We start from the raw sequence: 288,358 nt of genomic DNA, 5'->3' as shown, positions 1-288,358 counted from the left end.
GAGGTTTACAACTCTGTTTAAAAAACCATCAAGACAACAAAAGGGTTCTGAGGCTAACAGACTTTGATCACGCAGACAGAAAATTACTTTCAACCCGCTGTAGTCATTACAAAGTCATGCTGACCACAGCGGCCATCTCACAAAATGTCCATCGTCTGCAGACCGGGCAGGAGAAGGAGGGGGGTTAGAGAGGAGATCTGAGTATCAGGGCCCGTGCTGGGGAGCCATTTCTTCTCTCAACAGACCCAGTCGCAATCCAGAGGACTTGATTTAAATCCCACATCAGTTCCCATTGTCTGCTCCATCCGTATCACTTAACACAGCGTCCGTTTCCCCATGCCTACCCCCACACCCCCACGCTTTGATGCCCCTCTCACACTGATGAGTCTCTTCTGCACCCTCCCAAAGCCTTAGGCTTTACATACGCACACACACACACACACACACACACACACAAAATCCACAATGTGGCGATCATATCGTGGGGAAAGTTTACTACTTTACCTCATGCAAAACAGCAAAACAACCAGCGTTTTCCCCTGCCGGGTCATTATTTTCATATCCCCTTATCATTTGCATATAGACAGTCTCCACAAATACCTTTAGTCAAAATAGCGTGCTATTCTCAATTTGCCACTATATTGGAATCCTCACAAACAGGGAGGGAGCAGGCGCAACTAGGTTTTTGACCTCCAAAACTTCGGTACTTGTGTCTCATGATTTCCTCAGATCACACAGGGGCCAGTCAAGGGGAATGAGAATTACCCAGAGCACCTTGCCAGAAACCTTGGGCTGACATGAATGCCCTATGCTGCCTCTGGAAGTGTGTGCGGGACTGTGCGTGTGTCTCTTAAAATGTAATAGTGTGTTTGAAAATCTGCTACACCAAGCACATTCTAAAACTATGGCTTGTCCATTTAAGCAAACACTTGACTGGGCACCTGCAGGTCAGGGGAGAGGGCTTTTTAAAATACATCGCTGGCTCTCTCTCTCTCGCTCTCTTTGTCTCTCTCGGTGTCGAGGGTGGACAGAGGGGTGTGGAGGCATCTGAAGGTTGACCTGGATTCCTTTGGCTCTTGTTTATTTTCTTTTTCTGGAAATATTAGGTGTTCAAAAATGATGAATGTGACATTGGGCAAAATAGGAGGAACTTTTTAATCATATGGTAGTACTAAAACTTGGTCAGTATAAAATAAATGGCATATCTTAGATTTGAAACAGTGTATTCACGGTCAGTTGTGGGATTGGTCCAGGGACACTGTCTCAATCAATGTTCTTGACCCGTACGGACCAATTTCCAGGACTAATAGACTATGCTAAGTTTTCATAACTGTGACCTTAATTGCCTGTCTGTAATGTTAATTTCCACAGTTTAATGGTTTATGGTTCATTGAACAAGCCTTGGAAACCGAGTTTAAACCCTTTACAATGAAGATCTGTGAAGTTATTTTGATTTTTACCAATTATCTTTGAAAGACAGGGTCCTGAAACAGGGACTTTTTTCTTTTGTTGCTGAAAAGTTGAAGCCAGAATCTACGTTAACAGTTTAGTTTTGGCAACTGCATCATTTGTGCAGGGACAAAGGAAGAAGCCACTGCTCCAAATCTGCCATTAAAAAAGCCAGACTACGGTTTACAACTGCACATAGGGACAAAGATCGTACTTTTTGGAGAAATGTCCTCTGGTCTGATGAAACAAAAATAGAACTGTTTCGCCATGACCATTTTATATTTGGAGTGAAAAGGGGGGGTGCTTGCAAGAAGAGGAACACCATCCCAACCGTGAAGCACGGGGGTGGCAGCATCATGTTGTGGGGGTGCTCTGCTGTAGGAGGGACTGTTGCACTTCACAAAATAGATGGCATCATGAGGAAGCAAAATTATGTGGATATATTGAAGCAACATCTCAAGCCGTCAGTCAGGAAATTAAAGCTTGGTCACAAATGGGTCTTCCAAATGGACAATGACTCCAAGCATACTTCCAAAATTGTGGCAAAATGGCTTAAAGACAACAAAGTCAAGGTATTAGAGTGGCCATCACAAAGCCCTGACCTCAATCTTATAGAACATTGTTGGGCAGAACTGAAAAAGCGTGTGCGAGCAAGGAGGCCTACAAACCTGACTCAGTTACACCAGCTCTGTCAGGAGGAATGAGCCAAAATTCACCCAATTTATTGTGGGAAGCTTGTGGAAGGCTACCCGAAACATTTGAGCTAAGTTTAAACAATTTAAAGGCAATGCTACCAAATACTAATTGAGTGTATGTAAACGTCTGAGCCACTGGGAATGTGATGAAAGAAATAAATGCTGAAATAAATCACTCTTTCTGCTATTATTCTGACATTTCATATCCTTAAAATAAAGTGGTGATCCTAACTGACCTAAGACAGGGAATTTTTACTAGGATTACATTTCAGGAATTATGAAAAACTGAGTTTAAATGTTTTTGGCTAAGGTGCATGTAAACTTCCGACTTCAACTGTATATTTATGTGTAATAATATTTCACATAATAGTACCATTATGTGTCAGTTGTTTGTGTTTGCGCACTGCGCATTGGAACAAATGTCAATCCATTGTGAAAGGCTATGAAGTTTGCATTGCGAATTATTCCGATGAAATTTGTCAAATATATTGATATTTTAGTATCACATATCAGTTGTAACTGTGGATGCTACATCGGTCTATTGCCGGACTTTGATCAGTGTGCCATTTTGTAGAATGAAATTAAAATATGTCGCCTATCTCTTGTATATCGTGTCTACATTGGTATTTACATTTGATGAAGATAGTTTGTCAATTTCGGGTTCATAGCCTATGTCACTCTGGTTGTTGGAGCCGGCTATGGTGAACTTGAACTTGAGCTTCATGAACGTTTATTTGATTTTTTTTGTAAATCTGGCTTTGACAATAGCCGACCTCACATCACTGAACTATGCTACAGGTACTGTAATGGCAATGATGGATCAGTACTTACTAGCATGCCCAAATTCCACATGATTGGCAGAGGAGTATCTAACAGAAGACAAGCTTTGTTCTCCTCCCATCTGAAGAGAGAGACACAGAGAGGGAGCTTAAGAGGTGTGTGTTGGGAGTACAGAACACTAAAGACCTCCTGAACGGTGTTTGTTATGCTTACCTTGTTTCACTTGCATTGTCAACAACTTTGTTATTTGTTTTATCATGTTCCCTGTTCCCTTTTTATCTTCTCAAATCTGCCGTCGGATAACAATGCTCTGGTATCAAAGAGGCAGAGACGCTGGCGCTTACAAACGTCTTCGAGTGCAGCGCGGGGTTGCATCGTTTAGGAAACGTCGGCGCGTGGATGACAGCTGCACGTTCCGCCATGGTAATCATCTAGAATCATACCTCAATCGTCGTTCATTCGAACGGCAGACACACCTGGCCTTGGAAAGGCAGGCGTTACTGCAAATGCTCTCCATCTCATCTGCAAAGCCCTCGTAGAAGTAAAAAAAATGAATAAACGCAACACAACAAAGGAAATCCGTCCACAAGATGGACACTGTACACGATGCACTGCGAATGATATATCAAATACTCAGTGTTACACAGAATATACTTAATACCGTCTCGTGTTAATTGTCAGTTGACATGTGTTATGGGGCTAGTAGGATGACAATCTTTTTCTTCACTGGCAACAACACTGTCACGTTAAGGGCCAACCGTCTTTTTGAAAGAGGAAGAGCATATATTGGTTCCATTCCACTGGGAAAAAAACGTGAAAAGGAAAAACAAAACATGTAGTAATTAAAGGTCTTGAGCACAATGCGGGGATGCAAAAGCAAGAGGGAGCTGAGAAGTAGCTATCACATTGGCAGATAAATTCTACACACAATTATTCATCCTGGGCCCATGACATGTAGATTAATGAGTTTGATAACCCAGGGCTTTCCAAATAACTAGATCCCATTCTGTTGTGCCACTCCCTCCAACGGCTCCTTGCAACCTCACACTAAAAACAGCCCGTTGGTATGCCGACAGAAAGAAACCAAAATCGATTGGATTTTTAGCAGCGGTCATCAGCAGCAGGGTGGTGTCAGGGTCGTTACGGCTCTGCGAATGGCTTCTCTCACAGACTCCTTGTTGGTCTGTCTGTGTGTGTGTGGGGGGGGGGGGGGCTGTGAGGGTAAAATCAGCCTATCCCTGAATGGTGATAATGAATGAACAGAGATGTTTCGCAGATGTTCTTCTATCTAGGGGATAGCGGATGACTGGGGGTCACAAATAGCTAGGTAGACTGTTACAACAACAAGACTGCACTATGCATACTGTAGCTGTGGATGAATATGGAGGTTAGAAAACAACGGTTCATCGCAACAGCAACAACGACAACTGCCACCAGAGTCGGTCATGGTGTGCTTACGGAATCGAAGATAAAGAAGTGCAAGCATTAAAGGGGCCATCTGCAATTTCCACATCCACTTTTGGACTTCTACCCATTGATTCTTGAAGCATGTCACTTAGAAATGCCCCAGGAGCTTAGTTCAACAGTTGTGCCCAATCAGAACCAAAGAAACAGAAGCTTGTTTGACTCCAATGTTTGTAAGAGTTGAAAGAGTGAGCCTCAAAACATGGTTAAAACTATCATGTTGACGTCAGGGATGGTCAGTCCTTGCACCCAGACCTCTGTCCATTTATTTCAGAGGGGTTACATTTATCCAGCCCCATCCCTTATCTTTTTACCCAAACAGAGGTGGGCAAAATGCGTTGTTCTTGTTTCAACTGCAAATTGACCATTTAAAGGAGATTGTGAGTGAAATAGTCCGTCAGCAGCGAGATACATTAATTCTGCAGAGTCAGGTCCATACCCAGCCATGCTGTCCTCGTGTGAAAGGAGCTGTGATGAGAGAGAGAGAGCTATGAGGTTCCTCCATCTGTCAAGGCGTGGGTCTTGATCCGCCCGACTCATGTATTGACAGCTGTGGATAAAAATGTCACTGTGATCGGCACCCCCCTCTGTGGCACCGCCAACCTATTTACATAATTTCCCGCTCTTTCAATGGTCTGTCTGCCCAATCCAATCCACTGTCCTGCACTTTGGGGCTGAAGCCTGAGAGTAAGCATTATTGTGTTGTCCACTGGGGGTCAGGTGAGAGGCTCGGTTTGACCTCATCTTCTCCTAGAGCCAGGAAACAAAGATTGTGGGGCCAGCGATTTCTGTATCTGCCTAATTGGATCAGAAAGTAGGTAAGGTTTTGTGACTTTGTGAAGTCAATGTGAAACTGCACTGCAGTGACGGACAGAGGCTTTGAAAATATAAAGGGTTTCAACGGGGTTCTTCGGCTGTCCCCATAGGAGAACCCTTTTTGGTTCCAGGTAGAACTCTTTTGTGTTCCATGTAGAACCCTATGTGAAAAGGGTTCTACATGGAACCAAAAAGGGTTTTTCAAAGGGTTCTCCTATGGGGACATCCAAATAACCATTTTTGGTTCTAGATAGCACCTTTTTTTCAACAAGCATTGAACATAGTGCAATTTAACATGTTCAATAGACACACTAAAACCACACTATTCTTGTACTGTTTAGTTGGATTAGTTGTGATGGAAGAACACAGATTTAAGTTTTATTAATCCACATCCCATTTTCTCAGAGACAGAGCCACAGGGCAGCACACCTCCCCCAGTTAGACAGACAGTCAGACAGACAGTCCAGACCCTCATCCCCCAGATCAGACCAGACTGGGCTGCTGCTGTGGAGTGGTTTGCTCTCTCAGCACTGTTGTGTTCCGTTGCTCTGCTCTGTTCATTCATCACACAGGCCTACAGATATTGAAAGGCCTTCCCCATCTCAGAGTAGGCTGCTGTCAATGATCCCCACCTGTGTTTGTAATTGTCTCTAAGCGATCTCTACCCCTCTCACTTCCTCCCTCTCTCTCCCTTTCTCCTCCTCTCTCGGTGTGTGCTCCACTGGTCTGTAGGGCTGCTCCTAGATCCAAAGTCAATGGCTCTGGGAGCTTGTGTCAAAGACAATCTCCAAGCTTCTGATAAGGATGGTGCAAAAATATTTACACTTCAGAGTGATGACTCTGGAGCTCTATTTCTTTGTCTTGTGATAGTTTCCTCATTCGAATGCAATCGATGTGGTGTATGAATTTGATAAGAAAATAAAATTGGTAACCAGAGTGCCCTTTGTGCTAATACGGTAGAAACAGAACACACACACACACACACACACACACACACACACACACACACACACACACACACACACACACACACACACACACACACTTCAACAGTAAAGTGCAGTCTCATCACCCTGAAAGGCAGACATCCTGAATAAAATGGAGTTCCATTAATATTTATGCCTGTAAAGTGCCTTCATAATCAGACAGAGAGATGTCACATGGCGTAGTGTGGGTGGATGTGTGTCACACACACATACACGGAGGTGGAGCAGATAGAAGCAGACACACACATATACGTACTCTCCACGCCCAAATCCTTCAAACTAATGTAAAGTGCAGGGCATGGGCCAGTGTCCCAGTGTAATGCACCAATGGAAATTTTGTTGGGTTTTCCATTAACTGTAGGTACAAATAGACTGTAGGTATTAACTGTAGGTATTGTAAGATTTACTCTTATAATCAGGACAGGAATACAACAAACTCTCTCCTCCCTACAAACATGGTACAGGACTAGGCTACTGCAACTAAGCAGTAGATTTCTAGCTGTTAAACATTTTGCTTTTCCAAATCTACATTCTGTATCCCACTTATGAAAAGGTTGTGTTTATGTCCAAGATTACCAACAAAAAAAAGAATGCCAGAAGCTGGACACACCACATGAACACACTGACCCTGACATATTGATGGAGGTGGCAGAGGCACGTCCAGGTCCCATCTTGAGGCCCGTAGAAATCCCAGGGAGAGAGAGAGCCAGGTGGGAGGAAGAGAGAGTAAATAAAGCATGCTGATGTTTCAAAAATGCTGCTGGTGAGAATTACAACGCTTCAAAGTATGCCTGCCCACAAAAAAATGTGAAGTAACTTGGGAAGGTGCTCCAGCCGTGAAACAAAAAATGATTTGAGCACGTAAAGCTGGGCTGAAGTAGAGAGGTGTCCAAGGTGAAGTGAATTCATCTGTGCTTGGCCTGCCTTCACCAGGATGCTCCAAGTCTGCATGGCATCCCAAAGAGAGAACACACTTACAGTACTTTACTCTACACTGATCTCACACTGGCCCTTAAACCACAGGGCAGCACCAAGACTCTGGCACAGAGTAGCATAATGTACAGTACATACAATCAGAAGAATTGCCCTCCTTTTCTCCTTAACCTTAATCCCATCCAAGTCTCAACATTCTGTCTGTAATGATCTGCTTATGGCATCAGGGACTGTATTGTACGGGCTCTGCCAAACAATGCCATTCCTGCAGTCTGGTTCACAAGCACAGATGAGAATCAATGGGTTTAGAATCACCATAGCATCTTTATCAGCACTCACCTCCATGGCAAACCTTTCAATATCAACAAAAAGCAGACACACACAGACACAGAGAGAGAGACAGAGACATAGAGAGAGAGAGAGAGACAGACACAGAGACAGAGAGAGAGAGAGAGAGAGAAGAGTGGACTGGAGTGTGTGCATTTGCAGTGTGTTCCAGTGCGGATGTCACTTCCTATAATGTGGGCAGCATGGTACAAGGCTGGGCTGTGATTGTGCGGAGCAGAGACAGGTATCCCAGTTAAAAATGGGACAATGCATTTTAAAAAGCAGGTGCCCTTCAGAAAAGATGTAGCCGCTAAATGTCTTGTGAAAAAAGCCTGTAAATATTAGATCGCCTGGCTGTCATACAAAAGCGAGAAACCATAATGAAGCATGAAGGAAATATTCTTTCATATTCATGTGACAGCATTAGCCCCTTTCATAAGCAAACTGAAGTATTTATCTGTAAAATGTTCAATATCTTCACTGGTAATCTAAAAGAAAAGACAAAAAAGTCTAATTATAGCACAGAGATGAGATTGAATGTGGAGGTAAAGTCTGGTTGGCTGGTTTTTATTGCTTGTTATTAAATCTTGGCAAAACAATTATTTTTTCTCTTTTGTTAGTAACACAAAAAAATTAAAACACTGCCCCTGGGCTGTGGGGCTTTACAGTAATGATAAAAAAAAAGGAAATTGTGATACACAAGCTATTAGACAAAGCCATAATCAAATTCATTAATTTGATTCATTCTGAGGGTGACAGGTTTTCTTAAAGTGACACAAGCCTTAAGAAGGCACATGGTCATAGTGGGCTCAGCATGCGCACTCTAAAGCAGGTTGTTTTTTTATTGTTTTTTATTACTATTGTTGTTCTAATGTACTTGGTGGTTTGCATTTCACATATATGTCACATCATATATGGAGGGGATCTCTGTTGTTGCATTGTTGTTCCACAACATCACACCATGTTTGCTAACATGCATTACACATGGACAAAAACACACTGGGATGCGTTACACAACACCAGCACGCGCGAACACACACACACACACACACAGAGACACACACACACACACATCCAAAGGGAGTGCAGACTAGAGGGAAAGGATGGAGGAGGATGAAGGGTTAGCCCTTGAAACGGATGAAAAATTTATAATAGAAATGACCACAATCAATTGTGAAACACTGCACAAAATTAATTAGAGTTCTGCATCGGAGGCCTGTGTGAGGATCCTGGCCGCTTGGCCCCATTTGTCTCCTGCCTCCTACGATACGCCAGAGAAGGCTGTGGAACAAGCCGGCCCTGCCCTCACCCCGCCAGCCCCTCACCCCGCCAGCCCCTCACCCCGCCATCAACGGCCCTGCCGCACAAATGATTAACTCCAAATTATTCAAATGATCTCACAACAGCCACGACAGGACACACGGCCGAGCGGGAGGAGAGAGGGAAAGAGAGGGAGACAGAGGGAGGGGTGGAGGGGCAGATTTAGAACCATTCATCAATATCAACAGTGACGAGCGTCGATGGGCCGTGCACACACACACACACACACACGAGGCCATTGGCTTCTCTCTCTTTACTCCACAATACAAAGTTCCGTCCTCACCTCTTCTCCTGTAAATCATTTACCATCAATACTATCAATCCATCTTGTCAGCTTCACGGTTTGTACTTAGTCTATCCAATGGACAGGGATATTCATCTAAAATGTACTTTCATCTTTATTTTGTCTTCTCCCCTCTTATTCCTTCTATCATGAAGTGAAATATTTGGTTTCATCTACAGTATTTTTTTTATTTTTTTTAACCTTTATTTAACTAGGCAAGTCAGTTAAGAACAAATTCTTATTTTCAATGACGGCCTAGGAACAGTGGGTTAACTGCCTGTTCAGGGGCAGAACGACAGATTTGTACCTTGTCAGCTCGGGGGTTTGAACTTGAACTTGCAACCTTCCGGTTACTAGTCCAATGCTCTAACCACTAGGCTACCCTGCACTTGCAGTGCAGGACATTCCCACTGCTAAGATGTGCAGGCATACTCCATGATATGCAAGTGGAAAGGTTTATTAACTGAATTCTCTAGTTGCTGTCTCTGCTTTCATTCAAAGCTTTTGGTCTGTCACTAGAAATCCAGCACTTAAAACACTGAAATATTTGAAGTTCTTGTCAAAACCACAGTCTTTTTAGAAAATGTGTAATACTAAGACGCAATTAAATCAAAAGGCTATTTGCAGCCTTAGAACTTCAAGACGATGTTAACTTTTGGACAAAAGGGCTCGTATTGCTGTGGACGGGGGGATACATCCCCGCTGTCAGAAACCAAGGGTTAATGTATCACGATTAGCACTCATGGGTCCTGATCTGATATATTTTTAATTAACGGTACCCCATTCAAGCGCTTGAAGGAACAAAAAAAAAAAGAGAAACTTTTGACAGCTCTAATTAATGAGCGTGCGGAACATGGAAGCTGATCTCACGGAAGACGTTGGCTTCATTAGACAAGCCAGTCTGGAGCACATCAAACGGGCCAGAATGGCCTGTCTGATCCCAGCTTTTATTCCCCCTCAGAGTGGCGGCCGGGAGAGGGAGAGAGAAGAAGAGAGAGATGGAGAGAGGGGGGGGGAGTAAGAGAAAGAGAGGGCAGGGACAAAGCGAAAGCAAGGCTGCCACATCACAACAGGAGAGATGAATGACTTTTTACCTCTGGACACAGGGCCTTAATGAAACCTCCAGGGGCTAAACAATGGCATCTCGCAGATATACAGACACACACACATGCGCACACACACTTGAAAAAGGATATTCTGCACATCCACAAACTCTCGTGCATAGGCACATCTCTCTCTCTCTCTCTCAAAGAGGAAAAACCACAAAGAGTATTCTTGGCCAGGCAGACATGGAATACTGGCACTCCAAATGGAGACCACAGCTACCTACAGTAAAGCAGGTCAAACCTAGCTCTCTCTATTAGCTACCAACCCCATCAGGTCATTACCACCTAAAACCTGCTCCAAACATACAATATAACCAATTGAATTATGTCCCCATGTTAATTCCTTCATACCTTATGGTATATAATCTGAGGGCTTGTGAAATCCCATCACCCTCTCCCGTGTCAGGCGCCAGGAGACATAACTTCAAAAAGGCGTCTACTATCGCTTGTGCAGCCAGCTCATAAGGCCGTGATAAAGCCGGAGTCAGGGACACAAACAGAGACATCAATCTTCACTGATCAGGAGCAGATAGAGAGAGAGAGAGAAACCAAAAATGGAGAAACAAATTGGATGTCAATACAGAGGCCTAGGACCAGGGCCCTGGCTGGGCAATGTCCACCAACCATCATGTTACACACTGAACACCCTCCCTCCCCTGTGTGTGTGTGTGTGTGTGTGTGTGTGTGTGTGTGTGTGTGTGTGTGTGTGTGTGTGTGTGGTAGAGAGATAGTCTTTTAGTTAGTTTGTATCTATAGGGGATAGAAGGAGATGAATGACTAGAAGAAATAACTTCACATTCCGAGTTGCCCGCTTAAAAAGAGAGAAGACATTTCTTTCTTGTTTGCTGATAAAAAAAACAATTGCTAACTATCCTGGAAAAATCTGAGTTGGACTGATCCGTCAAGTCTCACAATATGTCAAGATTGAAATCCTGACCGTCAACATTCTTATTCTATCAAAACTTACACCAGATGTTTTTTATGATGCTGCTTGCACAGGAATAGCTTACAGTGTCTTAACAATACTTACTATAACAACTAACTGATTGTCAGTGGTGGGAAAGGTGCCTAATTGTCATACTTGAGTAAAAGTGAAGGTACTTTAATAGAAAATGACTCAAGTAAAAGTGAAATTCATCCAGTAAAATACTACCTGAGTAAAAGTCTAAATGTATTTGGTTCTAAATATACTTACGTATCACAAGTAAATGTAATTGCTAAAATATACTTAAGTATCAAAATAATTTCAAATTCCTTATGGTAAGCAAGGCAGACGGCACCATCTTCTTGTTTTTTAAATTTACAGATAGCCAGGAGCACACTTCAACACGCAGACATCATTTACAAACGAAGCATGTGTGTTTAGTGAGTACGCCTGACCAGAGGCAGTAGGGATGACCAAGGAGATGTTCTCTTGATAAGTGCATGAATGGGACCATTTTTCTGTCCGGCTAAGCATTCAAAATGTAACGAGAACTTCTGTGTGTCAGGGGAAAGGTATGGAGTAAAAAGTACAGAATTTTCTTTGGGTATGTAGTGAAATAAAAGTAGCACTTTAAAGTAGTACTTTAAAGTATTTTTACTTAAGTACTTTACACCACTGCTGATTGTTAGTGGTGGAGAAAAGTTCAAAGTTGTTCAGAGTTCTTCTCCAAACTTCTTGAGCTATCCAGGATGCCGTTCAGTCAATCAAAGTCCAAATTATTTATTGGCATGTGTGACATTTCTGTGGCATGCTGCTTCAGGGCCTTCCTCTATCCATTCCTCTCTCTAATTCTCCCAATTAATGCATAAAGGCAAGCTCGGGTTATCGTTTCCTCTCTTCCTCCCTCCATCCCTCACTCCCTCTCCATCACTCTCAATTAATGTGAGGGGATCGGCACAGCTTATCTGTCCTCTCTGTGCTCTTATGAATATGCAAACGCCTCTTATCCACACGCCAGCCTAAGGTAATGGTTACAGTGCTCAACTCAGTGCATTAAAATGCACTTCTTGTTTGGTGGCAAGTTACAGACGAGATAGAAAGGAATGCTGTGTATGAATACTGTGTACGTTCCATCAACCTTTGTGGTTATTTCTGACCTTGTAGTTATGGAATTTGGTCCTGGTTGTTCACTCCCTGTTGTCTGTGATTATGGTCATTCCCATGTCCCGTCTGTGATTGTTGAGAGGAGTTGCAATCAATGTGTCTATATCACTGAGAGCATGGTAGAACAGGCAAGGAAAAGAAAACAGGGACCCATCACTGATCATTCCTGATGATATAGCCTTACTAAAGGACCCATCACTGATCATTCCTGATGATATAGCCTTACTAAAGGACCCATCACTGATCATTCCTGATGATATAGCCTTACTAAAAGGACCCATCACTGATCATTCCTGATGATATAGCCTTACTAAAAGGACCCATCACTGATCATTCCTGATGATATAGCCTTACTAAAAGGACCCATCACTGATCATTCCTGATGATATAGCCTTACTAAAAGGACCCATCACTGATCATTCCTGATGATATAGCCTTACGAAAGGACCCATCACTGATCATTCTTGATGATATAGCCTTACTAAAGGACCCACCACTGATCATTCCTGATGATATAGCCTTACTAAAGGACCCATCACTGATCATTCCTGATGATATAGCCTTACTAAAGGACCCATCACTGATCATTCCTGATGATATAGCCTAAAGGACCCACTATCATTCCTGATGATATAGCCTTACTAAAGGACCCATCACTGATCATTCCTGATGATATAGCCTTACTAAAGGACCCATCACTGATCATTCCTGATGATATAGCCTTACTAAAAGGACCCACCACTGATCATTCTTGATGATATAGCCTTACCCAAAGGACCCATCAATCATTCCTGATGATATAGCCTTACTAAAAGGACCCATCACTGATCATTCCTGATGATATAGCCTTACTAAAAGGACCCATCACTGATCATTCCTGATGATATAGCCTTCATTCCTGATGATATAGCCTTAAAAGGACCCATCACTGATCATTCCTGATGATATAGCCTTACGAAAGGACCCATCACTGATCATTCTTGATGATATAGCCTTACTAAAGGACCCATCACTGATCATTCCTGATGATATAGCCTTACTAAAAGGACCCATCACTGATCATTCCTGATGATATAGCCTTACTAAAAGGACCCATCACTGATCATTCCTGATGATATAGCCTTACTAAAGGACCCATCACTGATCATTCCTGATGATATAGCCTTACTAAAAGGACCCATCACTGATCATTCTTGATGATATAGCCTTACGAAAGGACCCATGCGTTTCGTGGGAAATAGGAGTTGCAAAGAGCATGGCACTGTTTCTCGCTCTATAAAAATCAAAATGCTTTTCTCTATTATGGAGACACCGACTTATTTTTGTTGGAGTTCCTCAGTTTATGAGCAGCTGCCACAACAAAGTGCCATTAGATGGGAAGCTACAGGGGTAAGGGTAACGGATGATTGACAAGGAGCGGCCTGCGCTGGGATGGAGCAAGCGACATGACTTTAACCATTTATTATCCGCACCTCAACATCAAGGGGAAACCTTTTATTATTGACAGCCCAGATGCAGGATGTCAAATGTTTACCATTGCTTTCAAGTGCTACATCTGAAGGTTCTTTTATTCCCTCTTCTTCTCTCCCAGAAGACAATTTTTGTTCCCTGCACTGCACATTGAAGGCCTCTCTTACCATGTGATCACTGATTAAAGTCCCTTAAGTGTCACCTGCCTGCCAACTCCGCCACTGTTTACACTGGAGCACGGTAGCCAAATTAGGCTCAACTAACACTGTTTCACAGGGTAGAGAGAGCGAGAGGGAGAGAGAGAGAGAAAAACACACAAGGCTCAGCAAGTGAAGAACAGAGTTCTCCTCCTTTTGGGTAGAAGCTTCCCGGGTGATTTTTTTAATCCAATCTCAAAATCTATCATGCGGAAACGCTGTGAACGTCAACAGGTATCATGTCAGATAGAGTAACAAATGTAATAAAGTGTTTAACTGTGCTTCCATTTGAGGAAGAGTAATAATACATGTTTTTTTCCGCTTCTAGTTTGATCAGTGGAACCGCGGAGGGGAGAATATAGTAGCTTTGTTTCTTTTTGTGCGGGCGGGCAGACGAGCACGGGGCTTGATGAATGAGAAACAAAAACATGCATTGTGCCTGCTTTATTTATGCCACTTGCACAGTGAGGACATGTCGATCCGGATTCTCAGTTCAAAGGGTGACGAGCAAACGATGCCTGAGGAGATTCCTGAATTAGATTTGTCATGCTTTGTGGGGCAGTTTTGTATGCTTTTTAAATGAGTAAAGAAAACATCGGGTTGAGACCATTTTTATGCCAGTATCAGGCATAAACTAGGTTCTCTATAAGAACGAATCTAACTAGAGGATGGATTCAACCATCAAGTATGAGGAGCATGTTCTGACAAGGGAGAGCTGCTTCAGTTGTGGTTAACAGCACCATCCGTGGGAACATTGAGGCAGTGCCACTACGAGCTAAAACTGCAATTCAACCCCCTCTTGAATCACTGGTCTGCCTGTTCCCAAAGTCTACTGCTTATTAAATTAAGAAGTTACGCTTATCCATACAAAATAGGTGTCAATTATTTTGAAGTTTTGCTACAGAATGGTCAAATGTGACACGTGTCTCAGAAACGGACACCTCTCAGCATAGGAGAGCAAAGGATGCAGATACTGATGTTATGTGGCATAATAACGCCACCCGGTTCTCTGACACCTGACTGAGGTCCGTCACATATCCCATCATCACCTCGCCAATCCCAGACTCTGGACCTGTGCTTTAATGATCTCGTTGGCCCTGATACACCAGCGGCCCACGAGGGAGAGGGGGGGGGGAGCATTAACTGCAAGGATCATGCCAGTCACATCAGCATATGTGTCAGTAAAGCTGACACACACGCCACTTTGCTGCTCCACGGCTAGGGGTGAGCACACCCTCGTGTCACATCCTTAGATCTGTAGCCTGAGGCAGGTAAGGGCCCGCTCTCTTATTTCTATCACCCACGCACACCCTCAGATGTACATGTACAAAATGTTTATTATGCACAAAATAAAACACACACACACGCACACACACCTCTGATATACTAAATGGACCAGTCTGTTCTGTGAGAGAGGAAAAAAATGGTGTGGGTGAACGTTGTCCTATTTTATGACAGACCTAAAAACGAACGACGGCAAATGTATTCTCATTGAAGTTCCCATAATGCTCAGCCACCTATCCGTTCACTCCAATTAAACGTGAGCTTTAGTCGCCCTTTAGAAAGACCACCTTTCTCATGACAAATGAAACATGACTAGAAAAGATAAAGATTGAAATAAAAAATTTAAAATACGTTTTTTTTGTTGTTGTTCAAGTCAGCAATTATAACCTCAAACCTAATTACAGACAGTGCAGATTTTCCAAACTGATTTGCTCCAGCCAATGAGTTGATATTATTTTCTGGATGACATTCAGAGCTGCACCCTTTTCTCTTTCTTTCTCTGTTCACGCCCACACACATATTTCACACAGCTTCCTCGCCATAAGCAGCTCTCAACGCTTCCTGTGTCCTGAACCAACGACACGCAATCCTATTCAGCTGTGATATAGAATTGTATCATTCTTTCAAACTTGTCAAACTCGCCTTGAAACATAAAGCTGTGACCTTGACCCCCACCTATAGTTTCTGATATGTGTGCTGCGTGTTGATATGAGATATAAAATATATATTTAATTTCTCTACACTCCAACGCTGGACAAAAAAAAAAAAAAAAAAAAAAAAAAAAAAAAAAACTCACACCATTATTGGATTCCTTAAATCACTGACATCAGTAGCCACATCTGGATGGAACACACAATCCCCCCCACCTTACCGTCACACTAGCCAACCTCAGTATTCCCACCCCTGACTTCTGCTTCTTCAGATCAGCCTATGTCTATCCAGTGATGACCACAGACCTTTAGTCCTGCAGTAATACTTAAGAGGAAAATATTTTTGCCATGGATTAAATGCTAATCAAAATCAAGGCCCGTGGTTAGGCTGTGGCCTACATAATGTACGTCTTACAGTGTAATTACATTTTTTTGTATTGTTTTATTGAACCTTTATCCAGGTATACAGCTACTTTAGAGCCCATGATGGGCTTCCTTCATTCCCCCATCAGGCCAGGCAGCGATCAGAGGTACTAGTGGCTTCACCCCCAGAGCTCAAGGTCACAAGTTCATATAGTGGTCAGATTAGGGTCAGGTCACTGCTGTGGTCCCCTTCGTTGTGTCCCTCTATCTAATTCTATGAGTTAAAAGCGAAGCGGCTGGAGGGGACTTTATCCAGACTAATGGACTCTTTAGGGTTGTGTTTGCCAGTCATAAACACAGGCAGTGGGGTCACGCCGCCATGTCTTAGTGCATTCTGAACACTGAGAGCAACATCACTCTTTCAGGTCCCCCATAAAACCACACTAACATCTGTCCCTGTCCACTTGTCCACAGCACCCATTTATAAAAGACTAGAAGTACAACAACATAAATTACAAGACATACGGTTGTTTAAGTAGGAACACATAGCAAAGAAAATGTAAATAAGTTTACTCTCCAATGTCTAAAGGGTTTACATGCTATACAATTCCAAATGACCTTTCGTCACTGGCTCAAGACCATTATGCACAACCTGATATCATATCGTTGATGTTCCGTCTCTGAATATTTGACCTGAAATCGAATAGAGAAACAGTGCTGCAAGATAGAAAGTGCATTAACTCTTTGCACAAGGTGTTGTTGGAGGAGCGTGACACACAGCTGGCTGTTATTGAGCAGACCAGGGTGTAGGCTTCACGGCGAATGAGAAGGGCTGTGTGTGAAGTGTGTGTTTGCAGATGAGGTGCGTGCGTGCACTCGGGTTTGTATATTTCAAAAGAGGAGACGCAAAGCGAATTACGCGCTGTGTGGCCATATTAATGTGAAACGTGAGCGGCAGTCTTCCTTAGTCATTAGGACACATTAACAGTGATTCTAGGAGGCTGACGTACGCGGCCATCTCCTTTTCAGCTCAAATGGGAACGGATACAATGACATTACTGCCTCCTCGAGACATCCACAGCAGAGAAATGTGTTGTGTGAAGAGAAAAACATGATAGTGGAAACAGGATAGTATTTTTTCTTCATCAGCAGATAACAGCATTGCAGCATGACAAACTTGAAACTCTGCTTTTTGCCCTGGGCCAAGTTAATTGCATTAATTTTCTCTGACAATTTCACCACAAAAAAGTGAAGACAAAGTGTGTGGGGGGGGGGGGGGAAGACACAACACTGAATGTGTGTTTGTTACAGAAGTGCCCCTGTCATTTTTCAGCAATGATGAAATTAGTACAAAGTGTTCTCTCTGGATATAATCAATCATTACTTTCACTCGGTGCCACCGAATACTGCTGAAACCATATCTCCCCCCCACCACCACCACCACTTGAGGACAAATGCTTCTTGATTGTGTGGCACACTTGTCTATAAATATATCTCAGTGCAGCTCCCTGCAGTATTAGGTTAGAATTTTTTTCAGAGTAAACATCTGTTTCTGCAAGCCCTGAGACAGGCAAACTGCTGTGCCTCTTGACCGGAAAAGAGCAACGCCTGTTAAAAGAGAGCAGAGCTGTGGTGCCTGTAGCAAAGTGTCACCACTGGACTGGGACATATGTTGAACTACTAGTGAACATTGACAATGTGTCCGTTTCGATGACCCCGTCTATAAAATCAAAATCATATGCAAAGATTAGGCCTAATGTTTCAAATAGTGAATGCAAGATTCAAAATGTTTTCTGTCTCGGAGTCTTAAAGTATTACAGAATAAAATGTATATATTGCTATTCATACAAACACAAAGAAAAGTAGACAGTAGGCTATTGTGTTTAGTGTTTAAAAACAACAAACTACCATCAGCGTTATCATGGCTTTTCTGGGTCCTTTCAGATTTGTGATGGAGCCAGTGGTGGAACATGGTGCCCTGCTGTGATTTGTAAGGGTCTTTTGACTCTCATTTCCCCAAGCCACGCATACTTGTCGGTCGCTGGGCCTCGTCTCTAGTGCATACAGCCCAGGCCTACCAGAGGAAAATCTGTTCCCAATCGCATTACAGCCATTTCCTATTTGGAATGATGGGACAAGCCCCAACAGAAATCAAATATTTATCATGTTGTATTAACCCCCACCCACCCCCATATACACACTAAAAAACCCATTGCTCCATGTGTTGGCTAGTCTCTGCACTGAATTAATTATCCTATTATACCATAGCTCAGGTGTTTTGTTGTTTGACTGGGCTTATACACACACACACACAAAATGTTAAATGCACATATATACACACACACACGACTGAGTATGGCTTCTGATATTACCACCAAAAGTGAATCTGTCGTAGATCTGTCAGCTCTATGGTTGTGTGTCACACTACATTTATTTAATTTATTTATTTTACCAGGCAAGTCAGTTCAGAACAGGTTCTTATTTACAATGATGGCCTAGGACCAGTAGGGTTAACTGCCTTGTTCAGAGGCAGAAAGACTGATTTTTACCTTGTCGGCTCAGGGATTCGATCTTGTAACCGGTTACAAGTCCAACACTCTAACCACTAGGCTACTTGCCGCCCTATGTTATCACTGTCTGGCTAAATAGTGTGTTTCAACCTCTACTCACATGTGCAGGAGTCAACAGACTACATATTTCAGTACATGAGATTAACACAATGTTGGGATGAGCTGGGAAATAACACAATTATTGTTTCTCATACAGTATTTTCACTACCTTCCCAGAACACAGATTGTGTGTAGGGAACAGACTGTTTGTCGCAGAACAAAGCTCGTTGTCTTCCTCTCTCCCTCAGCCTGTCCTCCTGTTCAGACACAAACTATAAGGGGAAAGTTTGGATTCTCTACTTGTTAAATGCATCTGAATTTCTATTGGATTTCTCAGAGGGAAGACATTTATCTTCCTCTGGAGCTGTTGTCTGTAGTGAGGAGTGGGGAAAGAGGTGCACCCTATGGATGTTTGAATGTACAGTACACACACACACACACACACCTCAGGAATTGTTCGGTTTTATTTTAAATGGCCAACCAAAAAGATGTACATTTTCCTAATACAGTGACATACTGAAATAGTGTGGATGTTACCAGATAGGGAGGACTTACCATCCTCTGCTGTTCCATGTTCTTATCATTGTAATACATACCAAGAAACACTCTATACTAATAATCAATGAAACAGTGCTTACGTGAGATCACAGCAGTTTTGGCACACCATTTTCATGGAGGCAGGTCAAACAAATGTCCTTGTGGGCAAAACAGATGTGAAAGTGTCCAATTATCTCACACAAATGAATGTAAGATTGATTTCGAGAATATTAGGAATAATCTGATGTTCAATCCCTTTTCCTGATCTAATTGGGGAGTTGAGTGTTAGACCCGGTACATTCAGACGGGCGATAATGGTGCTGGGTGATGCAGTTTAACCTCTAGAGTTCTCCTCTGTGTCCCAATCCCTTCATTTTAAAGGGCAAAGGAAATTAGCAGCAATGAAAAACAGTCCTTGAAAAAGAACATTTATCTCCTGCTGTTGAGCACAAAATAAAGGCGCATCGTCAGGGTGTCTGCTGACCATAATCAGTGAGATGTTAAAGGCAGATTTATAGAGGTAAATATTTTGACTCCTTGACTTCAGAGATAATTCCAGTTTTACAGGCTGGCATTTACACACGTTAGTTCCTTACATTAGGTGAATACGACACTTAAAAACTCCACCATTTAATTATTTGCGCCAGTCTAATAAACAAACTTTATAGCAACCATAAATCAGTCAAACAAAAACACACAGAGAGTGGTTAATCTTACACATTCTATCATAAACCGCAATCTATAAAAGAAAAGTGTTTTATATGAACATGTGTTTGGCTGAATACCTTAAGTAAATGTAATACAGGTTTCTAACATCATGTATAAATCTTGGTTGCTACATGTTGTTAATTTGATACATTAGGGTAATAATTTGCTATAAATAAAGGTTTATTAGCTGGCCGATCCTTTCCCCGAGTGCTAATTTCATCTATTTATGGAGATCCTCAGGAAAATTTCAATTAGCACACAACTTTCCAAAGCCACACACCACTTAGTTGGTCAAGCAAAACTAATCTATTCGCTGCACCATAATCTTTACATTGGCTTCCTCTCTTTCTTCTTTTTTTGCTGAGGGTGTTAGGTTCCTTCTGTAAGTATCCCAAAACGCTGCTAGAAAGCAGCAGGGAGAGAGAAGAGCCTAGTGTTGCTTTAGAGGTGCTGTATTTGCTTACGGGATAGGTAGAGGGTCCACAGGCCTGGACATAGTGCATGGGTAGTTCCTAAAAGAGTTCTGAAAGCAAAATGCTTTATACATGAAAACAACCCGTGTTTCTGAACAATTCCCCTCATATTCCAGGGAAATGTCTCACCTGTTGGCAACTGTCTGTAATTTGCTACTAATCAGTTTAATTTGAACCTATTAAACCGATAAGTTAACCATTAGCCATAGCCACTCTTTCCATAGTAATCAATGACATATGAAAAATGGAAGCTGCAAAGCAGAGCGTCCACAAAAGTGGATAACTACCTGAGGCACAAATCCTGCCATTTATTCACTTATTCATTCATTCACTTCATTTTATTAAACTAGTCATAGATCAATAAGTAATTAATTTCACTGGCTAAAGGAAAATTGTTCCACGGTGAGCAATCGAAAGGTAATGTTACTGCAATTTGCGGCTTTTTGTTTTAAAACTTCAGATATGAATCAGGGGGAGGTAGATAGGAGGTACATAAATGCATGGTATGTGAATATTGCCATATTACTAAACATGCACAAATATTAAATAGTTTAAAATAGTAGAATATAACAAACATTTTTGGTTAGTTCTGTGTGTGCATGAGAGCATATCTGCAGTTCAATATTCCTAGTATCTTTGGAAGGTCGAACATTTTAATCTTGAGATAAACCACTGCGTATATCCAGTCATGGACAGACATGAGATCATAATACCTATTCAGTCAAACAAATGACACACACACACAGATCCTCATGCCAGCATTATTGTCCCTGTCTCCTTCATGGCCAGGCACTCCTCTTCTCTCATTCTAAATGTGTCTCCATTACAAATAGTGGCAGACTGGGGAATGAAGAGGACCCTTTAACCGCTCTGAGATAAAGCACTTATAACCATCTCCAATGAGGACCTCTGTAATGTAATGTACCATTAGCATAACACAATAAAAGTGGAGCTTCAGCTATTTTGGTAATCATGGGGCTCCATGGCTCCCTATGTGAAATGGTAACCAATATGCCAGCAAAATTTTTTTTTTTTAACCTTTATTTAACTAGGCAAGTCAGTTAAGAAAAAAATATAGTTTACAATGACAGCCTAGGAACAGTGGGTTAACTGCCTTGTTCAGGGGCAGAACGACAGATTTTTACCTTGTCAGCTCGGGGATTCAATCTAGCAACCTTTTGATTACTGGCCCAACGCTCTAACCACCAGGCAACCTGCCGCCACAATTCTTAACCCAACTTGGTTAAGAATTGCACCCAGATTGTGTCCATTGTCATGGATGGGGTATATAATGTCCAAATCGAACATGTGTTTTGAAACTGTGTTTTTTATGGCATTTTTTGTTGCATACATTCATGGTGCGGTGCAATGTAGCAATTACAAATTATGCAAGCTGTAAGTTTCAGTTCATATTCCTGTACGTACTCATTTTGCAGTGAAAGTGTTCTGCGGTGGTATTTTCTCCAAGTAAAAGAGTGCTGAGAGATTCGTTAAGGCAACCATGGAATGAGAAATCACAGAGGAGAGGTGGGAAATCGGATCAGAGACCACAAATAAGCCAAAGGCTCTCTAGAAAATGATTCCAAAAGCAGCCGTGTGCGAGCCACAGAAATGTTTCCACGGAGAAGATATATTTTAGGGAAAAGGAGTGTGAAATATATGAACACGGGCTGACGTTTTGTTTGTTTCCCCACCAGCAAAATGGAGGACATAGATCGTCCCTTATTGCCTAAAGACCCACAATGCAATTCTAGCCCTTCGGTGGTCACTTAGGGAGTGTGTTGCAGGAGTCACATGGTCAGATGGATCACATCAATTTGCCACAAAACAATATAGCCTCTCCTCCCCCCCTTGTTGTCCTCCCGTGCCTCACATATATGATATGTGGGAAGTGAGAACACAGCCAAATAATGTACGGCCGCCCATGGCCGTGCACTCAAATGGTGCTCCGTAGACAGAGGTGATAAATGAATGCATGTCAAAGGTCACAACGTCCTGACGCTAGCCAGCGTTCCAGTGGTGCAAGGCTTCTAGCACCACTCACTGGTCAGAGTGGAAACAGCAGTTTGGCTACATCAGAGATGAATGCATATGCAGACTGATGGAGGATTGACAGATGGGGAGAGAGGAACAACAGCTCAGTTAAAAAGTGATGTCAGTATTGATTTGTGTGGTGTGATGATGGTGATGATGCATGAGTCTTGGTAATAGGAATTTCAGAAGAACTGTGGAATGTGGTTTGAGTGATATGGTGGTGGTGTGACAGAGCTGCTCTAGCACGTTGTGGTATCATCAGACAGGGTTTGGATCACACAGTCCTCTGGGGCTTCTCCTCTTCACTCTCAAAAATACACACTGACAACGATCACACACACAGTCGGACACACACAAACACACAGGTGTGCGCATGCACGCGCACACACATTAAAATATAGACAAGCTACCCCACACAAACAAGCATTTACATAGAAAACACACACACACACATAACCATCAGATATGAGCATTTTGTCTTTGTCTGCACTCAATAAGCTTCACACATATTGACTCATCAACTCATCGAAGGTGTTGTCAGATGGTATCGCAATGCTGTACGTCTCTTTCTCTGTGTTTTCCTCTCCCCATTTCTACCACTCCCTGAGCCCTCCAGGTGAAGAAAAAAAAACTATGAAATAATAGCTTAAACTGAGGTATTACTTTAATACTTCCATAGAAATAACCTGATTCCAACATTTTCAAAGGAGCAGGCTCCCTTGCCCGAGGCTAGCGCGTAATGTGTGAGCGAAAGTATATGGCTTGTCACTTCAAATTAGAGAGCAGGCTGTGTGCCTTTGAATGAGAGGCAGCTGTGGTAATAGGAGGTGTAGATATGAGAGTTAATAAAATCATGTGGAAGAAGATGTATATGCAACTTGACCAAGTACAGCGGTGGGGGGAAATGTGGACCAGAGGAGGCTGGTGGGAGGAGCTATGGGAGGACTGGCATGGAATAAATGGAACAGTATCAGGCACATCAAGCATTGGGAAACCGCATGTTTGAATACGTTCCATTACAATGAGCCCATACTCCTATAGCTCCTCCCACCAGCCTCCTCTGAGGCGTACATTAGTATGTTCCACTGCAGCACGGGAGGGAACCTGACCTCTAATGGCACCACCCTACACTGTCAGATTGATATGAATAATAAGCAGGTCATGGCATACCGTTATTTGGTTAATATAAAGGGGGTCAGATGGACTGTGTATCTCTGAACTCACACACAATTGTTGTGTGGATGGAGGGGGGTTGTTATGGTGGTGGAGCACAGATGGCTGTGTGTGTAGGCTACCAAAACACAAACAACCAGCAGCTAAATGTAGGTAAACATCATGCGTGGACAGTAAATCTTGGCAGGTATTGGTTAGGTCTGACTTGCTATAGATAAATCTTGACATAGGTTTAGACAACAGTAAACATACTGTAGCAACTCACTGCCACACTAAACCAAGGAAGCCCTCAAATAATACAATTTTGGCTCTACAAACAAAGTCATACAGTGGACAAATCACCACCATAAACAGTGTATGATAAAAGCCTGGAAATGTAATTAAAACAATAAATCCAGCCAAGGCATTACTGGACCAACTCACGTCCTCTCTCCTCAGCCCTGTATGAACTTCTCTCTCTAGTGACCACCAGCACGACGTTCAGCCCAGTACACACCGAGACACTACATCACTGGATTGGCTGGACCCTGAGACTAGGCCTTTGTCTGCAGCATGCAAAACCACACACTCTCAGATGATTTCATCCATATTTTACCTGAAGCTCAAGGGAAATAGATATACACTGAATGAATATCACATCGAGTCGTCCTGACGTGACCATGCTTTCCAATCCCTGGACTGCAGGGCCACGCATTATTACCAGGGTCGGGGTCAAAACCATTTCAATTCCAGTCAAATCAGGAAGTACACAGCTTTTTTTATTGTTAGTATTGCGGTTAATAACAAATACATTTAATGTGTCCCTCTTATTTCCTCATTTGAAAATCAAGATGATGTTTGTCAAAGAGACAGGCCAGTTGATGTTTGAAATGGAATAACAGTGTTTATCATATAACATGTTCTGGTATCACATTGATATGGGATATACCTATTTTTCATGTGCAAATATGTGTGCCAGTGGTGTACATTTGTAGCTAGCTCTCAAGAACACAAGGGGGCAAACCCAACCGTTGAGTTCTCAATTGCACATGAGGACCACAGCTGGATCAATTAACTGCAATCCCGACGCCTTGTTTTAACATTTAGAAACGTTATTAATCCTCACTTGCAACACAGTTTTGGAAACATTTGGAACTTAACTTTCATATAAGCGAGAAAGAACATTTCAAATACAGAATATACACTTACTGAGCGCAGTTTACCAAAGTTGCACCTGGCTACATTCACACACCACCTCGGCTATGACACCCTCTCACCTTGCCTAATAAATCTGACTTTGATACCGATTCTTGGTATACAGTCTGAAACAAAGCACTGCAAAATGGTGGACATTTTCCTTACAAGCCAGAATGTTTAAGAAACATATTTGAACTTACTCTACCGGTCAGTTGGTTCTTTAAGCTGCTCGAAGTTGACATTTCTATCACATGCACAAAACCATGTAAAAACCTGTTAGTATGCCTGCATGCAGACATGTGCCTTCGGTCATGAGCAAACATCTTGATTGCCACACACAGACCTGCATTTTGAAGTCGTTTAAATAATACTTTCCTGTGGATTTTTTTTTTTTAAATGTCAACCAGCTGAAGGACCACAAAAAATCGGCAGAGTAAGTTCAAATATAAGTGTACACAACATTTGTGACAGACAAGGGACGTTTAGTTTTTTTGTAAATGTACGTGGCGTTGCCAACAAAATTGAAGGCATCACAGCGTTTAATGACTACCTCGCACCTTTCCTTACATTTCCATTGAACCATTCCATTCCACATTTCCGGCTGGATCACATGTTTCTCAAAATACATCTGGGTGCAACATTCCTAAACTGGCTAATGTATTTTTTTGTATGAAAAACAAACTGTATCACGTGCTAGGTGGAGCTATTTGCGTGAGCATTTGGGCAGGGTTGGCTGTAGGGGACATCCAATAATGGCTCAATGAAATGTTATGAGTTATGAGTAAGGATAACTTTGTATGGAAAGCAGTTTTAACATTATATTAATATCATTGTTATATTAATAATTGTATTTTTTGTTTCAATAATTGAATTTCAAATTTCTATCTTGATAATAAATTTATCAATACTTAACTTTTTGTATCAAATATTTCAATTTATTGATATCGATAATTCTATTTTTTATATATTAAAAAAACTATTACTGATATATGATAATTACACTTTTTTATGTGAATAATTGTTGAAGGCCGTATATATTAGCATATTTGGCATTATTAAGACTGAAAACCAATCAGCTTCAAGAGCCTTGAATCTCAATGAAGTAATGCATGATTTATCAGGAAGTGCAGGCCAGCCATGTTGTTCACCTGTGTCTTCCTGTCTATCTGTCAGTGGGAGCAGAGAACCAATCAGGAGCATGCAAATGTAATCACGCCCCCCATGAACGTCATTATTGTATATTTGTTTATATAAAAACATTTATTATACAACATTTTAGTTATTGATATCGATAATTGAATTGTTAAAACAGCTTTCCATAAACTGTTTGCATGTCGTCCCTAGGATTTTAAAGTCGCTTTCCTCTTGTTTGGTGTTTCATGGTGGTGTGCAAACAATGTCTTGTTGGTCAAGTTATACAGAGAGATGAATGAAGGATATTTTATATATTTTAATGGCCTACTATTGGTTGAGGGAGGGTTTCCTAAAGTCGGTCCTGGTGCACGCAATTGAACAAGCGTTTCAATGTCATTTAACAAGCACTAGATGGCAGTATTTGATTTACACAAACTGGTGGGATGAGCGGTGAATATAAATTGAAGAAGAGCAAGTTTTAGATTTAAAATATATTTGGAAGATAAATTAAGGTCATTATGCACTACAAAGCACATTAAATTTGAGCTTCTCAGTGACAGAGCTGCACCTGCACTTTACCTCCGTTTGATATGCGTTTACATTTTGGGCTTGATTGCATTATACTAAGGCATATTACTTGTGAATTCACCCATATTACATACTCATAAACCAATGCTGTCCAGTAACTGTTCAGTGGATTTTTTTTATTTTTTTTATAACAAGTCAATACATAAAGCACATGAGGGAACACAAGCATACATAGATTACAAACAATAGACAATCGAGCTAGGGTGTACAATATCACATTACAATTACACAAGGACCTTAAGGGACATGCATATACTTACAATTCTAACAGCTTTTTTGTTAGTAGAGCATTTAACCGTCTTAAAATACAGTTCAATTTCTTTTTGTAGGGTACGAAAATGTAGTTTTCTGTTTGTAAATTTACATGTGTTTACATGGCCAAAAGAATAATGAAATGAATTACATAAAAATGATTCCGCTTATTTCTATTGTATGTAAAGAATCCAAACAGTAAATCTCTCCACAATAGTGTAAAATCTTCATAAATGTGTTCAATTATAATCCTACTGATGTCTTGCCACAGTTTTCTTACATGCATACAATGCCAAAAAAGATGCAAAACTGTTTCTGGGTGGTCATTACAAAAGGAGCAATTTGAGTTGATGTTTTCCTTAAACTTCTTCATATAGTGGTTGGTAGGATAATATTTATGAATAATTTTAAAGGAAACTTCCTTCATTTTGTTAACAAGTAGGTATGTGTGTGGCAACATCCAAACTGTTTTCCAACAGATATTATCAATAAATCCATTCCAATAAGGCATGACATAAGGTATAGATACAACATCCTGCTGAAACAAGGATCGTATCGCTCAGTGGATTTTTCTGTGGGACTCTGATTCTGTCTCAAATTACGACAGATTCCATCTTGGTCACCTGACCAGTTAGGCTGGAGTCACGTGATCAGTGCTCCATCCTCGCCATTTTACAGTGTGAGAGACAGAGGCCACCTTTATTGATAAAGGATAAAGCATATTTTTTTGTATTTTGTTCTGAGGCCAAAGATCTTTCAGATTTTCCGGTTCAGTAAGTACTTAGCTAACTGACACAAAAGTCGCATTGACCCTTTGCTTTGGTATTTATTAAATAAGAAGCACATTAAATAGCTAGATATATTTTACAGTGCGTTGGGTGAGAGACTCGTGTGCTACTGCTAGCTTAGCTTATAGTCAAGCGGTTGGCTTGTTGTCATGTGCAGTGCACGTCCTGCCCCTTTTTCCAGATAAATAATGCATGTCTCTAGCGTTGGACTCCATGTTCTCGACACAGCTGCGCGATTGTTGTGGCTATGTAACCTGCATTTTGCTAGCTAAGTTAGCTAGCTATAATCTTTTACAGATCATTATTTTGCTTTCGTGAGCTAGCCGGAGGCAGAGTCAACCCACCACGCCTCCGCGAATTAAATGTTATTTTTAGCCCGTTCTGTCAGAGGGCAGTCCTCCTAGTCATGCACACATATCGATGTCCCTGTTCAACTAGTTAGCTAGTTACTAAGCCAAAGTGGTCTGCTAACAAGTTGGCTACCAAACCCGAGCAAAAACCTTATTTGTGCAGTTTGTGGATTGCACGAGCAACTATTTGCCTATCCAAGGTCTTTGTCACTTTTGCAGAAGGAGCACTAGGTAGTAACGTTATAGTACTGCAGAAGGTTCAGAGATATTTAGGCCTAGGCTATTCCTTAAAAGCAGAACCCAAAGAAAGGGGAACCTGGATTGCGGTCAAAGGGGAAAGTGTGGTACCAATTGCAGATATTATGTGCTTAACCACATGAATGTCTTCCTCTGTGACACTGGAAAATAACCCTGCATCCTTATTCAATTATCATTGATCCGCTTGACTGAATTACCACAGCGTTTTCTATCAACTGGAATACTTGGATGGTAAAACTAAATAACTCTGATTGGGACTTTCTAAGTTCAGTACTGTACTCTGTGACCCCCGCTGTGTTTTGCACACTGCCAAAAACAGTAACACAACAGGTTTCTTTTTCAGTGTAAGCCTAAACACATTTGTTTGTGTGTGACTAAGAAGGAAAGAGGAACATTTGCAAAAATAGCAATACCATATCTGCAGGAGACACATTAACAGAGTTTACGAGCCATGATCATATTTCTGTGCTATGCATGCAAAGCTGATTGTGGTAGTTTTAACAGGCTTGTTTTGCTTTCTACAGGCATGGAGGACAGCAGTGGAGTTGCCATCTTGGTCCCCCACTCTAGAGGCCAACAGGAGTCTGTCTTCATCCCTGAAAGGGTGGAAACGCCCCCAGGTACCCTGATGGAGCCTAGGGATGATGACCAGGGGCAGCAGCAGAAACAGGCTGCAGACTCCCTCATCGAGGTGATCGAGAAGCTCAGCAAGATCGTGGAGAAGCGCCCGCGTCGATTCACCCTGGCTGGGAAGAAGAGAGCCCTCATGTCCTGTGCCTCCGTCAGAGTCCCAGAGATCAGGGAGGGCAGTGGTGGGTCCTCCTCCTGCAAGAGAGCCCGGGAGTTGGAGGAAGAGGTGAAAGATCAGAAAATCCAGCCAGACAACAGTGCACCCGCTGGCAGCAGTAGGACCATCACCTGTTACCAGTGCAGCCTGTGTCGGTTCCTGTCCCCGACCTTGAGCCTGCTGAAGGAGCACCTGCGGCAGCACGATGAGCAGCACAGTGACCTCATCCTCATGTGTTCTGAGTGTCGCTTCACCTCCAGCCACCAAGAGGAGCTAGAGGCCCATGTCAGGCTCCACTTTGACTGCAGCAACTCTAACAAGAACCCTGTATCCAGCCAGCAGGCCAGCGAGGGAAATGAGGGGTTAGGGATGGGGGGTAGTGTGGAGGAGGCTGTGTTCAAAACTGCCATGGACTGTGCTGAGGAGATCCCTGCTAAGAAGAAGTGGTACAGCTATGAGGAGTATGGGATATACCGCTGCCTGATCTGCAGCTATGTGTGTGGACAGCAGCGAATGTTAAAGACCCATGCATGGAAGCACGCAGGTCTGGTGGACTGCTCTTACCCTATCTTTGAGGACGAGGCAGTGGCACCAGCACCTCCTGTAGTTCCTCCTGCAGAAGAAGCCATAGTAGTCCTCACCCCGGTCCCAGAGAAATCTCATAACCTCAACAAGATGTCCACATTCCAGATCGACCTCTGTGCCCCTGTGGCGGAATGTGGGAATGAGGCTGTGACAGAACCGATCACAGAGGAGAGCCCAGTGGAGGGGCCATATCCCTCTAAAGACCCTGTCACTGAGGAACCAATGTTGGAGGTACAGGTGACCACAGAGACTGAGGTGGAACCTATGCAGGACTGTTGTCATATTACCAGTACAACAGACAGCCTCCTGTCGTCAGCCCAGAAGATCATCAGCTGCAGCCCCAACAGTGCAGACCATGTCAATGTCATAGTGGAACGACTGCCCTGTGCAGAGGAACCTGTGGCCACCCAGCCCCTCCCCATCCTTCCCAGCCCAGAGGTGGGCAGAGACAAGAGCCTGCTGGCTGCAGAGGAGGCGGGCCATGTGGAGACCCAGCCAGTGTTTGTTGACAAGGACGGGCAGCAGGAGGTTTTGATTGGCTGGAGCAACAGTGAGAGGCAGCAGACCACCACGGACCCTCCACATGACGAGAACGCTCCCCCAGCCCGCAGGAGGACCCACTCTGAGTCTCTGAGGCTTCACTCCCTGGCCGCTGAAGCCCTGGTGACCATGCCTATGAGGACAGCGGAGCACATCAGGAGCATCGTGGGTCAGGGCTCCCAGAGCCCTGACACGGGCCAGTGGCTCCTGGAGATGGCCACGGCTGCAGCAGTAGCAGCTGACAGAGCCCCTGCAGCAGTAGAGGAGCTGACCGGCATGGGCAGCGTGGGGGCAGCGCTGGTAGACCTGGAGTTGCAGGGGTCCAGAGAGGACGGGCTGGCCGAGGGCCCCGCCAAGGCTGGCATCAGCCTGTCCCTGCTGACGGTCATAGAGAGGCTAAAGGAGCGCTCGGACCAGAATGCCACGGACGAGGACATCCTGAAGGAGCTCCAGGACAACGCCCAGAGCCAGCACGCTGGGGAGGTCAGCGCCTGTGGAGGGGGGGACCCGGGTAACCCTGGTGGGGGTCTGGTGGACTACATCCCTGGCAGCGAGAGGCCCTACCACTGTCGCCTGTGTCGCTACAGTAGTGGGAACAAGGGCTACATCAAGCAGCACCTGCGAGTACACCGCCAGAGACAGCCCTACCAGTGTCCCATCTGTGAACACATTGCCCTGGACAGCAAAGATCTAGAGAGCCACATGATCAACCACTGCAAGACCAGGATGTACCACTGCAAGGAGTGTACTGAGGCCTTTTATTACAAAGTGAGTAGAAAGACTGAAGAGATAGAAATTAGGACAGACTGTGTGCCTCAATGTCCCTGATAAGAGATTTATTATTGAAGTGGCGCCTCCTCTCGGAGAGAATATTGCTCTTGAGTTTTTGTTTCTCGATGACCCAAATTACGGTCATAAAGATAAGATGAGATGAACTGATTGTAGAAGTGAGAGTTGAGATGGAAGTTTTTTTCTGCAGCATAGTGCTGGTTGGTGCAGTGCAGCAGGGGAAGTTTAGTTTGATTCAGGGAGTAGAGAACGAGCCTATATTGATTTCATTACTTTCATGAGACGCCTCGCCCGTTTCTGCAGACCTCATTAAGTCCATCATAGAATTCTGTGGGGTTTTGAACTCCATAGATATCGGATATCTCTTTTATTTTTGTTAGGAGAGGTGAGGGTAGCCTGTGTGCTTTATGTTCAGCCCTAGAAGATCTCATTAAGTTTTTACTTGTTCTTTTATCACTGACGCTTTCCACAGAGTCAGCTGAGGAACCACGAGACAGACCAGCACGGTTTGGGCGACACCGGCGCAATACTAACCCCTGTCACTGAAACCACGGCCACCGCGGAGGGATCTGTAAAGATGACAGACGATGGTAAGGAAATGTGTCAAATGTGTTTTTCCAATGGAAAGAAGTGGCGGGCGCTCGACCAACACGAGTCGAGATGCAACCCCCAAAAAAACGTTTTATTAATTGGAAAAGTGAAATGGGCGATGCTCGCTCACCATTAAAAATGTTTTATTTTGGCAACTATTAAAAGCTTGATATTTTGGCCTTCATCAATGGCCTTTTTCTGAACCAACGTCAAGCCTTTAATAAAAAAAATGTTAAAAAAAAGCTTGAATACAATTGTTTTTAATGGTGAGTGTTGCACCAAGTGCATTTTCCAACTTGAACAAACACGATTAGTCTTTTTACCTTAAATCAAAGATTTCACACCAACTATCCTCTCTACTACCTGTTTTGGTTGTTTCATTTTATTGGTACCGCATCCTTTGTCCACAGTATTTAATGTGTACTTTTGTTCCACTCTCCAGACTCCATCAGTTCGCAGAAGGTGTACAAATGTGACGTGTGTGATTACACCAGCTCCACTTACGTTGGAGTTCGCAACCACCGGAGGATCCATAACTCTGACAAGCCTTACAGGTTGGTGCTGGGTGTCTACTGTCTGTGTGTTTTTAATAAGGTCAATAGGATTCGTCATGATTGCAGTCTGGATTCCTTAGGACTTGACATTCAAGTAAATTTTCCAGTGGCACACTAGGCCAGTGCCAACTAAAAGCTACTGGCCTGAATTGGGGGAAAAAAACACTGGCCCGGGCCAATATCTCACAGGATAGTTGATGATGCGTGCATAATTACAATATCAGGTGATTTTTTTTCTATCTTTAATTTGTGGGATGAGCAAGCTAGCCTATAATAACCCACCCTCCATACACACATAATACAATTTGAACTTGACTATCATATTCACATTGATTGTTTTGAGGGAAAGTATAAGACCTTTGCTCAAGAAGGCTACAGTTGTAGGGCCATATGAAAATCTTATTAATATTTTGCTTAATTCCGTTTTTGTTTTTCCAGGTTTCTGAATTTGTTCAGGTTTTCACTCTCAAAATCACACTTCTTTTTGTTTTTATTGAAAGAGGAAAAAAAACAATTCAATGTTCAAATTCCACAACAATGATTTAAATCACATCAGTAGACAATTTTTTAGGTCTGGTAAATATTTTAGGGAGGGTGTTAGGCATTGTTTTCCTAGTGGTATTTCTGTACTATACAATATAGGGTTTGAAAAACCAATGCCCTCCCGATTGATACTAATCATCATGATATCATTCTGCCAGGTAGGCCTACTTTGCAGTCACCAGGAAGTAATTTTTTTGTGATGACTGAATTTCGCAGCGCAAAGATTCAACCGAGACTTGGGACCGTGTCTGCATACCCATTGTTGCTTTAGTTAGCATTCACAGGTCTTACCTAAACGTCTTACTTACCGGCGTCGTTCTTCTGTGAGGTGCTTCACGCGACAACCAGTTGAGAGCTGCGTGCTCTTGCTGCCCGACAGATGATGCCGCTCAAACTAGGCTAGGTTAATTTTAGTCATCCAGAAATTCACCGCTTTCCATGTTTCCGATGACATAATCCTATTGCTCACTCAAACCCATTAATAAAATAGAATGTCAATGTTATGATGCAGATCTCCAGCAGGGGGCAGTGAGTGTTAGGTAAAGATTAACATTGGCCGCAGTCTACAGCTGGAGTATTTCTCACACCGCAGCACCCGTGTAAGCGGATCGGCCTTGTACTCGAGGCGCCGTCAGATGTCTGGGGGGGGGGGTCTTATTCTCTAACGCCACACACAGACACACATCTAGTTTGTTTTGATGTTTTCCCACCATAGACCCTCAATAGAGCTCTTTCATACAAGGGAGTGCAGTCTTTCTACCCTTATGCTTTGGTATCCTTGACACACTTCAGACCGTTCCACAGAGAAGCGCACGCCTTTTAACTAAGGCCATCTTATCCATTTGAGCCACACAGTGTATCGCATCTCTGAACGTCGTGCTTCCAGTTACACTTTGAGCTTCGCAACAAAATAGCCGCCAAGGCAACAATGTGGCCCTCCAGGCTTTTCCTGCTGTACCAGCCGAAACAGAATAGTAAGCCGAGCTTAAACAGCCGAGCACAACACAAACTGTCAAACAACTAGTCCTGTACAGAGATATTCCCTCCAACTCTGGCCCACTCTCTGGTACTATAGGTGCTGCAGCTGTGACTTTGCCACGACCAACATGAACAGCCTGAAGAGCCACATGAGGAGACATCCCCAGGAGCACCAGGCTGTCCAGCTACTGGAGCAGTACAGGTGAGGACCAGGTCAGGGTTCAGCTTCTGGAGAGGTACAGGACCGGCTCGGGTCATAGAGGGAAGAGCTGGGCAGGGGAGTGGGAGAGGTAGAGAAAGTAGGCCAATGTGCTTTGAAAGAGTGTGGGGATGGAGGAAAAAGCTGAAGTGTAAGAAGAACCCATCTCATCGACCATCAGAAAGAACTCCTACTGAACTCTCCTTTTAGTGTCGATATGGAGGATGTCTGGGTATGTAGAGTTGGCTGGAGCATAATGTAGAGCAGTACAGATAAGCAGTATCAGAGCATGTGTGCCACTAGGTCTTTCCCTGCGGAGTCTTTAGTGCAGCTGATCCCTTTTGATATAATGGAGTTGAGGGGATTAAAGTGAACCCCGAGTAGCATATTAAATCAGCTGCTTCTGCTGCAGACTTGAGCCCTTTCTTTTCTCTCTTCGTCTTCCCCACTCTTACTTATTCCTTTTGGTTTTTCAGGTGTTCACTGTGTGGCTATGTGTGCAGTCACCCTCCGTCCCTCAAGTCTCACATGTGGAAGCACGCTGGCGATCAGAACTACAACTACGAGCAGGTGAACAAAGCCATCAACGAGGCCATCTCCCAGAGCGGCCGGTGAGTAGGGGGTGATGGGGATTCTGAGTTTTAACGGTCTGCCTTTACCATCTGAAAATCTTCTGGTCAGACTGAAGCCTGTGTTTGGGTCTCAGTGAACAGGGATGTGTAGGGTCATGTCTTTGTCTTGATGGTGATCCTGCTCTCTCTCCCTGGCTGTAGTTCCCCCAGTGCCCCGCAGAAGGTTCCAGCAGTGGGGGAGGCAGTGGCAGAGCAGTCAGGTGTGGTGCAGGGTGGGAAGGAGGACCCAGCCCCTCTAGCAGGAATCCCTGTGGACAGTGTGGGAGCTGGCTCAGGGGCATCAACAGAGCTCATCCAGTGGTCCTCCAGAGAGCCTGCCCCCCAGAGTGAAACCCCCCAGCACAGCCCCCTCGGGATGGAGGGGGTCCAGTCCCGGGCCGGCATGGAGTATTGTGTGCTGCTGTTCTGCTGCTGTATCTGTGGCTTTGAGTCTACCAGCAAGGAGAGACTGATGGAGCACATGAAGGAACATGAGGGAGACATCATCAGCATCATCCTGAACAAGGAGCAGCAGCAGGGAGCAGCCCAACCAGCAGAGGGCAGCACAGCACAGTGAGACAGCATTTAACCCCGTACCCCTCCCCTTACCCCAACAGAGAGCCAGGAACCTACCCCCTCACTCAGAGTAACTTAAGTCTGACTTAACAGGGAAGTACTGTACCTTGCATCTTGTTTTCTGGTTCTTAATTCCATGTACTTAACAGAAGGTTACAAAAAGTGTCTCTGTTGGAGCTCAGACGTATAGAAAATTGGAAAATTCCAATTTCAAGGATTTGCAGTAAAATGTTATACCTGAACAAGTTCAGACACGTTTAATACCTCAGCAAACAGACATTTCCGTATTTACAAATGGAGCTCAGTCCATTTTACTCAGCAAACATATATTGACCACATGGCAGCTTTTCTATTCAAATATTTTAATATAATTTAATATATTTAATCCTTCACATTTATAGTTTATCTGTGGCACCTGCACTAGGCTGTACAGAGATGCCATCTACTTGCATGTTGTGTTCATCATAGCTATATTTATATTTTAATATGGGTTAATACAACCTGGTCTCAGAGCATTTCGTATTATTCTGTACGGAAATCTGAGACAATCGATATTGTACATTTTGCAAATTCTTAACAGCTGTTAGCCACCTAGCGAGAATTCGTAACATAGGATATGTTTAGCAAATTTCATAACATATTGTATGTTTTGCAAATTCATAACATATAATATGAATTGTAATTCGTAACATATCATACAAAATGAATGGTGGACTACCACAAATTAATACATACCATAAGAAACATAACCTATCATACTAATTTGAGTGTCCTGGATTTACCTTTTACTATGTTACGTCTAGCCTATGAGACCAGGCTGGTTATTAATATGTATCAATGTAGGCCTATGCGTGTTGGTTTCCGTTATGTCGAAGCGAAGGAGATGCCTTGTTTTGTTCAATTCACTGTTTGATGCTATTTTGACCTATTGGACCTCTGGAAAGTTATGGTAATGATGGGTCACTTGAGGGTGGTTTCCTAAAGCTGTAGGATAGATAGGCTGGCACAAGTTGTTGTTTTACCAATATTCACTACAGCATCAAGGGCTCTTGAGGCAGAAATATGTTTGGGCGGAATCTTTACGCTACGATCAGTCTATTATGGTGCATATTAGTGGTTGCGCTAGACCCAGGTGTAATGGTGGTGAGATGGTAAATGTACATCCATTGAACTTTGATTGCAGGCAACACCCAACTGTGTTTAGCTTTGGCTACTTATAGTTACTTTAGTGAAAGTATTACTGTTCTGATTACGATAATCTTTTCTGGATTCATGTTTTAGTTAAATAATTGCCAAGTTTATCACTTGAATATGTTAAGCAATTTCCAAAGTTTCTCCATATAGGCCTAGCACTTGTAGATAATGGATAGATGGAGTGATTGACATCCTAGCACAGAGCAGTGTGCTAGTATACTAAACCTTTGTGAGAACAAATGAATAGCAGTTTCAATAGTTCATTAGTAGCCTGTCTCTAATCTGTGCTGTATTGACCAATAGCAGAGGTTTATATATGACCAGCTGTTCAAGTGATAGGCCTATAGGCTACTGTAGACTGACATTGAATATGGTGTTTTCTGTTTTACTACCTCTGCTAAAGTGTTTCCGAACTTCACTCACCTTTCCATTTAGTTTCACAGTAAACATGCTTGGTATGCAGAGTGGTGACATGGAAATCATTTCCATGCCCTTACTGTTTTAATGTAGACAGATGGGTGTAGGAAATTATGATCAAATTAAATATCCATAATTCATGATTTCCGGATTTGCGTTTGTGTAGCTCAATGTATCAAATACATGTAATCATTGTCTTCTGCACGCTGAAATTCTCATTTATAATGGCAGATTATTATTGTCTCACGTTCATTTACAATTCAAAGTACTAATGTTAGGAAGACCGTGACGGTCTGCATTTAAACCGCACTTAATTCCCCCACCCCCCATTTACATAGTTTGCATTTTAATGAGTGGTTGGGTGAATTAAAGCAAGCGACAACCAGGGAGAACCTCATGCTGATCATAGATTATATGTGGCAGAACTTGGCCTATCTAGGTTTATGGCCGCCACTTTTTGTATGATTCTACTCATGGACGTACTGTAGTGCAGCTTCTTGCTGTGTCTTTCTGGGGGCCTAATGATCTTCTTACCTATGCAGACCATGAGAGAGAGGGGATACAGTGGGGGAAAGGGAACTGACTATGGGCCTAAATGAATTGATTTGGTGGTTTTGGGTCAGATGTGTAAATAGTTTTGGATAGATCTGACATCATATTTCTTGTGGGAAAGCTTCAGGTTATTTTAATGTTCATTTTGCCCATGCGGAGTTGGCTAAATGTGTCATTTGTGAAGCCAATTTGTTATTTCTGTAGGGCTGATCTTTTGTTTGTTGGTTCGGTATTTACATTGTCACATGTAGGAAATTGAAACCTTAGATCCAGGACTAAATCTCTTTGTTTTATGTGTCGAGTGTGAAAAACAAACCAGAGAGCCTCGAACCTACTACCAGACCCCGTTCAAACGCACTTAAATATTTTTGTCTTGCCCGTTCACCCTCTGAATGGCACACATACAATCCATGACTGAATTGTTCTAATACATTTGTTCAGTAGCTTATGTCCGGTCTGCTGGCAAGATTGTATACTCAAGTAGGTATACTACCATGCTTGTTAATCTCCTATACTCCTTGTTGGAAATGTTAGATTTCAGATGGAGACGCATCCGTGTGAGTAGTACCACTCTGTCTCCCCCGGCTTTCATTTCAGAAATTAGGCTATGAACTGACATTTTATTTAAAAAAAAAATTATTTTACCTTTATTTAACCAGTTAAGAACACATTCTTATTTTCAATGACGGCCTGGGAACAGTGGGTTAACTGCCTGTTCAGGGGCAGAACAACAGATTTGTACCTTGTTAGCTCGGGGGTTTTGAACTTGCAACCTTCCGGTTACAAGTCCAACGCTCTAACCACGCTACCCTGCCGCCCCATGAGAACCTGGATGGGAGGGGAAAGTTCTTTATAGGGTATGTGACATCTGATGTGGATGATTTGGACATGTTCTTTGTTTGACTAACCAAATCTAATCCCCAGGTCCCTACTCATTCAACTGCAGGGGTGCCATGTGATGGGTAACTGTCAATAGATTGTGAATTTTCAAAGACATTTTACTGTGATATTAATGATCATCCTGTCAACGTTTGTGCCTTTTTGATTTGAGAGTCTCTTGTAGTCATTCGATAGCTATTTGTTATAGGCTATGTTTGCCCGTGGGTGTTGTTGTGTGCCCATCTGTTCAGAATGATGTTCCCAGGAGGTCGTGGGTGTTATTCAGTCAAAGCTGAATAGCCTCTGTAACACCACCCCTTTCTCTGTGATGTATCCAATCACTTGGTACTGTAATTTCCCACTTGGGTGCACGCTGGTTGGATCAATGTTGTTTCCACATCATTTCTTAAAATGACATTGAACCAACGTGGAATAGATGTTGAATTGATGTCTGTGTTCAGTGGGATGGGTCTGTACATAAATAGTTGAGATACTGTAGTATTGCAAACTTACTTTTTTATAATCTATTTTTAAATATATTGTAAAGAAAAAACACTAAGTCCATTTTTTATATATATAAACAAATTTGATAACAATTTGGAAAATGGCTGTGCTTTTTAATTGACTGTAATGTATTTGAGGGGAGTGTGTGTTTTACACTGAGCTGCATGCATTTCTTGCCAAAGGAGAAAATGTGATATCTCACTTACGCTGTTCAGTGCTTACCGTGCTTCAAGTTCAGTGTGATGTGTGGACACAGGATTCACTCCGTTAGGCCACAGAGCGATGCTTGCTATCTATTTATTTTTGGTCATCATAGACAATATTATGTCATGACTCAGCCAGTGTATTTTTTTGTAATAAATACTTTGTGGATAAACTGTGTTTTTATTGAACTAGTGTATGGGTCGTTCCATATGATTTGAATCCCTTTTTGACTGCACCCCTTTTTGATTTGAACTAAACCTTCCATCCATAGAACACCCTCAATTCGTCAGGGCATTGGACTCTACAACATTTCAAGTGGGTTCCACAGGGATGCTGGCCCATTTTGACTCCAATGCTTCCCACGGTTGTCAAGTTGACTGGATGTCCTTTCTAAACTGAAAAACCCAGCAGTGTTTCAGTTTTGTAGAAAAACCCAGCAGGTATTCTACTTCATCAGACGTGTTTGTTTTGTCCCCACCATTGGTTTAGACACAGCGTACTCTTGAATACAGGGTGGGTGTCAAGCTTTGGCTGATGGATACTAAAAATGTGAAATAAAATGTCACCTTTCCAATTGATATCACAAAGCTGGTTGGAGGTCCACACATCAGATAATGTTGACTCCAGTGAGAATATCAATTGTTTAAATTAAACTGTCAATCTTCCTTGGAGACCTGTTGACATAATAGAAATATAGATAATAATAATAGAATACACATTTCCTTTCAAGTTGACATTTGACGGTGGGTGGACCAGCAGCTATCTGTCAGGTAGTAATTGGAAGTTTATATTTCAGTTAAAATTTCAACAATCCCTGCTAAATTGGAGTGGTCTGAAGGAATAGGTCCAACCAACTGAATTTACCACAGATGGACTCCAATCAAGTTGTAGAAAGATCTCAAGGATGTTCAATGGAAACAGGATGCACCTGAGCTCAATTTTGAGTCTCATAGCAAAGGGGCTGAATACTCATGTAGGAGGAGGTGTGATGTGTGGGGGTGCTTTCCTGGTGACACTGTCAGGGATTTATTTGGAATTCAAGGCACACTTAACCAGTGTGGCTACCACAGCGATATGCCATCCCATCTGGTTTGCTCTTAGTGTGACTACCATTTGTTTTTCAACAGGACAATGAACCAACATACCTCCAGGCTGTGTAAGGGCTATTTGACAAAGGAGAGTGATGGAGTACTGCATCAGATTACCTGGCCTCCACAATCACCTGACCTCAACCCAATTGACATGGTTTGGGATGCGTTGGACCGCAGAGTGAAGAAAAAGCAGCCAAAAACTCCAATACTGTTGGATAGGCATTCCAGGTGAAGATGGTTGAGAGAATGCCAAGAGTGTGCAAAGCTATCATCAATGCTGCAAAGGGTGGCTACTTTGAGGAATCATTTGTTTGACACTTTTGTGGTTACTACATGATTCCATTTATGATATTTCATAGTGTTGTCTTCACTATTAATCTACAATGTAGAAAATACAAAAAAATAAAGAAAAACCCTTGAATTAGTAGGCGTCCAAACTTTTGACTGGCACTGTATATAAACTCTTCAAAAAAGAAACGTCCCTTTTTCAGGACCCTTTCAAAGATAATTTGTAAAAATCCAAATAACTTCACAGAGCTTCACTGTAAAGGGTTTAAACTCGGTTTCCCATGCTTGTTCAATGAACCATAAACAATTAATGAACATGCACCTGTGGAACGGTCGTTAAGACACTAACAGCTTACAGATGGTAGGCAATTAAGGTCACAGTTATGAAAACTTAGGACACTAAAGAGGTCTTTCTACTGACTCTGAAAAACACCAAAAGAAAGATGCCCAAGGTAGCTGCTCATCTGCGTGAATGTGCCTTAGACATGCTGCAAGGAGGCATGAAGACTGCAGATGTGGCCAGGGCAATAAATTGCAATGTCTGTACTGTGAGAGGCCTAAGACAGCGCTACAGGGAGACAGAACGGACAGCTGATCGTCCTCGCAGTGGCAGACCACGTGTAACAACACCTGTACACGATCGCTACATCCAAACATCACACCTGCGGGACAGGTACAGGATGGCAACAACTGCCCATGTTACACCAGGAACACACAATTCCTCCATCAGTGCTCAGACTGTCCCCAATAGGCTGAGAGGCTGGAGGGCTTGTAGGCCTGTTGTAAGGCAGGTCCTCACCAGACATCACCAGCAACAACGTCACCTATGGGAACAAACCCACTGTCGTTGGACCAGACAGAACTGGCAAAAAGTGCTCTTCACTGACGAGTCGGGGTTTTGTCTCACCAGGGGTGATGGTCGGATTTGCGTTCATCATTGAAGGAATGAGCGTTTTACCGAGGCCTGTACTCTGGAGCGGGATCGATTTGGAGTTGGCGAGTCCGTCATGGTCTGGGGCGGTGTGTCACAGCATCATTGGACTGAGCTTGTTGTCATTGCAGGCAATCTCAATGCTGTGCGTTACAGGGAAGACAGCCTCCTCCCTCATGTGGTACCCTTCCTGACATGACCCTCCAGCATGACAATGCCACCAGCCATACTGCTCGTTCTGTGCGTGATTTCCTGCAAGACAGGAATGTCAGTGTTCTGCCATGGCCAACGAAGAGTCTGGATCTCAATCCCATTGAGCATGTCCGGGACCTGTTGGATCGGAGGGTGAGGGCTAAGGCCATTCCACCCAGAAATGTCCAGGAACTTGCAGGAGCCGTGGTGGAAGAGCGGGGTAACATCTCACAGCAAGAACTGGCAAATCTGGTGCAGTCCATGAGGAGGAGATGCACTGCAGTGCTTAATGTTGCTGGTGGCCACACCAGATACTGACTGTTACTTTTGATTTTGACCCCCCCCCCCTTTGTTCAGGGACACATTATCCCATTTCTGTTAGTCACATGTCTGTGGAACTTGTTCAGTTTATGTCTCAGTTGTTGAATCTTGTTATGTTCATACAAATATTTCCACATGTTAAGTTTGCTGAAAATAAACGCAGTTGACAGTGAGAGGACGTTTCTTTTTTTGTAGAGTTTATATACAGTATATATATATATATTACTTAATGTCCAATGATGCAGCCGTTTTTCTCAATATCTAATAATTTCTGAGTAACAATTAACTACCTTACTGTAATTGTTTTCAATTCAAATGTTCCAAAAAATAAAATTATAGCTTCTTAGCAAAGAACAATTTCCCAAGCAATAATTTTGCTATGACTATCTGGGAGTGGTCTGAGTGGGGAGGGGAAAACTGAAAACTAGCTGTCAGAGTCAGAGAGATGTGTAACTCTCTTATTGGTCTATTAACCCATTTTTACTGCCTGGTGATGTCAAAGCTCAATCCCCCCAAAACAGGCTGTAATTTCAAGCAGTCTTTTCAAACAACTCTTACATTAAAATGGCATAATCCACATTTTCACAATTCCACAGTATTATTCCAACCTTATAGTGTGGAAATATCTTTTTATAAACAGAAAATCACGTTTTTGACTGCACTGGGCGTTTATAAAAAATATTTTTTAAAGAAATTATTAAATAGTGTGACAACCCTATTTGTAAGTTTTCAAATGATATCATACTCAACTGTTTATATTTTCCAGTGATGAAGACATGGATGTCTCATGGTAGGGTGGGGTATGCAAAATGGGTCAATTTTGAGCAACTCTATCTCCTGACTGTTTTGATATCCACAATGTCACTTTCTGACCACTTCTACCATGGGCACACATGAATGGAATATTTCATTGATCACTGGACCTCCTGCCTTAAAGTGGCAATCTGCAATTGCTACATCCATTTTTTAACTTTTAAATGAATGACATGTACCCATCGATTCTTAAATAATATGCACTATATATACAAAAGTATGTGGACACCCCTTCAAATGAGTGGATTTTGATATTTCATCTACAGCTGTTGCTGACAGGTGTATAAAATTGAGCACCCCGCCATGCAATCTCCATAGACAAACATTGGCAGTAGAATAGCCTCACTGAGGAGCTCAGTGACTTTCAACGTGGCACCGTCATAGGATGCTACCTTTCCCACAAGTCAGTTCGTCAAATTTCTGTTCTGCTACAGCTTCCCCGGTCAACTGTAAGTGCTGTTATTGTGAAGTACAAGTGTCTAGGAGCAACAACGGCTCAGCCGCAAAGTGGTAGGCCACACAGAACGAGACCTCCGAGTGCTGAAGCGAGTAGCGTGTAAAAATCGTCTGTCCTCGGTTGCAACACTCACTACCGCCCCAATGCATAGCGCCAACTATACAGTTTGGTGGAGGAAGAATAATGGTCTGGGGCTGTTTTTCATGTTTCAGGATGGCCCCTTAGTTCCAGTGAATGGAAATCTTAACTCTACAGCTAGCAATGACATTCTAGATGATTATGTGCTTCCAACCCTTTCCTGTGTCAGCATGACAATGCCCCCGTACAGAAATGGTTTGTCGAGATCGGTGTGGAATAACTTGACTGGCCTGCGCAGAATCCTGACCTCAACCCCCATCGAACACCTTTAGGATGAATTGGAATGCCGACTGAGAGCCAGGCCTAATCGGCCAAAGTCAGTGCTCGACCTCACTAATGCTTTTATGACTGAATGGAAGCAAGTCCCCGCAGCAATATTCCAACATCTAGTAGAAAGCCTTCCCAGAAGAGTGGAGGCTGTTATATAAGCAAAGGGCAGACCAACTCCATATTAATGACCATGATTTTGCAATGACATTTTTGATGAGCGTGTGTCCACATACATTTGGTCATGTAGTGTAACTTGTAAATGCATCATGAGCTTAGTTCACCCCATCAGAACCCAAAATATAAGTTTGCTTTACTCCATTGTTTTTTAAACAATGTACTTGTTTAAACTGCATTACCTCAAAACATGGTTGAAACTATACTTTTGATACAATGGATTGTCAGTCTTTTCCTCTATAGCTCTGTCTATGAATTTGATAGTGGTTACATTTCTCCAGCCCCATCCCTCAGCTTTTCACCAAAAAGTTATTGTTTCTACTGCAGATTGTCTTTTTAAATTCTACCACAGAAGCTACATGTTAGATAAGGAAATCCATCAACATGGGTGGTCCCCATCTCATAGTGGTAACAACAGTTTTGCAGTACTGAGGGAAGAAGCAAGCTGACTGTATTGCAAGCAGTGTTATTTTCAGGTTCACATATAGGCGAATTCAATCCTGGGCTCACAGACAGTGTGGGGTATCCAGACAATATTAAAATGCAGATGAGCAGAGCAAATTGATCTGGAATTGGAATCAATAAGGTAAGGAAAGCTTTTTTTCTTCATATGGTTGTACTTCTCCCCTTGAAAGTGCTGTAACCCCGAGCTGCTAGCGTCGTGATAAGCAGAGGACGGATTCTCCTCATTGGGAATCAGAATGTCTGCTTCTATAATCCCTTCATTTTACATGAAACCCCGACCGCCTCTCAGAACAGCTAAGAAAAATAATTTCACCAACTCACTCGTTTACAAGATCAAGCTTTTACCTAAAGCTTTAACGTGCCCCGTGAAAGTGGAGATCAAGACACAATTGAAAAAAAAAGAAAGAAAGAAGGACTCTGGACTCACACTCAATTCAGGTGACTCTTAGGCCTTTACAGTTGTGTAACATTTAGATCCCAAGTTGCCAAGCTCTAAAAACCCTGTTTTCTGTTCAAGTAAGTAAAAAGAAGAAATCACTGAGAATTTTCTATCCCATGGCTTAAGAATTCCAATAGGGTCTTCTGGGAAAGATGGAGGCTTAACTTTAATAGGCCAAGGCATCTCACTTTCAGTCTTGCTTCTTGAACTTCGCAGAGATGGCATGAGTGGGTTGGGGAATTGAGAGGAGAGGGAGCGGGGGAGAGAGTGTGCAACCTACTTTTCCTTTGTGCTTATCAAGAAATAAACCAAGACAAACAAGCACCTTCCATGAAAAAAAAGGATAGCCATTAAACATTTACGCTTTTCTTGCCCCATAATCCTATGCTCCTACAAGCGGCCTGCCAATTTATTTTCTTAAATCTCTTTGATAATCTTCAGCCCTTTCATGTCAGCAGCTGCACTTTCTATTTTTTCCATCTGGATGCCCAGAGATTTCTCTCTTGTCCTCTACAATGTCGGATATCTCAAAGCAATTCAATGGGGTCTCCACACAATGTAATGATTCAATTTGGACTTGTTTACTCCCCATCTTGGAGTGACAGAACTTGATCTTTAAAAACGTATATGACGCAATCAATGATGGAGTGGTCATTATTTCCGATCGATGCAGTAATCAATCATTGGGTAATAAAAGTATGAGATGTATTCTAATGGGGACTTTCAGATTCAAATAACATCCAGGTCAAAGAATAGTCTATGCACTGTCCTGGTGTTTATGGAGAATTCATGTCCATCTACGGTGATGCATTCATTTTGAGTATGATAAAGATGACGTGCAATTGAATGAACTATTTTCATTAGGAAACTGGTACAGTATTTAATAATAACTATCCAACAAAAATGTACAAATATCAAACCGAAAACCCACAAATCAATGTTTAAAAAATGACCGTGTGCGTGTGTGTGTGTGTGCGCGCGTACTCTACCTAATTCTGACATTGTTAAAGCACCTAAAATTTAAAAAAAACATGCTCGCCCTGTACATTTAAAATATATATATATAATAGTAGAGATTTATTGCGTTATTCATCAATAATTACTATCAGCATATGCATCACAACCATAAACATACAAGTATTTGCCACTATTATTGTCAAATGTACAATATTAACACATATAGTACCAGTCAAAAGTTTGGACATACCTACTCATTCCAGAGTTTTTCTTTATTTAAAAAACAACTATTTTCTACATTGTAGAATAATATTGAAGACATCACAAATATGAAATAACACATATGGAATCATGTAGTAACCAAAAGGTGGTTTACAAATCAAAATACATTTGAGATTTGAGATTTTTCAAAGTAGCCACGCTTTGCCCTGATGACATCTTTGCACTCTCAACCAGCTTCATGAGGTAGTCACCTGGAATGCATTTCAATTAACAGGTGTACCTTGTTAAAGGTTCACTTGTGGAATTTATTTTCTTAATGCGTTTGAGTTAATCAGTCAAGTCTATATTATGGCAAGAACAGCTCAAATAAGCAAAGAGAAACGACAGCCCATCATTACTTTAAGACATGAAGGTCAGTCAATCTGGAAAATTTCAAGAATTTATAACGTTTCTTCAAGTGCAGCCTCAAAAACCATCAAGCGCTATGATGAAACTAGCTCTCACAAGGACCGATGTAGGAAAGGAAGACCCAGAGTTACCTCTGCTGCAGAGGACAAGTTCATTAGAGTTACCAGCCTCAGAAATCGCAGCCCAAATAAATGCTTCACAGAGTTAAAGTAACAGGCACATCTCAATGTCAACTGTTTAGAGACTGAGTTAATCAGGCCTTCATGGTCAAATTGCTGCAAAGAAACCACTACTAAAGGACACCAATAAGAAGAAGAGACTTGCTTGAACCAAGAAACACAACCTACTGTATGGACATTAGACTGTTGGAAATCTGTCCTTTGGTCTGATGAGTGCAAATGTGAGATTTTTGGTTCCAACCGCCATGTCTTTGTGAGATGCAGAGTAGGTGAACGGATTATCTCCGTATGTGTGGTATCCACCACAGCACGAGGAGGAGGTGTGATGGTGTGGGGGTGCTTCGCTGGTGATACTGTCTGTGATTTATTTAGAATTCAAGGCACACTTAACCAGCAGGTCTTCCACAGCAACAGGACAATGACCCAACACACATCCAGGCTGTGTAAGGTCTACAGTGGTTGCTAAACTACAAGTTTTGAGATTATGCTGTAGAATTTAGAGGTCATTTGTGGTTTAGTACAGTACCCTGCGTCACTGCTTCATTGCTCCAGACCAGCACAAGGGAGAGTTAGAGCACTGATTATGCTTTTGGGTCCCAAGGCGCTAATGTGTCTCTAACTCATAATGAAGGGGCAACATAAACCAAATAGAAACTGATAATTGTGCACAACTTCAAAATTGAATTTCATTTAACTGAATGATGAGGATGAAGAAGGTGATTGAATTTAGAACAATAGTGTAAAAATTGATATTCCTCTGTCCTGCATGCGCACACCCTGAAAAAGACACTTGTTTTGTTGTTTCTACTCATCAGTATTATTTACTAAAACTGTTGTTACACTAAGGTTTTTATTCTTAAGAGAAACAAAAATGTTCAATTATATTCCATGATATTCTTAAGATATATCTGTTGACTGAATATAAGCAAGTGATCTCTACTAAATAATCAAGTCGATGGCGCAGTCATATAGCCTCACACGACCTCAACCAAATTGAGTAGTTTGGGATGAGTCGGACCACATAGTGAAGGAAAAGCAGTCAAGAAGTGCACAGCATATGTGGGAACTCCTTCAAGACAGTTGGAAAAGCATTCCAGGTGAAGCTGGTTGAGGGTATGCCAAGAGTGTGCAAAGCAGTCATCAAAGCAAAGGGTGGATACTTTGAAGAATTACAAATCTAAAATATATTTAGATTTGTTTAACACTTTTTTGGTTACTACATGATTCCATGTGTTATATAATATTTTTGATGTCTTCACTATTATTCTACAATGTAGAAAATAGTAAAAATAAAGAAAACCCCTTGAATGAATAGGTGTCACCAAACTTCCCCGGAAGCTGATAGTGGTGGTGGTACATTTTATACATCCAGAATGTAGCCTAAGTGTTTACAATTGTGTGAGTTGCTGTCTTTCTATAATTGATGATGACATTCAGGATAATAATAAGCAATTCGACGTGTGGCGCTGTGCTATTGTGGGTTCTATGTGTCGATTTTTGTAGGACCAGAATTATTCATATTCATTTATTTGTTAATTTATTCATAAAAAAGTATCAGTTTTTCATCTCTGCATATTGACCAAATATTATTTTTTCTCGTGGTGGGTGGCATAGAAGGCGCCGGGTCTGAAAATGTGCTACATTGTTTCAAGCCTTTACACGACTGAACTAGAGACTCTACGCATGTATCGAGTGTCGGTGGGAGGGAGAGAGGAGCAACCTTTGGACATCCGATAAGGGATTGCAAGCGCTGTCGAGGGTGAGGCATAAATGTATGAACAAGTGTAATCAAATCATTTTTTGTTGCTATCAAAAACGACATTCACTATCGACCGAGCATGAAACCGATACTGAGGCTGTCCATTCGAAGAGACCGAGATTAGCGAGTGATGCGTTCTGATATTTCTTGACATTCTAGCAGCGGCGTGAGTAGGAAATGCCGCTGCAACCCAGGCCTGTGTGATGAATGAAAACAGCGTATGAATGAAAAGCAAGATACAATTGTTTAGTTTGTTTGCGGTTTCTTCATGGGTTACCACAAAAAAAATGTGTTTGTGTTTAGTTGTTTTTCTTTTTGCAAAACTGTAATGGCAGCATAGGATGATGGAGACGCGACACACTTTCGATAGACAGTCAGTCACTATTTGATGACATCAGGGGACACGTTGATGTGCAGTCTGTCCCATGAGGTAACGGTGAAAACATTGCTCTTTGCTGTTCAAATGAAGTCAATGGCACCTATACAATGACACATGGTAAATACGAAAGATGCTTTGCATTATACTGTTCGTGTCCATTATGATTCCAATTCCATAACCTATATAGGATGTAATACAATGGGACAATAGCCTACTGATGGAGGCACATACCGCCTCAGTCAAGCAGCATCACACTTGGATGTTGTTTTAACTGGTCATTTTCTAATTGTGTGTGAATGGATGGTTACTTCTTATGCGTGTGTGTCTGTAACACTTACTGTGTACCTATCTTTGTCCTCTGTTGCGTGCCTTTCTTTGTTTGCTGAAATCCATACTTTTGAGTAAAATGTTAATCAAATACAACTACAGCCTTGTTTCCTTGTTGAGATTCAATTGGCGGATGTGCATTCGAGCTGCCATCTTAGAGCAACAGCAATGAGGAAACAGTCTGTGATTTGTATTTGATTAACGGTTTATTAAAAAGTATGGATTTCAGCAAACAAAGAAAGGCATTCAACAGCAGAGGATATGCATAGGTACACGGTAAGGGTTTAACAATGAAACATGTTTATGAATCGGCGCATATCGATTAGAGAATCGGAGTCAGAAAAATCTAGTCTGCTCTCAATTCCGTGGAGGAGTTGAGGTCCTTGGCAGGGTGTGTGTGTGTGTGTGTGTAGGTCCCTATCTTGTGTGGAAGACTAATAGCTGCCCCTCCTTTTTCAGTGAGCCACCATGACTGCCCTTAGGCAGAGGAAGGGCAGCAAAGGAAGTAAGGAGCCTGGTCCAGAGGTCCTGAACCAGAGGTTCTACCCTTCAGCAGAGCCTCTAGAGAGGACTTCAGACGGTTAGTGTCATGCTCAGTATTCATATCAACATATTGGACCAATCCCTGTGTGACGGCCGCACCGCGTGTTACACAGTAAAAAAAACAAACAACTGCTTTACAGATAGCACATATGCACCTTAACGCTCACTTTAAACAATACGTAATGGAGTTAAGAACGTACAATGCGCTCACTCCACATCTATCTTGAAATGTTTGCGGATGGAGCCATCCAATTGGTATTTGGGTGGCTCAACCCATTGGAGCGTTGTCAAGAAGGACGGTTTAGAAGGGGTGAGTGGGGGTGAGTGTAGCTATGGGTACTGAAACCTGGTATTAAATGGGACCCCTTACCGTGTACCTTATGAAAGACTGTAGTATCGATTAGCTTTGACATTATCGGTTCTGCTTTAGGTACTAGAGAAATTTAAGAAAATACATTTCCTGTTTATTATTGCTGCGTAAACGTTATATCTTGCACATTTTATCTCATCAACCGTTTCTAATTTGCAATAAGATTAAGACATTTGTTTATGAGGCATTTTCGCTATTCCCAATCCAGAAGAGAGATCTCTCTCTTACAGACTACAGCGCGCGCACACACACACACCAGAAAGACCCTGCTCTTAATTAGTGACGATGTTCAAAGGTGTGGTTACTCTTCACCAGAGTCGATGCTGACAATGCTCGTTGCAACAAGACTTTTTTGCTAGTAAGGGCGGAAACACGAGCAATCTTTCCAAACATCTATCGAAAGTGCATCGTGTACAGGCAGAGAAATACACACTTTTCAACTGCCTAGCTCGTAGTTCATCTCTCGTTGCCCGATCTACGTTAGGTATGTATGCTAGCAGCCTAGAGCCCACACACAGAGTTAACTAGATTATGCGAACATGGGTTCATGATTAGAAGGAACCATTAGACAGCTGATTGAATTTATGAACGTTAAAGTTGCAGCTACAATGAACCAACCCACTCCTCCCTCTAATACCACTGGTCCAAGCCAGACAAGCCCAAAGCCCCTTCACGCTGGCAGCTAGTGTGAGGATGACTGAGGAGGGTGAATGAGTGCCATCTAGCCATGATCAAGTTCATAGTGAAAGGCCTACACCCCTTTGCAACAGTGGAGTCCAAGGGCTTTAGGGAACAGTCTGTCGGTTTATATTGAGTTGTATTTCTTTTTAGGATATAGTAGTGTAAAAGGGTTGTATGTCACTCAACAACACAATAATTCAACACATGAAAACTATCTTTTTCTTTTACTGTAGAGAGATGAGCAAGGCACTCAACACCAAATATACCCCTCCCTCCAGGAGTTACCTCAGTGACACGTTAATTCTTACCTGGTATGAGCTGAAAGATGTGCCAAAGCTGGCCATCACATCAGAAGGGTAGACCAGCCTCTGTCAGGACCACTTTCTCACTGTTACAGTACACTACACAAGCCAGGGCAGTGTAAAACAGAAGGTCCACCACACCAGTGCAGTGTACAAATCGCAAACTGGTGAAGTAGTGACAGAGGAGATCTCAGACATTCTGGAAGAGTTTGTGGTAGAGCCAAGCAAGATTGTAGCTTTGACTGTTGATAATGCTGGCGATATGGATGTTGCCATCAAGAGGCTATACTTTATAACAATAGGATGCTTTGCACACACATTGAATCTGGCAGCGCAGAAAATCTACACAGTGACTTCCATCGATAAATGGGCAGCTCGAATCAGAGCAGTGGTCGTGTGGTTCAAGAGATCCTCCATGTCCAAAACAGTCTTGAAGGACAAGCAGCAGCTCCTTGGTAAGAAGCCAGTTCAATCTATTAAAAGTATTATTTTGAAATTCCCACATTTAACAATTGAATTCAATATCCAAGTGTGCGGTAATGAAATGTATGTTGTTTTTTGTTGTTGTTTCAGGCCTTCCGCAGCACGCACTCATCCTTGATGTCAAGACCAGATGGAACTCTATCTAATGATAGAGAGATTCATGGAGCAGTATCCAGCGATCCAAGCAGCAGCCTTGGACCCACGACTGCAAAAGGCAATGACCAAGGGCTACCTGGACCGTCTGAAGGATGAGGACTTCCAGAAGGCTGAGGAATTTGTCCAGCACATGAGAATCCTCTATACATCCACACTGTGTGTGTGACATGTGAAAAGAATGCCACCTGTGGACAGATCATACCCATCCTCGAAAAACTCGAAGAGCAATTCACTGTGAAGCGTGAAGATACAACGTTTGTGGCAACCATCAAAGAGAAGGTGTTGGGAGAACCTCCCAGAGCGCTATCAGGATGATGACATTCAAGCCTTCCTGCGTGAGGCCACAGATTTAAAGGGAGGTCGATGGACCCTGGGGCAGAGCTGTCAGGAGCAACACCAGGGCTGTCAGCACCTGCAACAGGAGAAGGAGTGAAGGAGAGGAAATGGAGGAGACAGTCCCTCCATTTTACAAAACAAGGAGTGCCTTGGAGGAGCTGTTCTCACAGGAGGACAGGGAGTTGAGGTTGACGATCCAACAGGACACCTCGTCCCTCAACCTCAGCGAGCGTGTTGCCTTAGAGGTGGAGCTCTACGAAGGCCTGCCTCCCATCCCCATGGCTGAAGATCCTGTGATGTGGTGGTGGGAGAAGAGGGCTACTCTGCCCCTCCTCACAAACATTGCAACAAGCTACCTCTGTGCTCAAGCCTCCTCCACCCCTAGCGAGATTGTATTTTCCACTGCAGGGAACACAATGAGTCAGGAGAGGTCCCGACTTCTGCCAGAGAAGGCAAATATGTTGATCTTTCTCCAGAAGAACTGCTAAAACTGTTTGTCCTTCTGCAGCCTACCTGCATGCCCCACCTGTGTTGCTCTAAACCACTGTATTTTATTTTGCAGGAAAATATTTTTTATCTAATTTGTTTTACATTTCCATCATCACAACATTAGTCTATAATAGTGATTTGTTCAAAACATTGCGGTTTCTTTAACTGTAAATCATTTTTTCTTATTAATTTTACATTTCATAAAAAAAGAAAAGCAATGTTAATTCTGTTCTTAATTTGTTTAGTTTTTTTTCCCCATAAGAAATAACAAAAATAACCAATAAGAATACCGTTAAAGTACCGGATCGATAAGCGGTATCGGTAAGAGTAGTAATACCGTTAAAATCTTAGCGATACCCATCCCTCGGTGAGTGTAATGGAGTTAAGAGTGTACCGTAAACTCACTCTGCAGCTGGCTTGAAATGTTGCGGACGAAGCCATCCAATTGGTACCTTTTTTAGGGGGCGCAACCCATTTGAATGGGTGTTAAAATAGCAAAGTACCTTTTCATTCATTGATTGTTTTGTTGTTGCGTACAGCTAACATCTGATCAGTATATTCCCACTTTATATCATGATGATGTGTATTGAAAACCACTCCCCATATATTCTCTCTGTCAAACCGCTTCTTTTCAGGTGACGTATGTACGTTCTGTTTCTGCACCTTAGATCTGTTTTTTTTTTTTTAAGTTGAGACATTAGGACAGTCTGTTTTTTAATTTCAATTAATTAATCAATTTTGTCTTTATTAAAGCACTTTGGTTTATTTTCTCTAGTCATAATTTGTATTTTGCACATTTGATAAATAAAACCCCCACATTTTTTTTGCACCCTCTTGTTTCCTCCTTGGTCATCCCTAACATCCTGTTAGGCATGGTGTCACATTGGTCAACGTAAGATGCTTATAGTTGCCTCATATTGCATACATAGGAGAACCTTGTTTAGCCAAAAGATTTATAGGCTATCAATGGAGACATGAATATTGTTTTGTGTTATGTTATTCTCTCTTCAGGCGTATGGACATGGAGGACAGTGCTGTGGGTTGCCATAGGTTGGACTGTGGGAATTAGTCTTGGCATGCTGTCCTGCATCTATGTGGCTACGCTCCATGAAAATGACCTCTGGTTTTCCAACATTAAGGTGAGAATCCCCACAGATGACCTCACTGTGTCACCATTGTTACTTGACTGTCCTGCACCCCACCCCTCGTCAAGTTCACATGTTGGAATCATATCGTCAAGTTGTTGGCAATAATGAATAGGGTATAGAAAGGAAGAGATCTTGATTACGTGACATCATGAGTTATGATCTATTTCCTTTGTTGGATTTCCTGAAGTCATAAACACCTCAAGGTGAAACAGACGGATGGGTTCTCCACGTCTTTCTAAACAGATTGTTTTTCAGCCCTTTTATAACCAAAGTCCTGAAATTCAAGCCAGCGGTTGTTACCAAATCCACCCTGAGCCTTCCAGAACAGTAAAAAAGAACATGTGATTCTGCCCAAAGATATTATGTTCAGTCTGACGTGAAGTGCCTTTCCTGTAGTCTGGGATGTCATTAAATGGACCACATTTTGAGCTTCTTGTCAGGTCTCCCTCCTCAATAATTCCCGGGTGTTGATTTTGTCAGGAGCAGTGGTAGTCGACAGTTTTTTTCCCTTCACGGTGCTGTGTTTTCTCTTTGAGAGTCCAGGTGTATATCTCCCACACAAAAGCACAGCACAACTCGGCCCACTCATCCAGGTTGTGAATAATTTGCGAGTGTGTCATGGAAATCAAAGCTCACACCTAATTGAGCTAACCTGTGTGGATGCACATATTTGATTCTATTCTGTTTCTTTGTCTTTGTGTTGTGTTTTTTCCCCCTTCTCTGCCTCTGTCTCTCTGTGAACGTAGAGAAGGTAGACAGATGTTCTCATTTATAATAAATGCGGGTAACTTTACAGAGCTGGCAGTAGCGGCTCCCCTGTATTCAAACTCTGTGTGTTTATTTAACACAGTGTTCAAGAGGGTGACATCACTGCACATTGTGAGCCTAGCAGTTTCCCAGAAAAGTGTGTGTGTGTGTGTGTGAGTGATGCCTGATGCCTGTTAATGCTATTCTAGTTATTCTAGGATATTAAATCCACACTGGAAAAAGCAACAACACTGAACAGTGGTATCCTATGACTACCGGTACTACCTTGTATGATTCATGCTTTAGTTCTGACTTCGGGTAGAGATGACCATGACTGGAATAAGCAATGCTCTTCTTATGTTTCATCAGCTATCCTCAGGAACAATGTCTCTTGACTGAATCAAGTGGGGACTGAGTGCAGCAAAACATGTTGAATATGAATTTCCTTGTCTTGGAGTCAGTGGTGATTGTTTGTTGCAGTTAATCTATTGTGACTTGAGGGCTGCACGGGAGAATGCCGGTCATGTCTGCTCTGTTTTGGGAGTCTGCTTGTTTTGAAAGAGACCGAATTGAATGATTCCATATTGTTTTTAAGCACCGTCCGCATGTTGGGTCAGTGTTGGCTCAGCGTTGACTGAATGTTACAGTAGCGTGTCTGAAAGGCAGACATGTCTCTTAGTTATTTCCTATGGGACATCGCTGTTCACAGAGAAGCAGCTGCGTCCGGGCCTACTAAATTCACCGCGTGTCAAGTAATGACAGTTATAGCACCTACCGAAGCTTATTTCTGACCACTTCTCTCGCTCACTCCACTTTTAGAAATACTTAAGCGGTCTGACAAATGGTTTTCCAAACGATGTTCCAGGCTTTTTGTCTATGGCTTTTTCCTTTCTCTCTCTTTTTTTTAATAGATGTGCCGAGAGGTCACCAGTTGTGGTTGTGAGTTGATTCGCCTTCCCTATCCGGCGATTTCAGTTGTCTTCCAGAACACAGACCGAACTGGTCCCTGTTTGCTTCAGATTGTTTTGCTTTTAAAGCCTTTTTAATGGCCTTGTAAAACCAATGTGATTGCTTTCTTTTCTTGTTTTTCCATCAACTGGTTATCAGACTGAGATTGGGCAGTTAAAAAAGAGCGACTGGGAAAACAGAAACGGAGTCAGGGGCCAGTTTTTTTTTGTTCAGACTGTTTGCTGGACCATGAGAGGAGTGAGCTTGGAAGTAAGCCTTGGTCACATGGAGAGGTTCTAATCATGACTCCGCCTGGGTACTTTCTCATCAGTGAGTGACTGCTGGATGTTAGAGGCAAGACCTGCATGAGCAACCCTGCATCCAGACATGGAAATACGCAAGAGAGGACAGAGCAAGCTGGAGCGTTCCTGGGACATCTCTCAATATGATATGTCTGCTGACAGTTGTGTTGAAGCACGAGGGGGTTTAAGGGTCAGTGAAAGGGAAGACTCTGGGAGAGATTCCCAGAATTGGTACCGTCTAAGCATTCCACCTCTGTGGCATTGGCAGACTGTTGTCATGGCAGCAGGGTTGGTATTGGCTGTGCTAACTGGGCTGGCTCATGCCTGGTGTGTTTACTCCATACATGAGAACCTTCTGTGGTTCTCTCATCTCAAGGTAAGCTGTGCTCTGCTAATGTCAAGAATCAAATCAAATGTATTGGTCACATATACATGTCTAGCAGATGTTATGGCTGGTGTAGCGAAATGCTTGTGCTTCTAGCTCCGACAGTCCAAGTAATATCTAACAAGTACTATCTAATAGTTTCACAACATATTCCAAAAAACACGCACATCTAAGTAAGGAATGGATTAAGAATATGTACATATATGTCAGAGCAGCACTGGACTAAGATACAGTGGCATAGTATAGAATACAGTATATATATATGAGATGGGTGATGCAATATTTAAACACAATTAAAGTGACTAAGATACTGTAGAATGCAAGATATGGAAACATTATTAAAATGGCTAGTATTTAATTTCCTTAAAGTGGCCAGTGATTCCTAATCTATGTCTATAGGCAGCAGCCTCTGATGTGCTGGAGATGGCTGTTTAACAGTCAGTGGTGTAGTATACAATGCAGTATAAATAGTTGAAGTCGGAAGTGAGGTTTCGGGTAGCCTTCCACAAGCTTCCCACAATAAGTTGGGTGAATTTTGGCCGATTCCTCCTGACAGAGCTGGAGTAACTGAGTCAGGTTTGTAGGCCTCCTTGCTCACACACGCTTTTTCAGTTTTGCCCACCCATTTTATATGGGATTGAGGTCAGGGCTTTGTGATGTCCACTCCAATACCCTGACATTGCTGTCCTTAAGCCATTTTGCCACAACTTTGGAAGTAAGCTTGGGGTCATTGTCCATTTGGAAGACCCATTTGCGACCAAGCTTTAACTTGGTGTCTTGAGATGTTGCTTCAATATATCCACACAATTTTCCTTCCTCATGAAGCCATCTATTTTGTGAAGTGCACCAGTCCCTCCTGCAGCAGAGCGCACCCCCACAACGATGGTCATTATGGCCAAACATTTCTATTTTTGTTTCATCAGACCAGAGGACATTTCTCCAAAAAGTACGATCTTTGTCCCCGTGTGCAGTTACAAACCGTAGTCTTGCTCTTTTATGGCGGTTTTGGAGCAGTGGCTTCTTCCTTGCTGAGTGGCCTTTCAGGTTATGTTGATATAGGACTCATTTTACTGTGGATATAGATACTTGTGTACCCGTTTCCTCCAGCATCTTCACAAGGTCCTTTGCTGTTGTCCTGGGAATGATTAGCACTTTTCGCATCAAAGTACGTTCATCTCTAGGAGACAGAATGCGTCTCCTTCCTGAGCGGTATGACGGCTGCGTGGTCACATGGTGTTTATACTTGCTTACTATTGTTTGTACAGATGAATGTGGTACCTTCAGGTGTTTGGAAATTGCTCCCAAGGGTGAACCAGACTTGTGGAGGTCTACAATTTCTTGGGGCTGATTTCCTTTGATTTCCCCATGATGTCAAGCAAAGAGGCACTGAGTTTGAAGGTTGGCCTTGAAATATATCCACAGGTCCACCTCCAATAGGCTAATTGACATCACTTGAGTCAATCAGAAGCTTCTTAAGCCATGACATACTTTTCTGGAATTTTCCAAGCTGTTTAAAGGCACAGTCAACTTAGTGCATGTAAACTTCTGACCCACTGGAATTGTGATACAGTGAAATAATCTGTCTGTAAACAATTGTTAGAAAAATTACGTGTCTCATGCGCAAAGTAGATGTCCTAACCTACTTGCCAAAACTATAGTTTGTTAATAAGAAATTTGTGGAATGGTTGAAAAACAAGTTTTAATGACTCCAACCTAAGTGTATGTAAACTTCCGACTTCAACTGTACATATGAGATGGGTGATGCAGTATGTAAACACAGTTTAAAAGTGACTAAGATACCATAGAATAGTTTGGAGCAGGGATGCACGATATATCGGTGAACATTTCAGAATCGGCCGATATTAGCTAAAAATGACAACATCGGCATTGTTCCGATGTCTAGTTTAACGATGTCTAGTTTCAGTTTGCGGTACACGTTCAACACAGCATTCCTGGCCTAGCCCACAATGTCTGCCTTGTGGATCGAGCAGTCAACAAGTCGAGCAGTCATTTGAAAGAGTAACTCAAAGGCGAAATCCATTAATGCCAAGATAATGGAATTCATTGCCCTTGACAATCAACCGTTCTCTGTCGTGGGCGATGGTGGTTTCGCACCGGTACACACTACCAAGTGTGCTATTTTTCAGATGTTGCCCTATAGGAGTTGCACAGTAATAGCGTCACTGCTATTAGCTTCACGACTGACATTTGGTCCAGCGATATCAACCCCATGAGCATGCTGAGTCTGACAGCACAATGGATCGTCGAGGATTTCGTACTGAGGAAAGTCGTATTGCATGCTCATGAATGTGCTGGTTGTCATACCGCTGCTGCCATTTCAATGGCATTTGAGAACATGTGTGAAACATGAACACACCAGCTACGTCCATTCGAACAACTGACTCGAGAAATAAGCTCATCAAATGTGCCTGCAGCAGACGTGATGCCCTCTGTCATGGCATTGAAATGCCTGCGCAACAAAACAGCTGACACAGGCTGTGAGTAAGCGATTTGGTGGTATTCTCTCTGTACTGTGTCACCACCCTGCTTTATGCTATGTTACTTCGATGCAGACATGAAACATGGTTTACGTGAAATGTTACATATACCGTTGAACAAGATGGAAACGGACACAGTGACAGTGCGCACCGAGGAAGAGAGGCCACGGACAGACAGAGCTGAAACTTTACTGTTTGACATGTATGATGAAATCCTGGTTGAGAATGAAACGACTGAACTAATGAACAATGAAACAGCACAGCAAGTAAGTGAAAGTAGGTTTTTATTATGTTTTACTGGTAATGGGGACATATGTAAATCCCAACAAAATCACTTTTTGGTGTGTGTGTGTAACTGTTTATTTAACTTGGCAAGTCAGTTAAGAACAAATTCTTATTTACAATGACGGCCTACCCCAGCCAAACCCAGACGACACTGGGCCAATTGTGATATAACCTGGATTCGATCCAGGGACTGTATTGACGCCTCTTGCACTGTGATGCAGTGTCTGTGTGTGTTTTAACTATTTAACTGTACTAGAATGCTTCAAAGGCTAAAACTAAAATAAAAAATATTGGTTATCGTATCATGTTTTTTTGTATAAGAAAATATTGGATATCTGTATCGGACAAAAATGTCATATCACTAGTGCATCATTAGTGTGGAGTGCAGTTTACACATATGAGATGAGTAATGAGTAATGCTAGATACGGAAACATTTATTAAAGTGGCTAGTGATCCATTTATAAAAATGGCCAATGTCTATAGGCAGCCGCCTCTGATGTGCTAGTGATGGCTGTTTAACAGTCTGATGGCCTTGAGATGGAAGCTGTTTCTCAGTCTCTCAGTCCCAGCTTTGATGCACCTGTACTGACCTCACCTTCTGGATGATAGCGGGGTGAACAGGCAGTGGCTCGGGTGGTTGATGTCCTTGATGATCTTTCTGGCCTTCCTATGGCATCGGGTGCTGTAGGTGTCCTGGAGGGCGGGAGGTTTGCCCCCAGTAATGCGCTGGGCAGATCACACCATCCTCTGGAGAGCTTTGCGGGTGTGGGCGGTGCAGTTGCCGTACCAGGCGGTGATACAGCCCGACAGGATGCTTTCAATTGTGCATCTGTAAATATTTTGGGGGTTTTAGGTGTTAAGACAAATTTCTTCAGCCTCCTAAGGTTGAAAAGGCGCTGTTGCTCCTTCTTCACCACACTGTCTGTGTGGGTGGACCATTTCAGTTTGTCAGTGTTGTGTACGCCGAGGAACTTGAAGCTTTCCACCTTCTCCACTGTGGTCCCATCGATATGGTTAGGGGATGTTCCCTCTGCTGTTTCCTGAAGTCCACGATCATCTCCTTAGTTTTGTTGACGTTGAGTGAGTAGTTATTTTCCTGGCACCAGACTCCCAGAGCCCTCACCTCCTCCCTGTAGGCTGTCTCATCATTGTTGGTGATTAAGTCTACTACTGTTGTGTCATCTGCAAACTTGATGATTGAGTTGGAGGCGTGCTTGGCCACGCAGTCATGGGTGAACAGGGAGTACAGGAGGGAGCACGAGTGTTGAGGATCAGTGAAGAGATGGTGTTGTTTCCTACCTTCAACACCTGGGGGCGACCCGTCAGGAAGTCCAGGACCCAGTTGCACCGGGCGGGGTTCAGACCCAGGGCCTCTAGCTTGATGATGAGCTTGGAGGGTACTATGCTGTTAAATTCTGAGCTATTGTCAATGATCAGCATTCTTACATAGGTATAACTTTTGTCCAGATGGGACAGGGCAGTGTGGTGGCGATTGCATTGTCTGTGGATCTATTGGGGCGGTAAGAAAAGTGAAGTGGGTCTAGGTTGGCAGGTAAGGTGGAGGTGATATGATCCTTGACTAGTCTCTCAAAGCACTTCATATAGGTGAGTGCTATGGGCCAATAGTAATTTAGTTAAATGACCTTTTCTTTCTTAGGTACGGGGACAATGTTGGCCATCTTGAAGCATGTGGGGACAACAGACTGGGATAGGGTGAGATTGAATATACAGTGGGGCAAAAAAAGTAGCGTCATACCCAAGAAGACTCAAGGCTGTAATCGCTGCCAAAGGTGCATCAACAAAGTACTGAGTAAAGGGTCTGAATACTTATTTAAATGTGATATTTCAGTTTAGAAAATGTATACATTTGCACGCAAAAAAAAGTTTTTGCTTTGTCATTATGGGGTGTTGTGTGTAGATTGTTGAGGGGGAAAAAAATATTTAATCCATTTTAGAATAAGGCTGTAACGTAACAAAATGTGGAAAAATTCAATGGGTCTGAGTACTTTGAATGCATTGTACCTGTTGTTCATATGGAGAACTCATCGTTGTTTTTTTGTCTGGTTTTTTATGGTTTTGTAAATGTATTTTCATCTACTTATATTTCAGGAAGTTGAGCGTGAAATCTCCTTTCGGACAGAATGTGGCCTGTACTACTCGTACTATAAACAGATGTTGAGAGCTCCCTCCATACAGCAAGGTATGGTACAATGACAACCTACTCACAGTAGATATAGGCTAGCCCCCCCCTACTCCCACAATCCCCTCAGGTTATTCTACTAGTCATCTCAGGGGAAAGAGCACAGAGGCTACTGAGAATCATAACCTTTTATGGCCACAAGTGCTCTTTCAGAACTCAATACCCTGGAAATGAGCCCATTCACTTTTAAAACATTTCCTTCTCTTGTAAACTCTGGACAGTCATCTTTTCGCCCTCATTAAATAAATGTATTTTGAATTATGTAAGCATTTGCCAAAAGAGAGGTCCTTAAAAATAGCGAGACAGAGGGCATTGACATACCCCTCAGTCCACTTGTCTGTCTGGTTGTGTCCCTTCATCATTATGTAATGAGGGAGGTATTTGACCAATGGCTTGTTATGTAACCATGGTAACAAAGCTAGTTAAAAGGGAGACAATGAAGAAAAGGAAAAAAAAACTATGGCATTGTAAGTGACCTGTCATACTTGATCTTTTAACAGCACCTCTCCGGATGGGGTGCTGTTGTATTTATGCATGGTTATAGCGCAGTCCTTTTGCCTAGCTCTAATCAAAGGCCTGGAGCGAAACCTCAGATCTTTTGTTGCTATTTTCGAGGTACTGTTTGCCCATACCAAACGTGATTCAATAACGCTCTTGCCCAGCAGACTGGAAACATGATCACACTTTGTTTACATGATTCCGTCTGCCCAAGTTAGCGTGATCTTATCCCGGCATCACAACTCAGCAGAGTTAATATGAGATCAGAGTGATGTGTCACCGTTTAAAAAAAATTGTCACGCAAATGTGGAATTAGTATCTCACACCCTATAACTCTGGAGAAGTTAGTCTGTTTAGATTGAATGAGTGGCTCTATTACTCTATATACTGAAAGTGGACCAGTCACAGACAGTTTAAAGTAAGTGTCCAGTGAGAATCTCACTTTTTAAAAGTTAAAGACCGTTTACATTTTTTTGTAGTAATTTTTTAAAGCTTGCTATTTCCTCATAAAGGATGATGACATCCTCCTGAGGAGGATGAGCTGGCCAATCAATGACCGGTTACTCGCCTACACAATAAAGTAGTGAGGAAGAGGAGGAGCTCCGCTGTCCGTTCGTGTGTGGAAGTAATTTAGCCATTCATTGTAGCTATTGGCACTCTCTTTTCTCGTGTCAATTAACTTTTTACATTCATGGATTACTCATTATACCAATAAAGTCAGATTTAATCAACAAATACGATAGTCAGTTTAAAAAAGTTAAGGGTGTAAGACTGTGTACATATCTGGCTGCGTTAGCAAAATCATTACATATCCCAGCGAGCCAAGCAGGGAGAGGCTGCCCATTGTCACAGTTCCACGACCAGTCAGAAACATCCAGCTAACCCTATGCCAATGATGCCAGTGGATCTCAAAACTGAACTTGGATCCGTGTTAAGTAGCAATGATATCCTTCGCCACCATTGTCTTACAACACGACAGATCGCTCGAACCAGTCAACAAAACCATATATATTTTTTTTAATCTAGTTTCTTTCCAGCAAATTTCTTAGTTACATGATTGTACGTCTAACTAACAAAGAAGTTTTAAAGTTGTGGGTGCAGTATTTATGAAGTTTGGCAATAAGGATGAAAACTAGTAGCGTAGTTCAGCTAGTTTAGCCAGGGAAAACGAGCTCGGGGCAGGATATACTGTAGCTGGGCGCCCATGTGCACTAGGCTAATTCAGGGCACAGATTGTAGTTTTTATGCCATTATATCAGGAAAAAAGTTTGAACAATTCAGGGACTGAAACGAATACATCAGATGATAAATATTTAACTGGAGCGAGTCGATACCCAATCCCGAAATCAGCTGTGGCTGCCAATAGTAAAACAAGGCTTAAAATGATTGAACCTGAATCTAGAAAATGAAGTCGATTCTGGACACGTTTAGGCTCCTCCTCCTCACCGCTCTGTTCTGTTGTTGTTGTTCACCTAAACCATTCCAACACAGAAAAAACCTGCCTTTTAACATACATGATTACCAGTTTTTGGAAGGAGAACTATTTAACTTATATTGTAATTAATTATAGGTCATAATTCATAGAAATCTGGAAACATGGGACAGTTACCTTAAGAAAGAACCTTATTTCTGTCTGTATGTGATCAGGTCTTTCAGAGCTCATCAATGATAACGCCACTGAATCCAAGAGAACCATCAACCTTCTGCGACGCATGAACATCTATCAGGAGGTGTTTCTAGGTGTTCTCTATAGGATTCTACCCATACAGGTAATACAGAGAGCCCACGTCTACTAACGAGGCATTTCAAATAATAATGGAGATGATTGATAAGATGATTGGTCATTATTTCATTGTGTGTGTGTGTGTGTGTGTGTGTGTGTGTGTTTGTGTTTGTTTCAGGCCTACCTGGAGCCAGTGTATTTCTATATCTACACAGTGTTTTCCCTCCAAGCGGTGTATGTCATAGCCCTGTTCATCACCAGCTGGCTGCTCAGTGGTTCCTGGCTAGCAGGGGCTCTCACTGGAGTCTGGTACATCCTCAACAGGTATACATCTCACCATGTACACCCAACTAATGATTCATTGTAAGGCTAAACGTATTGGCCTGGTCCCAGATCTGTTTGCCTACTTCATTGTCAAGCTAAACATGACACAAGTCCATATGGACTTGGCAAGAGAGCAGAAACAGACTGGCATACAGTTTATACAATTGTAGCTACTGGACAAACTTGACGACCTACTGCAAGCTGTCACAAGTCCAATCCTAAAATTCCCCCTTCGACCTAAGATCTGAATGGACATTTTAAATGGTGGTGGTCTTGAGTGTTCCATGTGTGTGATTGTGTTCCAGAGTGGACACAACGCGGGTGGAGTTCACCATCTCGCTCAGGGAGAACTGGTCCCTGCCCTTCTTCGCCCTCCAGATAGCTGCCATCACTTGCTACCTGAGGCCTCACCTCAAACCCATCCAGCAGGTAGACACTCGCCTAGCAGAGGACGCCATCATCTCCTCTGTTCTCTACACGCATACAATTAGACCAGAATAGGAGAATGAAGAGAACATCTGTGGAAATAGACAATGAATCACTATCGAATGAAGTGTCTAATCTTAGAAGTTGTTTTGAGATCAAGTGGCTGATTTCTATTGGAATCTGTGTTCTTCTGTCCACTCCTTTCCTGCGAGCAGAAGGTGGTGTTGTGGCTGATGTTCCTGGCCACGTTGTGTTTCTGCCTCACCTGGCAGTTTAATCAGTTCATCCTGCTGGTTCAGGCTCTCATCATCTTCACCCTGGACTGTCTGGACCTCATCTCCACAGAACAGGTCTGTGACATCATTCCTCTGTCATCATGCACATTACTATCACAGCATTCAGCCAAACATATGTTGCTTTAGTTTGTTCCTAGGCCGAGATTCAATCTGTCACAGATTTAAGGACCTGTGCATGATATTAGAGAGATCACGTTCGCTGTGGATGGCAGCTCAAGCAATCAAGGCTTGAGGGTTAAGAGTTGAGCCGGGATCTGCACATGAAGCTAGGTTCAGGGTTTTGGTTCAAATACAATTTTATTTGTCACATGCGCCAAATACCACAGGTATAGATTTTTCTGTGAAATGCTTATTTGTGAGGCCTTTCCTTACAGTGCAGAGTAATAGTATATTCAAGGAGTACTGGTACCGAGTCAATGTGCAGGGGTACGAGGTAATTGAGGTAATATGTACATGTAGATAGGGGTCAAAGGGACTAGGTTATCAGGGTAGATCAAAAACCATCGTAGCAGCAGGGTATGTGAAAGCGTGTCTGTCTGTGAGTGTGTCTTCAGTATGTGTGAGCGTATGTAGTGTGTGTGTGTGTTGCACTGTCGGTGTACTGTGTGGGTAGAGTCCAGTGTGCAAGCGATTCAGTGATTTGCGGATAGAAGCTGTTCAGGAGCCTTTTGGTCCTAGACTTGGCGCTCCGGTACCGCTTGCCCTGCGGTAGCAGAGAAAAGTCTATGTCTTGGGTGGCTGGAGTCTTTGACAATTTTCGGGGCCTTTCACCGCCTGGTACAGATTTCCTGGATGGCACACAGCTCAGCCCTAGTGATGTACTGGGCCTGACACACTACCCTCTGTAGCGCGGATGCCAAGCAGTTGCCATACCAGGTGGTGATGCAGCCAGTCGTGATGCTGTCGTGGTGCAGCTCTATAACTTTTTGAGGACCTGAGGGCCCATGCCAAATCTTTGAGGCTTGGGTTACAGTTGAGGTTAGTGTTTGTAGTTTGGGTTGAGGGTTGAGGTTTACAGTTGAGCCAGGATGTGGACATGAAGCTAAGGTTAGCGTTTTAGTTAGGGTTGAGCCAGGATGTGGACATGAAGCTAAGGATAGCGTTTTAGTTAGGGTTGAGCCAGGATGTGGACATGAAGCTACGGATAGCGTTTTAGTTAGGGTTGAGCCAGGATGAGGACTTTGTAGCTCAGTGGGTAAACCAGGGTGCTCATAACGCCCGGGGTAGTGGGTTCTATTCCCAGGACCACCCATACATAAAATGTATGCTCATATAGATGTAAGTCGCTTTGGATAAAAGAGCCTGCTAAATGACATTACTGGTACCTCTCTCCAGGTGACCTGCCTGTACCTAGTCCAGGTAAGCAGCCTGCTGTCCGTGTGGTTGCTGCAGTTCTGTAACTCCATGATCCTGGGCTCTCTGGCTCTCAGCTTCATTGTGTCCGCTCTCTTTGTCAAGCATTTCCAGGTGAGCCCAAGCACATACTGTATGTTCCTCTTAAAACCCCAGGGATTTGACTGGTTTATTTTACAGTCTTGGTATAGAGTAAGTGCAACATATGTGGTCATGATACACTGATATGCTGTTTGTGTTTTTGAAAGCTCTTTGTCTTTTTGCCTTGTGTTCCATGGAGAGAGGGCTGAAGACAGGTGGTCTCACAGTGCGGCTGGGAAAGCTGCTCCTTCACACCGTCCTCGTCCTTGCACTAACATTCACTATTAATTATTTAGCCAAGGTGAGCCCTGAGACTTGTACTACATCCTCCTCCTACTCCTCTTGTCACCAGGAATTAATAACAAGTCATCTATGTGTGTTATGGGCTGTGGAGAAGCCAGGAGAAAGGCACCCAGGAATCGGGAGGACATCGTGAAAACATTTACAGTACCAGTCAAAAGTTTGGACACGCCTACTCATTCGAAGGGTTTTCTTTATTTTTTACTATTTTCTACATTGTAGAATAATAATGAAGACATCAAAACTATGAAACAAAACTAACACATTTGGACTCATGTAGTAACCAAAAAAGTGTTAAATCAAAATGTATTTCAGATTCTTCAAAATGATGACAGCTTGCAATGATGACACTCTTTTTTTTGGTGATTTTATTTCATATTTTACCCCTTTTTCTCCCCAATTTCGTGGTATCCAATTGTTTTTTTAGTAGCTACTATCTTGTCTCATCGCTACAACTCCTGTACGGGCTCGGGAGAGAAGAAGGTTGACAGTCATGCGTCCTCCGATACACAACCAGACCAAGCCGCACTGCTTCTTAACACAGCACACATCCAACCCGGAAGCCAGCCGCACCAATGTGTTTGAGGAAACACTGTGCACCTGGCAACCTTGGTTAGCGCTCACTGCACCCGGCCCGCCACAGGAGTCACTAGTGCACGATGAGACAAGGACATCCCTACCGGCCAAGCCCTCCCTAACCCGGACAACGTTAGGCCAATTGTGCGTCGCCCCACGGACCTCCCGGTCGCGGCCGGTTAGCCTGGGCGCGAACCCAGAGTCTCTGATGGCACAGCTGGCACTGCAGTACAGCGCCCTTAACCACTGCGCCACCCGGGAGGGCCAGCTTTACACACTCTTAACATTCTGTCAACCAGCTTCACCTGGAATTCGTTTCCAACAGTCTTGAAGAACTTCCCATATAGCCTGATTTTCCTTCACTCTACGGTCCAACTCATCCCAAACCATCTCATTTGGGTTGAGGTCAGGTGATTGTGGAGGCCAGGTCATCTGATGCAGCACTCCATCACTCTCCTTCTTGGTAAAATAGCCGTTACACAGCCTGGAGGTGTGTTGGGTCATTGTCCTGTTGAAAAATAAATGATAGTCCCACTAAGCACAAAACAGATGGGATGGCGTATCACTGCAGAATGCTGTGGGAGCCATACTGGTTAAGTCACTGACAGTGTCACCATCAAAGCACCACCACACCGTCACACCTCGTCCTGCATGCTTCACAGTGGGAACCACACATGCGGAGATCATCCATTCTCCTGCTCTGCGTCTTGCAAAGAAACGGAGGTTGGAACCAAAAATCTCACATTTGGATACATCAGACCAAAGGACAGATTTCCACTGGACTTATGTCAATTGCTCGTGTTTCTTCCTTTAGTAGTGGTTTCTTTGCAGCAATTTGACCATGAAGGCCTGATTCACACAGTCTCCTCTGAACAGTTGATATTGAGATGTCTGTTACTTATTTGGGCTGCAATTTCTGGTAACTCTAATGAACTTACCTTCTGCAGCAGAGGTAACTCTGTCTTCCTTTCCTGTGACGGTCCTCATGAGAGCCAGTTCCGTCATATTGCTTGATGGCGTTTGCAACTGCACTTGAAGAAACTTTCAAAGTTCTTGAAATGTTCCATATTGACTGACCTTCATGTCTTCAAATAATGATGGATTGTTGTTTCTCTTTGCTTTTTTGAGATGGATTTGGACTTGGTCTTTTACCAAATAGGGCTATCTTCTGTATACCACCCCTACCTTGTCACAACACAACTGATTGTCTCAAACGCATTAAGAAGGAAAGAAATTCTCCAAATTAACAAGGCACATCTGTTAATTTAAATGCATTCCAGGTGCATCTGGAATGCATCTCATGAAGCTGGTTGAGAGAATGCCAAGAGTGTGCCAAGCTGTCATCAGTGCAAAGGGTGGCTACTTTGAGGAATCTCAAATATATTTTGATTTGTTTTAACACTTTTTTGGTTACTACATGATTCCATATGTGTTATTTAGTGATGCACCGCTATGACATTTTTGGCCAATACCGATGTCCAATATTTTCCTTGCCAAAAAAACCCCGAAAGTCATTGTAAATAAGAATTTTTTCTTAACTGACTTGGCTAGTTAAATAAAGGTGACACACACCACACTGACCAAAAAGTTTTTTTTGTTGGCATTTACGTATGTCCCCATTATCAGTAAAAACATAATCAAAACCTACAGTATTTGGCTGCGACCGGGAGGCCCAGGGATATCCTTGTCTCATTGCGCCCTAGCGACTCCTGTGGCGGGCCAGGCGCAGTGCACGCTGACCAGGTCGCCAAGTGTACGGTGTTTCCTTCGAGACATTGGTGCGGCTGGCTTCCGGTTTGGATGGGCATTGTGTCAAGAAGCAGTGCGGCTTGGTTGGGTTGTGTTTCGGAGGACGCATGGCCCTCGACCTTCGTACTCTTCCGAGTCCGAATGGGAGTTGCAGCGATGAGACAAGACTGTAACTACTACCAATTGGATACCACGAAATTGGGGAGAAAAGGGTTTTAAAAAAATGGGAAAACTACAGTATTTCTTTCACTTTTTGTGCTTTTTTGTTGTTCATTTGTTTAGTCGTTTCACTCTCAACCAGGATTTCATCATACATGTCAAGCAGTGAAGTTTCAGCTCTGTCTGTCGGGGGTCCTCTCTCCCTCAGTGCGTACTGTCACTGTGTCCGTTTCCATCTTGTTCAACTGTGTATGTAACATTTCACGTAAACCATGTTTCTTGTCTGCATCGAAGTAACATAGCATAAAGCAGGGTGGTGACACAGTACAGAGAGAATACCACCAAATCGCTTACTCACAGCCTGTGTCAGCAGTTTTGTTGAGCAGGCGTTTCAATGCCATGACAGAGGGCATCACGTCTGCTGCAGGCATATTTGATGAGCTTATTTCTCGAGTCAGTTGTTCGAATGGACCTAGCTGGTGTGTTCATGTTTCACACATGTTCTCAAATTGAAATGGAAGCAGCGGTATGACAACCAGCACATTCATGAGCATGCAATACGACTTTCCTCAGTAGGAAATCCTCGACAACCCACTGTGCTGTCAGACTCAGCATGCTCATGTGGCTGATATCGCTGGTCCAAATGTCAGTCGTGAAGCTAATAGCAGTGACGCTATTATTGTGTAACTTCGGTAGGGCAACATCTGAAAAATAGCGCACTTTGTTAACGTTAGTGTGAAAGGCAACACCACCCACGACAGAGAACGGTTGATTGTCAAGGGCAATGAATTCCGTTATCTTGGCGTTAATGGATTTCGCCTTTGAGTTGTCTCTCTGAAATGTTCTTACTCTTTCAAATGACTGCTCGACTTGTTGACTGCTCGATCCACAAGGCAGACGTTGTGGGCTAGGTGTTGCAAGTGTAGCACAAAATTTTACGTGGCGTCATATAGGTACGCACGTCAGCGTTGACATCGGCGTTGGAATAGATATTGGGCCGACGTTGGCATTTTTAGCTAATATCGTCCGATTCCGATATCTTCACTGGTATATCGTGCATCCCTGGTGTTTCTTTGTCGTGGTTTTGATGTCGTCACTGTTATTCTACAATGTATAAAATAGTAAAAACAAAGAAAAACCCTTTAATGAGAAGGTGTGGTCAAACTTTTGACGGGTACTGTAGCTGTAACTGAAACCTACATGGGAATGACTATGTGTCTGTCATGTACATTACGTTAACTTGCATCTAAGGAATGTTTTTTGTTGTTGTTTTTTTAATGTCTGGCTGTTTCATGTTGACTCAGACATGCATAACCTGACCTTTTCTCTATTTTCCTTGTGTGTCTTCATGTTTGTACAGCAAGCGTTGCAGCTCCGATCCGACGAACACATCTTTAAATTCATCAAGTCCAAATTTGGCTTGGGGCCTACCAGGTAGAATGCACTGACTTCTTTCACCAGGTTTAAGTGATTCACTAATTGTGACTTACCTGGTGTAGAATCCTGAGATGATAAAACCCCTTTCATTGATCGCATATTAAATATTATTTATACACGCGGAGGAAATGTGCTGTGGTTTTTCAGATTAACTATCCAGCAAACTGAGGGAAACAACTGCTATGTCAATTCTCAAAGGCACAGTGTAATAAGAGCTTGCCAACATATCTCTCTCTTTCTGTCTCTCTTTCTGTCTCTCTCTCTTTCTGTCTCTCTTTCTGTCTGTCTCTCTCTCCCTTTCTGTCTCTCTCTCTTTCCCTGTCTCTCTCTCTGTGTGTGTGTGTGTCTCTCTGTGTCTGTGTGTGTGTGTGTCTTTCTGTCTCTCTCAGAGATTTCGATGCCAGTCTTTACCTGTGTGAGGAAGCCTTTGGGCTGCTTCCCTTGGACACGTTTGACCGCTTGGCTGGCACTCTGCTGGCATACCCTTACCTCGTCACCCTGATTGTGCTCCTGGTGATGCTGGCGCTGTTAACACTGGCCAACCTCTGGTAAGGTGGATGTCCTTCTGTAGCTGTGTACTGAGAATGACGTTCGGACACAGCCCACAAATGGGTTGAGTCATGACCTGGACAGAACGGGTCCCTGGCTTCCAAGCGCTCTCAGCCTTAATCCCATGTGGCTATTGCAATACTTATCCACATGTTGTTGTGAAGTCATTAATTTTCTTCATTCTGTTTCCTTAAATTCCTTCACCATCTGTCATGCTGAGGCCTGTCTTATCTGGCAAAAAAAAAAAAGTGAGATAGAGTAGAGTTCAAGAGGTTGCTTGTTGGTAACCCCACACATCTATCACATAATAATTATTTTTAATTAGTCATTCATTATTTCTTTTTCTTAATAATTAGTAAAGAGGCTCTCCTTTTTGTATTTGTATATGCTTTATTTGGACAGTTTCGCAACTGACGGGGAGGTAGATGAGGAGGAGACACCGTAGGGGTCTTTGCACATATAACTTTGATTTAGCAGCTCGAATGCCGCTGCTGTCAGTTTCGTTATCCTCTCGCTGTGCGGAGACCTACTACAACATATTGATAGTAGTGGTTGGCAGGCAGCATCACAACAATCCTCTTGAGTCCTCTCCCTAAGTCCCTGTAAATATCTGAGCATGTCACGTCTCACTGTGTTCTTCCTTCTCTGTTTGATTTGAGCGAGAGAACTCTGCTCCTATCCTTTTTGTTTTGTCCTGTTCTCATTCCAGTTCTCAGAACCCAGTCTGGACACCCAGGCACTCAACCCTCCCACAAGCTAATCATTACAGGCTCATTTCAGATACACCAGTTAACCTTTCGGAGGAGAGCGAAAGACAAACGGAATAATCTGCTTAATGTTGCTCTCGCCTTTTTTATGTATTATGCATCTATGTTTTTCCTATTCTCAGTGATTCTTCAGCGGTCGGGCGGCCGCTGAAAGGCCGGTTCGAGGAGCGGCCGATCTGTATGCGGGCAGATGTCGCCTACAATCTGTTACACACCGTCTTCTTTGGCCTCCTGGCGCTCAGCACCATGAGGTGAGCTCCGCTGCTTGTTCAAGAGGATATCTCTCCGGACATGTCTGGAATTTTGCTGAATAACCACCATCTACTTTCTTTCTTTCTTTCTTTATCTGTCTCTGTCTCTCTCTCTCTCTCTCTCTCTCTCTCCTCCTTCTTATTCTTTCTGTTTAATCTACCCATCTGTCCTTCGTCTGAGTGGGCCTGCCCCTGTTCATTTGATTTCCCCCCCCTCCTCCATTTCTCTCGCTCTCTCCAAACCCTCTCTCTCCTTATCTTGCCAAACGTTTTGATCAACACGCCATTTCCAATTTGTGATGTTTATTTTGCTGCCTCATAATATAAGGAGAACGCTGCTGATAATTTTCCTCGTAGTGCCCAGTACGTTTTGCAAAGGTAAGAAGAAGAGAAAACGTTGAAATAAGGTTGTTCTGATCTTTTAAATACACTGTTGTTCTCCTCTCTCCAGAATGAAATATCTGTGGACTGGCCATATGTGTGCTTTTGCTGCCTATGGCGTGTGTGGCAAGGAGCTGTGGTCCCTCTGCCTAAACACAATCCACTGTAACACTAAAACAAAGGTAAAGGCAACAGCTCAGATCCCTGATGTTTCTTTTAACAGAAGACTGAGCACAGGACCTGTTAGCAGGTTCTGCGTTCCACCATGAGATGGCCCAGCCCTACGCTGAGGCAATAGGAACACATTGAAATGGTAGCTTGCTGAACAGTTACAACCTTATCCAGTAGGTGGCAATATGGTAACAACCGATTTACACCAAGATGCCTGTATAGAGAAACAAAATGTCACAACAGATTGTAATGTTCACCCTGGTAATTTTTTTTTCTCTCATTTTGCAGCTGAGGCTGATCAGGTACACGGTTCCACTTGCCATTCTGGGATTTCTATGTTACAAGGTGAGACATTTGCCTTGCTATTTCATCCCAATTTGCAGTACAATATTTTCTCACCCACAGAGATTGCAGTAAATGTGAACTGATATGGAGTTAAAAATGGAAGCGGCTACCGGCTGGTGACTAGTGTGTTAAGGACTTTGTCTCTCTCCTCCTCTCCTCACTCTATCAACAGTACACATGAATTGGCAGTCATTGGGATGTGTGAGTTATATGAAAGTGATTATTGTGAGCTGATGTGTTTCTGTGGAGTTTGGTTATTTAAAGGTATTTTTCCTTCATGCTGTTTCTCTGTAGTTTTGGCCCAAACTGATGACGGAAGTATCAGAACTGAGAGAATTCTATGACCCTGACACCGTTGAGCTGATGACCTGGATTAGGTAAAAATCCAATGTTTTTCTGCTTTAATCTGCGCACATACGGACACATGCAGTTGAAGTCGGAAGTTTACATACACTTAAGTTTGGAGTCATTAAAACTCGTTTTTCAACCACTCCACACATTTCTTTTTAACAAACTATAGTTTTGGCAAGTCGGTTAAGACATCTACTTTGTGTATGACACAAGTCATTTTTCCAACAATTGTTTACAGACAGATTATTTCACTTATAATTCACTGTATCACAAGTCAGAAGTTTACATGCACTAAGTTGACTGTGCCTTTAAACAGCTTGGAAAATTCCAGAAAATTATGTCATGGCTTTAGAGGCTTCTGATAGGCTAATTGACATAATTTGAGTCAGTTGGAGGTTTACCTGTGTATGTATTTCAAGGCTTGACATCATGGGATAATCAAAAGAAATCAGGCAAGACCTCAGAAAAAAATTGTGGACCTCCACAAGTCTGGTTCATCCTTGGGAGCAATTTCCAAACGCCTGAAGGTACCACGCTCATCTGTACAAACATTAGTACGCAAGTATAAGCACCATTGGACCATGCAGCCATCATACCGCTCAGGAAGGAGACGCGTTCTGTCTCCTAGAGATGAACGTACGTACTGGTGCGAAAAGTGTAAATCAATCTCAGAACAAAAGCAAAGGACCTTGTGAAGATGCTGAAGGAAACGGGTACAAAAGTATTTATATCCACAGTAAAACGAGTCCCATATCAACCTGAAAGGCCTCTCAGCAAGGAAGAAGCCACTGCTCCAAAACTACCATATAAGCCAGATTACAGTTTGCAACTGCAGATGGGGACCAAGATTGTACTTTTTGGAGAAATGCTCTCTGGTCTGATGAAACAAAAATATAACTTTTTGGCCATAATGACCATCGTTATGTTTGGAGGAAAAGGTGGGAGCCTTGCAAGCCGAAAAACACCGTCCCAACCATAAAGCACGGGGGTGGCAGCATCATGTTGTGGGGGTGCTTTGCTGCAGGAGGGACTGGTGCACTTAACAAAATAGATGGCATCATGAGATAGGAATCTATGTGGATATATTGAAGCAACATCTCAAGACATCAGTCAGGAAGTTAAAGCTTGGTTGCAAATGGGTCTTCCAAATGGACATTGACCCCAAGCATACTTCCAAAGTTGTGGCAAAAAGGCTTAAGGACAACAAAGTCCAGGTATTAGAGTGGCCATCACAAAGCCCTGACCTCAATCCTATAAACAATTTGTGGACAAAACTGAAAAAGCGTGTACGAGCAAGAAGGCCTACAAACCTGACTCAGTTGCACCAGCTCTGTCAGGAGGAATGGGCCAAAAGTCACCCAACTTATTGTGGGAAGCTTATGGAAGGCTACCCAAGACGTTTGAACGAAGTTAAACAATTTAAAGGCAATACTACCAAATACTAATTGAGTGTATGTAAACTTCTGACCCACTGGGAATGTGATGAAAGGAATAAAAGCTGAAATAAATCATTCTCTCTACTATTATTCTGACATTTCACATTCTTAAAATAAAGTGGTGAGCCTAACTGACCTAAGACAGGGTATTGTTACGAGGATTAAATGTCAGGAATTGTGAAAAACTGAGTTTAAATATATTTGGCTGAGGTGTATGTAAACCTCCGACTTCAACTGTAGATGCACACGTGCGTGGATGTCAAACAAACGCAAATCAGGTTAGCTTTGTTCCACAGATCAAATTCCACCATCGTTGCCTGTGACTGCATGTGTTTATGTGAAATGTAGATTTGGTGAGCTTGTGGTGCATGAATAAGACATGGAGGTCTGGCGAGGACCCAGCTGTTGGCAGAGGTTCAGCCCGTGGCCCAGGCCCCTGTGGAAGGGTTTTATCAAGCCAATCAGTCCTGATGTGATCGGAGATGGATGCGAATTTGGCGTGGCTCCTTGGCTCTGAGAGAGACTGACTGGGGAGGACCGACCTTAAAAAGACTCACTCTGTTGAAATGACACAGGTTCTCTTCCTCCAGAGAAAATCCAATTTGCTCGGCGGATTAGCGTGTAGCGTTACCTTCACTGGTGCTGGCGCATTAAGCCTCTTGCCATGCGCTAATTACATTTAAGATGAAAGAGTTGAGCAGGGATCGTGTTTCATGAGACTTGGGCATAGCAAAGCTGCTCTTGTTTGTACATTATCACAAATTCAGAGTGAATGTGAACAAAAAAAACATAGGAACATATATTTCTGTCTCATTCACAGTGTTTACATGATGTACTCATTGATTTGTTCTGGTAATCTTGCCGGGGAACGTACTATCCATGGGCACTTTTTTGAATAGTTACATTGTAGTAAATGTGAAGATTTCGGGGGATTTAAACAGTGCAACAGAGATGTTAAGGAGAGAAGAAGAAGACTTGTTTGCTGACTGTTTCTTTTTCAGTTAGGAGTCTGTAAGTCTGAGTCCCCTCCAGCTTCCTCCTGCTAACTGCACATTCAGAAGTCAGTGTTAGCTCGCCATTGTGTATGAAAATGCTTGAAAATTTCTCTCTTGACTGTGCTGCCTCCACTTGTGATGGTGCCCTTTTAAGTTGTGCTGGTGTCTTGTCATTCCTGTCTTTTGACAGCATTGTGAGGCACCGTCATCACAGACACCCTTATCATTTAAGCGTTGGCTGCTATGCAATTAATTTCCCCTCTTTTGTTGGGTGGTTAATGTTGTCACGCCATCCCCTTTGATTCTGGAAAGCTGAGTTATTTCAGAATGTTGCCTTGTTTTTGAATAATGAAGACAAAATGAAGCTTTTGTTTTCACATGGAAACTTCTGTGGCTGTAAGAGCGGCTGTTCACGACTGGAACAATGAGGACGTTTTCGCGCTGTAAACTGTGTATTTCTTCATGTTTTTGATACGCTCATATCCTTCACTTTCACTCCTTGCTTATTGTCGTTCTGAAGTTTACCCCTTATTATACATAGTCTCCAGAGGATCTCAGTAGCAGTAAGTAAAACTCTTGTCTGCCCTCGTATGAACCACAGTTACCCCCCCCCTCAGGATAATATCAATGGAAAGCTTGTGACTTCGCCCACTGTGAAATTGCATTATAATAACATTTTTGCCAACCCTCCCTCTCTCAACCGTTCAGTCAGTCAATCAATCATCATCACCCTCCGCTCAGTCTCTGGACTCTGTGGCGGGTTGAATTGGCCACTATAGTGGCTTGTTGGTGTAACAGACGATTATCTGTGGCGGTCCGTCTCTTCTAGCTGGGAGCAGAGCAGATCGGCCAGTCAGATAGGATGAGCAGAGCTGTAGGATCTTAGGATGGACGTGACAGGCCCATCTCTGTTTCGATCTCAGTTTCTGCCGTACCTGAGCTCCCTACAAATCTCAGCCGTTAGCATCTCAGAGCTGTTAGCATCCCCCTCCCTCCCATACCTGCCTCTATTGGACTCGTGCTGTGTAGACATTTTAGTAGGCTCCTCCTCCTTTACTCTCTGATTCGTAGGCACTGAAACTTTCCACCCATCTGCTCTCTTTCTCTCTCTGCCGGCAGCACTACCACTTTAAAGTCTGCATCAACAGGTGTACAATGGTGTTAATTTACTGCATGACATAGTCCCACCTCTGCATGTAGCATAACTAACACATAGGCACATTCATGCATACCAATTTCACACTTAATTACCATCCGTGTCCGTCTTCTCCAGCTATTAACAGCATTAATACATTTTTATAATGTCACCGGGGCGGCGGGCGTTTAGATAGCAGAATATAAATCTGAAATGAAATAGAAATCAGCTGAGGTCTGAGGAATCCCACTTGAATATGCAGTAATTAAACACAAACTCTCACAGAGAGGAAGGAAGTGACCCGGAAGAGCAGGTCAGAGGTCAGCCCCATCACCCCATCACACACAGCCCAGGGTGGTTGATTAGCCCCACAAGCTGCTAATGTTCCTAGCAGGGGCGTCCTATCTCCCCCCAGAGCCCAGAGGGAGCCAGCGGTCTCAACCTATCCCCCCTTTTCTGTGATGTGGATTTTAATGGCAAATCAACATGAGGTTTGGGGGAGGAATGGAGGAGCTAATAGCTGCTGTGAAAGAGGCTCTGCTGTGATCTCTTACAGAGTTAGTGAGCAATTTGATTTCCTTTTCTAATATAGATAACACAATGACTCCTCCACCAGGGAATAGTAAATTAAACTGAAATCATTTAATTCTACGTGTGTGTGTGTGTGTGTGTTTTGAGCAAAATACCCTTTTCTTATGCTCTTTTGTGCTGTTCTCGACTGCCTAATTGATTTGTGAAATACCTGAACAACAGCTCCACAGGTGGTTCTCAACCAACTACGTGCACACTGAGCCGCTTATTTCTGCCTGAAATTACCTGATATCTCAGTTATTAGCAACAATTACCACCAACATATGTATTACTGGAAATGGTTGCTATGAGTGGAAACGCACTTTCTCCCCACAAGAGTGTATCCATGCAATCAGACTTGCCCAGTTGAGGGAGAGTGTATACAGACCAGAATGTAAACATAATGATTGTTCCGTCTTCTGTGTTGTGGCTCGTGATCATTTATTTTGTTTAAACGCCCCCTGAGTTGTGTAGCTGGTCAGAGGGAGTCTCAGGCATGTACCGGTGTAGGATGAGTCACTGTGTCGATGAGCGGAGATCAGTGCTATGAGACCGAGCAGGCCCAAGGTTGGGCTGCGGCAGTAACAAGGCTCTACTTAAGAGTCAGCCTCTCTAGGCTGTACTCGTATAACATATTCCACACCGGGCTTTGTCCTTCCTGTGAGTCCTCACCCACCACCTCCTCTAGAACACCTTAAGAAAGATTCCTTGGCGAAAGAAAGATAAACATGGTTTATTTTTTCCTGATAACTATTTGATGTTCCCAGCAGCCTTAGTAGGCTGCCCCTTTCGCTAGCCTTTCAATCTCTCCTTGAAGTTGTTCCAGTATTTGTTCTTAAAATAAAATCAAAGTGAAAGTCTTAATATGTCTGCGAAGGTTATCGTCAAAAGAACTTGATGGCGTCGAGTAAAGGACACCTGCAGTGTGCAAGTACAGATGTCCGTGTTGTGACTCGCCTGCTGCTGAGTCACGAGGAAGCCAACAAGAATAACGCCGCCTTGTTAAATACACAAATACACTGTGCTCTACAGCGCGTTCACGTGTTCTACCTCTGTGTGGCATACAGCAGTATCAACGCCGGTCTCCCAAGAAAAACACATCTTCTACCTTGTCTTCCAGCTCAAAGACCCCCAAGAAGGCAGTGTTTGCTGGGAGCATGCAGCTGCTGGCTGGGATCAAACTGTGCACAGGGAGAGTCCTGACTAACCACCCACACTATGAAGACCGAGCCCTGAGAGAGAGGACCAGACAGGTAAAACCAATCCTTTATCCTTATCCTACTTCTATACTTAATTAGTTTATTTTAAATTTGAACACAAGGCCTGACCTGAGAGGGAGAGTAATATGGAGGACACCTGTAAATAGGTGTTGACCAGGGTTGGCGGTCAATTCCATTTTAAATTCCGGCCAACCAGGGAATTAAACTGTCCACTTGGAAAACAAAGGGCCGTGTTCCAGTCATCTCCAGAATTGGAATGGAATTCAGAAAGCATGACCTCACCTGGGTGGTGATCCTATCAAGGAGAGGACACCACTTCTGTGTACCTGTGCTGTGATATGAGCATGGTGGGGACCGTCAACCGCGGCCGGGGGAATGGAGTCACATAAGCCTCAACATGAGAGTGTGCTGTCGGTCACTTTTTATATTTCCTGTCTGGCTTTCCCCTCAGTTTTACAGAAGCGTGTGACTTTATCAGCCAGACGACGCCGTGTTTTCATCTCACCCAGGGATGGCAAGTAGCGTTTGTCAGATGCAGAGATTAATCGTGGTGGTGTGAACCGTCTCTAAAGCTCGTTAGACAGCGCAGCACGTGGGGCTAGGTGAGGGGGAGGCGGCCAGACAGGCAGAGAGGAGACGGTGCAGGGCTGCTGGATGGTTGGGTACAGAGTGTTCTGCCACTCTCCGGGTGGCGCTCTACAGCGTGTGGTGCTGTGCCGTGCGGCGGTGTGGGGCTCACGGAGCTCTGACTAATGAAGTTCTGCAGCTGTGGGAGGGAGAGGGAGTGGGGCTCCTCAGGTTGGGGGCTCTGGCTCTGCCTGGGGGACGTGAGCAGAATGTTCCCTCCACACCACCCTGCTGCGTGTCTGTCTGCCAGTCAGCGCCACAGAGGCGTCAGCCCCCAGCACCAGCACGGCCCGCTGTTAACACTCATCGCAAAGTCTCTCATAGCCCTCTATCAATAAGTCATGCCTGTCTGTGTGTTTGTTTGTGTGTGTCTGCCTGAGCCCTGTGTTGTGTTGTCCTCCATGTTTACGTGTGTGTGTGTGTGTTATCCCCTGGGTGTGTTTTCTCTCCTCCTGGTTGTTTCAGGTGTATCAGATCTACGCCCGGCAATCCCCGGAGGAGGTCCACAGGATCCTGCGTGCGGCGGGGGCTGATTTCGTGGTGATGGAGGACAGCATCTGCTACGAGAGGAGGCATGGCCGGGGCTGCAGGCTCCGAGACCTGCTGGACCTGGCCAACGGACACGTAGGTGTCGTTTCTGTTCAGGGGGGTTGGGGTTCTGCGATGCCCGCTCGTTCACAAATGTATGACTGCCCGCTGCTGTATGTACACGCGTGAGTGTTTTGATGTGTACATGTTTGTTTAAACAGGAGGCAGATTGTTTGGTTAAAATCTATATTTTTTTGGAGAGAGTCGATAGGAGGAATATTGATTGGACTGCTTCAGTATGAGAGAAAGGGAATGACGGATAGATTCTTTGGGTGTTTGTGAGATTGGAATAGGGAGGGTTGTTTGGGGGTGTGTGTGTGTGTGTGTGTGTGCGTTGCATGTGTGTGTTTTGCATGTGCTCCCTATAAATCACATGTTGTCTGTCAGCCTCTGTCACTCATAGACACTTCAAAGTATGATTGCTTTGAAAGGGCTCAATTACAGGCAGCGTTGGGGTCTGGAGATTCATCCTCCTCTGATCTGCGTCTCACCGCTGGTTGAAAGATGTATTTTCTCTCCTCCCGCTTTTGATGCCAGGAATAAATGAGTCACTGGTTGTTTGGATTTCTGGAGGCATGCTTGCCTTGCATAGTCTCATCCTTCCCGAGTGGTGTATGTGGGGTTAGTAATGTTTCACTGCATGTGATCCCCACGTCAACATCACGTAGAGATTGGCTCAACTCTTACAAATCTTAATTGAGAGAATAACAAAAAAATGATTTAAAATGTATTTTTTTTTGTCAATTATTGAATACCCTGGATCCTTGTGGTTTGTTATCCCCATCTTACCTTCAAGTACAAATCTAACTCAAGGGTACTATTTACTTGTGACAATACATTATATCTGTTTTTTGGATTAGATAATGGATGGCCCCGGGGACAACGACCCAGACTTGGTCCACGCCTCCCATCCTCGCTTCTGTGAGTCCGTCAAGACAGGTGGCCCTGCCTACACAGCCCTCTTCTCCCGCGTGTTCCAAAACAAGACCTTCCACGTCTACAAGCTGAAGAAGGGCAAGAAGAGAGCCAAGGCAGACAGAGAGCCGGTGGCCATGGAGGATAAAACCCAGTAATAAGACCCTGGGTTACCCCATAAACAACGCCCCACCCACCCATATCCAGCCCGCCGCCCAGTCTCCGACTCAGCCTCCTGCTCCCTGCCAAGTCGATAACCTGATGACTGCTCTCCGCTCCCTGCTCTCTGGTCTACCCGACTTCATCTGGAACCACGGCTGCACTCTCCCACCCGCCGCCCTCCCTCCTTCCATCCCTCCGTGCGCCACGCCAGCCCGAGGCAGGTAATCACGTCCGGCTGACACGGCGCTGATTTGAGCAGCGTCTGATTGCGGCGGGCGTAGCAGATGAGCACATGCATATCAAACCAGGGCTTTGTGTCAGGAAGCTCATGTTCAAACAGGAGAGGAGGGATGACGGCGCATCACAACAACATTCACGGCTCCCTCTCGCTTTCACCCAGACTAAAGGCGGAGCAGGGGGGAAAGAGGAGAGGGACCTTTGAGAGGGGGCTGATTGAAAGCTAGAGCAGCGTGGGTAATTATTGCGAAGGCCAGTCTGGTCTCTTTGGTGGCCGGGTCTGCAGCCTGACTGCACAGCTGCACCCTGTGCCATTTTCCTTCATTTTTATTTTGAAAAACCGTGCCATGTCTCGTCTCCACTTGTTAATGAGGACTCCTCTTTCGATACTCTCTCACTCAAACACAAGGTTCTGCATACGTTGTCAGTTGCGGTGCATCAAGGGGAAGTGCCATTCTCATTGTAATGCATAACAGTCATACCACTGTGAAGAGGATTTGCTTTTTCATTCCGTTGCATTGAAATTGGATGTTTAATTTAGTCGGCTGACAATTTTTGTACGAGGGAGAAGTCATTCCATTATGTTTTCCTAATATGTGCATACTAATGTAATGTTGAGCATTGACATAGTTCATTTTCATATTTATTAATAATTCAGTTTCGATGCATTGGTCATTTGAAGCAACAGTATTTTAATGGAAATTAAATGAGAAAATGTTTATTAACTGTGTGTATTCCCTCAACTCAACAGCCCAGAATCATACAGTATTCTGTAGAAGGACTGCATTGTGGGTAAACCATGACCACTGGTCAATGTTGAATTAGGTGAATGGTTAACATATTCATGGTCACTGGTCTATGGCGAACATACAAATCCAAGTATTTAGATTTCTCTTCACATGTTGGTGCATTACAACATGTTGGTGCATTACAACATGTTGGTGCATTACAACATGTTGGTGCATTACAACATGGGATTGAAATAGATTTGTCATTTTCTGACATTGATTTACTACTTTTTTTATACCGATTTTAATACAAATTAAATAACTAAAATATAGTTGTTGCATAAGTATTCACCCCCTTTGTTTAGGCAAACCTAAATTAGTTCAAGAGTAACATTTGGCTTAACAAATCATTTAAGTTACATGGACTCACTCTGTATGAAATAATAGTAGTTGACATGATTTTTAATGACTACCCCTTCCTTTGTCCCCCCCTATGTACAACATCTGTAAGGTCCCTCAGTCAAGTATTGAATTTCAAGCACGGATTCAACTACAAAGACCAGAGGGGTGTACTACAAAGCGAGCTACAGTAGATCTACTTCGGGTTTTCTAAAGCTAGCCAGCTTCAGTTGCTTTCCCATTCCAGCTCAGGCTTCCATCCGACCTACGATGGGGGATATTGCTCGTCCGTCTGCCGCTAACTCGAGCAGGCTTGTAACTGCGTTTGTATGTCGCACGTGGCTAGTCAAACATCAGACTTTTCATTGGGACAATTCTGAAATATCAATCCATGGGAAAGTCAGTGCCAAATTTTCATTTGTCCCGAAATCAAATTGAAAGAAAAGTTATCCAGCAAATTCAGCAGGCTTTCGTGTGAAATGGGACTTTTAGAAGTGCTGTCTGTATTTTATTACTTGGGTGTGGTTATTAACACGCAAATACCTTTTCCCCCACTCCTATTGATACAATAATTGTATTAAGTCATAAATGTTTTACTGTGCGTGAAGTTTCAAATGCATTTGTCATTACTACATTTGTAATGTAATAGGTATTTTAATATGGTCACACTTTATTTGGATAGTCCAGACTGTCCCATCTGCATACTGTCAATATGCTATCAAGGTCATACTATCTGTTGTTAAGCAACTGTGGTTACGGCTTGGTTTATGCTATGGTTAGGGTTATGTTACGGTTAGGGTTATATTTAGGGTAAGGGATAGGGCTAGGGTTAGTAGATAGTTTAAATGTTACAGCTGCTCTACAGACACCCCCCCCCCCCCCCCAATTGTTTTTATTTTTTATTCCAAAACTATTGTAATACTGCAACAACAACAAAAAAACATGTCAAAGGAATACACTTTTTGGCCTAAATGCAAAACCTTATGTTTGAGGCAAATCCAACACAACGCATCACTGAGTAACTGTACAGTTTCCTTATTTGCATCATGTTATGGGTATGCTTGACATCAGCAGAGACTGGGGAGTTTTTCAGGATAAAAATAAATGGGATGGAGCTAAGCACATGCAAAATCCTAGAGGACAACCTGCTTCAGTCTGCTTTACACCAGATGCTGGGGGAGGAATTCACTTTTCAGCAGGACAATAACCTAAAGTTGTGGACAAAAGTTTTGAGAATGACAAATATAAATTTTCAAAAATTCTGCTGTCTCAGTGTCTTTAGATATTTTTGTGATATTTTTTGTGATATTTTTTTATTATGGAATGCTGAAGTATAATTCCAAGCATTTCATAAGTCTCAAAGGCTTTTATTGACAATTCCATGAAGTTGATGCAAAGAGTCAGTGTTGACCCTTCTTTTTCAAGACCTCTGCAATCCGCCCTGGCATGCTGTCAATTAACTTCTGGGCCACATCCTGACTGATGGCAGCCCATTCTTGCATAATCAATGCTTGGAGTTTGTCAGAATTTGAGGGGTTTTGTTTGTCCACCCGCCTCTTGAGGATTGACCACAAGTTCTCAATGGAATTAAGGTCTGGGGAGTTTCCTGCCCATGGACCCAAAATATCAATGTTTTGTTCCCCGAGCCACTTAGTTATCACTTTTGCCTTATGGCAAGGGGCTCCATCATGCTGGAAAAGGCATTGTTTGTCACCAAACTGTTCCTGGATGGTTGGGAGAAGTTGCTCTCGAAGGATGTGTTGGTACCATTCTTTATTCATGGCTGTGTTCTGAGGCAAAATTGTGAGTGAACCCACAACCTTGGCTGAGAAGCAACCCCACACATGAATGGTCTCAGGATGCTTTACTGTTGGCATGACACAGGACTGATGGTAGCGCTCACCTTGTCTTCTCCGGATAAGCTTTTTTCCAGATGCCCCAAACAATCAGAAAGGGGATTCATCAGAGAAAATGACTTTACCCCAGTCCTCAGCAGTCCAATCCCTGTACCTTTTGCAGAATATCAGTCTGTCCTTGATGTTGTTCCTGGAGAGAAGTTGCTTCTTCGCTGCCCTTCTTGACACCAGGCCATCTTCCAAAAGTCTTTGCCTCACTGTGCATGCAGATGCACTCACACCTGCCTGCTGCCATTCCTGAGCAAGCTCTGTACTGGTGGTGCCCTTATCCAGCAGCTGAATCAACTTTAGGAGACGGTCCTGGCGCTTGCTGGACTTTCTTGGGCACCCTGAAGCCTTCTTCACAACTATTGAACCGCTCTCCTTGAAGTTCTTGATGATCCGATAAATGGTTGATTTAGGTGCAATCTTACTGGCAGCAATATCCTTGCCTGTGAAGCCCTTTTTGTGCAAGGCAATGATGACGGCACGTGTTTCCTTGCAGGTGACCACAGTTGACAGAGGAAGAGCAATGATTCCAAGCATCCTCCTTTTGAAGCTTCCAGTATGTTATCCGAACTCAATCAGCATGGCAGAGTAATCTCCAACCTTGTCTTCATCAACACTCACACCTATGTTAACAAGAGAATCACTGACATGATGTCAGCTGGTCCTCTTGTGGCAGGGCTGAAATGCAGTGGAAATGTTTTTGGGGGATTCAGTTCATTTGCATGGCAAAGAGGGACTTTGCAATTAATTGCAATTCATCTGATCACTCTTCATAACATTCTGGAGTATATGCAAATTGCCATCATACAAACTAAGGCAGCAGACTTTGTGAACATGAATGTCTTATTCTCATAAAATCTACACTGGAGTTGTTTACCAAGAAGATAGTAAATGTTCTTGAGTGGCCAAGTTAGTTTTGGCTTAAATCTGCTTGAAAATCTATGGCAAGACTTGAAAATTGCTGTCTAGCCATGATCCCCAACACCTTGACAGAGCTTAAAGAATAGAGGACAAAAATTGAGGTGTGCTCAATCCTGGTGTGCAAAGCTCTTAGAGACTTACCCCAAGAAGACTAATCGCTGCCAAAGGTGTTTCAAACATGTATTGACCCAGGGGGTTGAATACTTATCTAATCAAGATCAATTCATGTTTTATTTTCCATTCATCTAAAAAAAATATATATATATATTATTACAATTTGACATTACAGTATTTTGTGTAGACAAAATTAAATCCATTTGAATCCCGCTTTGTAACACAATAACATTTGAAGATATCCAGGGGGGGGTGAATACTTATGATAGGCACTGTAGTCTAAATCCTGATGTAAACCAATTCAGACTTAACAGGGTAATGTCAAATGATTTAATACTGTAAATGGTTAATGTGTGTTATTTTATTGCATATTGGCAATATAGACTGCATCATGTTGTTGTTTAAAGATTTAACAACTCGAGGATGAAAGTGCCTTCAACATTGTCTATTTAATCTCTGTGTTGATGTAAAATGTGTCTAGTGTTATTGAACCTAACAGTTGCTTGCAGTGCTGAGAAATGAAATTCTAAATTGTACATGTCATTTTCATAGTTGTATTTTGCATGATTTAAGCTTTGTCAAAACTTGAAACTTTACAGAGGAAAATCTTACAGGAGGGGGGGGGTGTACATATCAAATAGGCATCATTTTGGGGATCGAATGCAGATTGTTTACATGAATGTTTCCAATATTCTGTCGACCGCATCTGATTTTGTACCATCTGAAAAGCATTCCAAGTCACGACGACAATGTTCTGTGGGCCAGTGTTCTTCATTACTTAACACTGTGTTTAATCTAGAAGACGCCCCTCTGCTATTCTGGTGCTTGTGGTATTTCCTCTCCTATTGTTCTGTGTCTGTCTGTTCACCCAGTAAATGGGTCGGTCCTGTTTGACGTGCCTGTGGAGAAATTGCACTAGTTGGTGTGGCATATCATGTTTTATGTTGTTTCATCTTCCTTGTGAATGCAGTTTACCATTGATCAGTGTTCCATGTTCTTATCGAAAGGGACTTTGTTTCCTCTGTTGCTTTGTATAAAACATTTTTTTTTCTCTTCACATTTGGTATTCTGCTGTCATTTTTCCATTCTTTTGATGTTCACACCAAAAAATTAATTGCAAGAGAATAAATGCAATGATGGAGAAACTAAGGCCAAAAACAAGAACTTGCTTGAGGCTTTCACTTTCTTTTCTTGTCCTGTATACCATAAACCAGGGATCATCAACTAGATTCTGCCGCGGGCCGATTAAAATAAATTAATAATAACAATCATTTTCTTGAGTGAATGGTCGGGAGTATGGAACATAATGACAAATTTAACCGCAAGAAGCACAAACAGATATATTTCAAACCTTGCTTACATTTGTATACGATCACAGACTAAATCATGTGTGAGAATAGTTCATTAAAATAATTTGGATCTGATTTCCTGGTGTTTTACTTTTTTTATGTCAAACAATGAAATTTCAACAACATCTAAAAAAAAATTGCTCAGATAACTTGGACCGCAAAAATAACCACACGCGGGCCAAATTCGGGCCGACAGTTGGGGAAACCTGCCATAAATTCACATCATGCTGTATGCAAACAATCAGGAAAATCACTGATTCAAATAAATGAATCTTTATTGAGAAAAAAGATTGATGCAAATACAAAACACCAAGATATCTATATTCAAAGCTGGTCATGATAATGATAAAAAAGATAAGCTCACTTTTTTTCTTAAAGAAGCAGTACGTGATCCATAGTTCTTCCATTGACACATTTAAAAAAGCAATGACTTAATTTATCTTTCTATATACAAATGAGGTAAAAACATAAAATTCCACAATATGTCTGTATCCATTAGACAATGTTGAAGCCATTTATGATACAAATTAAAGTAGAATCTCTTTCTCCCCAACCCAGAGAGAAATCCTGTGAACCCCAAACACTATCTTCACATTTTAATCATTATTATTTTTACTAGCTCCTCTATAAGCCAGGTTCCTGGCCAACCGTGCTCGGAAGATGAATCAGAACTCCATCCCTTGAGGAGTTTTTGTTGTCTATAAAAAAACATTGCATTGCGGCAGCTTTCCATACCCTCATCTCCCCATCCTATTTTAAACTCACGTTGTGGCTGCCTTCAGAAAATTGGCACGTTTGAAATCCGTAATCAGAAATGTCGACTTCTCAATCGACTTTTAAAACTCCCATGATCCTTTAGTTTACAGCATGACAGCGCCGCCATCAACTCCCATTAGGATTAGTGTTCTGATGTGTTTTAACACACTCCTACCCTTTACTGTTGTGCCGTCACGCTCAACATGCAGCATCTCTGCAGTGGAAAAATGGAAACTAAATCAAAATAATGAGAAGGGTGTGCTGAAGCCACCTCGAAATACATGAAATACAACGTTGGCGTTTAGTCTATCGCAGAGGGAGGTTACGTTTCTTTTTTATTTATTCCATTTGCTGTGCAACAAACCATTTCCAAAACCCTTTCCCGTCCCCTTCTCTACTCCCCATGGAGCTTCACAGCTCCTCACACAAGCACATTTAACTCCGAGTCCCGGAGGTGCTTTGAACGAGCACAAACTCTCCCTCCTTTCCACTCTTCCTCCCTTCTGCATTATACGTCTAATTTCACCTCCACGCTGCACTCCTCTCTCAAAGCAGAGGTGAACAACACAAATGCAGTGAACGCTGGCTTCTGAAGGGTTTTTAGTGTGGGCAGATTGGTCCTGGTTTATATGATAGGGTGGGAACTGTTTGTGGGGGTAAGTGCATCATCCTCCAGCTTTGGGGAAGATAAATAGCTGAACCCCCCCCTTGGTGAGATCCTTAGTGTGACTACCCATGTAGCTGGATCATTTCCCTTCCAACACTCAAACTGCTGGGCGCATACTGTTTACAGTGAAAGCTCCCGCCACCTCTTAAACACAACTGGTAAACACTCCCTTTCAGACAAATATCAGTGAATACAGTGAGCTCTGTCTGCCTCCACAGCACCATGGCAACAACAGCGAAGGTCAGAGGGTGTCCACTGTCCATTCTATAGGAGGCTTTGGGTGTCACCCTCTCTGCACTTTCTTTCACCTTGGACCGCCATTCACGACGAATTAGTCATTTTGTATTCATATCATGGTCTTCAGCTGCAATGGTGGTGTTCAGAATGTTTGGTATTCCTGAGAAGGAAGGTTAAAGCTGAGAAACAGAAAAGGCCCTTTCCTCAGCTCCTCTGTCCTTTCCTTTTCTTCTCTGTGGCTTGATTTCTGAGCTCTCTCCCTCCGGTGAATATAAATGAATAGAGGGGAGAGTGAAGTGAATAGAAAACCAAATCAAGTAAGGAGAAGTTTAGGATATGACTCACGAGCACAACTGTAACTGTTGACTGCACACCCAGCAAATTGATTTTTTTTTAGAAAGAGAGCCCACTGGAAGGCCACAGAAAAAAATCTTCCTGTATCAAATGTCGAAGCAGTTTTTAAAACACTGATGTATCACAGACATAGAGAACGGAATACGGTATATCAAGGTCCAAGAGGTGCCAGGCAATCCTCGCAATTCATTTCACTGACAAATATAATAACATTTTCACCCGAATCATTGTCAACCGCAAGTCACTACAATAGGTGTGTGTGCCATGCTCGGTAAGTGCCATAATTCATCTGTCATTGTGTCATTGATTGGCAGCTCCCATTATCCAGTGAACCGTGAGTCTCAGCTATAGGCCCGGTTAGGTTAACGTCAGTCCAAGCCTCAGCCTCGCTCTAGGCCCGTTTAGAGGGACAATTCCCTGTGGAGAATAAGTCACTCTCAGAGAGGAGAGAGGCCAAGCTCTCCAGCACTCTCTCTCTCCTTCCCGAACTTCTCTCTCCTCCTATGCTTCCAATTAGTTTCCTGTAGCTCTGTAGTTTCCAGCTGTTTGGTGGTCTCTGCAATACAGTAGCTTGGTCTATCTCCCTCAGCGTTCAGAGGTCACTGGCCTCGGTCTTCTCGTAGAGGGCTTTGAGTTTCTCAAAACGTGGGCCCCAATCCTTCAGGGAGTCTTGGCCCCTAGCCGTGTCCTCCTCCAGCCCGGCTGAGCTGAAGGAGCTGAGGGACCCGGCCAGCGAGCCTCCCCCCTCCGTGGAGAACACCTGCAGGGAGTCGAAGGGGGCCGTCTCTGGAGCTTGGTCAGCATCCCGGATGATCTCACACAGGTAGCGGGCCAGGTCCTGGCTGGAGAAGGACAGGCTCTTTCTGGCCAGCAGGAGGGCCTGCTCTGGCCCTGGGCGGGGTTCCTGATGGGCGGCACGTCCCTCCGCAGGGTGGTGGTAAAGGAGGAGAGGGCGGTGTTGGCGCCCAACCTGCTAAGGGTGTCCTGGGGCTGGGGATGTTGGTGCTGGGTGTGGTGATGTTGGTGGATGGCCCTGGAGCGGCTGTACTGGACAGACTGGGCCGGACTGGGCTGGAGAGACTTCTGTAGCTCGGCCATATCATAGGCATTCTACACACACACACACACACACACACACACACACACACACACACACACACACACACACACACACACACACACACACACACACACACACACACACACACACACACACACACACACACACACACACACACACACACACAGAGGGAGAGAGGATGGAATGTCAAAATAGAATGGAAAGGAGGAACAAATGGACAGATGGAGCAATAGAGAGAGTATTTCCGAATGTTATTAGGATCCCCATTAGCTGTTGCCAAGGCAGCAGCTACTCTTCCTGGGACTCAAACAGAAGTAAAACATCACATCATAGAGCAGGATGGTGAGAGTGAGGAGGAGGGAAAAAAAGAGTATAGCAGAGCCTCCTCGGCGGTATCCCTTTTTCCCCGTATGCTCTACCTGTCTACGTTTACAATCTGTCTTCATTTCCTCCCTTAGAGAGCAAAATCCAGATTAATTCTCTGCTAGTGGAGAGGTGACAGATTGTATTAGCCGAATACACCAAGTCATCTGAGAGAACGAGAAGGGGGCGAGGGGAGTGTTTTCACTTCAACAGAGCACAGGGAAATATTGGACGAGGGCTGGAGAACATCCATTTTTTTATATAACACACAATCACTTCAACGCTCATTTGATTCCGGCGAGACTGATTCACCCTCTTTACCACGGCAGTGCTTCACTCTGGAGAGATGGAAGCCCGGGCCCTGGAGAAAAGGAGGATGGAGGAAAGTGGAGGAGTAAATGACACACGCGTGGGTGTGCTCTGTCATGGATTACCTGATGAGAAAAGTGTGCAAAGCCTGTGTGCTGCTGCAGCGTTCACGTCTAAAGATCCACCAGAGGACCTAAAGTATTGCGGCATCACCAAGCATCTGATAATCACATTATGTCTAATTGTGCGTAAGGAGATTGTGAACATACAAACACTCCACTGGTTGCTTTCTAGTTGGAGTAGGAGGTGAACCAGAAGGAGAAGGTGTTACAATGGCATGGTGGGGAAGAGGAGCGTGCTTGAGCGTACTACCCATAATGCCTTGCCTGTAATCCAAACAGAATTATTTCACTTCACAGATTCAGTCTGGGACTGTCTTCATTGAAACTGTTTGTGACAAGCGACCAAAAGGCACATTTTCCCATTGTGTGAAGGAGACATAGATGTGTTAGCTCTTACCTGGTCCTCCTCTCCTCCTCCTTCCTCATCGTAGTTGAGCACGTTCTCTCTGATGTCCTCCCAGCCGTCATGGTGAGCTGACACGTGATAAACGCCCTCCTTTAGGCCCTTGTAACTGCGCCAGCGGGTGTACAGGAAGATGCCCAGCAGCAGCACTAGGGGGCACCGGAGAGCACAGAAGGACGCACAGAGAGAGAGAGAGAGAGAGAGAGAGAGAAAGTTCCTGGTTCAGTTTGATTAGAAGTGACTGCGTGAACCGTTTCCACTGCGTTGATTTGACATTGCATTATCAGCATGATGGCTGGTGCTGAGAGGCCTGACAGGCAGACTGCTGACGGACTGCTATGACGGCTAGCAAATAAGGGCTCTCTGCAGAGTGGCAAGTGGTACTCTCAAAATCAATCCTCCCCTATAGACTGCTGTGACCTTTAGAGTATATTATGTACCCATACAGTACTTCTCCATAAACCTCTCTATCCTGTACCCCTCCCTCCCCCTTCTATCACACCTTATCTGACTCAACTTCTCTGCTTTGATCATTCCTCAGATTTCTTCCTCCCCTCCTGCATCTCTCTCTCTCTCTCTCTCTCTCTCTCTCTCTCTTTCTCTCTCTCTCTCTCTCTCTCTCTCTCTCCCTCCAGTTTGTTCAAATTCCTTTTTGAGATCCCTCTCTCCCTCTCAATTGCCCTTATGTGTTTTTGGTTTTTGGTTCTATCTGTTGATTGTTGCGTGCTCACCTAGCAGTAGTTTGATAGCAAGGGGACCAGGGTGACAGGCTGAGACTGATTGAATTTAAATCTCCCAATTATCAGGGTAATCTCTGAGTGAACTCTCACTCGTCAGAAGTTAGGTACCAGTGTACCCAACCAGAAACAAGCTGCAACACCGGCAATTTCTTTTATATATCAATTTACGAAGACAATGTTCACCCTCCTCGCACACGTGTCACAAGAAAATCAAGTTGCTTTTTAGAGGGCTTTGTAGCGCTGGGTCTATTGCACGGGAATATGCAATCCCATGTCTGTCTGTTTCTCTATCTATTGCAACATTACTGAAATGTTGCAATTGTCTTAAGACGAGAAATGCTCATCTTGGTGAGAGTGAGGTGTTGTAGAATGTCTCAGAGATTGACACGCGATGCTGTTCTAATTGTGTGTTCTAAAGGCCGCCGTCTCTAACTCCAAAACACAGTGTTTGTGTATGACTGTCTGTCATCACTTGGATTGAGAGTGTTGTGTGATTAAGAAAAAGGTTACTCTGAAGTTAGGTTCAGGTCAGAGCTCATAGAGACTTCCCTATTGGGTTGTGTGTCTTCAAAGGCCCTCTCTCCGATTGAGAGATGTGTGTCTGTTCTCTGCAGGAGCTGAACTGTTGCTCTGATTACCAAGCAGAGGAGGTCTGAGTGGCGGGCTAGCTGCAGTCTGCCTCCGAGCCATTTTTTCCCTCTCATCTCTTCTCCTACTCTCCTCTCTTCTCCTCTCGTATCAGAACCCTAACAAAGCCTGTACTATCGATTGCATCACCCAACTAGCGACCTCACACAAGCTTGTCCATAAACCCTAAGATAGACAACATGCCTGGGACATGTTTCGTATTGCGTCAGATAACAACATTGATGAATACGCTGATTCGGTGTGCGAGTTCATTAGAACGTGCATTGAAGATGTCGTTCCCATAGCAACGATTACAACATTCCCTAACCAGAAACCTTGGATTGATGGCAGCATTCGCGTGAAACTGAAAGCGCGAACCACTGCTTTCAATCAGGGCAAGGTGTCTGGTAACATGACTGAATACAAACCATGCAGCTATTCCCTCCGTAAGGCTATCAAACAAGCTAAGCGTCAGTACAGAGACAAAGTAGAATCCCAATTCAACGGCTCAGACACAAGAGGCATGTGGCAGGGTCTACAGTCAATCACGGACTACAGGAAGAAATCCAGCCCAGTCACTGCAGCCAAGGTGAGTAAAACATTTAAACGTGTTAACCCTCGCAAGGCTGCAGGCCCAGACGGCATCCCCAGCCGCGCCCTCAGAGCATGCGCAGACCAGCTGGATAATGTGTTTACGGACATATTCAATCAATCCCTATACCAGTCTGCTGTTCCCACATGCTTCAAGAGGGCCACCATTGTTCCTGTTCCCAAGAAAGCTAAGGTAACTGAGCTAAACGACTACCGCCCCGTAGCACTCACTCCCGTCATCATGAAGTGCTTTGAGAGACTAGTCAAGGACCATATCACCTCCACCCTACCTGACACCCTAGACCCACTCCAATTTGCTTACCGCTCAAATAGGTCCACGGACGATGCAATCTGAACCACACTGCACACTGCCCTAACCCATCTGGACAAGAGGAATACCTATGTGAGAATGCTGTTCATCAACTACAGCTCGGCATTCAACACCATAGTACCCTCCAAGCTCGTCATCAAGCTCGAGACCCTGGGTCTCGACCCCGCCCTGTGCAACTGGGTACTGGACTTCCTGACGGGCCGCCCCCAGGTGGTGAGGGTAGGTAACAACATCTCCTCCCCGCTGATCCTCAACACTGGTGCCCCACAAGGGTGCGTTCTGAGCCCTCTCCTGTACTCCCTGTTCACCCACGACTGCGTGGCCACGCACGCCTCCAACTCAATCATCAAGTTTGCGGACGACACAACAGTGGTAGGCTTGATTACCAACAACGACGAGACGTCCTACAGGGAGGAGGTGAGGGCCCTCGGAGTGTGGTGTCAGGAAAATAACCTCACACTCAACGTCAACAAAACTAAGGAGATGATTGTGGACTTCAGGAAACAGCAGAGGGAACACCCCCCTATCCACATCGATGGAACAGTAGTGGAGAGAGTAGCAAGTTTTAAGTTCCTCGGCATACACATCACAGACAAACTGAATTGGTCCACTCACACAGACAGCATCGTGAAGAAGGCGCAGCAGCGCCTCTTCAAACTCAGGAGGCTGAAAAAATTTGGCTTGTCACCAAAAGCACTCACAAACTTCTACAGATGCACAATCGAGAGCATCCTGGCAGGCTGTATCACCGCCTGGTACGGCAACTGCTCCGCCCTCAACCGTAAGGCTCTCCAGAGGGTAGTGAGGTCTGCACAACGCATCACCGGGGGCAAACTACCTGCCCTCCAGGACACCTATACCACCCGATGTTACAGGAAGGCCATAAAGATCATCAAGGACATCAACCACCCGAGCCACTGCCTGTTCACCCCGCTATCATCCAGAAGGCGAGGTCAGTACAGGTGCATCAAAGCTGGGACCGAGAGACTGAAAAACAGCTTCTATCTCAAGGCCATCAGACTGTTAAACAGCCACCACTAACATTGAGTGGCTGCTGCCAACACACTGACACTGACTCAACTCCAGCCACTTTAATAATGGGAATTGATGGGAAATGATGTAAATATATCACTAGCCACTTTAAACAATGCTACCTTATATAATGTTACTTACCCTACATTATTCATCTCATATGCATACGTATATACTGTACTCTATATCATCGACTGCATCCTTATGTAATACATGTATCACTAGCCACTTTAACTATGCCACTTTGTTTACATACTCATCTCATATGTATATACTGTACTCGATACCATCTACTGTATCTTGCCTATGCTGCTCTGTACCATCACTCATTCATATATCCTTATGTACATATTCTTTATCCCCTTACACTGTGTATAAGACAGTAGTTTAGGAATTGTTAGTTAGATTACTTGCTGGTTATTACTGCATTGTCGGAACTAGAAGCACAAGCATTTCGCTACACTCGCATTAACATCTGCTAACCATGTGTATGTGACAAATAAAATTTGATTTGATTTGATTTGCATCCCAACGTCTAACACACACCACAGTCTATACCAGGCTATGAAATATCACAAAAAAATGATTTATTCTGTCTACCACACTCATGAAAATGTAATATAGACACTGCCATGTGCATCATGTTGTGTCCTGAGATGCATTCATTTGGAGTAAAAAAAAAAAAAAAAAAGTTATATCACTGAAGAATGTTTGTTTGTTTTTCTGCACCACTTGGGGTCTTTTTGAGTGGAAAATGGTTGTAATTTACTAGTCATGAAATACCTAATTATAAGACAAGTGTATAATTCAACCAAGAGCAAAGCATACTGTTTTGCATACCCTATGGCAAAATACTGAAACAGATATATTTCTGATTTCAGCACAAATCCATATTGTGTAATGATAGCTAGATTCTTTATGCATGAGGACAGTATATAGTGTAGACTTTTCTCATCTCAGACCCATATGAACGTGGATAGAGGAAGAAAAGCCTGCTTTCCCTCTCTCCCCTGTTACACCCTAGTGAGAGCATCCCCGTAGTGAGAGCATGGCGAGATGAGAATCTCTAAATAAATCAATCCTAGTCAATAATGAGCAGGCTCAAGGCCATCAAACTATAATGCTGTTTACTGCAGCGAGCCTAGCAAAGCCTGCTCTCGCTCCCTCCACTCCTCAATCTATTACTCAGTGTGTGTCTTTCCATTTCTCTCTTCCTTTCTCTCGTTCAATCCCTTGTACCTCTAATCCCTTTCGCTGTCTTTCGGTGTCTGTGTACCTCTCCCTCCCTGCCATCCCTCCTTTCTCTGTCATTCGCTCTCACGGTATTTCTGTCCTCTCTCATTGACTCTCTCTCTCTGCTCCACTTTTTGCTCATCTCATACCTCTATTGGTTCCAGGTTATCATTCACTGGCTAAATGGTTTGTCATATAACCCTCATTCCATCCCTAACAAAGAGCCAGCTGTGGCTCCAAACCCACAGTGTAGACTCCATAGGATAACCCTTTCGGGTTCCAGATAGAACCCTTTTTGGTTCCAAGTACAACCCTTTTGGGCTCCATGTAGAACTCTCTGTGGAAACGGTTCTACATGGAAGCCAGGAGGGTTCTACCTTGAACCAAAAGGGTTCTTCAAAGGGTTTTCCTGTGGGGACAGCCAAATACCCTTTTTTCTAAGAGACACAGTCCAGAGACACATTTAAAAGGCTCCAGCTAACATCACTGTATAACAGCTGTGGCATTTATGCCTGTCACCGTGGAAACTAATCCGGATACAGGAAGGACAATAAAGAGGAGACATAAAAGAGGTATATTTGTATTCCTCTCTCTCTGACTGAGACTACTTTTTCAATCCCACCTCACAACAGACTCAGACTTTAGGATGAAACGCTAAACTAATCTGGAACCGAGTGCAGGACTGAAGGGATTTGGCCGAGCCCACACTGCACACACGAATACATACACACACACAGGGAAGTCCGACTGACTGCCCTGACTCTCTCTCTGTGTGTGTGTGTGTGTGTGTGTGTGTGTGTGTGTGTGTGTGTGTGTGTGTGTGTGTGTGTGTGTGTGTGTGTGTGTGTGTGTGTGTGTGTGTGTGTGTGTGTGTGTGTGTGTGTGTGTGTGTGTGTGCGCGTCAGTTATCCAGAATATCAGTCAACACCTTGAAATAGTGGAGAACCAAGCTGTTCCATTCCTTTCAACCATGAGTTTTCAGTGTGTCTTGCCAGATTTACAGTCTCTTAGAACCTGTTGTTACACACACACAGCTGGTAGACAACACTATGTACCAGTGTAGTTAGAAACATTCACTCTGTATCCCTATAGCTTAATGATGGATAATTGATGTTGTATCTTGCTAGAGATCAATACTTTTCACAATTAGTCAATAACAGGTTTACTGTGAATTATTGGACAAACAATATGCATTATGCAGATATCAATCAACAAGCAGTTTCAGTAGCAAAGTAGGAAGAAGACAACATAACTATTACTGATTAAAGACAAAGCAACCTTCAGAACAAAGGTTGAATCAGAACAATGGGAATGATAGAGAAAGACGAGGATATGAGTATGGAAAACAAATTATGAAGACAAACGGGTTTTGAGAATAGTGTTTTATTATAAATGTGATTCAAATATCTTATGGCACAGAGCTTTACATAGTGACAAAAGGATGCTTGTAACTCAGTCAATTCAAAGGTACGTGAAATAGTAGCACACTACTCTAACGTTCGTCCAACATATTTATATATTCATTAAAAGAGTGTGATTCTATACACCATACACAGGTAGGAATTTGACAAGTATGGGGACATTTGAGGAGAGCAGTGTAACGGTGTGCGCTGAGAGGCGGGAAGCAAGTTCAGGGAGTGAGTGTTTTAATAAAATAAATAAATGCCACATCAAACCAAAAAACACAAACAACGCACAGACTTAACACTGGAACAGAAAGGAAGGAAGGAACCACAGGGAGTGACATGTATAGGGCAGGTAAATCAAGGAGGTGATGGAGTCCAGGTGAGTGTCATAATACGCTGATGGTAACAAAGGTGACAGGTGTGTGCCATAACGAGCAGGCTGGTGAGAGAGCACACGTGACAAGCAGATTCAAATGCGTCACAACAGCATTTGAGCTATTTGGCCATGGCAGAAACAGGACCACTTGTTGGTTCACTGATTTCAGCCCTGTCCTCTAAAAAAAAAATTGTATCCTCGCACTGACTTAACCATTTGGGGATGCCACTGAGTAAAATACACTCTCACAAACAAATGTTTAGAAATGTCTTACTAAGTGATTCAGGTAGCAGTTGGTGATGTGTCTTGCTATACCATTTCATTCAATAAAATGAATTGAGAAGTACATCAATCTCTCTATTTCAGATAAGACGCCGTGTGCATTGTATTGTGTGGATTGCCATGCACATTGTGTTTCTAGTATGGTGATTCGAGGTGCAATCTGGTTACATTACCATTAATAGGATGATGTGTGTGAGGCCTCTCCATCTCTCCCTCTCAGTTCAGAGTTCTGACACACTGTGTTTTTATAAGGAGCCCTGGCGTGAGGAGAGGAAGCAGTAAGACACTGCTCGTCAATTCACGTCCGCATCAGCAACCCTGAGAGTTTCCATGGATACGCAACCACCAAACAGAGCCTGGCACCACGTGGCCCAAGCAGTCCAGCTCCATGGGTAGCTAGGCTCTTCTCACGGATGGAGAGGTTAGGCCGGCAACCACAGCATGTTACCCAATCAGCTACCCCTACTATGGAGTCAAACAGGGATTTATTCTGTACATTCCACCACGTAGGGGGTTCGTTCTGTAAATTCCCACTTCTGTACAATGTGGACACCTGTTTCTTTTGCATTTGTCTCTTATCATTGAGGTTACTGGACAACCTTGAAACATCTCCAGACTAACCGACCCTACTCATACAGTAGATGACGTCATTATACTGTAATCTTTGATCGTGCCCATGACGAGCCCTCTGGCACAGAGGTGTAAAAGCCAGAGCATCCTGTAGTCATAGGTTCGAGCCCGCTGGGTGGCTAAGGGGCATACTGAGACATACAAACAAACAGCCAGAGGAGAGGCTGCAAGTCTGCAAAAACAAGGCATTATTGCCTATTTAAATTGTGGGGGGGGGGACACAAATATCAGGAGGTACAGTATCTGGAGAGATGTCCTCTCTGCCCCTCAATATAAGGCACCTTGGCAGCACACACCCGGCGCACTACACCTGCTATACGGGCCTAAATTGGTCCTTTAGGGCTACACACTGATCATTGATCTAACAAGCAAGACTTAAAAGCGGGACCCTTTAACTGAGCCTAACACCACCCTCCTACAAACGCCCACACACTGCAGTCAAAAGGCACAGCTTATTCCCAACAAAATATTTGAGCTTTTAGTCTATGACAGCAAAACTGAACATTGGGGATTTTTCACAGGTTCAATTTTTCCCTCTCCAGTATAGTTCTGGCAAGCTTTACTGAGATCTGCTTTTCGGACAAGAGGAGTAGGCCTCTTGCTATTTCCTCACAGCTGTACAGTAGCTAGCTGAGAAGGCGTGAGAGAAGGGAAAGGTTCCTTCAGCATCCAGCGGAGGAGAGAGGTGGGTGAGAGGAGGAATTGGAGTGGGTGAGGAGGTGGAGGCGTATAGCCTTCACGTCATGCCATAAACCTATTAGCCGTTAAGAAAAGGAAGCCTCAGAATGAGATGCTTTTTGTTCGGCTTAATGTCAAGAGACCCAGAGCCCTTTACACTCCCAGTTATTGAACTGCTTGGATTGACTCAAAACAAACTGGATTGAATGCAGCTGGGAAGAAAACCTCTCTCTTGATACTTACGTTTCTGTGCGTGGAATGCTTGGCCAATTGAAATTCTATCCAAAGCCCTAGTGCATTGATCTCACTTTCTTTGGGCTTCGGGAAAACAGCACATTGTGCGCCTACAAATCAAGTAATGAACACTTAAAAAGCAACAGTGGCTGTGGATGATCAAGGTCATGTAGCCTTTAAAATTAAGCAAAGGTATGAGAGGGGAAATTATCATTTTGAGCTTAGCAATCGTTTTTTAGGTCTGTTTGGAGCAACGGCTGGAGCTGAATGTCCAATGAGGGTAGAGGGGAGGACAGCGGGAGACGGCCAGCACATTAACAACTGATCTAGTGACTGACTACGACTGGCTAACACTAGATTGACCAAAAGGTCAAAAGGGACTCATTTGCACTGCCTGTTATAACTAGAGTATAAGCTGGACCTTGCTACCAATACGCTGCCCACACACTGTCACTGAAATGACTCAGGCCATTTCTACTAGACCTGTCAATGGACAGCACAGTGCTCTACTGCAGCTGATAGAACGATAGGGGAGATGGTCGCGACAAGAGGTTGAACGGGATGGGGAGAAGAGCAAAAAAGGGAAGGCTTTGATGTCCAGTGTTACCATGGAGATGACACAGACAGGCAGACAGACAGACAGAGGGGTGGCAGGCGGACAGACAGACAGACAGACAGACAGACAGACAGACAGACGGGCAGGCAGGTGGGGCGGTCAGTCACCAGAGCCAGAGCAGGCAGTAGTTGGTATAGCTACCTAGCAGAGCCATGAAGCAGATGCAAATGGCGAACAGGGAGCTGAAGCTCAGGCCCACGTCGTCTCGGTAGATGGCGAGCGCCACCTCGCAGTGGCGCCCCCGGTAGCCCTCGGGGCAGTGGCACGTGAACTTGGAGGGTGACTGTGCCACGCAGGTGCCCCGGTGGCACGGCCGACTGGCACACAGGGTGTAGACGCAGAACTTTCCAGTACCGTTCACCTTCACCATGTGGCCAGGGGGACATCTAAAGACAAAAGATGGAGGGAGGAGCAAGAGGAGACAAAGAGAGAGATAAAACAGAGGTTAGATCTCTCCTTTCTGATTTCCTGCTTCTATTTTGGTCCTCCACTGTGTTCTGAGGATTACACAGTGTGTTGGTCAAAATCAATGTATCTCAATGAAATAGTTACTCATGATTTAGACTCTTTTCCATGTTACCTGCATCTTGCTTCTCCTTCTGTGAAAACAAATGTTACGGTGTGGTTGCTCTGTGATTCAGATATGCCCAGACACAGAGACACACATTGGCCTACACACGTATGATGTGAAACCAGTTGGATTCCTGCAGAACTCACACAGAGCATTAAACCAGGCTGACTCCTGCAGAACTCACACAGAGCATTAAACCAGGCTGATTCCTGCAGAACTCACACAGAGCATTAAACCAGGCTGACTCCTGCAGAACTCACACAGAGCATTAAACCAGGCTGACTCCTGCAGAACCCACACAGAGCATTAAACCAGGCTGACTCCTGCAGAACTCACACAGAGCATTAAAACAGGCTGACTCCTGCAGAACTCACACAGAGCATTAAACCAGGCTGACTCCTGCAGAACTCACACAGAGCATTAAACCAGGCTGACTCCAGCAGAACTCACACAGAGCATTAAACCAGGCTGACTCCTGCAGAACTCACACAGAGCATTAAACCAGGCTGACTCCTGCAGAACTCACACAGAGCATTAAATCAGGCTGACTCCTGCAGAACTCACACAGAGCATTAAACCAGGCTGACTCCTGCAGAACTCACACAGAGCATTAAATCAGGCTGACTCCTGCAGAACTCACACAGAGCATTAAACCAGGCTGAGTCCTGCAGAACTCACACAGAGCATTAAACCAGGCTGACTCCTGCAGAACTCACACAGAGCATTAAACCAGGCTGACTCCTGCAGAACTCACACAGTGCATTAAACCAGGCTGACTCCTGTAGAACTCACACAGCGCATTAAACCAGGCTGACTCCTGCAGAACTCACACAGAGCATTAAACCCGGCTGACGAGCAGCAGTGACGATGAGCAGCCTGCAGGCTGTTGAAAAACATCACATCCCTGTGTCTTTCGACAGCCTCTTAAAACCACCACCATTACCAGGATCAGAGAGAGGAGCTAGAACTTTGGGCCTGAGTCAAATAGCTGCCCACACACTGCCTGTCAACATTTGACTCGGGCATGTTTACAGCCAGCCCCGCAGGACTGAGGTGTATCAAAGGGCCAGTTTTTTTCCAGGCCCCCTGCACTGTGCCTCTGACTGATGGGGGATGAGGGGATGTTTGTCGAAGATTAAAGAGAGGATGAGCCACTGGCTTCGGAGGCTGTAGTCCTTGAAGAAGACCGAGAGGGCCTCGGTGTGTTTGCATAAGCTATAGAGAGAGAGATTTGATAATTGTGTTCGATTGTGCGTACCTGCACTCATGGACTCTCCAGAGGTCAACACAGGTGAAGGGGGGGCTACACTGGTTCCTCTTGCAGGAGTCGGAGGAGCAGCCCACGGAGAGCCCCTGGGAGCTGACCACAGAGATCCCGTCTCTGGACTGGCCATCCAGAGGTACGTATCGACCGTTCAGCCTCAGGTCCCGCATGCAACCTTAAGCGAGAGGAGAGGACGGAATGATAATCAAGCACACACACACACACACACACACACACACACACACACACACACACACACACACACCCACACACACACACACACACACACACACACACACACACACACACACACACACACACACACACACACACACACACACACACACACACACACACACACACACACACACACACACACACACACACACACACACACACACACACACACACACACACACACACACACACACACACACACACACACACACACACACACACACACACACACACACACACACACACACACACACACACACACACACACACACACACACACACACACACACAGACACACACACACACACCACTTACTTTCTTTGCCATGGTCTGACGCGCTTCCACACTAGTCTTTCAGGGAAAAGGCTTTTAAAGTCCATTTAATAAACACGCACACTGTCTGTTTCTGCCTGAGGCAAAGTTGGCTGACCACCCTTGTATTTTCACATTCTACTGTCTCTCTCCCTGCATGTCACATGCCATATCCACAGCACTGCAGAGCACTGCACTGCACACTCTCATAGCCGCCTCACACTTTATCCATCTCATACCAACCTCCCCTAGGGCAGCCATCATCCCCTAACTCTAAAGATGCATTTGTGTGAATGATTTATTCACCAGTCATATGAATCATTTATAATCGGCAATACAATACTTTGTAATCTCACTAAAAAGCGGATTATGAATTGATAAAGCCCCTAATTCTGGCTGCACTTTAGAATGCTCTGTTCTCCATCTGTCACTAACTGTCTGCCTCGCACGTCCAGCCTAGCCCTTTCCCATCATGCCCCATTCCCTGCAGTCTTCTCACCCTGGAAGCTCTTGTTGGAGCCTGAGGGGAAGGCGTTTCCCAGCATCACCACTGTTGGGTCGGTGATGATCTCTCGGCTCCGGCCTGGAGCCGCGCTGGCCTCCCGTCTGCCCCCGCCCCCATCCAGACGCAGGGTCAGCTCGTTGTCGTGTCGATCCATGTAGACCTCGTGCCACTCACCATTGTCCAGGCGATAGGAGGGCAGTGTCAGGTTGTAGTCTCCGTCTCCCAGGTTATAGAAGACAGCCAGTAGGCCCTGGTAGATCTGGAGGAGATGAGAGAGTTATAGAAGACAGACAGTAGGTCCTGGTAGATCTGGAGGAGAGGAGAGAGAGTTATAGCAGTAGGACAGTAGGTTGTGGTAGATCTGGAGGAGAGGAGAGAGTTATAGAACAGACAGTAGGCCCTGGTAGATCTGGAGGAGATGAGAGAGTTATAGAAGACAGCCAGTAGGCCCTGGTAGATCTGGAGGAGAGGAGAGAGTTATAGAAGACAGCCAGTAGGTCCTGGTAGATCTGGAGGAGATGAGAGAGTTATAGAAAATAGACAGTAGGTCCTGGTAGATCTGGAGGAGAGGAGAGAGAGTTATAGCAGTAGGACAGTAGGTCCTAGGAGATCTGAAGGAGAAGGGTAGAGGAGAGGGTAGAGGGGTTATTGACTTCAGACTACTGCTGGCATAGAATCACAAGAGAGTCAATACTTTTCATCATTGAAGATTCCAGAGACCCTTCTTAAGTCCACCCCAACAAACCCCTATACACAACAACCAAGTTGTCCAACTGCCAATAGCAGTTGGACAATCCACTCAATAAACCTGCGTAGCTCTTCTAATACACAGGCAGAGGACATGAATGTGAGGGCAGACAAAAGACGGAGATAGAGGGAAGAAAAATGGCAGGAGGATGAGGATTCTGTGACTCTGGGACCATGAGGAAACAGTATAATCACTGAGGGCTGGCTCTGATAAGACCCTGCCACACACTAACTGAATTAAACATAGCTCCCCCGTAATTGGAAACATCAGGGCCTGGGGAATTCAATACGCCTCCATTAATTCAGCAACTCTCTTTTTAACTTTTCCTCTAGAGGGTGGGTCATCTGGGCTCTATGACATACAATCACTTTCTGGGCTGCTCACATTTATATATATATCTACCAACCTCTCTCAGTCCTTTGGCCTATTCCTATCTTTGTTGTTATCTCCCTCGTTCTCTTCCTCTCGCTCTCTCAACTCTGTTTCACGACAACAACAAGCTCCATTGATCTCAGTCCCAATCTCACTGGTAAATCCTAGCTCAACAAAACAACATGACGAGACCAACTTTATCTTGTCTTCTGTTGAGGCTCACCTTTATTACCCAGGATCCACGGAGCCTGACAGTTTTCATTAGGAAGCAGGACATACCAATGAAATGAAACAGACATTTTTTTTTATGCAACAAGCTTCTCTCTTTCCTCAAATCTTGAAAAGAAAATGATTCCATTTCAGCCTAGCTCGAATGCTAATCACTTGACTTTCAGAGAGTTGAAACGGTTTATTTGCAGCCAGGAACGCAAATCCAAAACGAGGTGAGTGTTAGTCTATGGGCCATTGATATGGTGAGAAGCAGCCTTCATTTCAATAAAAAATATGTTTTCCTGCGAGGCTCCCAACGGGCATAATTTGCAAACACTCCATTTTACTCCACCACTGATGTCGACGTAAACAGAGGTATGAGACGAGCAGAAAGAGAAGAGATGGGGGCAGAGTATCTCACGTATACCTCAACCTTTACTCCCACCCCCACCCAAGCTAAAAGGCTAAAACTGTGAACTGCTCACCTCCTGGTACACCACCCCATCAGCTGGCTCAGATGCATGAGAATAAGCAGTGAGCTCCACTAAGATGGCTCCAAGGTTGTTTCCCTGATGAACCATTGCTTATTTCAAGGTTTCCTAATGAACTATTAATTATCTTTAGACCTCAGTGGGATGGCGCTTTTACCAGACTAAGCGAGTGCTGCCGAGGCACCTCATGTTCCCCCCCAATTAAATCTGAATGGGAATGTGCTCTGCTTCATGCTCTCTCTCTCTCTCTCTCTCTCTCTCTCTCTCTCTCTCTCTCTCTCTCTCTCTCTCTCTCTCTCTCTCTCTCCCCTCTCTCTCTCTCTCTCTCTCTCTCTCTCTCTCTCTCTCTCTCTCTCTCTCTCTCTCTCTCTCGTGGGAACGGAGGTTCGGGGTGGCTGGCAATTCCCTCTACTGCACCCAGCGAGCGCTGCTCTGTCTCCAATCTGTATAAAGCTGTGAGTGCTTATGTAAACTCTTGTGTACAGTATATTATCTCTACGTCCTTCCAGATCGGCAGCCTCTTTATTACTTTCAAAAGCGTTCTATATAACCCCCAGCTGGCTGAATGAAGTAGCTCACTCATTATACAGTACATCGATCCATGCTACCTACCCATTCACACACAGTGTGTAGGCAGAGAGAGAGAGAGAGAGAGAGAAAGCCATATAGCTGTCAGACAATCAGAAACATTTCTGATCTTGGACACACGTGGGATCCAGTGCATAATCTAAGGCATCGAGGCATAGGGAGAGAGGGCAGAGGACATGTGACCAGTACAATAAGCTCCTGAGTCCATATTCAGGCTACCAGACAAGGAGTATGAATTGAGAGGAGGGCTTTTGCTCAAGGCTTCTCCTCCTCTTTGTTTTATTAGTGTTAACAATTTTAAAATGGTAATTATCACCTCTGTTGTCTTGCTGTGCCATCACCAGGGCTAGAAGTGAAAGCTAATGCTAGCCTACCCACTGGGCAGTGGGTCCCCTTACATATCAGAGACGCCTCTCTCCCAAGAAACCCCCAGGAGCTCCCATCCCTCCATCAGGACGGAGGATGAGAAAAATAAAGTGGGGCTACCACTGTGAGGCTCCACCCACACGAGTCACACTGCGAGCTGCGCAAACAAAATCTCTAGCCTGCCACTCCAGAAGGAGCTGCACATCTCAGCGCTCTCCTCACGCCAGTCTGATAGCATACAGATAATTCAATCAGTGACGATTTAGAAAGGAGAGCAGCGAGGAAAAAACCCGAAAGAAATAAAGCTGCAATCGGCAATCTAAACACGGCACTGTGAGGCAGGTGCAAAAATCAAACAAAGCTATTCTTCCTAAGAACAAGGAGTCCTTGGAGTTGTGAGGCGCATCTCAAGCTCCCTCTGAAAACCTCCGCACACTGAGCCTACATTCAGCCAAGAGGAACGCATGAAAATGTAGGGCTGATTAAAAGCTATAACGTTGCACTTCTGTTAGGGGTTGATAGCGGAGGAGGTTTGCCAAATTGGTGCATTTCACACTGGCTGCACACAGAAAACGCCTGACATTTATGTTCCTGTGATGAATCCACTCCCCACGTTGTGGCATTGTAGTGAAGATATGTGGATGATGGAGAAAGTTAGGAGAAATGTTGTAGAAACAGCGGTACACATAACGGATGACACTAATGTTATGGTTAACCTCAATCCACGCTGCTGGGATGACGAGAAACATTTTATGGTCACATGAACGCATATCATGAGCTCCCATGGTCAGGAGAAACAGAGATTTAAAGACAAACGGTGAGTCAAGAGAAGATATAAAGAGAGAGAGAAATGGGTGAGTCAAGAGAAGATATAAAGAGATACAGTATAAAGAGAGAGAGAGCGAGAGAGAGAGAAAGAGACAGCGAGAGAGAGAGAGAGACAGAGCGAGAGAGAGAGAGCGAGAGAGAGAGAGACAGAGAGAGAGAAAGAGAGAGAGAGAGACACAGAGAGAGAGAGAGAGAGAGAGAGAGAGACACAGAGAGAGAGAGACACACACACACACAGAAAGCTCAGTCTCACCTCTAAGCGCAGGTATTCAGTCTGTTCCTTGGACAGTAGGCTGAGGATGGCACTACCATGTTTGCGGGTCCGGACCAGAACCTGTGCCTGTGTCCGCCGGGCTGGCAGAGGAGATGACAACTGGTAATGAACATGACTCCGCCCATCAAAGGAATACTCTGGAACTTCTGCCAACAAAACACAAGACAACGTGTTAGCTAGACATCCCACCATCAACACAGTACACAGGAGTCGGAACTGACATGCATCCAGAGTGAATTCAAGAGATACACATACTCTACTGCGTCCCAGGCCCTCCCACGCCTTAAACTTAGATCAAACACGTGCCCACGCATTTATTTCATCTTCCATTTGACCACCAGTGAATTAGTCCTCCAATTAGTCCTCCCACACCACACAGACACACGCATAGACACACACAAGACAGTTTCCATCTACAAGCCATCAGACTGCTGAACACTTGAACTGGACTGATCACCTGCTCTGATTCTCTGCACCTTAGCACAAACGCACTCACACACTCACACACACATCACAACTGCTACACACACATCACAACTGCTGCTACCAGATATATTATGATTGCAAAATACTGCACAATTTAAACATTTCTCCCCCAATCATCCTTTCTCCAAAGCATGTGTAAATATTGGACCATAAATTCTACCTTCCTGTATTATACTTAGGCTTTATTATACAAAAATGTTTATTTTATTCTACTGAGCCATTTACTTTATGTTCCTATTTTCATCTTTTATTATTCCTTATTGATGTTGTTTATTGTCAAGGAGGAACCTGCAAGCAAGCATTTCAGTAGACCATGTGTATCCTGCACATATGACTAATGAAAGTTGAACACACACACACCTTCCCCATGATAGCAGTCAGACTGCAGCCAGGCACTCATTAACACATGTGATCTCGTTGACATTCATTTCATCTAATCGAAACAAATCCAATTCATCAATGCCCTCACGCATTGCCCTCCAAACAAGCACTCATCACATACATGTTGGGCTCGGTGCTGGCATTGCGGTACGTACCCTGCTCACACTGAGTCCCAGTGTACCCCAGGATGCACTGGCAGCTGAAGGAGCCCCACTCGCCATGGCAGCGACCCCGAGGGCCACAGGAGGGGATGCCCACGTTGACACAGCTCCCATCCGTAGTCAGGCACCCTGGGGAGCTGCCCACAGAGTCCGCTGGATTGCCCAAGTCATAGAACTGTGTAGGGGGGGAGAGATGGAGAGAGGACAGAGATGGAGAGGGGGAGTAGGATATGTACACCAGAGGGAGAAATTGACATAGTAAAATAGAAATGGGAGAGAGCAGTAGACAGGTAAAAAAAAGGGAGGCACGGGGATAGATACAAGTGAGAGAAGGAGACGGATAGTGAGAGAGGGAAAGAGAGAACGAAAGAACAATTGCTAGTTTTCCAAAAAAACTGAGGGCAAAGGTCAGTGAAACTTGAGATTTCCCCTCAGCACCTTCATGCATTCACCTTTCATGCAATTTCTTGGAATGCAAATGACTGGGTTTTCATAGGATCAAACCAATCTACAGGGACACAAAGGAGCTGGCGGAGGGCAATGCTGTGAAAGGACAGGAATACCTTGAAATGTTAAGTCCTGCTCACAATAGCATAGCATAAAGGACATTAATATGTCCAATCTCCCCGTTTCTGAGTTACCACCGTTCAGCGCAGCTGGCTGCTCGGTAGCCGTTGAGCCAATGTGCAGCAAGGTACAAATTGGTTCTGACCTCACCATAGAGCTGGGCACTTTAAGTCTGATCCTTCTCAAGATGGAGCTCGATACTGATTTACAGAGAGTTACTACACACACTCAAAGATCCAACATACATCTCGTGTGTTTGTGAGTACGTGTGCAAGTTTGTGTTTGTTGATGTGTGTGAGATGCCAATCATGATCAAATTTTTCACCAAACATAACTAGCAGACTTTCCCAGTCATGAGTACCTGTCTCTGCCTCACTCAGAAATATAGAGATGGGATAGAGAGAGTGGAACAGAGTTGGATAGATGCTGAAGATTTGTTAATAATTTGCAAAATGTCTGGTCCTGTGTTCTTGGCGCTTGCAACGGCAGGATCTTGGGTTCGATTCCCATTGGGCCACCCGTATGAAAAATGTATGCTTGCATGGATGTTAGTCACTTTAAGTGAACGCTGAATGGAAAATGTTACATGCAATGTTTTCACAAGTTGCTTTATAAAGAAAAGAGTGTTTTCATCTACAAACTGCTTTTTCTTCATGTTCACTTTACTGATCATTATTTATTTTTTTAAATGAAAACCATTATTGCATGGTTGCAGACTCATAGTGTAGTTAATCTGTCCCAGAGAGGAGGAGAGATACAAACAAATAGAGAGAGAGAGAGAAGCGACAACAGAGAGTAACATAAATCAACTGTGACAGGGTGGGAAGATGTACAGTAGATTCAGAATAGAAAAACAATTGAAGTCGAAAAATCCGCCCTTCCCTTCTCTTGCCCAAACATTCACCCCGACGTCACGCTTGAACAGGTTCAATGGCACAGACATCCTCCTCCTTTCCTCCCGTCTTCCCCCTCTCTCACATGTTCCACCCACGCCCCCAGTGTTTTCCACTCTACAATAAGAGATCTATGAATATTGTATCGAACCTCAGCCCTGCATTTTGTAGTCAGCAGGGTGAGCAGGAGAGTGTTTTTAGTGTCAAATACCTTTAGTTCCAAGTGTCACACAGTGTCATGAAGTAACATGGGCAGAAGGACCTCTGTCCTCCCCGTGACGACTGTTGCCATAGTGGCATAGCTACCAGTTCAGACAGTGTCTAGTGGATATGCGCTGAATGCAATCTCGGAGCATACCTTTTCTATAGAAGCGCTGTTGTGGCAATGTCCCTGAGGAAGGTGTGAAAGTGTTTGAAAGCATTTATGCGAGATGCTGTATGGAGTTTTATAACAACATGCTGCCTGCCTGCAGTACGTGTAAGTGGTGTAAAGACCACACTTTTACAACTCTTCACAATGGAGATGTTATGTGTTGTATAAGAACTAAATCGCTTCCCATGCCTTTTCATGGTGTGTGATGATTGGGAAGAAACACATTGTAGCGAGTGTTACCTTGCTGTCGACAACGAGGTTCCGGATGCAGCCAGTAAAGTGTTTGTGTTGTAACTGCGGGTAGACATAGGGCAGGTCCTCGTTGACTCCACCCAGCTGTAACACCTGGGTCCCATTCAGGTGCCTGGGGAAGAAATTAACATCACCGTCAGTACATCTTTTCAGACACCTATCCATCCCTATGTTCTACTGCGGTACTTTTTCAACCCGTAATACATAGCCTTTGCCCACCACTAATCTGGTGTTCTGAGTTTGACTATGTGAAAGGTGTGCATTCTGTATAAAGGAGAAGAGAGAGAGAGAGAGAGAGAGAGAGAGAGAGAGAGAGACAGAGAGAAAGAGAGAGAGAGAGAGAGAGAGAGAGAGAGAGAGAGAGAGAGAGAGAGAGAGACCGAGACAGAGAGAAAGAGACAGAGAGAAATGAGAGAGAGAGAGAGAGAGAGAGAGAGAGAGACCGAGACAGAGAGAAAGAGACAGAGAGAGAGAGAGAGAGAGAGAGAGAGAGAGAGAGAGACCGAGACAGAGAGAAAGAGAGAGAGAGACAGAGAGAGAGCGAGAGAGAGAGATAGAGATAGCCAGAGAATGAGAGAAAGAAATAAAGAAAGAGTGAGAGAAAGAGAGAGAGAGGAGAGAGAGAGAGAGAGAGAGAGAGAGAGAGAGAGAGAGAGAGAGAAAGAAAGAAAAAGAGTGTGAAAAAGAAAGACAAAAAGATAAAGGGAGAGAGAAAGAGAGCAACAAAGAAGGAGTGTGAGAGCAACAGATGCAAATAGAGAGAGAGAGAGAGAGAGAGAGAGAGTGAGAGAGCGAGAGAGAGAGAGAGAGAGAGAAAGGTGTGAGGAGGCTACCTGTCCAGGTTGGGGGTGACACCAGTGACCTCACAGGACGAGTGGTCCTCTGTGGTCAGCCAGCTGCCCACTCCCTCCATCTCCATGACGGTGGCCCCGGCACAGCGGTCCAGTGTGAAGCGTACCTCCTAAAGGACATCCAGATTATCAGGACATCATGAATATCAGCACATCAGGAATATAAAGCCACTAGGAATATCAGGACATCAGGAATATCAGCACATCAGGAATATCAGCACATGCAGTGGCTTGTGAAAGTATTCACCCCCTTGACATTTTTCCTATTCACAACCTGGATTTAAAGTAAAAAAAAAAAAAAAAAAGTTTAAAAAAAGTCAATACTTTGTAGAGCAACCTTTTGCAGCAATTACAGCTGCAAGTCTCTTGGGGTATGTCTCTATAAGCTTGGCACATCTAGCCACTGGGATTTTTGACCGTTATTCAAGGCAAAACTGCTCCAGCTCCTTCAAGTTGGATGGGTTCTGCTGGTGTACAACAATCTTTAAGTCATTGACTAGGCCATTCCAAGACATTGAAATGTTTCCCCTTAAACCACTCGAGTGTTGCTTTAGCAGTATGCTTAGGGTCATTGTCCTGCTGGAAGGTGAATCTATGTCCCAGTCTCAAATCTCTGGAAGACTGAAACAGGTTTCCCTCAACAATTTCCCTGTATTTTAGCGCCATCCTTCATTCCTTCAATTCTGACCAGTTTTCCAGTCCCTGCAGATGAAAAACATCCCCACAGGGGATGGTGTTCTCAGGGTGATGGGAGGTGTTGCGTTTGCACCAGACATAGCATTTCCCTTGATGCCCAAAAAGCTCAATTTTAGTCTCATCTGACCAGAATACCTTCTTCTATATGTTTGGGGAGTCTTCCACATGCCTTTTGGTGAACACCAAACGTGTTTGCTTAATTCTTTCTTTAAGCAATGGCTTTTTTCTGGCCACTCTTCCGTAAAGCCCGGCTCTGTGGAGTGCATGGCTTAAAGTGGTCCTATGGAAAGATACTCTAATCTCCGCTGTGGAACTTTGCAGCTCCTTCAGGGTTATCTTTGTTCTCTTTGTTGCCTCTCATATTAATGCCCTCCTTGCCTGGTCCGTGAGTTTTGGTGGACGGCCCTCTCTTGGCAAGATTGTTGGGATGCCATATTCATTCTATTTTTAATAATGGATTTAATGGTGCTCCGTGGGATGTTAAATGTTTCTGATATTTTTTTATAACCCAACCCTGATCTGTACTTCTCCACAACTTCGTCCCTGACCTATTTGGAGATCTCCTTGGTCTTCATGGTGCCGCTTGCTTGGTGGTGCCCCTTGCTTAGGTGTGTTGCAGACTCTGGGGCCTTTCAGAACAGGTGTATATATACAGTGGGGAGAACAAGTATTTGATACACTGCCGATTTTGCAGGTTATCCTACGTACAAAGCATGTAGAGGTCTGTCATTTTTTATCATGGGTACACTTCAACTGTGAGAGACGGAATCTAAAACAAAAATCCAGAAAATCACATTGTATGATTTTTAAGTAATTAATTTGCATTTTATTGCATGACATAAGTATTTGATACATCAGAAAAGCAGAACTTAATATTTGGTACAGAAAACTTTTTGCAATTACAGAGATCATACGTTTCCTGTAGTTCTTGACCAGGTTTGCACACATTGCAGCAGGGATTTTGGCCCACTCCTCCAAACAGACCTTCTCCAGATCCTTCAGGTTTCGGGGCTATCGCTGGGCAATAAGGACTTTCAGCTCCCTCCAAAGATTTCTATTGGGTTCAGGTCTGGAGACTGGCTAGGCCACTCCAGGACCTTGAGATGCTTCTTACGGAGCCACTACTTAGTTGCCCTGGCTGTGTGGTTCGGGTCGTTGTCATGCTGGAAGACCCAGCCAAGGCCCAGCCAAGATCTTGTTGGCCAAGATCTCGCAATACATGGCCCCATCCATCCTCCACTCAATACGGTGCAGTCATCCTGTCCCCTTTGCAGAAAAGCATCCCCAAAGAATGATGTTTCCACCTCCATGCTTCATGGTTGGGATGGTGTTCTTGGGGTTGTACTCATCCTTCTTCTTCCTCCAAACACGGCGAGTGGAGTTTAGACCAAAAAGCTCTGTTTTTGTCTCATCAGACCACATGACCTTCTCCCATTCCTCCTCTGGATCATCCAGATGGTCATTGGCAAACATCAGATGGGCCTGGACATGCGCTGGCTTGAGCAGGGGGACCTTGCGTGCGCTACAGGATTTGAATCCATGACGGCATAGTGTGTTACTAATTGTTTTCTTTGAGACTGTGTTCCCAGCTCTCTTCAGGTCCTGCCGTGTAGTTCCGGGCTGATCCTTCACCTTCCTCATGATCATTGATGCCCCACGAGGTGAGATCTTGCATGGAGCCCCAGACCGAGGGTGATTGACCGTCATCTTGAAATTCTTCCATTTTATAATAATTGCGCCAAAATTTGTTACCTTCTCTCCAAGCTGCTTGCCTATTGTCTTGTAGCCCATCCCAGCCTTGTGCAGGTCTATAATTTTACCCCTGATGTCCTTACACAGCTCTCTGGTCTTGGCCATTGTGGAGAGGGTGGAGTCTGTTTGATTGAGTGTGTGGACAGGAGTCTTTTATACAGGGAACGAGTTCAAACAGGTGCAGTTAATACAGGTAATGAGTAGAGAACAGGAGGGCTTCTTAAATAAAAACTAACAGGTCTGTGAGAGCCAGAATTCTTACTGGTTGGTAGGTGATCAAATACTTATGTCATGCAATAAAATGCAAATTAATTACTTAAAAATCATACAATGTGATTTTCTGGATTTTTGTTTTAGATTCCGTCTCTCACAGTTGAAGTGTACCTATGATAAAAAATACAGACCTCTACATGCTTTGTACGTAGGAAAACCTGCAAAATCGGCAGTGTATCAAATACTTGTTCTCCCCACTGTATATACTGAGATCATGTGACAGATCATGTGACACTTAGATTGCACACATGTGGACTTAATTGAACTTTTTATGTGACTTCTGAAGGTAATTGGTTGCAACAGATCTTATTTTGGGGCTTCAGGTTGTAACGCATTAGGGCATACTGTATGCACGCATCAGCTCAGAAATATCATCACTGATAATGCACGATAATATCAACACTTTTCTGTTTTTTAAATTGGTATTTTCTTTGACATTTTCTTTTTTTTCATTTCACTTCACCAATTTTTGGACTATTTTGTGTACGTTCATTACATGAGATCCAAACAAAACTCTATTTAAATTGCAGGTTGTAACGCAACAAATTAGGAAAAACGCTAAGGGGGATGAATAGTTTTGCAAGGCACTGTAAGGAATATTAAGGACAATCCAGATGATCAGGACATCAGTAATATCAGCACATCAGAAACATCAGGACATCAGATAATATCAGCACATCAGATAATATCAGCACATCAGAAACATCAGGACATCAGATAATATCAGCACATCAGATAATATCAGCACATCAGAAATATCAGCACATCAGGACATCAGATAATATCAGCACATCAGATAATATCAGCACATCAGATAATATCAGCACATCAGATAATATCAGCATATCAGGATAATATATCATCAGATAATATATCAGGATAATATCAGCACATCAGGAATATCAGCACATCAGGAATATAAGCACATCAGGAATATAAGCACATCAGGAATATCAGGACATCAGATAATATCAGGACATCAGATAATATCAGGACATCAGATAATATCAGCACATCAGGAATATCAGGACATCAGGAATATCAGGACATCAGATAATATCAGGACATCAGATAATATCAGGACATCAGATAATATCAGGACATCAGATAATATCAGGACATCAGAAATATCAGGACATCAGGAATATCAGGACATCAGGAATATCAGGACATCAGGAATATCAGGACATCAGATAATATCAGCACATCAGGAATATCAGGACATCAGGAATATCAGCACATCAGATAATATCAGGACATCAGATAATATCAGCACATCAGATAATATCAGGACATCAGATAATATCAGCACATCAGATAATATCAGGACATCAGATAATATCAGGACATCAGAAATATCAGGACATCAGATAATATCAGGACATCAGATACTGGCTGGCCCACCAGTCTAATATGAGCTCCATTACTGCCAGTAATACCTTTCTGAAAACTGTATTACATCTATTTGTATCTATTCTATTGCAAGAACTAACTTACCATACAAATGTGAGCATCTAATTTGCTTCTAAGAGGTCCTATTGAAAATCTACTCAATAACAGTTTATTGTACTCAACAAGCATATTCAACGAGTTATTTCATAGCAAACATGCAGTTTGTAAATGGCATACAAATACTATTATAGTTTTTGTGTGACACTGTTTATATAATACAGTGACCTTTTCACGAATAACCCTGAGGCTGATTTTCAGACCTGGTAGATTAACAAAGTTGTTGGTAGTGCAGTCATACAGCCTAAGCGGCCATACACAGCTAGTGCGAAATATCTAATATTAAAGAAGTCTCAAGGTATTGCTCACCTGAGGTAGAGTACGTTATGATAAGCTGCAGACCACACTATCTACCAAGAGAGTTCTCATCTCTATCATTCGCAGCCGTCTATGTACCAGCACAGACCGATGCAGGCCCTAAAACTGCACTCAACCAACTCTATAAGGCCAAAAGCAAAGAAGAAAATGCTCACCCAGAAGTGGCGCTCCTAGAGGCCGGGGACTTTAATGCATGCAAACTTCAATCGGTTCTACCTCTTTTCTACCAGCATGTCACATGTGCAACCATAGGAAATAAATCTCTAGACCACCTTTACTCCACACACACAGATGCATACAAAGCTCTCCCCCACCCTTCATTTGGAAAATCGACCACAATTCTATCCTCCATGATTCCTGCTTACAAGCAAAAACTAAAGCAGGAAGTACCAGTGACTCGCTCAATACGGAAGTAATCAGATGACGTGGATGCTACACTACAGGACTATTTTGCTAGCACAGACTGGAATATGCTCCTGGATTCATACAATGGCATTGAGGAGTATACCACATCAGTCATTGGCTTCATCAATAAGTGCATCGACGACGTCGTCCCCACAGTGACCGTACGTACATATCCCAACCAGAAGCCATGGATTACAGGCAACATCCGCATCGAGCCAAAGGCAAGAGCTGCTGCTTTCAAATAGCAGGACACTAATTCGGACTCGAATAAGAAATCCCGCTATGCTCTCAGACGAACCATCAGACAAGCAAAGCGTCAATACAGGATTAAGATTGAATCCTACTACACCGGCTGTGACACTTGTCGGATGTGGCAGGTCTTGAAAACTATTACAGACTACAAAGGGAAACCCAGACGCGAGCTGTCCAGTGACGTGAGCCTACCAGATGAGCTAAATGCCTTTAATGCTCGCTTCGAAGCAAGCAACACTGAAGCATGCATGAGAGCACCAGCTGTTTTGGATGACTGTGTGATAAAGCTTTCGATAGCTGATGTGAGCAAGACCTTTAAACATGTCAACATTCACAAAGCCGCGGGGCCAGACGGACTACCAGGACGTGTACTCAAAGCATGCGCAGACCAACTAGCAAGTGACTTCACTGACATTTTCAACCTCTCCCTGACCAAGTCTGTAATATCTACATGTTTCAAGCAGACCACCATAGTCCCTGTGCACAAGGAAGCGAAGGTAACCTGCCTAAATGATTACCGCCCCACAGCACTCACATCGGTAGCCATGAAGTGCTTTGAAAGGCTGGTCATGGCTCACATCAACAGCATCCTCCTGGATACCCTAGACCCACTCCAATTCACACACCGCCCCAACAGATCCACAGATTACGCAATCTCAATCGCACTCCACACTGCCCTTTCCCACCTAGACAAAAGGAATACCTATGTGAGAATGCTGTTCATTGACTACAGCTCAGCGTTCAACACCATAGTGCCCACAAAGCTCATCACTAAGCTAAGGACATTGGGACTAAACTCCCCCCTCTGCAACTGGATCCTGGAGTTCCTGACGGGCAGCCCCCAGGTGGTAAGAGTAGGCCTGATCACCGAGAATGATGAGAATACCTATAGGGAGGAGGTCTCCCTCAATTTGAGCAAGAAAAATGAGCTGAACATGCCCCCATTAACATTTATGGGGCTGTTGTGAAGCGGATCGAGAGTCTCAAATTCATTGGTGTCCACATCACCAACTAACTATCATGGTCCAAACAAACCAAGACAGTCATGAAGAGGGTACGACAACACTCCCCCCCCAGGAGACTGAAAAGATTTGACATGGGTCCCCAGATCCTCAAAAAGGTCTACAGCTGCACCATCGAGAGCATCCTGACCGGTTGCATCACCGCCTGATATGGGAACTGCTCGGCATCTGACCGTAAGGCGCTACAGAGGGTAGTGCATACGTCTAGGTACATCACTGGGTCTAAGCTTCCTACCATCCAGGACCTATATACTAGGCGGTGTCAGAGGAAAGCACCAAGAGTTGTCAGACTCCAGTCACCCAAGTCATAGACTGTTTTATCCGCTACCACATGTCAAGCGGTACCGGAGCGCCAAGTCTAGGACCAAAAGACTCCTTAATAAGAGCTTCTACCCTCAAGCCATAAGACTGCTGAACAATTCATCAAATGCCCCCCCCCCCCCCTATTTGTTTTGTACACTGCTGCTACTCGCTGTTAATTACCTATGCATCACCCCTACCTGCATGTACAAATGACCTCGACTAACCTGTACCCCTGCACATTGACTTTGTACCGGTACCCCCTGTATGTAGCCTCCTTATTGTTATTTTATTGTGCTACTTTTTACTATTTTTTACTTTCATTTATTTGGTAAATATTTTCTTAACCCTCCTTGAACTGCACTGTTGGTTAAGTAAGCATTTCACGGTAAGGTGTGACAAATAAAGTTTGATTTGATTTGATCTGATTTGATTTGATCTCAAACCACTCAAACCCTCCTACTTCTCCAGACTATGTACGGAAAATAGGACTAGTCTTGCAGAGACACCACCTGTTTGCATTAAACTTCCCCAGAGTTCTATAAGAATGAACAGCATATGGCTAGTGTCGGATGAGATGTGTGTGTGTGTCTGTGTTTGTCTATGTGTGCGTGTGTGTGTGTGTGTGTTTGTGTGTGTGTGTGTGTGGGGGGGGGGTGGTATAAGCTTGGCAGCAGCTCAGACTTCAGAACCCACCTTACTGTTGCTCCTCACGTCCAGACGGTGCCACCGTCTGTCCGCCACGTTTACGTTGCCTGGCAACTGCAGGACCAGTGTGCCCGAGCCATGGTTTATCTTGAGTGTGGGAGTGCCATCGATCAATTCTGAGGGAGAGAGAGAGAGAGAGAGAGAGAGAGAGAGAGAGAGGACACTGCCATGAGGTCACACATGGTGGTCACATCCTCAGGGCCTCCTGATGACCATCAACCCCCCCATCACATACTCTCAATGCCAGGGAGGATCAGATACAACCACACACACAGACCACTTTATCCCGAGGACGTCACTTCTGTACCCATTTCATCTGATCACGGCAACACACCAAGAACAAGCAACCACAGTGAAGCACAGTCAACTAATAAACGCCAACTGATCATTCCGTAAGAGTGATCTGTGTTCACCCAACCCTAGTCTAAAGTGAAAACAGGCACCACCTCAATGCTTTCAGCAGGCTGTTCAGAAAGATGGCATACTTAAAATGACATTACATCTAATAACCTGGGCCAGTATTAGAAAATGAAAAACAACAACAGTAAAAGGTGCATAGATAATATTAAACCAGTTTTTTATAACTAACAGTCAATGTCATCATTCTTACTGACAGTTGTGGCTGCTTTGCATGATGTACTGTTGTCTCTACCTTCTTGCCCCTTGTGCTGTTGACTTTGCCCAATTAATGTTAGTACCATGCTTTGTGCTGCTACCATGTTGTGCTGCTGCCATGTTGTCATGTTTTGTTGCTACCATGCTGTGTTGTCATGTGTTGCTGCCTTGTAATGCCGTTGTCTTAGGTCTCTCATTATGTAGTGTTTTGTTGTCTCTCTTGTCGTGATGTTTGTTTTGTCCTATATTAATTTTTTATTTTTAATCCCATTCCCGCAGGAGGCCTTTTGCCTTTTGGTAGGCCATCATTGTAAATAAGAATGTGTTCTTAACGGACTTGCCTAGCTAAATAAAGGTGAAATAAAAATGACAAAAATGTTCACTCCAAAATAAGGATTACAACAGTGCCTGATGCTATGCAATTATGCCCCCCATAAGACAATGCACATATTAAAAAGTTATTCCATTTTCTGACTTAGTCAAATGGGAAATTAAAAATTAATGAACCAGTTCAGACTCAGTGTAGGCTTTATACCATTTGCAAAGGGTTGTGGGCAAACAAGATGTCAACCAACCACTGTTTCTCCGTAAATCAACAAGACATCCACAGTCTAAGAGTTCAGGAGAGAACAGCGCTGTAAATATAAACTCCACGTTGCTCTATTTTCTAGGCTCGCAAATGCTCTGTTTTCAACAGAGAGGGTTGTTCTCCCTCTTCTCTAGGTCTTTATCTTTACCTTCTCTTACACCCTGCCTCTCTCCATGACACTCACTATCTGACTTGTCATGTCTTTCTCTTTTATACCCCCAACCTTTTCTCTCTCTCTCTTTCTCCCTCTTCAACCTGTCTCTCTACAGTGTTCTCACAGTGGATTCCCAGAAGGCAACCTGTGCTCAGACAGAGATAACTTTGAGCTAGCAGTAAGTCACTGATGTACAGAGCCCAGCCTAAGCCTGAGTGAAAAGCCCTTTTCATTTGAAAGGTCCACAGTGGCCACCACCCTCAGGCAGGAGATTGACACTGGCTATCTGGGTCTGACGAGGGTCCCCGACCCTCCTTGTTGGGACTGACGTGACATTTCAGGAGAAAAGAGATGACAGGTTTGAATGGTGGAGGCTTGGTTGAGATGAAAAGAGAGAGGGAAGGAGAGGAGAGTGGTGCTGAGTGCCTGAGAGGAGAACTTCCACACACATGGACAGGCTGTGCTGTGTTGGTCAGGCAGGTTGCTAGTTTGAATCCCCGAGCTGACAAGGTAAAAAAAAGAAATCTGTCATTCTGTCCCTGAACAAGACAGGTAACAGTTCCTAGGCCGTCATTGTAAATAAGAATTTGTTCTTAACTGACTTGTCTAGGTGTGGGAAGACAGGCCAAATGGGCTTTATGTTGTGTCGTATCAAATGATCTTGGATAGGGAGAGTACGCTCGGGTGTCCTCAGGTTACTACAAGATTCTGCTCTTAAACTCCGGTTGGCGGACTTCTCCCCTCCTCATCTCTTATTCATCATGGTCTCCTCCTCGACATCCCTGCAGATTAATCTTCCCTGTCGAGCGTCTTGGTGAGGGGAAAGCCAGAGGGTCTCAGCCCGCATAGCATGGCCCCCATAGCATGGCGCTTAAATTTGAAAAATTGCTCTTCTGAAGGCCTGAAGGGGATATGTTTGAGGCAGTAACCATATGGACTGCATAAACAGCATTACAAATCACTCTGTATATACAAATCAACAGCCCAGCAAGAGAGAAAGAGAGTCTGTGACTATGGTGCCTTTAATATAAATTGACTGTCAGCAAACAACCCCATACCCCCAGGAAACAGGACCTAAACTTTAAAGCGATATTTGAAACGGGTGCAGCGCTAAAATACTGTGAAACAGGTTTCTGCAAATTGACCGTAATGTGTGCGTCACACTCAGTAGGTAACTGTATCTCTCTGCTCGCTTTCATCTGCCAGATGTTGTGTCTGCACGTGTGTGTGTGTGTGTGTGTGTTTTTTTTTAGTCAGCCTGTTTCTCAGTTCTTTCTGAGAGCACCAACACTAGTACCGCATGAAGCAAAAGATTAAAAAAAATTTTTTTTTTTAAATGCCTGAGATGCTTACATTCAGTCGGATATTATGATTCTATTTAATACGGGCAGAAAAAAATTCAATAACCTTGCCTGTTATAAATTGGCTTATATGCTGCCTGCAAATGACCATTACATTAATTTACATTCCATACCATTACTCAATCTTTTTTTTTTAACATCTGGCTTTTGAGTTGCATTTATTAAGACAATTTGAATTCCACATATTAAAAGCATGATAAATAGTCTGCCATCAGGTCAGAACGAGACAAAGTGAGTGATGACATTTTTTTCTGCTCTATCCTTGGAGCTGGATGCAACTCTTGGCAACGAGGTGTAAACTGGATCCCCAGCCGAGCCCTGAGAGCCTGTTTCCCATTCTGCAGGAGTCCGTAATCACCCAAATTTAATTTGTCCGGTTAATTTGTCTATTGATTGGACAAGCTCAGCCCCATGGCTCGTGCCCTTGAGAAGGGAGCGTTCACAATAATGAGACTCATTTAACAATGAGCTCACTGGACGTAATCGTGTTGCCGCGTACCAGTCAGATTAATAGACCTAGAGGTCAGCGGTCAAAGTCAGGAGACAGCACAGATAGGGTCTAGATCTCTGGCGTGATTTAGAGAGAAATATTACACAGATTAGGTGAGGACAGACCAATGGGCACTCTAAAATATTCCATATGTCCTGCAAACCTACACTATATACAACCATAACTCAATATAATGCTTTCAGTATGAAGCACATAGTGGTTGTAATCTGACCCACATCAGATGGGGACAAAGGACTATGAGCCATGGAAAAGTTAACAAGCAGAACCAAAGACTCCCTTCCTCCCTGGTAGCAAAGAGAGTTCCAAACCTCTCTGCCAATGACAGCTAGTTTTCAATTTCCCCCTCGCCACTCAGACAACTCCCAGACAGTCCTAGCAAAATTATTGCTTGAGAAATACAGTTGTTTTTGCTAAAAAGCTATTTTTGTTTATTTTTACCATTTTAATGGAAAAATATTACAATAAGGCACTTAATTGTTACCCAGAAATGATTTGAAATATACTGTACAAATGGCTGCATTGGGCCTTTAATCCCAGGGGAACAGGGAGAATGTAGGACATGCAGGGGTGTTTTGCAGAGGCAGATCTGTGCTATGTTACATTAGTGGTGGTGATGCCTGGGCACAATGGACCATGGGGGGGATAAACAGCGCTGCACGGTGGAAAACAGACAGTGAGTGGGCAGGGCTGCAGGAGGCAGCCAGCGAGCCGCTCAACATCTTTAATAAGGAGATCCGGCCCGGGAAGCAGTGGGAAATCATAAGGTTTAATAGGTTGCATTGCTATACAACTAGAAATAATAAGGTTTAACATAGTCAACCTGTGGGTGAGAGTAAGGGGTATGTGTGTGTGTGTCTGTTTGAGAGAGTAATATAGAGACATTGGGCTGAACTGTTGTTGTCTGTTTCTCCCTTTAAGTCTCAGCCGTCTCTACTTGCCCTCTCCACTCTTGTCATCTCTCCCTCCTGCAGTTGTACAGTTGTCTACACATCTCTTTCATACACACCCTTCCACTCCGAACCAAGTATCTCACCCTCTCACTCCATGTCTCAATGTGTATTATCTTCTCCTACTCCAACTCTCTCTGACTCCATCCGCAGCTCAATACCGTCTCAACCACTCCGCATCTTACAGCTCCTAAACTCTCTCTCCATACTTTTTATTCTCTCTCTACCTCAACATGTACAGTACGCGTTGAATGAACTTATTTTTTAACTTATTGTGTACATAATGTTGCTGCTACCATCTCTTATGACCGAAAATAACCTCTGGCCACCAGAAAAGCAAAGCAATTTTCCTAGAACGAGTACGACGAGAAGGATATCCTGCTTTCACTGGAACAGGCCTAGATCCACGCCATTTGCATGAAGAAAAGACGCCGGAAGGGGAGGCAGATCGGGGATCCTTCTGAGAACCCGTAGTCGAGCAAGTAAACTCCCAATGCCTTCCATTCTTCTTGCTAACGTGCAATCATTAGAAAATAAAATTGATGACTGACTATTTATCCTATCAACGGGACATTAAAAACTTGGCTGAACGAAGAAACGGACAATATAGAGCTGACGGGATTTTCATGCACCGGCAGAACACAGACGATACCTCTGGTAAGACGAAGGGTGGGGGTGTTTGTTTTTTTGTCAATAACAGCTGGTGCACGATGCCTAATATTAAAGAAGTCTCGAGGTATTGCTCGCCTGAGGTAGAGCTGCTTTGATAAGCTGTCGACCGCCCTATCTACCAAGAGAGTTCTCATCTATATTATTCATAGCCGTCTATTTACCACCACAAAGCGAAGCTGGCACTAAGACTGCTCTCAAACAACTCTATAAGGCCATAAGCAAAGAAGAAATTGCTCACCCAGAAGTGGCGCTACTAGTGGCCGGGGACTTTAATGCAGGCAAACATAAATCAGTTTTATCAAATTTTTACCAGCATGTCACACGTGCAACCAGGGGAAAAAAAAATCCTAGACCACATTTACTCCACACAGATGCATACTCTCCACCACCCTCCATTTGGCAAATCTGACGACAATTATATCCTGATTCCTGCTTACAAGCAAAAACTAAAGCAGGAAGTACCAGTGACTTGCTCAATACGGAAGTGGCCAGATGACGTGGTAGCTACACTACAGGACTGTTTTGCTAGCACAGACTGGAATATGTTCCGGGATTCATCCAATGGCATTGAGGAATACACCACCTCAGTCATCGGCTTCATCAATAAGTGCATCGATGATGTCGTCCCCACAGTGACTGTACGTACCTATCCCAACCAGAAGCCAATGATTACAGGCAACATCTGCATCTAGCTAAAGGCTAGAGCTGCCGCTTTCAAGGAGAGGGAGACTAATCCAGACGCTTATAAGAAATCCCGCTATACCCTCAGACGAACCATCAAACAAGCAAAGCGTCAATACAGGATTAAGATTGAATTGTACTACACCGGCTCTGACACTCTTCGGATGTGGCAGGGCTTGAAAACTATTGTGAATGTCAGTTTACATGACTGTGGATGTCATGTAAACTATTACAACTATTACTACCAAGCGAAACCCAGACTCGAGCTGCCCAGTGATGTAAGCCTACCAGATGAGCTAAATGCCTTTTATGCTCGCATCGAGGCAAGCAACACTGAAGCATGCACGAGAGAACCAGCTGCTTAGGATGACTGTGTGATAACGCTCTCAGTAGCCGATGTGAACAAAACCTTTAAACAGGTCAACATTCACAAAGCCGCGGGGCCAGACGGATTACCAGTGTACGTGTACTCAAAGCATGCGCGGACCAACTGGCAAGTGTCTTCACTGACATTTACAACCTCTCCCTGACCGAGTCAATAATACCTACATGTTTCAAGCAGACCACCATAGTTCCTGTGCCCAAGGAAGCGAAGGTAACCTGCCTAAATGATTACCTCCTGGTGGCACTCATGTCAGTAGCCATGAAGTGCTTTGAAAGGCTGGTCATGGCTCACATCAACAGCATCCTCCGGAAACCCTAGACCCACTCCAATTCGCATACTGCCCCAACAGATCCACAGTTGACACAATCTCAATCGAACTCCACACTGCGCTTTCTCACCTGGACAAAATGAACACCTATATGAGAATGCTGTTCATCGACTACAACGTAGCGTTCAACACCATAGTGCCCACGAAGCTCATCACTAAGCTAAGGACTCTGGGACTAAACACCTCCCTCTGCAACTGGATCCTGAACTTCCTGACGGGCAGCCTCCAGGTGGTAAGGAGTAGGCAACAACACGTCTGCCATGCTGATCCTTAACACTGACTGGGGCCCCTCAGGGGTGTGTACTTAGTCCCCTCCTGTATTCCCTGTTCACCAACGACTGCATGGCCAAACACGACTCCAACACCATCATTAAGAGTTTCAAGTTACCTGGTGTCCACATCACCAACAAACTATCAATTCATAATAATCGCCAATGGACAATTTACATTGACCTAGTACACTGTTGCTACTCGCTGTTTGTTTGTTACCTATGCATAGTCACTTCGCCCCCACCTACATATACAGATTACCTCAACTAGCCTGTACCCCCACATACTGACTCAGTATCGGTGCCCCCTGTACATAGCCTCGTTATTGTTATTCTTTTTGTGTCACTTTTATTATTACTCTTTATTTTAGCCTACTTGGTAAATATTTTCTTCTTCTTGAACTGCACTGTTGTTTAAGGGCTTTTAAGTAAGCATTTCACGGTAAAGTCTACACTTATTTGGCGCATGTGGCAAATAAAGTTTGATTTCGTTTGACCTTCACAGTACAGCACACTGACTATGCATCGTTTTGAGACTGCAGCCTTTAGACTGTTGAGACTTCAGACTTGAGACTGTCGAGACTCACGAATGTCCTGTGCACGTGGCCAAAAAAACGTTGAAACTTGATGCTTGAATCTATTACTGTATCCTTTCTCTTTTTGTTTTCCATTCAAACACACACTCACACACGCGCGCACACGCACACACAAAATGTCGTCCAGCAATGAATCGAGTGCTAATACTCAAAACATAATATGAAATGGAGCCACAAACACGTACACGCAAACATCACATGTTATTTACTCTGGACCTCAACTTCAAGAATGTATGCTAAGCACGTCCATATAGCTAAACAAGTTCATTAAAGCTCTAAATATGTACACCCCATTGTAATTACATTCTAGAATGAATGGCAAATAAGCCTTTACTTTCATAATGAGCCCCTTCATTAACCCCTAAAGACCTGATGCTGTCACACTGCAACCACACACACACACACACACACACACACACACACACTGTAACGGCATTCTTCTTTAGTTGAATGAGAGTCGGACCGAAATGCAGCGTGTAGGTTACTCATGTTTAATAGTGAAACAAACAAAACGAACTATACATGAATAACAAATAAATACAAAACAACAAACGGAACGAGAAACCTATTACAGCCTGACTGGTGAAACTGACACAGAGACAGGAACAATCACCCACGAAATGTAAAGCGAAACCCAGGCTACCTAAATACAGTTCCCAATCAGAGACAACGAGAATCACCTGACTCTGATTGAGAACCGCCTCAGGCAGCCAAACCTATTAAACACACACACCCCTAATCAGCTACAATCCCAACTACTACAAACCCCAATATGAAACTACAATACATAATAAACCCATGTCACACCCTGGTCTGACGAACTAATAAACTAAAACACAAAATACTAAGACCAAGGCGTGACACACACACACAAACACACACACACACACACAGACTGAAATCAGTCTTTACCACCGAGTGTACACTCATTAAAGGCCTCAGGAGCTATGTGTAGGCTGATGCTGAACCCCATTCAAAGAAACCCCTCCACCCCCAAACTAATTCGGCAGGGTTGGCACAACAAATATCCGTGTAAAAAAGAACCTTAGCAGTCTCTAAACGTTCATCTTAAACCAGCAAATCCAGACAGGACAATTTCTTCCTCATGCAACCTTCCTATCTCTCTCTGACCATCACTGTGTACTGAAAACACAATTACCAGCACTCACACACTGACGCAGGCATGCGCTGCCCATCCCTTCCCCCTGACACATCTTGTGTCGGCCCTATCCTATATTCCTGTCCCCCTCCTCTGTGAGTAGATAAGTGGATATGTACCTATGGCCATGAAGTCCTCGAGGTCCCAGGGCTGTAGCTGGGCCAGGGGCCCACTGTAGAGCAGCAGACCATCTGCAACCTCCGTGATGAACTCCAGGGAGAGATGGCTCTCGAAGCAAGGCCTTATGGGAGGAAACCAGGCATAGCCGTTGCCATGGAAACTGTGTTTGGTCTGCTGGCACTCTGGCCCCTCGAACTGCGTAGGGCACTGGCATCTAGGGCAAGATAACAAGGAAGAGGAACATCACCAAAAAAAAAATAATATAAAGCAATGTAGTTATTTCATCTTTTCACCTCATCTATCACACAAGACTGCTCTATCAGGATGTCCCTGCAGAGGCCGGGATGGGATGGCCTGCTTCTGCTTAACCGCACAACAGTCACACACACACACACACACACGCACACGCACGCACACACGCACACACACGCAACACACACAATTTGCTTCTAGTTGTTCTCAATTGCATAACAACCCTTATTACTAAATATTGTGAGTGCACATCCCAACTAAGCATCTAGCAGTCTATATTAGCCCCCATGGACTCCTCACAATCTGGAGAACACTACATTTCAGCTTTCTCTCTCTCTCTCTCTCTCTCTCTCTCTCTCTCTCTCTCTCTCTCTCTCTCTCTCTCTCTCTCTCTCTCTGTCTTGCTCTCAGACTACTGTTTTCGCCTCCAGTGATTCCCTTCAGAGAGATTCACTCCGCATCTCATGCAGATGTTCTTATTATCAGCCGTACCATAGGGAGAATCCATCACTAGTAACAACATTCTCTGTCAGACGTACTGTAGCAACCGAGCACAGCTGCACTCCTCCCTCCGGTTATTCTGTCATCCCCTTTTCCTTCATTCATTCCTCCTTTGTCACACACAGACACACGCACACTACCCCACTGTATCCACCTGTTGTGGAGACAGCTAATATGGCTGGCACACACACACACACACACACACACACACACACACACACACACACACACACACACACACACACACACACACACACACACACACACACACACACACACACACACACACACACACACACACACACACACAGGCAATCCTGCGGCATCAATCAAGTGTGGCTTTCTCTAGTTAGTTTAGTCAGAAGCCCAGCTATTTTCTAAGCCGGTTCCCTCTCCATCACCCTACTCACAGCAGCCTAATAATAGTCTTCCAGGCCGCCATGCTCCCTTCGTTTCGTTCCTCTCTCATTTGTGTGCTGCGAAGGGAGAGAGAAGAGCTCCTGGCTGCCACATCCAACACTCTTGCATTTAGTCTTTCCCATTTCCCAGTCTGTGCTCTGAACCCAGATTGAAAAGGAGAGACTGTCAGAAATGATAGTCCCCCCTGGCACCTGGCAGACATGCAAATGCGGGAGGAGTGAAACAGGCAGGCGGGCCGTGCGCAAACACAATGACATGCTTCTTCTAATAACCAGGCGCAGTGATCAAAGTTTAGAAGACACACCATAGCAAAAAGAGAGAGAGAGAGAGGAGAGAGGAGCACACATGACTGTATGCACGCATGATCGTATGCACGCATGATCGTATGCACAGATGACGGTAAGTCGCTTTGGATAAAAGTATCTGCTAAATGGCGTACGTTATTATTATACTATAGGAGAGAGAGGATGAGGATGCACTGGAACAACAGCAGGTAGTGAACGTTGCTTTTAGTGCAGATCAACTCGGACAAAACAGAGATGCTTGTTCTAGGTCCCAAGGAACAAAGTGATCTTCTGTTGAATCTGACAATTACTCTTAATGGTTGTACAGTTGTCTGAAATAAAACTGTGAAGGACCTCGGCGTTACTCTGGTCCCTGATCTCTCGTTTGACGAACATATCATGACTGTTTCAAGGACAGCTTTTTTCCATCTACGTAACATTGCAAAAATCAGAAACTTTCTGTCCAGAAATGATGCAGAAAAATGTATCCATGCTTTTGTTACTTCTAGGTTAGACTACTGCAATGCTCTACTTTCCGGCTACCCGGATAAAGCACTAAATAAACTTCAGTTAATGCTAAATACGGCTGCTAGAATCCTGACTAGAACCAACATTTTTTATCATTATTACTCCAGTGCTAGCCTCCCTACACTGGCTTCCTGTCGAGGCGAGAGCTGATTTCAAGGTTTTACTGCTAACCAACAGAGCATTACATGGGCTTGCTCCTACCTATCTCTCTGATTTGGTCCTGCCGTACATACCTACACGTACGCTACGGTCACAAGACGCAGGCCTCCTAATTGTCCCTAGAATTTCTAAGCAAAGAGCTGGAGGCAGGGCTTTCTCCTATAGAGCTCCATTTTTATGGAATGGTCTGCCTACCCATGTGAGAGGCGCAAACTCAGTCTCAACCTTTAAGTCTTTACTGAAGACTCATCTCTTCAGTGGTTCATATGATTGAGTGTAGTCTGGCCCAGGAGTGTGAAGGTGAACGGAAAGGCTCTGGAGCAACGAACCGCCCTTGCTGTCTCTGCATGGCCGGTTCCCCTCTTTCCACTGGGATTCTCTGCCTCTAACCCTATTACAGGGGCTGAGTCACTGGCTTACTGGTGCTCTTTTATGCCGTCCCTAGGAGGGGTGCGTCACTTGAGTGGGTTGAGTCACTGATGTGATCTTCCTGTCTGGGTTGGCGTCCCCCTTGGGTTGTGCCGTGGCGGAGATCTTTGTGGGCAATACTCGGCCTGTTCTCAGGATGGTAAGTTGGTGCTTGAAGATATCCCTCTAGTGGTGTAGGGGCTGTGCTTTGGCAAAGTGGGTGGGGTTATATCTTTCCTGTTTGGCCCTGTTCGGGGGTATTATCGGATGGGGCCACAGTGTCTTCTGACCCCTCCTGCCTCAGCCTCCAGTATTTATGCTGCAGTAGTTGGGCTAGGGTCAGTTTGTTATATCTGGAGTACTTCTCCTGTCTTATCCGGTGTTCTGTGTGAATGTAAGTATGCTCTCTCTAATTCTCACTTTCTCTCTTTCTTTCTCTCTCTCGGAGGACCTGAGCTGTAGGACCATGCCTCAGGACTACCTGGCATGAGGAGTCCTTGCTGTCCCCAGTCCACCTGGCCGTGCTGCTGCTCCAGTTTCAACTGTTCTGCCTGCGGCTATGGAATCCTGACCTGTTCACCGGACGTGCTACCTGTCCCAGACCTATTATTTGACCATGCTGGTAATTTATGAACATTTGAACATCTTGGCCATGTTCTGTTATAATCTCCACCCGGCACAGCCAGAAGAGGACTGGCCACCCCTCATAGCCTGGTTCCTCTCTAGGTTTCTTCCTAGGTTTTGGCCTTTCTAGGGAGTTTTTCCTAGGCAACGTGCATCAACACCTGCATTGCTTGCTGTTTGGGGTTTTAGGCTGGGTTTCTGTACAGCACTTTGAGACATCAGTAGATGTACGAAGGGCTAAATAAATACATTTGATTTGATTTGATCAGCACGCATGTCAGACTGTTCTGTTGCTTAATAACATGGTATCCCGACCATGACGCAGAGAAATGGAAGGAAGTTGTGCCGAGGAGCACTGGATCTGATGAAGGTCATGTAGGCTCCGGTTTATCAAACAGGATCCTATAGTCACACTACAAGGCCATCTCATTGTGGAGAGGCAGGGAGTTGATACCAGTGATATCTGAATGTGGTTACGGCCAGGAGCCATGCCTCTACCTAACCACTCACACATGGGATGGGAGGAAGTGTACGCACATGGTCACAGCTTAGTGTGACTAGGCCCCAAGCAGAAAACAAGGCTCGTATTACTCCATCAGACCATCGGACCATCAAAGACATGAACATATCTCCCAGAGTGACAGACAGTAACACACAAAGTATGGAAAAGAAAGAGGGAGATGGGGAGCAGGAGAGATAATACTGTAGAGAGAGAGGAGGAGATGTAAAGATAGGGGGATTGAAGACAATGCGCTGGAAACTTGACCTACCTTATCTCTCCATTTGGAAACAATTCATCTCACTCATTTATCCCATCAGAGAAATCAGGAGCATGATTTTCAGCCCAATCCTCTTACTGTACTTTTTTTCTTTGCTCATTTCCTGTTCTTTGCTTGCACACGGGGATGTTATTTGTTAGCGTTTGAAAGGGACCAAGTAATCTCCCCTGCCCTCCATTTTCAAATCCCACTATTAATCCTGGTGCCACGATTATCTACATGTTGTTTCTTAAATCTTAAATCTCTGCGCTGTGTCGCTGGGGATCTCTACGTATTTTTTGCGGTTCTACATCTGTGCGCTCAAAGCCGAGTGATAAACCAGGCCAGGGCTCTCTGCTCTGCACAGCAACCATCCACTGCCTCTGTCTCTTATCTATTACCAGGCTTGCATTCATCTTTGAATGGTTTCACACATCCAAGCCTGCAGAGGAAGACATTGACCTCTGCCCTATTCAGTTATAAAACGATTCTCTAGTGGAAACAATAATCGCAGAAATGTCAGACTTGAATACGTATAATGTGAGGAATTTCTATTAACATGTTAATTGTTCGCTACATTCACAGACTCATAATGCTTTACAGCTTTTTATTTCTTGACTTTTCAGTTATAGCGTAAGCCGAAGGATGTGAGTTCTACAAGGACAACTTGTCATCAACAGGGAGGCTCTTATGATCTGACACATCAACAACTTTATCCTGTGTTTGGGCCAAACTGGCAATGTTAGCTCAGCTGTAAAAAGCCAATGTGTCTGCAACAGAGAGAGAGCTGGGATTAACTCTGGGTTGGCTGCATAAATCATTCTGGTACGGACCAATGGCGAGGCACATTACACGCTTAGCACGTCCAACTAGACACAAATCCTGGGTTTTACTTTCTACTTTTAATTAAACAGCAGAGAACAAAATGAACTTTCCCCTCCTTTCGTGTTTCAAAGGGAAGCCGGATGGACAATTCCAGTAAGAGCATTTGGGCATATGTTCAAATTCTTTCAGGAACATCCATATACACCTCCTTTCTAGACATGAACACCAAAGCAGCGGCAGATTACCTCTGAATATGAACTAATAATGTCAGTGGATTTCAAACGAGGGACATTTGATGTGTGTGTTTGCGCAGGGTGTGTGTTTGTTTGCTCTCTCTCCTCTCTCTCTCTCTCTCTCTCTCTCTCTCTCTCTCTGGAGACTAACGTTATAGGTTCGTCAGCGTGCGCCAACTGAAGTATCATCTGTGGCTGTGTTCCCGTCTGTGGGATCGTATGTCCGTATCCACAGGAGGAACACCTCATCAGAGCAGTGTCTTAGTAAATGTGGTGAGTCTGATTCTGCTCACAGAGTTTAGATCAGACACACAGCCAGTGGTTTGTGTCTCTCCACCAAGGGGCCAGGTTTCTGGTCTAGAAGCACGGTTTTGACTGCTCCTACAGTTTTTGCTTCGGTACTGCAGTTTAACTGACACCATGCCCAGAAAGACCATTTCCATTCACAACCACCGAAAGAGGTCAGACTAGAAATGTCCTAATCAGACACTTTAGTAATGAGCTTTTTTGCACAAAACATCCATTGAATTATTCAATGAATTGTCACTGAGGCAAAAAAAAAATGTCATCACTCACAGCCAAAGAAATATCATTTATAAAATTCAACCAATGTCTGCCATGTTTTTGGATGACATCATCGCTGTTCGTGCTGCTCCCATGTAATGTTGGTCCGTATATACCGGATGCAACCTGGATTGAGACGGTCTATGAATCGGCGTATGTGCGAACGTGAGTAGATTAACTTGAAAACAACGGTCGGACGCAATCTCCACTTCGTATTATACCTCAGTGGTCTCCCCTGTACAATCTGGTTGACGCATAATTGAATCAGAAAATAAAATGTTACATGGATTCTCAGAGATGAAATATAGATATATATATATAAAAATATATGTATATGTTTTTTTAAATGATCTCGATCTCTCATTAAATTGTTGGTGTACTGTTATTTAAGTGCACTTCCACATTGCTAAAACCCTAACAAAAACATACACAGACCTATGATAAAACATGCATCATTCCCTTTTAAATACTTCCTCTGGTGTAGCGGCCAGGTTGGCATTTTTGATGTGTTCATTTCCTTTGCATTTTTAATCACAAAGATCATTAGATTAAAGAAAATTCCCCCCACATCACCGGGGGCATTTAGCCTTCCTCCTCAACACGATCCCAGAAGTATTTAGCTTGACGTTGAGCTCGCTCAGGCATTCAGAGCACAACGAGGAAATTCACTCAGGACGACCAACAGGGAACCAAAAAACAGAGAGACACCGGGGGAGAGAGGTACAAGAGGCGCCAGACATATGGCTGCTGTACTGTAGAACGCAGAGCTCACTCTTGAAGCTGAAGCCTCTCTCCTAAACAACCACCGCTGGGATTACAGCAGTGAGCTGAGCCCAGGTCGGAAAGACATCAAAGGCCTGGCCGGCGAGAGAGAGAGAGAGAGAGAGAGAGAGGTGAGACCAGTGGACATGGTTAACTCTGTCCAATTAGAGATGAAGCAGAATAATCAGGCGTGGCTAACAAGGTTATTTAAGCAGCCTCTACTAAGTTTTCTGGATGTCTAACCCGAACCCTCACCCCCCAACCTGGTACCAAATGACTTTGCTGCACTCTCTCCTCCTCACCATTAACCCCCCTCAGCCCCCTTGTAAAATGGAGTGTTAGTCCCATTCTCTGTTTAAGTGTATTTACTCAGTGATGAAAAAAGGCTAGCATTGTTGGTTTTGCATAATTGGAGGAAAAGGCTATAAGCGGTGTACCTCATATTTGTGAGAAGTCTTGGAGGTGAAGTGATTTGACTCACAAAGGGAGGGGGGGGCTTGGATCCTTTTGAAAACTTCACTTGATCTATCATTCTGCACCAGCACGGCATTGTGTGAGCGAGCTAGCAAACAAGCGAGCGCACACGGCTCCACTTGCCTGTTTTTTTTTTTTTTGGGGGGTGCAAATACTTTCAAAGAGTTTCGTCCCTCTAGCGAGATTTGAAGTATTAGTTGACTTATTGATTCCTCTTCCACACATAGCCCTGACTCTCATTTTTAAAGCATTGCCGACTCCAGGAAACCATCACTACCAACAGTGAAACAACAGAACTGAGCCTTCCCTCCCCTTCCCCCACCCTGGTGACTACTAAAAGGTCAGGCTGCCAAAGCCTATTTGCTGCTTTTTGACACCTCCACTCACCCGTACACAGCTGTAAACACAATTAAACCCCTACCCCTGTGTGAACATTTCACTGCAGGTGGTATGACTTCTTCCTCACCTGTACCCGCTCGGAGTGTCGACACAGATGCCCCCGTTGAAGCAAGGGTTTCTGGGATAGGAGGAGCAAATCTTGTGGACATGTTCTCTCCCGGAGCAGCTGCATACTGCTGTGGACTCCACCGTCACCGACACCAGTGACATGCTCCCAGAATCCACCACAGTGGGCGTATCGCTGACACTCAGCACGTTGGAGCAGCCGCCGCTGCCGCCACAGTCTGTGTTGGCACACTCGTCCACATGTACCTGGCTGACGTTCACTTGCAGGAACGACTGCAGCTGTGGACACAGAGGGAGAGAGAGAGAGAGAGAGAGGGAGAGAGAGAGCATGAGAGAGAGCATTAGAGAGAGAGAGCGCGAGAGAGAGAGAGAGCGAGAGAGAGAGAGAGAGAGAGACGGAGAGGAATGAAGGGAAAGAGAGAGGATCAAGGGAGAATTAAATTAGGAGGATTAAGACAGAAATAGGAGACAAATGGAGACAGAGGAACAACAAAGTATAAGGCTAAAAGGTAATCAAGGGACAGCCATGGAAGAGTCAATGCGGAACAGTCTTGATTACCACCAGGGTTTATCCTAAGCCTTTCCAAAGCACATAATGCCTGTTGTTTTAGCCATCTTTTTTTCATCCTGGACATAAGCATTTGGGTTGTGCGATCCCAACTCTCGCGAGAAGACGTGCACACACTCATACATGCAAATACCCCTACAGCCATCCGATTAGATTAGAGAGTGTATGTAATTCATCTCTCAAACAAACACTCTTTCGCTCTCTCACACGCACACACTTGCATAAATACACATTCTCACACACACACACACACACGCGAATATACACATGCAAACCCACACATACACACAAAACCGCTTGGCCCTCCCAGCGTCTGTTCACCATGACCTGTTTACATACATTCGTCGTATACCCTTTCAACACCGTTTATTCACAGCTCAAGTGGGCCACATCGCATTCAGGCAGAGAGACTGTGACAGGATTAATCCCAGGTTGAGTATATGTATGCAGAGTTGGATAGGGATCATGACGAGGTCCTAGAGTCCTAGAGTGAAAATGGAATTAAATAGCTCTCTCTCGCACTCTCTCTCTCTCTGTCTCTCTCTCTCTCTCTCTCGTTGCAGGGTAGATCCCAGCATAGTGACAGTGGGGAGGGGAAAGCGGGGAGTGAGGAGAGGGGAGTGAGGAGAGGGGAGTGGGGGGGTTGAGGAACGATCCGCGGATGGGTGATTAATGACATTCTCCCACAACCCCTCAACCGTCAAAACAATTATCTGTGGTTTTCAGTGCCACAGAACCACGGCACATTTCACTTAGAGGGGCCACACTCATCCACCACTTCCCATCTAACCCCCTCGCGACTTCCACTCTGTCTGGCTTACCAGCAATCGGGAGACACCCCCTTCCTTCCCCTCCTCCCACACAAGCACAGTTACATCCCCCTCCTCCCCACTGTGACCACAGACACTACCAGGGCAGAAAAAGACATGGTTTTCAGGCATATGTCACGTATGCACAGTACGTATACAGTATACAGTACGTATACTGAAAATTGAGTATATGTCTTTGAAAATGTTCAACCACCTTCACATGTCCAATTGAACTGTTGTTTCTATGCAGATTAACGTGTCTAGGCTGGTACAATTTGATCAGTGGCTGAGAGTATTGTGCCATCTGTATTTGAGTGGAAGTGTTTGGAAAGGAAGAGCGGCAAGTGAGGTCGAGTTCCTCTGAGGATACACCCGTGTGCGCTTGTGTGCGAACATTAAAAGAGAATGTCAGAATGTGGATGTGTTTATCTCTACCAATCCCACACAATGAGAGCACATAAAGGAACATGGGTAGAGTGAGAGCCCAAGGGGAAACTTCATGATGTGTATCAAAAGACATCCCCGACTCCCTTTCTCATCTCCACTGCTACCTTCCCCTTCCCACCTGTCCACTCATGCTCTTTGACTCTTTAAATGTAACGTATGTCTCTGGCGCCCCTTTACCGTGCATGTGCACCCCCTATGCCACATTACTGTGCGGCATAGGCCTGAAAAGGTGCTTTGCATTTCTTAGCTGAGAGGTTAAACACTTCTGATATGGACCATCTCCCAATCCACTAGTTTAGAAAGACAAACATATAGTTCACCAGAGAAACATGGCGTATGTGGGTGTATGGGTGTGTGCCCAATGACAAATACTAACCATGGGACTGCACACCCAGAATCCCTATACAGGCAGAAGAGATATTTCATCTAAGACCAAATGACCTCTGGGAAGGGATGGCAATGTGAATGCTCTTTGTGCTTTGTGCATGACTGTACTGTCAGCTTTATCTAAACACAGTTTGAGGTACCCATGGGGCTTCGACTACAATACCCATGCATCCCTGGGGCAGAGTCTGTGGAGAAAACATTAAAGGGCACTCTGGGGACTTGTAGGCCTACAAAGAAAATGCCGAAAACTGGGACATCTTTGAAGGCAGGAGGGAGGACAAGGAGGAAGATAAATTCTTCAGGTTGGACCTGAGGCTAATTTGTTTGTTTTTAAACCGACAAACGTTTTGCTAACCATATTGGATTTGAGTCCAAGGACTGGAGATGTAGCACCTGAGGACAGTTCGTCTGAATTACAGTTGAATAAGAGATGGGAGGAATAACAGAAAGAGGCGACGCACAGACAGAGCGAACACGCTATTGGGGAACGCTGTGCTTTTCCCCCCTCTAGGTCTCATCTTTCCCCTATGTGGATCTGAGGCATGTCTGTATGTCTGTCTGTCTCTTCTGTCTGTCTGTCTGTCTGTCTGTCTGTCTGTCTGTCTGTCTGTCTGTCTGTCTGTCTCTTCTGTCTGTCTGTCTGTCTCTTCTGTCTGTCTGTCTGTCTGTCTGTCTGTCTGTCTGTCTGTCTGTCTGTCTGTCTGTCTGTCTGTCTGTCTGTCTGTCTGTCTGTCTGTCTCTTCTGTCTCTTCTGTCTGTCTGTCTCTTCTGTCTGTCTCTTCTGTCTGTCTCTTCTGTCTCTTCTGTCTGTCTGTCTGTCTGTCTGTCTGTCTGTCTGTCTGTCTGTCTGTCTGTATGCCATTCTCAATAGCAAGGCTACACTCACTGAGTCTGTACATAGTCAAAGCTTTCCTTAAGTTTGGGTCAGTCACAGTAGTCAGGTATTCTGCCACTGTGTACTCTCTGTTTAGGGCCAAATAGTATTCTAGTTTGCTCAGTATTTTTGTTAATTCTTTCCAATGTGTCAAGTAATTATCTTTTTTGTTTCCGCATGATTTGGTTGGGTCTAATTGTGTTGCTGTCATTCCCTACAGAAAGATGAACCTGGAGAAGAGTCCCCTAAGCAAGCTGGTCCTGGGGCTCTGTTCACAAACACAAACAGACCCAACAGAGCCCCAGGACCAGCTTGCTTAGGGGACTCTTCTCCAGGTTCATCTTTCTGTAGGGAATGATTTTGTTATGGAAGGTTAGGGAATTGCTTCCTTTTAGATGGTTGTAGAATTTAACAGCTTTTGCCTGGATTTTGATCATTAGCGGGTATTGGCCTAATTCTGCTGTACATGCATTATTTGGTGTTTTACATTGTACACAGAGGATATTTTTGCAGAATTCTGCATGCGGAGTTTAACTTTGGTGTTTGTCCCATGTTGTGAATTATTGGTTGGTGAGTGGACCCCAGGCCTCACAACCATAAAGGGCAATGGGTTCTATAACAGATTTTTTAGCCAGATCCTAGTATTTTAAGCCAGATCCTAATTGGTATGTCAAATTTTATCTTCCTTTTGATGGCATAGAAGACCCTTCTTGCCTTGTCTCTCAGGGCGTTGTTTGTGGAAGTTAGCTGTGGCGCTGTTGTTAAGGCCAAGGTATGTATAGTTTTATGTGTGCTCTAGGACAAAGGTGTCTAGGTGGAATTTGTGGTCCTGGCGACTGGACCTTTTTTGGAACACCATTATTTTGGTCTTACTTTGTTGGAGATAGAAGCACCAGATCATCAGCAAACAGTAGACATTTGATTTCAGATTCTAGTAAGGTGAGGCCGTGTGCTGCAGACTGTTCTAGCGCCCTCGCCAATTTATATGTTGAAGAGGGTGGGGCTTAAGCTACATCCCTGTCTCACTCCACAGCCCTGTGGGAAATGTGTGTGTTTTTTGCCAATTTTAACCTCACACTTGTTGTTTGTGTACATGGATGTTATAACATTGTATGTTTTTCCCTCAACACCACTTTCTATCAATTTGTATAGCAGACCCTCATGCCAAATTAAGTCAACGTCTTTTTTAAATCCACAAAGCATGAGAAGACTTTGCCTTTGTTTTGGTTTGTTTGTTTGTCAATTAGGGTGTACATGGTGAATACGTGGTCTGTCGTATGATAATTTGGTAAAAAGCCAATTTGACATTTGCTCAGTACATTGTTTTCACTGAGGAAATATACGAGTCTGCTGTTAATGATAATGCAGAGGATTTTCCCAAGGTTGCTGATGACGCAAATCTGTCTACTGTCACGACTTCCGCCGAAGTTGGTGCCTCTCCTTGTTCAGGTGGCATTTGGCGGTCGACGTCACCGGCTTTCTAGCCTCCACCGATCTACATTTCTTTTTCCTTTTGTTTTGTCTGTATTGTACACACCTGGTTCCCATTACATTTGAATTATTTCCCTATTTAACCCTCTGGAGCCATCATGGTTTTGTGCGTGTTTATTGTTGTCAGTTGTCTCGTTTATGTGATTAGGTGATTCTGGGTTTTCTTTTCTCCTTGTTGGAAGATTATTTTTGAGTAAAGTTACTATTATTACTCATCTCTGTGTTCTGCGCCTGACTCCGCCTTACCCACATCACCTAGACTCTGACTTTTTCTAAACTTTTGTGGATTGGGCTGATCAGTCCTTAGTTCCAAATATTGGGGAAGATGCTCTTATTGGCATAGCAAACAAATGTTTACATTGCCAAAGCAAGCAAAATAGATAGTCAACACATTTGAAATAAACAATAAACAATACATTATAGTTACAAAAATTCCAAAAGAATAAAGATATTTAAAATGACATATTATGTCTATATGCAGTGATGTAATGATGTGCAAATAGTTAAAGTACACAAGGGAAAATAAATAAATAAACAAATATATCTCTCGGTCTCTTGTTAAGCCAATCAGATGAGGAGGGTGCTTAATGGCTGCGTTCTTAGAGAAGACCAGCTGAACCGCCATTTAAGGATACAGTCAGTCATACAAACAAACCATAATTACACACTAGACCTAAAATCATCATGCTCATTAGCAGTACTTAGCAGCATGTCCAGTACAGCCGTTTGCTTGTTGTTGGTCTGACGTGAAACAAATGTTTATTATGTGCTCTGATGGTAAGCTGATCATGTCCTTGCTTGACGAAATAAAATGCTGTCTCACAAGGTCACTGTCGCTGGTCAAATTGGGGACCAGAACAAAATGGAGTCTAGATTAAAACAACCTTCAGTCACAAACCCATCCCTCTAAACATCAATACACTGCAGCACCTGCTCTGCAACCAACAAAGCCCAAATCCAATGGTTAAAAATGTAGGAAGCATACGTTTTTACTCACCAATGTAACAACACTGTGTGGTCAAGTAACTTAGTTATAGTGACGATCTGGTTACCTATAAGTACAAACATCTGTCCTCGATATTACATTACAACCCGGAAAAACATTTTCCGTCATCACTTCGACATTCTAATCGGTTTTATGTAATACAAATAGAAAAGTGAAGTGTAACGTTGCATTGGGACTTTTGATGTATATACTAATGCAAACAAAACATGTGGTTATGTTTATGCTACCAACCATTTAAAGGTGGAATACGCAGAAATGTATTTATTTATTTAACCTTCATTTAATTAGGCAAGTCAGTTAAGAACAAATTCTTATTGACAATGATGGCCTAGGAACAGTGGATTAACTGCCTTGTTCAGGGGCAGAACAACAGATTTGTACTTTGTCAGCTTGGGATTTGATCGAGCAACCTTTTGGTTACTGCCCCAACACTCTAACCACTCGGCTACCTCCACCATTACATGGTAGCAAACATTTCTAATAGTTCTAATTTCAGTTTATGTGACAAAACAAGCAAGTCTAGAGAATCATTGTAACATTCAAGCCGCTGTAAATTATCTTTTCAAATCCCAAATATATTGTATTTTCAGCTGTTTGATGCTGGTGTACAAAACCGAAAGTAAAAGATGAAAAAACAGAACAGATATACCGCTTCTTAGGCTTGCTTTCAATGAGAATGACAGATCTCTAACACACATTTGAATTTGGTCGAGTCACCCAAAAAGTTACATATCGCAGCTTTAAAATACAATACATGTGGTAACACTTTCTATGAATATCATATGCATAATGCATTATACAGCATTATACACGTTCTCATAATATATTATACAGCATTGTCATGAAGTTGGCCTGTGGGTAAGGTTTATGAACCCCCCCATAAATATCTTTCTCCCCTCTCTCCCTTGACTCTACAGAAGGACTCTTGAATAGCCTTTGTTAAACATAGAGAGTCTGGGAACATCAAACAGTGGGGGAAAGGAACCAGTTGAAAATATGTGTTGGTACTTAATGAATATGATGTCAGTTCGGTTGTCGATAGGACGACGGTCCATACGTTAAAGGGACTAACATGTCAACTACAGAACTAATCCAACCTCAGCGTGAGCTTTGGTTGTGAATGGTATGAACTTTGAACTCTTATTCACTCCAGAAGTGATACCTCCTAGCCGTTGAGTTAGCAGCGGCCGCTGTAAACATGGGCTAGGAAAGGACGGACGACGTATCCAGTCTAACACACAAAGACGATACTACAACGTATACAATTTACCACCAGAGACATTCTTCTGAGGACAGGAAGATCTCTGTTGGCCAACACAACTAGCATCTACAACCAACCTACCAAAGCGCATCTCAGAGTAAATATTTATTGCATTTTCGTTTTCCAAATGGGCGGTAATTTAGAATGCATAAGATACTGTATTTACGATAGCATGGCTTCTCCCTTTGTTCCTCAGTCTTCCCGCTCTTTCACTCAAATCCAACCCCCTTTCCTTTGTGTAACCAGCCATCATGTCGGCTCCATCCACCAGGGACGTTTTCTGTATGACATAATCTGCATTCTGTGTATATGTAATTCTGTGTGATTAGTTAGGTATTTAGTTAATAAATAATGAACCCCAATTTTGTATTGCTGATTCAACTTGTTAGCCATAGTTCGTGAAGATAACCAAGAATTTACAATTTTCAGATGAGACTGAAATAAGGTGACGATTAATATTGACTGCTATTGATGTAAAATATTGATGTAAAATATTAATTACAGAGAAAGGATTTTATAGAATAGCATGTCATATCACTTAATCCGGAATGGCCAATGACACGACAGCATGATACATGTTCTCATAATGCACTATGATAGTAATAATACAGTATAAGCATAATAATACAGCATAAGAATAGTTATAGACACACATAAAGACTCATATGGACTCACAAGTCTGTATACCAATACTCATAATGCATTATAAGTATAATCATAATCACTTAAAGCTGAGGAACTCTCAACTCCGTTCTCTTATATCGAGGCTGAGTTGAGTTTTGTACCTATGTTTGTCCTGTACAACTGAGGTCTTTCTACGAGGTGCTGAAATTCTTGCTTTTAATTGAAAAAAATATTGAGTACCACCATCAACCTTTTCCTCATTTGTGTTGCTCATCCTACGTAAGCTGAGATTCAATTGGTACATGCAAATCACGCTGAGCAATGTTATTGTAAATATTAATGTTATTGTATAATTTTGTCGCACTGGGCTTTGACTTTTTCATTTGCCTTTTTCTTTCTTGAACTGTTTATGTTAATATAATATCCAGGTGTGCCAATTGTACATATGTTGGGTCTTAATTTGGTCCCCCTATTGCAGGAGGACCTTCCTTTAATTTATTTGAGGTAGAAAAAGGCTTCTGAAGCTTGTAATTACGAAAAACATATCAACCCCTTCAAAATTGTCCATTACTTATCATCCACATAAATAATTCACATTTCTGTTGCTTCAGGATTATTTTCTTACTGTAGCAAACTAGCTCACATTAAGTTCCTACATCTGTTATCTGTCTGCCTTAGGCATTTCATCACTTTACCCATATCAATCAAATATGACGTTATAAGTATGCTATACACCATAACAAAGATTGTGATGCAGTAATAATAACTTAGACAATGATAGACTATCATTGTCTATCACTATAGACTATCATTGTCTATCACTATTTTTATATCAGTGAAGGCTCCTCAGAGGAGAAAGGAGAGGACCATCCTCCTCAGTGAATTTAATAAAAAAAAGAAATTGTATGACATTTAGAAAGTTATCCTTTTTAGATAAAACTATACGAAATAAAATCACATCACTGAATAACTGATTAAACCACACTATTGTGCAAAGAAGGTCTACAGCAGCCTCAACAGCATTCTGTAGGGTAGCACCATGGTGTAGCCGGAGGACAGCTAGCTTCCGTCCTCCTCTGTGTACATTGACTTCAATACAGAACCTAGGAGGCTCATAGTTCTCACCCCCTTCCATAGACTTACACAGTAATTATGACAACTTCCGTGCTCTTGCAGATTGAACTGACATGTTATCCACCAAATCAAAGGATCAGAGAAATAATCTAGTACTGAAATCATAAGCTACAGCTAGCTAGCACTGCAGTGTATAAAATGTGGTGAGTAGTTCAAATCAAATCAAATTTTATTTGTCACATACACATGGTTAGCAGATGTTAATGCGAGTGTAACGAAATGCTTGTGCTTATAGTTCTGACAATGCAGTAATAACCAACGAGTAATCTAACCTTACAATTTCACAACAACTACCTTATACACACACAAGTGTAAAGGGATGAAGAATATGTAAATAAAGATATATGAATGAGTGATGGTACATAATGGCACTGAGGGAACAGATTACACCCTACATCAACTAGATGCAGGCAAGAGTGTGCAAGTTGGGACTAAATGTCACTGTCTGTCACCACAAATTTGTCTCTCGACCTGTGTGCACCTATTTTGTAAACTTTAATTCATAGGCTAAGTTGTAGCAACCTCATAATGGGTATAGGGAAAATGTGAGTATCATGTCGTAGCCTAAACCTATCAGTGTTACATTGAACTGGGTGAATGGAATTTAAATGAGAGTCATCCAATATGCTATAATAGAAATAAGGCCATGCTCATTAAAAAAATAATTGTCCTCCCTTATCCCTTATCTTTAACAGCACTGACCGCCACTGGTTTATACTGCATTGTTACTGTATCAGAGTGCATTATGAGTACATGTATAATGCTGTATAATGCATTATTAATATGGACTTCATAGAATTTGTTACCAGAAATGATTTTTTCCTACTTCACTCTGTCACTGTGTGAAGTGTCTCTCACCTCATGTTTTTAGGCGTTATCTATTTCTGTCAGTGTGTCTCTGCCTGTGCCACATCACAGGGTATGTGTATGGGTGGGGTTGAGCAGGAGACGAGGAGAGGGGGGGGGGGGCAGGGCATAAGGGGGATATGAGGTGGAAAACAGAGGGGTAAATGGGGAGAAGAGAGGAGAGCCCTTGGGAGTGGAGCATGCTGAGATTTCCACTTCCTCAATCCCAGCAGGCTACAGGGGGATCTTGAATGTTCAAAGCCAGAGACACGCACACTGGGAGAGAGCGGAAAGAGGAAATGGGAGAAGGGCATACAGGGGGAGATATGGTAGAGATGGGCCATCAGAGATCAGGGGCAACAAATAAAACACTGTTTAAAAGTTACAAACATCAGGAGCTCCCTCTCCCCATGCCTGTTCCATCACTACACTCACAACTCAACCAATATCACATGTCCTACTGAACCAATTCACAATCGACAGACCTTGAGCCAATCACCAACAGAGCTAGAATATACACTATATATACAAAAATATGTGGACACCCCATCAAATTAGTAGATTTGGCTATTTCAGCCAAATCTACTAATTTGATGGGGTGTCCACATATTTTTGTATATATAGTGTATATTCTAGCTCTGTTCCATGCGCAATGCACACAGCCAATAGAGCACACAGCCAATCTCCATAGACAAACATTTCCGTAAAAATGCAACACTCACTACCGAGTTTCAAACTGCCTCTGGAAGCAACGTCAGCACAAGAACTGTTTGTTGGGAAAAGGGTTTCCATGTCCGAGCAGCCTCACACCACACCTAAGATCACCATGCGCAATGCAAAGCGTAGGCTGGAGTGGTGTAAAGCTCACCACCATTGGACTCTGGAGCAGTGGAAACGTGTTCTTTGGAGTGATGAATCACACTTCACCAATCTGAGAACACTACCTGCCCAAATGCATAGTGTCAACTGTAAAGTTTGGTGGAGGAGGAATAATGGTCAGGGGCTGTTTTTCATGTTTGGCCTAGGCCCCTTAGTTCCAGTGAGGGGAAATCAACACCACAGCATACAATTTCTGATTGGTGTGGAAGAACTTGACTGGCCTGCACAGAGCCCTGACCTCAACCCCGTCGAACACCTTTGGGATGAATTGGAACACTGACTGCGGGCCAGGCCTAATCACCCAACATCAGTGCCCGACCAACCTCACTAATGCTTTTGTGGCTGAATGGAAGCAAGTCCCTGAAGAAATGTTCCAACATCTAGTGAAAAGCCTTACCAGAAGAGTGGAGGCTGTTACAGCAGCAAAGGTGGGACCAACTCCATATTAATGCCCATTATTTTGGAATGATGTGTCCACATACTCTTGGTAATGTAATGTACTTCAAAACGCCGTTTTTATTATGTGACTTAGGGGTGGCATTTTCCTACTCAATATCATTGACTGGCAAGACACTGACAAAGAGTATGTAGGGCTATGCTTGGATATTTCGATATAACTTACTTATAATAATTTTTGGATTGTCCATGTACCCAGACAACACAGAACCCAGAAGTGAAGTCTCACAACAAAAGGCCTGGAAGCAGTGATCTACAACACAAAAGGGTCCTCTTTCACTCTCCCAAAATCAACCAAAACATCCCTTCTCTCTAGCTGCCTTATTACTTCTACAATAGGAACATAAAACTTGGTCTACATATCAATGAATTTAACCACAGGAATCCAATATCTACTTTCTTAAAACTGTCAGGGGTGCACTAAGAATTGAAATGCTCTACCAGCAAGGGAAATCTCCATTGCCATGTCAGATACAGAGAGAGAGAGCGAGAGATAGAGAGAGAAAACATATTTTTGTCTCATATTTCCATTACTCTAGAATTGTAAACATTAATAACCGTAGCCGTCCCCCCTCCCTATTTCCCTCTCCGCGCTCACCATCTCTCGCCACGCTTCACATCTCATTGTGATCAATATATTTTCAGAGGGGCACACGGAATCCAGATGAAAGAGCACGGACAATCCACAAACCACACCTGAAGCATCCACAACCTCGCTCTCTTCTTCACTTCTCTCTCTCCCTTTCTCTTTCTTTCTCTCTTTCCCTGATTTCCCTCTCCTTCCCTAACGCTGTCTGTCCCCCCCACTATATCTTTCTCTCCCTATTTCCCTCTAGCTTTCCACTGCATGAAAGAGGAAGTGAACGTGCGCCTCAATGAAGAGATGTCAGAACAAGATGAAGCAGGGTCTAAGTGTTGGGTAAGGTTCAAATGTTGAAATTGTACATTTCGTCATATAACAGACACTCTTATACAGATAGACTTACAGGAGTATTAGGGTGAAGTGCCTTGCCGAGATTTTTCACCCAGTCAGCTTTGGGATTCGAACCAGCGACATTTTGGTTACTGGCCCAACGTGGTTAACCACTAGGCGATTTAATGGTCTGGTTTAACTTCAAAGATTGTTCCTGTGTAACAACTACACTGTAAGGCTCCACAGCCCACAATAATCTATAGCTGGTCTGGTGAATACAGTCCAATACTGCAATAACTAATGTACTCAAAGTGACAGCACCATGATAACAGCTTCAGACATATTATGCTGTAATTGGCATTGCAATGTTACTATTCATAACATCCACATAAACCAGCTCAAAAAAACTAGAGGGTTACGTTTTTCATTACGTGGAAAAACACAAGGCTACACAAATACATATTGCATATTTTTTCGATTGAAATCCCTCTCTCTTCAAAATAGGCTAGCAACAGTCCCTGAGTGACTGCATTTTCCATAATTTGATCATACAAGTAAATGTCTCCTGTCCAGTAATTCTGTGTGTATTTTCAGTGGCGTTCGAGTTAGGGCTGCATCTTCTAATGCTTAACATTGAGCAAGGCTGATTAAAATAATCACATAATCGTTCTAGGTTTATTTGGAACTCACAGAAAATCACAGTATCTCCAACAGGATAACTTCCAGGGTCATCATTACACAGTACCTTTTGTTTGTGAGCGGCGAGGTATCCCTGTAGTCTCTCTGCTCTGAGGAAGGGACTGCTGTGCACTGCGAAGCGCACGTCCAGTGTCCTCTCCCTGACGTCCGTCAGGCTGAAGACATTGATGTCGTCAACACCCACCGCCAACATCTCCGACAGGAAGTCCACCAGCAGTTCATAACGACTCCTCAAGCTACCACGCTGCTCAATAAAATCCTTCGCTGTGATGTCTGCAACACACACACACACACACACACACACACACACACACACACACACACACACACACACACACACACACACACACACACACACACACACACACACACACACACACACACACACACACACACACACACACACACACACGTAGACACACAAACAAACAAAGTTATACAAGCCAACATATGCCACATAACTCGTCCCTCTCGTTTTCCGAGGCAGAAACAGATGCATCCCTAAAATCTCTTCAATGAGCAAGAGAAACATACAGGCAATAAACAGAATATCAGACAAGATCTGCTTGTGACTTGTACTCTTATTAGAGAGACAGTCCGTATCTGTAATACTGGGCATATATTTCTAAAAGATAAAGAGCTGTACTCATGAAAAATGCATGTCCTCGAAAACAACTCTGGATGCATTTAAGGAACATTAAAGTTGTGCGAGAACCATGTTCCCAGACCTGACCTGACAGGCACTGTCAATCACCTCTCCTCTCCCTTCCTGAGAGCCACTTGGCCTGGCCCTGGCCCAGCGAGACAGACACCACCCAGCCCTGCTACACAATGTCGCAGTCACAGCCAACGCTCACACAGACAGACCACTCTGGCCATGTCGGGATATTGAGCGGGGGGGGGGGTAGAAGACGGAACAGCCTTCAACCTCAATTTGGAGCACAGCATCGCTGCCAAAGAGAGGGTGCCAAGGTGAGAAAGCTCCTGAGCCGAGGCCGACTCTAATTGAGCCAACACCTACTAGCATGGGATTAGGAGAGAGAGGGAAGCTGGGGATGGAGCAGGGGCCCTGGGCTTTACCTCTGCCCCCACTCCCCTCAGTCCCCTGGGCCCTGTTTGACACAGACAGGGTCCCCCTACTGCTCCAATCGAAACTCTTCAGCACACAGGAGACAGGTAGAAAAGATAGGGAAAGAGATTTCATCCAATTTCAATGACATCAGTGACATAGTTATACATTGTTTTAAGGGAGAAGGCTCCAATAATCATATCTGATGAATGAAAGGTTTAATAAATGCATGTTTTTGAATTTGAGTGTTTCTACAAAGTTTAGTGTGTGTAACTGTCTGACTGAATGTGTGTGTGTGTGCGTGCATGTGACGTGTATATGTGAGTGCATGTGTGTAACTTTCTGACAATGTGTGTGTCTGTGTGCTCTCATCTCTCCCACTCGTAATCCCCAGGCTGACGGCAGGCTTTAAGTGTCATGCTGGGAACACCTGAGCGGTGTCAATCTGGGATCATTAGGTCCTGAAGAATGCCAGTGTTGCTCAGTGTGATTAAGGCCACGGGAACAGACAGAGGGAGGAATCCTAGATTGACATTAAGAGAATGGAAATGGAACTCAGCAAGAGGATGCTGCTGCCGATGCTACTGCCGTCTGTCTGGTCTCATTACCAGTGCGGTGGGAGACAGACAGGGACTCTCTTTAACACGGAGGGACAGATTGACACCTGGCTTTGATCCAAAGCAAAGATCACATCGACTCTCCTTCCCACGGGCATTAGGGGGATATACACACACACACACACACACACACACACACACACACACACACACACACACACACACACACACACACACACACACACACACACACACACACACACACACACACACACACACACACACACACACACACACACACACACACACACACACACAGTGGCGGATTTAGGTGTTGGCGACATGGGCAGCTGCCCGCACACAATTCTTCGGAATGGTGACATTTGTGCGATAGGTTTTCCCAGCTCTCATTTGCACATCATGTCAATGATATCATGTCACCGTGTGGGACAATTAACCTTGTCAGAGTGGGCGACCTGTTTCTAGTTTGTGAGCTAGGCAGGCTACTGCCTGGTAAAGTCTCCCACTCAGAAGTACGAGATAGAGAGGAGGGCAGGGGTAGAAAGCCCGAGGTAGGGGGAGCGGGGGAATCTATCAAATAGCGCACCTCTAACTTTGCACGTTAATAATGTAATTAGTAAATCAGTCACACTACGAACCGCTACCAAATAAATTCATAATACTGTGAATATATACAGTTGGAGTCGTAAGTTTACATACACCTTAGACAAATATGTTTAAACTCAGGTTTTCACAATTCCTGACATTTATGATTTATTTCAGCTTTTATTTCTTTCATCACATTCCCAGTGGGTCTGAAGTTTACATTTACTCAATTAGTATTTGGTAGTATTGCCTTCATATTGTTTAACTTGGGTCAAATGTTTCGTGAAGCCTTCCACAAGCTTCCCACAATAAGTTGGGTGAACTTTGGCCCATTCCTCCTGCCAGAGCTGATGTAACGGAGTCAAGTTTGTAGGCCTGCTTGCTCATACACGCTTTTTCAGTTCCGCCCACAAATTTTTTATGGGAATGAGGTCAGGGCTTTGTGATGGCCACTCCAATACCTTGAATTTGTTGTCCTTAAGCCATGTTGCCACAACTTTGGAAGTATGCTTGGGGTCATTGTCCATTTGGAAGACCCATTTGTGACCAAGCTTTAACTTCCTGACTGATGTTTTGAGATGTTGCTTCAATATATCCACATAAATTCGTTCCTCATGATGCCATCTATTTTGTGAAGTGCACCAGTCCCTCCTCCTCCAAACATAACGATGGTCATTATGGCCAAACAGTTCTATTTTTGTTTCATCAGACCACCAAAAAGTACGATATTTGTCCCCATGTGCAGTTGCAAACCGTAGTCTGTCTTTTTTATGCAGCTTCTGGAGCAGTGGCTTACGGCTGCATGGACCCATGGTGTTTTTATTTGCGTACTATTGTTTGTACAGATGAATGTGGTACCTTCAGGCATTTGGAAATTGCTTCCAAGGATGAACCAGACTTGTGGAGGTCTACAATTATTTTCTAATGGCTTCTAAAGCCATGACATATTTTTCTGAAATTTTTCCAAGCTGTTTAAAGGCACAGTCAACTTAGTGTATGTAAACTTCTGATCCACTGGAATTGTGATGCAGTGAATTATAAGTGAAATAATCTGTCTGTAAACAATTGTCTACAAAGTAGAGGTTCACACTGACTTGCCAAAACTATAGTTTGTTATTAACAAGAAATTTATGGAGTGGTTGAAAAAACACGTTTTAATGACTCCAACCTAAGTGTATGTAAACTTCCGACTTCAACTGTAGTTTCTCAGACATATTGTTGCATTTTTTTCTGGTTTGTGCGAAATTGTTAAGAATAATATAAAACCAGTCTGCACACCACCAAGGTGAATTGGTTTAGTCTTGACTCTTGGTTGACAGTGTTGAGGGATAGGTAATGTATTAGTGCCAAATCAACACAAATGGATAAGAAAAGGTCTAAGCCATCATGTCGCCCAGTTTAGGAAAAAGAGGAAAGAAGAGGAGGAGAAACACGCAAAAGACAAAGATTTCTCTTTATGAGTATAATATTATGCATGCAATGAAATAGGCTAGTATAACACTTATGTTGTTAGCCTATGTTGCTATGTTGCTTGCTATGCTATTACACATAGGGCGACACTATTTCGTTTTCTGTCCAACTAGCTTACATAACATTGGATATCATTTCACACAGTTTCATCATGATAATGTGTGTAGCCTGCAGCAAAATGATTACCACCTAACTAGCACATTATGGATTTGGTTAAGTTCCATTGAGGTGACATCATAAAGATTTTCGGTGATAGTATTGACTAGGTCCTGAGCTCATTAAGGGGAAATTCCAATGCTGTTGGCTAACTTAAAAGACGTCTATTATGCTGATATTTTGTGATATATTTAATATTTTGGGGTGTCTTATCCCTATAATTAGCCAAGGAGGTTGTATGGTTCATTTGGTTCCTATTCTGAAAGTTTGATAAATTGTGCATAATGTATTTAGGGTGTCGGGGTGTTAGGGTGTCAGACTCATATACTGTATTTAATGCAAATTCAGGGGCACTTCTGAAATATTTTGGAGCACCCTCTGGCACTGGCCAGGATGAGGAGCCATCTACCTCCTCAGCCATACAGGCCTCTTCAGAAATGATCTCAGAGAATCAGGATGAGGAGCCATCCACCTCCTCAGCCACACAGGCCTCTTCAGAAATGATCTCAGAGAATCAGGATGAGGAGCCATCCACCTCCTCAGCCACACAGGCCTCTTCAGAAATGATCTCAGAGAATCAGGATGATGAGGCCTCTTCAGCCACCCACCTCCTCAGCCACACAGGCCTCTTCAGAAATGATCTCAGAGAATCAGGATGAGGAGCCATCCACCTCCTCAGCCACACAGGCCTCTTCAGAAATGATCTCAGAGAATCAGGATGAGGAGCCACCCACCTCCTCAGCCACACAGGCCTCTTCAGAAATGATCTCAGAGAATCAGGATGAGGAGCCATCCACCTCCTCAGCCACACAGGCCTCTTCAGAAATGATCTCAGAGAATCAGGATGAGGAGCCATCCACCTCCTCAGCCACACAGGTATCTTCACAAATGTTGTCTGAGCCTGAGGTTGAGGAAGACCCATTTAATGACCCAACTAATGCCCATGTGCTCTCCGTTAGAAATGCCTGTAGCAGTATCCCCACCAAATCCTGCTGCTGAGGGTGAACCACTGTCTACAGACCCTGCTGACTGGCCTTCGGTTCTGACTGACAGAATTCGGACACAACTAGTTTGCAGATGACCAAGTGAGGTACCGCCTCACTTTGTTTTCCCCAGGAATGAGAGTGACGGAGGAAGTTGCCACCGGCAGTATTTCAGGTGAGTGGTGAACAAATTATCCCTAGAAGTTGGTTGGTGTATTCTGAAAGAAACAACAGCCTATTCTGCTTCTGCTGCAAACTCTTTTCTAAGAAGAAAATGTATTTAGAAAGCTCAGGACTGACAGACATGCAAGTTCTTTGCTGACTTCGCACAACAGCAGTCCAGAACTCCAAAACTGCATGAAAACAAGGAAAGAACTGTCAATGAGGATCAAAAAAGGGGAAGCAATTGATAAACATGAGATGGCACTTATGGAGCTTGAGAAGACAAGATGGAGAGAGGTGTTGACACGTCTGACTGTTATTGTGCAGTCTCTGGCAGTTAGAAATCTGGCACTAATGGGACAACACAGAAACACTGTGCTCTCCATCAAATGGACATTTCCTCAAAGAGGTTGAACTGATGGCACAATTTGATCCAATCATGAAAGAGCACCTTAACCATGTCCAAAAAGGGACCTCGAGTCACACCACCAGCTACCTTGACCACCAAATACAGAATGAACTCACCGAGTTGTTGAGCAGCAAGATCATTTAAAGAAAATTGAGTGACATCAAGCTGGCAAATTTCTTAAAGGTGTCATACGTATTTGGAAAAATTAACTTATAGTATATAACATTTAGTCAATAGTTTAGTATTTGGTCCCATATTCCTAGCATGCAATGAATATATCAAGCTTGTGACTACATACTGTACTTGTTGGATGTATGTGCAGTTTGCTGTGGTTGTGTTTCGGATGATGTGGTGCCCAATAGAAATGAATTGTAAATAATGTAGTGTCATTTTGGAGTCACTTTAATCTGTAACTTTCACACTCATCATTATTTATGATTCATTCATTATGGTCCATAATCATGGTAGCATCCACATGAATGTAGAAGTGTTCAGAAACATATTCTAGACTTATTTACAAAAAAAGTGACTCCAAAATGACACACAATACATTATTAACCATTGATTTCTATTGGGGCACAACATAACCCGAAACACAACCAAAACAAACTGCAAATGCATCCAACACATTTGTAGCGTCCCAAGCTTGATGTAGTCATTGTGTGCTAGGAATCTGGGACTAAAATACAAAACTTTTGACTAAAGTTAATACCAAGTGAATTTGTCAAAATAATTATACACCTTCAAATGGGGGGACTAGACACATAAAGTGCATTGATTTCTAAATGGTACAACAGGTATGTATGAAAATACCCTCAAATAAAAAGTGCCATTCTGTACTGTTGCCTCATATTAAACGTTTGATCTCAAATCCAAAATGGTGGAGGACAGAGCCAAATTCAAAGTTTCAGCTTCACTGTCCAAATAAATACGTAGGGGACAGTAAATACAAACTACCTCCATTAAAAGAGACTAGCATGTCCCTGTCATGTCAGGTCAGCAGACAGACACACTGATGGTGACAGAGTAGGGGGTCTCAGTTGACTGGGTCAATAGGACCTTGAGACAGAATCAGAGGTTAGTATTGGTGTTAATCCCAGAGGGGAACTGAAGATATTTTTTTCCAATTTCTCTTTTTTATTGATCCCCTGAAACAGGACCTTAGAGAGATGCAAACAGGTGAGGTGGGCCCCAGAGTTAGGCAGAAGGGAGGGATGGGGGGAGGAATGGAATAAGGGATAGAGGGATTCAACTTTGAACTTTTTCAAACTAATCTCACAGCCAGAAAAGTACACACTCAAGCTGTTTCAAAGTTCTTTATTCAACATACTAGACATTCCCCAGAGGGCTGTGCATTTGAGAGAGAGAGTGAAACAGAGTGAGAGTGTGTGTACTTGTTTTCCTTCCTTATCAGGACCCCAACGTCCTAATAATTCACTTGAATGGCCTGACAAGGTAGGAAAACAATAAATAGTTTGAAAAGTCTGGACTTATTTCATGTCCTGAATTTGTTAAAATGCTATTTTAAGCTTAAGGGTTAGATTTAGTGTTTTGGGATTAAGGTTAGGTTTGTAGTATGTCTGTTTATGGGGGTGTTTACCCTGAATTGCACTGGCCCATTGTAATTAAAATGTTAGGGTTAGGTTTCGGGTTAGGGCTTTTGGGGTTAAGGTTGGGTTAAAGTTAGGGTTAGGTTAAGGGTTAGGGAAAATAGGATTTTTAATGGTCAACATTTTTTACTCCCCACAAAATCCTGAAATTTCACAAAAATAAAGCTGTGTGTGTATGTGTGTGTGTGTGTGTGTGTTTTCTTTGAGGATGTACTAAAAAAGGAACGTCCTCTGATTGTCTACTGCGTTTATTTTCAGCAAACTTAACACGTGGAAATATTTGAATGAACATAACAAGATTCAACAACTGAGACATAAACTGAACAAGTTCCACAGACATGTGACTAACATATATGGAATAATATGTCCCTGATCAAAGGGGGGGTTAAATCAAAAGTAACAGTCAGTATGTGGTGTGGCCACCAGCTGCATTAAGTATTGCAATGCATCTCCTCCTCATGGACTGCACCAGATTTGCCAGTTCTTGCTGTGAGATGTGGCACCTGCAAGTTCCCAGACATTTCTGGGGGGAATGGCACTAGCCCTCTGATCCAACAGGTCCCAGACATGCTCAATGGGATTGAGATCCGGGCTCTTCACTGGCCATGGCAGAACACCGATTCCTGTCTTGCAGGAAATCACGCACAGAACGAGCAGTATGGCTAGTGGCATTGTCATGCTGAAGGGTCATGTCACGATGAGCCTGCAGGAAGGGTACCACATGAGGGAGGACGATGTCTTCTCTGTAACGCACAGCATTGAGATTGCCTGCAATGACAACAAGCTCAGTCCGATGATACTGTGACACACCACCCCAGACCATGACAGACCCTCCACCTCCAAATTGATCTCGCTCCAGAGTACAGGCCTCGAGGTAATGCTCATTCCTTCGACAATAAACGCAAATCCGACCATCACCCCTGGTGAGACAAAACCATGACTCATCAGTGAAGAGCACTTTTTGCCAGTCCTGTCTGGTCCAGTGACGGTGAGTTTGTCACCATAGGCGACGTTGTTGCTGGTGATGTCTGGTGAGGACCTGCCTTACAACAGGCCTACAAGCCCTCAGTCCAGCCTCTCTCAGCCTATTGTGGACAGTCTGAGCTCTGATGGAGGGATTGTGCGTTCCTGGTGTAACTCGGGCAGTTGATGTTGCCATCCTGTCCCGCAGGTGTGATGTTCAGATGTACCGATCCTGTGCAGGTGTTGTTACACGTGGCCTGCCACTGTGAGGGCGAGCACCTGTCCGTCTTGTCTCCCTGTAGCCTAAGACATGTTCACGCAGATGAGCAGGGAACCTGGGCATCTTTTTTGGGGGTGTTTTTAAGAGTCAGTAGAAAGGCCTCTTTAGTGTCCTACGTTTTCATAACTGTGACCTACTTAACTGCCTACCGTCTGTTTGCTGTTAGTGTCTTAACGACAGGTCCACAGGTGCATGTTCATCAATTGTTTATGGTTCATTGAACAAGCATGGGAAATAGTGTTTAAACCCATTACAATGAAGATGTGAAGTTATTTGGATTTTTACGAATGATCTTTGAATGACAGGGTCCTGAAAAAGGGACGTTTCTTTTTTTTGCTGAGTTTATATGCTTATGTGAACTGGTGTGGGTGTCTAAAGGATTCACTATTTATCACACATTTCACCTTTCAATCAATTTCTCCTGTGAGTTTTCCATAAAGAGCCTTAATCTCCCAGAAGAAGATTTAACAGTACATGTCCTTATTGCCTTCCACATTTGTTCTTGAAATGGAATTTAAAATGTCATCGAGGCTATGTCAGTAATACTATAAGTAGAATATTTCATAATCCTTCAGACTTGGAATCCATGAGAATGTTTACAGAGTGCTTTATTTGTGAAACAACCTGAAAATGCCTTCCACAATGCCAATTCTCTTCAGGTAATTGATGTTTACAAATGCATTTGGATTGGGGGCAGTCTTGGTGTTGACATTTAACATTTTCTGGGTTGTGTCTACAAATGTATATTTAACCAGAAGTTTCAACACCGAACGTTTTGAACCTCTCTCCCTGTTTTAACATTGTGTGTTTCAGCTACAATCTTCGGGGTTGTACCATTGGATTCACATATTCCTTCAACGTCCGTAGATGCCAACCAAGTCTGTGTGATTAATGGGGGCTGAGCTTAACCGGTGTTTGTGAGACAAGGGTGGATCCCGAAGAGTCCCGGGTCTTTTAATAAAAACGTTTGTAGAGTATGAATGGTTTAAGCTACAAACTACTAAAAGCTTTCTATGAACATCGGAGACTCCCACGAACACACACATCGCTCACAAGCAACACAAGAGTTGTTAGAAGGTAAGGGCTTAATCGAGGGCATCCCAGGACATAGTGTCTATAATACTGTAATAAGCTTGCAGTCACAAACTCCAAACTCCACACAGTTGAAACGGACTAGTTGAATATTCATTTCCCACCGAGGAAACAATTTCTGTATTTATCTAAATTCATTTGCATCTGTTTTTGGATGTGGCGGACCTTATTGGTTTTATTATGATAAAAAAATGAATGTCAATAAACTCATGAATGCAACTGTTTATGTCAAATTGTTCCAAATGTATCCCTGGTTTTCCTAAAAAGAAAATGGTAAAACACTTAACTGTGAGGATAAATATAAATACATAAGATTATATGCAGATGAATAATAAATAAATAAATAAAATAAATAAATGAAAAACCGAGTTTTGCTGCACTCTGGGTTGAGCTGGCTCAGTGCTCAGCACTATAGCAGTTGTTGACATATTGTTCAACTTCAACAGACCTTTTATGGCATGAGCCATTTCAATCAATACACACTCCACAGCTCTCTAAATGCAGTGGATATTGTTGTCGTTTAGAGGATGCACTCGAAATACCCGGGCTAAGAAGTGCACCAAACCAGACGGCTCTACTGTAGATGAAATGGGCTGAAGAAGAGAACAAACAAACAATCGTTACGGGAGATTTTGGTTCCAGTTTCCATCACTTACAGTAACATATTATAAAACATCCTGTTTACCCAAATAATCTTATACAGTATATAACCACCAGCTGTAATGTAAAGGCTCCTGGTTGGTGTGAATACATTGGCCTGCTGCTGTTTTTGGAATTTGAAGCAAATCCCTTTTATCAGCTTATATGAGCCGTGACTCCCTCCGCTATTTCTCCCTCTCTCTTCTCATTTAAATAGCTCAGAAATCATCAAATCCCCTCAGCCATAGACCATTTCTTCCAAAGTACATTTCATTTTCACACACATAAGCGGTGTATCAGACCATACTTGACACCCAAAATGAAAGTGCTGAAGAAGCATAACATTGTCTAATTACAATTTCAAAATGACATATTTCCCAGAATTACCCATTCCCACTCTTACTAACCCACGCATTGTATCGTGAAAATATATATTCTTAGAAAAATAAGAAATAACCTTCATATGACAACACGAAACAATATAAAACAATTCGGTCCCAGGTCATAGGTCACGGTTCAGAGGGCATGTGTACTGCACTGTACCTGCCAGGCGGAGGGATCCAGAGTTGTAGATGGCCTCGTCACGCAGCTCCCTCACATACACTGTTACCCCAGAGACAGCGTCTGGCCACACTCCGTCAGACACGCGCACCTGAAACTCGTAGCTGCCCGGGGGAACGTTCTCCTTAATGATCAGGAATCCCGTCCGCTTGTTCAGGAGGAAGTAACTGAGGAGGCATAAAAAAAACAGATCAGCAACATCAGTTCTTCATATATCGCATGTAAAATGAGCAGCCTGTGGTGGATCTGTAGATAGATTTGGTGATACACCACCGTGAATGAATACTGGGCTGACATAAAAGAGAAGACATTACTGAGAGACTTTGGGAACCAGAGAGAGGAGATTAAGACACAAAGATTCAAAACACCAGAATTAAAGAAGGAATAGATAAAAGACAGCAGAAAGAGAGAGGATATAACAAGAGAAAAGAGGAAATTATGGGTGAGGAGAGAGTTAGAGAGGGAGGGAGGGAGGGAGGGAGGGAGGGGAGGGAGGGAGGGAGGGAGGGAGGGAGGGAGGGAGGGAGGGAGGGAGGGGGGAGGGAGGGAGGGAGGGAGGGAGGGAGGGAGGGAGGGAGGGAGGGAGGGAGGGAGGGAGGGAGGGAGGGAGGAGGGAGGAGAGGATAGAGGAAAGAAGGGGGAGGGGGAGGGGGAGGGGAAGGGGAGATTATAAAAGAGAAAAGATTTTTAAAAAGATGAGAGGAAGCATCTCCTTGTGGTCCACAACCTCATACTTCTTTTGTAATTGAGCTCATTCAAGTTTAATTACACTGGGAATCAAAGCAAGATCCCAGGCACATCAAATAGCGAAGGAGACATTGAGATGAGCTGGTTAATCATCTTGAAATCCAACCGTGTTTTATATGAAGTGTCAAAATTAGTAAACTGGACTCCAACCATTTCCCTGTTGAGTAATGCAGAGGTTTCTCTACTCGAATGAAGATGAGAGATGCTCGATGAAATATTAACTTTGAAATATTAACTTTGATTCAACAACATACTGTAGCTATGTGTGTTGAAAGAACAGATTCTCTGGGAGGAAAGCTACAGTCAATCTGAGTTCATGTATGTGAGTGCAGTGCAGGTGGCAGTGGTAGTCATCATGCTTCTGGATGTGAGGCCGTCAAGGTGTCACATGGTATGATGTGTTCTGAACACCACTGTAGCTGCTGAGCCTTCACAGAGATCTCAAGGCAACCGTCTCAAAAACACCCTGTCGCTCAGGGTTCCTCTGCTCTGCTCGTCTCACACCTTCGTCGCAGGTGCAGGTCCACAGCATCAATGACAGAGATGCTGTCGGGAGACATCACTCTCAAGGTTTTATGGGGCGTTGAGAGAGGGGGACGGAGGGAGGGAAAGAGAGAAATACAGAGGAAGAGAGCTAGAGATGTCTTACTTGGGCACATGTCCCTCAAAGGCATAGGTCTTGTTGTCCCAATCATCAGGATCCGGGGCGTAGACCTTCCCCAGGACAGTGGTCGGCATCCTCCCTGTCGGCAAAGAACATTGATTCTCTCAAGGGTGTGTGTCTCTGTGTGTGTGTCATGAAGGGGTGTAGTCAAAAAGAGCACTGTTCACATGGACTTTAAAGTATTCTGAAAACAGCAGGCTGCATATGAATGCTTGTAGAGAGAAAGGCCATCATAATTACCGCAAGGCAACAAGAGAATATGTGTCTGAGAGAAACTTGTCAACACATTCTACCAGTAGCTTTCCATTGCACTTCAACAAGAGGAACATGATGTATTGACTCATTTTGTGAAAGGAGAGGAATACACCTGGAATAGATAGTCAACCCTGAAGAGGAGAAAAGAGAATCAGCTATACCTAATTGCTCGCTCCTACAGCGGCTCCTACAAAAGGCGGCAGAACAACAAGAGAGACATGGCTTCTTTTCATAAACTCCCAGTTGTGGCAAAACCTTCAAGCCTTGGAAAAGATCAGACTGAGGGTCAAACGATTTGCTCCTCATTCATATATTGCTTTGTGAATTTGTTTTCTCATTGCTGTGCTATTCATGAATTCATGCATTATAGTGTATTGATGATGGCAGTGATCTCACCTCTGTGACTGTTGACAAAAATCTCCTTCTCTCCTGCCTGGTGAGCATGGTCGTTCTCGTCTCCTATGGTGATGGTCAGAGTGTTAGTGACCGTCTTGGGTGGATGGCCGCTGTCACTCATGATGATCTGTAGGTGGAACTCTTTCTGCCTCTCCCGGTCGAAGGCCCTCAGGGCTGTGATGGTGGCCGTGCCGTTTCCGTTATCCTGCAGGTAGAAGTCGTTGCTGTGGTTTAGCTCTAAGGGAAGGCTGAAGTAGAATGGAGATCCGTTCTCCGCTGAGTCCCGGTCTACGGCCCGCAGCAGTGTGGAGGTCTGGTTGAGTCTGACCAGCTGGGGACCAGCGACGTTCTCCCACACCACTGGGGTGTACACTGCCTCAAACTCCGGCCCGTTGTCGTTGACATCCAGCAGAGTCAGCTGAATGACGGTGCTGCCCGTCAAGGCCGGAGAGCCGTGGTCAGTAGCCAGGATGACCAGGTGGTGCTGCGCTGCTGTCTCTCTGTCCAGAGCGCTGGTCACAGTGACTAGACCAGACTGGTCTACAGAGAACTGGCCCAGAATGTCTGACTCCTGGAGGATTTTGTAGGTGATCTCCTTGTTTTGGCCTGAGTCAGAGTCGCTGGCCGTCAGCCTGGCCACACTGCTGCCCACAGGCACGTCCTCGGCCAGGGGCGCCGGCGGCTGGGAGAGTGCGATGAAGATGGGTGTGTGGTCGTTACAGTCCTCTACCTCTATGATACAGTGGATGAAGCTTGAGAAGTCCAGGTCTTCGACCTTCAGGGTGAGGTTGAAGCGCTGCTCACTTGTCCTCTCGTAGTCCAGCCTCTTCTTCAGTCTCAGGGTGCCACGCTGCTCCTGCCGGTGGCTCACCATGGAGAACTTCTGCTCCGGGTCTCCTGCCACCACACTGAAGGTGAGCTGGGCGTTCTCTCCCGTGTCCCAGTCCTCAGCAGACATCTCCAGCACCACCGCGTTGGGCTCACTGCTCTCAGGAACCCTGGCCAGGCAGGACCGCTCTGTGAACCTGGGTGCGTGGTCATTCACGTCTGTCACCCTGATGGTGGCGGTACCCGTGCCCATCATGCCACCCCCGTCCCTGGCCTCCACCACCAGCAGGTAGGCCTCTGCCTGCTCCCGGTCCAGGCCACTCATTGCCACCGAGATGGTGCCCGTGGACGGGTTAATGCTGAACATGTCAGAGCCGCTGCCACCTGTACCCGTATCACCCACAATCCTGTAGGAGAGCACGGCGTTCTGGCCAACCGCCGAGTCGTCCAGGTCGGTGGCCGTCATCTCCATAACAGAGGTGCCGGGGCAGAGTTCTCCGGCACATTACCATGACAATCGGGGGCACAGGTGAAGACGGGCGCGTTGTCGTTGATGTCCCACACGTTGATGATGATGTCAGTGAATCCGGTCAGACCCTCGCCGCCCTCATCTGTGGCCAGGACCACAAACCTCCACACGGCCCGCTCCTCCCGGTTCAGAGTCCTCTGAGCGTAGATCTTCCCCGTCACCTCATCAATAATGAACTCGCTCTCGGCTCCCTGGCCATGGAGGGAGTACCGCAGGGCCTCCTGGTCAGCATCCTTATCTGGGTCAGTAGCAGTTACCTACAACATCAAAGGGAATGTGCTCGGTGAAGCTTTTTAATCTGCAGCGCGCCAACTTTCTTTAATGGAGTTCAGCACTGTTTAATTATTGATGCTTGCTGACTTGGTGTCATCCATCAGGTTGGTTGAAGTGTTAACTTCACACCTACCTACTCTGCACAGTGATCAACTCTAGTTTATCGGCTATGTGCACAACTTTCACTCTCCTGACCTCAGCCCCAATCAAATCCCCAGGCAGAGCAATATGTTTAAATCTACCATGAGAATTGCAGAGCAGTCAGGTTTTGTAGGTGAAATGAAACCAATGAGCTACTATGGAGTGGTGGGGGGAAAAACTGGGGTAAAGCTTCTACCAGACGTCCCATCCGAAGAATCTTATAAAACAGGGATGGAATGAAAAACAGCATGATGTCATCTCATGCAATTCAGTCATAAAGGCTTTGGGTAATAGAGTGTCTTGTAACCGCACAATGACTCACACTCTGAATGACAGAACTGTGTGACCTTGGGACTCTAAGGTTCTACTATTCTGAGATAATTAGCTGGAATAATTGTTATCTTGTTTTCTTCAATTCGGGTTTGCAGTAGGTACAGAACATTTTACAAAACAAAGGCTAAGCCCGTCAGCTTTGACAAAAATGCAGATCGAACGTTATCCTTTGAAGCTCTTCAGGATGCTGATGGAAAAGCATTCAAATGATTACGGAGAGAAAATGTGAAATACACATCAAAACCTCAGTCTTTCCCATTGACAGATAGATAGTGTTGTATAACACGGTTGAGTTGGTGACAAAACAGTCTCCTGAGATTTTAGACATCTGATGGGGTACATACATACTATTCTCCCTCGTTTTCTATTAACACACGTGTGATGACTTAAGAGATCATTTGTGCTGCTGTCAAAATAACTGCAGTCATGCTGTCATAATAACGTGACAAATACAGATTACTGCTGGACTCAATGAGCGTTTCAAACATACCTGAAGCACGAACACAGGTGATCCATCCAGCTCTTCAGTCACAGAGCCGTAGTACTCGTTGACCGTGAACACTGGCGCCTCGTCGTTCTTGTTGACCACGTTGACCATCACATCGGCATAGTCTTCCCACTTCCCGTCCGACGCCAGCACCAGCAGCTTGTAGCCCTTGTTCCCCTCGTAGTCCAGAGGCTGAGCGATGAAGATGGTGCCCACCTCTGGTTCCACGTCAAACACCCCGCCAGTGTTGCCAGACGTGATCTGGTAACGGAGCTTAGCATTGGCGCCTAAACAGAACAATGTGGTGACCGAGATATATGTAGTAAGCAGAGTGGGCCACGATGAGCGTCACATACACACCATTTAACATATATAGGTAGCATTTTCAGGAATCAAACTTTCTGTTTTTGAAATGAAATCTGACTGAATCCAGGTATTAAGTCTGCTTAACATTTTAGGAAGTTTTTTTGTTGTTTTTTTTGCTTCACAAAGCAATTGTACCAAAGTATATTAGCTGATCAGCAGTTCTATACAGAATACAATTATTGAAAGGAGACTCTTTGGAATCTCAAACAGATTCAATAAATTACAACTCAGGAGAGGGAGAATGGAGGAATCTCCAAAGACACAAATGATTCATAGCTTATTTGCAACATGAAAGTGAGGACGCCAGAACAGAGCAGAGGACTAATCCCTAATCCTGAGTATTTTGTTGTGTTGGCAACAGTGCTAATGAAACATTAGAATGACTTGTGAATAGATATGTTTTCATTTGAGCTTCCTCTCCCCCTTCAAACGGCTGAGTTCAAATCCCAGTGGAGACCATGCATGCACAGAGCAAGCAACGCAGTGTAAACAAACCAAATGAATAAACAAACACAAGAGAAATCCTATTCCCACTTGTACGTGTTAAAAAATATATAAAAAAATCCCACTTTCCCTGGCTATATGCTGACAGGAGGAGAACAAAAAGAAACAATCTTTTTCCACTTCCAGGATCTCTTATCAGCACAGTAAAGGAGAAAGACCTCACTGTCTCTCTCTGCGTCTCAGTTTCGGTGTTCATCTCTCTCTCTCTCTCGCTCTCTCTCTCTCTCTCTCTCCCACTCTGTTCTCTCTCTTTCACTGTGTTCCTAGTTCCCTAGCTCCCTGGGTGGTGATAATCTGCTCGGGGGTGTCGGACCATCAGCATAGCTGGCCCCCGCGTGTGTGCTTTATTACCCAAAGTGGCCCGGAGACTGTCCTCTCACGAGTGGCTCTGTGTGTTGAGATTGCAGAGATGGAGCTGGTGGCGCAGCCCGAACCCATTCATCACAGAGAGGTGGTTGCCTCTCCACAGGCCTACCCGTTCCGACATGATAAATGTCTGATAATATGGAGCTATGTCCCCCCCCCCCTCCCCCACCCCTTCTCCCCTCCTCTCCTATTCCCGTAGCAGACTGATAAAGAGCCCTCACCGCAATAGCTAGCTGCCGCAGCACCAAGGGAGGTGATATGCTTCACAATGGATTTGTTGTAGCGGGTCGTGTGAGCTAGAGTCGGCTGAATGAGGGCGAGTCAGGTGACTAACAGGCAGTGTGTTAGTATAGGATGAGACGGATGGGAGAGGGGTACGGATGGTGCCTGTATGATGAGAATCATTACAGCGCTCGATGCAGGAGAGAGAGAGTAGAGTTGCTGTGTGCTGCATGTGTGCAGCCCCTGGCCTGGGATTTGATGAGCCTGTTGGGATGTTAAGGATGTCCTTTCTGAGCTATGGGGAAGCTTTACGGAGACTTACGCAGTTTGTATGAGAAAAAAAATGTATATTCTGATTTATATTCTGTATACACTGCAGTACCTTGACAAGGAATATGACACGCCAAACAATTCATGACATGACATCGATGTGAAACATACTTCATGAAAATAGGGCATCGCAACCGTACGGTGTTTTCTTCAGGGTTACGACCTGAGGAGAGATGGAGAGCCCTCGTAACCTCTCACACGTTCACTGAGCCCAGGGAGAGTGAGAATGACAGGGGAGGGGCTTGTTTCCTCCCTCTCCACCACGTACCTTCATCCTCGTCATTAGCACTGACAGTCAGGATGGCAAAGCCCACGTCTGCATCCTCATCCACGTCGACTTCATACACCGTCTGAGCAAAGACAGGCTTGTTGTCGTTCACATCGCTGATGAAAACCCTCACGTACGCCGTGTCTGGAGGAAGGAGAGAGAGAGAGCACGGAGTGAGAGATTAAATGCCATGCCCGCTCTTATTCTGTCAAACTGATCATATCCCCCCCCCTTTCCCTCGCTCTTCTTTATCCCTCTATTTCTCCCTCCATCCTCCTATCTTCACCCTCTATTATTCCTCACATCTCTCCATCTTGCTCTCTCTCTCTCTCTCCCTCTCTCTCTTCGTCTGACTCTTTTCTTTCTGAAGCAATCCGTAGGCAGATGTGAAAAGAGCCCCTTGAGGGGAGGAGGGGGGGGGTGGCCAGTATAATATGCTCCCTTTCCCCACGCCAATATAATATGCTCCCTTTGATATGCGTATAAAAAGGAACATCATTTGCAATACACTCCTCAAGAGAAGATCAATTGTGTAAGCTGGTTGCAAAGATAGCTTGCAGTTCAACATAGAGATAATGCAGCCTGGCAGCGAAACAAGCCACAACCTCCAACCTTTTACACCTTTCAGAGTCTGTCAGAGGAGAGGAGAAGGAGAACATATCTGTTTGGGAAGACACAGCCATCGTCAATCGGTGTGTCTCCTCCTCTTCTGTGTTCCAGACACACACAGAGAGAAGTGTGGAAAGTACGCAGTGTCAATACCGTGACAGATTGCTCTTTCCCCGTCAACACTGCTATTGCACCAAGGTTATGTTTACAACCCTTCTTCAACACTGCTATCATCGATTACACCATCGCCCTGCTCCTGGGCTCCTCCAATTTCATTCAGTATACTCTTTAGTCGAGTGAGAGGGAGAGAGAGATTATAGATTGAGAACACGTGTGTGTGTGTGTGTGTGTGTGTGTGTTGCATGTGCAAATGTGTTTTCTCCCTCCATGATTCACACCATCATGTCAGTATGTCGTATAAAACAGGATGTAGGTGCCTGTTGTTGGAAGGGAGAGAGGAGGGATAGTGAGGGATGGAGAGTTGAGGGCCCTATAGAGACTCATTCTACATGCTAAGCAACAGAGCAGTGTTCTGGGAGGAGTCTCCATCACTCTGAAGCCCCTGGTCTCCACTTCTCTTTATATCATCCTCATCTAATATTTATAGCACCGCAAAATCACACGGATCATCTTTTTTTACTCCCTGGCCTTTTTAATATTTAAGTGGTGTTTACGTTGTCAGAAATGTCATATATGGGGCGAAGCCGACTGAGAGCAACTTTTAATCATCTATGATAATATGAATGAAAAATACATTCTCCATAAGACCCTGTCTGGTTGTTCATCAGCGGGTGAGAGTCCCCTCTGGGGAGAGATGAGCAGATCTGGTGGAGAGAGAGAGAGGATCCCTCCCCACCAGAGAGACAAGCCGCAGCTCAGACTTAAATGACGCCTTGAGACTGCCATTCCAAACCCCAGCCCTCCTACTGTTGTACCAAGGCCTGTCGGGGAAATGGGGGGCATTTTAAAACGTATTGAAATGTACTTAGAGAATGCACACATTGTATTCCTATGTCGTCACAACTTGATACGGCGTGCTACTGTGTGCGTACTGCATGCATTGCTGTTCTCTCTCTCGTCCTCCACCATCCTCCAGCCATGTTGAGCTGACGAGATGATCTGAGCTGGTCTCACCTGAGTTGGGCTGTCCATGTTTCCCAGGTCGGGCTGACTCCCAGCCGTCCACTGACTTGACCTCCAGCAGGTAGGAGCCTTTGGTCTCACGGTCAAACACGGCCTCTGTGTAGATGGAGCCCAGCTCGGGATCAATCCGGAAGTACTGGTAGTCCCCACTGCGGTCTTTCAGCAGGGAGTAGGAGATCTGAGACAGACAGAGAGAGAGAGAGAGAGAGAGAGAGAGAGAGAGAGAGAGAGAGAGAGAGAGGAGGAGGAGGAAGAAGTGGAGGGAGAGCAGGAGACCAGGGTAGAAGAGAATGGAGGACGAGGTTAAAGAGAGTGACATGGAGAAGGTGAAGGATATGAATGGAGTAAGAGAGGACAGAGAGGACAGGATGTTGGAGATAGACGAGGGATGAGAAAGAAAGGATGGACGTGAGAGAGACAAGGAAGACAGAGATACAGAGTAAGGATTACCAAAGATTGGTCAGTGAGACAGGGGGAGAGAGAATAATAGTTTTAGTCAAACAGCAGAGTCTCTAAAAATAGTCTAACACACCATGCATATGATTCATTTATCTCTCTATTGGGCTGGATGTGACCCAAACCACATGTGACCCTGTGACAATTTTTGATGTGTATCGATAAAACAAAGCTAAGTCATCATAATTCGGTTTAAAGCAGGAGCCTGAAGTCTATTCACCAACAAAGAATGAACCTAATGTTTTATATTCAAACCGAATAAAAGCTCTGTCAACAAGCTATCAGTAGCATTCAACAGCAGCAGGAAGTAATTCAACAGAATTCATTGAGAGAGAGGATCGAAACGGCGTGGGTCAGAAAATGAATACAGGGGAAGAGCAACAATTAAAGGCTGAATTAAAATGTAATGCCATAATAAAAAGGTTGTCGGGGTCAAGCTATTTGTAAAAAAGACTCCCAAATTTAAACAGCTGTGAATTATTTTTTTCTTTCATATTCACGCCCACCAATGATCCTCATTATCTAAATGTGGGCCTGCATGGCATCTATGATTCAGCCTGCCTCGGCGAGAGCAAGCAATTCAGCAGCCAAGGACACTGTGCCTGCAAAGAACCGAGTACATTTTATGTACCCTTGTGCCAATAGCCATGGTGTCCTCGTACTGGGAATTCAATTATGAGTAGACTACCCATACTGTTTGTGTGCGAGTTGGAATGTGTGTGTGTGTGTGTGTGTCCTCTCAACACTTGCGTCCTTAACAATCTTTTACTGCAGTGGGTTAAATCAGGGTCACGCAGAGTGTTTATTGGTAGTATTAAACAAATCTACTTTGAAGTATACATCCCACATACATGGTTCTGGGCTTAAAAAGAAGAAGACACCTGTATCATGTCACATATAGAGTTGAAATGGATTCAATTTGGAGTTTCCATCCCAATATTACTCTTTATATGCATCACAGATGACTGAAATATAACAGAGCCTCTGGACATAGAAACACCGGGTTTTCGACGGTTAAAGAAATATGAAATGTGAAGAACGTTCCACCCATGAGGCCACGAGGTCATTTAACTGCAGGAAAGGGTGGAGGTTCAGTGTGTGACGTGCTGCATTGTACGTTTTATACAGTGTGTAGCTCTCGCCTCAGGAAGCCGAATCGCAGTACAGATTTCATGGCCAGGCTTCAGGAAGCAGACCCTTGTAGAGGAACACTATAATGCAGAACTCTAGACTAAAGATGGGGTTTTCCATTGTCTACCTTCGGTATTTAAGACTCCAAGGTGAAATTAAAAGGGGAATTGATACTGTGGGTTTACACTTGTGTGGTTTCAACAATTATCCAGTTACATACATACAGTGGTGGGTTGTTCACATGGATTTCAAGTTAAAACTGTGGTCCACAACACTAGGCCTGGAGTACTACAAATATCCCAGCTTTTCTGAGAAATTGCTAAGAACCAGGACGTGTATTCACAAAATGTCTCAGAGTGCTGATACAGGATTGTTGTTTGCATTTCCATTATTCCAAAGCGTTCCGTCACCTTTCCGTTGAGTCCCAGGTCCAGGTCATTGGAGGACACCTGCGTGACAAACGTCCCCACCTCCGCCCCCTCTGTGACCGACGCCTCGTAGATGGACGAGGTGAAGAAGGGAACATTGTCGTTCACGTCTAGCAGAGAAAAACACCAGCATTATCCGTCATCATTTGGCTCAGTACTTTCTCAGTGAAAGGGGTTTATAAGGAGCAGAGTGTCGTTCACGCAGCAGGCTGTACAAACAGGGCGGCGGCAGACTCCATGCTGCGTCCGATAAGTCTTTGTGGCTAAACATTTGTTGACAGAGATTAATGAGACCTTGAAAATCTCCTGGAGGTGTATTGAACCATTTCAAAGACCTCTTTGTGACAGTTGAGAGCTCTCTCTATATTTCACCATTCAGACATTTCCACAGACAAATAATACAAAACGGCTTGTTAGAGTCGTTTGTCCATTTAACTCAATTACCCCTTTCTTAGTTATTATAGAGAACTATGCGGCTCGGATGCATTCAGAGTTACAATGCACTTCCATGTCGTATCTTTTTCAGCAAATGCCTTAATCTATGAATTAAACATGGGCCTTAAATCCATTACAACCCTCTCCTCCCCTTCTCCCCATCTCCCTTCCTCCTTTCCAGCCCTCCCTGCCTCCATAGTACTCGCTCCATCCTCTGGAGAAGGCTGAAGGCTCACTTATTAAGACAGATAAGGGAGAGGAGAAGGAGAGGTGAAGGAGTGAGGAGAGTCGAGATTAATTATGTCTCTGGTTTAAGACTAACTCTCATGAATGATAGAAGGGGGAGATGAAGTCTGGTTAGAGGAGGGAAGCGGGAGGATAACAGGAGGGAGTCTCGATCTGGGCTACGGTGGGAATGAGAGCTATTTTGGGACAGAGGGTCAGGGGTGGGCTGAACTGCAGCGATAACTGTCGTGGTAATGGGAAATTAAGCTTGGATCAGACCGGTAGGCTGGAAATCAACTTGATTTTAATAAAGAGATTGAAGCCCAGTACATCATGCTTTCTGGGGTTTGTCTGGAGGAGAGAGAGAGTCTGGATGAGAGAGAGGAAGAGTGACAGAGAGAGAGAGAGAGAGAGAGAGAGAGAGAAATGGTTGTATACAGTCATTGTTGAGAGACAGAGAAAAATGGTTGTATACAGTCATTGTTGAGTCAAGACTGCTGGGATGGAAGTAAAAGGGGATGTAATTATGGGTTGTTCTATGAGTAGGTTGCATTTTTCTGTGTCACCTGTGATGTTCAGATGGACCGTAGTGAAGGCAGCCAGGGGAACTGCAGCCACATTCTGAGCCCGGACCCTCAGTATGAAGTTCCTGGTGGTCTCATAGTCCAGGGGCTCAGCCACCAGGATGGAGGCAGAGCCGTCCTCACGGTTAGGGGTCAGATAGAAGCGTACAGGCATGTTGGTCTCCGGCACCATCCCATCCTCCAGGTTATAGGTCACTCTAGGGTCCCCCAGTGGAGAGGTGGCCTTGATAGTCTGGGATTCAGAGAGGAGACAGAGACAGGGGAAACTGAGGACACTAGCAGTCAATTCACACCTCGGTGACTGCCTGTATGCTCTACTCAGCTTTAGGCGAGGCCGCCTGCAAAACAAGCAGCTCTAAAGATCAACTACAACCGACTGTGGCCCATTAAATCTCCAATATTTATCTTGCTTATCACTTAGAACTCCAAATGAATCTTTCTCTCTCTCTCTCTCTCTCTCTCTCTCTCTCTCTCTCTCTCTCTCTCTCTCTCTCTCTCTCTCTCTCTCTGTGAAATATTCATCTGCATTTCTAATAGCCTTAATAGCTTATAAATGATAGAGAGGAAATTCAGCAAATTAATTTTCAATGCTTTAGTTAAAAAATAAAAGCAAATGCCTATGAATAATCCAGGGCTCGTGATTGCCAGAGCCTGGCTCGTAGAAGTAATGAAGCGGTTGGCTTAAAATAGAGGCGATGGAGGATGAGTCTGGACATGGGTAGGGAGAGGGGGAACAGAGGGAGGGGGGGTGTTGGCTGGAGTAAGATGCCATGAGGATATAGGGCTATCCCAGGACACAGCAAGTGCCAGAGAGAGGGAGGATGGGAGAGTAGGGATGGAGGTTGAGCCCTGAGGGAATTATCTACTCTCGTTTTTGCCGTAGACCATAATAGCTTGGTGTCCATACAGTACGTCATAATACGCATTACTGCAGAGACATGGTAAATGCAGCTCGTGTCATTCTGTGTTGTGGTGTTTGTACGGTACAGTAAAGTAAGCGCCGTAAAGAAACAACTTTAATGTTAGATCAAGCAAGTCTACTCCATAATGCTTTCATTTGCTTTGAAGCCCTGGGTAAATACTGGTTCACAGCTCATAATATCTCTATCAAGTTACCAGCCCCAAAACTGTAATATGTACCTATCCTAATGTGTGTCATCATGTCCTAACCTCCCCTTGACTCACCTTTCTCTAACCCCATGTACCTCAGAATACCTGTTTCAGGTTACATCTGCCATACTCATCCTAATTTGTATTCCATCATGATTCATGTTCAACTCTGCCCTAAGATAACCCCTATGTCCCTCTACCACCCCCAGGACATATAACCCCATGTGTATGTTAAAACATGACGTCATCTATTTCCCCTCACATTCCACCCACACAGTACCTCTGCATCCCAAATGGAACCCTATCGCCTACTCGGTGCATTGCTTTTGACCAGAGCCCTGTAGTGCACTACATAGGGAATAGAATACCATTTGGGATATAGCCTGTTTGTCCCGGTCCCCATTTTACCACTATGGGTGTGTCCCTGACGGTATTCTCTGGGATGACCACATCATAGCTGTCCCTGTCCCACTGCGGAGGCTGGTTCTTCACGTTGGTGATGGTGACGGACAGCTCCACCGAACTGCTCCGGTTCCCCCCGTCCGTGGCAACTATCTCCCGGGTGATGTAGGTCCTCTGTAGTCATAGCAACAACATAGCTGTTACATGACACATGCTGACTGAAATAATAGCAGTTTAGACTGGGGTGAAGAGGCAGGAAAGCTAGAGAAGTAATGAAACATAAGCCCTCTCTGTGATCGTGTAGATAAGTTTACAGCGAGAGGTCAGGGAGTGTCACAGGGGCAGGGACACATGCTGGCTGTATTTGGCCCACGGGTGAACGTAAATTACACTGTCTCATCACTGATGACTGACAGAATGCTGCCCAACAGCGTTCTGCTGACAGAGGAACTCTGTAGTCATAGCAACAGCTTCCCTAGGAGCACTCATAATAACACCTCCTCGCTACACCAGGCTTCCCATTTCCTTCTTTCTGGTAAAACATTCTCCCCTGAGAAGGGACATTTACAGACTACCCGGTGAAGAAGAAAGAAGAAAAGGGCTAAAAAGCACTCAAACATTAGCTTGTTAGATATGTGCCAGCTTTATAAAGACTCTTTCAAAGAGCTATTAGACTTCCTCGATACTCTCGCTGAAGCTGGAATTATTCTCCGTAGCGCGTCCTCACCTCAACCAATGACACACGGGGCTGGACGACTTAACGTGCAGCCGAGATGGGTTATGTGGTGGGGTTAGGGGTTAGGGTTGTGTTCCTGACCTGTGAGATGGGCTGGTTGACGTAGATCCAGCCGGTTAAGGGGTTCACCCTCAGGTACTCTGGCTGCTCTTTAGACATGGAGTAGGTGACGGCGGCATTGGTGCTGTAGTCATCGTCGTGGGCCGCCACACGCAGGAAACTGGTGCCAATCATTGTGTCCTCCCGAAGGAAGTCTGTGGGGAAGACAACACGTCATATTCAATTGGCTGGAGAGAAAAAAATGATGAGCATTAGCTCTGCTGATTAAACTATGTCTGGGCGAGAACAACACAGATCTGGTGTTGTCAATGGACCATTAACAAGGTAGACATGACATGATCTGCAAATACTACTGGATCAACAGTAGGACTAGAATGTGTGTGTGTGGGTGTGTGTGGGTGTGTGTGTGTGGGTGGGTGTGATCCCCAGCACGCACACTCGTAGCGTAGGTTCTCAAACTTGGGGCTGTTGTCGTTCTCATCGAGAATGAGGATGTTGAGTTGACAGATCCCTATGAGGGGATCTGCTGCCTGGTCCGTAGCTGTCACCGTCACCGCGTACTCCCGCTGACGCTCGCGGTCAAACTTCCTGGATGTCACAATCGCACCTGAGGGAACCGTGTTATACAGTGGTTGCTATGGACAACGGACAAAGGCAGACCGGACACAACAAAACAAATCTCAAATGCTTTTACTGCCAGGGTGTAGGCTAGTATTTATACAATTTCGGCTTAGCTATGCCACTGAATGAATCTGATTTATCATGTTAGCAAATGTACTGACATGCAACTACAGATCTCAATAAACAAATGAAGGATGTGCATACACGGTAATGGATGTGCTCGTAAGGTTTATGATCAAGTGTTGGTGTTTTTTGGAAAGTGCACTTGAATTCAATCAAAGCCATTCTGAGGATTCCTCACAGTTCATGCAAATCCAATCCCTCTCCTTTCACTCCTTTCTCTCTCCGATAAAAGGTTAATGATTGATGTCCACTGAACAGTTACATTTCATGAAGCAATTCATTTTTAAAAGAGGGCTTTGTGAAAAAAATGTAAATGCTGTCTTTTCTTCCCCTTTTGAGCGCTGGCACATTTTGAAAGGGTGTCATTAAAGGGAATTAGATTGAACTTTGGAATTCATGAAATACTTCAAGACAGTTCCCAAAGCAATCCGGAGAGGAGGAGAAGAGAGAGAAAGAGAGACTGAGAAACACCAGCGAGAGCTGCAGAGACTCAACTCTTTCAGCATCGGATGACATGAACACTATGGGGATGCTACTAGGGTCCACAACCAAACAGTGACGTTGGACTCTACCGTACCTGTGTCTGGGTGGATACTGAAGGCAGGCACAGTGCTGTCTTTGTGCATGAATCCATAGGTGACTCTCCCATTAGAGCCCTCGTCTGCATCCACGGCGTGGACCTGGAGGACGAATGCCCCCGCAGGCTGGTTCTCCAGCACAGTGGTCCGCTCCCGGTACTGCTGGCACTGAGGGAGAAAGGGGGAGAAGTACAGGGTTAGTGGCATAGAGGAAGAAAGTGAGATAGAGAGAGGGAGAGAGAGAGAGAGAGAGAGAAGAAGATGGGTAATGGAGCAATGCCAGTTACCAAATGACAGAGGGAGAGAAATTAGGATGCATAGAAGGGGATGAAATGAAAGAAAAAGGTCATTCAGTATATTAAGGACATTTGTGGAAGGGAATGAAAGAGAGGGGGGTGGGAGACAGTTATGAAACAGTCAAAGAGAAGGGGGAAAAGGGAGGAGGACAGTGGAACGAGGGCGGAGAGATAGGAGTGAATCATTGAAAGGAGTTAGAGAAAAGGAGAAGTGAAGAAGTAGAGGGGGGGGGGACTTGAGGAAGGAACTGTCTCTCATTAATCCCTCTATGTTTTGCTCTGTAGAGATTCATCTGTGTTTTATAATTAAAGCGGCCTTGAATCAATTCCATCGAAGCAGATCCACAGAGATACGGAGTAAGCCTGGATAAATCGGATGTGCTCCGACGCCCACACACCTTCCCTCTATCCTCATCGTCATCTGAGCGCTTGCTTGGTGTGTGTGAAGGGAAAACAGTCAAATCTTCCAAATCCCGTCTCTCTGCCATCATCAGATGGCTCATTTTGGCCTCAGACAGAGACAGCGTTTCTCTCTCTCAAAAAAAGGAGATCCCAGATCAATTCAGCAGCTCGTCTTTGATGCTTACTTCTGACATCTAATTAATGACAAGGGAGCTCATCTTCCACCCTCCTCCCCTCTCCTCCCTCTCCTCTGCCACCCCTTCCTCTAACCATTAGTCAAAGTCTTTCTAGGCCCAAGTTCAATGTGTTTTCAGAGGTCAGGTGTCCCTAAGCGAGTCCCAGTCAGGGATGAGAGGAGCTGTGGTGGATCTCAAACTCAAACCGTGCCCCCCCCCCCCCCCCTCCCTCTCCAGCCGCATTTACCCCCCTCTTAGGAAGCTTCAGGACATGGCACTCTCACAGACAACCCAAGGGCCCAGGAGGGGCCCTTCTCTTAGGAGTCGCTGAGTAACTGATGCTCACACATCCACAGGAACTGCCTGAACCTCAGCCAAACACACAGGAGCAGAAGGGCCAAGGGCACAAAACCACATAAAAGCATCTTTCTCTCTTCTCTCCGCCTGCTGTTTGCTGCCTGCACAGAGGAGGAAAAAACTGAGCACACAGGCAAAGTGGTCCAGCTGTGTTTTATTTTTGAAATACTTTCTCTTTGGACTTTTTTCCTCCCTTTTGTGGAAAAGTCTTGTCCGCACCTCAGTTCAACTATAGTTTGAGCATGTTAGCGCAGATAAATAGAAACTAAAACAATTCACAAAAGCAAAAGCATGATGGAGTCCTGTGGGAGCTGTGTGTGAGAGCACATGAAAAGGTTGAAGCTGATCTTGCAGCCTAACATGTGAAACACGCACACGTACAAAATGCTCCCAGGACTACGGGGAGTTATCTAGCTTTACTGTGCGAGGCCACAATTAGCTCCAAATATCTCAAATGCAAAACTCATGTAATTTAAAATTGAAACATCGGCAGAAAACAGGTAGGGCTGTGATGATTCGGCATATCTTTCAAACACTTCATTAAAAACCCTTAGATGATCTAGAAATAGAGTGGGTCGGCCGGCTAATCACACCTCTGGAGGAAGGAGATGGAGAGGTAATAAATAGAGGTGATAGAGAGAGAGAGAGAGAGAGAGAGAGAGAGAGAGAGAGAGAGAGGGAGTGAGTGAGCTGCAATAAAACAGATATGAGAAACCGAGAAACGAGAGCGATTTGGAAGGAGAGAGAAAGTCTAAGGTCCGGAAGTCAACAGGAGAGTACTGATGCTCATCTCAGAACTCCGCCAACACCTTTATTTAATTTTAATAGTACTGCCCCCATAGTAGAGGCCGAGAGACAGAGGCTGGGAAACACAATGAGCTGTAATGAGTGTGGTCAGAGCCAAACAGATATCAGAACCGTGACAATGAGAACCGAAGCTTACCTTCTCAAAGACAGGTTTGTTGTTGTTGACGTCGTCCACGCCGACGATGACCTGGGCAGTGGACGAGAGGGCCTGGGGGCCGCCAGAGGCGTTGTCATCGGTCGCTGTGACGTTCAGGACGTACTCTACACCCTGGAGTCTGGGAGGTGGGCTGGAGCGCAGACGGATCAGACCTGCAACAACCAATCAGAGACAAGTTACGACCTCACCATGAACAAGAGGACCTCTGCGTTCACCGGGTCTCCTGACTGACTTATATAGGGCAGCAAAAGTGAGAACATGCTGTTCTATCCTCTTTGGACACATTGTGCCCTTGGTTTTCCCTTTTACGGTATATGAAACAGCATGAACTGAATTCAACCCCGGAGGGTCTGCTTGTGCTCCTTTCTTCGTGACTGACACATCTGGTGTGTAGAACAGCCATGTCGCTCTCTTCCTCAACATCTCTCCCAGTGTCTTTGACACTTGGCCAGCGTGTGACTGCATCCAACAAAGGCAGTTGTCAATCCCACCTTCGGTGGTGCATGGAACAACAAAGGATGGCGTATGTCTGTTGTCCGGCGTGACTGAGGTTCGTATAACCTCCGCGGTGAAGGTCCCCTCCCCTCGGTGCATTGGTGACTTTTTCTTCACTTCCAAACGGCCGTAACCCTAATGTGGGCGTCAGATTTCCCCCTCTCTCCCCCCCCCCTCGCTCCCCCCTCTCCCCCCCCCTATCTCCCCCTCTTTCTTCCCCAATGCTTTTTTTTATTTATTTTTTATGTTCCATCCATCAGGCCTTTGGTGTTTGCTAACCGTGTGTGTGGGTTGCAGACACACTTAATACATTCTGTCTTATCTTCTAAGACTCAAACAGGCACAGATGCAACCGTTGGAAATGCACTGGGTGCTGTAAACATTTCCATGGCTTTCACAAGGTCTGCGTTGGATGGAATCATATTACACCCTAACAGTGTTGCTCTTTAGAGGCCAGTATGGTCTGTCTATCTCTGCCTAACAGGGTGACATGAAAGACACTGAGTGTCAGGGGAGAGGAGGGGTGAGAGGAGGGAGAGTGGGGGGGAGAGGAGGGATGAGATGCTGAGGGCCACACAACAACCAGCCATAGGGAATCAGCAGACATCCTGTCTACGAAATGAGGCAGGGCACGAGCGCTATGGTAGCACGGCCGTGCCAAGAGGAAAATGTAATCAATTATAATATGATGTGACAGCGTGGGGGCAGGGCATGTGTGGTGGGGATGGGCCACTAACTGCCATGGAGGAGGCTGCCTGAGAGAGTTTGTCAGAATGACTGGTTTCACCAGGGTGGACGGCCTGGACTAGCAGTACCACAGGCCAGGGAGCTGGTCCTATTAGAGACAGACTAGCAGTACCACAGGCCAGGGAGCTGGTCCTATTAGAGACAGACTAGCAGTACCACAGGCCAGGGAGCTGATCCTATTAGAGACAGACTAGCAGTACTACAGGCCAGGGAGCCGGTCCTATTAGAGACAGACTAGCAGTACCACGGGCCAGGGAGCTGGTCCTATTAGAGACAGACTAGCAGTACCACAGGCCAGGGAGCTGGTCCTATAAGAGACAAACTAGCTGCACCACAGGCCAGGGAGCTGGTCCTATAAGAGACAAACTAGCTGCACCACAGGCCAGGGAGCTGGTCCTATAAGAGGCAGACTAGCTGCACCACAGGCCAGGGAGCTGGTCCTATAAGAGACAAACTAGCTGCACCACAGGCCAGGGAGCTGGTCCTATAAGAGACAAACTAGCTGCACCACAGGCCAGGGAGCTGGTCCTATAAGATACAAACTAGCTGCACCACAGGCCAGGGAGCTGGTCCTATAAGAGGCAGACTAGCTGCAACACAGGCCAGGGAGCTGATCCTATAAGAGACAAACTAGCTGCACCACAGGCCAGGGAGCTGTTCCTATAAGAGACAAACTAGCTGCACCACAGGCCAGGGAGCTGTTCCTATAAGAGACAAACTAGCTGCACCACAGGCCAGGGAGCTGTTCCTATAAGAGACAAACTAGCTGCACCACAGGCCAGGGAGCTGGTCCTATAAGAGACAAACTAGCTGCACCACAGGCCAGGGAGCTGTTCCTATAAGAGACAAACTAGCTGCACCACAGGCCAGGGAGCTGGTCCTATAAGAGACAAACTAGCTGCACCACAGGCCAGGGAGCTGTTCCTATAAGAGGCAGACTAGCTGCAACACAGGCCAGGGAGCTGTTCCTATAAGAGGCAGACTAGCTGCAACACAGGCCAGGGAGCTGGTCCTATAAGAGGCAGACTAGCTGCAACACAGGCCAGGGAGCTGGTCCTATAAGAGACAAACTAGCTGCACCACAGGCCAGGGAGCTGGTCCTATAAGAGGCAGTCTAGCTGCAACACAGGCCAGGGAGCTGTTCCTATAAAAGAGAGCCTGTTGAAGGACAGCATGTAGCCTCAGGAGGACATGTCACATACTCCCAGCAGCCCAGAGAGACGATGGCTCAGCACACACACAGAATTATGTTGCACATGCGTGCCACATGGGGTAGTATTAACACATAGTCACGCACGGACACACACCCAGTGTATGCACACACCTGGGTGTGCACTCAGGAACATCAAACCAAAACATTGTGGAAGAATGTGACAAATTGAACAAAAAAACTGCCTGCGAGGCCTACCGTACATCAGTATCTATCTGGAGGAGAATGTCTTAAGATGACAACATCTCGACATGACTTCAAAGACTGCTCCGAAAAAGGTTCAGCCAGAGTTGAGAGATAGAATGAAAAAGAGGTTTTAAAACATTCCAAGAAAAAAAGCATATAGTCTCTGTCTCTTCCATTCGATAAGATATGTGTCCCCGCAGTACGTGAGGGAGGGATTGATGTTTGTGCGCATGGGTGTGTGTCAAAGAATGTATATGTGTGTGTGCTTGTATACATGTGTGTGTGTGTGTGTGTGTGTGTGTGTGTGTGTGTGTGTGTGTGTGTGTGTGCGTGTGTGTGTGTGTGTGCGTGTTTGTGTGCGTGTGTGTGCATGCGTGTGTGTGCGTGTGTGTGTGTGTGTGTGTGTGTGTGTGTGTGAGACACCGTGCTGGGTCAGGCAGGCCGAGGCATACAGCAGTGTGTGTCCCTGCACTTGCTCACCCTGCTAAACATGGTCGGTGAGACTCGGCCAGCACATATCATCGCACATCAAAGATGGAGAAGATGTTTCTCCAGGGGTCACTGAGCACACGTCGCTTCATATGATGGAGGGGAGGGGGTTGGCAGGGGGGAGGGATGGGGAGCCGATGCCCCTCTCTCAACGCCAACTCTAATCATCGTCTGGCCCCAAAACAGAGGGATGAAGCCATGAAAGGCAGAGAAACTGAGGGAGGAACGACTACATTTGTCCCCTAGGGAGAAAGGGGTGAAGTATGGGGTGAATCAATGGGGGGGGGGGGTTATATAAACCTCGCATCACAAGCACGGCAAAACTCCCACTAAACTAGTGGCACTGAGGGAGGACGGCATGATGAACCATTACGACTCATACACCAATGGGGATTTCTATATCAGCCTGCAGATGAATTAGAACACTTCTTCAATATGAGCTCTTCACAGACAAACAACGACGCAATAAAAAGGATAAAGGAGAAGGGTCGTTCCCATTAACCGTAGACATGATCTACCTGTTTATCGGAGTAAACATGCCCCCCCCGTGCTGAGAACGGAAGCTTCGTATTTATGTCTTTAATACAAAAAGAGGGTGATCATCTTATTGACTTTGCTGTTTGAATTCTTGAAACGGTATTAAATCTCAGGAAACGTATTCTACGCTGAGTTACAGTCAAATTAACACAGCCCATCTGTCCCCGAGAAGAAAAAAATCTCCCATGAATGATTGAGGACATTTCGCGAAAGTGGAGGAGATTTGACGATCCGTGGAGGAGAAGTAATAAAATACTTTGATCTCTAAAAGGGGGGAGAGTGATGAGATGTGGGTGGGGCTTGTGTGTGTGTGTGTGTGTGTGTGTGTGTGTGTGTGTGTGTGTGTGTGTGTGTGTGTGTGTGTGTGTGTGTGTGTGTGTGTGGAATATATTCTTTGCCTCCTAAACTAACGAGTGCTGCGGTGAATGGGTATGAACAGTGAAGGATCTGAACGAAATAAGAAGCTGTGAGGAATAGTTTGAAATAGTTTTTTTTGTATATAAAGCAAATCATCAGTTTAAAGATGCGAGTAATACAAGGGTTAAACCCCTCTAGCGAGCCCAGGCAGCTCCATAGGTGAGTGTAAGAGATGATAGGGTCCAATAATAGTGTGTAAACTGGTCATACAGTAGCTGCAGGATGTATACACTGATGCTAATTCGGACCGGTCTGACAGTTACACGACCGAGAACAGGAAGGAGCTTGAAGCCTATCACAGGGGCTCCATGGATGTGCATGAAAACATTTTACCATGTATAATAGTTACACATTACAAAAAAACAACACAGAACAAAATGCCAGCCAAATGTGTGAGGACAGTGACAGAGTGCTTCTGCAGCCTTTTAAAGCAATTGAAGTGACATGGATGAAAAGCAGTTTATTAGTTTTGTGTACCAGTCAGGGTTATATGGCATTTATTTCTTTATATGGTTGAGAAATCTCCCCTTTCTGCTGACAGTTACCGTCAGTGGAAATTAACAAATGAAATTGCACCTTGACGATCCAGATGAATTGAATTTGTCAAAGTCATTTTTATTACCCTTTAATGTGATATGCAGATTCAATGGTGCAATTTACCCAGGGTGGGAGGGCTATGAAATTAGTTGAGGCCTTTAACACAATTTTCAATTTCAAATGGCTTCCTTGGTGGACTTAAGGTGGGACATTGGAGCAAACCTTTTGATGACATCTGCAATGACAAAATCAGCCGCGCTAAAAATAAACAACAGCTAAAGTGTGTCTCGGGACAGTTCATTTCACCGGTCTAGTGAAATATCTACAAGAAGGGACGGGGAAGAGGGAGAGCAGCGGGACTCACTGAGGAAGAGGAAGGGAGGGGCGTAAACAATATGTCTCACCTTTCTGGCTGTCGATAACAAAGTTGCCCTCGTCGTTGCCCGTTGTGATTCTGTAGGTGATTCCATCGCCGTCGGGGTCCTTGGCAAGCACCGTGGCAACCAGGGTGTTAGGCCCGGCGTCCTCCGAGACGAAGGTCCGGTAGCTGTTGACAGAGAGAGAGAGAGAGAGAGAGAGAGAGAGAGAGAGAGAGAGAGAGAGAGAGAGAGAGAGAGAGAGAGAGATAGAGAGAGAGATAGAGAGAGAGAGAGAGAGAGAGAGATAGAGAGAGAGAGACATCCCAAAGTCAACACCTTTCCTCGCGTCTCCCCAGCGACAATCCAGGGTGTGAGAGCGAAAATGAGTGAATAATACACCAGGCTGCAAATTTGTCACATTTGAATCACTTTAACATTTCAAACAGATTGATGAATGCATGTTATGTAGCTGTTGTTTGGAGGGTAAAAACAGAATTGGTTGAGTGTATGATATGTTGGGCCTAGGTGGAGACTTCCTGAGTCCTGATTCCTAATTCTAAGGAGATAGCAGTCGGTAAACAGCTGTTGGCAGCCTGTCACAGTGGAGGGATAACACAAAGTGGCTGGGGTGGAGTGTGAAAGAACGAGTGACTTGGATGACAGCGTTGTGAGGAACTCTGGAGAGAATCAGCCAAGCCCAGCATGTCATACAAACACACAAACAAACCCCTACTGTACAAATAACGCATGAACACCTTAATCTCACACTGCCAGTCACATTCTTTCCCCCTGGTTGATTCACACGTAAAGACGATCACAGACGGGCGGCGGCAAGCGGCGAAGGTCTCATAGACTTCAACTGGAGTAGGCTGCCAGGCGGCAAAACACCAGCAGTTTTGCATGTGGCTGTGGAGGTCCCAAAAGTCTTGAGTGGCCCGCCGCGCGCCGTTTACCCGAAGGGCGTCGTTCATCTTGTCGACCAATCAAACAATGCGGTTCAACAACAAGGCGGTTCAGTTTTCCGTTTATCACAGCCCACCAGTAAGCGGCTTAATGCAATTTACACATAATGCACATACGGTACATGTCACCTAAACAAAAATCATACAGACTAAAGCATGTGTATCCTAACACAGACATCTGCATTGCCAAGTGAGAGGACTCCTGTCATACATGTGCATTTAAAAAGTTACCAGTAAGTGAGCCTGGTCTGAGCCAGAACAGCCAATAGGTGTAGCAGCCATATCTCCTGTTAACCTAGCATGAGGCAGCTTGATGTACAAGTACAGCACACCCCATACACAAGACGCTAGTCTGTCATAAGGCCTTACCCACAATCCATCTCCTGATTGCTGAGTGCCGAGCAGAGAGGCATCAAGTCCCATTTTTGGTATGACCCCCCCAACCTTGCAGTTTCAGGGCTGACACTCAAGGCCAATGATTATTGCACATACAGTATATTACAGTGCACAAAATGACACTGAAGACACAAAGCCATATAGGAAATAGGGATTGTGCACGATGGAGGGCAGTTATGTCTGTTCTCAGTCTATTCCATTGGCTAACCCTTGGCCCGGGACCCCTAGACTGGGACCCCTAGACTGGGAACCCTAGACTGGGAACCCTAGACTGGGACCCCTAGACTGGGACCCCTAGACTGGGAACCCTAGACTGGGACCCCTAGACTGGGAACCCTGGACTTGGAACCCCTAGACTGGAACCCCTAGACTGGAACCCCTAGACTGGGAACCCTAAACTGGGAACCCTAGACTGGGAACCCTAGACTGGGACACCTAGACTGGGAACCCTAGACTGGGAACGCTAGACTGGGAACCCTAGACGGGAAACCTTTAGACTGGGAACCCTAGACTGGGAACCCTAGACTGGGACCCCTAGACTGGAACCCCTAGACTGGGAACACTAGACTGGGAACTCTAGACTGGGAACCCTAGACTGGGAACGCTAGACTGGGAACCCTAGACTGGGACCCCTAGACTGGAACAACTAGACTGGGAACACTAGACTGGGAACCCTAGACTGGGAACCCTAGACTGGGAACCCTAGACTGGGAACCCTAGACTGGAACCCCTAGACTGGGAACCCTAGACTGGGAACCCTAGACTGGGACCCCTAGACTGGGAACACTAGACTGGGAACCCTAGACTGGGAACCCTAGACTGGGAACCCTAGACTGGGAACCCTAGAGCAAGCTCCAGGACTGGCTATGTTACATAAGCTCCAGATAGTAATGACAGAACAGAAGACGGTCCATTACTGCTGTTAAGTAAATAGGATTTGTTTTATACCCACAGTAAACTAACTATACTGTACAATTTGTTGCCTTCAAATCTAGCAGGCCTGTAAATGTAAAGAACACTTCCAGACCTTTACACTGATCTGAGAAAAAACATCTTTTTCCTCTCCTCTACACGGGAACAGGCATCAAGGTAAACAGACGGCCATACACTACCACAGACTCCCACTCATCCCCCCCGTCTCAGAATCACTCGTGCTGTGTACACCCATAAAGAACTGTACTTTATTACAAGCAAACAGTCATAGTAATGCAAAAACAAACACATTCCCACACACACACACACACACACACACACATTCACACACACAGAGATATAAGCCCCACGGTCTTCCCATCTGTCTCTTTCACCAATCACCCTCCCGCTCCATCTCTATTGAAATGTTCCCGTGGATGTGAGCGCGTCTAACAGCGGAAAGACAAACAGGGCCTCAAATGTGGGCACAGTATGTTGTCGTTCATCATTCCTCCCACGCTCCACTCTGCTCAGAGCTAGTGGACGCAGAGACAGGACAGAGGAGCGACTCACTCTGACAGACTGACAGAGACGGACTCTTCTACCGAGCCAGCGTGCTCTGTCCGTCCGTCGGCCGGTCTTGTCTGTCTGTCTGTAGTCTGTCTGTCGGGAGTCCGTCTGTAGTCTGTCGGTCTTGTCTGTCTGTCTGCTACTTTCTCCTCCACTCCTCAGTCAGTATAAAAGGAATCATTTTGCTGGATGGAGAGGGAAAAGCACTCACAGCATGAGCATGGTCTCTGAGAACATTTCCTTTATGTTCCTTTCCGCCCATGTCAGTGGATGGAAGCTGCTCAGAATTTCTCTACAATGAAGATCTGCTGTATATTACCCAATCAAGATATAATTTCTTCAGGCAGAAATGAAACAAACTTTTCATGTGTCATATATTGCTTACACAAGAGCATTATGCACTATTTCCATGGAAACCATTGTTCCAGTTTCTTTCTTTCTTTCATTTGATTTGAATTGATTAGGGCCCCTGCCAAGTTGTATTTCAATAGGAATGCAGGCATGATTGTATGGAGCTTATGCAGAACAAATAAAGAAGATTTAAAAAGTCTTAGAAAAGGATTATCAACTACAATGATACATTCAAAATAAAAAATGAATTCAACTGATCAGTGATCATGTCAAATGGTCTGACAAATGGAGAGGTTTGGGAAAGGGAGGAGAAAAGGGACAGAATGATGGTGACAAGGAAGCAGAGAGTAAGATGGACGGGTGTCCGGAGAGTGACAAATGTGGAGAGAGGGGACCGGTTGTACTCGTCATCCGGTCCTTTCCCACACAACTGATTGATGGGTAACAGAGTCGTGCCGACAGGCATTTCATGCTTGTGACTTATGTCCCCGCTTGCAGACCCCCCCCCGTACCACCTGCCTGCTCCAACACCCACTGCCACTGCACAACAGACACCTGCGACCTTTAATCTGTCACCAGCCTCAAAGAGCCTTTGCTCCCCCCCCCCCCACACACACACACACAAGACATTTCTCAAAGACCTTATTTTCACGGGCTCCATTGTCTCTAAAGAATAAAGAGAGGGTCCACCACACTGCAGCGCCTCTCCATCACCTGCCTCCGCCGCTCAAAGGTTGTCGCGCACCGACTCAGGCTGCTGTCCCTCTCCATCACCTGCCTCCGCCGCTCAAAGGTTGTCGCGCACCGACTCAGGCTGCTGTCCCTCTCCATCACCTGCCTCCGCCGCTCAAAGGTTGTCGCGCACCGACTCAGGCTGCTGTCCCTCTCCATCACCTGCCTCCTCCGCTCAAAGGTTGTCGCGCACTGCTGTCCCTCTCCATCTCAGGCTGCTGTCCCTCTCCATCACCTGCCTCCGCCGCTCAAAGGTTGTCGCGCACCGACTCAGGCTGCTGTCCCTCTCCATCACCTGCCTCCTCCGCCTCCGCCGCTCCAAGGTTGTCGCGCACCGACTCAGGCTGCTGTCCCTCTCCATCACCTGCCTCCGCCGCTCAAAGGTTGTCACGCACCGACTCAGGCTGCTGTCCCTCTCCATCACCTGCCTCCTCCGCTCAAAGGTTGTCGCGCACCGACTCAGGCTGCTGTCCCTCTCCATCACCTGCCTCCTCCGCTCAAAGGTTGTCGCGCACCGACTCAGGCTGCTGTCCCTCTCCATCACCTGCCTCCGCCGCTCAAAGGTTGTCGCGCACCGACTCAGGCTGCTGTCCCTCTCTCACCTGTCGCCGTGGACTTTGGCCCAGGCGACGGGGTTCTGACACAGGAGTGACTGACAACTCCCAGGTGGGGCCGCCATGTTGTGGGAGAGGCCGTGAGTGAGTGAATGGCGAACGCGGCAGGCTCCTGCCCAGGCAGACAGACAGTGGTTGCGTATTCCCCACACAGTGCCAGCTCTCCCGCTCATTATCTTACCCCATCAATCTCATTTCACCCCAAATTCCAGCTACTGTTCCATCAGTCTTCCTACATCCTCCCTCCCGTCAGCCAACCAGCCAGCCCGCCTCCACCACACCAGAGACACGGACGCTCTGTCATCCTTAACACCCTTTCCCTCCACAATGACTGACATCAGCCGCAATATAATTAGCCAATTTACCCAAAACATCTATTACATATTAACGACTGACGAAACACACAGCGCCGGACCGAGACTGGCTTGTTGTTTGTGCTCATTAGCATCTCTCCATCTTCTGTAACGTCAACAGATTGCCGGGGCTCTGTGAATACATGTATAAATATCTCTCTGCCTATCCAATTCACTCATCACTCAGGTTACTGTCGGCCAGCAAACAATCCCTGTAATGATCTACTTAGTGTACAACGGGCTGGGTGACAAGTCTCATTTTGTCGATTTCACCAGCAACACGCCATTTTCGATTTTTTTTTCAAACTCTATTTCTGGCTTTTTTTTTAAATATACATTTTTTATATTTTTTTATATATTTTTTTACATGTATTGAAAGCAGTGACTCCCCTCAATATTCGCTGAACATTTCATGAGCCTCGGCCCACAAAAATGTATTCAAAATATCTTCTGAAGTTTCGTTGTATGTTCGTTAATAGGAAAATATGTTTATTTTTATTTTTTTACATTTCCTGAAAAGTTTGTTTTGGGGGTGAGGTTTTGTCTGATGGCGATGAACAGCAACGTGGAGCCAACCGAGTGGCAAATCCAATTGAGCCCAATAGAAATAACAGTCTGACGGCCATCACAAAGTTAGTCAATCATTGTTTTATACATTAGAGAATACCTGTAGACGAACAATGACAATTCACTGTAGATCTCTGTAGAATGTACAGAGCATGAGGGGAAACTGGTGATGCTCCTGCTGACAGGAAATCAATTCTTCCCACAAAACCCCAACAGTGTCACAAAGCAATAACACACACACACACAGACCCACACACAGCCTCCCATTACAGCACACAGAACCCCATCCACCTACCCACACCACAGCATTAATCCCACTACTAAACGCTAAGTCATCTACATAGAGCATCCATATCAGCAATTCATACCCAGCCACACCCACACACTGGGTCCATGCCACTGGTTCACCTGAATGATTCAAACAGACATCCCTGGTGGGCAGTTGGTTCTCCCTCTCCATCTCTCTATCCCCCTACCCTCTCACTCTTATCTCACTCTGTCTGACTCTCTCTCTCTCTCTCTCTCTCTCAACTCTTTCTCTCTCTCTCTCTCTCTCTCTCTCTCTCTCTCTACCTCGTCATCTCTCTCTGAAAAACAGACGTGTACTTCAGCACACACACACACACACACACACACACACACACACACACACACACACACACACACACACACACACACACACACACACACACACTGCCCTGGTGTTGGCGTTATTCTCTCCACGACAACTAAAGGCATGGCTGATTGAACCTGCCTCACCAATTTGCAGAGCTAGCTGACAGAAAATTGTCCAATTAAAAGAGCCACAGGCCAGAGCAATGCCAGAGGGGGAAAAAAAAACAGCTCAATGCATCACAACAGATCGGCCCGGAACAGCAGGGTAATGCGGCATTTAAAAAAAGGACTGTGCGGATGAGCTAATACAGGGCAGGAAACATGCCCAAGAGGAACAGGACAGATAGAGATGTTTAAATCCCAGTTTCTGTTTCTTTTTTTGTTGTTGTTGTGTATTTTGTTTTGAAGGGGTTTTGGTTGTAGACCAGCGGCAGCTGTAGGGGACTTGGGGAATTGGCAGCCATGTGGAATTCTGGGAAACTGCAGCTGCACTGGATTGTGGGAGGAGGCAGCTGTGCAGAGCAGAGGAAAGTGAAATGGCATGGCCTAGGCTGACAAATAGGCAACGGGTGAGGGTTAACAACAAGAAGAGCAGGCAGGGTGGAAGGAAAATGGTGAGTAGAGAAGGGAGATACGTGAATAATAAAAATAATGAAATAGGCGTTCTACAAAACGTTGACGATGATGATGATGATAATGATGGCCATGGCGATGATTGTGATCACCGCGCTCTTACTTATGATGTTAATAGTGATGAAGAGGAGAAGCAGTACTGTACTCACACATGCTGGGAGAACTCGGGGACCTCGTCGTTGACATTGGCCATGCGGATGCGTACAGTGGCCGTACCTGTCCGGGGCACATCTCCCTTGTCCACAGCCATCACCACAAACTCATACAGGTGGTTTGGCCTCTCATAGTCCAGCTGCCCTGCAGGGAAAATGGTGCCGTGGGGAGAGATGCTGAAGTCTGGGCTCAGAGTGTAGTAGGACAACTCAGCGTTCAGGTCTGAGTCACAGTCACTGGCAGACACTAGAGCGAGGGAGAGACAGGGGGGAGAGGGGAGGTTAGATAAAGACATGTCCTTCAACATCATCTAACCAGAACTAATATGCCCAACGCGTGACCCTAGTCTTAATTACTATTGTTTTTCCATGCATGTTCGCACATTTCTGTATCGCAGGAATAGCATTTTCCCAAATGTCTCTTTTTTGTGTTGAAAACATACTGGAGTACGGCTACGGTCAGAGTGATTGCCTTGCTAATAGAGAGGGCTGTGTCTGGGATCAGCATATTTTCCGCTAACTAGTCCTTTTCACCGTGAACTCCTGCATTCTGCTATTCTCCTTAGATTGCATTCAGTGTACTCTCTACCTCACTGTATCATGTAGACCAACAGCATCCAAGACACAGGAGGTTGGTGGCACCTTAATTTGGGAGGACGGATTCGTGGTATTGACGGGAGAGGAATCGTTATTCTGAACAGTTCAGCGGCCTCCACCGATCCACGGGAACCTCGTCCGGTGGATTTAAATGTCACCAACAACACTGTCAAAGATGAGCATTATCCTTGATGACACATATCCATATATTGTGGAAGACTTCTTAAATCAAAGTCAATATTTCATTTCCTCAGTATGCACTTGCTGATTTAGCAATGAGGGTCATTTGAATATCCATCGATACTGAGCCAGTGAGGCTCTAAAAGGATTGTTGGGCTAACTGACAGCCTCCTATGGTCTGCCCTCACCACAGAACAGAGCTGTAGGAGACAGAGATTAATAAACCATGATGTGTGGTGCTGTTTACCATGTCACTACTTCGGCTTTAAAACCGGCCTAAATCCATATATATCTAATATTTCAGATCCACTTCAGCCAATCCCAGGGCTTGTTGCTGTGGCCTGGGCTAGCCCTAAAAATGGAGCCGGATGATGTCCAGTGTAAAGTCTCTCTCTGTCTCTCTCTCTCCCTGTCTCTCTCCTGTCTGTCTGTCTGTCTGTCTGTCTGTCTGTCTGTCTCTCTCTCTCTCTCTGTCTGTCTGTCTCTCTGTCTCTCTCTCTCTCTGTCTCTCTCTGGCTCTCTGTCTGTCTGTCTGTCTGTCTGTCTGTCTGTCTGTCTGTCTGTCTCTCTGTCTCTGTCTCTCTCTCTCTGTCTCTCTCTCTCTGCCTGTCTGCCTGTCTGCCTGCCTGCCTACCTGTCTGTCTGTCTGCCTCTCTGTCTGTCTGTCTGTCTGTCTGTCTGTCTGTGACACAATCACAGCCTCCTGTTCGGGAACCCACTAATCCCAGGAACAAGAGCCTAATCTCGGTTTCTTCACCTTAAACCGTCGGACCAACACACAGGGAATAAAAAAAAGAAGCTTTCATTGAAATTTCATTGAGATCTTACACGCCCCCATAGATGTGACCCAGATATGCTGTTCTCACGGCTGCTTACAAGTCTGTAGGAAAAGGTCCTGTTACGTTCAGATTCATAGCGATAATTGCAGTGTGTCACATCCACCGGTAGGTACTGTAGGCCCCTACGCACCTGTTGAGCATAGCAGGCACAGCACACCTGCTGGGGCTCCTTTTTCCAAACACACCTGCCTCACAGTGGTCTCACAGCAATGTCTGCCAAAGAAAGGCTGTTCATCAGCAAGGGTACACCTCTGGTACTACGCAAATCAAGTACAGGGAGAGACTTGACTAAAAAAAGGTTGCTCACCCACCAGCATGGTGAACATAGCACTACAGAATAACACAGAACTCCTGTGACTACACTACAGAGAATATGTGGAGCTTCGTGTGGTCTTAGGAACAGAACTGAACGTTGTCCCTGGCCATGAGATGGCCATTAGAGTGGAGGGGGGGATGGAGGGAGGATGGAGGGGGAGAGAGAGTGTACGTGTATGGCTCCACTCACCTTGTAGCAGAGAGGTTGCCGTGGTTACAGTCTCCGGCACACTGTCTTTGCTGTAAATGGACTGCAGGAACTCAGGAACACAGTCATTTTCGTCTGTGATGATCACACGCACCTGTTTAATTAGGAGAGAAAATGATTCATACATGATTCAGTTTAGAGAGAGAGTGCGAGAGAGAGAGAGAGAGAGAGAGAGAGAGAGAGAGAGAGAGAGAGAGAGAGAGAGAGAGAGAGAGTAAATTATTCTCCTCCTCCACGTAATTTGATAGTTATCTTTAGGCCTTTGATAGATTAATTGTTAAACCTAATGAACTGTCTTACCATGAGTTGCTTTTAACAGCTCAGCTAATACAATCTATTTAAACCGAGAAGAAAGTGAGCTAGAGACACTGAGTAAAATGTGAGTATAATACAGTTGAAGGTAAAGTATAATACATTGCAGGGCAGAAAGGTTTGAGCTTGGGGTGTGCCAGGGAGCAAGAGTCATTCATATCTGGGCTTGTGAAAGTGTCTGATTGTGGCCAGTCTGGGGAGAGAGCCAGTAATCGTCCCTGGTGTTTATCACAGGAGAGAAAAGCTGCTTTCAGTAGATTGCCCTTTCACTACTAACAGTCAGAGCCAAACTCCACAGCACTGGTTAAGCAATCCCCCCAAGAGGTTCAACAGGGTCAGAAAAAGAAGAAAAAGAGAAGAGATGCTCTGCTACTGCTATTTCCTTCCCCGTTCCACCCCTTCTCCTCCTCCTCCTCTGCCCTTCCTCTCCTCTGCAAGAGGAGCAGCGAGGTAACAGGGGATTACAGCGTCCTCCTCACTGTAATTCACACTGATACAGCCACGGAGAGAGAGAGAGAGAAAAATAATTATCACACAAAATGAACATAATCCTCCAGAATCCACACCTTTCCCCTCCCTCATTACACCATGCAGTCAGCGCTTAGCGGTGTGCTCAAACGGTGTGTGCGTTCGTAAGCGTCTGTTCTTTGTTATCTGCCGTGAGCAGCAGTCACATCCCTATCCTGGCTCGGAGGGACACACACTTCACCGATTTACATAGAGGCTAGGATTGCTTACCCAGGCCCGTTAACTAATAACCCAGCTAGCCACCAGACGGGGAACCTGTGGTGCGGCGACTCTCGATCCAGTGAGAGGGTCTCGTGATCAATACCAGCAGGGAGACACAATGCAGCCTTGGTTTCCTCCTGTGACTGCTAGGAGAGAACCGCTGACATGAAATACAGCGTGTTGCCGGGCGAACACGGCAGCCCCACGGCCAGAGCACTGCTCTGGTCTGCTATTCATTAGGGGGGGTAAGGAGAGCTGCCTGCCTGCAATAACAGCTGTTCTCTTCCAGTCCAAGAGCCTGCAGCTAAGGAGCAGAACACGCAGTCAGACTCGGAGCGCTCTTCCGATGTCAGAGTCAGAGCGCTCTCTGAAGAACAAAACAACAAGAACATCAGCTGACCCCCTTTTATCGCACCCCACGACTACGCCACCAAAGCACACAACTGTTCTGTTAGAAGAAGCACAGTAATGTGAGCTCCCAGAGGCAGCTAGCGAGGAGAGAGGGGGGGAAGGAGAGAGAGTGAGAGAGGGTTGAGTTGGGCGGTGCAGTGATGGAACAGAGGGCTGAATTTGACGTGAGCGCCAGTCAGCTCTGATAAGGCTAAGGAACCATCGGAATGTTGTGGAGGGGCTGGGCAGGTCACTGGCTGGTTAGGTAACTAATGGTGCTACAAAGTATTCGCTGCAGTAGGAGAAACGCCTGGAATCTACCTGCAAATTAACAAAGCGGATTCAAAGTTCAGGGCCTTTTCACAACTCAGTCTCTTCGGAGGCAGCTTTGACTGCTTGACTGTTTGGATGTACATTTTTGGAGGTATGTGATGAACGTTGAACAGCATGGGCAGGACAGCAAGGGTTGGACAGGGCAGGACAGGAGTGTGGGCAGTCGGAGCAGGGCATGAGCACGGGCCACAAAACATCTCCCTTCCGGCTCTCTCTGTATCTCTCCCTCCTCCCTTCCCATCCCTCCAGCCTCTGTCTAGATTTTGCTCTCCCTCCCTTCAGAATCTCCCTCCCTCTCTCCCTTCATCTAGCCTCCTTCTCGCTTCCTTTCTCTCTGTGTCTGTCTGTCCGTCTCTCTCTCTTGCTCTCACTCGATCTCTCCGTCTCCGTCCCCCCCCCCCCCCCTCCACCCTTCCAGCCTCCCTACTCTCCCTCCCTCCCTCCCTCACTCCGTCTTCTTCCGCATCAGGCATTCACTGAGGACTCTTTCTGGACATAAAGCTCACAGGATTAGACAGATCTCAGGAGCAGCTGCCAGTCTTTTCTCTCTCCCCTTCATGTTTGTTCCCACATTTTGTTTGGCTCTGTGCTCTACTGTTGTGCCTGAGGACAGAGAAGACCAGTGGATGGCTGAGCAGTGAAGATGTCTGTCTTTCTGCTGACGTTAACTAGGCGTGATGCTCATGTTGAGGCGGGGCACCACAGAAGAGAAACACTGGGAGCCATTCGCTAGTCTCTCCCCCAGGTCCCCCGTCCATGTTTAATTAGCAGTGAAGGCTGGGATATCTCCCCAGCATTGAGACAACAAACTAGACCACCCAACATCATACATGTTCCCATTATTCTTGTTCATGTAGCCGTTGCCCATGTGTTCTCTCTGTTCAAGCATCTTAGCAGCTCTATTAATTGATATTCATAATCAGAAGGATAACCTAGCGAACCCTGTGAGAGGCGTTACATTATGTGTGTGTGTGTGTGTGTGTGTGTGTGTGTGTGTGTGTGTGTGTGTGTGTGTGTGTGTGTGTGTGTGTGTGTGTGTGTGCGTGCGTGCGTGCGTGCGTTCGTGCGTGCGTGCGTGCGTGCGTGCGTGTGTGTGTGTGTGTGTGTGAGAGAGAGAGAGAGAGAGAGAGGTTCCAAGGCCAGCCTGGACCCATACACAACACACACACACACACATACACACAGAAAGACGCACCATGCAGGCTCTTTCAGTTGCAGAACACTTGTAGGTGGGACAGTACAGGAATGTTTTCACAAACAGCCACATTATAACAGATCATGTCACTCTTATTATGTCCCTCTTCCAGTCTTGGATTCCATTTATCCATCTCCCCTGTTCCATGTACCCAATGATTCTCAATGATTTATCCCCCCCCTCTCTTTCTCTCTCTTATACACACACAAACACACTGAATGCTAGGTAATCATTCTGAATCGACACTGGACCCACCTCAGCAGCGCTGCTCAGACTGTCCTGGTCCTCGCTGGCCCTGACCATGAGCAGGAAGCTGTGCTGGTCCATCTCAAAGTCTATGGTCCTGGTCAGAGTGATCTCCCCTGTGTCCGCCTGCATGCTGAACAGACTGCTGGGATTGATGAGCAGGCTGTAGCTGATTGGTTGCTTCTGGAAGGACACGGCTGGAGTTGCCAGGAAGCTGCCGGAGAGAGGGTCAGGAAAGGGAATTATTTATTTATTTATTAGGATCCTCATTAGCTTACGCTCATGCAGCAGCTACTCTTCCTGGGGTCCACACACAACATTACATAATATAGAACTTTAATAAACAGCTCAAGGACAGAACTACATCAATTGAAAATTCCTGTACTGACAAAACACTGAGAAAATGATTGATACATGATTCAGTTTAGAGAGAGTGAGAGAGAGAGAGAGAGAGAGGGGGGGAGAGGGGGAGCGTGTGAGTGAAAGAAAGACAGAAAGAAAGAAAGAAAGAGAGAGAGAGAAAGTAAGAGAGAGAGAGAGAGAGAGAGAGAGAGAGAGAGAGAGAGATGAACACATCTAGCATGGTTATTCAGTTTAGCGATGAGACAGAGAGACGGAAAATGTAGAATCAGGACTAAAGTTTTCTTGTTTGTGTAATTTGTACCACAACGGCAATGGAGTTATGTGTTGTGGTACACATCCCTCAGGCACTCAGCAGGAACAATCACCACAGATGTTATTCTTTCAACTGATGGGTGTGTGATGTAAGTTCCTGTCAATCAAAATAGAGAAGCAACTGCAGAGATTATAGGAGGCAGGAGGCCAAAGGTCAAATCCCTTACAGTAACCACCACAGGCTATAATATAGAGTGTGTGTGTGTGACAAACAATCGTTGGTCATATATTGAATAACTACGTAGGCATGATTTATATGAACTTTTGGCTCAATGCATATTGTTTTCGTTATTAACATGTCTGAGATTGTGTGTGTATGTGCACTGTTAAAGTGTGATAATGTGTGCATATCATTGGCAATCGGTACTATGGTTATGTATTTAAATTATTTGTGAAAACAAGTGAATTATTTTCATGCCGTTATGAAGGTTTTTTTAGACCTTCATAATCTCTGGTTTTACATTATGTATGTGTATGTACGTGACTATCCGTGTTTGTGTGCAATTGTTTGTTTGTGTGTGTGCGTGATCCTATGTGTGCGTGTGTGTATGTGTGTGTGTGACTATGTATGTGTGCACATGTGTGTGTTTGTTTGTGTGTGTGTGTGCATACATGGATGTGTGCATGCGTGCGTGAGTGTGTGACTTTGCAGGTGTGAGACTCAGAGGAATCTGGTGGGAGGAGTACGTGCTCATTCTAATGGCTGGAATGGATTTAATGGAACGGTATTAACTATATATATATATATATGTGTGAGCCCGTCCTCCTATAGCTTCTCCCACTAGCCTCCTTTGCTTCACATGGGAGTGTGTGTGACTTTGCATGTGTGTGTGTGTGTGTGTGTGTGTGTGTGTGTGGTACTCACGGCTGTCCCTCTGGTGTGTTCTCTGGTAGTGAAATAATGAAGGATGCGTTGGAGAACTGTGGTGCTCTGGCTCCTGCTATGACTGACACCACCACCGGGGGACTACGGCTACCCAGCCGGTCAGCAGCCACCACTGTCAACAGGTACTCTTTGTCCCTCTGAAGTGGCAGCCCTGTGGTCCGGACATGACCACTCTTTCTGTCCACCTCGAAACGCCCGTCACCACCTGCAGTTAGGAGACAACGGAGGAGTTTATTTTCTAAATATATATTTGAAGGTATTTTCTGACTAGAAAGGGAGAGAGAGGTCATGTTGAAGGGCAGTAAACCAGATTTCAACCTTTGACGTGTGTGCAGGAGGCTGGACTAGCCAGGCCACAACAACTTTTTTTTCTGTCATTGATTCATAGAACAGAATGTCCGGTATGTTCCATATTAGAGGGACAGCTGCACAGCAATAATGAACCTTTTAAAACACATTGAAAATAAAGTTCAGATGGAATCTAATATTAGAGTCATTGACCCACAGATTCACATATACAATGCCACCCACAGGCATTTTCATTCTGTCGAACTTTGGCAATTGTACACATATGACATAAGATAAGGCACATGATTATCTAATTAAATGACAAATTAGAAGCATAAAGGTATAAAAGCATTTATAAAACCAAATAAAACCAGATAAAATAATGTTTTTTTCTCTTTCTATTACAATGCCGCCAGTTGATGTACTCAATGAAATTGTGCTCAATCACTGGACAGGAAGCACCTACCATCAGACAGGAAGTACTCCACCTCCCCGTTGTTGCCCTCATCTCCGTCCTGGGCGTGGAGCTTGTAGACCAGTGACCCGGCCAGGGCGTTGGGAGATACCACTGCCAGGTAGGGGGAGGGAACCATGGTCCATTCCGGAACATTGTCATTCACATCAGTCACCGTCAGCTCCAGCCGTACCAGGTACCAGTCTGGACCTGTAAAGGTGCGGTAGAGATTGTTCCTCTGTTCAGTTGGTAGAGCATGGCGCTTGCAACGCGAGTATAGTCGGTTGGGTTCCTGGCACCACCCATACGGAAAATGTACGCATGCATGACTGTAGGTCGCTTTGGATAAAAACTTCTACTAAATGGAATATACAGTGGCTAGTGAAAGTCGAAACATCCCTTGGACAGTTTTTTTCCCCCTACCAATCTATACAAAATACTCCACATTTAAAAGTGAAAGAAACATTTTAGAAAATGTTCCAAATGAATAAAACAAATTTAAAAAAAGATGTGTTGATTCCGTACAGTATGTTAATACTTGGTGGAAGCACCTTTGGCAGCCATTACAGCTTTGAATAATTTTGAATAAGATTCTACCATCCTTGCACAAATATTAGGGCTACATATATACCTTGTGTTTGCGAAAATTGCTCAAGCTCAGTTAATTTGGTTGGGAATCATTGACGGACAGAAATACTCCAAATTTGTCTCTGTTTTCAAGCAGATTTAAGTCAGGACTGAGACTGAACTACTCAGGAACACCTCTTTAGTCATTCTGGTGTGTCTTTGGCATTAAAATGTGTGTAATTGTCCCCCTGAAAAATAAAACTATCTAAGGGTTAGGTTTTCAGAAGTCTAAGATGAGTTTTCCTCAAACTTTTTACCTGGGATTTTGTTAATTTTCTTATTTCTTTTGATCCTAAAAAACTCCCCAATTCCTACCGATGACAAGCATACCCTATAACATAATGCTGCCCCAACAATACCCGAAAACACAACAATACTTGAAACTACAGAGGATAAACAACATTGCATTCACTCCACATTGCTGACCTGTATGACAAAGTGAAAAGAAAGAAGCCTGTGATGAAATAATCCACTCCAAATCATCCCTTCTGTTTGCAACAGGGCCGTTAAAGGAGCATAAAAAATGATTCAACTTCATATTTGTCATCTCCAGCACCACCCCAACATCAACATGCATTATGTGAAAATGGAGAGTTTCTATGTTTTGTAGTAAAAAATGTAGAGGAAGAAAAAGTTTTTCCCATGACATCATCAGTGTGCATCCTGTTATTTAAAAAAAAAATATTATGAGTAGTCATTGCCTACTAATAGTCTACTAATTGGTTGATGATGTCATTGGAAACACTATCTTCCTCTATAGTTTTTTTACGACAAAACCTAGAAACGCGCCATTTTCACATATGTTGATGTTGGAGTGATGTTGGAGATGACACATATGAAGTTGATTTAATTTTTAAAAATATTATTGTGTAAGTAGTACTGCATGACAACATGACAAAGAAATCAACGTTTTGGCTTAAATTAAAAACCACAGGATTGGGTGAAATCCAAAACAACACAGAGTGAACCCTCTGCATTGGCAAGTATTGTGGGTGGCAGCATCATGTTATGGGTATGCCTGTCACCGGCAGGGACTGACTGTGGAGTTTGTCAGGATCAAAAGAAATATGAAAGGAGCGAAGCCCAGGTAAAAAGTTAGACAAAACCCCGCGTCAGTCTTCTGAAAACATTAACCCTGGGATAGAGTTTAGATTTTTCAGCTGGACAATTAGAAACATTTGAATGCCTGAGTAGTCCAGCCTCAGTCATGTCTTCAATTTGCTTGAATATCTGAGACAAGGTTTTTGACAAAAACAATGGATATACATTATGTGGTGCGAAGTGTTGTGCAAAGTCAGTGGAATCTCATTAAATATCATTAAATCTCATTAAATCAGGGGTGTGAAGACGCAATCAACACATCTTCATTATTTATTTGTTTTATTAAATAGGACTATTTCCTTGAATGTTCTTTCAATTTGACAGTGTGGAGTAGATTGTGTAGATATATATATAAATATATATATATCATTCAATCCCTTTTTGACTTTCGTTTTAAGGCAGAAAAATGTGAAGGCTGTGCAAGGGGTGTGTATACTTTCACTAGGCTCTGCATTGTATGTTGTATGTTGTTATTATTATAGAGATTGACTAACACATTCACAGAGTCTTAGTCCTAACCCAGATCCACACTCCTAACCAGAGGTTACTCTTGAGTATCCATTGAAAAAGAAAAATACAATGAGGTTTGAGAGATGTTCTGTTTTCAGAAACAGAATAACCATACACTACTGGACAGTATCATAACACTACCATAACAGGCTATGAGGTAATGTACACAAACCAATCATTAAGCTCTGAAAGCCATTAGGCTACATGACAATACAATTATCAGCCATTAGTCCAATTTCACGTAAAGCCATGCTAAAGGATGTTAATGTGGTGTTAGGCATTAACAGGAAACAGCAATCACAAATGAAATCACACACACACACACACACACACACACACACACACACACACACACACACACACACACACACACACACACACACACACACACACACGTACACATACACCCACACAAGCGTACACACACACACACACAAGCACGTACACATACACCCACACAAGCGTACACACACACACAAGCACACACACACACACACACACACACACACACACACACACACACACACACACACACACACACACACACACACACACACACACACACACACACACGTACACATACACCCACACAAGCGTACACACACACACACAAGCACGTACACATACACCCACACAAGCGTACACACACACACAGGCACGCACACACACACACACACACACACACACACACACACACACACACACACACACACACACACACACACACACACACACACATACACAGGACACACACACACAAACCACAAACAATCATGAACAGAAAGATGCATAATGCAGGCTCTTTCAGTTGCAGAACACTTGCAGGTGTGACACTGCAGGATTGTTTTCACAAACAGCCACATTATAACAGATCACGTCTCTCTTATTATGTCCCTCTTCCAGTGTTAGATTCCCTTTATACATCTCTCCCCTGTTCCATGTACCCAATGATTTTCCCTCTATGCTCTCTGTCTCTCTCTCTCTTCTTTTCTCTCTGGCTCTCTCTTTCTCTCCATCTCTCTGTCTCCTTCCCTCCTGCAGCTGTCAGGTAGAGGAAAGCAGGTGTTCTGTCAGGGGCCATGAAAGGGCCAATCACCAGGGGAATCAAAGAGCCCAAGAAGCTGTCATTCTGGTTCCCTCTCTGACAGCCTGCCAGCTATTTATACCAGTCAAAGAGAGACGGGGGAATCAGAGGGAGAGAAATAGGGTGCATAGGAGAAGAGGAAAAAAGAAACAGAGCATCACGAGAGAGAAACAGAGGGAAAGAGGAAGAGATCGAGAGATCGAGAAAGATTGACAAGCGAAACATGGACAAGTGCAAGAGAGAGACGGAGAATGCATGATACACTGTCACTTAAGTGATCCTAAAACTCACAATAGCCGACTAGGATAAGGCAGCAAGGTCAGTTATGCCTCATAACCGCCAATTACAATCAACAGTGTTCCGTCTGCAGCATGAAAATAACAGTACTCTAGTCTGAGATAAACAATCTCCCCTTAGATTATCTCTCATCTGATTATGTGTCTGTCTGGGAAACAAGACAGAGACAGTAGCTTAACACCAGGCACCACATGCCTGGGATGTGCCCAGTGATGCCCACTCATAAAGGCAGGCATCAACAACAAGCTAAAGGTTATTATCATGTTATTACTATTGGGAAATGCCAGGTAAGCGGATTATACCAATGGAAATTAAAATAAGGTTGAATCAAATTATCAGGTCCCTTTGGAAAATAAATGGTAAAAATCTAATGACAGCGAAATGTGTGGTGGCATGACTTAAGACACATTGAGCATACTGCACTCACAGAGCTTCAATTCTATAACTGTAACTGTTCTCTAGTTAAATAAAAGCAAAAGAAGGACTCAATAATGCCACCCAAACACCATTTTTATTGCTGCCACAGTTTTTTTAAACGTACTCTAACATATTATAGATTGGAAAATTGCTTTTTGAAAATGTTAAAGCAGCAGTACAGAAAAGGCATGTGACAACAGAACATTTTAGACAGAGGGAGGGGGATATAGTAAGATTGAGAATGGGAGGGAATAAGACAGAGGGGGGGAACACGGGAGCAATTCACTACGCTGATCCACAATACTGGGCCCCACAAGGGTGCGTGCTCAGCCCACCCCTGTAATCCCTGTTCACCCATCACAGCGTGGCCACGCACGCCTCCAACTCAATCATCAAGTTTGCAGATGACACGGCAGTGGTAGGCCTGATTATCAACAACGCCTAGATAGCCTACGGGGAGGAGGTGAGGACCCAAGCGGAGTGGGGCCAGGAAAAAGAACCTCTCCCTCAACGTCAACAAAACGAAGGAGCTGATCATGGACTTCGGGAGACAGCAGAGAGAAGATTGAGGGGGGTAGAGGAAGATTGAGAATTTGAGGGAATAAAACAGAACACAGGTGAACACAGGTGAAAAACACAGGTGAAAAAGTCCTAAGAAAAATAAGAACGGAGCAGGAGAGCAGGATTAAGCCAAAACCCACTGCTTAAGAAATGGCCTGAAGGTTGTTATGGAAACAGACAAATAACAAAATCTGGAACAGGGAAAAAACAGGCAGCAATTGCATAAATCAATGGAATTAAAGGGACAGAGACAGAAAGAAAGAAAAAGGGAACCACATCTATAAAATGAAGATAGAGGGGAAATATGAAGCTGGACGTTTTCGGAAACCGCAAATAACGATCCTGCTGCACTTGAGTGTCCGAGGTTCATTGAGAGTTTCTAAGTGGTTGCTCTCTGCTGCTATAACATACCCAGATTTAATTGGGAAGAAGACAAGAGGGGAACAGGGATAATATGGAAAGCATAGCAGGGAGAAAGCATTACCCATATAATAAACCGGGAGGCTAATGGCCAACTTCCAATATGTCCACCCAGAGACAGAAACACTCTCACACAGTAATAACGGTCATTACAATAGATGAGATATCCTAACGAGGAAATACTGGTTCATGTCAATTGTTTGTCTTCATTCATTGTAAAGCTGCCCACTATGAAAAATGATAATTTAATGATGGTTCAATATAAAGGAAAAACAATATGAATATGCTTCGGGCTACAGTAGTGAATCTATCTACTAGCAACACTGATTAATGAACTCAAAATGATGTAGGTGCTACTTACAGTTGAGGTCATAAGTTTACATACACCTTAGCCAAACTCAGTTTTTCACAATTCCTGACATTTAATCCACGTAACAATTCCCTGTCTTAGGTCAGTTAGGATCATCACTTTATTTTGAGACTGAAATGTCAGAATAATAGTAGAGAGAATGATTTAGTTCATCTTCCCACATCACATTCCCAGTGGGTCAGAAGTTTACATACACTCAATTAGTATTTGGTAGCATTGCCTTTAATTTGTTTAACTTGGGTCAAACGTTTCGTGAAGCCTTCCACAAGCTTCCCACAATAAGTTGGGTGAATTTTGGCCCATTCCTCCTGACAGAGCTGATGTAACAGAGTCAGGTTTATAGGCCTCCTTGCTCGCACACACTTTTTCAGTTCTACCCACACATTCTCTATGGGATTAAGGTCAGGGCTTTGTGATGGCCACTCCAATACCTTGAATTTGTTGTCCTTGAGCCATGTTGCCATAACTTTGGAAGTCTGTTTGTGGTCATTGTCCATTTGGAAGACCCAATTGCGACCAAGCTTTAATTTCCTGATTCTTGAGATGTTGCTTCAATATATCCACATAGTTTCCCCCCTCATGATGCCATCTATTTTATGAAGTGCACCAGTCCCTCCTGTAGCAAGGCACCCCCACAACATGATGCTGCCACCCCCGTGCTTCACGGTTGTGATGGTCTTCTTCGGCTTCCACGCCTCTCCCTTCTTTCTCCAAAAATAACAATGGTCATTATGGCCAAAAGTTATATTTTTGTTTCATTAGACCAGAGGACATTTCTCCAAAAAGTACGATGTGCAGTTGCAACCCGTAATCTGTTTTTTTTATTGGAGGTTTTGGAGCAGTGGCTTCTTCTTTGCTGAGTGGCCTTTAACGTTATGTAGATATAGGATTTGTTTTACCGTGGATATAGATACTTTTTTACCTGTTTCCTCCAGCATCTCCATAAGGTCCTTTGCTGTTGTTATGAGATTTACTTGCACTTTTCGCACCAACATATGTTCATATCTAGGAGACAGAACGCCTCTCCTTCCTGAGTGGTATGACAGCTGCTTGGTCCCATGGTGTTTATACTTGCGTACTATTGTTTGTACAGATGAATGTGGTACCTTCAGGCATTTGGAAATTGCTCCTAAGGTTGAACCAGACTTGTGGAGGTTTTTTCAGAGGTCTTGGCTTATTTCTTTTGATTTTCCCATGATGTCAAGCAAAGAGGCACTAAGTTTGAAAGTAGGCCTTGAAATACATCCACATTTACATCATTTTCTGTAATTTTCCAAGCTGTTTAAAGGCACAGTCAACTTAGTGTATGTAAACTTCTGACCCACTGGAATTGTGAATTGTGAATTGCAAGTGAAATAATCTGTCTGTAAACAATTGTTGGAAAAATTACTTGTGTCATGCATAAAGTAGATGTCCTCGCCGACTTGCCAAAACTATAGTTTGTTATGGTTGAAAAACTAGTTTTAATGACTCCAACCTAAGTGTACTGTATGTAAACTTCCGACTTCAACTGTACATTCAAACATAAAAACAACCTAAAACAGACACTGACACTGAGAATGCATTTCCTCAGCTAGCATAGTATGTCTGGAGTCTAGCCTGAGAGAAACAAAAAGCCCAACAGCAACAACACAAACAAAGACAGCCTGATGTAGTTAATAGTGAGCTCAGTGACCTAATCCACAGGCTGACCTGGGATCAGAAGAGAGATGACCACACGTGACAGGTGAAGAGTTTCCTTCCATTAATTGGCTTACATGGAACAGACTCCAGGGGCCGTGCTGTGAATCAAACATGAGATCCGAGTCAAATGTAGGGCTCTCAGGAAGCTCCAACGCCAAACTTTTGACAGGGCCACGAATCGACAGGGGCCACACTTTTAACTGGTTCTGAATAAATTACTGCACACTCTTCACTTGTCACCTAGCTGTTTCTTCCCCTATTCCGGACATTGTTAGCGAGGGTGCTTAGCATGACCCCAATCAGCACCTGGCTCCCTCTATCCTCTCTGTCCTGCGTACTGCTGACAGAGGGAACACAGGCACAATTACTGTCTCTACCAGTCTAGGAAGAAGGGGAAGCTTTCTCATTCTCTCTACTCCCAGCACTGCATGCTAACTACAGGAGTCCCTGTTCTCCCGGGAACACAGTTCTATCACTTTACAGCACAGCAGATGGAGAGAGAGAGAGAGGGAGTGAAAGTGTGTGTGTGTGAGAGAGAGAGAGAGAGAGAGGAGGGAGGTATTTCTCTGGACAAGAGGAAAACCTATGTAAGAATGCTGTTTGTTGACTACAGCTCAGCTGTCACCATAGTACCCTCATCATTAAGCTCGGGCCCCCTGGCCTGAAACCCGCCCTGTGCAACTGGGTCCTGGACTTCCTGACGGGCCAAACCCTGGGTGGTGAAGGTAGGCAACAACACCTTTTCTATGCTGATCCACAACACAGGGGCCCCACAAGGGTGCGTGTTCAGCCCCCACCTGTACTCCCTGTTCACCCATCACTGCGTGGCCACGCACGCCTCCAATTCATTCATCAAGTCTGCAGACGACACAACAGCGATAGGCCTGATTACCCAACAATGACTAGACAGCCTACAGGGACGAGGTAAGGGCCCTGGCGGAGTGGTGCTAAGAAAACAACCTCTCCCTCAACGTCAACAAAACGAAGGTACTGATCGTGGACTTCAGGAAACAGCAGAGAGAGTGGAGTGCCGCAGTGGAGAAGGTGAAAAGCTTTAAGTTCAGCGACATAGACCACTGAAAATCTGAACTTGTCCACCCACACAGACAATGTGGTGAAGAATGCGCAACAGCGTCTATTTAACCACAGGAGGCTGAAGAAATTTGGCTTGTCCGCAGGGCTCTCCAGAGGGTGGCGCGGTTCGCCCAACGGACCACTGGGGGTACATTGCCTGCCCTCCAGAACATCTACAACACCTGGTGTCACAGGAAGGCCAAGAAGATCATCAAGGACCTCAGCCATGGTCTGTTCACCCCGCTATCATCCAGAAGGCAAGGTCAGTACAGGTGCATCAAAGTTGGGACTGAGAGACTGAAAAACAGCTTCTATCTCAAGGCCGTCAGACTGTTAAATATTTACCCAGTACCCTGCCCTGAACTTATTCACTGTCACTAGCCCGTTACTCAACACTGTTGCCCTATGTACATAGACATGGAACACTAGTCACTTTAATAATAGAACACTAGTCACTATAACAATGTTTACATACTGTTTTACCCATTTCATATGTACAGTGGGGAGAACAAGTATTTGATACACTGCCGATTTTGCAGGTTTTCCTACTTACAAAGCATGTAGAGGTCTGTCATTTTTTTTTATCATAGGTACACTTCAACTGTGAGAGACAGAATCTAAAACAAAAATCCAGAAAATCACATTGTATGATTTTTAAGTAATTAATTTGCATTTTTTTGCATGACATACCATGTTTCACACATGTTACATGGAAGGGCTTTTGTCTTAGTTTTTATGTAGTGTTGTGTGTTCTGGTCCATTGTGAATAAGAATGTGTTCTTAACGGACTTGCCTAGTTAAATAAATACAAATTACGGTTCCAATACAGCATTAGTCAAAAGTTTGGACACACCTGCACTTTCCAGGGTTTTTCTGTATCTTTGACTATTTTCTACATTGCAGAATAATAGTGAAGACATCAACACTATGAAATAACACAAGGAATCATGTAGTAAACAAACAAAAATATATATTATATCTGAGATAGCCACCCTTTGCCTTGATGACAGCTTTGCACACTCTTTGGCATTCTCTCAACCAGCTTCATGAGGTTGTCACCATTTCAATTAACAGGTGTGCCTTGTTACAAGTTAATTTGTGGAATTTCTTTACTTCTTTCCAATCAGTTGTGTTGTGACAAGGTAAGGGTGGTATACAGAAGATAGACCAATTTGGCAAAAGACCAAGTCCCTATTATGGCAAGAACAGCTCAAATAAGCAAAGATAAATGACAGTCCACCTGTCACGCCCTGACTTTAGTATTCTGTATTTTCTTTATTCTTTTGGTTAGGTCAGGGTGTGACGAGGGTGATATATGTGTTTTTGTCCTGTCTAGAGTTTTTGTATGTCTAGGGGTTTATATGTCTATGGTTGCCTAGATTGGTTCTCAATCAGAGGCAGCTGTTTATCGTTGTCTCTGATTGTGAACCATATTTAGGTAGCCACATTCCTTGGTTTATCTGTGGGTTATTGTCTATGTGTAGTTGCCTGTGTCAGCACTCGGTTTATATAGCGGCTTGTTATTTTGTAAGTTTGTTTTGTTTTCTTTGTTTAATTAAAGAGTATGTATTCATATCACACTGCACCTTGGTCTCCTCCTTATGACAAACGTGACACCATCATTACTTTAAGACACATCTCAACATCAACTGTTCAAAGGAGACTGTGAATCAGGCCTTCATGGTCGAACTGCTGCAAAGAAACCACTACTGAAGGACACCAATAAGCACAAGATACTTGCTTTGGCCAAGAAACAAGAGCAATGGCCATTAGACCGGTGGAAATCTGTCTTTTGGTCTGATGAGTCCACATTTAATATGATTTGGATCCAACCGTCGTGTCTTTGTGAGACGCAGAGTTGGTGAACAGATGACCTCCGCATGTGTGGTTCCCACCGTGAAACATGGAGGAGGAGGTGTGATGGTGTGGGGGTGCTTTGCTGGTAACATTGTTGGTGATTTATTTAGAATTCAAGGCACACTTGATGGCTACCATGCTGGCCTTCGAAGCAGAGTTACAAAGAAAAAGCCATATCTCAAACTGGCCAATAAAAGAAAAGATTAAGATGGGCAAAATAACAGACACTGGACAGAGGAACTCTGCCTAGAAGGCCAGCATCCCAGAGTCGCCACTTCACTGTTGACGTTGAGACTGGTGTTTTGTGGGTACTATTTAATGAAGCTGCCAGTTGAGGACTTGTGAGGCTTCTGTTTCTCAAACTAGACACTCTAATGTACTTGTTCCTCTTGCTCAGTTGTGCACCAGGGCCTCCCACTCCTCTTTCTATTCTGGTTAGAGACAGTTTGTACTGTTCTGTGAAGGGAGTATTACACAATGTTGTACTAGATATTTCTAATGATCAATTACTTTTAGAATGATTAACTTTGATTAGCTAACACAACGTGCCATTGGAACACAGGAGTGATGGTTGCTGATAATAGGTCTCTGCCAGCCTATGTAGGTATTCCATAAAAAAATCAACCGTTTCCAGCTACAATAGTCATTTACAACATTAACAATGTCTACACTGTATTTCTGATCAATTTGATGTTATTTTTATAGACAAGAAAATGACAAGTTTTCTTTCAAAAACAAGGACAATTTTAAGTGACCCCAAACGTTTGAATGGTAATATATGCTTATAAATGCTTATATATATTGATATTTATATATCAAATTACATTTTATTGTTCACATACACATATTTAGCAGATGTTATTGCGGGTGTAGCGAAATATATATATATATATATATATATATATATATAAGCATTTCGCTACACCCGCAATAACATCTGCTAAATATGTGTATGTGAACAATAAAATGTAATTTGATTTTGATTTGATTTGAGGGAGAGGAAGAGAGACAGAGGTGAGAACTAGAAGAAGCTTTGGCTAATTAAATATTCTCTCAGATTACATGGAGCTATTTGGCCCTCTCCGGGAAATTGTGACTTTCATAATCTTATTAAAGAGGAAGGTACTGACTTTTTAACATTTCACATGAAAATACCAATTAAGAAAAGGAAAGGGGGGAGGGGACCCAGCTCTAAGTCTTACACAAATTGCAAACGATACAAATGTGTAGGCCATAATTAGATTATTTTTTTCCCTCAACAGCTTTTCATAATTGAAAATACTGACACTACCAAGAACACACTTCAACACACACACACACACACATTACGCACAGCTAGTTCTTCAATTGCAAAATTCCATTTATATTTCCCCAGCCTAAGGGGGAATAAAGTTAATAAGAGTGGGGGACATTGTGCTTTTTCAGGGGGTCTCACACAGTCTGGTTACAATGGCACGGTCTGGCACAACAGGACACTGTGTGCATACAGAAAACATTCCACACAGAACATTATATAACACAGCACCAGGTGAATGCATACAGCCTCAGCATGGCCATGCATGGCCACTCACCATGTACTCTTGTTGATTGACACTGAGGAGGATTTCCCCATTAAGAGACTTATCATGTCTAAGGTTTCTCCATTCTCACCCTGTGTGCTGTGTCATCTCACCCTGGACAGGTCTTGGGTTGGGCTGAAATCTGAGTCACACTCTCTCACAGTGCTGTTCACTATCCATGACTCACTTCACTTGACTTAATATAATACTTCTTCACCGTTAGATTGAACCACACGGCTGTCAGTTCCTTATTAAAGGGATGTGCACAACTTAATTAATATTAGTGAAGCAGACTGTGAAAACTGATATGAGTTAAAAAACCAATTGAAGCCATTCAGTGCATTTGAGAGGGTAGTCATTTTAAATGTTTAACATGTTTACGCTAAATACATTGGAGTGGCTTTCATTGGAGCCAAACTGTATTTAGCGTGTGAGCAGTCCGGAAGAGTAAATCAGGTGTTATCCTGTTAAACTTTTAAGGTGTGCTGGGGTTCAACCAGGGTTTAAAGCCTCTGATTAAGATCTTAGGATGTTTGTCTCTGCTGCTGCTGTCCCGTCAGACCCAAAGCATTTCCTCCTACATCATCCATTTGACATTTCATAACCTACAGGGCCTACAATCACAACAACTGTGTTGTTTAGACGAGGGCCATACAGCTTTTGGCTAGGAAAACATGGTCAATTGAATTGTTTTTTATTTCAGCCTTACATCAATGGCTTCTGCTCTTGGCTCTGTGCACCAGCCCCATGCTAGCCTTTGTAAAGTGAGTCTAAGCACACAAGCTATAAAGACAAAGACATTGTGAAGGAGCAGTGGACGGATGGGAAGATCAGTGGAGGATTGCGAAATTAATTCCCTGGACTAATGAAAGAATAACCACAAGCTGAAAGAACGGCCGCAGTCTCTCCAGCATTCCTTTCCATCTATCCCTCTTCTCCAAAGTTCCTTTGAAACATGTCCCATACTGCTTTAGGTTTTTTTCCCCCAATACAATCTCTCAAAAAAGAAAAACGAAGGAATATGGACAATGTTATTTTTGTTCTCTCTCTCTCTCTCTCTCTCTCTCTCTCTCTCCTGGTTCTCCTGCCAAACGTTCACTGTGATTAGAGAAAATAGAAGTTAATTGCTTAATATCTCATCTCCTCTTGTAGTCAGATAGAAATGATTGGTGAGTGGAGATGGTTGGACGGCTTCAAGTAATGAGGAATGAAACCATCATGTATCACAACCCAGTTCACTAAGGCAGCATCGACATTTGTCTTAGGTTGAGGGTTGGGAGTTAGGTTTAGGGGTTGGGTTAGGTTATGGGATAAGGTTAGGGTTAGGAAATATAGGATTTTGAATGGAAATACATTTTAGGTCCCCATAGGGATAGAAGAACATGTGTATGTGTGTGTGTGTGTGTGTGTGTGTGTGTGTGTGTGTGTGTGTGTGTGTGTGTGTGTGTGTGTGTGTGTGTGTGTGTGTGTGTGTGTGTGTGTGTGTGTGTGTGTGTGTGTGTGTGTGTGCGCGCGTGCGTAACATGCGTGCATGTGTTTGTGCGTCAGTGCGTGCGTGTGTGAGCGAGGGAGGGACAGTACGATAGATTAAGAAAGAAAGTGAGAGCGAGAGTTTGATTTTGTGTGTCGCACAGTGGTGTAAATTATTTAAATAAATAGATATACAGTACTTTAAAGTACTACTTAAGTAGATTTAGGGTTTTTTGTACTTTAATATTCATATTTTTTTACAACTTTTACTTTTAATCTATAACATTTCTACAGAAAATAATGTACTTTCTACTCCTTACAGTACATTTTCCCTGACACCCAAAAGTACTCAAAATTACATTTTGAATGCTTAGCAGGACAGAAAAATGCACGCAATTATCAAGAGAACATCCTTGGTCACACCTACTGCCTCTGATCTGGCGGATTTATTAAATAAAAATGCTTTGTTTGTAAATTATTATGCCTTGAGTGTGCCCCTGGCAATCCATAAATAAAACTAAATGTGCCGTCTGGTTTGCTTAATATAAGGAATTTGAAATGATTTATACTTTTACTTTGACTTGTTATACTTTTAGCAATTACATGTACTTTTAATAGTTAAGTATATTTAAAAATAAATACTTTTAGACTTTTACTCAAGTAGTATTTTACTCACTTATACTTATACTTATACTTATAGTCATTTTCTATTAAGGTTTCTTTACTTTTACTCAAGTATGACAACTGGGTACTTTTTCGACCACTGGTCCCCCATGCTTTAGATCATTGATCCCAGGTGTTCCTGCTGCCGTTTCATATAAAATAAGCAGCAGGTTTGTCAGGCAGCATTGTCAGCGTTGTCAGGCTAAATGCTGTGTGTCTGCTGCACACATCCATTCTCTCCCCCCAGCCAGACTAAAGTGGGTGTTCTCTGAGTGTAAAGCACACTACAGAAACGCTGTTCTACCATGGATGGGCTCTGTACATTTGTGTTCCGCAACAAGAGATGGGGGAAACAGAACCTATGGCCCGGGTTATAGCGAGAGAGCCCCATCCCTCCATCCATCCGGGAAAGGGAGGAATCCATAGAGAGTAGCGCAGGGTTTAAGTGTGAAATTTGGGGCATGCGTGGCACACCCTGTCCCTCCGTCCATGGCTTGTTAAATGAAAGACACTTCCCCCCCATGGTAATCCCAATCCCGTCCACCCCACTTGTGAGGGGCCTCCAACGGCTTTTAAATGCTAGTAAAACTAAATGCATGTTCTTCAACCGATTGCCTCCCGCCAGACTAGCATCACTACTCTGGATGGTTCTGACCTAGAATATGTGAACAACTTCAAATACCTAGGTGTCTGGTTAGACTGTAAACTTTCCTTCCAGACTCACATTAAGCATCTCCAATCCAAAATTAAATCTAGAATCGCCAAACATACCCTCGTAAAACTGACTATCCTACCTATCCTTGACTTTGGCGATGTCATTTACAAAATAGCCCCCGACACTTTACTCAGCAAACTGGATGCAGTCTATCACAGTGCCATCTGTTTTATCCCCAAAGCACAATATACTACCCACCACTGCAACTGTATGCTCTCGTTGGCTGGCCCTCACTACATATGTCGCCAAACCCACTGGCTCCAGGTCATCTATAAGTCTTTGTTAGGTAAAGCTCCGCCTTATCTCAGCTCACTGGTCACCATAGCAACACCCACCCATAGCACGCGCTCCAGCAGGTAAATTGCACTGGTCATCCAGAAAGCCAAAACACTTCCTTTGGCCGCTTTCCTTCCAGTTTTCCTTCCAGTTTTCTTCCAGTTTTCTACTGCCAATGACTGGAATGAATTTCAAAAATCTCTGAAGCTGGAGTGTTATATCTCCCTCTCTAAATTCAAGCAACAGCTGTCAGAGCAGCTTCCCGATCACTGTTCCTGTACACAACCAATCTATAAATAGCACACCCAACTACCTCATCCTCATATTACTACTTACCCTTTTGCTCTTTTACACCCCAGTATCTCTACTTGCACATCATCATCTGCACATCTATCACTCCAGTGCTAATGCTAAATTGTAATTATTTTCACCTCTATGGCCTATTTTCTTTTCCTTTGTGTTATTGACTGTACGTTTGTTTATTTGTAACTGTATTGTTGTTTTTGTCTTACTACTTTGCTTCATCTTGGCCAGGTTGCAGTTGTAAATGAGAACTTGTTCTCAACTGGCCTACCTGGTTAAATAAAGGTGATGCAGATTTAGCACTGTGTCCCGGCCGGAAACTTACAGTCACAACCTATTCCTCTATAGATCAGGGCCTGGAAATCGGACACTTATTTATTTAGCCTCATGGCTTATCAGACACAAGTCTGGGCAGAGAATATTAACCACTAGCAAATCCCACAGATCTATGCAGAGCACCAATCTAAATCGGGTTGTGTGTTTAATCAACAGATACGGTGTCATGCTCAAGTCTTGCTAAACCAAGCATATCGCTGGAATTATCTTGAATGTGTTTAATATGCCTACATTTAAACGAAGGCTCAGACGTTGGATGTGGGTGGCACACACAAAAACACAATTCATTAGTTGGCACTATGAGCTAAAGTAGACACATTCATTACCTTGCAAATACATTTTCGAACTGGGTGATTCCACGCCGGCGCAGCCCGAATATATTTGTGGTATCTGAGATTGTTCAGGCATTTCTCACATAGTAACTTAATTAGGAGGAAGGATGTTTGATATGCTTTTCACATTTGTATCACAAACACACACACACAGACACACATACATATATATATATATATATATATATATATTTTTTTTTTTATCATGCTGAAAGTGGCTATTTTAGGTCATTTTTAGACATGTACATGCCTCCTGTAAGACCCTATGATCTGTGAACCGTACATGATACAGACAACATCTTGGTGTCATTATACTCCTTATAATATGGGGGATGTCTAGATTTTGAAATACACACTTTCATATTCCTTTATTCAATGTTAAAAATATGAAAAAGTATCTCAAAAGTACCCTTTTTGATTTAGCTTTTTGTTTTTGCATGCAATTTGCCAAAGATGTGTAGAAGCATTCCAACAGTGAATGGGAAAATAGATTCAAAGGGAACTCTGCTGGTGATTTGCTGAATGTGCAATCCTAAAGGAGGTGATTGGTTAATGACCTATAATGCAATTTCTATGTATTTCTATGTATAAATGGGTACTATCATTAAAAGTACCAGAGAGCCTCTCTAGAAATGTGAGGTGTTTGAAGACTATAGTGTTACAAACAATATGTCTTAAAATGAACTAAATCCAAAAGAGTACTTTGATATCTTAATGTTAATATGTTTAATGTTGAATCAAGACATGCACCAAGATGTTTTCTGTATCATGTACGGTTCACAGATCATCGGGTCTTACAGGAGGCATGTGCATGTCTAAAAATGACCTAAAATGGCCACTTTCAGCATGATTTCTCCAAAACATTTTGTGATACAAATGTAAAAAGCATGTCAAACATCATTCCTTCCAAATTAAGTTTCTATGTGAGAATTGCCAGAACAATCTGAGATACCCCCCAAAAAATGTTTGTGGCTACGCTGGCATGGAATCGCCCAACTTGTTCGACAGCATTCACAAATCTAATCAGCAGTTTTAATTATATTTGTATTTCTTCAACTGGAGGTTAATGAAGCCTACCTACCTTGTCAGTTTGAGTACTATCTTGAACCCAAACTGCGGCTTTGGAGTCGAGCAGAAATGGGAGGTGTTAACATTTAATTCCCAGTGTTCTCACAGGTGTTGAGGGGGATCGAGATCTGAAACCGAGATGTACTTGTTTTCCATTGGTGGGTGTGAAAACTAAAGGCTGAATGGAAACTGTTGTGAATGTTGGTACCTTTAACCAGTTCTCTGGATTATGTACATCACTTTTCTCCTCCGTAACAATGCCCATAAACAAAAATGCATGAAAGCTGCTAAACGGATTATTAAGGAGATTAATAACAGACAGGGGCAGAAGCAGGATGAGGGGATTAGTGTTGTCGCTTTGAAGTCAAACTGAGGAGAGAATTTGACTTGGAATGCTTCTACACCTCCTTGGCAAAGCATATGCAATCCTACTGCAAGATTCAAGACCAAGAGAGATGAGGAGAAAAGTAAATATAAACTTCAACCTTTTTTTTCTTTCTTATTTTTAAGATGGTGGTTATGAGCAGCTCACATAACACAGATAGCACATAGCACAGGTATAATGAAGTGCTTCAATTAGGCCCTGATTAAAAGCCAAACATCAATTGCACCTTCTTTTAAGACACACAACTAGCACTGACATTCACTTTAGAGTTTGTCTGGCACACGTAGTAGAAAATCGCTGATTTGGACCGCCAACATCGCACAAACCAATTCCAACTCATTTTACCTCTCGCTCTCTCTCCACTGTTATATATTTGGTGATTCACAGATGGGGGATTGAGAAAATGTATCTGCGGTAAGTGTGTGCCTTTTCCAGGCAGCATCTCTGTGTTGCTAATTAGGCTGGTGGTTTTTACAAAACGTGTTCTCATTAAGCTGATTCTGCCTCTAATCAGGGTGGCTGTGGTGGCAGTGTCTGGAAAACAGCATCAGTCTGGACAAGCTCATTACAGCCCCCTATAAAAACCACTGGCCTAACGATCATCCCACCTGCTCACTCAACCCAGCCCAGAGGAGGCCATCAAGTTCACCCCTCAATCAGATCACTAAACACTAAATACCCCCTCAACTTTCTCAGTCCATATAGTATAGTAGGCATAGTTGAGTATATCATTATTATTTAAAATATTTATTTCTCATTGAGTTGGACCAGGATTTTGACTTGACCACATGAGGACGCAAAGTATTTCTGGGTAATATGAATTTTGGCATTTTGATGTGTTGAAATCTCTTATGGATGTGAGTGCTAAGTGGGTTACTGGGGCCCAGTTATGAGTGTTCTTATAGACTTGCTGAATAGGGAGTTGTATTTTGGGGGGGCATTTGCATGGCAGAGCATAGAGCTGTGGGGCACCCTCACCCCTCAGGGCCTTAGAGGGGCATCTGCATGGCAGAGCATAGAGCTGGGGGGCACCCTCACCCCTCTCAGTGCCTTGGAGGGGCATCTGCATGGCAGAGCATAGAGCTGGGGGGCACCCTCACCCCTCTCAGTGCCTTGGAGGGTCATCTGCATGGCAGAGCATAGAGCTGAGGGGCACCCTCACCCCTCTCAGTGCCTTGGAGGGGCATCTGCATGGCAGAGCATAGAGCTGGGGGGCACCCTCACCCCTCAGGGCCTTGGAGGGGCATCTGCATGGCAGAGCATAGAGCTGGGGGGGCCCTCACCCCTCAGGGCCTTGGAGGGGCATCTTTCACTATACACACATTGCTGTCAGATGCTGAGCGAGGACCGCTAGCACAGCTGCACCACAATCACAGTAGAGTTACAAGCAAAGAAGCACTCACAAAATAAGTCAATTTCCTCTCAAACATGAACACACACACACACACAAACACACACACACACACACACACACACACACACACACACACACACACACACACACACACACACACACACACACACACACACACACACACACACACACACACACACACACACACACACACACACACACACACACACACACACACACACACAGCTGAATAGGAACAGAGAGTAAAAGCAGACAGAGCACACTATGTTCAGTGGGAGTCCTGGATCCAGAGGCTGCAGATACAAACAGTACATTGGCATTACATGGACTCTGCACTATTGTTTGCTTAGTCACCACTATTCTCCTAGTGCACATTTTCAAAAATCGCCCGGATCTTGTTCGTTTGTGCACAGTACATGTAGGCGTCTCCACTCTTCTATGACTTCCTAGGACTTTTTAAAAAATGGCAATTTCCTTGACTTCCCATCCTGCCTATAGTGCATCAGAGACGAACCACCTACATGTGTACATGTACAGCATGTAATTGCTAACCTGCAGCTGGTTGATATGCTTAACTGTATTTAAGGAGCCGGGTGGCTCAGCGGCGAAGCCACTCTCCTATTTCTGACATTTACCCAGCGTTCCTTCTGGCTTATGGAGTGGCTCTGTCCGTGGCTTTACCAGTTCCCTGGTGTGGCCGGTCGCTCCGCCATATAATCCTCTAGCCCGGTCTCTAGCTGCTATATAAAGCAGGTAAGAGGCTTGTGGCAGGAAGAGATACTTGAGCTCACCGATTACAGACCCGGCTCCCGAGTTGAGTGAGAGATAGAGTTAGAGTGAGTGAGACAGAGTGAGAGAAAGCAAGATAGAGTGAAAATGGGAGTGTGTGTGTGTGTGTGTGTGTAGGAGAGAGATTATGAGCGAGAGCAATTGAGAGATAGAGAGAGAGGCAGAGGAACGGTGAAAGATTGGCATGCTGTAGTGCAGAGGCCAGCTGCACACAGACCTGGTGCTCCAAAACAGTGATGACTGTTGCACGCTTACACACACAGGACTAGTATGGTTATGCTATGTCACATAGATAAGACTACAGAGAAAAAAACTCACAAACAAAACAGGGTGTAAACTATTAACCTGCCAAAGATCCAGCACTCCATGCTCGCACACAACACAGTGCACACAGAGTGAAGTGCAGTGTGCATCTGAACAGCAGAAGCCCATTACAGTGTGTACACCATTGTACCATGAACGTGGTCTGGTCCTGAGTCAGTGGTCCTGGACTCCCCTGGGCCACGATCCAACTGTCACTCAGGATCCATCTCCCCATGGCCACTGCACTATACCGACCCATTATAACACGCACGGCTCCACGCCGCACCGCCACAAGGGGAAAATATGCACAGCGAGCCACTGACGTCTCAGAACAACTCCTCAAGGACCACAGCTTCTGACAACACCAACCCACGAGACGAGAAGACTTTTGGAGACACTCAACCTCAGAGACAGACAGCCCACTATGCAGCCCCCTGCCAGTACAACACAAATCCACAGGGTTCCAGAGCAAGCCAACCACTCACCATGCATTTCAGACATGACACAAACCCACAAGCTGAGTTAGGAATGTTAGACTACAAGTGTTTTTTATTCTTCACTAGTTGCACTGCGTAGAAGTGTTGTTTTCACATGGTGTTCAACAGAAACGATAGGGGGAAAAGAGACAGCGAGGGTTGAAAACAACCAACAGGTGCACTCTCATTAAAAATGTGTCGTGGTAATTGCTCTCCTGCGAAAATGACATTGACACCGTCCTCCATTAAGAAAAGACAGAGAAAAATAAATGATAATGTTGCTGAATGAAATGTTACTTCAATGAAATGTTGGTGTTCCATTTGGGATCTCCGCTCTCCAAATCAACTGGAATTCCTCAGGCTACGGTCTACCAATTGGTAGTTCGTTAGCGTTGAATTACGTTGGCACTGAAAAAAACAAAATACATGCTAGGTCCTCTCTCCTCCCATGCTGGCTAGGAATCTTAGATGTGGGCAGAAAGTAAATGTGTGATTGTATTTGGGGCCCAGCAGGGAGAAGTTTTAGAGACATTAAGGCTGAGTGTGTGCTGTGCTGTGTGGAGAGGAGAGGAAAGCTTTAATAAGTCTGGGAGGTTGGCATGAAGGCGGCTGCAGCGCCAACCTCACACTGCCGTAAACGAGGACTCGCCAGGCTGGGAATGCACTCAGATCTCAGCCCTGGCGGGTGGTGCTCATACTTATCTTCTGCGTGTGTGCGTCTAAGTGGTTTTTACCAGCAAATGGAAAGGGGGAAATGGCTATGCTGAACTAGAGCAGTGTGGTGGGGAGGGCTACTGGGCTGGCGGCTGTTGGAGTGGGCTGGGGTGAGGAGGGGAGGGCTACTGGGCTGGCGGCTGTTGGAGTGGGCTGGGGTGAGGAGGGGAGGGCTACTGGGCTGGCGGCTGCTGGAGTGGGCTGGAGTGAGGAGGGGAGGGCTACTGGGCTGGCGGCTGTTGGAGTGGGCTGGGGTGAGGAGGGGAGGGCTGGGCTGGGCTGCTGGAGTGGGCTGGAGTGAGGAGGGGAGGGCTACTGGGCTGGTGGCTGCTGGAGTGGGCTGGGGTGAGGAGGGGAGGGCTACTGGGCTGGTGGCTGCTGGAGTGGGCTGGGGTGAGGAGGGGAGGGCTACTGGGCTGGCGGCTGTTGGAGTGGGCTGGAGTGAGGAGGGGAGGGCTACTGGGCTGGTGGCTGCTGGAGTGGGCTGGGGTGAGGAGGGGAGGGCTACTGGGCTGGTGGCTGTTGGAGTGGGCTGGGGTGAGGAGGGAGGGCTACTGGGCTGGCGGCTGTTGGAGTGGGCTGGAGTGAGGAGGGGAGGGCTACTGGGCTGGTGGCTGCTGGAGTGGGCTGGGGTGAGGAGGGGAGGGCTACTGGGCTGGTGGCTGCTGGAGTGGGCTGGGGTGAGGAGGGGAGGGCTACTGGGCTGGCGGCTGTTGGAGTGGGCTGGGGTGAGGAGGGGAGGGCTACTGGGCTGGTGGCTGTTGGAGTGGGCTGGAGTGAGGAGGGGAGGGCTACTGGGCTGGTGGCTGCTGGAGTGGGCTGGGGTGAGGAGGGGAGGGCTACTGGGCTGGCGGCTGTTGGAGTGGGCTGGGGTGAGGAGGGGAGGGCTATTGGGCTGGCGGCTGTTGGAGTGGGCTGGGGTGAGGAGGGGAGGGCTACTGAGCTGGTGGCTGCTGGAGTGGGCTGGGGTGAGGAGGGAGGGCTACTGGGCTGGCGGCTGCTGGTGTGGGCTGGGGTGAGGAGGGGAGGGCTACTGGGCTGGCGGCTGCTGGAGTGGGCTGGGGTGAGGAGGGCTACTGGGCTGGCGGCTGCAGGAGTGGGCTGGGGTGAGGAGGGGAGGGCTACTGGGCTGGCGGCTGTTGGAGTGGGCTGGGGTGAGGAGGGGAGGGCTACTGGGCTAGCGGCTGCTGGAGTGGGCTGGGGTGAGGAGGGGAGGGCTACTGGGCTAGCGGCTGCTGGAGTGGGCTGGAGTGAGGAGGGGAGGGCTACTGGGCTGGTGGCTGCTGGAGTGGGCTGGGGTGAGGAGGGGAGGGCTACTGGGCTGGCGGCTGTTGGAGTGGGCTGGGGTGAGGAGGGGAGGGCTATTGGGCTGGCGGCTGCTGGAGTGGGCTGGGGTGAGGAGGGGAGGGCTACTGGGCTGGCGGCTGCTGGAGTGGGCTGGGGTGAGGAGGGGAGGGCTACTGGGCTGGCGGCTGCTGGTGTGGGCTGGGGTGAGGAGGGGAGGGCTACTGGGCTGGCGGCTGCTGGAGTGGGCTGGGGTGAGGAGGGGAGGGCTACTGGGCTGGCGGCTGTTGGAGTGGGCTGGGGTGACGAGGGGAGGGCTATTGGGCTGGCGGCTGTTGGAGTGGGCTGGGGTGAGGAGGGGAGGGCTACTGGGCTGGCGGCTGTTGGAGTGGGCTGGGGTGACGAGGGGAGGGCTATTGGGCTGGCGGCTGTTGGAGTGGGCTGGGGTGAGGAGGGGAGGGCTACTGGGCTGGCGGCTGTTGGAGTGGGCTGGGGTGACGAGGGGGAGGGCTATTGGGCTGGCGGCTGTTGGAGTGGGCTGGGGTGAGGAGGGGAGGGCTACTGGGCTGGCGACTGTTGGAGTGGGCTGGGGTGACGAGGGGAGGGCTATTGGGCTGGCGGCTGTTGGAGTGGGCTGGGGTGAGGAGGGGAGGGCTACTGGGCTGGCGGCTGTTGGAGTGGGCTGGGGTGACGAGGGGAGGGCTATTGGGCTGGCGGCTGTTGGAGTGGGCTGGGGTGAGGAGGGGAGGGCTACTGAGCTGGCGGCTGTTGGAGTGGGCTGAGGTGAGGAGGAGAGGGCTACTGGGCTGGCGGCTGCTGGAGTGGGCTGGGGTGAGGAGGGGAGGGCTACTGGGCTGGCGGCTGCTGGAGTGGGCTGGGGTGAGGAGGGGAGGGCTACTGGGCTGGCGGCTGCTGGAGTGGGCTGCGGTGAGGAGGGGAGGGCTACTGGGCTGGTGGCTGCTGGAGTGGGCTGGGGTGAGGAGGGGAGGGCTACTGGGCTGGCGGCTGCTGGAGTGGGCTGGGGTGAGGAGGGGGTGGAACTCTGCAGTATTTTTTAGGATTACTGGCTTGCTAAAGTCTTCCACATAGCTGGAGGCAAACAAACAGCCGTTTCTGTAAAATAAGTGGGAAATACAGCTTTGCTCTCGTTGAAATGTATTAATAGGGTTATTTGACCGGTAGTTACCGGTAGTTGACCGGTAAAATTGACAGTAATGTTGGCAATTAACAGGTCATCTATGGCAATCATTGGTCATTTATAATTACACGTGGAGTGTGCAACTTTCTTCATTTTGATAGTTTATAGTTTATTTGCCGTTAGTCAGCACGTTCCACACAAACTATTATTCTGGGTGTGCGCCAGCTCATGTTTTTTTTCATCTACCTTTAAACTTGAATAACATGTAAACTTCTGACCCACTGGGAATGTGATGAAAGAAATACAAATTGAAATAAATAATTCTCGATTATTATTTTGACATTTCATATTCTTAAAATAAAGTGGTGATCCTAACTGACCTAAGACAGGGAATCTTTGCTAGGATTAAATGTCAGGAATTGTGAAATACTGAGTTTAAATGTATTTGGCTTAGGTGTATGTAAACTTCCGACTTCAACTGTACATGTGATATGAGTAATGCAAAATATGTAAACATTATTAAAGTAGCATTATTCAGAGTGCATTGTATAAAGTGATCCATTTATTAAAGTGGCCAGTGATTGGGCCTCAATGTAGGCAGCAACCTCTCTGAGTTAGTGATTGCTGTTTAGCAGTCTGATGGCCTTGAGATAGAAGCTGTTTTTCAGTCTCTCAGGCCAAGCTTTGAAGCACCTGTACTGACCCCGCCTTCTGGATGATAGCGGTGTGAACTGGCAGTGGCTCGGGTGGTTGATGTCCTTGACGATCTTTTTGGCCTTCCTGTGCCATCGGGTACTGTATGTGTCATGGAGGGCAGGTAGTTTGCCCCCGAGATGCATTGTGCACACCGCACCACCCTCTGGATAGCCTTGCAGTTGAAGATCGGTGCAGTTGCCATACCAGGTTGTGATACAGCTCGACAGGATGCTCTCGATTGTGCATCTGCAAAAGTTTGTCAGGGTTTTGGGTGACAGGCCAAATTTCTTCACCACACTGTGTGAGTGGACCATTTCAGTTTGTCTGTGTTGTGTACACTGAGGAACGTTAAAAACTTTCCATCTCCTCCACCGCTGTCCCTTCGATGTGAATAGTAGGGTGCTCCCTCTGCTGGTTCCTGAAGTCCACGATCATCTCCTTTATTTTGTTGATGTTGAGTGAGAGGTTATATTCCTGACGCCCTCACCTCTTCCCTGTAGGCTGTCTCGTTGTTATTGGTGATCAACCCCACTACTGTTGTGTCGTCTGCAAACTTGATGATTGAGTTGCAGGCATGCGTGGCCATGCAGTCGTGGGTGAACAGGGAGTACAGGAAGGGGCTGAACACGCACACTTGTGGGGCCCCAGTGTTGAGGGTCAGCGAAGCCTTCACCACCTGAGGGCAGGGCGGGTTACTTGAGACCCCAAGGCCTCCAGCTTGATGATTTAAATTGTTTTTATTTTTTATTTATTTTACTAGGCAAGTCAGTTAAGAACAAATTCTTATTTTCAATGATCGCCTAGGAACAGTGGGTTAACTGCCTGATCAGGGGCAGAACGCCAGATTTGTACCTTGTCAGCTAGGGGATTTGAACTTGCAACCATTTCGGTTACTAGTCCAACGCTCTAACCACTAGGCTACCCTGATGAGCTTGGAGGGTACTATGGTGTTGAATGCTGAGCTGTAGTCAATGAACAGAATTCTTACATAGGTATTCCTTTTGTCCAGACGGGATAGGGCAGTGTGCATTGTGATGGCAATTGTGTCACCTGTGGCCCTTTTGGGGCGGTACGCATACTGAAGTGGGTCTAGAGTGCACCCCCTTTTGCCCTCAGAACAGCCTCAATTTGTCGGGGCATGGACTCTACAAGGTTTCGAAAGCGTACCACAGGGATGCTGGCCCATGTTGACTCCAAGTTGTGTGGATGTCCTTTGGTTGGTGGACCATTCTTTATACACACGGGAAATTGTTGAGTGTAGAAAAAACAGCAGTGTAGCAGTTCTTGACATCCTCAAACCGGTGCGCCGGGTACCTGCTACCGTACCCCGTTCAAAAGCATTTCAATATTTTTTTCTTGTCCACTCATTCACCTTCTGAACGGCCCAAATACCAAGCCATGTTTCAATTGTCTCAAGGCTTTAAAATCCTCCATCCATCCTCCATCCTTCATCTACATTGAAGTGCATTTAACAGGGGACATCAATAAGGCTTTCACCTGGTATCACCTGGTCAGTCTATGTCATGAAAAGAGTGTTCCTAATGTGCTTTACACTTAGTGTATTAAAAGCATCTTATTTCATCATTTCATCATCATCATTATATTTAACATGTTTTGCAAATTCCAGAAAACCCTTGAAAGTTTCAAACATGTAGTTGTAACCCCTGCCACAGAGAGAGAGCGAGAGAGCGAGAGAGATTGAAAGAGAAGAGAAGGAAATATCAGTTAACGAGTGCAAGCAGAGGAATGACCTTGACGTGATGATGGATGGACTGTAATCCTGAGGTGTGCTGTGATGCAGTTTGACAGGGACATATGAACTACAGTACTGCGGAATCCGCTCAGACCCACGTACCAGTTAAGCTTTCCACTCCAACGTGAGAGTCAGTTAAACACTGCAGAGATACAGAACATACGCTCTTCTCTCTTCCCTATATTTCTATCCTTTCCCTTGACACTGGCCCATACCACTTTTCTCTTCATCTCCACCCTCCTTTAATCCGTCTCTCCATTTCACACCTCCCTTTCCACTCCTGTTCTCTCTCTCCGAGAGGAAGCGAGAAACAAAACAAAAACAACACAGGCACTAAAAAGCCGGTCCAAGGACACGGCTGAGGTCCCTTGGTGCTATGAAGAGTTGTAAAGCAGTGGACTGTGGGAAATCAGGAGTGATTGTGGAAGGAGGAAAAAATAATTGAGCGCTCACCGGAAACACAAATGTTTGTTTTGTTTTTCAGGTCTTTGGGAGTTTTTCCTCTGCAACTCAAAGACAGCACCTCCTCAGGGGCGCACACGTGCGCACACACACACACACACACACACACAACATGCACACGCAGCCGCACACAGAGACACATGCACAAACAGTGGAGAAACAGCAGCCCGGCTTTACTCTCAGTCTCCAGCAGACCCCTCCCTGCATTCTGAGCCATCAATCCAGATAAGTTGGAATGAAAGCGATTGTTTAGAGCAGAGGCTGTAATTTCACCATTAGTCTCAATAAGAGGCAGCCCATGGGCGTGAGGACCAGGGCCTTATTGGTTGGTGGTGGTGGCTGTGGAGGTGTAATGAGGCACCGAGGGGGATGTGGGGAAAGGATGGAGGCAGGAGGGGTGGTTAGAGAGCAGATGCCCCTGGCCGTGGTGCCTCTCCCTGGGGATGGGCTCAGCAGGAGATGGGCCGCCTGATGGAGAATTATGGGAGGGCGAGGGTGACATGTGCCCACCCCTCCCTCTCCTCCTACCTGTCCGCTCCATCCGCTCTACTTTAAGAGAGGCTGCTAGGTTAAAGCTGCGTATCTTACTCAGCCTTATGACCGAGGGCCGAGTGTAATCACTGTGTGGTGCTTCCTGCACCTTCCCTCCAGTCCTCTGACCACCGCTTTGACCACGTGGTCTTAATCTGTCAGGCTACTCCACCCCACAACCCCCTCCCTTCATCCCCTGCTGGCTAAAAGTCTGTCAGTGTCTGGGGAAATTCAGACTGATTGTTCTTGGTAAAGTACATAACCCCCAGCCCCCCAGCCCCGGCCCTACCCACTCCCACCAGCACAATTGGATGGATGCACAGAAATTACTGCCCCCCCCCCCCCCCCGTTCGTTTGGGTGTTACAGCTTTCAGAAATCCTTGTGTCTAAGGATTTTATTTAATAAAGGGATTGAAAAGTAGGGAATATGAGAGAGAGAGAGAGAGAGAGAGAGAGAGAGAGTGGTATATATATATATATATATATAGAGAGAGAGAGATGGAAAGAGAGAGATTGAACGAGAGGAATAGCTGAAGAGAAAGAGATTGAACGAAAGAGAGCGACAGAGAGAGAGATTGAACGAGAGAGAGCAACAGAGAGAGAGCGACAGATAGAGAGAGAGATTGAACGAGAGAGAGAGAGCAACAGAGAGAGAGAGCGACAGATAGAGAGAGAGAGTGAACAAGAGAGAGCGACAGAGAGAGAGATATTTAACGAGAGAGAGCGACAGAGAGAGAGATTGAATGAGAGAGAGAGCGACAGAGAGAGAGATTGAACGAGAGAGAGAGCGACAGAGAGAGAGAGATTGAACGAGAGAGAGAGCGACAGAGAGAGAGGTTGAACGAGAGAGAGAGCGACAGAGGGAGAGAGATTGAACAAGAGAGAGCGACAGAGAGAGAGATGCAAATATGGAAAAGAGAGAGATGGCAAGAGAGAGGAAGAGAAAAAGAGAGCAGAGAGAGATAATAATGATGGAGATGACAAGGATGACGATAATAACAATAACAGGGGATAAAATGATGCGGAGGAAGAGAGCCAAGTAAACAAGACAAGCTTGAGTGAGACTAACTAACTGACTGACTGAGTCCTACAGACAACAATATTGGGGGGAAAACAAGACATTCCTCTAGTTCTGCTCTGTAATCATCCCATCTAACGGCTGATTGACATTGGTTTTCTAATCAGCCTTTGTGTTCCTTCACATGTTAATAAGACAAAGAAGAGCACTGAAATCTAACAGGCTGTCATTTTGTTATTCTGCAAAAAGCTCTCTCGATCCTCTCCTTGTTCTTTCCCTTTGTCTCTCTCTACGTCTCAGTTTCGGTGTTCATCTCTCTCTCTCTCTCTCTCTCTCTCTCTCTCTCTCTCTCTCTCTCTCTCTCTCTCTCTCTCTCTCTCTCTCTCCATTCCATTACACTCCATTCCAGCCATTATTATGAGCCATCCTCTCCTTAGCAGTCTCCACTGGCTCCTGGACACATTAACTCCTTCATGTGTCATTACATGAAATAAGCCTATTCAGGCACATTCCTGCTTGAGTCAATCAAAGTCTTGTTGTGGCGTGAATTGGGAATACCACAAACAACATCCTCAGCACATCCCATGTGATGTCATATCTCCATGGTAATAGATGATGGGTGGGAGTGTAGTAGCTACAGCATCTATGGATATATGGGAACTGAAAGAGAGATGTCCCTCTCCGGAGATGTCCCTCACCGAGTCCCTCTCCGGTCGAACGATGGCCTGGTTGTGTTCCCTAAAAGGCTTCAGAGCCGAACGCTGTGGTAGAGTAGTGATTCATTACCTAGTGACTACGGTGTGTGATTAATCAGACACTTCAACGCTCTAGCGGACATGATAATGTTGGCTGGGTACAAAGAAGCTGCTCCGCGGGCTGCAACCCCCAATGAAGAAACACTACTGCACAAAGACTAACACACAGCCCAGGTTTATAATAGAATGGATGGGGATGAATTATAAATAAATGGGCCCTAGTCAGAACAGGTAAGTGAAGGTAAAGTAGGGGAACTGTTGTTTGTTTACACACAAACACGACAACTCAGCATCTGGACATACCACTTCCCTCACCTCCTCAAGCCTACACACAGCCACAACACTCTCACAAACACACACGGCGCTCCTCCAAAGCAGTGTAAGGTGAGGGTCTGATGAGTGGGGGCATGAAACTAGTTTAATGGAGCTGGTGGTGAAGGAGCATTCAAGAGCCCTCACACACACACGCACACACACACGCACACACACACACGCACACACACACACACACACACGCACACACACACACACACGCACACACACACACACACACACGCACACACACACACACACGCACACACACACACACACACACACACACACACACACACACACACACACACACACACACACACACACACACACACACACACACACACACACACACACAGAAAAAAAAGCTCAGAACACACTCACTGAAGCAATGCCCCATATACTGCCGACTGCACACACTGCATGTCTCGTTGATGACAGTAATGAACTCATGAGGGGAAGAGTAGATTGGAGAGAAAAACAATATTATTTCCAAAATAATTTACACTAACTAGCCAGGCATGGACTGATGATGGTAATGAACTCATGTGGGCAGAGTAGATTGAAGAGGAAATATATATCATTTCTGCATTCATCATCTTGAGCTCCCGCAGAGTGGTAGCTATAATAACGTCACGGCTGGGGACACAGGACGGGTCATAGGCCATGGCCATGAGTCCGCTGCCTCTAAGGGACCCTGACACAAAAAGTCCTGCATCGCTTACGCTCAGTCAAACAGCTCCTACATAATACATGTTAGCTGGCCTAAAGAGAGGTCAGTAGAGAGAGAGAGAGAGAGAGAGAGAGATTTAGAAGCAGAATACAATGGGAGTCAGTAGGGGAGAGGAGACAGTGGGGCTGCCTGGCTGGTTGGTAATGTGGCAGCAGAGTAGCAGGGCAGGGAGGGTCAGAAGGAGCGGTAGTGTGGAGCAGAGACAGGGACAGGGCCAGGACCAGAGAGTAGGCTGATAGTAGTCCGCTCTGCTCCTGCTGCTGATGTCTATAGCAGGTCTGAGGTGGGGGAATACTCAAACCAGTAGCTTCCCTGAGGACGTGTGTTTGTCTAGGGAAATGGGCTGGATAGTGGAAAGAGTTACAACTGCCCGTACAATCACATGTATGCTCTAAAACTACAACACAGCATTAAATAGCCTACACTCTCAGAACAATCAGCAACACATTGTTATTCGAACCCCGGGGCTAATCCATGGAAACGGTGCCATAATAAGTACATCTGGTCCAAACCAACCCAGGTAGCTGGCGTGGGATCATCCAGCACGGTACTGAAGACCCAGCTCTGGCCTCTGGGGCTGCTACCCTGCCTCTCCTCTCCTGCCTGCCTTGTGTCTGCTGCACCAGCTGGGTTCTTCTCTCTCCCCCACATCGATTGTGCATCACCCCAGTCACTGGTAATAAGTCTGTTTCAATGGGCCTCCTGTGCCCAAACCATTCAGGGGGGGGGGATGAAATCTGGCACACTTTTAAATGGAGGCAATCACATTCCCCTACAGCACTCTGACAGACAAGGGCAGGCCTGAGAATGAGGAGTTTACTGAGCTGTTAGCAGGAGAAGCCATGCCTGTGGGTGTGGATTTGGATCTGTGTGTGTGTGTGTGTGTGTGTGTGTGTGTGTGTGTGTGTGTGTGTGTGTGTGTGTGTGTGTGTGTGTGTGTGTGTGCGTGCGTGCGTGTGTGTGTGTGTGATTGCTTGCTTGCTCGCTTGCATAGTCCCATGCGTAAATGTATGTGTGATTGATTTTGTGAGTGTGCGAGAGAAAGTAAATTTGTTTTTTATCTCTCACCATCCCTGTGTGTACAGAATTGTGTCATTCTCACTGGCAGCTATGCAGCATCGAGTGAATGTCTGCAGGAGTAGCCGTCTGCAGAAGTAGCCGTAATAGGGTAAATGTGTTTTGTGCAGAGAACCAGCCAAGCAGAGATGTGTCTTGTTACAGCGAGGGAATGAGTTGGGGCCTGGGCAATGGTGGGGAATGGAGGTGAGAGAATGGGGACTGTCTCTCCCTGTGTGCTGTTGGCCACTCGCATGCTGTTAGCCTCTTCCCTCACACCCAATTAACCGGGCTCAGCTCAGATGCCACGGAACAGCAAGTTAGTCATGTGTCAGGGGACAGCCATCACACTTCGCAAGACCCACTGAGTTGCAAACTGGTCCAACTTTCTCTCTCCCTGCCTCTTTCTATTGATATATTTTCTGCCAGCACTTTTTCTCTCCAGTCATTGTCCTTGATTAGCCTGTTCAATAAATAACAAAGTTCATCCTCTTCTATTCTCCTCCAAAATGATCAGGTTTGTGTCTGCACTGAGGCAAGGGAGAAATAACGTGATCTCAGACACAGAGAGGGAGAGAGAGACAAGAGAATGGAAAGAGAGAGAGAGAATGCACATTAAATTTGCCCCAGTACCTGTGTGTCACTCACAACAAACAACAGCGAGTGCTAGAAGATATGCTCACCCAATTACCCCCCCCCCCCCCACCTCCCCAACATGTCCTGAACAGGAAGCCAGTAATAGTTATCCATAATTCAGCCTCTTCTGTCTGATTAGTGCACATCCCCCTCTTCTTCCCTTTGTGCTCGTCTCCCCGCTCCCTCTCTCTGTCCCTCCTTCATTCTTCTGCACAGCTCATCTGTCACGCTCTCGTCTAGCTACACCCAGAGATAGACATCCATTCCATATTCCATTGTGTTCCATGTAGATCCACCAGGGCATGATGCTCACACTGCTTTCCATTAAAGAGGGTATGTTTTGGGTGTCTTTACATCCACATACACTGATTATTCAGTCACCTTTGGCCATGTGCCTTTGATGTGTGAGACTGAGCCCATGCTCTCTCTACTTTCTCCCTCCCCTCTGCCACCCTTCTACCTCCTGCCATAAGGCCTCTGTGTGTGTGTGTGTGTGTGTGTGTGTGTGTGTGTGTGTGTGTGTGTGTGTGTGTGTGTGTGTGTGTGTGTGTGTGTGTGTGTGTGTGTGTGTGTGTGTGTGTGTGTGTGTGTGTGGAAGCACACCAGCACTTCATCGCACAACACATCCACATCAGCGCTCTGATCATACCCCCCACAAGGCACACACACACAATCAAAGTTGAACCAGACGGATCCGTCTCACAGACAGTCAGGCAGCAACGACAGCACCACAACAGAGCAACCCGCTCACTCGCTCCATCACAGTCAAACTTTCTGCTTTGTGTGTCTGGAGAAGAGAGGTGCGTTTGAGAGTCAGGGGGGAAGGGGAGAGACACACAAAAGGAAGAGAGAGGGGAAGAACCCCAAAATATACCAGTTTTAAGTTTGCGTGTAGAGTTTCTCTCTCACACTAACTTACTGTACTCAACATATTTTGGCTACTTTCCCCTCACTAGATCCTTAACCCTTCTTAAACAGCCTACTTGTTCATTTAATTGCCAAGTCCATATAATAGTGTATTGAACATAGTGAAGGACAGAGCTGAGAGACGTAGTAGCTAAAGAAGAGGAAAGATGAAGGGGTTGGGCCATGGCAGAGAACAAGTAGACAGACTGGGCCAGGGTAGAGAGGTAGACTGGGTAAGGGGAATACCTAGTCGGTTGTCCAACTGAATGTACTCAGCTGAAATGTGTCTTGCACATTTAACCCAACACCTCTGAATCAGAGAGGTGCAGGGGACTGCTTTAATCAACATCCACATCTTTGGCACCCAGGGAACACCCAGGGAACTTTGGCACACAGGGAACAGTGGGTTAACTGCCTTGCTCAGGGGAAGAACAACAGACTTTCACCTTGTCAGCTCAGGGATTCAGTCCATCAACCTCAACCTTTGCTGGCCCAATGCTCTAACCACTAGGCTACCTGCCTGGGCCATGGTGGAGAGCAGATAGATAGACTGTGACGTGCTATGAGCCTGTAACATTGTTATTTAAATGTTTACGTGCATGATTGGTGTTTACTACTATGCTCCCCGGAGAGACAGTTGAATGGAGTGTGTCTCCTGCGGTAATGGTGCCTTATGAAGGTGGTGTGTCGCCGCGTGGATCCTTCCGATCGTGTGCTGTTAAGCTGTCACATCGGATCAATCGGCTCCAATAATGTGCCTGCTAGGCTCAATATTCCATGATTTTACGAGGGGACTCATCTGAGGATCATTCATCTGAATGGTTCTAATGAATAGTTTCATTAAAAAGAGCAATATCAGGCCTGTAATCCAGGCTTTGAGAGCTACCATGGGGGTGATTCTTCATTACTACTGACCTCAGGTCAGAGCTAAAGGACACACTGCCCTGTAAGTAATGGGACAGGGGCGAGTGTGTGTGTGTGTATGTGCGTTGGTTCTGCTATCCTTGTGGGGACCTAAAATCCTCAAAAGTCCCTCACAAGGATAGTAAAACAAGGAACATTCTCCCTCGTAGGGACATTTCCCATATACCCATGAAGACAAAGGCTATTTTAAGATCAGGGGTTTAGGGTTAGCGTTACAAATTTGGTTAGAATTAGGGTTAGGTTAGTGGTTAGGTTTAGGGTTAGAAGTTAGGTTTTGTGTTAGGGTTACCACTTAAGGTTAGGGTTATGGTAAAAGGTAAGGTTCGGGTAAGGGAAAATAGAAATTTGAATGGAAATTAATTTTAGGTCCCCAGGAGGATTGAAGAACATAACATGTGTGTGTGTGTGTGTGTGTGTGTGTGTGTGTGTGTGTGTGTGTGTGTGTGTGTGTGTGTGTGTGTGTGTGTGTGTGTGTGTGTGGGTGTGTGTGTGTTTGTGTGTGTGTGCGTGCGTGCGTGTGTGTGTGTGTGTTTGTGTGTGTGCGTGTGAGTACACAGCAAATTTTTGCGTGTTAAGATCTCGGAGTTGAGGTTAAAAGTGTTGTGATATCTGATTGTTGATTTTAGTGGGATTAATTGAAATTAGCGTCGCCTGCAGTGAATAGATCAAGTGTTAACCAGGTGGTGTTGTTATTACTTGACTGTGTTGAGGTAATTTCGGTTAACTCTATCAGAGTGAACAAGACCTGGGAGGTGACTATTATCATATTTCCCAGCATGCTTTGTTGCAGATAGTTTTTTAGATTATTTTGTTTTCATATCTATGTTTCTGCATGCACATTGATTGATTAAGCTTAAACTCCACAAAGACAAATAAATTGTTCTAAACTAATCCAATACATTTTGAGATGTTGTGCCAGTTTCCTTGGCAGTCATTCTAACTGCAGATTGTTGGTGATTAAACGTTCCAATTGTTGGATATCATAACTCTGTCTGGATTCCAATAGGAATTATGCAACACTTTGCAAACCAGCATAATTTGACTTGCCAATGTGGCCTGCAAACCAGGACTTTCAGACCACTGTGTTAGGGGAAAACTTGGCTGTTGTCAAAAAAGTTGTATATTGTTGTCACGTTCTGACCATAGCTCTGTTATTTTATTCATTGTTTTAGTATGGTCAGGGCGTGAGTTGGGGTGGGCAGTCTGTGTTTGTTTTTCCATGTTAGTTTTTGTGTTCGGCCTAGTATGGTTCTCAATCGGCGGCAGGGTAGCCTAGTGGTTAGAGCGTTGGACTAGTAACTGAAAGGTTGCAAGTTCAAATCCCTGAGCTGACAAGGTACAAATCTGTCGTTCTGCCCCTGAACAGGCAGTTAACACACTGTTCCTAGGCCGTCATTGAAAATAAGAATTTGTTCTTAACTGACTTGCCTAGTAAAATAAAGGTAAATTTAAAAATCAGAGGCATATGTGTTGTTAGTTGTCTCTGATTGAGAATCATACTTAGGTAGCCTGCGTTTCACTTCTGGTTTGTGGGCGTTTGTTTCCGTGTGAGTGTTTGGGCCACACGGTACTGTTTTTGTAAAGCATGTCATCGTTTATTGTTTTGATTCAGTGTTCAGGGCTTTCTTTAATTAAAATCATCATGAACACTTACCACGCTGCGCTTTGGTCCTCCTCACCTTCTTCCCAAGACAGCCATTACAGAAACACCCACCACAAAAGGATCTTTGTGTTGTTGTTTGTTTAGTGTTTTCCAATTTTGCCAGAAGTGGTTAGAGTCTATGGATTCTTCAATTACATAGAGCTGATTTCTAACGTGCTGTTTGTTCTTTTTACGTAGTGTATTTCTGTATTGTTTGAGTGATTCAACATAGTGAAGGCGTAGACTCAGGTTTTCTGGGTCTTTATGTTTTTGGTTGGACCCAGTTTCTCAATGTCATATTTGTTCATTTTCTTTGGTTTTCTATTTGAGATTCTTAGATTTGATAGGGAAGCTGAGAGGTCAAATATACTGTGATGATTTTCTACTACCAAGTTTACACCTTCACTATTACAGTGGAATGTTTGCCAGGAAGTTGTCCAAAAGGGATTGAATTTGTTGTTGCCCAATTGTTTTTGGTAGGTTTTCAAACTACATTCCTTCCATCTAAAGCATTTCTTAATATTACTCAGTTCCTTTGGCTTGATTGCCTCATGATTGAGTATTGCTCTGTTCAAGTAGACCGTGATTTTGCTGTGGTCTGCTAGGGGTGTCAGTGGGCTGACTGTGAACTCTCTGAGAGACTCTGGGTTGAGGTCAGTGACAATGTAGTCTACAGTACTACTGCCAGGAGATGAGCTATAGGTGTACCTACCATAGGAGTCCCCTCGAAGCCTACCATTGATTATGTACATACCCAGCGTGCGACAGAGCTGCAGGAGTTGTGACCGGTTTTTGTTGGTTATGTTGTCATAGTTGTGCATATGGGGGAGGGAATGTTGTCACCTCCAGGCAGGACTACCAGCTCTCTGTAACCTAGAGGGCAACCATCTCCTCTATACCAGGTATTCTTGTAGGATGACAATGTTTGTATTTCTGATTTCTTTGATGAAGTCCAGGTTCCTGCTCTTTAGGCCAAAGGTAGATGACCTCAGGCCTTGGATATTCCAGGATGAGATAGTGAAGGCATTGTGTTCCATAAAGTCTCCAACTTTGTTGGTCGTGTGGTTTGGCCACACTCTGTCACTAGCAAACATTTGTAGGTAATCCTGTCTAACGCGGCTTTTTTTAATTATATATTGCATAGTATAATTGCATATGTGTTGCTCTCCACTTCTGGAGGACAAAAGTTTTGAAATCAGTGGAACTGGAGTACGATAGCTAAGGAGTTGGAGAAAACACCTGTCTCCAGATTACATCTTCAAACTAAGGGCAACCATGGCATCCGTGACAGGGAGAAGTGTCCATCCATGATCTATACAGCTAACATAGTCTAGCTAGCTACATTTTCAGATATTACACGTTTCTAATTTTTACAGAAAGTCATTTTCACTTCAAGTTAAAGTGTACTGTTTGCTAGCTAATGTTAACTGGCTGGCTCGCTAGCTAACGTTACATGCATGATCTTCTTATTCATATCGCAAAGCCATTTGCTCTGCAAGTTATAGCCTCATGTTAGCTCGCTAACATTGAATCTGGGTGGTTAGCTACCGGCAGATTCATGCAGGGTAGTAACATCATGGGTTGGGATTATGGTTAATTGTTTACCTAGCCTGTTAGAGATCGGGCTACTTTTTTCAACATTCTGTTAAAAATCATGCAACATTTCAACATCCTGCTACTCATGCCAGGAATATAGTATATGCATATGATTAGTATGTGTGCATAGAAAACACTCTGAAGTTTCTAAAACTGGTTCAATGATGTCTGTGACTATAACAGAACGTGTTCCGTGGTCAAAATTGCAAGGAAACCTGATCACAAAATCGACAAAGAAAAAATCAATCCGCAAGTCTCTGTATTGTCTATTGCAAGGCATAATAGTTAAGGATGGGATTACAGTTCCTACAGCTTCCACACGATGTCGCCAGTGTTGTGATTTCGATGCAACTAAATCCTTGGTCAGATGAGTAATAGGCACATCCGGTCTTTGGGTACACAGCTGGAAAAAATGGAAGGGGAAACATGGACTACGTTTTCCAAACTTGTTGCTATTGAATACAGATCGCTCCGTGATCAATTTGATCATTTATTAACGTTTACTAATACCTAAAGTTGGATTACAGAAGTAGTTTGAAGTGTTTTGTCAAAGTTTATAGGCAACTTTTTTAATAAAAAAAAATAACGTTGCGTTTAAAAACTGTGTTTTTCCTGGATCTGACAGTCTTCATAAATGGACATTTTGGGTATAGAAGGACCGATTTAATAAAAAAAAAAGACCCAATTGTGATGTTTATGGGACATATAGGAGTGCCAACAAAGAAGCTCGTCAAAGGTAATGAATGTTTTATATTTTATTTCTGAGTTTTGTGTAGCGCCGGCTACGCTAATTATTTTGTTTACGTCCCCTTCTGGTATTTCGGGGTGTTGCATGCTATCAGATAATAGCTTCTCATGCTTTCGCCGAAAAGCATTTTAAAAATCTGACTTGTTGGCTAGATTCACAACGAGTGTAGCTTGAATTGAGTACCCTGCATGTGAGTTTTAATGAACGTTTGAGTTTTAACGAGTGCTATTAGCATTTGGCGTAGCGCATTTGCATTTATTGTTGGCAAGGTGGGATGCTTGCGTGTCGGGTTGCCCAGAGAGGCTAGCTTGCTCGCTACATGTCTTAACAAAAGACTCCACTATACAAGTAACCATTTCAATAGAATTGTCGCTACGACAACTCTTGATAGACGTAGCTGGTAAATTCGCTCTGTCTATCTACTCCGATTTCAGAGCACTCTTATCTGAGTGTGTCAGAGCGCAGAATAACTGATGAATTTACGAACACTTAACAACCATTGAATATGGCCAGTGTCAGTAAACGTTGGCAAAAAAGTGTAAATTGTTGCCAGCAGCACAGTTGCAGTCACAAACGCTCTGGATAACATAAAAACAGCCTAACCAGCTCTAATATTGTGAGTAAAATGGTCAATGAGCTGTTCTCTCATTTGTGTCTGGAAGTAGCTAGCAAGCTAGCTAACGTTAACCAGTTAGCTTGGGTGCTTGACTGCTGTTGCTAGGACAGAATGCTCGGATCAAAACTTAAAGAGTTGGGTGGGGCTAAAGCTTAAGAAGGTGTTAATGATGCTGAATGGGAGTAGACAAAGAATAGATCTCTAGTAGGTACCAAAACATTCAATTTTGAGCCAGTATATACCTCCACAAAATAGTCTGAATTCATCTAAAATAACTCAAGAAATCTACCATTAATTTTGACGCTTTTGCCGAAGAGGATGCCTTCAGTGTACACCTTTTGTTTATGAAGCATGTGACGAATTACATTTGAGTTGGCATGATAATACTGCTAAATGCTGCCAAGGGATTGTCAATGAGTGTGGAGAGAGACATTGATTTGGTATGGCAGGGACAACACCTTTCCCGTAACTACTGCTATTCATTCATATCACTGTCACTCTATCATTTGGTTTTGTCAAGACATCCTACAACTATTAGCCTCTGTTCATGACAATTTCAACACACAACCAGCCTCAAATGTGCACCTGAAATTGAAGTGGGAAGTTTACACACACTTAGGTTGGAGTCATTATAACTCGTTTTTCAACCACTCAACAAATTTCTTGTTAACAAACTATAGTTTTGGCAAGTCGGTTAGGACATCTACTTTGTGCATGAGACAAGTCAATTTTCCAACAATTGTTTACAGACAGATTATTTCACTTATAATTCACTGTATCACAATTCCAGTGGGTCAGAAGATTACATTCACTAAGTTGACTGTACCTTTAAACAGCTTGGAAAATTCCAGAAAATTATGTCATGGCTTTAGAAGCTTCTGATAGGCTAATTGACATAATTTGAGTCAATTGAAGGTGTACCTGTGGATGTATTTCAAGGCCTACCTTCAAACTCTTTGCTTGACATCATGGGAAAATAAAAAGAAATCAGCCAAAATTGTAGACCTCCACAAGTCTGGTTCATCCTTCGGAGCGATTTCCAAACGCCTGAAGGTACCACGCTCATCTGTACAAACAATAGTATGCAAGTATAAACACCATGGGACCACGCAGCTGTCATACCACTCAGGAAGGAGACGCATTCTGTCTCCTAGAGATGAACGTACTTTGGTGCGAAAAGTGCAAATCAATCCCAGAACAACAGCAAAGGACCTTGTGAAGATGCTGGAGGAAACAGGTACAAAGTATCTGTATTCACAGTAAAATTAGTCCTGTATCGACACAACCTGAAAGGCCGCTCAGCAAGGAAGAAGCCACTGTTCCAAAACCGCCAAAAAAAAGCCAGACTTGTAAGCAGAAGATCAGTGTCCCAACCATGAAGCACAGTGGTGGCAGCATTATGTTTTGGGGGTGCTTTGCTGCAGGAGGGACTGGTGCGCTTCACAAAATAAATGGCATCATGAGGAGGGAAATTATGTGGATATATTAAAGCAACATCTCAAGACATCAGTCAGGAAGTTGAAGCTTGGTCGCAAATGGGTCTTCCAAGTGGACAATAACCCCAAGCATAATTCCAAAGTTGTGGCAAAATGGCTTAAGGACAACAAAGTCAAGGTATTGGAGTGGCCATCACAAAGCCCTGGCTTCAATCCCATAGAAAATGTGTGGGCAGAACTGAAAAAGCATGTGTGAGCAAGGAGGCCTACAAACCTGACTCAGTTACACCAGCTCTGTCCGGAGGAATGGGCCAATATTCACCCAACTTATTGTGGGAAGCTTGTGGAAGGCTACCTGAAACGTTTGACCCAAGTTAAACAATTTAAAGGCACCGCTACCAAATACTAATTGAGTGTATGTAAACTTCTGACCCACTGGAAATGTGATGAAATAAATAAAAGCTGAAATAAACAATTCTCTATACTATTATTCTGACATTTCACATTCTTAAAAAAAGTGGTGATCCTAACTGACCTAAGACAGGGCATTTTTACTAGGCTTAAATGTCAGGAATTGTGAAAAACTGAGTTTAAATGTAGTTGGCTAAGGTGTATGTAAACTTCTGACTTCAACTCTATAGTATAGTCAAATCAATGTCTGATTGGCACTGAAGACCTTCTCTCTCAGAGAGACTCTCACAGGCTCATAATTAACATATCGTCATTTTTTAAAACATTTATTGAAAGTAGTAACTCCCCTCGTTATACCCTGAACATTTCATGACTCTACGATCAAATGTATTCCTTCTGAGGTTTCAAAATGGTGTTTTCGTTAATGGGAAAATATGACATTTCTCCAGTCACTGAAAAGCTTCTGTTTTGGAGATATAAGGTTTTACAACGATAATATGGACCTCCAAGACACTGCATCACAATAATTCACCCTGCCTCCTCTTATCCTTTCACAAAGCCATCCATCACACGTTTAAATAGATGTGTTCTGAAAGTGAAAGACATTCTGTTGGAAGTGAATAAAACATCTATTATTCAATAGCTTATTCAACAGGTTATTCAATAGCTTCATAAACTCCATTGAGCGGTTGAGTTGACGTCTGCAAGGTAACAATAACAGCATTCCTGCATGTTCTGTTCAGCCTGAAACCTGTGATGAAACCACAGCAGCCACACCTCACACAGACAAAGACATAGGGACGCGGGGGAGCAAGGCACTGATGGGAGAAAAACATGTTGATAAAGGCCCACCAGACAAAAGCTCCATATACCTCCCTCTTTATCCTCAAGTCTATCTAAACATTTCTTTTACCCCTCCGAGGATCTCAATGACCCGCTGGGGTGTCAGTGAGACACTACATGAATAAGGAGGGGATGCTGGGGGTCATGGGGCAGTCCATCCAACCCGTCACTAAAGGAGGGCCTGGGGTTGCAGACCCGCACGTCTCCTCTTTCACAGCAGCTGACAGTGAGGCCGGGCAGAGCAGCTAATTAGCGGTGCTGGCTAATGGACCTGCTGGGCCATTACAATGGATCATGTGACGGGTACACACATCTTAATCACCTCCATTCTCCAGGGGCAGTGGGACGGATTAATAGGAGGACAGGCGAGAGGGAGGGAGACAGAGGGCTTTATTTTAACAAACCGAACGCAATGGTAAATCTTAGCGCTGGCGCTAGCGTTATAGGTTCGAGGGTGTGCAAAAAATATCTGTGCTATTTTCACAACCGGAATTCTGGGCGGTGGAGCGAAAGGGCTGTGTTTTGATGAATAAACAGGTTGTGGGTGTGTGGCGGCTTGGTCCCTCACTGTCCAATCAGAATGTGCTCCATGGCTAAATATGTGGTTGCTTCAAGTTGTGTACTTAAGGTATTTTATGTATTGCGATGTCATCGACTCCAATTAGAGTGTTAGTGCATTATAGCCTGCCCCATATTGCCTAAATATGTTGAACATGTTTGCAGTCCACATTGCCCCTAATTGCATTGCTTCAAAATGGAAATGCTAAACATGGACCATAGCATTCACACTGCTTTCTGTAAAATTCTGTCTGTACATGCCAAACATAGTCAATAAGCAAGATTATTAAATTTCACTAAGGTATTGATAAGTCCTAAAAAAGACAGTGTGAGTGTACAGTATACTGTAATTCTAATAACTAAACCACAACTTGTTTTATATAAAGTTATATCTAAATTCAGTTACAGGCACCACAATTGCTCCCGGTGGGGTGTAGAATATAGACAGGGCAACTTAGATTATGGAGGGTTTTACACACATCCAAACTTTTGACAGGAGCTGGATAAGAGGTCCAATATAAAGAGAGGGGGGGGGGGTGTCCACTCACCTTCACACAGCTCACAAATGTAACGTTACATAAACATATCATGGAACCATCTTACAGATCACATTTGCACTTCTCCAGAAATAGTCGACAAAATGTGGATTGCATTCGCGTCATGTATGTCCTTACCCTAAACCCGTGGCGGTGAAGAAATGAGGATTTTAAATCAGATTCAACAAAATAATGTATGTGGCTGGGTTTTTTTAAACAACAACGATATTTCGAAATAGGATGGGGTCAAAAGTGCGACGTCATAAATGGCTTCTCTTTTTCCCGTGGCACTGTGTGCACTTGTAAGCCGAGATTGTCTTCACGATAACATTTGCACGTTCATACAAAATACTAGGTTTGGAACGTGTCTTTTTAAACAAACAAAATGCAGGTATTTGAACTGTGAATAATGTGAATAAGGAAAAAGCGTAAGGGCAAAAACCACCAAAATATTTTCAAGTACTCAGTAGACCATTTAAAACCCCTTTATTAATATCCTGGCTAATGGCCAGGATAAAAAGGGGCACCTATGTGACGCTGCTATACCCGTCTTGATTAAGGGGAGGATAGCCTATGCTTGGTTTTCAATCAAATGAAACAAAATGGAGGGAAACCAATATATTTTACGTTTCTAAATACGAGATTCACCATCACAAAAGGCACATCTCTCATTCCATGGGCACTGTGCGTCATGGCTGGATAACCTCTAACAATACATTAAATGATCAACTGTACTACCATTAAGAGCGTTCCCATTAGTGCTGCACAAAAATGTCACTTTTCAGTTTGTTTTTAAGGACATACCTCAATTATTGCCACCCCTCCCCACTCCTTAGCACCAGCCGAAAATAGAGCCCAAAGACATTGAGACGAAGACCAAGTCCAGAGGATGGGAACACAGACAGAGAGGCAGGGAGACAGAGAGTGAAAAAGAAAACACGAGACAGATCGAGCTGTGGAAGGACAATAAGTTGATATTCAGCCACATGAACATGTAAAGAAACACTTGGATGCACATGCTGTTGAGTTCCTCCATGTGAAAAATCTAAATATCCACTGATATATACGCACAATACAGTTAAATGAAAAACCCGGGGACACACCACTGCAGCCCTCATTCTCCACATACAACACCCATTCTGTCAGTCACATTCTGTTAAAGGTCCCCAAAGCACACACATCCCTGAGTCGCTCCTCTTTTCAGTTCACTGCAGGTAGCGACTGGAAGGAGCTGCAACAAACACTCCAACTGGACAGTATTATCTCAGTCTCTTCATATAAAGACTCAATCATGGAGACTCTTACTGACAGTTGTGGCTGCTTTGTGTGATTTATTGTTGTCTCTACCTTCTTGACCTTTGTGCTGTTGACTTTGCCCAATAATGTTTGTACCATATTGTTGTGCTGCTACCATGTTGTTGTCATGTTGTGTTGTTACCATGCTGTGTTGTCATGTTTTGCTGCCTTGTTATGTTGTTAGGTCTCTCTTTATGTAGTGTTGTGTCTCTCCTGTTGTGATGTGTGTTTTGTCCTATATTTATATCGTATTTACCCAGGCCCACGTCCCAGTAGGCCGTCATTGTAAATAAGAATTTGATCTTAACTGACTTGCCTAGATAAAAAATTTAAAAAACACACAGATCAAACACATCAATCTAGCCTAATAGGATAGACACCGGGGGAAAAAACAGATATCTGATGATAATGAGTAGCCAAAGCATTAACATGTTCAAACAATATCATTTAATTGCCGTTCGTTTCTGGTTCTAGGGACGACACTTAAAAAGGCACTAATTATTCAGCGCAATGAAAAGACAATCGAAGTGTCATCCAAAAGCATTTCAATGCCACCCTAAAGCACAATTCACAGTTCTGCTCCAAATGTGTTTCATGACAATTTGGGTAACACAGCCAAATGCACATTTAATTTGACAGTTTCACATTCATGGGCTGTGTTAACACAGGCATCAGCCCAATTCAAAAATATAAATAGTAAAGTGAAGTACAGATAACCCAATCAGATCAGATCTTTTGCCGATAATTTTACCAATCAGATCAGATCTTTTGCCAATAACTGGGAAAAAGATCTGATCTGATTGGTAAAAAATACCAATAATTGGCAAAAAGACCAATAATTGGCAGCTGTGTAAAGTACTTAAGAAAAAAATACTTTAAAGTACTTACCTAAATAGTTTTGGGGGGGTATCTGTACTTTACTATTTATATTTTTTGACAAATGTTATTTTTGCTTCACTACATTCCTAAAGAAAATAAATGTACTTTTTTTTTGTACCTGACTCGAGAAAAAAAAGTACTCGTTACAATTTGAATGCTTAGTAGGACAGAAAAATGGTCCAAATTAATGCACTTATCAAGAGAACTGCCTCTGATCTGGTGGACTCACTAAACACAAATGCTTTGTGCCCCTGGCTACCCGTAAAAAAAAGAGAAAAAAAATCTGTCTGGTTTGCTTAATATAAGAAATTTGAAATGATTCATACTTGTTCTTTTGATACCTCAGCATATTTTAGCATTTACATGTCCAGTACTTTGTATATTTAAAACCAAATACTTTTACTCAAGTAACATTTTACTGGCTGACTTTTACATGAGTGATTTTCTATGAAGGTACAGTATATTTACTTTTACTCAAGTATGACAATTGGGTACTTTTTCCACCACTGATAATTGGGTAAAAGATCCGAATTGGACTGCCTGTGTAAAAGATCCGAATTGGACTGCCTGTGTAAAAGATCCGAATTGGACTGCCTGTGTAAAAGCAGCCATGGCATTTCCTAATACTCCAGAAGAAAAGTTAAGTAGCTTTTATGCTTCAAATGTTTAGTTATTTTAGCAGCAATGGATACTTCTGTCCAAAGTTCAGATCTGAGATAGAACAATTTAGTGGTCAGTAGCCAGAGAGAAGAGGCGTGAAGCATCACACTCCACAAACCTCAAACTAACCAATTTATATCCTAATGCAGAACTTATATACAAGCCAAACACACATTCCTGTAAAAGCACAAATCCCACCACTATCTTTTCCCTAGCAGAAAATGCCGATAACACATATAATACCGAATTTAGATGTATTTATTTTTGTGCAGGAGGAAGAGGTCATAGACCTTATTACACATAATCACCAAATTTACTTTTTTTCAGCTGAGAATGTTTTTCATTGAACGACTAAGTGAAAGGATATTGTTTCAAGCACACAGCAGACACATAAGGTTAATGAACACATTGAAATAACGGAGAAAAACACATCTAAGTGCTGGCAATGTTGTCATTGTGAACAGATGTTCTGAGCAAGGGACCTGTGACGCATTTGGAATGTGTGGGACAACTGTCACCTGGTGAAGATTCTTGTGGATCGAACAAAGGTGGTAAGTGGGAGACAATTCAGTGTGTGGGCCTCTGTTCTTTTCAATATACCTGTCAATTATGTAGATCAATTAATCCCCCACAATAGCTTGGAACTGGCAACATGCAAAACAGTTGTGTCACTTCCATTTGCTTGTCTTTCATTCAGCTGCAGTACTGTCTAAAAATGTAGTACGTCTAGCCAGACACAGCTGATTTATTGGTATGCCTTGTGGCTCTGTAGGTTTCTCTTTTGAGAAATTGAATACACCGATCTCACAACCGAGAACTTCAGTATAATTTTACTTCAAATATCTATTGTCAACAACACGACTGGTGATAGGGCAGCCGTATGACGATTACCTGCCCAGACCAATCAAAATATCTCTCAAAAGACAGGCCTCATCATCCCACCACAGATTATGTAGCTATATCCTCATGGGGAGTAAACACAGTAGTACCATGGATTCAAGGATGCCAAGGGCAGCCAGTCTGCGTTTTCATCATTTTCCTTCAATTCACAAGAGGCTGATTGTATCTCACCGGAGAAAGCATATGAGCGAGCGAAACAGCGCCCCTCTGTCTCTGTATGTGTAGGCTATCTGATGCTGTCTGGTCATAAAGAGTATGACATTATTGCCGCCCGTAGCATTGAATGCAATGGAAGTCAGCGGCATTTGCAGTCTCTTGATAATAAAAAAAAATAAGATCATAGCCAATCAGCATTGAGATAAACTGAGTGTGCTCAACTGTGAATGGCCCTGGAGTACCCCCCCAAAAAAGTAAAGGGAAGCCACTTTTGATTTGGCTTCTCTACTATCACATCGCATCAAGAGAAATATGTCAATTAAGAAACAACCTGAATTGCTGCATCCCTTCCAGGGGCTAGCTAGCTAGCTAAAATGGGCTTTTTCCTAAGTTAAGCATGGATGGAGATAGGTATTCGGACTTTACTTATTCTGGCCAATGATTATTACGGCCAGTACTATAAATTCATACATTGTTCCCCTGAACTGAGGGGATGGAAGTTCAATATGTAGCTAGATGTAGAAGGCTAATCTTAACTAGCTAACTGAAAGGAAGTTAGGCTAGTGAGCAAGAATTTTAGCCAGGTAGATTTGAAAGAGAGGAGGATGGCATTGGTGTTTCTCTACAAGTAGGGTGAGTCAGCATGTTTTTCTACATGCACGCCCACACCCACACAAATCAGTACCATTGACAGCCACATCATATTTAGCTGGACTAAATTGTTTTTGGTATCTTTTAGTTGTCACTGTATTAGACTAAGCATAGGTGATTTGATGATGTTGAAATGTTGAAGTTGAAATGGTGCTGGAATAGTGGAGGCAGCTCCTGTTTTCTTTGAGACTGGTGGTAACACTCCATGGTTCTAAATCAACAGTTGTTTAGAAGTCAGAAACATTAACCTGCTTGTCCATGCTGTCGGATATGTAACTGTTTGTTAAATGCAATATACTTTGTGGACTTCACAGGACAGAGGTTACTCTCCGGTTTTGTGATGAAACAACAGTGTGGTTGAATTTATTCTGCCACAGTGTCTTCTTATTGTCTTGGACTTAGTCCTACAGTGCATTTGGAAAGTATTCAGTCCCCTTGACATTTTCCACATTTTGTTAAACTACAGCCTGATTTTAAGATTGATTAAATTGTTTGTTTTTTACTCAATCTACACACAATACTCCATAATGACAAAGCAAAAAAACAGATTTTTAGAAATGTTTACAAATTTATTAAAAATAAGACTGAAATATCACATTTACATAAGTATTTAGACCCCTTACTAAGTACTTTGTTGAATCACCTTTTGCAGCGATTGCAACCTTGAGTCTTCTTGGATATGACGCTACAAGCGTCACACCCAGATCCCCTCAAGCTTGGTCAGGTTGGATGGGGAACGTCGCTGCGCAGCTATTTTCAGGTCTCTCCAGAGATGTTCAATCGGGTTCAAGTCCGGGCTCTGGCTGGGCTACTCAAGTACATTCAGAGTCTTGTCCCGAAGCAACTCCTGTGTTGTCTTGGCTGTGTGATTAGGCTCGTTGTCCTTTTGGAAGGTGAACTGTTGTCCCAGTCTGAGGTTCTGAGCGCTCTGGAGCAGGTTTTTATCAAGGATCTCCATGTACTTTGCTCCGTTCATCTTTCGCTCAAACCTGACTTGCTTCCCAGTCCCTGCCGCTGAAAAACATCCCCACGGCATGATGCTGCCACCTCTATTCTTCACCATAGAGATGGTGTAGGTTTCCTCCAGACGTGACGCTTGGCATTCAAGCCAAAGAGTTCTTTCTTGGTTTCATCAGACCAGAGAATCTTTTTCTCATGGTCTGAGAGTCTTTATGTGCCTTTTGGCAAACTCCAAGTGGGTTGTCATGTGCCATTTACTGAGGAGTGGCTTCCGTCTGGACACTACCATAAAGGCCTGATTGGTGAAGTGCTGCAGAGATGTCTGTCCTTCTGGATGGTTCTCCCATCTTCACAGAAGAACTATGGAGTTCTGTCAGAGTGACCATCGGGTTCTGGGTCACCTCCCTGACCAAGGCCCTTCTCCCCCGATTTATCAGTTTTGCCGGGCGGCCAGCTCTACAAAGAGTATTGGTGGTTCCAAACTTCTTCCGTTTAAGAATGATGGAGGCCACTGTGTTCTTGGGGACCTTCAATACTGCAATGTTTTGGTACCCTCCCCAGATCTGTGCCTCGACACAATCCTGTCTAAGAGCTCTTCGGACAATTCATTCGACTTAATGGCCTTGTTTTTGCTCTGACATGCACTGTCAACTGTGGGACCTTATATAGACAGGTGTGTGCCTTTACAAATCATGTCCAAAGGTGGACTACAATCAAGTTCTAGAAACAGCTCAAGGATGATTAACGGAAACAGGATGCAGCTGAGCTCAATTTGAGTCTCATAGCAAAAGGTCTGAATACTTATGAAAATAAGGTATTTCTGTTTTTTATTTTTAAAACATATGCAAAAATTTCTTAAAACCTCTTTTCACCTTTTCACTATGGAGTATTGTGTGTAGATTGATGAAGACATTTTGTCATGTGTGCTCCCTCTCCAGCCTCTAGGTCACCAGGCTGCTCGTTATGGCGCACACCTGTCACTATCGTTACACGCACCTGTGCATAATGACACTCACCTGGATTCCATCACCTCCTTAATTACCTGCCCTATATACAGTATGTCACTCCCTTTGGTTCCTTCCCCAGGCATCATTGTTTCTGTTTCATGTCTGTGCGTTGTTCATGTTTCTTGTTTTGTGCTACGTTTTGTTTATTCACTTTCTTCCCGTCTCCCAGCAACATGTTTTTATCTAATACATTTTAGAATAAGGCTGTAATGTAACAAAATGTAGAAAAAGTCAAGGGGTCTGAATACTTCTCGAATGCACTGTATAGATCACGGTCACAAGACATATGAATGAACAGGTTTTAGAGCAAACAACGCAATTATCACAACACATAGGTTATAATAAATGATGCCTTTTTCTCTGGCTTGGCTTCCCCAGTGATTTTACCCACGCACCACTACTGAAAACACAGCACTTGTGTATGCAGATTTTGTACGTGCAATACAGACTCTCTTCTTGGTGATAAAATGTCAGAGAAATGGAGCAAAAATATGTTGCTTGATGAAAAGCTGAGACGAGAGAAACTGATAGGACAGACGAGAGGCGAAAAGAGGTAAAGAGAAAGGAGGAGCAGATATACTAGAAGAGGGGGAAAAGAGGGGGGAAAAGGGAGTGGATGATAGATGCAGATAACAGAGGCATAAAGACTTAAGACAGGAGGGGGAGAATGGAGATGAAAAGTCGAGGAGACCATGCAGCGTTGAAAAGCTCTCTGACTCATGCTGGTAATCAAAGAGGACAGAGAGAGATGAATTCATAATCTCACACTTCAAACAGCTCGGACACTCTATGGGTGTCAAGGAAGACAATTCACTTACAAGTTAAAGAAATTAACTGTACCATTTCAGCAGCATTTTCAGTTGCATATCAAGCTAATTTCCAGATGAACAGAGATAGCTGCAGTTGCAAATCTGGAGACATTAGAGGAGATGAGTTTCTTTAAACTCCTCCTCTACTTCTGACTGCCCTACTAAGGGAATATGCAAATTCAGCTTGTTACAGGAAAACTAGCGGAAAAAGATAAATGGGATTAGGAATGGCACCCCTTGAAGCAATGAGCTGCACACAGATCCAACATCTCTTTTTTGTGATTGCACTTCAGACGAGATCTCTCAAGTACCAAAAAATATACATCAGCACGAACAGACTGATCTGAATAAGCAACGGAAAGATGTCAGATCCAGACATTACACAAAGTATATATGAAACAATTTGAACAAACATCAAAGTGTACTGTAAGTGTAGAACAAACAAACAGGCGTTGGATTTAAATCTCAAACATTGGAATGCCCCCAAAAGAAACAACCACATCAACATCTACAGTAAATACTTTAACATGTACAATGGATTCAACAGCAGTACTTTTAGTACATTAGTATCATTTAGTCTCTCCGTCTCTCAATCTGTTTATCACGCTTACAAAAATTAAATAGAGGAATTGTAATCAAATGCTGCATTATGTGGGAGAGAACCAAACCCCAAGGGCTTGTTGACGGGCAAACAAGATAACTGCAAACGTCTCTAAGGGTCAGTCACGGTACAGAGTATAATATAAACCTGGCCATTCATCAAACCAACACCAGACCCGAGAGATAGGATATCTAGCAGTGTAATTCACTTATAATATAACCCATATACAGTGTCAGTAAATAGTAAGAACCCATTTCCATTTATCCTTGGGCAAACAAACACAAACAAACCGTTTAGACGTTCAAGCCATATTAAAGCATTTTACGAAGACTTGGGGGAATAAATGAGACTGCCTCATGATTTGGTGCGTTTAAGTGAAGCTAATTAAGGACTAGAGGACTGTTTTAAATCATGTGAACCTGGGGAACAGACTGTCACTCCAGCGCCTTTTCTCTGCAGGTGGCTTCTAAACACGGAGTGTTGTTGTTCCAAATTCCAGAGGACTTTACCGCATTAATATAGTAAAATGCCACACTGATTATCTTTCCCCACGATGACATGATATACACTCAGTGTGCAAAACATTATGCTCTTCCCATTATATAGACGGACCGGGTGAATCCAGGTGGATGCTATGGTCCATTATTGATGTCACTTGTTAAATCCACTTCAATCAGTGTAGATGAAGAGGAGGAGACAGGTTAAAGGGGGGGGGGGTGCAACTCAATATAAGGAAGATGTTCTTAATGTGTTGTACATTCACACCACCTTTTTTCCTCAGCAGAAGGACAATATTTATGTAGCTTTGGGATGATGGGGAACAGAAAAGCCACTCATGTAAATTGGTGGGGGTACACCCAAAAGATGGCAATTGCTCCTTTCAGTGCAAAAATAGACAACTGCCCTTTTTTTTCTAAACATATTGAGTGATAGTGGGAGCATTGTAGTGCCAATTGGGTCTCTTATTCACCACTAGAGCACAACCTGCTTCCAGTGAGCAGCACTTCACAGCCTCCTAAGAGGAAATTGTTTGTCATGGGGGTCTTGGTTCACTGTATTAGGGCTGGGCGATATGGCCAAAATATCATATTGCAATACTTTTCACATTTTTGACAGTATAATGGTATTTTATGATGTTTTATGTTTTTGAATAATACAAGTTCGACACTTGCCTAATGATTAGTGCATGTCCCTAGGGTGGCACATACATTGTCATTTCAATGGGTCTTTCTCCATTCTGATTGTTTTATACTGTATAATCAAACTTCAACCAATACCATTTTCAGCATTCATCACTGTCTAGCGGCTAATATGATTTATTTTAGCCACAACTTGCTAAGAAATGACAAACTAGCTCTTTGCAGACCGTAAGATAAACAAACTAATGGTGTCATTACAGAACGCTTGTGGTTTTATATTAAGAATCAAAGTAGAAAGCAGTAACATTGGCATCAACATTTTGTTGCATCTGCTGCATTGACCATGCAGACTGAAGAGTGGATGTCGGCAAGTGGCCTTGTGGTCAAGTTGAGCAACAACACTCAAGCAGCGGAGTTAACTATAAAAACAGATGTTACACATGAAGAAGTGGCAGATCCACCATAAATGTAAATAACGTCGTAGAAGATACAGTAAAAACCCAAACCGGTCTGTCCATCAACACCAGTATATAGCAAAATAAAGTATACCCCCCATCCCTACACTGTATGACCACTTTATGGCAGTGAATGGGCTACACAGTGAATGGTCCGTTGTAGGAATAGGCCTGAGAACAGCTCACAATGAACAATGTCCGCTGCAGACAGGTCATGTGAATAAGGTCAAGCCACAGTGTGTCCTATGGTTACAATCAACACCCAGGAAGACAGACTACAGGATCCGTCATCCAAGTAAAGATGACTCCGTCCCCTCTCATTTAGTCCTCCGTTGGTTATCTGTCAGTCAAGGTGAACAGGTCAGGAGTGTTCTGCCTGCGTGCTTGCAGGGAGTTGTCATTGTTGATTGTCCAGTTGGCCAGAGGATGTCTTCTCCCCAGGGGCTCATAAGACTCTGGGCTGATTCCCCCATCAAGACATCTCTACCCTGGATACTCCACTCAGAGCATGATGAGGTGGATGGGTTATAGCCTGACGAGTTGAGCACACACTCAACACCAGGAGAAAGAGACTGAAGAACACTGGCTACTTTAAAAAATAATCTAGACTGAAAGTAGACGGGTTATCTAGTGAACCCCAAGGCAGCTGTGGTTTGTCTTCAAGAAGGGAGGATAATGGAACTGTGGTTGGTCAGGCCTGGCTTTGGGCACAACCTCCTCAGAGTTAGAACCTTTACATAACAAACTTTTATATATTGAAGCTTTACAGAGAACTCTAAAATGAATCATAAACCCTGCGAGTTCATCCATTTTTCATGCACGTTGTTTACTATGGAGTGGATTCCATTATTTAAATGTTTAAAGTTGCTGAAGCTGCTTCTACCATCCTCCTACACATCCTCTGGGGTGCTGTGCTGTACTTCAATGTGGCTGACCCTGTGCCCCTTTCAAGTGGTGTGTGGTGTCTGAGGGTTGAGAGCAGAACAAAGACAAATTTCCATTCGAAAAGATAAACAGTCAAGTTCGGATCGATTCTATTTACAAAGCTAGAGATCTACAAACCAGCAGAACACAGACACATGATGTACCTGGCCCGCCATGTCTCCTCAGGCTCCATTCTGGTTCCTTTCTTCTTCTAGATTCATCCTCCAATTCCGGCGCACCCTGATCCCCGTCTCCTCTCAAAAACCGTGTGACGGATCAGGGTGGCACACACTTACACGCCTGACCTTAAAAAAAACAATCACTTTATTGCTCTAAGAGACGAGGGACTGAGCCGCAGGTGAAGAACTCCCCAATAGGGACTCAGTTGTCTGTCTGGTGAAAGCTTCTGAAACTGTCCTCATATCATCCGATTATACTCACTAATAATTTAATAACCGAGTCCTCATGTCTCATTATCTTCAAGCCAGCTACAGACAGGTAATTTCCCCCCAAACTCTCTCTCTAGCCAAATAAGGAATGTTTAATCTCCACTGAGCTTGTGAAAATCACAAAGAATGTCTATAACACAATAATGGAGTTTATAAATGAGGACCCTTTCTGGCTAAACCTAACATGCATATGAATGTGTGCACAGGCCGTGTGTGGATATATTTCTATTTTCTATTCCTATATTTGCATTCCTAGACTCTTAGGAAAAAAATGGTTCTACTATGATGATTTGCAGAGAGATAGAGTTCTATCAAGAACTATTTTCATCTGAAGAAACCTTTTTGGAAAGGCAAAGGATTATACCTAGAACCTTTAACATCATAAGAACCGTTCTTGGAAGAAAGGGTTCTTTGATGATTCTTTGGGAGGCAAGAAGGACTCTTTGGAAGTCAAGCAGATTTGTACATAGTACCCCTCTAAATATGAATAAGCTTTTTGATTGTAATTATAAAATAAAATAAAGTAAAATAGTGCCTGAGTATTAGTGTTTCCATCTGTGTTTAAAACATTAAACATCAGGAGTTTGGGTAATCTGATTTCAAAAAGTTGAAAAAAGATAGCTTTGAGAATGTCTGAAACTGTACGTGGGAAATGTTTTGCATGTATCTAATAATACCTTAATCATTTAACTTTTACAATACTTCTGTGATTTTATTGAGCAGAGAGTAGGATAATAGAAGAGAGTAAAAGCAGTTGTTCATTTGTAAAATCGGGAGGTTCCTGAACAAAAAGTGAGCACGAGAGGGGGATGACCTGGAGAGTTCTGAGGAACCAGAGAGAAGAAAAAAATTGCCTTTATAATAAAGCATTTCATGCAATTCATGTCATTTTACATGACTGGAGACTTAGGCAGACTATTTTTTAATACCGCACAAATGGACGAATTGTAGGCTACAATATGAGGAGGAAGTTATAGTCATAAATATGCTTTCCAGTTTCATTGACTCACCCAATGATGAGCAGCTCAGTCGCTAGTGATGGCGGATATGCTCATGCCAAAAGCCTCTCTCTCTCTCTCTCTCTCTCTCTCTCTTGTAAAACAATATTTGGAAGGAGAGAGTGTAGAATTGCAGGCTCAAGTCTATCACAGCAGAGTGGGAGAGAGACAGGGCCGGCCCTCCCATTAGGCAACATTCGGTTGCCACCTATGGTGGCACTTGAATTTGAGGTGGTGCTGCTACTAAATCTGACTCCCAGACAAAATAAAACACAAAAGATCCCGGTGAGTGGCCAAAATTTATGAGAGGATCTTTACGGGATATGTTAGTGCAGGCTGGGCCACATCAGGATAAGGAGGGGAATTTCCCAAGAGATGACGAAAGTTTTAGGTGGTCCACTACAATAGGAGGATGGCGAACAGGGAGAAGGCGGTGAGACCAAGGCTTGTCTATTCCAAGCAAAACGATGCAGCCTTCTGTTTTTGCTGCAAACTTTTTCCACACAAGTGCAAATCTGTGCTGGTCAGGGATGGTACCAGTGACTGGAAGAATCAATGCCATCCCCTCAGCTCAAATGAGAAGTCGCATGACCACCTAGATAGTTTCTAGAGGTGGAATGAGCTGTAGATCAGGCTGGTGTCCAAGCAAACTCCGATGATTTGATTTCAGGACCATGGATAGCTACCAAGAGAAAACATTGCTGACTGCATTGCAGCACCACAGCAGAGGAAAGAGGCCACTCTATGTGAAGACAAAATAAATAAATGCTGATGTTGGACAATCAAATTCGATATGTAAATAAATGTAATTTGCTAAGGCTGGGTCATTAACATAAAGAATATTTTACAATGCTCCAGCGAAACGAGGCCCGCCATGCATTTACAAAATATCTTGTTTCCAAATGATCTTACTCTGTTTTTACAAATCTACAGGAATATAACAATATATGTTAAATATGTTACATAAAGTGTTATTTGTATTGTAATTGTAACAGTTATGGGGTCATGCCATGTGTGATAACAGGTGGGATATTATTAATAAGCAACTCGTTTTCCTACTATAGGTAGTAGGTTGCATAGTGATAGCAACAATGTAACTCTCCAATGCAGGGGTTAAAGTAAAATTCCCTCCTGCCTGGTAAAGGACCTCCTACATGTGCGCACACATCCACCAAACATATTTATGGGCATAAACATAGACTTACATAGAGCAAGAATTACTTCTTCATCTTCCAAAAAAGAAGTGGTAAGCCTACCTGTTTGACAATTATCCTATCCAAAGATGTCGGCATAGGCAAATACTCCAATACTGTCGCATACACTGATTAAATACCTCTGTGCCTGGGAAGGGCTTGGTGTGTTTGACTAAAACCAGGGCTCGAATTGAGTGAAGGTATCACATACCCTGTGTTAAAGAAAAGGGCAAAAAGGGTATATATTGTTTGCTTTGTATTTTGAAATAAATACATAAAACGTATCCAGATAATACCAATGCTTAAACTCGGTGATGCCGTATGTTAGAAACAAGCTCTAAAATGCCCGCGAAAGACGTGACTCAGAATTACAAAGTCAGGTTTTATCTTCTCTGACTATTATAGGCTGCAGCTTAGCTTCAGATTGCCATAGTGGGGAATCAATATATCCCCATATGCAATGGGGATATATTGATTCCCCACTATGGCAATCTGAAGCTAAGCTGCAGCCTATAATAGTCAGAGAAGATAAAACCTGACTTTGTAATTCTGTCCCTATTAATTGAGCGTTTCTCTTTCTGAAAAGAGAAGATGTTTGTTAAAACCCAGGCAGCTTTTAGGGAAGCACTTATATTGTTGGGTTATACAACGGACGAGTAGCCAGCAGTTGAAGCGTACAGTTTTCTGCGTCAGTAGAACCTCTGTCTGGGTGGAAAGGTAACTTTTGAAAGTGCCATGCTTAGATTTATAAGGATGTCTAAGACTTTATTATTTTTGTTTTGCCTTGTGCGGCAGAATGCCTAGGACCGGACCTGAAGAGAGATCATAGAAAGTTAATCTCATTATAGTTAAGTGAGAGATACTGGCGCGCTTCTCACACAGACACGGCCATGCGTTGGTCTCAAATATAGGTTACAATGTTGCACAAACCATAAACCCAACCCAAATGAACTCTTACAATATTAGGCCCGGGCTGTAAATCTACTTTTTCACATTACGTTTTTTTTGCGGGGGAGGCAGAATTGTCGAAGAGTCTACTTGAATTAACTTTGATTGCTGTTATTTTAATTTATACATAGAAAAAAATGAATTATTTTTCATGCCATGAGAGCTACAGGATCCGAACAAATAGGTTCTGGAACAAAACAGTCCAAAACAGAGAGGTGCAGAATCCTGTTCCCGGCAGGATCCGGCTCAAATTAACTACTGAGTAAGAGTGTATTTCAGTATATTGTATGGTAAACCAAACCAAACCAATACGATCATATTTATCTGCATCCTCTATTGGATATTGATTTTCAGATTTCTTTGTTTCAATATCTGTGTTTTTGCACGTACAATTATGTCTTCATTAATCTTACGCAACACAAAGATAAATAACATACATCTTTCGAAACTAATCTAATATGTTAGTAGTTGGACTTATTGCAACCGTTACTGAGATCGTTATTCTATTTCAGATGATTTGGGTAGTCTAGGTTACTCAATCATCACTATCCTAGCAGTCATTCTGAATGCAGGTTGCAAGTGATTAAAAGTTCAAATTGTTTGAACTTTTAGGAATAACCCTTCAAAGATAAAAATTATTCTCGATAGAACCCTTCATAGAGGAACCGAAGAACCCTATATGGTTCTACTTAGAACCTTTTTTTCTAAGAGTGTACTGTATCTTTAGGCTTTTCAGTGTTGGTGTTTTTTGTTGTCGCAGTCTAATCTCTTTAGGCCTCCACATCATGTTTGTATGTAGGCTACGAGCAATCTCCTCAGAGAGTTGTTTAGATTGAGAGTTGTGGGTTTCTGTATGTTTCTCTGTTTTTCTCCACAGTGAGTTATTAGTTTGAGCTTTTGAGCCCGTCTTCCCCTGAAGACCTTCCCACGCTGTATGTCGGATTCAGTCTTTACCATTATTACTGTGCAATGTTACCAAATTAAAATCTTGATATCAACCTGGGCAGATAGTACGACTTGCTTCAGTTCTGTCGTCACACTCTGCGATTGACTTGTGAGGCTATGTCAGTCGACGGGCCGAACTCTTTCCAAATCCATGAGAATCATTTTACTCTGGGCTCCGGCTAATGGTACTGGCTAATGATACTGGATTTCCAGCTCTTCCCAAATCAAGCAGACTCATATTACTCTGGGTTCCAGCTAATGGTACTCCGGCGGAGTCCACTTCAGCTTATCCAGCCAGATTCACTTTTTTAGGAGCAGGGCCATTTGATGTGGTTATTCAGCAGGTGATGAAATACCAAAATGTGATATATTTCACCTCCAAATCATTGAATTTACTAGGTCATTAAAAGCTGATATTTTTGATAGTCTCTGCGTTCCTATATCTATAAGAGATAGTCCCTAATTTAGAGAATCTCTGATTGTCACGCCATGATCTGTTTCACCTGTCAAATCAAATCAAATTTTATGTCACATACACATGGTTAGCAGATGTTAATGTAAGTGTAGCGAAATGCTTGTGCTTCTAGTTCCGACAATGCAGTAATAACCAACAAGTAATCTAACCTAACAATTTCACAACTACCTTATCCACACAAGTGTAAAGGAATGAAGAATATGCACATAAAAATATATGAATGAGTGATGGTACAGAACAGCATAGGCAAGATGCAGTAGATGGTATCGGGTACAGTATATACATATGAGATGAGTAATGTAGGGTATGTAAACATATACAAGTTGGCATTGTTTAAAGTGGCTAGTGATATAAGTATTACATCAAGATGGCAAGATGCAGTAGATGGTATAGAGTACAGTATATACATATGAAATGAGTAATGTAGGGTATGTAAACATATAAAAGTTGGCATTGTTTAAAGTGGCTAGTGATATATGTATTACATCAAGATGGCAAGATGCAGTAGATGGTATAGATGCAGTAGATGGTATCGCGCCGTCCCAACCTTCGCTCTCTCTCCCCCGCTACTCTTTCCTCTTCCATCCTATCATCTCTTCCCTCTGCTCATACCTTCTCCAACCTTTCTCCTGACTCTGCCTCCTCAACCCTCCTCTCTTCCCTTTCTGCATCCTTTGACTCTCTATGTCCCCTATCCTCCAGGCCGGCTCGGTCCTCCCCTCCCGCTCCGTGGCTCGATGACTCATTGCGAGCTCACAGAACAGAGCTCCGGGCAGCCGAGCGGAAATGGAGGAAAACTCGCCTCCCTGCGGACCTGGCATCCTTTCACTCCCTCCTCTCTACATTTTCCTCCTCTGTCTCTGCTGCTAAAGCCACTTTCTACCACTCTAAATTCCAAGCATCTGCCTCTAACCCTAGGAAGCTCTTTGCCACCTTCTCCTCCCTCCTGAATCCTCCTCCCCCTCCCCCCCCCTCCTCCCTCTCTGCAGATGACTTCGTCAACCATTTTGAAAAGAAGGTCGACGACATCCGATCCTCGTTTGCTAAGTCAAACGACACCGCTGGTTCTGCTCACACTGCCCTACCCTGTGCTCTGACCTCTTTCTCCCCTCTCTCTCCAGATGAAATCTCGCTTCTTGTGACGGCCGGCCGCCCAACAACCTGCCCGCTCGACCCTATCCCCTCCTCTCTCCTCCAGACCATTTCCGGGGACCTTCTCCCTTACCTCACCTCGCTCATCAACTCATCCCTGACCGCTGGCTACGTCCCTTCCGTCTTCAAGAGAGCGAGAGTTGCACCCCTTCTGAAAAAACCTACACTCGATCCCTCCGATGTCAACAACTACAGACCAGTATCCCTTCTTTCTTTTCTCTCCAAAACTCTTGAACGTGCCGTCCTTGGCCAGCTCTCCCGCTATCTCTCTCAGAATGACCTTCTTGATCCAAATCAGTCAGGTTTCAAGACTAGTCATTCAACTGAGACTGCTCTTCTCTGCATCACGGAGGCGCTCCGCACTGCTAAAGCTAACTCTCTCTCCTCTGCTCTCATCCTTCTAGACCTATCGGCTGCCTTCGATACTGTGAACCATCAGATCCTCCTCTCCACCCTCTCCGAGTTGGGCATCTCCGGCGCGGCCCACGCTTGGATTGCGTCCTACCTGACAGGTCGCTCCTACCAGGTGGCGTGGCGAGAATCTGTCTCCTCGCCACGCGCTCTCACCACTGGTGTCCCCCAGGGCTCTGTTCTAGGCCCTCTCCTATTCTCGCTATACACCAAGTCACTTGGCTCTGTCATAACCTCACATGGTCTCTCCTATCATTGCTATGCAGACGACACACAATTAATCTTCTCCTTTCCCCCTTCTGATGACCAGGTGGCGAATCGCATCTCTGCATGTCTGGCAGACATATCAGTGTGGATGACGGATCACCACCTCAAGCTGAACCTCGGCAAGACGGAGCTGCTCTTCCTCCCGGGAAGGACTGCCCGTTCCATGATCTCGCCATCACGGTTGACAACTCCATTGTGTCCTCCTCCCAGAGCGCTAAGAACCTTGGCGTGATCCTGGACAACACCCTGTCGTTCTCAACCAACATCATGGCGGTGGCCCGTTCCTGTAGGTTCATGCTCTACAACATCCGCAGAGTACGACCCTGCCTCACACAGGAAGCGCAGGTCCTAATCCAGGCACTTGTCATCTCCCGTCTGGATTACTGCAACTCGCTGTTGGCTGGGCTCCCTGCCTGTGCCATTAAACCCCTACAACTCATCCAGAACGCCGCAGCCCGTCTGGTGTTCAACCTTCCCAAGTTCTCTCACGTCACCCCGCTCCTCCGCTCTCTCCACTGGCTTCCAGTTGAAGCTCGCATCCGCTACAAGACCATGGTGCTTGCCTACGGAGCTGTGAGGGGAACGGCACCGCAGTACCTCCAGGCTCTGATCAGGCCCTACACCCAAACAAGGACACTGCGTTCATCCACCTCTGGCCTGCTCGCCTCCCTACCATTGAGGAAGTACAGTTCCAGCTCAGCCCAGTCAAAACTGTTCGCTGCTCTGGCCCCCAATGGTGGAACAAACTCCCTCACGACGCCAGGACAGCGGAGTCAATCACCACCTTCCGGAGACACCTGAAACCCCACCTCTTCAAGGAATACCTAGGATAGGATAAGTAATCCTTCTCACCACCCCCCCCCTTAATGATTTAGATGCACTATTGTAAAGTGGCTGTTCCACTGGATGTCAGAAGGTGAATTCACCAATTTGTAAGTCGCTCTGGATAAGAGCGTCTGCTAAATGACTTAAATGTAATGTAAATGTAAACAATATATGAAGTGGCATTGTTTAAAGTGGCTAGTGATACATGCTTGTCTCCACCCCCCTCCAGGTGTCGCCCATCTTCCCCATTATCCCCTGTGTATTTATTCCTGTGTTTTCTGTTTCTCTATTGCCAGTTCGTCTTCTTCATTCAAGCCTACCTGCGGTTTGTCTCAGCTCCTGTTTTTCCCTAGTCTCTCTTTTCTCTTCCTCCTGGTTTTTGACCTTTGCCTGTCCTGACACAGTACCCACCTGCCTGACCCCTGCCTGTCTCTGAGCCCGCCCGCCTGCCATCCTGTACCTTTGCCCCACCTCTGGATTACCGTCCACTGCCTGACCCTGAGCCTGCCTGCCATCCTGTACCTTGGCCTCTGCTCTGGATTATCGGCTTTGCCTGCCTTGACCTGTCGTTTGCCTGCCCCAGGGTTACAATAGACATTGTTACTTCACACAGTCTGCACTTGGGTTTTAACTCGATTACTGATACTGAATCTATAAATGCTTTTGCTTTTACTACAGGCTATGGCAGTGTTGTTTGTAGTTGGCAGTCCACCCAATTGAAAAGTGCACATTCACTTCCATATCAGTTGTTCTAGGCAACCAGCATGTACGATGAACATGCAATAATAACACAGGATACTCTTACAAAATGTCACTGCTGTTAAAATGCAGTAAAACTGCAGTACAATAAAATAATGGTTGTTTAATTAATGATATCTGGATTGCTTGTGGTGTGTTGGCTTCTCATGGTAATCTTTTGTCTGTGTTAGGTAATTGCACTGTTTATTGTGCTGCACATTTTCTTCGGTTCCACTGAATGCTGTTGTGATGTTCTATTATGACTATAACTCAATTTGTTTTCAGAATGTAACAAATAACACCTAGGTCTCTGTCTTTTATTAGAATATCCGACGACAATCCACTAGGATTTACAAAACCTATTTTTATCGTATTCATTTCCATCTACAATTAGTCCCAAATTATTGCACCTGAATTAGACCTCATTTTAATTAAGCAATTAACACAATGTGAGTAGTAATTGTATTTTCATTTCAGTAGCTAAATAAGGAGGTAGGTATATCAGTTCCAGCTAAAGCAATGGAATATTGCATGGCGGCGAGGGGATACCTATACAGTAGGTGGTGGTGGGGGGGAGTGGGTCAATGGGGATTTTTGTTAGTATCCCCAACGTTCAATCTAAACATTAACACATTTTGCTTGAGGTATGGTCTTGGAAGCATGAGGACCTTATCTTAATACTTAATAAAACCAAAGGTTAAATGAATACACAACTTGGATAAGGTTATGGTTAGCGTTGCCATATCGCCATGTTACAGCGTTGGTTGACGGAAAACAGACGGAGAACAAGAGCTAAATAGCTATCTTATCGAGCATGCTCGGGGTCGACACGGGGTCGACGGACAAGGAAAAAAGTGGAACATATTCTGAATAAATATGGGGTGGGGGATTGCACAAGCCTTCTGGAAGATCTGGTGAAGGAGGAGATGGCTGATAAGGGGAAGAAAAAGGAAAAAAAGCGCAATATGTTTTGAGGGAATATGGAATGGAGGATCGTACAGAACTTTTGGAAGAGCTAGATAAGGAAAGTGAACCTGAAGAGAGTGAGGGTGAATTCAGTGTGGCGGCAGGTGCGTTGATGACCGCCGAGAAGGAGCTGAGTGTAGAGGGAAGCGGTGTGGTGAGGAAGGTTGGCGCCAAGTGCAAAAACAAGAATACGTGCTCTAGTAGTTCAGCGATGGAATCTGAGGAGAGTACGGATGTAGTACCTGCGGTGAGGACCGCAGAAGTCGGGCCTCATCCCGAAGATGAAAAGGATGATTCTGTCCCAGTGGGAGTGAGATTTGTGGAGAGAATAGATCCTTGCATTTTGGCTGATCCGTATGTGGTGTCAGGTTGAGTAGAGAAGAGGTTGGGGACTGTGCAAGTTGGTGAGAGTAACTCGGAGTGGAATAGTGATGATTGGTTGTGTTTCATCAGTCCAGAGTGTGCGGGCACTCCGGAACACACGATTAGGGACAAGAAATGTGACCTGCTTTGCTCTCTGGAGCAGGCTGCCGTTGAAAGGAGTGATAATGGGGGGTGGCATTAAGTGTTGAGGAAGATCAGTTGAAATTGAAGATTCCCAGTGTCGGTGAAGCCCACCATTTGGCACGACGCAGAACCGGTGAAGAGTGTGAAGAAACAGAGACGACATTGTCTGCCCTGCTGATGTGGTGTCTTTGTCCTACAAGGTCAAGTTAGGAAGTGTAAGTTATCCCATGAGAGCTTTTGTTCCAAAAATACTACAGTGTGTAACTTTATGAGCATGTTGCAGCAGCATGTTGAAGGGAGATTCCTATATGTGAGAAGTGTGCAAGAGGGCATGAGACAAAGGAATGTGTGGTATCGGAGGAGAAAGTTGTGTGTGCTAGTTGTGGGGGTGCCAATGGGAGAGAAAGGCAGGTTGAGGTTGCCCCAGATAGAGTACTACAGAAAGATGGTTACAGGGTGAGGGACACAGAGGACTCCTGTGAGTAGGCAGAGGCCAAGAGAGAGTTATGGGAAGAATATGTGCTTCAGTAAGGTGGGCTTTTTAGCATTTATAGCCATGGTTGTCAATTGTACTGCATAAATGTTTCGGAAGTCACAGAAAAGAGAGGTTGTGATGGGGATTGTGAGGATGTCCTGCAGAACAGTTGCAGGAGGTGCTGAGTGGTAGTGTTCTGTCCTCTCAGACCATTGGTCTGGCGTAAGATTGGGTTAAACAGTGGAATGGGGTAGTGTTTTGTTTTTTATAGAGAGCTAATATCTGGCAGGGCAATTTTCCTTTTCCTTTACACAATTTTGTATTACCGCATCAAGCATTGAATGTACAGTAGGTAGGTCATGAATGGCCTCACACACCAATGTTGCCAACAATTTCAACATGTAGCTACTGCTCCATGCTCTCTGGTCAAATGTGCATTTTGTCGGAAGTGGGTTTTTATACACATCTGGGAAAAGGGGGTGTTCCAGGACGCAGATGTAATGTCTGTGCTCACGGGGGCATGGCCACTGACTGATTAGAAGTTACTATGGAAAACAATTCTCATTTAGAAGACTAAAATCACATTGTTATCTTTCCAAAAGTATTGTTATACTTAATAGTTTATTTTATATAACAATCAGATGCAAACCCCATAATTAAGAAGTGTATACAAACAATAATGTGGTTATACTGTCTTTTGTGATGTCACAAAATTAAACAATTTCAACTTGGTTGTTCTTTGATTTCCCATCAACCAAGTACCACCTTCTATAAAATAGGAATATTGATCCATTCTCCAATTTTGGGAGGTAGGAGTCTTGGTGGGAACAGTGTCTTTGTTCTCCAAAGGTTTTCTCCCTCAATACTCCATGGCAGTGAAGAGAGAGTTTCTGCAAGGAATTTACGACCTGTCGTTAAAGTCATAAAACTGTGGAGAGAGAGAGAGAGAAACCTGTCCAACCAAAAACATAGAGACCCAGAAAACCTGAGTCTATGCCTTCACTATGGTGAATCACTAAAACAATACAGAAATACACTACATAAAAAGAAGGAACAGCACGTCAGAAATCAGCTCAATGTAATTGAAGAATCCATAGACTCTAACCACTTCTGGGAAAATTAAACAAACAAAAACACAAAGAATTATCTATCCAAAATGGAGATGTATGGGTAAACCACTTCTCCATTCTTTTTGGCTCTATAACCAAGAACAAACAGCAAAAACATATACATGATCAAATACAAATCTTAGAATCAACTATTAAAGCCTACCATAAGCCACTGGATTCTCCAATTATATTGAATGAACTACAGGACAAAATAAAAACCCTCCAACCCAAAAGGCCTGTGGTGTTGATGGTATCTTCAACGAAATGATCAAATATACAGACAACAAATTCCAATTGGCCATAATAAAATTCTAACATCATCCTTAGCTCTGGCATCATCCCCAATATTTGGAACCAAGGACTCATCTCCCCAATCCACAAAAGTGGAGACAAATTTGACCCCAATAACTACTGTGGGATATGCGTCAACAGCAACATTGGGAAAATCCTCTGCATTATCATTAACAGCAGACTCATACATTTCCTCAGTGAAAACAATGTACTGAGCAAATGTCAAATTGGCTTTTTACCAAATGATCATACCACAGACCACATATTCACCAAGCACACTCTAATTGACAAACAAACAAACAAACCAAAACAAAGGCAAAGTCTTCTCATGCTTTGTTGATTTCAAAAAAGCCTTTGACTCAATGTGGCATCGGGGTCTGCTATACAAATTGATGGAAGGTGGTGTTGGGGGAAAAACATATGACACTATAAAATCCATGTACACAAACAACAAGTGTGCAGTTAAAATGGGCAAAAAACACAAATTTCTTCCCACAGGGCCGTGGGGTGAGACAGGGCTGCAGCTTAAGCCTCACCCTCTTCAACATATATATCAACAAATTGGCACGGGCACTAGAAAAGTCTGCAGCACACGGCCTCACCCTACTAGAATCTGATATCAAATGTCTACTGTTTGCTGATGATCTGGTGGTTTTGTCACCAACCAAGGAGGGCCTACTGCAGCACCTAGATCTTCTGCACAGATTCTGCCAGACCTGGGCGCTGACAGTAAATCTCAGTAAGACCAAAATAATGGTGTTCCAAAAAAGGTCCAGTCGCCAGGACCACAAACACAAATTCCATCTAGACATCGTTGCCCTATAACACAAAAAAACTATACATACCTTGGCCTAAACATCAGTGCCAGAGGTAACTTCCACAAAGCTGTGAACGATATTAGAGACAAGGCAAGAAGGGCATTCTATGCCATCAAAAGGAACATCAATTTTGACATACCAGTATTGAGACTCTGCATGCAGAATTCTGCAAAAATATCCTCTATGTACAACGTTAAACACCAAATATTGCATGCAGAGCAGAATACCCGCTAATTATCAAAATCCAGAAAAGATTCTACAACCACCTAAAAGGAAGCGACTCCCAAACCTTCCATAACAAAGCCATCACCTACAGAGAGATGAACCTGGAGAAGAGTCCCCTATGCAAACTGGTCCTGGGGCTCTGTTTACAAACACAAACAGACCCACAGAGCCCCAGGACAACAACGCAATTAGACCCAACCAAATCATGAGAAAACAAAAAGATAATCACTTGACACATTGGAAAGAATGAACCTGTTTGGGCTAGGGGCAGCATTTTCACTTTTGGATGAAAAGTGTCCCCAGAGTAAACTGCCTCCTACTCAGTCCCAGATGCTAATATTATTATTGAGACGCTAGCGTCTCACTATCCCAAGAGGTTTTAAGGAGAAATGTATGTAAAGTTCCATGCATAAGTTGTATTTTCATCAACATTTATAATGAGTATTTCTGTAAATTGCTGTGGCTCTCTGCAAAATCACTGCATGTTTTGGAAGCAAAACATTACTGAACATAACACGCCAATGTAAAATTATAATTTTGGATATAAATATGCACTTTATCGAACAAAACATACATGTATTGTGTAACATGACGTCCTATGAGTGTCATCTGATGAAGATCATCAAAGGTTAGGGATTAATTTTATCTCTATTTGTGCTTTTTGTGACTCCTCTCTTTGGCTGGAAAAATGGCTGCGTTTTTCTGTGACTTGGTGGTGACCTAATATAATCATTTGTGGAGCTTTCGCTGTAAAGCCTTTTTGAAATCAGACACTGTGGCTGGATTAACAAAAACATGGAGCAAACTAGAATGCTATTCGGCCCTAAACAGTGAGTACACAGTGGCAGAACACCTTTACCACTGTAACTGGCCCAAACTTAAAAGGAAAGCTTTGACTATGCACAGACTCAGTGAGCATAGCCTTGCTATTGAGAAAGGCTGCTGTAGGCAGACCTGGCTCTCAAGAGAAGACAGGCTATGTGCACACTGCCCAAAAAATAAGGTGGAAGCGGAGCTGCACTTCCTAACCTCCTGTCAAAGGTATGACCATATTAGATACACATATTTCCCTCAGATTACACAGATCCACAAAGAATTCGAAAACAATCCCAATTTTGATAATCTCCCATATCTATTGGGTGAAATACCACAGTGTGCCATCACAGCAGCAAGATCTGTGACCTGGTGTCACAAGAAAAGGGCAACCAGTGAAGAACAAACACCATTGTAAATACAACCCATTTTTATGTTGATTTATTTTCCCTTTTGTACTTTATTTGTACATCGTTACAACACTGTATGTAGATATATGACTTTTGTAAGTCGCTCTGGATAAGAGCGTCTGCTAAATGACTTAAATGTAAATGTAAATGTAATGTCTTTCTTCTTTTTGAACTTCTATGACTGTAATGTTACTGTTCATTTTTATTGTTTATTTCACTTTTGTATACGATTTACTTCACATGCTTTGGCAATGTTAACATATGTTTCCCATGCCAATAAAGCCCCTTGAATTGAATCGACAGAGAGAAGGGGGGGGCTATGACTTGGAATCTCTGCTTCACAAGCAGCAATAGATCTCTGCTTTCGGGCAGCCTCCTAGAGTGCATCCGTCAACATTCCATGTGGCAGTTGGGACAGAGCGCCCGGTAAACTACACAACAAAACAGCTAAAAACAATTTTTTTTTTTTTTACTGCTAAGTGGTAAGCCATGTTCTCCTGCATTCTTGTTTTACTTTTGTAAGAAAAGCGACGGTTTGTCACGGAGAAGAACAACAAGGAAAGATTTGCTAGCTAGCTACTCTAGCTATACATTTTGCCTATCCCTGCTCCCCTCAACACTCCTTCTGATGTTACACCTCTCAAACCCCTTTTTCAATTGTTGATGATCTTGTTTTTGCAGGAATCTTCTAGCTTGGATGGAAGGATGGAGGAGGGAACAAAAATAAGGAGCACAGTAGCTGTCCAGCCTGCTATCCAACTAGAAATGTAAATGTTTTGTGGTCCATCTCTCTCCATCTGACTGCCAGATTGCTGAGGGGCAACATAGTCAATGTACTAAGTCTAACTTATTGAAGACCTTGGGTAATGGTTAATCATGATTCGTCTCTGTCCTTACAGTTCCCAAAACATGTCAATGACCTGACGTCTGCCCTCTACAGCAGTGCTTGGCCACCCACTCAGTTACCACTGATCCATTCTACCACATTTCAGGGAAAGGAGAGAGCAGAACCTGTTTTTTTATGTTATTGTTGGACATAAAAAAAAATACATAAAAGCGATTTTAATTTTCGAAATCTGTTCCAAAGTATTCCCACGCATAATGGAGAGATATACAGTATGTGAATGTACACAAATGTACGCAAGGTTTGAAATTATTCTGTTGTAGTTAAATGTTTTATCCTTTTGGGCTTCTTGTGGTCAATTTGCAGATGACAAATGATTTGTAATTATGTTCCGGCCCCCTGACCATCCGCTCAAGACCAAAAATCAGCCCGAGGATGCATCTAGTTGATGATCCCTGCCATAGGAGAACCATTTGAGGAACCCTTTGGTTCCAGGTAGAACTCTTTCCACAGAGGGTTCTACCTGGAACCCAGAAGGTTTATCCTATGTGGGACAGCCGAAGAAGCCTTTTGGAAACCTTTTTACTAAAAGTGTCGTGTCAGTGGATCCACCGTTTCTAATAATAGAAGATTGTCAAGCAAATCAGATCCTGCTTTAACTCGTCTTTTTTTTCTCCCAGGTGCAAAACCCTTGTGTCCTGATTCAACAGACACCTCCCTTGGTGAGTCCTCTTCTCCCATTTCTCTCTTACTCGTTCTCCCTGTCGCTCACTCAAACACGTATGCAGCAGCAGAGGAGAGGAATTACACCCATGACTAACACTGTTTGTTGCAGGAATGATATGACAGACACATAACTTTTGAACAATATGATATTCCGTCTCGTTATTGCCTCTCTACAGATACTTGTATTTTTTTATATAACTTTTTTTTTTTTTACAACATGCATTAGGAATAAGCTAAACTTGACTATTTAGAGAGGAGGTCAACATTTTCATTATCCAACCGTCTAATTTTGATATGCTTTTTCTTCAAATGTTTCAGATTGATGACCAATGAATTTATGTCCCACTTCAATATGAAGGGACAGAGGAGAAAACCTGCCTTTGCTACCACTTTTAGTAGATTCCGACTGTTAAATATATTTTACTGTGCATTACTATTTTTTGTCCTGCAAGCATCCATTTTATGCTTAGAGTAAGTGTCATGAAACGCAAGAAAACTCAGGAGGTTGATTTGTAGCAGGCCCTCTTGAAAGTCCCGAAATATGCCCATGTTGGAGAAGGACACAAAGTATGTACATGAGCAAGTGGCTCTTTTTTAAAAGACATTCACTAAGCTATAACTGCCACAAAATTATTCAACTAGTACCACGGAAATACTTTTAGCCAGCCGAGACCACGTTTCGTCAAGAATGTCCTTTTTTAGTTTGTTTTTAAAATCTTAAATTAACAAGGTTGTAATGCGCTGATTCTTTTCACTGCAAATCTGACCCGTCACACAACTCTTCAAGAGAGCCGCTACGCTCCAGATTGCCTTCTGTGCTCAGATATCACGACTTCCGCCGATGTTTGTCCCTCTCCTTGTTCAGGCTGCGTTCGGTGGTCGACGTCACCGGCCTTCAAGCTATCACCAATTCACTTTTCATTTTCCATTTATTTTGTCTTTGTTTTCTACACACCTGGTTTCAATTCCCCTCATTACATGTTCATTATTTAACCCTTTGGTTTCCCCCATGTTTGTGTGCGTGTTTTCTTTTATTGTTAGGCTTCATCTGATGGCTGGTATTATTTGTTGCCGGGTTTTGTTGTTACGCCCGTTTATTCGTGGTACCGGTATTTTTCCTGCATCATAGTATTTTGTTTGTACTGGTGTTTTTCTTGAATTAAATACGTTGTTCACGCATCTCAGCTCTCCTGCGCCTGACTCCTTTCACCAGTCACCCACAGCCTTGACATCAGAAGTCCTTAATAAGGATCTACCCCATCATACCACTCTTATTAATCATTAATCCCCAAATATTATATACTCACAGTATTTCTATGCATGTAATTTATGTGGGTGAATTATGAAACAATTATTGTATGCAGAAGCCATTGTTTGATCTATTTTAAATGTAATAATATGGTGCAGATTAACTTTAATTGCTGACTATGGGAAACAAATAGAAATGGAATGAACAATGTTTTTAATATCCGACTTCATCCTCTGCAATACTTTTTACAGTAAAGGTGCTATCTAGAACCTAAAAGTGTTATTTGGTTGTCCCATAGGAGAAGTCCTTTGAAATGGGTTTTACCTGGAACCAAAATAGCTTCTACTTGGAACAAAAATGGTTCTTCTATGGGGACAGCCGAATAATCCCTTTGGAACCTTCTGTTCTAAGAGTGTAGGTAATAAGCTGTAGACAGGCGGTCATTACCAGGTTATGATGAGGTCTTAACTATGACCAGCAGTCTTATACATTATAGCACATAATAGTGGTCAGAATTACCAGTTTGCGACCAGAATAAGACGTCATAAAAAGATGTCACGCTGACGTATTTTCAACCAGGTTTTTCCCACTGGGTTGGAAGAGATTTCCAAAATTAGAATCACTTGGATCTGATTTTCTGGTGTTTTTAATAGTCTTATATGTCCCTCCCCCAAAAATAAAAACCTTTTTATTTTTTTCTCAGAAAAATAATAAAAGCTAATAAAATAAAATTTGCCAGTTGGGGAACTGCGATAAAGAATCAACATTTCTGACACAAGAACTTTGTTGGAACCTACGACCACACATAATCGAATCCCCGAGCTAACAAGGTAAAAATCTGTCGTTCGGCCCCTGAACAAGGCAGTTAACCCTCTGTGTTCCTAGGCTGTCTATTTTTTTTATTTTTTTAACCTTTATTTCACTAGGCAAGTCAGTTAAGAACAAATTCTTATTTTCAATGATGGCCTAGGAACAGTGGGTTAACTGCCTGTTCAGGGGCAGAACGACAGATTTTGTACCTTGTCAGCTAGGGGATTTGAACTTGCAACCTTTCGGTTACTAGTCCAATGCTCTAACCACTAGGCTACACTGCCGCCCCAATTGAAAATAAGAATTTGTTCTTAACTGACTTGCCTAGTTAAATAAAAATGGTAGTTATTCGGCAGACCTAGCCCCTGTTACACTGAACGAGTCAAGACATCCGACAATCGTTTATGACCTAAGAATTTTCCCACAACGTGGAAATTTAGTCTGGGATGGCAAAATCGTGGCAAAAGATGGCTAACATCTTACCGTCTGTACGGCCCTTTAACATGAGTACCCTACAATTCACACGACAGCCTAGTGATCCCTGTTTTGATGGGTCTGATCAGGAGCAGCCTGTGATGTCAGAGGGCTGTGTTCTGCTGGCTGTTTGACGAGCCCTCTGGTACGTGGAGTTCTGCTCTCCTCTTCACCTTCCAGACCCAGACTCCACAATACTGCAGCTGTCATGACTTCTACTGAATTTGATACCTCTCCTTGTTTGGGCGGTGCTAGGCGATCGACATCCCCGGTCTTCTAGCCATCATTGATCTATGTTTCATTTTCCATTGGTTTTGTCTGGTCTTCTTACACACCTGGTTCCAATCCCATTCATTAATTGTTGTGTATTTAACCCTCCATTTCCCCTCATGTCCTTGTCAGAGATTATTTATTGTTATGTTCATGTTTTATGGATTGGTGTGCGACAGGTTCTTGAACCCACATTTATTTTATTATGGACTTTGGTTTTGGAGTTTTTAAGTTATTAAAATACTCCAATTACACCAAGTTTAATTCTCCTGCACTTGACTTCCCTGCCACCTACATACACGACATTTACAGCAGCCTGCTGCTGTTCCAACTCCACTAATTTAAGAGAACTCTACCTGCCCGAATGCATAGTGACAATTTTAAAGTTTGGTGGAGGAGGAGGGAGAATAATCTACTCCTTTCTCTCCTTCTCCAGAGTCTCACCAGGTGCTCAGCAGAGACCAGAGAGCTCAATGTCTTTGTTCTGGGCTCGTATAAGGAACATTTAGTGCATTTAGGATTAATAATCAATTTGAGGTTATATGCACCGTTCTTATGCTCTAGGACTGAGTGGTTGCTATGGGAATAGTTGACAACCCAAACAGACTATTTTTATCCTAATAAAGGTTGCTGTAACCTACACTATATATACCAACGCATGTGGCCACCCCTTCAAATGAGTGGATTCTATTATTTCAGCCACACCCGTTGCTGACAGGTGTATAAAATTGAGCACACAGCCATGCAATCTCCATACAAAAAAAAACCTTGGCAGTAGAATGGTCTTACTGAAGAGCTGACGGTGCCACGTGACTTTTAATGTGGCACCGTTATAGGATTGCGCATTTTCAGTTTGCCAAATTCCTGCCCTGCTTGAGCTGACCCGGTCAACTGTAGGTGCTGCTATTGTGAATTGAAAACGTCTAGGCGCAACAATGGCTCAGCCACTAAGTGGTAGGCCACACAAGCTCACAGAATGGGACTGCCGAATGCTGAAGCGCGTAGCTCGTAAAAATCATCTGTCCACGATTGCAACACTCACTACTGAGTTCCAAACTGCCTCTGGAAGCAACGTTAGCACAAGAACTGTTCATCGGAAGCTTCATGAAATGGGTTTCCATGGCTGAGCAGCCGCACACCAGCCTAAGATCACCATGCACAATGGCAAGCTTCGGCTGGAGTGGTGTAAAGCTCACCACTATTGGACTCTGGAGCAGTGGTAACGCGTTCTCTGGAGTTCCAAACTGCCTCTGGAAGCAACGTTAGCACAAGAACTGTTCATCGGATGCTTCATGAAATGGGTTTCCATGGCTGAGCAGCCGCACACCAGCCTAAGATCACCATGCACAATGGCAAGCTTCGGCTGGAGTGGTGTAAAGCTCACCCCCATTGGACTCTGGAGCAATGGTAACGCGTTCTCTGGAGTGACAAATCACGCTTCACCATCTAGCAGTCCGACAGACGGATCTGGGTTTTGGGGATGCCAGGGGAACGCTACCTGCCCGAATGCATAATGACAACTTTAAAGTTTGGTGGAGGAGGAACAATGGTCTGGTGCTGTTTTTCATTGTTTGGGCTATGCCCCTTAGTTCCAGTGAAGGGAAATCTTAACGCCTCAGCATAAAATTACATTCTAGACGATTCTGTGCTTCCAACATTGTGGAAACAGTTTGGGGAAGGCCCTTTCCTGTTTCAGCATGACAATGCCCCTGTGCACAAAACGAGAACCATACAGAAATGATTTGTTGAGATCGGTGTGGAAGAACTTGACTGGCCAGCACAGAGCCCTGACCGCAACCCCATCTAACACATTTGCGATGAATTGGAACGCCGACTGTGAGCCAGACCTAACTGCCCAACATCAGTGTCCAACCTCACTAATGCTCATGGCTGAATAGAAGCAAGTCCTCGCCGAAATGTTCCAACATCTAGTGGAAAGCCTACCCAGAAGAGTGGAGGCTGTTATAGCATCAAAGGAGGGACCAACCATATTAATGTCCATGATTTTGTAATGAGATATTTGACTAGCAAGTATCCACATACTTTTGTTCAGGTAGTGTATGAAGAGGTAGAAGAGAACAAATTGACAGCCAGAAACAGTAAAATAACAACAGGCAGATTTAGACTGGTATGTTGACATGGTAAAGTGCCAGTGTATGGAGGAATCGTGCAAGGACACAGGTGCTTCAAATGCCCTCTCACTGAGATGGCTTACTCACGCTGACTGACTGCATGTAGAGACTTATTGATAAAAGTTTGAGAGTAAACCAAGTCTCACACACACACAGAGATTCACAATAAAGCACAAACAAACTTCCTTGGGGAAAAAACCTACACTCCGTCCCAAGACTGTTTCAATACCGTATTCTTTGAGCTCTGAAAACACAGGCTGCTGTTTTGAAGGCAACACAAATAGAAGGAAATCTCCAGGGCCTCGTGGGGCCCTCCCTTCCTCCCTAGCCACGCCTGCGTGAGGTGATGTGTGTGCCTCGTCTTCTATAAGATCGTTCACGCTGTGTCTTTTATGCTGAATGACGTGGAGCGACCATTAGTGACTGCTATTGACATGGAGAGGTCACGCGCTAATGTAGACCCAGCGCAGACGCACCATTACTCATGGCCTGCCTGGCCAGCGAGGAGCGACTGCACCGACGTGGGGCTCTGGCTCTCTCAGACAAACGATCAGACGGCACGGTCATTGTTCTGCACTGGCCCATTGCTTCCCATCTCATCTCTGGCTGGGAAGACACGCTGCTCATTAGGCCTGGATAGAAATGGGAAGGAGTTGCAAAAACAGAAGCATTTGTCTACTGACAGCCTAGATATTAAAACGCTGGAATGGCTGGCTGGCAACTCTCTTCCTGGAGAATAGAGTCGAGTCGAGGAGAGTGGAGGTGTGTAGAGGAGGTGAGAGGGGGAGAGAGGAATGTGGCATCTCTGAAAGGTCACTAGGTGCCTCCTATCCCTTCGTTTGTCTCTTTGATTAAGTCTGGCAATTAGGCAACTGTGCTGCTTGGCGCTGCGATTCAGCCGGCAGATTGTAAATAAACTAATCAGAGAGCAGGCAGATCCAGCGTTGAGGAGAGAGAGAGAGAGAAAAACACTCAGACACCCCGCACAAGTTTGACTGCAGACAGATTGACGAGGCGATCGATGATTGGAGGGTGTATCAGAAAAGGAGAGAGCGGGATGAAAGACTGATGTGTCTGGCGAGGCAACTCAGCAAGGAGGAAGATGAGAGAGAAGAGAGTGAAGAGAGAGAAGAGAAAGAAGAGAGTGAAGGTTGAGGATGAGCAGGAACTAAGAAGGCAGAGAGGAATGGGGAGCCAACAGAGGAAAATATGAAATAACAAGAGAGCTGCAGCCAACTAGCAGGGAGAGCTAGACGATAGAAGTGGACTGAGAGAAGTGAAGTACTACAGTAATAGAGGAGAGGAGGAACTAAGGCAGAAAGAAGGGTGGATAAGAAGACTCAGATTAACAGAAAAGTGTAGGAGGGCAGAGAGAGCGAAAGAGAGAGAAGGATACAGCATGGCACACATTGAGCTGCCTGGGAATTTGGCAGTGTGACACATGGGAGATGGGAGGGTGCCTCACTTGGACGGCCTTCTGATAGTTTACATTTCTGTTTCGACAAAAACCACGGCACCTTCTGATAATTAATCCACCAGAGGATTACCGTCATTCTGGCTGCGCTCTACCCACTGCTGTACCACTCACAAACACAAACACACACACACACACACACACACACGTGTATTTTTGTCAAGCAAAACTTATTGTACTAAGCTTACAACAACGCAGTACTACGCTAACAGGCTGACTACACCGCTCGCGTCGCGAGCGCGAGCGTTGCAAAATACATTTTGAAATCTGTGTTATTCAATTATTGCACCCACACTGCTCACGCGTGCCAACGTGCGTCTGTGTTGCCAAGGGCTAAAATAGAAGTCAGTTCTATTTCTGACGCAGATTGCGCTGCATGTCCTGCGTCTCTGATCTCCTCATTGGTTTATAGAAGCAGGTACCCAGGTGCCATCTTCTCATTGGTTATACCCACGTGGGTGACTGAAAGACGAATGAAGTCAGTTGCAGTAATGCACCTAATTTATGAAAGTAGCCAATCGCAATATAAAGTGAAGAAAAAGCCTGGAAGGATGAGAGATGACTAGAAACGATTTGGTTGACAGTTTTATGTGAGGATTAATTGGTGGAGTAGAGGACCTTGTGCATTTCAGGTGAAATAACTCAATGTTTATATCCCAGGACAAATTAGCTAGCAACAGCAAGCTAGCTAAAAATGACAAATTAGCTAACAAGTGCAAGCTAGCTAGCTAAATTTCCATAAATGTTTAATACCCTGACCTGTCCCCAAATTAATATAATTGATTCAGAGTTTGATTGATATTTTAACCTGCGTGTCGTGATCGTGTTTGGTGGGAGGGACAGAAGACATTTATGCATGATGGCGCACGCGCGCAGCCAGTTTGGGTTCCATGTAAGAGTAATTTACATTATATATAATATTCTGCCCATATGAACACATTTATTTTAGGCCATAACTGAACCAATTTCTGTAGGGTATATATATATACAATGTTCTGCCCTATATGAACAAATGTATATACAATATTTATAGACATATTTAATGAAAACAATCAAGCACTATGCTTGCAGCCTTAGCATTATACATATCTGCCCGTATTTATAGCCATACATGAAACACGATGACATACACAACGTTGTTTCACATTCTTTAATAACAGACTGAGGAATAGACAGCATTGTTTCAGATTTTTTAATAACAATAAGGCAATAGGCTACAGCTCACTTCACAGATTCCCTGGGAAACTCAACGTATTGTAGACTCACACTGCCGAAAGAGCTTTCACCATAAAATATAACACTTGCTTTGAACACACACACACACGCACACACACCATGCATGCACACACGAACACACACCCACTCACGCGCTCACAGACATTCCATCAAATGCCACAACTGGCAAAGAAATACAATGACACATTCCTAATTTGTGAAGGCATGCTAGATTCAGGGACAGAGAGTAGGGGAGGGGTTGGGTGGCACTCAGCAACTCATCTGTTCTGTTCTTTTATTCCAACATTTATCTTCTTCATCCAAATCCAGAACTTAGTCATGGAGAGACAGGCTGGGTCAATGATGGTCATGGCCACAGCAGACGGCCAGAGCGGAGTGGACCTTTGACTAAATGCTGTGTGATCTCTCAGTCAGAACCGTCGATCGCTCTCCCTGCCACTCACAGTTACACACACTGTGGTGACAAGTGACAGTGACAGCCATGTCCGCTCCTACTGCGGTGGCCGCATGCCTGGCGGGGGGAGTGTAGTCACGGCAACAAGATGACGGACAGGGCCTGATCGTGTGTGTGTGGTCTTCTGTCTAAGGTGAGCTTTTGCATATACAGTATGCACATGCCATGATTATGCACCTGGAGGACATATATTTAGTGGCATGTCCCTCTCTCAATCTTCAGCACCTGCTTACGATTCATAAACTATGTCCTGTTCAGTATATTCACACGCACACTTCGCCATTCACTTCATTCCATAGCTTTGGAAAGGGGGATACCTAGTCAGTTGTACAACTGAAAGCATCCAACTGAAACTTGTCTTCCGCATTTAACTCAACCCCGCTGAATGACTATAATGCAAAAGAAAAGAAAAACATCCACCTCACATTTACCCCCCACAAAGCCTCCAATAAGTTATCTCCTTTCTTCCTTTTTCACTGTAAATCCTAATACGTTACCATCTTCCAGTAATTAAGTGTGTGTTGTTTTACACATCACCGCCATTCTAATCCTTCCAAGCTGACTCAATCTACTGCAGATTGCTGGGCAATGGGATTTTAGAAATACACAACAGTGAGGGTATAAATATCAACTTTGGGTATGTATACTCAACTGAAAATCTATTTTCATCATGCATGTACGTGTTTTTGTGAATATCTGCTTGGAGATCACAATATGCAATTTAAGAGAAGCGCATTATACAACTCTACAATCATTCTATTAGTCTTTAATTCTGCTGAGCTTGCTGTGCATGGTATGTGTGTGTGCATGCATACATGTGTGTGAGCGTGTGTGTATACATACATGTGTGAGCGTGTGTGTGTGTGTGTGTGTGTGCATGCATGTGTATGCAAGTGTGAAATGACTGTCTGAGGGATGAGATGAAACAGAGAGAATGGAGGAGAGAGAAAAGAGGGTGTGAAGTACAGACAGCGAGAAAGAGAGAGAGAGTTTGCAGACGTTCACAGGTATAAATTCTATTTACGCATCATACCAGTGTAAAGTATGTGTGAGCCGAGCGAGGCTATTTCCAGCAGGTGAGAATGTGTGAATCAGAGCATATGCTTGTCTCGTGTGCATACCTTACGTGGGTTTGGATGTACGCATCTTCGCGTATGTCTATGCGTGTTTGCATAGTGTATGTGCTTGTTTGTAGAGAGGGGGGAGAAACTTAGTTAACTCGTGTTTTGTACACGTGAGCAAGCAGACAATCTTCTGGTTCCCTGACAGCGTCAGGAAGCCTCCCATATGCTGTTTAATGTCCAGGCTCCTCCCCAATCAGATTAACAGTAACACCAGGAAGGAGAGGAATTAAGTCCCCGACAACCTATCAACTTCTGCTCAAACCCAAAACCCAGCTCCCTCTGTGTGGATCAGACAGTCAAACGCTATGGTGGATAGATAGAGGATAATGGATGGGGAAGGATCAGATCCCCTGTGTATATAACACGTTTGGGGTTCTTATCAAAACGCAATGCGCGTCTGATCCAGCTGTCAGTTCTTTGTCAGTTTGATTGAGAGTTATGCCAGCTTCAAGCGTGCTTCAGCAAGACAAATATGCACCCCATCATAGTGATGCCTTTGACAGTCATAGCATGTTCTGTATGAGAGAAAAGATCACACAACCACTCAGGTCGACATGACAGACAGAGGTCTGATACAATGTGTTAGACAGCCGAGGGAGACAGCTAGAGAGAGAGTGTAATGTTTACTGTTCATTTTCATTGAAAGAAACACTTTTATTTATTATCTATTTCACTTGCTTTGGCAATGTAAACATATGTTTCCCATGCCAATAAAGCCCTTAAATTGAATTGAGCGAGAGAGAGTAAGAGGGGGAGGAAGAGTTGAGGGGAGAACGAGAGAAGATGAGAGAGAGATAGTGGAAGGAAAGAGATGGAGAAACATGAAAAAACATGCTATGATTGAGAGAGAGATACACAGAGAGATGATTACCCTGATGGGATATAGAGATAGTAAAAAGTGCCACAAGGCAGAGAACGTTAAGACGGGAAGTCTGACACCACACACCTGTTTGATCTGCACACGCGCTCCCCCTCTCCATCCCCCACGCACACATTAATTGATCCCACTGCAGCAATATCATGGAGACCATACATATCAAACAGGAGCCCATAGCCTCAACCAATATACAGCTAAAGAGGCCAACTATTTCCATATTACAGAGCTTCACACAGCAATTAGGAGGTGAGACTTCTCTCAGTGTGTGGAGTTCAGAGAAGACATGAAGGAGGCAGGGGGGGGGGGGACAGAGGGCCCAGGTCTGTGGGGCTGTGGGTTTTTGGGACCGCTTAAGTGGCTGAGACAGCCAGGATAAACTGAGGCCAGTGTTAGTGGATAACAGAGACAGACAGACAGCCAGACATAGATAGGGATAACCATATACGATTCAAGTGGTGCTCTGCTCCCCCCAACGCCAGATAATGGAAAGAGCCCAGGTTGATTCCCCTCAGACAAGCTAATAGAGAGTAGAGACCAACTCACCTGAGAAGGCTATTTCACCCCAAGCCAGCCAGTGGAAAATATGGAGCCTCTCACCCCAGCCGGCACGGATATCAGAGGAGAAGGTCTGACTGCCCATAAGGAAAGCAAATGACTCTCTAACTCCAGGATAGCTATTGGGGAGCCAGGACCAACACCCCCAGGTATGGGAAACAAACAGACATGGACTATTACAGCAGACTGAATAGAGAGAATCAACTGACCAGTGGAGGTAGGAGAGAAGGGGACGGTCACAGGACTGTGTGCAGTACATTAATTAGCATGATATACAAGCTGCAGTAGAGCTCTGTTATCAAACCACAGCCAGGCTCACTCACTGGCCACCAGGAAGAAGCGTGTGCATCACTGAGTGTACATGTCTGTATGACGGTTAACAATGTGCAATACAATATGCTGTTTGAAGATATATAGCAGTGGCAGTTTGATCCTGATAAATAAAGTAATAACAGTCAATACATTTTCATCTTCCATCTGTCTGACTCTGACGACATGGTCCTGCTCTCCTGTAGGATCAACCTGGTCTCAGAACATTTCGCATTTTTCTGTATGTAAATCCAAGACAATCCATTTAATATGATATATAACGTTTGGTATAGTTGCATACGATAAATGGTAACTTATTTTAACGTGAAAAATAATGGAAGGCGACTGGTCGGGGTGGATTTGTCACGCCTTGGTCTTAGTATTTTGTGTTTTAGTTTATTAGTAGTCAGACCAGGGTGTGATATGGGTTTATTATGTATTGTAGTTTCGTATTGGGGTTTGTAGTAGTTGGGATTGTAGCTGATTAGGGGTGTGTGTGTTTAATAGGTTTGGCTGCCTGAGGTGGTTCTCAATCAGAGTCAGGTGATTCTCGTTGTCTCTGATTGGGAAACGTATTTAGGTAGCCTGGGTTTCGCTTTACATTTCGTGGGTGATTGTTCCTGTCTCTGTGTTAGTTTCACCAGTCAGGCTGTAATAGGTTTCACGTTCCGTTTGTTGTTTTGTATTTATTTGTTATTCATGTATAGTTCGTTTTGTTTGTTTCACTATTAAAACATGAGTAACCTACACGCTGCATTTCGGTCCGACTCTCTTTCGACAAAAGAAGAACGCCGTTACAGGATTGATGGGTGTATAATGTGAACTTCTAGCAAACCAAACGTTATCTAATTATCAACTTTGTGTCACGTTCTGACCTTTGTTCCTTTATTATGTCTTTGTGTTAGTTTGGTCAGGGCGTGAGTTGGGGTTGGTAGTCTAGGTTCTTTTTTCTATGTTGTATTTCTGCGTTTGGCCTGGTATGGTTCTCAATCAGAGGCAGCTATCGATCGTTGTCTCTGATTGAGAATCATACTTAGGTAGCCTGTTTTCCCCATTTTTGTTGTGGGTGATTGTTTTCTGTTTTGTGTGCATTCACCTGACAGAACTGTTTCATTTCTTCCATTCACTTTGTTATTTTGTTTTGTGTGTTCAGTCGAATAAATTACAATGGACACTTACCACGCTGCATATTGGTCTGATCCTTCCTACTCCTCCTCAGACGAAGAGGAGATTCATACACTTTGACTCCTTACTATTTGTTAGCTACTTTGCAACTACTTAGCATGTTAGCCAACCCTTTTAGTTAACTCTTTCCCTAACCCTATGTCACGCCCTGACCTTAGTTATCTTTGTTTTCTTTATTATTTGGTTAGGTCAGGGTGTGACAAGGGTGGTTTGTTTAGTTTTGTATTGTATTGTCTAGGGGTTTTCTGGTCTAGGTGTTTATATGTCTATGGTTGCCTAGATTGGTTCTCAATCAGAGGCAGCTGTTTATCGTTGTCTCTGATTGGGAACCATATTTAGGTAGCCATATTCCTTGGCTATTTTGTGGGTTGTTATTCTATGTTTAGTTGCCTGTTCTGCACTAGCCATATTGCTTCATATTATTTTTTAGTTTTGTTGTTTTGTTTAGTTCCGTTCAGGGTTCTCTAATTAAAGAGTTATGTTCACTTACCACGCTGCGCTGGTCTCCTCTTTATGACAACCGTGACACCCTAATCTTAACCCTTTAACCCTTTAACCTAACCCTAACCTTATCCCTAACCCTTTTAACTCTAATCCCTAGCATAGCTAACATTAGTGAACTAGCTAACCTTAGCCACCCAGTTTTTCAAATTCGGAACATACTGGACACTTTGCAAATTCATAACATATAATATGAATTGTAATTCGTAAACAAATCACACATAATGGGTGATGGCCATCCACAAATTAATACAAACCATACGAAACATAACATATCAAACTTAATTTAGTATCACGGATGTAGGTGCAGAATTATACAAAATGCTCTGAGACCAGGTTGCATCACCAGTGGGAAATATCACCGTGTGTTTGCATGATCTTTGCAATATCAAATGATCAACAAGGATAAACACAAATATGACTGCTCTGTGTGTGTGTGTGTGTGTGTGTGTGTGTGTGTGTGTGTGTGTGTGTGTGTGTGTGTGTGTGTGTGTGTGTGTGTGTGTGTGTGTGTGTGTGTGTGTGTGTGTGTGTGTGTGTGTGTGTGTGTGCGTGCGTGCGTGCGTGCGTGCGTGCGTGCGTGCGAGCGCTAGTCTACATGTACTCAATAGGGAGCTGGTCTAGTTCACAGATACTGTTACAAGTGAGGTCAACCAACACCCTTCTCATACTTGATTAAAGCCAGCTGTTTTTCCTCATTACTGTGAATCCCCTGGCTTCTGAGAAACCTGCTCACAGTACACAAACCCAGACACAAGCACACCCTCTTTGCCAGACACGCAGAATCTACAGAAGGTTATGGACATCAGGCCACAGGACAAGCACACAGACAGACTGTAATGAAAACACCAAAGGCCGAGCTAATTAAATCACCAACCCTGACAACAACTCATTCAGGAGTGGTTGTAGCTCGCCTCGGCTGCGCAGCGCATGAATGCCACGGAAAGATGCGAGTGGGCCATGGAGCAGACTGTTCGCGATAAACGCACGACTTTAAAGCCTCTCTATTCCCTCGAAGAAGCGCACGAGTTCTCCAACAAACTGTGCTGCCACTCTAAATCCCAGAAATGAGAACGTGAATGAGATGGGGATTACATGGATAATGCGAGCAGATGGAGCCAGGTCGAGCAGGATCTCCACTCAAAAAAGATTAGACTCGACCGCATGGCATTCCAGTTCCCCTAGCACAGAGCACAGATTTGTCCAAATTAAACACGGGTGTCTTCTGGAACATTTGAAATCAAGTCTAGTTGGTTATTTGATCAGAAAAAAATGTGGTTAATTCCTGAACCACACAAGCATTTTAGAATTCCTTCAATAATTTCACAACACTCAGCAAGGGAAATGAGAAAACGAGAAATGATGGGGGTTTTATTCACTCCAATGCATGTAAATAGGTCCCCATACTTTACATAGCCTAGAAATGAATGCAGAGCGCACCGGTTTTACACACACAGATGCCAAATTCCCTGTGCTCATTGTTGTAGACAGGCAACACTGGTTGAATGATCATCTGCATGAACACAGATATTATGTAATCCGCCTATCACTTCAGAACAACTGGGTAAAATATAGCACGTTTTATCTGGCATTGTGCAAGACAAATGAGCAATTGCCAAAAGGTGGGTTGTACTGCTGCCTTACAAATGCAACTGGCAAATGTATTTATTTCAAAACCCAACCGTTCCTATGCACAGCCAATACTGTGGGCCTATGCTACCCTAATCTACAGGTCCCCACTCAAAACCAAAAACTCATTTACTGCATTTCTATACAATTTAAAAACTCTAAAATGCTATTTGGAGAACAGCAAAAACGGAAACACAAGCAAAGATTACCCCATCCATTATTACATTGGTTGCTGTAGATCAATCGATCTACAAACACACAGCCTATTAGCTATACAATTCTCCGCCACACATTAATTCAGCACCGTGATTAAAAACTATAATTAATATGTACAGAGGGCTCTGTTAGCAGAAAGGGTATTTTATTAACAAACGGTTAACAAATACATTTGCTATGCATACCTTTTTTTGTTGTTGCAGTTTTACAGCTAATTTCCTGCAATTCTGCACATTTTACAGTATGTGTCAGTTGGAGCTGCTGTGGCCAACACTAGGTTGAGCACTCACAACAATCTATGGTCAGAAAGGTTTACATACATTGGGCGCAGGATCACCAATGGGCGCAGTGCAGATAAAGGATATTATTGCATTAGAAATACCATTTTGGCTGTAGCCTGGCACTCAAAAAGTACACGAATGGAGCCATTTCTGCAGGTAATTAACCTACAGTATTGCAAAGCAAAACGGTACGTCTGGATATGTGTGCAACAAAAGTTCAACATTCGCATTCTGCTAACAATTTCTGTCAAGCCGTCTACGCATACAGTTCGCATCTATAAATCCAATGTATGCGCCACACAGAACGCAGAGCAACTGCCTCTGCAACGCAATGCTCCAAGGCAAACTCCGCGTTCCATTGGAAATTAATGTACATCTGGTGTTACAAAACGCAATTCAATGTCAGTGTGATCGAGGTGTTATGCACCACAAAAAACCGCTTTGAAACTGCCTCAGCAACGCAATCCTATAAATTAAACGCAGCGTTTCATTGTAATAACATTGTCGGTGTGATCGAGTCGTTAGAACCAGTAGCACCCCCACGCCTCCTGTAAATGGAAAATATCTGCACTAATACCAGAAAACATATGCATACAACAAATCGTAGGATAGTGTGAAATAATGTACTGTATTATAAGCTTAACTTGTGCGCGTTACATTTTTCCAAGTGTAACTATTTGCAAGGCGCACGTATCTCCATGCATAATTTACGCACTCGCGTGGTTTCAACCTATTGGAATCATGAAGGCAAAGCTGATGGTGTTTAATTAAACATGTAACCACAGAAACGAATACATTTTAAATCATATCATTGCACTTTAAAGCATGACACTTTTACAGAGAGGCTCTATGGGTAGTTTAGGTGCTCAGTTCTCCACATCGATTCAGTGGGCTCATTTAGATCAAACCGTGGCCCGTAATTACTTTACAGAGGCCCTTAAATTGAAGAGAGAATAAATACAGTTATATATCATAATATATTTAATGCATTACGTTGAAGAGAGAAACAACATTGAGGCTGCAATATAAAATTGCAAAGGCACTCTCACCTCTTTTATCCTGAACTTTCACAGTAATCTCCACGAGAGGTTCCGTCTCCCGGTCCAGGCGCCGGGTAATAACTATATCTCCGCTGTCCCGACTCACCGTGACCGGTGAGCTGTCCACACCTGGATCCATCAACTCAAAGCTGGCAGCCTGAAACCTCACCGGGTACAAGTTCATTACAACAGAACCGATACTGGCATCCTCGGAAACATTTAGTACGATCGGCTCGCTCGACTCTAGCAGGGACCTCGACTTCCGAGGTTGTCTGCTATTCGGTTCACCATGGGATGGCCGTGGAACCGCTGGCCATTGCCGGGGATTAATCTCGATGTCAATACTCTGACTGGTCCGTGAGGGCCAGCCGTGGTCCATCGCAAACACGTTAAACTTTATGGGCGCGGTAAGACCCAATATAGAGTCCACAAGCAGTACATCTCCAGTTTTTGGAACCACATAAAAACTTCCATTTTTGGGAAGAGCAAAGTAAATTAGTTCAGCGTTTTTCCCGCTGTCTGTATCCTCCGCGGTCACTTTATACACCACAGACCGCAGAGCAGTGGCGTCGTCTAGACTCATTTTTATATCAACATTAGGGAATGTTGGCTCGTGGTCATTAGTGTCCAAAACATCCACTTTCACAGATGCAACTTCCGCGACCACATGGTCATTAACGGCGCAGCTTTGGCAGCACAGACCAAGGCTGAGCAGGTACTCGGAGCGCTCCTCTCTGTCCAGGATGATCGAGGTTTTCAGAAGTATGTGTCCGCGTTTGTGGTGGGCAAATACCCGGAAATCTTCACTTCCGTCTCCCAAGAGTTTCAGATGCATGCCGGAGTTGGAGCACCATCTCTGCGCGTCAACTCGCTTCACAGGGATGCTGAGACCGTTTACTTTGGATCCAGGCTCGGAGTTTTCGAATACATGTCCATGAAAGAACGGTATTCTTTCCTCTGTCTTATTCCCAAGTACAGATGTCACGAAATAGCATATCAAAATAGTCAAAATCATGACTGTTGTCAGTTGTACCACACTGAGTGGTGTTATGCTTTCACTCTAGGACCATCAATCATTTCGAAAAAAATATTTCATGTCCTCTAAAACTTCAGATTAATTCTAGTATTAAAGTATTGTTAATTCACAAAAAAGCTGTTCGTTGTTCTGGCTTGATTCATTGCTCTAACTTTCGCAGTCTCCTGTCTCCACTCCAGCAGCAGTCTGCGTGCGTAACCCTCAGGATAATGCAGCTCAAGTGCACGCCTCCGCTTAGTGTTTCTGACAGCACTAGCAGCCTCTGGTACTGGACAGCGCCGTGCTCGAGGGGGCGTGGCCTACAGTGACTCCTCAGGGAAGCCCACGTCACGTGATGCGTGTCTATCAGTTTTTTATTCCAACACATAGTCTTCTTTCTGATTTCCACTCCGTGTCCAATAGCAATGACATGATAGGCTACTGTATGTTTTCAACTATCATTTTCACTCAGTAACCTAGATCTGTCATTGATAATTGAGGAATACATCATGACAAAAATTAAAACTGAATCTAGTAAAGAAAGATGATTTAAACATGTCTAGAGTAACATAGCTTTAATATCTTATCCAGTTTACAGGACATTCAATATTTTATCCTCCATCATAAAAATGATGTAAAACACGCTCACACACAACAGCAGTACAGATACAAGGCCCGGATTAATTTGTCAGAATAGATTTGTCCACCCAAGTACACCCTAGCCACTCAGTTAAGCTCAGTCAAACAGCAAGGAAAAAAACATAGCTCGAATCTCTTTAAAAACAATCTCTGTCATGCTTAAGCAGCAATGACATTTAGCAAAACATATCAGGAAGATATAAAGGACAAAATAACCTAACCAGAGGTAAACCATGTTAACAGTAGCTTTAAACAGTCTATGATTTCACCCTCCTTGAGACCAGAAGTTACATTTGGCCCTGAACCTAGACAAACTTAGTACTGGCAGATGACTTCAAGTACTGGGAAGAATGTAGTATTAATTAAATCCAGGAAAAATGTATACATGTTCAGTCTACAGTAACACAAATTGAAATGAGCATATTCTTCTCACCCCCCCTTATGATTTAGATGCACTATTGTAAAGTGGCTGTTCCACTGATGTCAGGTGAATTCACCAATTTGTAAGTCGCTCTGGATAAGAGCGTCTGCTAAATGACTTAAATGTAAATGTAAACACAAATTGAAATGAGCATATTCTTATCACAAACTTGAAACTTCCTTCTTTATACACATATAATGGGTTCTGAGGAGACACATTTCAGGCAGTTTTGGTAAATCAAGTATATATTCTGGTCTAGTGATGCCCTCTGGTTTCTGATTTACGGCCTCAAGCTGTTGAATTTTGATGGCTCTCCTTCTGTCTCTAGCATGTAGCCAGAGGCGATTGTTTTCTGGTGTTCCACAACCAAATTTCAATTCGAGGTTTATCTGACTTATTTTTTAAAAATGTAACCTTTATTTAACTAGGCAAGTCTTGTTCAGGGGCAGAACGACAGATTTGTACCTTGTCAGCTCGGGGATTCGATATATAGCAACCTTTTGGTTACTGGCCCAACACTCTAACCACTAGGCTACCTGCCACCCCTTTCCCAGCACGCTGGGATAATATTAACCATCCCAAGATCAACGCCATGTTAAACAATGAGCATGTTAAATTGGATCGAGCGAGAGAGTGGCAATACCGGAGGAGGCCAAGGGATGGAGGAGAAAACATAGCTGATTATTTTGATATCTATTCTAATAACACCTAGCACAGGAGAGTGTCAGGGAGAGAGCTTGACAGGCTGATAAAAACCCGCAGGGAGAAACATTTTCAATGCAGCGTTGAAGAAATGCCAATTTCACTTCATTGCAAACAAAATCTAGGATCCAGCAGGTTGTAAATTGGCTCTGTGTTACCAGGATGTTTCAGTTTCCCAGCAAAGAGGCACCAATGCATGAAGACCCAGAGGACTGCCTAGCCCACAGCTTCCATCCAGTTAAACAAACACTGCCCATAGTTAACTAGTTAGATATTAATGTCATGCAGCCCCTCTCTCCTCAGCTCTAACATGCAACCACAGAGGTGAGAAGGAATCAGATATCACTGCCAAAGTGGAGGAGAGCCTACACAGTAAAAATAAAATAAAAATCCTGTTCATTTACAGTAAAAGTTTGGCAGCACGAGTGCCAGAAATAGACTAAAACTACAGACTAAAAATGTATGTAAATAATCTGTATAAAAACTGTGATTTACTTTCAATCAAATAAAGTATATTGCTGCAATTTTACAACATTAATTCCATTAAAATAAAATAAATGGAATCCTCTTTTTTTTTTGCTGGCATTGGTTGTGAAAATAAAAAATTGGCCAGCTAAAAGTCCTAAATAACTCCTTAATTGATGACAAAATATGATGACAAAAGAACACAGATTATAAACATAATATTACAAAAAACTTCAAATTTTAACTGGTATCAGTTGTGAAAATAGAGAAATAGACAGCATAAACCCAGAAATGACTCCTGAATTGATGCCAAAGTCACACAAAAACACAGATAATTGTCATATTACAAAACCTACTCTTGATCTAAATGGCATCAATTGTGAAACTAGAGAATTGTTAAGCAAAAAACAGACATTAGTCCTTAATTGATGCCAAAATATATCTAGAACACATAATTGTCACTATATTACAAAAAAACTACTCTAAATTCAACTGGTGTCATTTGTGAAAATAGAGAATTTGACAGCTACTCCTTAATTGATGACAAAATAAAGCCAAAAAACAGATTATTATCATAATATTCACTGTTGAAGTTGAGACTGGTGTTTTTGAGTACTATTTAATGAAGCTGCCATTTCAGGACTTCTGAGGCGTCTGTTTCTCAAACTAGACACTAATGTACTTGTCCTCTTGCTCAGTTGTGCACCGGGGCCCCTCACTCCTCTTTCTATTCTGGTTAGAGACAGTTTTTGCAGTTCTGTGAAGGGAATAGTACACAGCGTTGTACGAGATCTTCAGTTTCTTGGCAATTTCTCACATGGAATAGCCTTCATTTCTCAGAACAAGAATAGACTGCCGAATTTCAGAATAAAGTTATTTGTTTCTGGCCATTTTGAGCCTGTAATCGAACCCACAAATGTTGATGCTCCAGATACTCAACTAGTCTAAAGGCCAGTTTATCGTTGCTTTAATTAATCAGAACAACAGTTTTCAGCTGTGCTAACATAATTAATCAGTATAGACAAAAAAATACAATAATTTGTTATTAGTTCAATAAGCAGACTGTTTGTCTGTTGTTGTGACTTAGATGAAGATCAGATAAAATTGTATGACCAATTTATGCAGAAATCCAGATAATTCCAAATGGTTCACATACTTTTTCTTGCCACTGTAGGTTTGCAGAAGTTGGTGGTAATTAGCAATCTCTGATTTCAGTGTGTGAGTGTCACGCCCTGGTCTAAGTATTTTGTGTTTTTCTTCATTTATTTGGTCAGGCCAGGGTGTGGCATGGGTTTTTTGTATGTGGTGTGTTTTGTATTGGAATTGTAGCTTAGTGGGGTGTTCTAGATAAGTCTATGGCTGTCTGAAGTGGTTCTCAATCAGAGGCAGGTGTTTATTGTTCTCTATGATTGGGAACCATATTTAGGCAGTCATATTCTTTGAGTGTTTCGTGGGTGATTGTCCTTATGTCTGTCGTGTATTAGTTTGCACCAGTATTAGGCTGTTTCGGTTTTTGTTACGTTCATTGTTTTTGTAGTGTTTTTATTTTGATTCGTATTTCTTCAGTTTATTAAACATGGATCGTAATCTACACGCCGCATTTTGGTCCGACTCTCTTTCGCCTACGGAAAACCGCAACAGTGAGAAGGAAACAGCTCTTTGCTTTTCTTTAGATACTCAGGAATCAGAACATTGAGCAAAGTAACTTGAGCCACAGAAATGGACAAGGGAACAGATTAATTCCAACAGTTCCTTTAGTAGGATTGTTAGTTGCCATACCCTGTCTTCTCTATCAGTAATCTTTTGCCTATTATCACAGGGAGGAGCCTCAAAAGAGACCAGTTTTCTGTTGCCTGGCCACCAAGTTTAATTCCATTTTCACCAACTTCTGAGGATGTTGAATTCGCATCAGATCCTTGGTAGCTAAACTGCCTGATCCTGCAGTTAAGCTCTGAGTATGTAATGCATTTCTTTACTTTAACAAAGTACATGATATAAATGGTTAAGTCATGTATCACTATCCCATTAAACAAATCATGACCAATGCATGGTGGGAGGCCTGGCTGACAGACATGAAAGTGCTTGAGGGAATTAAATACAGTGTCAAATTTTAACCCTCTGGATTCTGTCTCATTACCATCACTGCCTCCTTGTAATTTTGTACTGTTGTGGCAGCAGCAGGTTCATCAAAATCAAACGGTTAACCCTCTTGGACCAGCAAAGACGAAACATAAGATTGTGGGGATCTACTTTATGCCCGCAAACTTTGATCCATTTTATCGCTCAAGTATTGATAATTTACAGCTCATGTTATTGTGTAATGAGAGACTTTAAATATTTTGGCCATGACAAGCTTTTTTTCTACAATGCTGTCGGATCTCAGAGATTTAGAAACAAATGTATTGGAGATATCTGGACATGCAGTAAAGGCAGCAGTCTGTTGCATTACTGATGAGAATTTTAGGTCTCACAACATAGGAGGATTCACAGAAAATGTTAGTACCTCCAACTACTGCTGTCGATACTGCCTTGCAACTAGAGGTTAACCTCACTGCGCACGGAACCCGGTAGCGGGCTGAAATTTCACAACATACGGTGATCGCTACATAAATAGTCGTATTAAACATTCATGAAAATACAAGTGTCTCACATGTATCGAAAGCCTAGAATCTTGCTAATCCAACTGCGTTGTCAGATTTTAAAAAAAAGGATTTACTGTGAAAGAATATGATGCGATTATCTGAGGATAGAGCCCCATAAAAACAACTATTTCAACCAGCACAGGCTAACAAAATCACAAATGGCATTAAAATAAATTGTTTACCTTTGACGCTCTTCGTCTGTTTGCAATCCCAATGCTCATTGTTACACAATGAATGATCTTTTGTAAGATAAAATCTGTTTTTATAGCCTAACACGAAACATTTTGTGAATTGCTTGTGTCGTGAATTTCATCTCATTCCACATTCGACGACACATTTGAGGGTAAATACCCACACAAAACTTGACTTTTTCAGTCATGTTTGGTTTCATTGCAATCAACTGGTTTGTTTGTAACACAACCAAACCTGATGGGCCATTTCGCACGACGTATTGACTGAAATAAACCGTTTTGAAGACAACAAGTAATGACATCACTGTGCACCAATGAAATGACCACTGTTTCGTTGATTGACTTTTTTAACCCAATGACCAACCTTATGTTCCCTGTAATCCATATACAGGGCCTTGCGAAAGTGTTCGGCCACCTTGAACTTTGCGACCTTTTGCCACATTTCAGGCTTCAAACATAAAGATATAAAACTGTATTTTTTTGTGAAGAATCAACAACAACTGGGACACAATCATGAAGTGGAACGACATTTATTGGATATTTCAAACTTTTTTAACAAATCAAAAACTGAAAAATTGGGCATGCAAAATTATTCAGCCCCCTTAAGTTAATACTTTGTAGCGCCACCTTTTGCTGCGATTACAGCTGTAAGTCGCTTGGGGTATGTCTCTATCAGTTTTGCACATCGAGAGACTGAAATTTTTTCCCATTCCTCCTTGCAAAACAGCTCGAGCTCAGTGAGATTGGATAGAGAGCATTTGTGAACAGCAATTTTCAGTTCTTTCCACAGATTCTCGATTGGATTCAGGTCTGGACTTTGACTTGGCCATTCTAACACCTGGATATGTTTATTTTTGAACCATTCCATTGTAGATTTTGCTTCCTGTTTTGGATCATTGTCTTGTTGGAAGACAAATCTCCGTCCCTGTCTCAGGTCTTTTGCAGACTCTATCAGGTTTTCTTCCAGAATGGTCCTGTATTTGGCTCCATCCATCTTCCCATCAATTTTAACCATCTTCCCTGTCCCTGCTGAAGAAAAGCAGGCCCAAACCATTGATGCTGCCACCACCATGTTTGACAGTGGGGATAGTGTGTTCAGGGTGATGAGCTGTGTTGCTTTTATGCCAAACATAACGTTTTGCATTGTTGCCAAAAAGTTCAATTTTGGTTTCATCTGACCAGAGCACCTTCTTCCACATGTTTGGTGTGTCTCCCAGGTGGCTTGTGGCAAACTTTAAACAACACTTTTTATGGATATCTTTAAGAAATGGCTTTCTTCTTGCCACTCTTCCATAAAGGCCAGATTTCTACAAAATATGACTGATTGTTGTCCTATGGACAGAGTCTCCCACCTCAGCTGTAGATCTCTGCAGTTCATCCAGAGTGATCATGGGCCTCTTGGCTGCATCTCCGATCAGTCTTCTCCATGTATGAGCTGAAAGTTTAGAGGGACGGTCAGGTCTTGGTAGATTTGCAGTGGTCTGATACTCCTTCCATTTCAATATTATCGCTTGCACAGTGCTCCTTGGGATGTTTAAAGCTTGGGAAATCATTTTGTATCCAAATCCGGCTTTAAACTTCTTCACAACAGTATCTCGGACCTGCCTGGTGTGTTCCTTGTTCTTCATGATGCTCTCTGCGCTTTTAACGGACCTCTGAGACTATCACAGTGGAGGTGCATTTATACGGAAACTTGATTACACACAGGTGGATTGTATTTATCATCATTAGTCATTTAGGTCAACATTGGATCATTCAGAGATCCTTACTGAACTTCTGGAGAGAGTTTGCTGCACTGAAAGTAAAGGTTTTTGATTTGTTAAAAAAGTTTGAAATATCCAATAAATGTCGTTCCACTTCATGATTGTGTCCCACTTGTTGTTGATTCTTCACAAAAAAATACAGTTTATATCTTCATGTTAGAAGCCTGAAATGTGGCAAAAGGTCGCAAAGTTCAAGGGGGCCAAATACTTTCGCAAGGCACTGTATGTACAGTGGGGCAAAAAAAGTATTTAGTCAGCCACCAATTGTGCAAGTTCTCCCACTTAAAAAGATGAGAGAGGTCTGTAGTTTTCATCAAAGGTACACTTCAACCATGACAGACAAAATGAGAAAACAATCCAGAAAATCACGTTGTAGGATTTTTACTGAATGCATTTGAAAATTGTGGTGGAAAATCTGTATTTGGTCAATAACAAACAAGCAAGATAACTGGATATCACAGACCTGTAACTTCTTCTTTAAGAGGCTCCTCTGTCCTCCACTCGTTACCTGTATTAATGGCACCTGTTTGAACTTGTTATCAGTATGAAAGACACCTGTCCACAACCTCAAACAGTCACACTCCAAACTCCACTATGGCCAAGACCAAAGAGCTGTCAAAGGACACAAGAAACAAAATTGTAGACCTGCACCAGGCTGGGAAGACTGAATCTGCAATAGGTAAGCAGCTTGTTTTGAAGAAATCAACTGTGAGAGCAATTATTAGGAAATGGAAGACATACAAGACCATTGATAATCTCCCTTGATCTGGGGCTCCATGCAAGATCTCACCCCGTGGGGTCAAAATGATCACAAGAACGGTGAGCAAAAATCCCAGAACCACTCTGGGGGACCTAGTGAGGAGCTGGGACCAAAGTAACAAAGCCTACCATCAGTAACACACTACGCCTTCAGGGACTCAAATCATGCAGTGCCAGACATGTCCCCCTGCTTAAGCCAGTACATGTCCAGGCCCGTCTGAAGTTTGCTAGAGAGCATTTAGACGATCCAGAAGAAGATTGGGAGAATGTCATATGGTCAGATGAAACCAAAATAGAACTTTTTGGTAAAAACTAAACTCGTCATTTTTGGAGGACAAAGAATGCTGAGTTGCATCCAAAGAACACCATACCTACTGTGAAGCATGGGGGTGGAAACATCATGCTTTGGGGCTGTTTTTCTGCAAAGGGACGAGGATGACTGATCCGTGTAAAGAAAAGAATGAATGGGGCCATGTATAGTGAGATTTTGAGTGAAAACCTCCGTCCATCAGCAAGGGCATTGAAGATGAAACGTTTCTGGATCTTTCAGCATGACAATGATCCCAAACACACCGCCCAGGCAATGAAGGAGTGGCTTCATAGGAAGCATTTCAAGGTCCTGGAGTGGCCTATTCAGTCTCCAGATCTCAACCCCATAGAAACTCTTTGGAGGGAGTTGAAAGTCCGTGTTGCCCAGCAACAGCCCCAAAACGTCACTGCTCTGGAGGAGACCTGCATGGAGGAATGGGCCAAAATACTAGCAACAGTGTGTGAAAACCTTGTGAAGACTTACAGAAAACGTTTGACCTCTGTCATTGCCAACAAAGGGTATATAACAAAGTTTTGAGAAACTTTTGTTATTGACCAAATACTTATTTTCCACCATAATTTGCAAATAAATTCATTAAAAATCCTACAATGTGATTTTCAGGATTTTTTTTTTCTCATTTTGTCTGTCATAGTTGAAGTGTACCTATGATGAAAATTACAGGCCTCTCATTTTTTAAGTGGGAGAACTTGCACAATTGGTGGCTGACTAAATACTTTTTTGCCCCACTGTATATCTGTTTAGTTCAGCTACTTCCGGCGCCGACAGAGATGGCCGCCTCGCTTCGCGTTCCTAGGAAACTATGGCAGTTTTTTGTTTTTTTACTTGTTATTTCTTACATTAGTACCCCAGGTCATCTTAGGTTTCATTACATACAGTCGAGAAGAACTACTGTATATAAGATCAGCTTCAACTCACCATCAGTACGACCAAGAATATGTTTTTCGCGACGCGGATCCTGTGTTCTGCCTTACAAACAGGACAACGGAATGGATCGCATGCAGCGACCCAAAAAAACGACTCCGAAAAAGAGGGAAATGAGGCGGTCTTCTGGTCAGACTCCGGAGACGGGCACACCGTGCACCACTCCCTAGCATTCTTCTTGCCAATGTCCAGTCTCTTGACAACAAGGTTGATGAAATCCGAGCAAGGGTAGCATTCCAGAGGGACATCAGAGACTGTAATGTTCTGTGCTTCACGGAAACATGGCTCACTGGAGAGATGCTATCCGAAGCGGTGCAGCCAACGTGTTTCTCCACGCATCGCGCTGACAGAAACAAACACCTTTCTGGTAAGAAGAGGGGTGGGGGCGTATGCCTTATGGCTAACGAGGCATGGTGCGATGAAAGAAACATACAGGAACTCAAATCCTTCTGTTCACCTGATTTAGAATTCCTCACAATCAAATGTAGACCGCATTATCTACCAAGAGAATTCTCTTCGATTATAATCACAGCCGTATATATCCCCCCCCAAGCAGACACATCGATGGCTCTGAACGAACTTTATTTAACTCTTTGCAAACTGGAAACCATTTATCCGGAGGCTGCATTCATTGTTGCTGGGGATTTTAACAAGGCTAATCTGAAAACAAGACTCCCTAAATTTTATCAGCATATCGATTGCGCAACCAGGGGTGGAAAAACCTTGGATCACTGTTACTCTAACTTCCGCGACGCATATAAGGCCCTGCCCCGCCCCCCTTTCGGAATAGCTGACCACGACTCCATTTTGCTGATACCTGCCTACAGACAAAAAGTAAAACAAGAAGCTACCACGCTGAGGTCTGTCCAACGCTGGTCCGACCAAGCTGACTCCACACTCCAAGACTGCTTCCATCACGTGGACTGGGACATGTTTCGTATTGCGTCAGATAACAACATTGACGAATACGCTGATTCGGTGTGCGAGTTCATTAGAACGTGCGTTGAAGATGTTGTTCCCATAGCAACGATTAAAACATTCCCTAACCAGAAACCGTGGATTGATCACAGCATTCGCGTGAAACTGAAAGCGCAAACCACTGCTTTTAATCAGGGCAAGGTGTCTGGTAACATGACTGAATACAAACAGTGCAGCTATTCCCTCCGTAAGGCTATCAAACAAGCTAAGCGTCAGTACAGAGACAAAGTAGAATCTCAATTCAACGGCTCAGACACAAGAGGCATGTGGCAGGGTCTACAGTCAATCACGGACTACAGGAAGAAATCCAGCCCAGTCACGGACCAGGATGTCTTGCTCCCAGGCAGACTAAATAACTTTTTTGCCCGCTTTGAGGACAATACAGTGCCACTGACACGGCCTGCAACGGAAACATGCGGTCTCTCCTTCACTGCAGCCGAGGTGAGTAAAACATTTAAACGTGTTAACCCTCGCAAGGCTGCAGGCCCAGACGGCATCCCCAGCCGCGCCCTCAGAGCATGCGCAGACCAGCTGGCTGGTGTGTTTACGGACATATTCAATCAATCCCTATACCAGTCTGCTGTTCCCACATGCTTCAAGAGGGCCACCATTGTTCCTGTTCCCAAGAAAGCTAAGGTAACTGAGCTAAACTACTACCGCCCCGTAGCACTCACTTCCGTCATCATGAAGTGCTTTGAGAGACTAGTCAAGGACCATATCACCTCCACCCTACCTGACACCCTAGACCCATTCCAATTTGCTTATCGTCCAAATAGGTCCACAGACGATGCAATCTCAACCACACTGCACACTGCCCTAACCCATCTGGACAAGAGGAATACCTATGTGAGAATGCTGTTCATCGACTACAGCTCGGCATTCAACACCATAGTACCCTCCAAGCTCGTCATCAAGCTCGAGACCCTGGGTCTCGACCCCGCCCTGTGCAACTGGGTACTGGACTTCCTGACGGATCACTGTGGTGAGGGTAGGTAACAACATCTCCTTCCCGCTGATCCTCAACACTGGGGCCCCACAAGGGTGCGTTCTGAGCCCTCTCCTGTACTCCCTGTTCACCCACGACTGCTTGGCCACGCACGCCTCCAACTCAATCATCAAGTTTGCGGACGACACAACAGTGGTAGGCTTGATTACCAACAACGACGAGACGGCCTACAGGGAGGAGGTGAGGGCCCTCGGAGTGTGTTGTCAGGAAAATAACCTCACACTCAACGTCAACAAAACTAAGGAGATGATTGTGGACTTCAGGAAACAGCAGAGGGAACACCCCCCTATCCACATTGATGGAACAGTAGTGGAGAGAGTAGCAAGTTTTAAGTCCCTCGGCATACACATCACAGACAAACTGAATTGGTCCACTCACACAGACAGCATCGTGAAGAAGGCGCAGCAGGGCCTCTTCAACCTCAGGAGGCTGAAGAAATTCAGCTTGTCACCAAAAACACTCACAAACTTCTACAGATGCACAATCGAGAGCATCCTGGAGGGCTGTATCACCGCCTGGTACGGCAACTGCTCCGCCCTCAACCGTAAGGCTCTCCAGAGGGTAGTGAGGTCTGCACAACGCATCACCGGGGGCAAACTACATGCCCTCCAGGACACCTACACCACCCGATGTTACAGGAAGGCCATAAAGATCATCAAGGACATCAACCACCCGAGCCACTGCCTGTTCACCCCGCTATCATCCTGAAGGCGAGGTCAGTACAGGTGCATCAAAGCTGGGACCGAGAGACTGAAAAACAGCTTCTATCTCAAGGCCATCAGACTGTTAAACAGCCACCACTAACATTGAGTGGCTGTTGCCAACACACTGACACTGACTCAACTCCAGCCACTTTAATAATGGGAATTGATGGGAAATTATGTAAATATATCACTAGCCACTTTAAACAATGCTACCTTATATAATGTTACTTACCCTACATTATTCATCTCATATGCATACGTATATACTGTACTCTATATCAACGACTGCATCCTTATGTAATACATGTATCACTAGCCACTTTAACTGTGCCACTTTGTTTACATACTCATCTCATATGTATATACTGTACTCGATACCATCTACTGTATCTTGCCTATGCTGCTCTGTACCATCACTCATTCATATATCCTCATGTACATATTCTTTATCCCCTTAC

The 288,358-nt window shown here is 44.1% G+C and overlaps 2 protein-coding genes and 1 pseudogene across 6 annotated transcripts; 2 read left to right on the top strand and 1 right to left on the bottom strand.

The window, feature by feature from the left end:
- Positions 1 to 27,572: 27,572 nt before the first annotated feature.
- Positions 27,573 to 36,493, top strand: LOC135547356 (zinc finger protein 507-like). The gene is made up of 7 exons (XM_064976321.1): positions 27,573 to 27,669; positions 28,817 to 30,972; positions 31,466 to 31,583; positions 32,027 to 32,138; positions 33,757 to 33,861; positions 34,335 to 34,469; positions 34,632 to 36,493. The coding sequence occupies exons 2-7, from the start codon at positions 28,819 to 28,821 to the stop codon at positions 35,044 to 35,046; spliced, it is 3,039 nt and encodes a 1,012-aa protein (XP_064832393.1). The 5' UTR covers positions 27,573 to 27,669; positions 28,817 to 28,818; the 3' UTR covers positions 35,047 to 36,493.
- Positions 36,494 to 47,792: 11,299 nt separating this feature from the next.
- On the top strand, positions 47,793 to 85,224 carry LOC135547335 (protein C-mannosyl-transferase DPY19L3-like). Of its 5 annotated transcripts, none has more exons than XM_064976275.1 (19): positions 47,793 to 47,899; positions 49,065 to 49,185; positions 52,977 to 53,104; positions 60,389 to 60,479; positions 62,625 to 62,746; positions 62,879 to 63,024; positions 63,330 to 63,453; positions 63,666 to 63,800; positions 65,082 to 65,213; positions 65,380 to 65,481; positions 69,325 to 69,398; positions 69,791 to 69,949; positions 70,840 to 70,968; positions 71,420 to 71,531; positions 71,809 to 71,865; positions 72,160 to 72,242; positions 77,473 to 77,605; positions 78,665 to 78,823; positions 79,648 to 85,224. In XM_064976275.1, exons 2-19 carry the CDS (start codon positions 49,074 to 49,076, stop codon positions 79,858 to 79,860), a joined length of 2,211 nt encoding a protein of 736 aa, XP_064832347.1. In that variant the 5' UTR covers positions 47,793 to 47,899; positions 49,065 to 49,073; the 3' UTR covers positions 79,861 to 85,224. The 5 variants fall into 5 exon arrangements, with proteins under 5 accessions (XP_064832347.1, XP_064832356.1, XP_064832338.1 ...); XM_064976284.1 differs by having other exon boundaries at positions 47,851 to 47,912; XM_064976266.1 differs by lacking the exon at positions 47,793 to 47,899 and adding an exon at positions 47,932 to 48,329.
- A 269-nt stretch (positions 85,225 to 85,493) lies between these two features.
- Positions 85,494 to 276,563, bottom strand: LOC135547354 (neural-cadherin-like; annotated as a pseudogene).
- Positions 276,564 to 288,358: the final 11,795 nt, after the last annotated feature.

This window comes from Oncorhynchus masou, chromosome 1, assembly GCF_036934945.1.
Source record: "Oncorhynchus masou masou isolate Uvic2021 chromosome 1, UVic_Omas_1.1, whole genome shotgun sequence".
Classification (NCBI taxonomy): domain Eukaryota; kingdom Metazoa; phylum Chordata; class Actinopteri; order Salmoniformes; family Salmonidae; genus Oncorhynchus; species Oncorhynchus masou.
Note: the sequence above shows the minus strand (reverse complement) of the source record. Positions and strands in the feature narration are given on the sequence as shown.

Bases quoted from the DNA above. Each gene is read 5' to 3' on its own strand.
- LOC135547356 (XM_064976321.1), top strand. From the start codon at position 28,819: ATGGAGGACAGCAGTGGAGTTGCCATCTTGGTCCCCCACTCTAGAGGC. The intron at 31,584-32,026 runs GTAAGGAAATGT...TCCACTCTCCAG, and splicing joins TGTAAAGATGACAGACGATG to ACTCCATCAGTTCGCAGAAG. The intron at 32,139-33,756 runs GTTGGTGCTGGG...CTGGTACTATAG, and splicing joins AACTCTGACAAGCCTTACAG to GTGCTGCAGCTGTGACTTTG.
- LOC135547335 (XM_064976256.1), top strand. From the start codon at position 55,196: ATGGAAATACGCAAGAGAGGACAGAGCAAGCTGGAGCGTTCCTGGGAC. The intron at 62,747-62,878 runs GTAATACAGAGA...TGTTTGTTTCAG, and splicing joins ATAGGATTCTACCCATACAG to GCCTACCTGGAGCCAGTGTA. The intron at 63,801-65,081 runs GTCTGTGACATC...ACCTCTCTCCAG, and splicing joins ACCTCATCTCCACAGAACAG to GTGACCTGCCTGTACCTAGT.